This window comes from Lipophrys pholis, assembly GCF_963383615.2.
Source record: "Lipophrys pholis genome assembly, chromosome: 16".
NCBI lineage: Eukaryota > Metazoa > Chordata > Actinopteri > Blenniiformes > Blenniidae > Lipophrys > Lipophrys pholis.
The window spans coordinates 13,062,308-13,342,046 of NC_137634.1; the positions used below are offsets into that span (position 1 = coordinate 13,062,308).

A 279,739-nucleotide genomic window follows, 5' to 3' on the forward strand; every position below is an offset into this window, starting at 1 on the left:
CGGTGGCACAAAGGACACAATGCACTTTTATTTTTCCTTTAACGACGAGAGGCAGAAGCGTAAAAATCCGACATCAACTTTGCAAAGTCCACAATGCAAGCTGCAGTAACTCGCTGAGGGAACCCCACAAATATCCTGGAAACACCATCATGACACAAAACGTTTCTGAAGGTTCAACGGCGTGAAGTCACGTTTGTTTTGAGAAATCTGCAGAAAATTCCACTTTTGACGTTTCGTAGAATAATCGTCCGGATTTAAAAAAAAAAAAAAAAAAAAAAAAAAAAGATCAAAGTAAGTTTTATACCAGGAATTTGATTTGGAACAGTTGTAAAAATCAAAAAGTGTGAAAACACCCCCCAAACCCCCCCCCCCCCCCCCCTCAAAACATCCTGAAAGTAGAATGTTAAATTTAGTGGCTGGAGCCAGACTTTAAAGTTTAAAATAAATATATATAGCATGAGTATAGAAAATAGAACATTCCACTATTTCATTAACCTTGAAGTCGTCATCATCATCATCATCAAAAAAAAAAGAAAGAAAAAAAAAAAAAAAAAAAGAAAAGCGGTGCATGCCCACGACCCAAATCCATCGCCTTGCAATATGAAGCCAATCCTGAGCGAATTTCAAAAGACCTGCAGAGTTTGCTGCGTGCACAGCCATCGGACCAGAAGCCACAACACTTTGATCGCGGTCCGAGGGGATCACTGCCACACACGCGGTTCATCCCTCGAAAGAGAGCAAGCAGTTTCTGCACGTCACTCCTAAAAAAAAAAAAAAAAAAATAGAATAAAAATAAAAAGTTCGTCCTCTTTGCTCAGGGTTTGATGAAGTGGATGGAAACATTGTGTGGTGGATGGTAGGATGATTGCGGCGGATTCTGAAGATAGTATGCTGTTTCTTTTCTATATATATATTTTAAAAGAAGCTTGGTTTTCTTTCCCCCCCCCCCTGATAGATTTGAACTTCTATTTATGCTTCCTGACACGGCTTGTGATACTTCAACTTGTGAGGGTTGGTAAACCAAAGACTGTCGGGCACTTTAAGTTCATCACCGTAACCATAGTAATGTGAATTTCTTTTCATTTCCTTTTTTGTCCTCAGTGCTTCACTCACGGTGACTTTGTGTGATTTGTCTTGATGGCCGAGTTGCCGACCTCTCGCCCCTGCAGTCTTATGTCCTCCCTCTGGGTCTTACAGGGCGAGCGGTACCGGGATGTATGGCAGGAAATCCACTCTTATCCTTCTCCTCTCGCATCCTGTACATACGAAGCTTCGCACACTGGTTGTGCAGCTTTCATCACTCGTCATCTTATCATTTCTGAGTACTTTAACACTAATATCATGTCTTTATTTTGTTTGATTTTTTGTTGTTGTTGTTGTTGTACATACAGGCTCTAGTTTGTTGCTACCGACCCTCTAAAATGAGCCCTTTTACAATGTGGACGGTGCATCACGTCTGATGGTGTTTTGAGTGCGAGGACTGACTTTTTTTTATTTTTTTCGTGCACGGTGCGATTTTTCTCACGTGGAAAGCCAGACGGCGGCGATATCGTTGACCCTGCGTTCGAATCGAAAGTCATGCGGTGCGAGGAGTTCAGAGACGGGTCACTCATCGACGCAGTCAGTACCTCTGCCTCACTTCGGGGGGCAGCACTGAGCACACCGCTACCTGGAAAACTCCACATTTGAAGTGTTTGTTTCCTGACTTGAAGAGTTGGAAATACGGTGTTTCCTCCTGCTAGTTATTAAATTGAAGTGAAGCTCCTCTTTTGGCGTTATTTATTTTGTATTTGTGACGGTCAGAGTGAGTTCTTCGCCCCCCGCGCCGCACAGCGCGGCGGCTAATAATCGGACGAGACCGCTAAAAATCGCACGGTGCATGATCTTCTGTGTCTTTACGGATTTCACTACTTGGCGCGTCACATATCCGTGCAGGGTCGGCCCCTCGTCCTCTGGGCGGCGTTGCTCAGTTCAGAACTGGTTTATAAGCTAGAACGGGTTCATGGTGAAGGTTTCAGGCGGATTTAGATTCTTTTTTTTTTTTTTTTTTTTTTTTTTAAAGCACTGCAAAAACTGTGTTGCTGGGGCTGATTTTGATCTGCGGACAGTGAACCAAACTTGGTCTCCAGTGCCTTGTGAAAAAAACAAAAACAAAACAAAAACTCTATTTGTGATACCCACAAAACTCAGTGTGAAAGAGCTACGGCGGCAGGTCGTGTTTACAGGTTGTGGCTGTATTTATCTTGTTCTTCATCATCATCATCATCATCATCATCATCATCGTCATCATCCTCGTCATAATCCGAGAATCACCGCAGTCCTTTGTATTTTCACTGGTTGAGACCATTTGAATCTAACTGGGATGCATTAAAAGGTAGATTAAGACTTGATCTTTTCATTTCTTTACATATTTTCGAGCATTTTGTAACATTTCGTCATTTATTTAAATGATCTAACAAATCACATGTTTTTGGGGGGGGTTTTTTGGTATTATTTTCTAGCCGGGTCATTTCAAGTTAAACCCTTTAATCATAGTTTCATGATGAGCTTGAATTTGTTTGCTGTGTTTCTGTTGTTTTTAGCCGGGTTCGTATGTTTAAATCTTCACTCACCGCTCCCGACCGACTCGAATGCAGCACCTTTTTCACAACCTTTAACACTTCCTGCCCTATATTATTTTTGATAGCATTGTAATTTTTCATTCATATATATATATATATCTATACAGTTATATAAATATATATATATCAGATTTGATGCATCTGTCCTTTTTTGTAGCGTGACCTTTTTGCAAGACATTTCCTAGCGGAACTGAGACTGGAGCGTTTTCTGAAAAACAATAATTTGAAAGGAAAAAAAAGAGGAGTAATGTACTGTAGCTGCAACTTGTGAATTCAGAGCACCCCTTTAAAAAATAAAATAAACTTGATTTGATAGACTGTTTCGAACAAGCGTGTCTTTCATTCCACCTGTTAAAACTCTTTTCTTACTGCGCATTGTGTTGTTTGATGGATTTAACTTCTGGTCATTGTTAACGGTCATTTTCTTATGCATCATGTAAGTTTTTAATCCCAGTGTGTCCAGGCAGTAGATTTATAACCTACATTTCTCTGATAAGGATAACAGAAAATCCCGAAATTAAGAACTTTCCGACATCAGCTGAGGTTTTAGCACAGTGAGTAAAACAATGTGGTGATCCTACAAAAATTTGGAATTAAAAGTTGATATTAGATTAAAAAAAAAACCAAAAAAAAAACAAGCACATATGACCACATATACCTCACCTCAAGAGTCTTTCCTTTTCTGTATGGAGTTTGCATGTTTTCCAGATACTTTTGTTTTCCTCCCACAGTCTGAAAACGTGCTTGGATTGAATTGGCATCCAGCTGTGTGTGTGTGTGTATATATATATATATATAGAGAGAGATATTCTCTTGATGATTTTTTGGTGGAGCTGCTTGTAATGTCAGTTCATGGCCACTCAGAGGCGCTCTCCACTCAAACTGACCATAACTGAGCTCTCGTGAAATAATATCAGACTAGAGATTCCCTATGAGAAAGTTTCATTTCAAATGGCCACTTCTGAAGCGCTGTGTGTAGTAAATAAGATTCTGAATTCATTGATGTTTCTGTTTCCTACAATATTTGCAATTTTAACATTATTTTACGATTAACTGACATATTGAAGCACTTTGAGAGTTTAATTGTAAAGTGGTTTTCAAATAAAACATGGATCATTATTTGAATTCGTCTATGGACCATTTCCGTTATTTCATTTCAAATTAGACTATTTCAATGCCGTTTTACGAAGTATGAAGGCGGTTTCTGTTGTTTTTGAGGAAAAACCAGAATTTCTTGGTCCTCCTTCGTATAAATAAGTTACATCTTATTAGAGTAAAATCAAGTTCAACTTGAAATAGTTTTATGAACCTTGAATAATGTTATCCCTCTACAACAACAAATACAATTTTACAGGTGCCAACATGTCAATGGGCGAATGAGATGCTGCAAATAGGATAATCAACAAAATAATACACAATAACAAGAAATATTTTTAATAATAATGAAAATACTACTAAGGATAGCTATTGTCTATATTATATATAAATAAAATCACAGGTAGTATTGTTTAAAATTCTATACATATAATGAAATATTAAGTGATACAATAATGATACTATTGTTTGTTGACAGACACTTTTACTCTTCATATTCATACAATCATTCATAACTAATTAGACTATTTTTCCTCTTGTAGGGTTTCTTGTTTTTGTCCTGCCTTAGTTTTAATTGTAATGATTGACCTTTGACCTATTATAGTAATTATTGATCCAATTTCATTGGATGCACACAGACTGCAGAGTCTGGGATTACTTAACAGACTTTTAACGGCAGCAGAGACACAAAAACACTTGAACAATTCTGGCTCCACCTCCCCCGTACGTCCTGAAATACTACTGCCCCCAAACTTAGTGGGGCAAAGATAGCTCAGACAACAGACTGCGCAGCGGGGCAACGGGGGTGAACGTCCAGCAGTGGCCGTGGAGGAAGGTGGGAGAAAACCGTTCGCCACTTCAAAGAGATTCCTCTGAAAGGTTGGTTTGGTCGCTCGCCGGCTCCTGCAAGCATCGAGAAAACGATCCTCCTCTCCAAGATAGCATTAGTAAAAAAAATCCCCCCCCCCCACCGACTTATAAATAACGACTGCTCTCGTTTGGACCAGATGAGAGGGAAGAGCAGGAGAGCACGCACGCTGAGAGAAGTCCTCCATGGAGCTTGATGGGACTTCCATGAGCCGCCGCAGACGAGTCGTTCGCTAAAACCTGCTCGGAAAATTGTCATGGGAGACTGCAGATGACCTGAAGAGGTCGAGAGAGAAGAAGAAAGTTAGTAAAGACTGCGAAGTCGAGGGGTGATTTGAAAGAGAAGCGAGGGAAAAGGAAAAGACGTGGAGGAGCTGCCAGAGGCCATGGATGAAAGCAGGAAGGGCGTTCAGGGGGAGATGGTAAGTGAGGCGCTGGGTCAGTTCGAGGCCACCCTGCAGGCGGCCGTCAGGGAGGTGCACGTGGACGTCAGCGCTTTCAAGCAGCGCATCGAGCGCAAGATCGAGGAGGTGTGCGTCACCAACGGACCCTTGGCGGAGGCGGTGGGCAGGCTGCAGGAGGAGAACCTGCAGCTGCGGGCGAGGCTGGAGGCCCTCAGCCGCCTGGTGGAGGGCCTCTCCGGACTGCAGATCGACAGGAGTCCTGCTGAGCTGAAGGCCAAGAGCCTGGTGGACGGTATAGAGAACGGCCACGTGCAGGTGCAAGCCAAGGCCCACGAGGAGCAGAGGCGTGCGGACAAGTCCACCTCTGCTCTCAGCGAGGCGTCCAGCGAGTCCAGGGGAGGGTCGAGCCAAAACGCCGCCGCTTCAAGCGGCACACCATCGCTTCCTCCGTGGAGAGCGCGGAGGCACGCGGACTCTAATGTGAGTATGCGATCAGCAATCCGAAGCCCGTTGTACCGGAACGCAACAATATATGTTTACTTCAATGACACACATGTGCAGAGTTCAGGAACCATTTAATGTATTATTAAAAAGGCAGAGAGAAGGTGCTAAAACGACACATGTCAACACATTTTCAATATCTGATTCTCGCGAGAGATTCCCCCCAAAACCAACATATTGTCTTCAATCTTATATTGAATCGATGTAATGTTTCTCCTCAATGTTTTTTTTTTTTTTTTTTTCACAAACTCATCTGTGTCTTCACGCACAAATGTTAAATAAAATTGCTCCCGATTTGAGGTTTCGAAACAACAGCCTGCAGCTAAAAATGGACGGGCCAGGTTGTCCACTTCATCATCCGTAAGGTCTGAGTGCTCACAGTCACCAGTCTCCTCTGTTTATAGCAACGTCCACAAATACTCCTACCCACAATCCACAGCAAATTCCCCGAGAAGAGTGAACAGTGCATGTTTCTTGTGTGTGTGAAGAGTCATCCTTCTTCAGCGAATCATAAAGGTGCACAACCAGCACCGATTTGGATTCAACCGCACACCTTCAGTTTGAATTCTTCACTGTGAAGGGGGAAAAAAAAAAAAGCATTGCGGCACATATAATCTTGAATTTTTATTTATTTATTTATTTATTTATTTTTTAAAGGTCCCCAAGCACATTTATATGTCCCAAAAAAGAAATCCTTTTACGCTCGTGCTCTTTGGATTTGAGACAAAAAGGAAGGAAAATCAAAACGCCTGCCTGACAGCTCCACGTTTGGACCCGCCTCCATTCAACAGTGACAGAGTTATTGCAGAGTTCCGCTGAATGATGCGGCATTCGACTGAGGCGTCATCTGCGGTGAACCTGCCATGGCGGCTTCGGCAGCGCTGTTTGTCTGCTGGTGGTGAGAGGTGGGGGAATTCTAAACGGGCCCACCCGACCCTGATCCAAGAGCCTCTCTTTAGAGGGGGGGCTTACCTTTCCGCTCGCACTCCAGATCATCCGTCCGCCTCAGGCACTTAAACAATGGATACATGTACGGCGCATGATCCCACCCAAATGTCACAGAGGGGCCTCCAAACATGAACCCCGGAACATAGATGTGCATTCCCCCCCCCTGGCAGAAGTGGCAGAAGTGACACCAGCGGAGCGGCGGTCGCCTGTAATCCTGAGGGTTGTCATGTCGTTCCAGGTGTTAGATAATAACCCGCCAGGAGATCAGAGGTCCTTGTGAGCGGAGCCCACCCGATCTCCACATGAGCGCGTGGATCAGAGGTGAAACCCCAGATGAAATCTGGGGCTGCTGCAGTAATGCGGCGCACAATATTTTTAACCTCTGGCTTCAGCGTGACGTGTTTTCCCGGGGACAAACTGTCACAGCAGCGCCTTAAAGGCTCAAGCATCACCTGTCCTTACCCATGTCGTTTAGAACCATCTGCAGTCATTTTGGTGTGACCTTACCTTAAATACCTTTTGCTTCAACAAACATATATTAACGTCCCCCTCTGGCTCTCTTTAGCTCCTGACCCTCTTTTTTATTTTTTTTAAAAGGTCCTCCAAAGGGCACATGTATTTTTGGGCTCCACTTCTTGTGAGCCTCTTTATATTTCCCACCAGCTTCCTACCTTCTGCACCGCAATTCAAAGAAATACTTCAAATTAAACCCTTCATTTGTGTCCTTTTTTAAAAAAATTCTTATTATTATTATCTCAGCCTCCACAGTATCACAAACTGAGACCGTGAACGACACCGCATCCTTTTAACTGCCTCCGTGGCTCCTATGGTGTGTCGCTCAGTGATGTAACTCACATGCAGCACACTCCTGATAGCAGGCGTATAAATAAATCCATGTCGCCCCCCTTAATCACGCGGGAATGCGGGTCCCCAGCCAGCCCAAGTCTCGGGTCTCTTATCGGAAAGTTGAATTGCGTCTACGTCCCCGTCGGATAAACCATCACCACCACCACCACCGCCGCCGCCGCCACCCCCCCAAGCACACACCCTGAGAGGGGCGGCCAGCTGTCCTGTCGAAACGTACACCCTGCCAGCATTCCTCCACACTGAAGTCACTTGGTCCTCTCCCGACCATCAGCCCTCCGACTCTGACGTAACTGGAGTCAATGCTTCAATATCCAACGCACAGAGACGTATCCAGTACATGGATGACAAGTGGGAAGCGTCCACGTGCAGTGCTGGTTTGAGGAGACACGTCCTCTGCTGACTTCATTGTTTTCTGAAGTCATAGACATGACCAAGTCCACTGGACTCTTATTGTTTTTCGAGACACGAGTTGAGGGAAATGAATGGGAAGTTCTACACGGGACAAAGCCAAACTATCAAAGGCTGCAAAGCCACAATAATGAGATAAAAGACAGTAAAACTCTGCAGGACTGAAGATAATGTAGATATTTCTCTGCATGTTTACTTTTTAATCCTTGTTAATGTCTTTGTATTGTCTATCTGATGTTCAGAATTTCTGGTTAGGGGGTTATTACAACGGGATTTTCAACAACACCAGAACGACCCTGGTCATAACAGTCAAGACTCCTTTACGACAAGTGGAAATAAACCTTCACTCTGCAGGTGTTTCTCTTGTTTGTTGACATCCAGCTAAAGTATGTTTGAGTGTTTCTAAGAACCACCCAAAGGGGTGTGGAGGTAAACTCAGCCAGGGGTTGAAGGGATTAGCAGGGTCAGACAGCCAGACTGTGACATCCGAAAACAGCTACCAGAGCGCCCCCACATCGCTGCGGCGCTAATCCCCCTACCACCGCCACCGCCACCGCCACCACCCGATGACGGGTCGACTGCGACGCCTCTATTGCACGGCGGCCAGATCACCGAATGTCTCCTGAAGGCAAAGATGGGAGAGCGGACGAGCACGGGCCTCAGGCTGAAAAAACTCAGGCGCTATTCGAACTGCTCGAGGGGAACGCGCCGATTTCCAAAGCATCCATTTGGGGCTATATCGGGACGTAAGAAGAGTGCAGCGGAAACTCTGGCAAAGGGGTTGATTGCTAAATCTAAAATAGGCTCTCGGTGGGAACGTGGGTTTGTCGGCCACAGCTGTCAGCGGTGGAGAAGCTGTCAGTGGTTAACAGCTGAAGATCGCACACGCAAACACACAGAAACGGATTCCCTCCCCAAATATTAATTTCAGCGGTCTGAACGACAAAAGCGCCGTCGCACACTGAGAACCGGCGAATCGTGCAGGTGAGGAACACTTAAAGACAGTTCACATACATAACAGCTTCACCAATGTCGTTATTTCTGCGTCAAGTAATCAAAAATAGGATCACAAAACCAATTTTGATTAGAAGAAAACATCTCTGCCATCTCTCTGCTCCTTTTACCAGCTCCTTGTTCTCCACTCAGCTCACGTGCTCAAACTCAACATGGAGCTGAAGTAAACTTTGTTAGACGTGACGAAATATCGATCAGATGAAATTCCGATTGAAATAATTTGATAGCGCGTTGTTGCTTTTTTTAATCCGTGTCTTCACTCAACAGGGTTCAGAGAAAACTAATGCCACACCGACTCACACCCAGCAAGGTCGGTTTTACTCCAAATCCTCTGGATCTGTTTACTAAGGTAATCAACCGATGGGTCTTTAAACTGGACATTTCACCCTCAGAAAACAGATCAGCGAGCTCCGACGTGGCTCCAGCTGCCGCTCCAGAGTCCCACCAGCCTCTGACCCCCACATCCACCTCTGAGCCTCCTGCCACGGAAACTCCCAGTGTGTCCGGTCAGTCCAGGTCCACTCCACAATACACTGTTTATAGTCATCAAGACTTTTTATTTTTACCTATTTGGTGAGTTTAAGATCACATTTAACTCTTACGTTACATTACTATGGTTGACACGGAAAGTTGCTGAACTAAAAGGTAATTTTATATTTCAGCCACATTGGATAATGATGGGAATGATTCCTGAACTATAATTCTGTATGACTATGTGGACTTAAGTCAAATAGACAGAAAACTACGTACCATGCTTTCAGTATTCCGCATAATTCTGAATTTATCTAATGGTTACACCAATATTGTTGGAGTATTTTATAACATTTCATTAACTTCAACCTTTCACATGCTGGAAGTTTCTTTTATGAGTTAAAGTTAAAGTGATTTTTGAATTTTATTTTCCCAGACAAGGAAGAACTGGGACTCCTGACCAAACCTCACCTTCCTCTCACAGCTCGTCCTCAGTCTGCTGCAGCGGCGGCCAAAGCAGCAAGAGAGCCTCCAATAAAACCTGTGGAGCCTCCGACGAGATGTGGTGAGCTTAATGCATGTATGTCCTCTAAGTGTGTGAATTATTTGTGAATTCAACACTTTTTGCAAGATTTATTTTTATTTTTTTAATCTGTGCAAACAAGCTGAATCCACATTTGCCACCACCATAGTCTAATGTAGAAAAAGAGCGTTATGTTCTAGTTTCCTCACGTCGCTCTGGATGTTTTTACCTTGCTGAAACATTCCGCAGTCTTCTCCAGAGCGTCCTCTGCACAAAAGGTATTAAGATATGTGAATTATTTAATACTTTAATATTTTATTAATATTTAATAACAATGCTTCTTGGCTACATTCTAGTTTATGTCTTCAAATGAAGCCACGTTCGAAAGTAAAACACATTTGTGGGATGAGCAGCAGGGCAGTCTTGCACATCGATCCTCTGACATGCTTACATTCAGAGAGTCAAAGCAATGGGGAGGGGGGGGGGACTTCTTGTCTACAAACTGCACCTATGCTTTAAAAACTGAACAAACACACGCGGAAACACCGGCACGCACATGGCCGCTTGTTTTTGAGTGCATTTCTCACTCAGATCTTCTGGGCTTTAGACGCCGGTGGACCTCAGGCTCATCTCCCCGTCTCTGCAGTGACGACCAAGCAGAGTTCAGACGCTGTGCTTTCTGCTAAAGCCACTCAGTCTCCAGCAGAGGCGGGCGAATATCCTTTCACCAGAGGTCAGCTCCGCATGTCGCACAGACGTACATGTGCTGCAGAAGGAAATTCTTTGGAAACGTGTTTGTCGTATGTCCTGAGCCAATTTGCGTGTGAAGTTTTAGACGGACAAGAAATGGATGAATCAACGTTTTGTTTTGGGGTTTTTTTTCCAACATGGGACCACATTCTTTTTTATAACATTCTCCCAAACTTAAATAACCTCCAAAAAAAGACACATTTCTGTCTCACTGTTCAAACAGTGTTATGGTAGTACACCGCCTCGGCTCCCCCGTCATTCTGGTCCACTGTTTCACTCTACAAGTGGAAATACTCAATGATTTTAAGGTTTTGCAGGCACATAAACGTTTAAAAGAGTTTAAAAGAGAAAAGGGGGGGATATAACTTAAGCAGGGGACTACCCTGCTTAAGTTATATCCCCCCCCTTTTCTCTTGGAATTTCCACTGTGAGAAGTTTATTTGCGGCTTTAAATCAAAATAACATGTCAACTGCGAATAATCCAGTTTCACCTTATGTTCTATTTATCTCTCCATTTTAATTCAGCCATTTCATCTTGTGTTTACATTTCAAAATATACGTAGAGGAAAGAAAACCCAACCACACCTGTCACATGCAAGGAGAGGGAGATGGTCACTTACACACATTATCACACACACATACATTTCAAAACATGAATCATTGAGATCGCTGTATCGGAGTGTGCATTGTTAACGTTGTAGTTGTGTTTTAACTCATCATATTGTGTAATCTTCTCCTGTGTAGGTGCTTCTGGAGCGAAGGAGCCGCCAGGCTCGCTGCCCCACCTCCCCCTCGCAGCTCTAACCAAGAGCAGCTCCGAGGGTCCGGCTGCCCCTAAACCTGAACCGAGCCCCCCCGCAGCCCCGGCGCCTTCAGAGCCGGAAAGTCAGACGGTCAAACGAGCTGACTATCCATTTCGACGCGGTGTGTACCGCCAAACTGTGATCGTTGTTTTGCTTTGAAATCAATTTTAACAGGTTCTTATTCACAGTTTGATCCAAGAAAAAATACACAAACGACAGTCCAGATCATAAAAACGAAGCTTGATTGTGTTTGATTTTTTTTTTAGACACGGGTGACCCCAAGACCCACGTGCCTCTTTCTGCCATCAGCAAACCAAACACAGAGTCACCGTCAGCCGCACCAGCTCAGTCTGCCACTATCCCAGCATCGCAGGATCCCACAGTGAAACCTGGGGAGTATCCGTTCAAACGGGGTTCGTACAAAGAATCCAGGTGTTATTCACAGGACTTTTTAATCTTAATTTTTCTCCTCTGACCCTTTGTGTTTCTCTTATTTCATCGAAACAGTTCCGGTTTTGAAGACCCCCAGTCCCAGTCTGAAGAGAAGTGTGAGCTTTCCTCAACCTGCAGGTATAGAGCCATAAACTATTAATCGGTTTGGTTTTACCTGCAGAATCGCCGTAAACTATCAACCATCTGAATAAATTGTCAAAACCAAAGCTGCACCCATGTCAATGTGAAGCACAGTTGTTTAACGGCACATTGGCAGCTTGAAATTTGAATAAGAAAGTTCCCAACGGTTGCTGATGAGATAAAAGGTTAAAATATCCAATAATGTGTTGACATGCATTTCATGTTTTCTTTGTATTTACAGAAAAGCTACTTCCCTCCAAATCAGTCATCAAATCGGGATTCTCACCGAGTTTGGAGAAGTAAGTTTTGATGATAAACGTCCCAAAGAATGACGATGCGATTGGGAAGCGTTTGCATTTCTAACCATCCGAATTCTCTATACAGCTTCTACACCCGCTCTATTTCAGTTAAGGTTGTTGGAGGCTTGATTCCAATCCCATCTGATCATGTAAAACATAATTAACACTTAGAGACACACACTTACACACCGACAGACAGTTTACAACCACCAATGAGTGTTTTTAGATTGCGGGAAGAAGCCGGAGTGAATTTAGAAGGATCCACACAAAAAAAAGTCCCTGAACCTCAATCTTCTGTAATATTAGAAAATGACAAATTGCTTCATTTCATTTTTTACGGCTTCTCCTCAGGAAAACAAGCAAGCCTGGAGGAATGGAGTTCAAACAGGACCTGATGAAGTCACAAACACTTCCTCGCTCCAACGGTGCTCAAGCCAAACGGGCCATGTTCGAACGAATGAACTCAGAACCCATAAAGTATTCAGTGCACGCAAACCATCTCCATTTAACCGTTGTCGGTAGTCTCACCAACTTATGATATATATTCAGCCGGGGTGATCATTTTAATTTGTCTGGAACAGGCCGAGGGACTCGAAACCCAAACTGAAGCGCTCGCAGAGTTTTGGGGTGTCGAGTGCCAGCGGAATCAAACAGATCCTCCTGGAGTGGTGCCGCTCCAAAACCATCGGATATCAGGTATGATGAGACGTCGCGTCATGAGCTCGCTTTAGGATCTGTTTATTGGCCGTATGGACATTTCGGTCGTATCAAATAATCTTCCTCAGCAGAATCAGAAGCTCTGCTTGTTTGAGAAGATTGAAAAAAAAGCCAGGAAGGGAAGAAGGTACAAAGTAATGAACCTCGGAAGGAATGCAGTAAGGAAAGAAACAAAAATACACAGGAAGGGATGATGGATCCATGGAAGAGATCTAAATGTAGTATGAAATGAGAAACTGAAATATGTGAACAGACTAAAAAAAAGAAAACAAGGCAGACAGACGGTGTCACATCTGCCTTGAGAGGGACGTCTACAAATGACACACCATTTGAGTGATCCATCACTAATGAATAAACTTGTGTTGCCTGGCAACAGCAGTTTTCAGGACTCCACATGCCTGCCCTGACTCCACACGTTTTCCCCGAGGTCGTCTCAATGGTCACTAAAACATGCGCTCAGTGGGAAAGGGGAGCTCATTTTACGCTGCCGTTTCTCGCCTCTCTCCCAGAACATAGATATCCAGAACTTCTCGTCCAGCTGGAGCGATGGGATGGCTTTCTGCGCCCTGGTCCACTCTTTCTTCCCTCTGGAGTTCGATTACAACGCGATGAACCCTTCAAACCGCAAGCAAAACTTACAGCTGGCCTTCACCACCGCAGAGTAAGACGGCCGGCATGAACCGTGAAACCCAATCAGAGCCTTACTAAATCGGTCTTAACGATGCGGTTCGCACGTCTCGTCTCGTTGAAAGGACAGCGCGCTCTGGGCCGGAGGAGGGCTTTCTTGCGTGGAGTTTGCATGTTCGCCCCGGTGCTTGTGGGAATAACCTCTGCCTGTCGGTGTCAAAGATGTGTGTGTGTTGCTTTTTCACCATTCTGGACGCCGTTTGCCAGTGTCGGCGTTTATTTTTCATCCGTGTTAATTACAATTGAAACAAGCCAGGGAGAGAGAGGATAAACTTTCTTCACTTCTAGGATCCACATTGTTCAGATAATGTGTAGTAAATAAATGTTTTTGTGTCTCAGGGAGCAGGCCGACTGCCTGCGGCTGATCGAGGTGGACGACATGTTGGAGATGGGCGACAAGCCGGACCCCATGTGTGTGTTTACATACGTCCAGTCCCTGTACAACCACCTGAAGACGTTTGAGTAACTCTGTATCAGAGTAGTTTAAAAAAAAGTCTAGATGCTGTTAACTAACCGTGTGTTGTGAGCGTTTTGAATGAACGAGCCAGGAATTAGCCTCCAACCAAACAGGAAACCACAAGTCTCACGTCACTTTGTTGATTTATACGCGTGCGGTCACTGGTATCTGATGGAGTCGTGGTGGACTTTTACCACTTAAGATGCAGATTATGATGTGTATTGTGATGTGTGTGGCTCTGATGGTGCTGTTCCAGTTATGTGAAGGTTTTTTTTTTTTTTTGTGATGTTTTTGAACAAAAGATGACGTGAAAATAAATCGTAGAAAAATGTTTCTATTGATCAGTTTGTGTGAGCATGATCAATGTTTCCTCCAAAGCACCAACACTACAGTGAAAGTCTTAAAGAGCTGCTGCGGTGTCAAAACAACACTTTAATGATTTAAACATGCTAAAAGCCAGACAATCAAACTTTATTTGTGCAGCAATTTTCATGTAGCTTAATTCAAAGTGCTTCGCATGATAGAAATTAAACAGAAAATATGAGAAAATAACAGATTAAACTGTTATTTTAAATGTAAACTTGGAGAATTAAAAAGATTAAAAACAAAAAGAATGGAAAGTCAAACAAACATTTTTAAGAAGACAACTAAACAAGATCGAATCGTAAAATGACAAAAATATTCAAAATGAAAAATATTTATTATATAACAAATAAAAGTAGTTACAACTATGTTGTGCTTTTCCATCAAAGAGTCAAACTCTGTTAATCATGCAGTGAATGAAGGGGCACAAATATGTGGGAACCTTTTTTTTTTTGTAATAAATCACATTATGTTCAGTCTCCTTTGTGTTTAACATATTTAAGTTAGTCTCACTTTCTCATCCATTAATTTGAGAAGAGACAAACTGTATACTGTCATCTACTGGTACAACCAACAAACTGCACACTCCACATGCTCTCCCTGCAAATCATCCCATTTTAGATGTTTTAGAGCCATCTAGTATATATATATATATATATATATATATATATATATATATATATAATACATTAGAAAAATACACAGTAGCAATGAAAAAGCAAAAATAAGCGTTTTAATTTATCTTTTGACTTGTGAGATTAAATATATACTTGCAAACGTACATGGCCTAACAATAAATAAAAAAAGTAAATAAGTAAACAAACTAATGAATGATTGATGCCAAACTACATTAAACCCCAGTTTAAAAATATTTGAAACAACATTTTTTCAAGCCTTCAATTTAAATGTTTACATTTCAACTTATGAAGGAATAAATGTTACTTATGCTTTAAAATTGCTGAATGAATAAACAAGTGACTACCATTCAGTATTTCAGTCAAAAAAAAACTGCTCGAGACTGTTTTCATTATTCCTGTTTTCACCTGATGATACAGACCATACAAAGTGGAGGGTACTTGTATTAACAAATATCTTCATGAAATAGACAATATATATTCATATTTTATAGAAATCACTATACTTTCTATACACAATTTCAAGTACATCAAAATAATTGACTTTCATTTAACACTGTTTTCTTCTGACAATTACCCTCCCCACACAATCATAGCATATAAATCAAAACATGAAAATACTTTCGCTCATATGAAATATTGATATGAATAAATTGTATGTTTTGCTAAGCAAAACTTATTACTGCTAATCAAAAAATAATAATATTTCCGTTTATGTGTAATAAATGGAAACTTTATGAAAGATTCACAACTTGAATTTGAAAATCTTAATCATCTTACTCTATTTTTTGTGTACATTGAGCAAGCATAGAAAAGAGACTAAAACAGAACGATGTATTGATTTTTCAAACCATGTAAATATTTCGTATTGTTTTAGTGCCGTTTCTAAGTTTCCAACATTTCTGTTTCATTGAACGTGTTTTTCTGTTCCCGGGAATGCTGTAGAATTCCGATGTTTTTGGAGGACCGTGAACGCACCGCTTCCCATTGACCAGGCATCCCTTCCGGTAGATGAGGTCAACTTTTCCCCAGATCCGCCATTTCAGTCCCGGAGTTTCTTGTTGCACATTAGTTTTTCTGGGGGGTGGATTTTCCTGCGGTTTTAACACTTGTTTGGCGTACACTTTGTAACTTGTGGCGCCAGCGACTGCTCAGCCAACACCCCCGCCTCGACGCTACCGCTGGAAGTTGTTGGAAGTCGCAGCGTTACGGCGGGTTTTCTTTTCTCCGGCGGCGGTGTCAGTCAACCAAAGTTTTTGTATGAGTTGCGGATAGGGAGAGGCGAAGGGGAAAAGGCCTCAAGCCTCGGACGGGATTTCTCACAGCCATGGCCGGTAATTTCGATGCCGAAGACCGTGCTAGCTGGTACTGGGGCAGACTGAGCCGCCAGGAGGCGGTTTCTCTCCTGCAGGGCCAGCGGCACGGTGTTTTCCTGGTGCGGGACTCTATCACCAGCCCCGGAGACTACGTGCTGTCCGTCTCTGAGAACTCCAAAGTGTCCCATTATATAATCAACAGCGTCAGTAACAACCGGCAATCTGGCACAGGTAACGCTCCAACCACTCCTCTCCTGGTCGGATAACTCACTGAACTCTATTGGCTTGGTTACTTTCATCCAACATAAGTAGTATCTTCATAATAGGTCAGCATTGCTATGATTTAGCTCCGGTCCGTCCCACTCTCCTGAAGCCACGCCAGACTCCCATCAGAAGTCGTCTGTTTTAACGAGACGGGTCAAAAATGTGCCACTTCTCATGCTGTTTGTCACACTTTGTGGCTTATTTCTACTGTTTTAGCAAATACTTTCAACAGCGGTATATGCATAAAACTCTAAAATCTTCTCGAAGCTCAGCAAAAATGTAACTTTTATTCAGTTTCGTTCTGCTTTGCTACGATGAGCGGCGGCACGTCCCACTCCTGTTGAGCTACACCAGACTCCCCATCACAAAGTGTCTAATTCAACAATACATCTGTCAATATGCAAAATACACACATATTTTACCTAGTTGTCGCTTATTTTCGATGATCTGCACCACACGGCATATGTGATATGCTGATTTCTTCTCTTAGGTCGACTGAAACATTAACTTTTTATAGTTCTAATTCTCGTCGGCTCGGATAGAGCCCCAACACGTCCCACTCTCCTTAAACCGCTTTCTCACGATTTCCCCCCCAACTTATTATAAGTTGTTTTCGAACACACACACACCATGTATCTCCTTGGAAAATGTTCATATCAACAAAAATCTGGATTAATTTTGTTCTAGTGTGTGCTGGATTTATCCTAGGTCCAGCCCACTCTCGTCGAGCTACACGGAACTCCCGTTTAAAAACACAACATTTAACAAGATCATGTAAATATGCTTGTAATCCTAGGATTTGCAACTTGGGTTTCTCATTTTCAGTGTATGGAAGGATGCTTAAGAATTCGGCATTTTTTTGATTTCGAAATGTTACTAAGTTGGATGAAAATAATGATCTTTACACGTGGTCGTATATCCTGCTACCGCCCACCTCGACACCACTGTCTTGGACTGTGAATGGCCAATATGATTTAATGTAGTAGACGCTTTTACTAAAAAATAAACCACACTAGGCAGTATTTTTATCTATTTTATAGGACCAGGCAAATTTAGACCATATTGGCGGAGTATAAAAATAAAGGCCTTTATTGAAGACACTTAAGTTTGTTACAACATTTTTCATATACTGTGTGGTAAACATGCTGCTTGAATGTTAATGTGTTTTTGTGAGTCTTTGCCGGGGTAAATGTTATAACAGATTCACAGTCTATTGTATGAGGCTTGTTTTACACAATTTCAAATGACCTTGCTCATCAGTTGTAATCACAACAATTGACACTGTCTCATCTTGATGGAAGCCCAAATGAAATGCTATGTCCATAACATCTGTTCCCTGAAAGAGGGGAAGAACGTACAGCACATATAGTATGAGATATTATGCCCCACAATGTGTTTTACTGAGCGAATCAACTAAAAGGGAACAAAAAAACTTCATTCAAATCAACCACACAATCCCCACACGGATGAGTAATTTTTACTATGAAATGATTGTTTTGAAATTTGGTGCTATACTGTTTGAATTGATTATGATAAGAGCCACCAATATAGAATTGCAGATGACTTGTGGAGAGGTGTGGTGGTGTTTTGTCCCTGTTTGGCAGCAGGACGGTAGCTCAGCAGCATCGAGGTGGGCTCTGGCTGCTGCTTCTTCTGCAGGGGCCTTGAATTAAACTGGGCAGGTCCCACCGTCACAACTGGGGGATGATGACTGGCCAGATTGGCATTTCAGGAATGTCTGCTGCGCTCAGGTCTGCCCCTCAGCCTCAGAATCTTATGGCTCTTGCATAATTTCTGTCCTCTGTGAGCTTTCCTTGCATTGGGCAATTCATCGCCGTCTTCCTGTTGTAAATCAAGCGTGGTCTGTTAGACAGCTGTATTATTCCACTCCACTAGAGATTTACACAAAAGTAATGAGATTTCTTCACATTTCAATCAGTTAAATGCTTGATGAACAGGTTTGTGGATTTGACTTCAATAAAGCAAAATCAAGCAGATGTTGCAAATGCAGCTTGGTTTTGTACAACAAGGCTGCCTCTCTGAGTGACATTTATCAAAATTTACTACATCCTGTAGAGATATCCATGTTTTTAAAATCTTGTTTTATTGGGCTGTGAAGGACACCACAAGCAGTTTCTCTTTATGACATTCTTAAGATATTTGCATTTATGTTACAGCCTTGATTTGTTGAGGAATTTTATTCATCAAGCCTCTCAAGCTACAAATGATGATGATAATTCATCGAGTAGTTCAGCCCTGACATGCTGGTTGGATTTCCACTCATTTTGAGAGTTTAGTTATTGGTATTTTATTAATTCTCAGAAAATTTTTAATCACACATAAACCGTACTATGCAAGAATTAATTATCCTGGAGTGGGAGGCAAGCAACAAGTATGCTCTTTAAAATGATATGTTAGTATATTTTCATCATTAAATGCAGATTCCATTAGGAGAGACGTCTGTATTTGGTGTGACGAGCACTCTTTGCTTTCAGTTGTTTTCAGCGCTGGTTCAGATCCTTCAGTCTCTTCAAGTCTGACTGACAAAGTATGGGAAGTTGTGCACATGTGCTACAGTTCTGCATCAAATCTTGACCTGGAAATCAAACTATAATATGTACAGAATATGTAAGCTCAAGCAGAAGAAGCCGGTCGACTGCTAACCGTAAGCTCGTCGGAAACTGGATACAGAGCCAGTGTTTTGTTTCGTTGCGGTTTGTGAGGTGAGCCACAGTTGGCCTAGTTCAGCTGGAGGAGTGCTTTTCGCCACCTGTGGCATGATTCCAACAGTCTATCAATTTCTCCCGTGCATGTATACAAAAAAAAGAGATACGAGTTTAATTAAGCTGCGTGTGAGCAGAATAAAGCAAAACACCATCCTGATGGCATTACCAGGTGGATTTGTGTTATTGTATCCCACCAGCCTAAAACAATTGGAAATTATTGTTTATGTGGAAGGTGTTTTTGTATTTTTTTAACAAGTTATTGCATCTTGAATGGCATTGCCTGTGTTAAAGGTGCGGCACAAATAAAGCTTGATGCATTGAAACTATACTGTAATGCACTCTCAGTGCCCTTATACTGTGATATGACTTTAGGGGAATAAAAGTCTTGCTGGTCTATTTTTGATCCCATATTTTACTTCAGTCCAGACAGGGTTACCACCGTTAAGTGTCTTCATTGATATAAAGGCACAGGTTTAGCACCTATAGTTGTCACTGCCGATTTGTCCAGGCTCTGCTCTGCCTGCCTCCGCAGATCGTCAGCTGGGATCGGCTCCAGCAACCCTGAATTTGATAAAGTGGTTTAGAAGATGGATGGATGGAGTTGCCATGGGTTTCCCACTGGACTCCAGCTAACTCCTGCTTGTTGTAGCATCACTGGTCAAATTGACCGTTCACAGTTAAATGAGCCTTCAGGCCAGCAGGAAAGGCTGTTAACTTTCTTTGAATTTGTAGCTTTGCCAAAGAATGTTTCTCCAGAAAACCATTAGGCTACTTTAGCCTTAAAATCCTGATTACCGTATATAAAACGGTGTCAAATGCCTGCTGCACTTGAGGGTGTTTCTTGATTTTTGTATCCAATAGCATCTACAGCTTCGCCTGTATGGAGCAGCAGGGGCATCGACTATCGGCAAAGTCTGATGGAAATGCAGTGCAATTAGCTGATGAAAGGTTAATGAAATCTAGAACAAACCATATTCAACTGAAAATATGGAACTATACAGAACTGAATTTCAATCTTGAACCCATTTCATGGGGTATTTGAAAATGTAACCCTCTTCAGTCTCTACTAAGTTATTTTTTTCAACGCGTTAACAATCTTTCCTTTCCAGGTTTGGCTCCTCCACGGTTTCGGATCGGGGATCAGGAGTTTGACGCTCTGCCAGCCCTGCTGGAGTTCTATAAGATCCACTATCTGGACACCACTACGCTCATAGAGCCTACAAGTAAGGCTAAGCACACAGGCTTCATCAGCTCCACTGCTGCAGGGGCGCCCCAGTCTGACGAGGCCGAGTTTGTCCGGGCACTGTTTGACTTCACCGGGAACGATGAAGAGGACCTGCCGTTCCACAAGGGCGACATCCTGCGCGTGCTGGAGAAGCCCGAGGAGCAGTGGTGGAATGCAGCCAATCAGGATGGCCGGGTCGGGATGATCCCAGTGCCCTACGTGGAGAAATACCGGCCCGCCTCGCCCACTGCTGCTGGTCAGGGTCCCGGTGCTGGGGGGACAGTACAGGGGGGACATGTTGGTGGGGTAGCAGGCACCCCAGATGGAACAGGGGCCCTTCAGGCCAACCCATTAGGAGACCCAGGCCAGTATGCTCAGCCTGTGGTCAACACTCAGCTTCCCAACCTACAGAATGGGCCTGTCTATGCTCGAGCCATTCAGAAGAGGGTGCCCAACGCCTACGACAAGACAGCACTGGCTCTGGAGGTAGTAATCCCTCTCATCATTCATTCCCTCTCAAGGCTCTCCCTCTGTTCTCTGTGAAACTCTCTGTTTCCTCTTTGTCGGTCTTAGCTGAGGCAGCGTAGATTGTCCTGATTTTCATAATGGCTTACTCATGCATGTGAGCATACACACAAAGTGTCTTTGCAAATGCGAGCTGACAGCACACATGAGGACATTCACAGTGGCGATGGCTCTGTACAGTGGAACCAACGCTGATCTTTTACAATGGCCTCTCTTTATGTCCACACTGTGGCTCTATGGATTAATTGTCAATGTTACATTGTATATTCACGACCCCACCGACCCACTTAAACAAAACTTGTTTTTGTTGCTTTTTTGGGACGGATAAATAAAGAGATTAATAAATGCAAACAGCGAACAAGGTTAATCGGCAGTTTGACATCATCTGGCTCCTCGCATCATTCTGTAATGAGCTGAAATCAAGAGCCGCATCACATTTCATGAACTGCGCTTTTTGAAGGACGTAATGGATAAAGGATTGGTCATTTTCCTATGGCCAAACCGAGAATAAGAGCTTCTAGTCTAGACACTGTCAACTGGCCCAGAACTGAACCTGCTATAAGGTGAATATCAAATACATGCTTGTTATAAGGAAAGGCTCATCATTTAAAATCCTACAGCTTTTATTCTCATATAACCTTGTTGTACAGATGTAGAGTCATAATTTAGACCTCTGCCAGCAAGAGTAACATTTTCATGAATCTTACAGTAGTTTACTGAAGTTTCTTCGTGGCATGGCACGTTCCTTCTGCAGGACAAGTTACAAAGACAGCCAAACAGACATTTGTTTTACTTTTATTTATATATATATATATATATATATTTATTTTTAAAAATTTTTTTAGTGATATTCTCATACGAAATGCTCATTTAAAAATAAAGTAATCCACAGCACTGACGTACTGTGTATTTCAGGATAACTTGGTGATCCACCTGTTGAAGCCTGGTTTGTCTTGGAAACACAGGACTTTTCTCTTGGCCTTTTAAAACCGAACAGCTCAATAGCGCTACACAATATACCACAATCTGATTTCTCATTATTGTGACAACTTTCCCACGATGTACTTTATAAGATGACTGAACTGTGATAAATTGTTTTCATGCTCTGCAAATATTATGTGATGAATGTGTGTGCCAGCGCTGTGAATACATTCAGTTGTTTGGGTGCTTTGCAGCATAAATCTTTAAATTAGAACAGGAATTAGCTTGGAGCTGATTTGAATTTCAGTGTAGCCTGCCTCTGTAGCTTTGGTAACGTTTTGCCCTCGCTGGATATACTGATCGGTGCCAGCTCTCAACAGATCCTCCTAAATTCCTCAGCCGTCAGCTGGTGACTCTCAAGGCACGGCCAGGTTTACTCCAGTCTTCTCAACAAACGCAGGCGCCATCTTTTTTGTTTGCATTAACGCGAGTGGAAAGCGACGTGAGATGAAGCAGACTGGAAGACGTCGTGCTGTGTTTATGCACCTTTGCTGTTGTAAAAATGAGTCGCAGGAGCCTGTCCAAGTATAGACTGTTGGAAAAACCCAACATTACACGAAGGCCCAAACTGAAGGCACTGTTTTTAATCTGCTAATAAGATGATGAATTGCAGATTATGAGTGTTAAGATCAGCTGCCATTTGCCAATTAGACAAAAATATAGTTGCTTCATTAAAAATCTTTCTGGCTGTTGTTGATACAAAGAAGAAATAAAAATAAAAATAAATACCGTTCAATTCCACGATCGCACAAACTTCCTATTTAGACATTTTGAGATTTGTTGTGGTAATCTTCTAAGTTACTTTCGTCAGCGTATTCAGACTGAAGATTTAAAAAGAAAAAAATACTGTTTTTAAGAAAGCTGGTATAACATTTGTCCCTGACAGTATTTACTTGCTGCTATTGTGTACATGACTCAGCATAGACAGGAAGGAAGGGAGATACCAGAGTTTATTAAAAATAGTTTTCACAACAATAGCTAACATTTGGATTTCTTTTATTCTATTTTTATGGCGATCAAGTGCACTTCAGGATACGCTGCCTGTAATTTACCTGATCTTGCCCACAACCACCGTCTTTAATAGTTTCTGATATAGAATTACACAACTGTTTTATTGAAGGGATTGCACATTGATAAAATACCCAATAAAATGAAGACTGATAATTCAAAGCAAATGTATTGTTTACCTCCAGACGTTTGATTGCAACTTTTCTCCACCGAAAATAATTCTTGAGTTTCGTCCTTTTTATGGGCCGTTGGAGAAAACGATAAAGGAGCTACTGTGAATTTTTCCCATGAAAAGTTGAAAAGGGAAAAACTGTAAAGCTGTCACACAGGTAGTTCGAACTTAAATTGTGTTTCTTCGTTATGACAAAAAATATGAACAACTCCGGGCAGCTGCGACTGCAGCATCTGTTTTCACTTGAAATGACCTATAATAGGATAAATATGTCACTCGCAGCTGAACAGTTAAAATAGCCCTCCTTAAAGGAAGCTTGCCTCATGTGGGCTTGATGTCGGGGCGAATGAATGAAGCGAAACAAATGGCAGGGCGGAGTGATTACCTGCCAAAGGTTGCCGAGTGTCAGGAGGACAAATTAAAAGCGCAGATTCAAACTAAACGCTGAGCAATTTTGATGTTTTGCAGCAGTAAAAAAAAAAATAAAGGTAGGTCACTCAGTTTTCTGTCAATACTCCCATTTCTGCAGGCTCATCACAACCCGAGTTTCTATCAATAACTCTGATTTCACTGTGTAAATGGAGCGGAAAGAGGAAGTGTGTTTGTGCGTTTTAACCCTGACTCGTGGCAATTGTCTGGTCTCGTCTCGCAGGTGGGCGACATGGTAAAAGTGACCAAGATCAACGTGAACGGCCAGTGGGAGGGTGAGTGCAAAGGCAAACGGGGCCACTTCCCCTTCACCCACGTGCGACTGTTGGAACAGCACCACCCCGACGACGAGAGCTGAGAAGCACACGCCCGTCACCTCCGGCACATCTGGAGCTGACATCGCCGTCTTTTGTCCGTCATTTCGTCTTGCTCGGGAAGGGGGGAGAGAAAAAAAAAAAAAAAGGTTCATACAAGCACACAGTATATGAGCAAAACCGGCCGCTCCCTCCAGACGCTGCCTACGCCAAATGGGGGGGGGGGGGGGGGTTGCCTGGTGCCATTTTAATGGCATACTAAGAGTTTACACTAAGGTCACACTGATATCGGTCTGCCTGTATTTGTTTTTTCCCTTAAGTCGGCCTTCCCATCTGTCACTGTGATACTGACATTTACTCGCCCCCACAGCTGAAAATACTCATCAGAATCACGTTGAAAGATCAAAACAGGGTGGTGAACACAAGTTATCTCCATGGCAACGCACCAAAGTAAAGAATTGACCTTGCTGAGTCAAACAAGAGGGGAAAACCTCTTCCTGTAATATCAGAGTTGTAAAGATTTTAATCTCTGCTGCTTTGCGTTCACACCTACCGTTATCATTTCTTGTGCTGCATGTTGACAGAGCAACTGCAGTGAGACTGCTTGGAATGGAAGAATTGTCAACATCAGCCAGTGTAATAATATAATTCGGAAACCGCTGCGGTCTAAACTTGTTGCTCATAAGTGTTTATTTCTGCTTCAGCTGACCTGATGGCGTCCTGGCTCACAGTCAGGGTGTGGAAACAACCTGTCAGTTTACAGTTGTGTGCTTGGTTTTTAACAAGAAATGATTGTGAAGAGGAGGTTACCCTTATTAAATTTGGTCTTGGCAGAGTGAAAGAGACCGTTGGATGTTTAATGATTTAGTGATTCTGAGCAAATCAGTAAAAGCTGTTAACCCCAAAAGATCTTGATCAACTTTGAATAAAAATCTTAAGACGTCAAGCAGAAAAGAAATGGAAACGGCTGACGCTACTAACGTCACAATGTCAGTTTCAAACGGCTTTAATGAGGCACATTGACCGATGTCGGGTGAATCCTAGTTTACATACCTCAAACCCAGTATTTGAAGTCAACACCACGCAAACCACAGTAGAGTCAGCCCACTGTTTCCTTCCCACGGCATCTTGAGCGTCGCTGCCCAGCGCTTTTCATTCACACAACAGGAGGAGGGTAGAAATCCATGGCATGCAGCAGTCAAAGCTCTCACAGAAGTCATGGATCAGTGAGTTGTTTTTTTTTCTTTCTTTCCATGACGGACTGTGAAACCTTTAAACACTTTATCCGTTACCTGGTGGGAGAGGGACGCTCCTCCTCGCAAAGACGATCTCACCCCATTGCTTCCCACACTACAAAACCAAGTCCCCTTTTTTTGTACAAAAAGTGGAAAATATTATAATAGAATTGACTATATATATATTTACAAACACACATTACATGCTCAATACTGTAAACATGTTTTCCTTTCTTTTGACTTTTTTTGTTACCATCGATTGTACACCCTTTTTGTTTTTCATGTTCCTCTTGTCAAACCTGTTCAGAGCCATCGTGGATGACTTGAAACGCAGCCGTGTGAAAAGAACAAAATGAGCTCCCCCTCACTCACCGAGGAGCGAACAATCCCCCCGAGGCTGCATCAGAAGATGAGAGGAGAAAAGGTTGAGGGAGTTTATTTTTAGGCTTGTTTTCATAATACTCATTTTGAGATGCTTTCAAGATAAAATCCCCCTCCAGATGCCCAGTTATTGGATTTTCTAACAGAAGTGGTCAGTTTCTGCCCATTCTCACACCATGAACATCTGCTTCAGGCCCTTTGTTTCTCCTGGGCTTTATCATTTCTGTAAACACATGAAGCTTTTTTTGTTGTTTTTGTTTTTTTAAGCCCTCAAAACACACCGACAAACATACTTAAACCACAAACGGCTACTCAAGGATTTGTTTCTTTGAAGTTGAAACCATTTTAAGACATCCTGTTTGGGAATCTGCTCTTTTGGCCCGTTTTTCTCTGAATCACCCAGAGAAATCAGCAAGTGGATTAGGCGTCTTGAAACTGGTTGTAAAGAGGCAACGACGCTGATAAAACGCTGTTTTTGTGAGATAGAAATCCTCCTGTGGTCCTAATCTGACTTGTTTATCACAAATTGTACTTCATCATTATGAGTCAGAAGCTCATTTATCATCCGTTTTATTGTGTAATAATGCATCAAATGCTTCTTCCTAAGGTTGGTGCCTATCGAAAGTAGTGTGAACACTGCCATCAGAAAAAGAATTCCTTCTCTGAAAAACCTGTCATTTGTAACGCTCCCTGTGTCGTGAAGTATTCCCATCTTCTCCTTGAAGAGTTTTACCAATGCCTGCCAAAACTGACTCGAGTCAAAAAGAATTGAATGAATTTAATTTGGTCTTTTATCGAATGTCTGTGGCATAATAAAGCCTTTGTGTAAAATAAACAAACATTAACGTCTATATTATAGAGATGAGGTTAAAAGCTTTTTATTCCCTTTTTGTTGCTTCAAAATGTTCCTGCCATTTCCCAAGATTTGATAAAGCGAACATTTTGAGTTGAACTTCTCTTTATTTTACAGAAAATATAAGATACAATTTCCTGATTTCTTTTTTTTTTTTTTTTTTTTTTAAATATCCTCAGAACATCATGCATTACACACCAGATGGTCAGTTATGTAACAGTCTTGAGTTTACATTGTGTGAAATTTCCCTCCATTTGTTTTCTTTACATGCAAATTTTACAAAAGAAAAAAAAAATATTTTTGTACTCATTACTGCCATATTTTTATTATCAGAATTTTGATCCGCACACAGTCTGTGTAGCCTTGTGTATACTGTAGTTAAAATATATGCAATATTAAGAAATCTCCATCTTCCACAAGTCTCAAGAAATGTCTGTGAGCTTCTAGAGAAGGCCACTTAACGCTAAAGTGACTGTTTGACAGCGGTCTTAATATTTATAAAACGTGCTGCTGCAGGTGTGTGTGTGAAATTCAGTGTGAGATTTACCCTCAAACGTAAACATTGTGCCTCATGCTGATGGGTTTTATACATTAAAAGATCATTTTGGGGGGAAAACCTAAAATCTTAAATGTGTCATTTGTAATGATGAATTTTGCGAACGTGGATGAGTTTGATTTGAAAAAGGAAACTTGCTCCTCCGTTGAGTAGAGATACGGCGTAATTTGTGTGTTTGTAATTCTCGTGTAAGCGATATTTGGGCATTGTGTTCGGGTGCACAGAACTCTTCCTCTGACGGTTGCCTTTTCTTTTTTTTTTTTTTTTGAGAAAAGAGGATCCTCACTCTGATCCTTCACTGCAACCCCACTGTGCCACAGCAGTCACACACGGACTGATGACTACTCATTGTAATTTTCTTTTTACGTGATACCACTGATAATCCCACAATATGCACCTTATCTCCTCTACGGCTCAAGAAAGTCTCATCAAGCCAAATAATGTGTTTTAGCCTCGTGTTGTTTGTTTGTTTTTTTTCCTCCACAGTAATGAAAATTTTTTACCTTTGTGCCATTTCACCCAGACTTGAAGAGGATCCGAACAAGCAAAAAATAGGATTTTTTTAAAGAGATTGTACAATGTGTCAAAGTGTTATGAAAGTATATTATTTTCAAGTTAAAATTACCTTTTTATTTTCTGTAGCATGTAATGTGTTTAATATACCTAGTCAATAAAACTATACCAAATTGTAAGAGGTGGTGTCAAGTTATTCTGTTTAAAGTTAAGTAAGAGGTGAATGTATGCACATGCCTCATTAGAAAGATACAAATGGTCAGATGATTTTCTTTTATTTTTGGCTTTATTTTTTTTTTTGTCTCTGGTAATTTTGTGGACCCTTTGAACCATATTTAAAGTAAGCAAAGAAATATTTTGTATGAGAATGTAGTTTTTCCTAAGCCTGTACAAACCAAGGGAACACAGTGGTGACACCATGAGTGTAGGTTATATTGCTTATATATACTGAACAAAAATATAAATGCAACACTTTTGTTTTTGTTCCCATTTTTCATGAGCTGAACTCAAAGATTTAAGACTTTCCATGTATGCAAAAGGCCTGTTTCTCTCAAATATTGTTGACAAAGTTGTCTAACTCTCTTATGCTGAGATAATCCACCCCACCTAACAGGTGTTGCGTATCAAGATGCTGATTAGACAGCATGCATATTGCACAGGTGTGCCTTATGGTGGCCACAATAAAAGGCCACTCTGAAATGTGCAGTTTTGCTTTCTTGAGGGGGGGCACCATTTAGAGCTGGATTTATGTTGAGGTTGTAGGGACTTTCCATTGTAATTGTTTGGATTTGTGAAAATAAAAACATTTTCATAATCTATACTCTGCACCACAACAAAGAAAAACTAGAGTTTCAATTTAAAGGTTATTTTCATACTACATTACTGTTCTGGTCTACTCAAGATGAAATTGGGAAGTGTATGTGAAATTAGCCCAAACTTAAATGGGTTTTACACACCTGGCCTAAGCTGTCGTAATACGAAAATGGAGAATTTCTATGGAAATAATTCATTTTATGTTTGTACAGTGGTAGTCAATAGTGTTTGAGGCAAACTTTTGCACAAATTCAGTTCAGTAAGGGATTAGCCCAATTTAGTGAAATTGTGAACCTGAAACATGGATGATTTTGGTCAGTTTGATTAAAAACATTTAATCTCTGGAGTTTATTTATTTACTTGTATATCCTCAAATCACACTTCAGTCAAATTCCAAGTATGTCTTGTATGAGTCCCCTATGAAGGGGTTTTGACTTCAAGAGTTGGTTGACAAAAAAACTGCATTACGGTGTTTAATTTACTGAAAATCGCTGCAAACTGAGATTTGAATCGACCATAGTGGGATAATCTTGCAGAGTGGGTCTATTTCGGGACCGTCCATGAGGGCTGTGGGCGGGAGGGGGACGGAGGGACGGGGTGGAGGTGAGAGTGGGTGTGGGGGTGCAAAAGGGGCGGAGTCCTGCGTGGACGTCCCGGATGAAGCAGCGCCGCCATCTTTACGCCAGTGCCACCGGTGGGTCTTCGGCTCAGCGCGGAGCTTCGGTGCTGAACAACCGCCAGGAATCTCCGAGCAGCCGCTAATCCTCCCTCTCCACCGGGACGCTACGAGAAGCCCCGGCACCCGAGCACCATGGCCGACAGGGAGAACTCAGTTTACCAGGCGAAGCTGGCCGAGCAGGCGGAGAGATACGACGGTAAGGCTCCGGGATAGCTCGCGGTCACTGCAGAAAGCCGGGCCCCCTCACCCCCTCTCCCCCCTCGGTCTCCCTGCGCAGGGGGCTCCGAGGCGCAGGTAAAGCACTTCACATGGATCTGTTGGGTGAGACGAGACAAAATGGCGGAGATTTCCCCGAACAGATTGAACCCCCCACCTCCCCCCAAAAATTAAAAAAAAAGAAAAAAAAAAAAAAATCAGTTTGCAGCCTAGACACGAACCCCTTTTTCTTTCTGGCTGGAGAGTCAGCTCCCGCTCCGGTGTTCGGTGAACAGTAACTCTGGTTCCGCGGCGAGCCGAGCGAGTTCCCCCCAGGTTCGCTCCAGTTAGCCGCTAACTAGCTGCCTGGCCTTTCTTCAGCCCCGACACGCGTCACACCAAACTCCATTCAAAGATCCAGCGGTTCAGCCAGCGTCCACACCCAGATTATCATGACCGGCAGCTCCTCGGAGGCTTCGCACTCAGCCGGGATCCTCCCCACACAACAAGCTGTGCATGTTTCCTGCAAATCTGACTCAGTTTCTGCTGGAATACCGCAACTATCCAGTGTGTGTGAGAGAGAACAGTCAGGCGAACTAATAAATCAGTGGAAAACACTGACTTTGTGCATTTGCATGTAATCTTTTGTCAACGAATTCAAGCACCCCCCCCCTACACTGTTATTGGTGGCAACCTAAAATTACACTTTTGGCAACTTAGTCTTCTTAAGCAAAACTTCATGATCCCTTAATACATAAGAAATAAATATACTTCAAATGTAATGTACTGCCATGGTATGAGACTATCTTTTAGTATTGTTTTAACATGCTGCACTTCTTTTTAGGTGTATTATGTTTTTCTATGAACTGTTCACTACATTGCATAGGTAAGACTTTAGTCTCACAAGATTGTTTCAGGGGGAGGAAAGTGAAAGGATTCTAGTTTGTGTGAGACAATGGCTTGAAACATGCCCGGGCTTCATATAACCCAGATACATTTAGTTTAGAGGCGCTTCATTGAGAAATGTGTTAAATCTTGACTCATGAGAAACTGTTTATGCTTCAGTTGTGAACTCTGGGACTCACGGCACTCATTACAGCTTATTAGCAAAGGTGGCAATAGCTCAGTCATTATACTGATGCATTACCGTTTTCCTTCTCTTTAGCTTTATCTAACTCGCATGGACGTAGACCGTCTCACTGAAGAATCTCAAACACGTTTGTTTGTTTGTTTTTCTTTCCTTTTACTGTGGGAGGAAAATTCCCCACACGCAACATAAACACCACCCAGATAGGCGGCACCAGCCCAAACTTTAACCGGGGGACTTTATTGCCCCATGAGAATGAAATGATGGTTTACCATCTTGTAGGAGTGATCAGAATTGGTAGGTAACCATTTTACAGTGTGGCCTGCATCGCTGCAGACAAAAGCTCATCAATCACGGTTGCTTTGACTAGTTTAATGATTGTTTTTAGGAGATTTGCTTCACTGTCTCCTCTCAGTCACACTGGCGTAATGAGACGCTGGCTTTTAAGGAGCAGTTGTATGAACAGTCAGCATGGCATGTTGAAACAGTTCACACAGGGAGTTCCAGCAGCTTGTGAATATATTAGATAACTTACTCTCTCTCTCTTAAATCAAGCTGGATCAATTACATTTTACTTGGGTTTTTTTAAGCTGCCCTGTTGTTGCAGCTCAAACCCGGCTCCTTTCTGTCCTCTGTTTCATACAGGCGAAAGATCTAATTTTGTTTTTAAAGGCTTACATTTCCTCTATCGATGATACCATACCAATTCAATAATGGATTTTACGGGTTAATGATTATAAATAACCACTCTGCTGGCGGCTATTTTTAGGCACATCTGTCTTTATTGGATTTTGTTTCCTATAATAAGCCTGCAGTTTGCTGAGAGTGGGGAACCTGCAGCATTAGCAGAAATAAAACAAACATTTCAATAATGATCTTACACAGTATAAAAATGACAAAAGTTAGAGAATTCATGCAACATGCATTTCCTAAGGTTAGCTTGAAAGAAATCTCAAGTACTTTAAACGTGAATCTTCTCAGATAAATACTTTTATTTCTTGGAGTTATTTACGGCTTATGTTTTCGGTTAATATAAAGGTTAAAGGGAGGTGTAGGTACTTCCCGAAATAGACTCTTATTATGGTTTTTACATGTGCAAATAAGTAAAAGGTAAAGTCTCTTTCCCCATGGTGGGAACCACTGCATGAAATCACGACAGCATCTCTGGTTAAACGTCTTCCTGGAGGCAGTCACCTGTAATAATTCTACCTTTAAGGCATCCTTTAGAATGATTTATTCTCGAGTAAATCTTTTGCAGATTGGCCTTGTTTAATCTCTTTGCAGCGTCGTTATGAAGGCATTGACGGCTCCACTGTTAAAGCTCCCATTGAAGCAGTGATGAGTGGGCTGGTAGTGCTGGGATAAAAAAAATGCTACAAAGGCACAGCGAGGTCAGGGAGTTGATTTGAGTGCAAGCAGGGCGGCACGGCGAAGGGATCAAACCAGCAGAGTGCTCCTCCTGGCTTGTAACCATTGTGTATCAGGTTTCACCAACATGCTGGTATTGGCTTCTGCAGTTAACACCCAGTCTGCGGCCTTTCAAAGCCCAGCCACTGGCACACTGCTCTCACCTCCAGGGCAGGGCGGCAGGTCCTCCAAATGAGGTTTTGATTGCTGACTTGTCTTTGAGATTTTAAGTATCAGAGTTCAGATTTTTATTTTATTTTATTTTTTAAATGCTGCCTGATGTAGCATCCGCGTGTTAAAATAACCCAGTTCCTCTGTAAAGCTCTGGCTCAAGTGGTGTTACAAGTGTGAGATGTGCTGCGGCATAGTTCAAGCTTTGAGCCCAGGCTTTACAAAACTAACTGTTCACTTAAGTTAGAGGTCTGTGACCCTCGACTCTCTGCAGTGACGCCTTAAATCCCTCAGAAATAAAACAAAGGCAAAGACATCTAAAGTGGCCAAAGCTGCTAAAATGGCCGACTCCTCTTAAAGTGGTTAAAAAATAAATAAAAATGTGGACCTACAAGAAATGAAAAAAGTCCCAAGTGCGGTTTGGTGTTGCTCAGCTGATGTAGTGAAGTGCATGATGAATACTGCTGACAGCTGCAGATCCAGTTTAATTTAGATGTTTATGTTCATGCAAAGCCTCCTTAAACAGCATGCTGGGATTTGATTAGAGGCTCCATGTTGTGTTTCATTTATATGAACCCAGAGGAAATGGTTTATTGTGTTGATTAATTACTGAGTTTTAAGTTGGTTCTTCATTTTATCATGTTGGATTTTTTTCCCCCCTGTTTTATACTACAAAGTAATGTGACTTTCTGAAGTACAACTAAGGCAGCTCGCATTTTATCTAGCTCAGCAGAACTCTGGTTCACTGTCCTGGCTCCTTTCCCAGCCTCCCACCATACGTGTCCACAGGTGGTGGATGTATGCATTAGAGGAGGTTTTGTTCGGGCAGCGTTCCAGGTACTCTATTACTGCAGCACTGAGTGTGGCAGAAACCTTTCAAGGCTCAGCTCTGTGTTCCAAAGTGAAAGGCGATGTGCTCCTTTTCAGTAAATGCAAATCATTAAATGTTTTTTTGTATTTTTTTTTTTTATCCCCGAAATACTGAATTTTTTTGTGAAAGATGTCGATTTGGATGTTTCTGAGAATTACAAGGACACTTTGAAATATTCAGCTCCCTGTTACTCTTGATAATCCAGAAAGGGCTGTCAGCAGTTTGTACTAGGACTGATTCAGTGAAGTTGTTCACACTTAAAAGTAATTGTTGGTCATAAAGATTGCAGACCCCTGCCCTTAACTGAGTTGTTTTTGTCCAAATCGAACTTAACCGGCTCCACAAAATACATTTAACCTTTTAAAATGAGGCTGACACAGCTCTTAAAGTTACATATATAGAGTTGGTAAAGGAACATAAACTGTATCTTATGTTGCATTTTTGAATTTTCATTCACAATTTAGGATGGTAAATATTATTATTATTATTAAATATTTATTAATTTTTTTTGCTGTTTTTGTATTTGATTTTAGAGGTTTAAACCTTTTTTCAGCATTTTTGAGACAATTGTGACATGTTAGCTGTTTTAATAATTTTGGCTTTTATTTTTACGCGTGTGTGTGTGTGTGTGTGCAGGTGCTCGTGTCTCATTTTGAAGCTGCTATTTCAGAAATGTCAGAAAGTCATTTTAGGTTGGGTTTTTTTAAAGCTGTTTTAGCAAATTTTCCCCAATTTAACCATTTTAGTTGTGGCTTAAAGAATGTAAGAAGAAAACAAGTAAATAATGTTTGTTTATATATGAATTTGTGACGGGTTCAGGGAGCCACGTGGCTACGGAGCTGCAGGATTAGGGAATCAAGCTTGTTTGTTGGAATCTCATTGCTGACTGGTCGATGTACCATCAGCACGTCAAAAAAAAAAAACTCCTTTACATGACATCAAGAAAGTCTTGTCTGATGTTGCTGATTATTTGAGGTCATATCAATTTTATATTGTGCAAAAATAGTATGTATTGCCCCTTTTAGTAATCAACATGGAGTCATTTCATATAATGCTCTTAATGCTTCTCTAATTTTTCCCAAGCGGTTCTGAGAATGTTGAAAAGAGCCTCGACAGTGTAAGGTTAAGATAAGTGCTATAAAACGGTAAGATGGATGTTGTGGTCTATTCACACATGTAAAAGGAGCAGCTCTACAGCATGGGGGGAGGGGTACGTTCATAAAGAAATAACTTTCAAGGTGTTTTATGAAGAAGCTTGATGGAGAAAGTCGATTTTTCACTGTTCAATTGTGATTTATAGCGCCCCTGAATGTTTCTCACAACGTTGAGTTTGATGCCATTTTTAACCAGGCGGAACACAAGAAGTCGTCTTATTTTTTTATTTTTTTTATCCCCCATGTCTCTCAGAAATGGTGGAGTCGATGAAGAAGGTGGCCAGCATGGACGTGGAGCTGACCGTGGAGGAGAGGAACCTGCTGTCGGTAGCGTACAAGAACGTGATCGGAGCCAGAAGAGCCTCCTGGAGGATAATCAGCAGCTTAGAACAGAAAGAAGAAAACAAAGGTGGCGAAGACAAACTAAAGATGATCCGAGAATACAGGAAAACGGTACGACATTCCTGACGTTTCCAGGCTCCTTTCACAAACGACCTTGTTGGCGTGTTCGCATGCATAATAAAAGTCGGCTCATTATCTGCGTTCTGGAGATCTCCGAGCATTCAAGTGATCGTGTAATCTTTATCGGATAATATCAGATTATGAACACATCCAGAATCTTTCCCAGAAAGTCCACAAAGAGCCAATTCTGGAATGAAACAGGAACCGATTTCATGTTTAATGAAACGGGATGAGATCAGATGTTTGGAAAATAACAGGAACTATGAATCTTGCATCATCACGTGTGTAGACGATTGGATGATGATCGTGTTTGTTAGTCATTGTGAGGATTTTCTATCCAAAAATCAATACATCAAAAGTAAAAGCAGATACTGGAAAGTGAAGGTCAGGGTCTGAGAAGTTGGAACTGAATCGTCTGGGTATGGATTAAGTTGAACTCAAACCTGGGATATTCTCCCAGTCCTAACCACCACTTCACTGTGTGGCCCCACCAACCACTGTGTCTTGTTCCTTGAGAACCTTTAAATCTTCGGCATTTGTTCCCATTGTCTCGTTAATGACCTAACATTTCTGTCTGAGAAGCCCACTGAAGGGAGCTGATTTTCACTTGTTAAGAGAACTCGGTTCAGATGCGATCCTCTCAAACGTCCTGAAACGGGAACAAGAATTTAAACTAAAAACCCACGAGACTGAAGGAGAGTTTATTTGAAGCAGCTACTTGAATTTTTGTCCGATAGAGACAGGTGGAGTAGTGGAGAGCCCAGACATGCTTTACTCTGTGTGGTGGGACTTTTTATGCCGCGCTCCACTTTGCCAGGAAGTAGTGCCATCTCACGGCCCAACAGCACTTGTCTGAGTAAAATAATGAAGCAGGCAGCAGCCATGAATTAACTTTAAAGCACTCCTCTCCTACGGCAGAGCAACTCCTGAGCTGTGGCAGCACCACAGAGTAAAACCCACTCCAACGCTGTCTGGCTGCACCGAGCGTACAACAATAATTTTCCAAAGTGCTGATTTGTAAGTGAAATTGTGAGACTCTGCTCTCGCTGGGAGTCACGCAGACATGCGGGCAGATGGTGATGTCAGGTACAGAAAGACGACAGTGACCTGCGATCTGTTTTGTGCAATATCCAGTGAGTGTCTGCTCTTGATATCGCTTGTGTTGCAGCAGGCCGAGGGCTGCGGCAACGTTGTCTCTCCACTGACGGCGGTGTGCACGTTTTCCTCCGCAGGTTGAGAAAGAGCTGAAATCAATCTGCAACGACATTCTGGATGTACTGGACAAGCACCTCATCTTAGCTGCAACCACGGGAGAATCTAAGGTTTTCTACTACAAAATGTGCGTATCCAACGGACAGATGTACAATTTCACGTCTCTTAATGGGATGACACGGATGTGGTTATACATGCGGCTGCAGGGCTTCGCCACGTTACTCCAGGATTCACATTCTAAAAGCTTTCTGTCTTGTTGAGGCAGGATGCGAGTTGTTGTGCACCTCTGTTCCCATAGTGATCTCGCGCTTCAACGAGGGCTTCACCGCCTTATGTCACCTCGTTCCCTCGGGCTCGTTTCTCAGTACTTCATTATCGTATTTATATCTCTTATTAGCGCCCTATGGGTTTTCAAAAGGATTACTGAACGCGTTATACCATATATTTTGGTATATGCAGATATTTCTTTAGAAATAGAGACTATTGTCTGGTATTGTGCTTAATTTTGGTTTGTTTTATAATTTTAAATTCTTTTTTAGCTCCATTTGATTTAAAATAGAATGCACTGATACTCGATGCTTGTAATGGGACTCATCCTGTGTGTGGGGACTTGTACTTAAAGTGCATAAATACAAACATCCCTGAAGCCTGAAGCTTGATATCAACTGTTATCAGCTAAACTGCCGGTGGTCCTCGCTACAAAGGAGCGATGTCACCACTGTTTGTAAAGAGAAACTTTGACAAAAGTGCAGTTTACTGCAACTTATACACACACTTGTACATATATACATAATTGGCTCTATGCAGATGCCAAGTGGTGTGATTACTTGCTGCACTCTGTGTGATCCGTGGTAAATCTACTCTATAATAGATTATCCACCTGACAAGACGGCAGCCCTGCTCACAACACACACAATGTGTGTTTAACAGAAGTCATCACAAGTTACACAGAGGAAAATCATGCTGGGATTATCCACCAAAAAAGACAGTAAATCGAGTCCTTTTCAAAGTTAAACATCTCAACATAGAACATCTCGTGTGACGGCGTCTCACTTTATTCATTCAGCGTTACATGGTGCCAACAGGCCAAATGTCAGAGGCTGAAAAAGCACAGTTTGACAGTGTGGCGAAGCGTGGGAGGGTGTCATATTTGAGAACGACACTGAATATTAAAGTGTTGGGAATGAATGAACAGCATGTAGAGAAACCACAAATGTAAGATTAAGAATTGAAATGTCATCATTTAGTAGTCGTGTAAGTGCCCGGGATCGACAATGACATAAAATGTGAGTACTCTCTCTCTCGTGTAAAATGACATCGTCAGCGCTTCCCTCATTTAACGGTGTCCACGGTAGATGTGAGAGGAAATCAGTCCAGTCAAGCCTCTTTTGAGAGTTGCTTTAAAAATGACCAAGTTGATGGTTTAACTTAAATTGACAGATTTTAAAAAGAGGATTCTTCCCTGAATTTTTCCCCCCTGCACTTCATAGCTTCTCGAAACACGTACACACACTATCACATATTTATCTGTTTGCAGGATGAATTGACCTCAAATTCTCCAAATCACACTCTGCTGGTTCACTTTCATCTCTACATGTCAATACATGAATAGATTAAACAGCTCTTTTGCGATACGGGTCATTTTGTACCTGCTACTAACCACTAATCCACCACGTACCTCCCGTCTCTCGCATTTGGATTGAAGTTATATCATAAAGTGTTTGAAAACATACCAAAGCATTTGTTTAAGGGCTCCTGAAGCCGTTCCTGTGATAGTTGAAATCTGCCTGACCTTCTGTGTCTTTTTCCTTTGGTGCGCAGGAAGGGAGATTACCACAGGTACCTGGCAGAGTTTGCCACAGGCAACGACAGGAAGGAGGCAGCCGAGAACAGTTTGGTAGCGTACAAAGCTGCAAGCGACATCGCCATGATTGAACTCCCTCCAACACACCCCATTCGCCTGGGACTGGCCCTCAACTTTTCCGTTTTCTATTATGAAATTCTCAACTCACCAGACCGTGCTTGCAGGTGAGTGTGCTCAGCGGTGTGGGTTTATGGCTGGAGAAATAACGTTTATTGTCCAGCTGACGGGTTAAACTGCGGAGAGGAGATCCTGGAAGACGAATGTCGAGTACAGGGATGATGTTGCCACGGCAGGCACCACATTCACTCAGCATGGGAGAATCAACTCTGCTTGTTTTCTCCTCCTTTGTGCTTCGAATCCTACGTGAAAAGAAAACTGAGTGTGTCCCAGCTGTTGGACCCTGTCGGAGCCAAACGATTCTCAGGAAACGGGCAGCGTGGCTCCACTCCCCTCCTCGCTCTGCTCTGCTGCGGTGGTTCAGTCCGACAATAAACTGTCGGGTCCTGCGTATAATTGTCTCGCGTCTTCTGTGCCGGCAGGTTGGCGAAGGAAGCGTTCGACAATGCCATTGCAGAACTGGACACGCTGAGCGAGGAGAGCTATAAGGACTCAACACTTATCATGCAGTTGCTACGTGACAACTTGACACTATGGACCTCAGACGTGCAGGGAGACGGTAAGAGCGGTTTCTTTCCCCCGAAAGCTCAGACAGCACTGCAGGGTTTAAATGGGAATGTTAAAAAATACACGAGGGGAGTCGTCTTTTAGTAAGCTGGAGGGTGGGGGTCGGCCCAAAACAATTGACACATTTTTAAAGTTTCTCTACCAGAAAAAATCTTAACAAAAAATACTTCCCATGGTTGCAGCACAGAGAATCCACCAAAACAAGACCATTACCACAAATCTCCAACCCACACTTAACTAAATCACAGTAAAGTTAATATTTTTACAAACAAATTGGAATTTGTAGCCATCTAACTGTTTTGTTTCACTAACTTTCCCCTTGGGAAACCTGCGTGCCTGGGTCTCTGAGATATAAAATATGGCGTGGCAGCAAAATATCAACATTTGACCGATTTTCTCAGAGTATTTAAGCCAGGAGAATGAGCCTAAATGTCGTGAAACTGATCGTTAATAGTTCTTCCAGCTGCAAATGCAGAGCTCTTCAGAAAGATATTGAAAGCCTGCCAGAGATGTTCGTCACACAACTAAACCTGGGTCCTAAATTTTCAAATGTTTCCCCTGTGGATTCTGGTGGAGGAACTTTAATATGACTGCAGTGATTACAATCCATAGCATTTCTGATGTAGGAGGAAACAAGCCTATCATTATCTCAAGGATGTGATCTGCTGAATTCGTATAGATGAACGGAGTCATCCCACTGGAGTCTTTTATCTTGTGAAGACTCGCCGAAAAAAGCTGCAATCCATTTCCCTCGAAGGTTTCCTTAAATGTTAAAGTTGCATTGACTTTGCTGCTACAATCCCAAGAACAGTAGATTGTGGATCTACAGCGTTCATGAAATTACATGCACTTTTTTTTTTTTGCAATTCAAGATGTTTTGTCTGAATCTCTGGTTTCATTCCGACATGCTTCCTCTGTAAGAAACCCTGTCGTGGTTTTTCCTCTCACTCTCATGTCTGTGCCGTCATTCCCAGTACTGACACTCTCCTCTAATTCTTCATCTCCCCTCCTTCATCCTCCTGTAGATTCTTAAGGACCGCCCTCTTCCTTCCCTCCTCTCCGTAGTAGAAGTGTATTTTGTAAGTCATTCATCCGGTGTGTGGCTGTTTCCTCACCTCCCACCTGAAGCTCCGTCTCACCGCCCTAACCCCACCCAACCCACCGTCGTCACTCCCTTAACTTCCTCGCAGCCTTTCGAGGAACACAGAGCTGTAATTTACTGCATCGCCTCCTCTTCCCAGTTATTTCTGCTCGCGTGGAAGTTGAGTTTTTAAAGTGTTTACTTCTCAGAGGGACGCTGATTACAGAGCCCTGCCCCGTAAAGTAGTCCAGCGAAAGGCAGACGGAGAGAAGCTCTGCGTTCCTGAACTCCGTCACTCTGGTTCATTGCTTTAAATACTCTAGTAACTGAAAAGTAGTACTTGATTAAATTCTTTGAAACTGGAGTTACCTTGAGTAACTGAAATTCATGCTTGATCAACCACTGTTTTAGTTACTCTTGAGACACACTAAAGATATGATTTGTTGTTACAGCGTAGAATATTTTCAGTGTCGATACTTGTTAGTTGTTGTTTTATATTTAAATAATGGAGCTACTTCATTATTTACTAAAATTAATTGTTACTATTTGCACCGTTAAAAACCATCGTGATTACAATACTTAATTAGTACTTCAATGGAGGACTGAAAGTTAATACTTGATTATCGTTGTAGTTCCTAGTGCTTTATACTGGTTTTATATACGGAGGTAGTGACGCTCCTCCATGAGCATTGAATACTTAAATAGTTGTTGGATACGTCTGTCCAGTGTGTCAACAGCCGAACTCTGTAATGCTGCCTCAGTCTGACCTGTTATAGAAGATAAAGTAAATCAAAGACTTTCTTTAGAAGTGATCATCTTCCGTTCTTCATTTCATCCGTTTTCCTAGTAGAGGTGCAGTAAGACCAGAAGACTGGAACCGTCAGATCTCCAGGTTTAATTCACACGGAGGTCTGCAACAACTCCTTTCTAATGGACACCTAAAATAATGTATCCGTTGACTCGAAGGACAAGAACATGATCAGGAGATTAATCTGAGAATGTGTGCACATGCATCCACACTATAGAAACATGAATAATATTTTTGCCAACCAACGCAGCTAAACTATAAATCACACGGTACAACTCGAAGTACCTCAGCATTCCGCGTTAATCGGCCTTAAGTGGACCCAGAAGCACGTGTGGGCGCCCGGCTTTGTTGCGCTGCACGCCGATATCACCGAGCACAGCCCAACGGGGCATCACAGCAGAGTGAGTGTGTGTGTGTGCCGATGGCGAATGAACTGCAGCGGCATGCGAGGCTCCCTCACGTCCCCGTTAGCCGCGGCGCTAATGAGCGCCGTTACGGTTTCTATTTTCATCGCGACGGATTCTCCGGCCTTTGTCATCGGTGCCTCTTAATTCTTCATTACACGGATGGCTGTGCCATCGCCATGGTAACCTGCTCCGCCGGGCGTAAATCCGACTGTTGCGCTCCCCCCCCCTGCATGTTGAAATCGTCACTGGAGAAGGTGGTGGCGGTGTTTCTTTTTATAAGAGCATGATTCACTGAGCACATCTGAAACAAAGTTTGAACTGTTTGAATGTTGCTTCTCTAATTATTACTAAGACCAAACTAATGCTTCTCATCTTGTCACTTTAATTAAGAACTTCCTTTCCTTCCTCTCTTGAAGAGGCGGAGGATACGACGTAGTTAAACCTGCTGTCTTGCTTAAGTCGGTGAAATCCTCGTTACCGTGTCGCAGCTCAAGTTGAAGGAGCCATATTGTATTTTCACACTAAAACTGACTGAAATAATGTTGCATCGCTGTTTAATATACTTCAGAATACTTTAATATATTTCACAATATCGTCCCGTTTTATAAACAAGACAGCCTAGATTTCACCACCATCATCACGGAGGGAAACAAAGGTGAAGTAAATAACATAGATATCCTCTCGCACCTGAGAAGCTCCGTTTCTGCTTCTTTCACTCTGACGAGAACGAGGATCAGTAGGCTTCGTGAAAACGAGAGTTTCGTAGTATTTTGGATGTCCGTTTACACAACGGTGCTGTGAGCCACTGAAAACACGTTTTGAAAACGGTTCTAAAGGTGGAACTTGGGGGGGATGTAACTTTTTGAAAACAATCAGTCTCCATGGAAACAGGGAAGATGCTGCTTTTCTGAAACAATGCATGTAAAGCACGGCTGTAGTAAATGGTTCTTCTACACACGCGTGAGTCGATAGACGATAACGGCGATGAGTTTTTACTTGAAACGTTTCCGGGTCAACGAGGCCTCAGCAGCCGAGAGGAGATCCGGGTTTGAACGTTCACCGCTCTGCTCTGCAGCCTCTTCATTATATGTTTCTTCTTCTCGTCGCAGGTGAAGAACAGAACAAAGAAGCACTGCAAGATGCGGAGGAAGAGGCCCAGTGAGACTGAACAACCCAAGACGAGCCGCCCTCCTCCTCTCCCTCCTCCCCCTCCCTCCTGTCCCCAGACGGTCCCACAGATTTCATCGGGGTTTCTACTACAGCCCACACTTTCTACCTTTTCCCTCCGTCTCTATCCATCTGTCTCACCTTTTTCCTCCTCGAATGCACGTGCCCCCCCCCCCCCCCCTCTCCTCAGGGCCCACTCGGGTCTTTTGTTTCCACTACTCGGGGGGGAGGGTTTCACCTTATGTTCCACCCGGTTTTGCAAGCCTGTACCCTTTACGGTTCATGTCCTGTTTCACTGTTTTTATTTGACTTTGCTGTATCATCTGTTGCCAAGTACGCTTGCCTGTATTTGTAACACACATATGCAAGAGTTTATTTAAAGACGATACTTTGCTGGGGGTTTTTTTGTCGGGTTTTTTTTTTTTTTTTTTTTTTTGTTTCCTGTTTGTGTGTTAATGAACATCTTGTCCATGCTTCTGTTGGTTTTGAAAATACTTCAGTTATCACTTTGACGTACTATCGCGGTGATGGAAGGTGTAAAAGGGATGCAGTCAAGCTTTCTAGGAAGAACTAAGTGCCCTCTGGACTCGGTGGTTCCTTCAACACATCAGGTTTTCTTTTGGGTTTTTTAACGACGAACATCAGAATGTCCCCCCCCCTTTATTGTCCGAGCATCACTCACCTCCTCTCGTCCACTATTGGACCAAGTATTGTGCAGTGAGGCTGTAGCGCTTTTGCTAATGGCAGATAGCTAGGTAATGGCTTTTTAACTGAGAAAATAAAATGTGCGCGTGTGTGTGTGTGTGCGCGTGGGAGGGGAATGCTCCACACTCTGATTGTAATGTAAATGCAGTTTTTGCATTGGCACTAAATTTAAAAAAAAGAAAAAAAAAAAAAAAACAGTTTGGGAACTAGAGGCCTGCTGTATCTCTCCTCTCCCCTGACTCTTTCAGGTTTCCTCGTCTCTTCCTCCTCGTTTCCTCTCTTCCTTCTGTTCAGTATGTGTAACGTGAATCTGATTTGTACTACTGGATATTCTCACCGGAGCCACAAGTACCATCTGTATTCTTACTGAAACACAGCATGGAATTAACATTAAACTTCAAATGGAAAATGATGCCGTGTCGCGTGGAGCTCTGTTCAGCCACTAGAGGGCAGTGCTGGCCTGTAGTGGAGAGTAAACAGGAAACTGCTCAGCATTAAAAACTTCTTATGTCTGGAAATGAAAGCTTTAGTGTAATTTATTAAATGGGAGAAATTTCTCACTGGAGGCTTTTATTTATTCAATTTGAACATTTCCAGTTGACAAAATAACTGGACACTAAAAACTTGTTTAGTGTCCATAAAGAGTCAAACATGACTTGTACTACTTTAATCCTAGGATACATGAGATGCATGCTTAGAATTAATGCGCCTTTGCAACAAACTTAAGAAATGTCTTTAATTTTGGTTAAAGATGATTTTTAATAAATATTTTAGTGAAAAAAATGATTGAACTTAATCACATTTTATTGATCATTATGCTGGAATTGGCTGATTTGCTCGGCGTATACTGCAAAAACTTGGTTCGCCCTAGTGAATGGCACGGGTTGACCAGGAACAGGTCCCACCTGTAGCTGAAGGCTGCCATTGGCTCTGGTCAGCTTGTCATCAAAGCGCAGCAAATGGCGAATCTCTTCAAAATCTTCCAATTGACACAGTGTCCTTGTACACTCAGAGGACTCCTAAAGAGCGCGAGGGTTAGAACGTCCCAGTTATTCTCACTTCCTGCAAGAATGGTCAATCTAAAGGCCATGAGCTCATCTTTGCTTACATTTTTACACTCATTCCTTTTGTCTGTTGCTTCTCTTTGTCCCTCCATGTTTGTGCATGGCAGCACCTCTTCAGATTAAATAAACATGGAAAAGAGGCGTAGCGAAACAAAAATGCCAATTTCCTAAAGTATATGAGGAATTAAAAAAAAAAAACACGCAAATGGATTCATGTCGCAAACATGTTTCATGAAGAATACCTGGAATATGAAAATATAGAAACTTTTCATTTCAAAGATTTTGAAGAATAACACCCCTTTGGGGTTTTATATTTAATCCATGTATTACACATGAAGTTTTTAATTTTAAATCATTCATGTGTGCATTTTATATTCTCTCATTTAATTATTTGACATATTTCACACACGTACATTCTTAGAAATATACCTATTCACTATACATTTATGAAATTGTTTTCCCCAATGAATTTTCACAAAATCGATACAAGCATTGTTTTCTAGTTTAATTGTTCCACTCCACAGAACACTAATTCAGCACTTTGTTTCAAACGTGTGTGACTTCCTAAGCATGAACACAATAAACAGCACTGTTTCGTAAGTTAATATTTTGTTAAAACTTTTATTTGAATCACTAACATCATTTTGTAGCTCCAAGATTTCCGCGCACGCGAGAAATTTCTCAATACATTCATTAAAAAAACGTGTTGTTGTGCCCTCTTGTTCCCACACCTGAAACATTTACTGCCCTAAAATGTGGCTTTAACAAAGAAATCACCATAAATGTTGATTGATTAGATGAACTGGAGTTAATGGAATAAAAATACATTTCCCACATCGATCCTCGAGAAAATCTATTTCGTTTTCATTAATACTACCTTCAATACACCAGAACCAAAGAGACACAGTTCTTCATAGATTTGGTTCTTTATGGACCTTATTCCAAAAAGCTGGAGCATCTGCCCCCCTAAATGACGTTTGCCTTTAGATTATTTTGGGAGGCGTGTGTAGCAATTGTTCTCCTAAAACGATGAAGTGAACGCAGAATAATGGTTTTAATACAATTTTATTGTATCCTCCCAAGTTGGAATGAAGTACAAGAATGATCTTTATATATGTACAATTGAGAAAAAGAATTTTCCTAACAGTTTTCTATCAAGGTTTTTAAAAATATGGTTAATCTATGATGTCACCTCCTTGTTGATTTGACCTTTTAGTGCATCGCTGGCCTTCAATCTACTAATATATTTTCAGGGTTTTCCTTCCTATTGGATTAGTATGGAAGCCTCCTGTTCTTCAAATCGACGCACATCTTTTAGAGGTGTGAACAGGATCACACTGTTTTATAATTGTCCGTGGCACCTGTGTGAAGAACGCCTTCTAAAAATGAAGAGGGATTCACCGTGCAGTCACCCTGTAATTACCACCTGTTCAGCAAACTGTGCAAAGTGGAAATTATGGTCGGATGTCGGAGCTGCCGGGAGAAATGAGGAGTGGGATGAGCAAAAAGTGAGCCGGGAAACATGCGGAGTGATCTTTTATCGTGTTTCCCTCTGTCTTCAGGTGTGTGGGTCTGCTTAGTTTAAAGATCACTCACTGATCCACCGTATTTTAAGACTGTCGTTCAATTTTATGACTTTTTAAATAGTAAAAATGTTTAAAATATGTAAGACTCCAATGTGCCTTTAAACTCTTGCTCTTCTGGTTAAATATGTAAGTTAATTTCACACACTAAGAAGTGAGAAGAGTTGCTCTTAATCATCTCAGGCCTGAAAATAAACAGAATGAAATTAAAATAATTACAACTTTAAATGTTATCAGTGTGGAAATAACAAAAAAAATGATCTTTGCAACGACTGCAGCTTTTGAAGTCCTGACAACCTAAAAGACATTTATGAATGCAACATGCACGTGCATATGAATTTAAGTTAATACACAGATTATGTGTTCTGTATTAACACAAGCTTTTTTTTTTTTTTTTAATCTGGAAACAAACATATCCTCTTGTTCTATTTGGAAATGAGCAAAAAAGTAGCTAAAGCATAAAACACGAGGCACCTCCAGTCTATCAGCAGCATCTGAAACTTGCAAGTAAGCGTTCACTGTTAAGGCTGTTGGACGTCAAATTCGCAACTATTTCTCAGACCTCGCCACTTAAAGTGGAAAAATGTCTCTGAATGAGCTTCATTTATCCTCATTGTAAAAGGTGTATTTATCACACCCCAGTCATGGGACCTCACAGTGGTGATATTTTCAGGCCACTCTGGGTTGTAAGTCAGACTTACTGAACCACAGGTTTATGTTTTAGAGTGGATTTTGATCTTTTTTTTTTTCAAATTAAATGCATCCGTCTTGTACAGATTGAGATATTCAAACATCACGATGAACACCTACAGGGGCTCAAGCACGTTCAATCACCCAATTGATCCAACTAATAAGAAAATCGAAGCGGCCCCAGTCAGAAAGATCAGCGTGCCGTTTACTCTTCATCTTGGAGTCTTCTTACAGACGTCTTCAATTTAGCAACCATGAGCTGTAAGAACGATGGATGTTTCCAAGCCATTTTCCTTAAATAGTTTACATGACTGGACTCCCGTAGGCTGCGATGATATCAGAAGTGCCTTCACTTGTCACCCCGGTAGTAGTTTTTAATCACTAATACTGTTTTGTTTCTTTGATATTTAAATTGTTTCTGGAAGCTCTGCAAGAGATTGTGTAAAAGAATAGGAGCGACTGTGATGTAGTGGCCAAACACAGTCTGTTTAATTAAAGGTTTAAATATCACAATTTCTCCTTCAGTTCTCTCTGCCGTCTTCCAAAAATGCTACCCCAGTTCGGTTCAAAGGGAGAATTTGTCTCGTAAGCGCTTCTAAAGCCCATAAATACCATAAAATGAGTCTAAAAGGTTGAGACCTTGTCCGAGTTGGGCTGGATTATGTTGGACATATAAAGCACTTTTTCTTCTCGCGCCTCTCCTTGAACAAAAAAAGGTCTGGTTAATAAAACTGCTGCACAGCAAAACTGACATGGCGGAGACGTTACGCCGCATCGTGAGCCTGCTAATTAAGCTCAATTACGCGGAGACCTTTCCCTTAAACAACTTAAAGTGGAGCGTTAGCGCAGCAGTGTCAAACTTATTTGAGCTTTTTTGGCAACGTACAAGAGGTCCAACTTGCTCAATTTGCTTCTTTTTGTTCCAGTGCAAAAAAAGCTATAAATTCATGATCTATATGGTTTCACAAAACATTTCTAAAAAAAAAATTGAAAACTAATTAGAAAGTTAGCACTATCAACATAAGGCTGCTGGTATAGAATAGGGAGAAATTTCATAAAACTGCATTTTTTTTTTTTTTTTACATTGAGCAACATCTTCTTGTGGGCAGGTTCGGTTTTGGTCGCTGGACTATATGATTAAAATCCCCAGCCTGAGAGGTTAGTGAAGTTAGCTCGTGACTCGTAACTCAGCCATACGCTTTAACATTCCGTCAAATTAAAAACTCTGGAAAATTATTTCTTAAATTTGTTGCTGAACTGTTGAAAAATTGACGAAAAGGTAAAACCGAACACAGATCCTATTACCTGGACTTTTTCCAATACACTCAAAGCGATGACCACCACGACCACCGCTGGTACCACGGAGATAGGATTGAAAATTGGATTCAAAAGAGAGCTAATAACTTCCTTTCACTTGTGAGCAGTTATCAGCAACAGTCCCAAAACACTCATTCCAGGTTCGTGAGGAACCCTGCCTTCACCCGTCGTTAGCCGGGATCGACTCCAAGCGCCCTTGAACTGTGAAAAGTGGTTTAGACGACGGATGGACGGATGGTTATGGAGGCCAAGAGACTATGAATGAAGCCAGGTCAGCCCTGGACGAACTCTTACGTTCACCTTTCAGACAGTTTTAGAGAAACCGATGAACGTCACGGTTCGGAAAATCCCTCGCTGGTCTCCAACCGGAGACATTCTTCCACCCTAATAACTTCAAAATGATGACACGACACGGAGCAATTTGAAATTTGTTTTTTTTTACTTAAAAAAGATCAAAATAAAGATGTACAATTGAAACCCAAAAAAATTAGACGCCATGTTACACTTCAGCTCTAAAGACGGATGGCAGAACAAGAAGGCATGACCTGGACTATTCCAGCTGGTTTCTCGCCGTCCAGCTACAGCATGTGTAAAAGGGGCGGACCAGGTGAGAACGGGGCGGGGGCCTAAATAGAAAAACCATTTACCGACACCGTCCCTGAAGGCCGGTGCCGCTGAAGATGTCGCGTCTCGTAGCCCATCGCGGATTGTCCTTCCACTTTCCCCAAAACGAGATGAGGACACTTCAAGTTGGCGAGACCGGAGCGAATACATTTCTGCTACATGGGAGTCCAGCCTCTCCGGAGGATCCACAGTGATTCAATAAAGAAGGGCTCTCGCACGCACTTCCTCAGCCGTAGGTTCACACTGGAAATATTATCGACACTCTAAAATAACACACAGCCAGAGAAATGTTCTTGTTCCATTCTGCGTCGTTTTGGACTCGTGCCTCCGCACACAGAACGGTCTAAAAGGTTCTACACCAGATAGCACTCGACTGTCGACATTTAAAACCAGGGGGACAGACAGTTTCGTTCTTTTCTTTTTTCATTTCTTTTTTTTTTTTTTTTTTCTTCTTAAATTCCTCGGTACAAAAAATAGATCAAAGAATGAAAAAAATAGTTATATTCTGATGGCGGAAACTCAATTCATTTATAAAGCTCTACTCGCGAGCAACTCTGTGGGTCTACGTCTGCACAGTGCGGGTTGTGGTTTAAGGATTGGGGGTGGAGCTAGTTAACATTCATTGTTGAATATATTTAATAATTTGTATGCAACAGGTATCTGAATATTCGGGCAGTTGATACCCATTCACATTAAGAGTTTCAATGTTTCCTATATAGTACAGTTAAGAAGTATTCCACAACAAATTGTAACACTGCCGTCCACTCGTCTCCTCCCTCAATGGCATCGTCTTTTTCATTATTGCGATGAATAAAATATTTAAAGATGATTTTACATAAAAAAAGAACTGTCTGTTCACTACAATATCTGCTATGTACATCTGTTTAAAAAGCAAGCATGTTACACCGTCGTTCCTATGTACAGCTAAAGATTTCAGTTTCTTTTCCACGGAATATACATATTTACTTATTTTCACAGTTTTCTATGTTTGCTCATATATTCAGTATCAATAGATTTCATTCTTATTCCCATGAATACAAATATTTGTATTTTTTTTTTTCACCACGTCTTCACACCCGTCACTCCTTTGATATCTAAGTGAGATTGTTGTCGTCTCTGGAACGCCGCTCGTGTCTCTGCAGCGAAGACTGTTCAAGTTTTGAAAACAATCTTGATTGTGGTTCAGTCTTTTCCCTTTTTTTTTTTTTTTTTTTTTTTGTGTGTGCGTGTGTTTGTTTGCCAATTTCACAGCACTCAGAAAAAGAAATGCACAGTTTCAAGTTTACAGTTTTCTGGTCGTCATTATCATATATGATGATATTATTTCCTGCTCTTCCTCCTCTTCCGTTTGTCTCCCATCACCCGGAGCCTGAAAAAGGTTGAATAACTCCAGCCGTTTTTTTTCTTCCCAGGAACGTACACTTCCGGGAAGTTGTACAGGCTAAAAAAAAAAAAAAAAAATAGAAAAAAGAAAATAGAAAAATTGAGATTGTTCTGCCTCGAGTCGTCCACAGAAATCAGAGAGTTCAGAGGGATCGGTTCTTGGCTCCTCTGTTGGTCCTGTCGCGCCCACTGAAGGAGACCTTCCAATCCGGCTGCTTTGCTGTTGGTTTCTAGTTGTGGGCCTGTGAGTATAGATTTCTTTTCGTTATTGTTGTCGTCGTTATTATTATTATTATTGAAATAAGGCACTTGAGAGGTTTTTGGTTTTCACGGGAGCTCAGAGGAGACCAGGGCAAGGCCGGAGCTCTGGCGGATGGGAGGCCCGGCGTGGACGGCTTTGGGGCAGTCGGGCGTCAGCACCCGTCCGTTCTCCCCAACGCTGCCCGTGATGGACAGTCGGGCCTTGTTCCTCATGGCTTCTGTAAATGTTAGCTGAGGAGAACAGTGAGGAGATGGGTTAGTGTCCCAACAAATAACGGAAGAAGACAAACCGGCCTGTTGCAGATTGGAGTTTTACAATTTGCTGGTGTAAAAAAAGGAAAAAAACAAAAAACTCATTAGAAGCATTAAATAGTCAATATTCACAGCGACCTTTGCCGTGCGTCATGTTTCCAAGGTTAGAGAGCATCATGTTGACAAAGCTGCAGTAAATAATACTTTTTCTGTACTATTCCCTCCTGGCTGATTTAAGAGTTTGCTGTACTAAGATCCTGCATAAAGCGGGTTAAACCCAAACACTACTGCAAATAGATTGTGTTTGGATGATTTACTAAGAATGACACCGTGAATGTTCATACAGGAGTATTTAAATGACGGATTTTGTTTTACGTCGTTTCCACAAGAATAATTTGCTGGAACCTGTACTGCTCCCTTATCTGTCTTTTTTTTTTTTATTGTCAGTCTTTTCTCTTTAACCTCTAGTATTTCTTCTTTTTTTTTATGTATGGACATAGGCGAAGAGATAAAATGACCAATCGTGTAATTCATTATGAAATATTTCAGTACTTCTCCTGTTAACACTTGAAATGATTCACCTTGTCCGACATGTACTGTATAGATGAAGACCATGTCTTTTATGGGACTTGACTCTCATTGATTTTATAAGGAGTGCATTATAAAAGGAGTTAAACCTGTATATGGGTATGGAGGGCAAACTTTATGTTTTAATATATTAAGTAAAAATTTAAAAAAACAACTAAACGGGCCTCTACTTCTTTCAGTAATGAAAACACTGGATTTGAAGAAGAAAAAAAAGAAAAAAAGACCAAAAGAGTGCTTTCAAACTTGGTGAAATGCAAAATGATTTTTGAGTATTGTAAAAACCCTTTGTTTAACTTTACCCAACCCAATTAAACTACACTTACCACACGTTTGTGCTTTATAAATGGCTGTTGTCAGCTTTTTTAAAAGTACAGTCCTTATTAGTATTTATTCCAGAGGAATTAAAATACAAAGACATTTTTGTCATTGCGTTATATCTTTTATCAAATGGTTGAAATTTAAAACCATATTGAACCTTGAAACATACCTAAAATTGACTTGCTTTGATTACAAGATGTGCATTTTAAACAAAATAGTACTAATCAATACTAAACATAAGGTTTAAGCAGCTGTGCCCACTCAAAGAGACAATAGTTCAAATATTTCAATCTGTATATAATAGTGATTTTCTTTTTTCGTATAATTGCATTGCTTCTGTCAGACATTCTTTTTTAGCAAAACTCCAATTTGCAAAAACAAAAACACAGATAGATGAGCTTCACAATACAGCACAGCTGAACATTTAAATATGTACACAGTGAAAAAGTCAGAAGAAAACACCTTTCATAGCCATTCAGAACAGTAGCCAGCCCCATACTACATGTAAATCCATTAGCGACAGAATTATTACACAGTGAGTGACAGTTGCAGGCAGTGGGACAGGGAAGCTGACTAAGCAACAGTCAAGCTAATGAAGAGTTTGTGCTGAAGTGCTGATGGGGGACACATAACCACGTTGGACAGATATACACCGAGTGAGGAAAGGTATCTGATAAGTCTTATGGTCAGGGACCTGGGGGAAATATCCAGAGGAAACGGCTCACATCAATAAAGTCAGCTCAGCTCCAGGGGACACCTCGCTCGTGTTTACTCCAGTCTTACATTGTATTGTATGATGCTTAAACAAGGCTTTATTATAGAGAGCTTCCTGCTTGCTCCAGGCTTGTTTCTGATTAAATCAGTTGTGTGACTTTGATGGTCTGTTGTAACTTGATCAGCAAAGTCCCTGAGCCACAGCATGTGCTGTTTAGGTACTGTGTGTGTGTGTGTGTGTGTGTGTGCGTGCGTGCGTGCGTGCGTGCGTGCGTGCGTGTGTGTGTGGCCTTCAATGTGTTTTCATTGAAATCTCTTTTTGAAGCCTCGTGGATTTAGATTTGTCTCACACGGGTTCATCTGGAACATTTCCCTTCTCTTATTCCTCAACCATCAATACTGGCCGACCTCAGAATCACTACCAAATTGACATCAGTCAATCAGAGGGGAGTGGATCATTAGCCCAGGTCTCATCTGATTGGTCAGATGTCGTGTGTGCATTGACTGTGTATCCAGCGCTCCATCTAAAGTCGAATACGTACTACTACAAGCTATGATAATTGCTTATTCAATAAGAAAAACGGTGTGCCGTTGGACGAGTTACTGTTTTATCCATCAACAGAGCCTCTGGATAGTCGCGTGTGAGTAGATGTTAAAACGGCGCTGTGTGTAATGGAAGAATAGCATCAACAGAATGAAAACTCAATAGCGGTAAACATGGTTCTACATATTCTGACGAGATACAAGCAAACACAAACAGAAAAGATCAGCATAAATAAATAAGAAAATAAATAAACAAACAAACAAACAAATAAATAAATAGTCTGTAGAGCACCTGTTAAATGATATAGGAAAAGAAAAGGTTATGAGAGCACAAGTCATTAGGGTAGACTAGAGGCAGACTCTGTTCTTGTATTCTGGGTGGGAAATTACATAACTACTTCAAACAGATGTACAATTTGTCGATTTTAACTGACATTAACACACACACAAACACACACACACACACGCACCATTATTAAAATGGTGGTCCTCCCTTTGTGAGTCCATGTAATTGGTCCTCAATATGTAGGAAGTATGAGAATGTGTGTGTGTGTGTAACTCTTTTGGTTTCGTATAGTGTCTTCTCGTAGAGAAAAGACGCTTGAGCCCTAAAGGCTCAAAGTGATAATAAGATGATGAAATGCCTTTACAAGTGTCGTACAAGTCAGACGTTGGTCCTCATTTATCACGGCTGTACTTCCTCTTAAATTGCAGCGTCGCCTCAGCCATGCTCTGACAGCAACATTTGAAAGAACAAAAACTGAGTTAATGATAATCAAACATTCTTCTATTTCAGTTAAGCTTATATCTTAGAAAACTTGCATATCTACTCTTTGATTTTGCCGCAAATGATAAATTATGGCATTTATCTTAATCTTTAAAGAAATAAAGAATGAGGAATAAATGTAAGTTCGATTTTGGCTGATAAACGGGATTCGTCGCTAAGCTCCCCTTGATAAATGAAGGCCAACGTCTGCAGCCACACAAGCTGTGAAGCGGCAAAGGCGACGCCACGTCTGAGGATGACTCATCGCTCCGTGTCACATCGATAAAAAGCTTGAACGCAGACCAGGACGTCACAGGACCACAGAAATGTGAGCGGGTAAGACAGAGAAGTGGGAAGCGTTTTGCCACTGGTCACGACAGTCACTCAGCATGGCGAAGCTAGCACGGGGACACACGGTAGGTTTCACTTACAGTATCCGTGCGGGGACCTAGCGAGAGAGGGAGCATGGGCTTGGGTGGACCGTCTACGAAAACCCCATCTACATTTTATCAGCTTCCCCATCGCTGCCATATGCATTGAACACCTCACTGAACTCGGCTAAGTTGTGGATGCCGGTGCTGGGCCTTGGGCTTTGGCTTTGGCTAGGCTCTGGGCTATGGTGGGGGCTGCTGTCTGTCTGGCAGGGGTAGCATTGGTGGTGAGCATGGTGGTAATGGGGGTGTTGGGACGGGGATTGGGACTGGGCTTCCACCTTCATTCTCTTGGCCTCGTTACGTGACTTGTAGCAGAACTCGATGAGGGCCACCAGCATGGCCAGGCCCAGGCCCCCGACGAGGATGTAGAAGACCCCCGCCACATTGCTCAGGCTGAGGGCCTGGGATGACTTGTCCTATAGCCAATCGGGGGAGAGGAACAAATCCAAAAGTTAGCACTAGTCTTAGCAGAGGTGGCTGCAAGTTCATACACAGTCACCAAACATTCACACATAACTAACAACACGTAGTAATCATTAAAAGTCTCACATTAACAACAACTGGACATACAAACACACACAACTATCACAGCACAACAGTCTTCCCTACCCTACCTATAATCAGTTTGCTGGTACACAGAAGCCAAGCTACACGCCTTTACATTGTGTTGTATCAGTTAACTAAATGATCTAAAAGTATATTTTCTCACTTACCCCAGTGTGATTTGAACATAGACAAAGTGTAGCAACGCTTTTTGGCAATAATTGGAAAACCTGCGTTAACGGTGAGCTACTACTCATCACTGAGAGTGTTTTACAGTTGAGAGGCCAGAGGGGCAACGAGTGAAAGATGTATCCACGCTGTACAACAAGCTAAAAGCTGTCTGTGGTATTCAACCCACTGGGAGATGTCAGAGGTCTCTTGAACTCTTCGACCACCAACACCACAAGCTCCCTCTGGAAGCCGCCTCAATGCGGACTTGAAGATGTGAGTAAATGCGCTGTGGTTTTGAGGAGACCTCTTGCAAGAACATATATTTGGTATATTTATGATGTTTTCTGCTTCATGTTGTTTGAGCCCTGATTTTGGTAGGCGGAATTTCGCCACATTTATGAAAAACTCAAGCATTTCTAACATAGAGGTCTGGCTTCTCTGCAACCGCACTGAAAAAGACTACTGATGATGACAAAATGAGATTACTGCATTGTTGCATGATTATGATATCTCCTCTAAACTATGGAGACTGTATATTTGTTTAGTTTTTTGTCATTTAATTTGATATTTCTTTACATTTTGAGACATTGGTAGTATCAAAAAATGATTCTTCACTATTAGTGCAGAATGCAGATGCTGAAGAAGTCTCGGTATCTTTGAATCTGTGACATCTATAATTAAAGTCTAAGCAACAGGAATCAGCAACCGCCTCTGGTGAGTGTAGCTCAAAATAAACATTTGAATGTGAGAATGTGGCCGAGATAAGAGAGACATGGAGTGAATTTTGATGCGGAACAGAAACCAGGTGCCAAGATTTTTGGGGGGGTTTTCATAGCTGAACTTGCCTCACTGAGCTTGTGAATCACAGCCGCTGCAGCAGCTGATGACCCTGATGATGAATCAACTACGACAAGTAACTTCCTGTTGTTCTGTTGCACCTGTCCCTTTCAATTCCTGCTGCATCATTGTTTGTTCACGAGAATGGATGTTTGCTGTTCCTCCAGCCAAATCTCATCCCCACAGCAAGATGCCACCTGAGGTAAGTGAGAAGATATCTTCCTTTTCGTCATTTGGATTACCCATCCCTTTAATTTTCCCTCCATCTCCCAAACAGACAGCCTGTTTTCTCTTTTTTAAATGCTGACATTCACCTTTTAACCAGCGTTTATGCAAATATATGCAGCTGATCTCTCTGGGCGCTGACTCTTGTTCCTACTTGCCATTTTCTTCTCCCTCTGATAAATCACCTACGTCCTTAAGGCGCATTCAACTTATTACTTGGACAACCAATGGCTGCCTGTCATGCTTAAGTGTCATTTGCAGATGATAGCGTGTGTGTGTGTGTGTGTGTTGTCCTGTGTTGCAAGGACCCGATTAACATGTAGAAGGTGCATGCTGCTTCGGTTAAAAATGTGACCGCTCTCCATGCTCCAGTGCATCAAAAACCTGAACAGCTGAGACATTTCTCACGTCCTATGTGGTCTCCAAACATGCCCTGGGTCAAACTCATGTGACAACCAGCATGTAATTATGTGTGTGTGTGTGTCTTCATTTGCAGTTGCACCACATAGCTTAGCTGCTGCAAAAAACGCTTGTGCCATGCCTTGTGTCTGTCATGCTGTGTTCCTCGGGCTACTCTACCTGCATGTCAGCCACTTTCTCAGAGTATTATGAGTGAGTGTGTGTGTGCGTGCGCGCGCGCGCGTGTGTGGTGTATGTGTGTTTTATCAGCCAGCCTGCCGCAATAACAGAACAGAACTGCCAGCGCTCATAAAAGTGTGCATAGAGACAAAAAGAGGAGGGGAGGCTCCCAGGCTGGTGGAGACTGACCTTACTTCCCGAGTCCTTGGGTCCACACTCCCCTTTATCGTACCACCATTTGTTTTTCAGTTTGTCTAAGACTCCTGCTTCACTCAGTTTCAATACGGCAAGGTTTACGGGCGTTCTTCAAATCACGGGGGACGGGGAGGGTGGGGTGGGGAAAATAACATAAATAACATCATAGGACATGTTATTTTATGTTATTCAATCAGAAGAAGCCCAAAAAAAGAGCAGCTCAGTACTCTTCACAAAGTGACGCAGCCATGAAGGGGCCCCACTTGTGCTACATGTCTCTTTGCCCATCGACTGACTGATTTGGAAGTTTCTTTGGCGAGGGGGGGGAGGGGTATTCAGGGGGAAGGGGAAGAGCTAACAGACATATAAGTGTGGGACCCTGGCTGCATCGCTTTTTATTTAGGAACGGGCGCATACTGCCGGGACCTTTCTGACAACAAGCATAGAGGCCAGTACTGTCGAACCAGAACTATTGGCTCAGAGCATGCACTTTCTGCTCACTGGTGCACTAAAAACACCCAATATGGGCTTTCTGTCTCACACTGAAATACGGACTTTGAGCAGTGCGCTAATGACTGCACTTTCACTTTTGCCAAATCCGTACGAGTGTTCCCCTTTTAAATCAACCAGTGGAGCGAATATTTCTGCTTCAATAGTACTCGCTCTGCTTCAGATTGCAAATCGCAGTTTGCAAGTCACCTGCGAAACTCCCCGGATCGACCCGGCAGATGCTCCTGTTGCCAACAAAACACATTTCTCTTTTACCCATATCAAGGTCACATGGGCATAGCGACATAGCGGCTAACCTTCTCGCCACCGCCTCCGCTGCCACACTCTCCTTTGTCGTACCACCACTTGTTTTTCAATTTGTCCAACAGGCCTTGCTCATTGAGTTTTAACACTGCCAGGTTAACTGCACTTCTTGAAAACGATAAAACATATTTGGTGAGAGGGGTGAGTATGCCGTCCAATTTGGGAGGGAAGGGAGAGAGGGGGGGGAGGGAGAAGGGAGGGAGGAGTAGCAGTAAGAGAGGGACAAGGGGGTCAAAGTGCATCAATCCCATTTGAGAACCCAAACGCACCCCGAATGCAAATCTCTCTCTGTCGGTGTCGTCATTGAATATGAGTAAAAACCTTTTTCGATCAAACTTTACAGAGTCAATACAAGATGATTCAATTAATCTGCCAAGCATCAAAAGTTTAGGATCAGAATGTTAACATTTTGGGAAGAATGTAATTTGTCCAAATATTAGAAAACCTCTTTTCTTGGTGATTAGTTGTCTGAAAGTTACTTTGGAGTGTCGGTAATATCTTTAAAGGTAGACCTGTTATTGGAACTGGAATAACATAATTCACTGAATTACACATGTTACCTATGATTAAAGGTTAACGTTGTTGGGATTCACTTATAACAGTTAAAAAAAAAAGAAATCCTGAATTATTATCATTAAATATCTTTAAAACTATATATGTCTATTAATCAAAGCAAAGAGTATTAAAAAAAAAGAAAAGGGAAAACATAATAATTAATGGCGTAATCGCGGGTACATAATAGTCCAATTTAAAACATTTAATCCGAGCTCATAAAAACAAGCTTCGGTCCCAAATTATCGGCGTGATGCAGCTCAGAGGAAGACACCTCAGAATAATTTGGACACATTTTACACATGTTTACACAAGCGTATGTGTGTCAGCCAATTCAAAACCCACAGGATTTCGGAGCATTAAGCTCTTCTGGAAAATCATGACTGACTTGCATCAAAAGGTTTCTGAAAAGCTTTTTTTTTTTTTTTTTTTAAAAAACACTAGAATTTCGTGGCTTTTTCAGAAAGACGCTGCAGTGATGTTTGATGACGGTGCAACACGTGCCAGAGAAAGAGAGAGAGAGAGAGAGATTTGCCTCAGTGTGCATTTTGATCCTTTTAATATATTTGTATCATTATAAAAACATAAAGGAAAAAAAAAAGAAAACAGTCAGTAATGAGAATGGATCATAGACACAAAGCAAAGACAGCAAGTATTTCCCTGGAAAGCAGATGATTTTTGATGGTGGAGCCATTTGAATGAAACAGTCCTGAGCAACAGTGTTGCCAGCTCTCCATGGTGCTGGTGTGTTTCCTCGCTGATATCCGGACAAGTGACTGACAGAAGAAGATAATCCTCTGGAAAGAGAAGAAGGAGCCTGCAGAAGAGGACTACCGTGATCTGTCAGGGACTCTTCCTGGTCAAAGCCGCGGCTGAAAACGTTCACCAGCAGAGCTTCCCTCCGCTTAACTTCAGGCTTCATGTGCAGAGGAATTTACAGAAGATATTTCCCAACAAATGACTAATTATCCAGACACAAATAACAAACAAACAAACAAAAAAGAAACCCTGTTTTTGTGATTTTTAAGGAACTTTCAAACTGCTCTTTTCGGCATCATCTATTATTGATGGAATTTGATCACTCTTTACTCGTTTTATAATATTTATAGATGTATTTCAAGACTTTAAAAAAAAAAAAAAAATGAACATCAGTGATGTATGAAAGACAGTTGAAATAAACACCAGTATTCTGTTTGTCATTAATCTTTAAAAAAAAAAAAGCAATTTAAAAGGAAACGCTTCAATATATGTTTAAGTTTAAATTACAGACAATCTGAAAAACGTGCTCATAATAATAATGTGGTCGTACCAAAAATAGGACTCAGTTGACTATTTTCAAATACGAGCTTGGATTACGTTTACAGTATTCCCTGGATGCATCAGTCTGACTGGCCGAGAGCCAAAATACAAACTTTTGTGGTTTTTAGAAGTGTAAAAACGAAGTCTTGGTAATTTCAACGGTTCTCTCAAATCCAACAAAAGCAGCAGCTGCATATTCTGTTACTGCCAACTTAGTATAGTTAAGCTGGAAGAAACGAGGCCAGTTGCCCTATAAAGGGGTAAAATTCATCAACTCCTGCACCAACCGATACCCTCGTGCAAAGTATAAAATCAAGGGAAGACACCGGGAAACTACTAAAGTCTCTTTTACAGAGAAGTCCTCTCAGGGGCATGCGTAACTTGCAAAAATGTTTTGCATTCCAAAAAGAATTCAAAGTGCAATTGTGATCCTGAACACGCACACACACACACACACACACACACACACACAAACACACACACACACACACACACACACACACACACACACACACACACACACACACACACACACACACACACACACACACACACACACACACACACACACACACACACACACACGCCTTTGCACTTTTGCCTTCAGTGTATTTATCCATTTCTCAGAGGGAGACCTTGCTGGCGGGCTTTGATCGATGAGCGTGTGGATTGAAAGTGCAATTCCCCGCCGTAATGACGCCGTATTCGCTGGCAGGTCTGTAAATTCCACTATGTGCAGGAGGCAGTGACGGAGTCTGGCAGAGTTACCCAGGGCTGAGCATCCAAATGGCTCCCAAAACACAGTTTCATTCACTCAGTTGGAAAAGAACAAAGACCCAGTCAACCCTGAAGGTAAGCTGAAGAATCCCAATCACTCTTACTCATTACATTTTCTCATTAATAAAATGCAGATCAGCTAAATTAGACATTTTCATTTGAATCAGTTACACTTCCAGCATGCCATTCCAACATTTTTGCCCCCCCCCCCCAAAAGAAAACAAACTGCAAGCACGATCACAGCGACTTACCTGGCGTGGAGAGCTGTGAAGAGAGAAGCAGGTGAAAAACAAACCACCCCTGCAAACAACACAGCGAAGCCCCCCGCATGCATGCAACAAACACAGATGTCAAAGGAAGCTGCAAACTTCTGCCCTGAAACAAGCAGAAAACTGCCCCCGCCCCCACCCCAACACCAAGCAGCATGGAGACAGAAATAGAAAAAGGCGGCACACCAGGGAAGGTGGAATACCATAACAACACGTGGAACATATTGTTACACTATTCCACCCACCTTAACTGTGAACCCTTGGGTGTAGCTACTCCGTAGCCTTTGGAGTCCAAGTTGCCTCCGACTTTCATTGTGTCGCAGGGTTTGCGCTGCTCCGTGTACTCATTCATGGTGGACTCCAGCAGGAAGGCGTATTTGCCCTTGGACTTGCGGACGCGCGCCACCCCTTCCGCGGTGGTCTTGGTGAAGACGGTGGGCTCGGCAGACTTCATGTAGCCCCACATCTTCTCGTAGACGGCGATCTTGGACCGCTGCGGGGGTTGTTTTTTTTTGGCGAGGGTTGGAGGTTCAAAGGTGGATGTGGCGTGAGAGATGGAGAGTGAACATCCAAATACAACAGAGGAGAAGAGAAATGGATTATAGACTCCAATGCAAACTGACTTTGTGATCAAGCGTTTTGAGCGGACAGAACAATACTGAAGAAGGTGACCATGAACATGATGCGTTGTCCTGCACTCTGGAGAATCGGATGGAGCAATCCTGCGCTAGACTGTAATTAAAACGGCAATAGATTGTAACTGATCGAAATATTTCTCATATTCTTTTTTGTCCAAGAATAAAACAGAAAAAGCCTTTAAAATGTTTCAGTAGTTTTACCTGTAATAAAGCAAATACTGTTTGAATAAGATTATGAAGAAATAAAACTTTCCCACAACTTCAAATGTGGCGTGGAAGATGAAAAACATATACACGATAAATCATCCATTCAGTCCTTGTGTTTCAATACAGTGTTTGTTGATTGAAAAGTCGTATTTAGCTTCAGACCAAAAGTTGATTTAAAAAAAAAAAAGAAGAAAGAATCTATTATGCCTTTGGCTGTAACACCTACATAAACAACAACAAAAGGTAAAATGCCAGCTGGAGACTTGAGATGACGCTGTTTGATATGTGTTTTTTTTTATACAATGAAATGTACATAAGTAGGTTATATATATAGATATATGTATATATCTATATATATATTCAACCTTTCTGCAGGATAAATTCCTTATTTACGATACCGCAGGAATGGTTTGGAAGATTTCCCCGTACTGTTTAAACACGTCTCATAGTTGTTTCTTAATGAAGGCGAGTGTTTCCAGCCTCCTTTTAATCCCGCACGGGGAGTTCCGCGCGGGCCTGAAAGACGAGGGATGAACTCGGCTCAAACCTTCAACTCAAACCGCCGAAGACCGAGATCAAAGACCGGAGGCAGCGTTCACGTCTCATTAGGACGGACACTTCAGGGCCAAACACACTGTGTGCATTACGCACGCATTCAGATTAGCAGTCTGTGGATTCAAGGATGCCACTTCCATCAGGTCTGTGTTTCTCTTTTTTTTTTTTTTTTTTGCCGTCTGTCGCTGCACTTCACGCAAAGCAAAGACTGCTGAGCTCAGTCAGAATGAGAGAGCGACGTGTCACTCCGGCTGAACTCGTTCCTGCCTCCAAGCGTCACGCAAACCTTAAAGACAACAAATCGAGCAAGACAAGAACAATAAAAGCCCGAGAGGGTTCTTATTTTCCCTCTGATATACTGTATGTATTTAGAAGACGTTGAGGTCTACTCTGTCACCATTCAGGACTCGCATGAGATTAAATTATTTGTCGCACATCGGTAGTTTTTCCCCTACAAAGATGAAATTCTGCCCCCCAAAAAACCCCCAAGTTTTTTTGTTGCTTCAACTAAACCCACATGAAGCAAACAGTCCCATGTTTTCACCAGCTGGCCCAGTTTTGTTTTGGCTCACATGTGGCACAAAAAAATAAGAATCTTTTCAACGGAGGAAAATGCATCTTTTTTAGATGTATGAACTTTAAATTTAACTTTGAATGTGAATACCAGTGAGCACCAGCTATTCCCATGGTTGGTTGTACTTTGAGTCATTTATGGACAAAGCTTAAATAGAAGTAAAATATCATCTTACAGGAATACATCAAATGCACACATCTTTGAATAAACTGGCAAAGTTGTGATGCATTTCAGTGTTCGAACCCTTTTTAATGCCATGTCTGTGAAAGCCGACCGTTTCCGCCCCCGAAGCGACTCACCCTGAAGAACTCTTTGGTGGAGCCGGAGTCCAAAGTACCGTAGGCGATGTCGGTCTGCTTGGCCAGATCCTCGGCGCTCTCGATGGGCGACACCATCCTCTCCACAGGAAGGCAGCCAGGTTAGCCGTGTAGGACGAGATGATGATGAGGGTGAAGAACCACCACACACCTCCCACGATCCGTCCCGACAGCGACCTTAGTGGGGGGGGGGGGGGGGGGGGGGGGGGACAAAAGAAAATGGAGGAACGAGGAGGAAGAGAGGATAAAGTAGATACAAAATAAAGAAGCGGGAGGGAAGGATTGGGAATAGTGTTGTAAGATAAAAGGGAGGGGGTCAAAAGAGAGAAAACAATCCGTTACAGGAGTAAAATACAGCAGAATGAGACACAATCAGACATGATTGAGGAAAGTATGGAAGGTCACACTGTGGGTACCAAAGATGCTGATGTTGAACCACAAGGTGGAGCTCTGACAACGTTCAAACCTGCCAGAGCAGTTTGGGTTTTCTTTTTTTCTTTTTTTTTTTTAACCCCTCATTAGTGGAGACTGCCTCTTAAATATCGCAAAATAAATCCCACATTTGTGTCGGGCAGCTTTGAAAAAGAAGGGGTGTCGGCGACCTCTGTCCCTCCCTTCCTCATCCCCTCTTTTTTGTTTACTGATGGGATGAAAAGAGCTGCGGGTCCCCGGCCGGCGCGGCGGCGGCGCTGTTCTTTTCTTGTTCTTTCGCTCGGGGAGACAGATAGCTCGCTGCTCAGGAGCAGCGGAAGGTCGTGAGGAGAATCTTAAACCATAAATGCTGCATTGAGGAGAACAAACAAGATCTCCCCTTGGTGCAAATCAAACAGCGGAGGATACAAAACCCCCAGGCCTCCATGTCAGACGGAGAGAGAGACAGAGAGAGAGAGAGAGAGAGAGAGAGAGAGAGAGAGAGAGGAGAGAGAGAGAGAGATGGGGAATATGAGGAAGGGAGGAGGGGACAGGCATCTGCAACACTCAGTGTTTTCTTGGCTGGTGTATTTTACTGTGTCTTATTGCAAATCTGGATGTATTCCATTATTCCAACACACCAACACACACACACACACACACACACACACACACACACACACACACACACACACACACACACACACACACACACACACACACACACACACACACACACACACACACACACCCACACAAGAGACAGTTTGGAAAAAAAAAAAAAAAAAAAAAAAATATGGTGGCAGCCCCCCAAAGCTCGACTGACTGAAAACTCAATGACACTACAAAAAAAAAAACCCTCTGCTAATTCTCCCCTTTGGCCCAATTCTCAAAACCCCATGGAAGAACTCACACAATCAGCATTGTTAAATGATGTTTTGAGGAAACACGTGCAAAGCGCAAGGTTTTGCCAACAGGCTGTCACACCTTGTTTTTTTTTTTTTTTTTTTTTTGTTTTGTTTTCTTTCCTGCTCTGCACACATGAAAGTGGCCGTGGTGCTGCCGCAGTGGAGCACGTCTCCTCCCCACAAGCAGGAAAACTTCACGCCACGGAATAGACTTATTGATGTATTAGCTCTGGATTTGAATACAAACGACTTTCTTCTTTCACGCCGTCTCCCTCCGTCTCACTCTGTCCTTTGAGCGCAGACGATTTAAGGGTAAAATAATGACTCCAGAGGTGGAGGGCGTACAGGATAAGATGCACGTCCCCCCCCCCCCCCCCCCCCCACCCCCGTCCCCCCCGTCCCCTCTTTCGTCTCGCCTTCCTTATTTTCCCGCCTGCCAACGCTCCTCGATCAGACCGTCTCCATCTGTCCCCTCACTGGATTTATTTTCCACAGAATCAGCAGTGGATCCAGGGAGTGTAATAATGGGACCAGAAGAGGATAGTCTCTCTGCTATCCCTCCAACTCCCGTGCTGTGTGTTCGCTGGCTGATACCACTGACTTTGATCCACAGTGACACACTGCTGTGTCTTGATGGGGGCTGCAGTAAACAGAGGGATTTGGGGGGGGGTGGGGGGGGGCAGCTCAACGTTGGGAGTTTGGGTGATTTTCAAGTCAAGACAGTTCCTTCCACTGTTTTCCTTCTGCTTCATCATACTCAAAGAGGCAATGGATTCCACGGGATGTGAATAAAATTGTGTTTTATGGTATGTGCAGTGACAGTAAGCTTTCTAAATCCACACGGCTTCATGAATTAGTGGAAATAACGCTTCACCGCACAATGTTGTCTGATTGTAAAATAATGTTTTTGATATGTTATTTTTACTTGATGGGCGAAGTATTCAGTATCAGTAACCCTTTACCTGTTGCCTAGAATTTCTTATTTTAACCGGAATCTTACCTTCTTAACCTTAAAGCTAACAATGATAAGGTGGCGCCGGACATTGAGATATACTATATCTATATATCCTGAGAAGGATTTCTAGAATTGTGACATTTAAGCTCCACAATTCTCATAAGAAAATAAAACCTTTATATTTTTTTCCTTGTGCATTATATTTGAAGGTAAGCACATCAAACTAGTGTGAGATACATTTAGGCCACTTTTTTTATACTATATTATATTGTAGGACAACAGTCCTCTGTGGTGTGGAGGAAGACATTTTTTTTTGCAGATGTAAGACATAAAAAAAACTAAACAAATGGGATATAATTATGTTTATTTTCTTCAAAGCTTTATGTTCTTCATTGGTTCAGAGAACAAGAGATTTTAACACGTTCCAGTTTTCAAAGAGTTGTTGGATTTCGCTAAATATTTGTGATTCAAATCAAATCAATAAAATGACCTTCATCCTCACAGGTCTTCTTCGCTCCTGTCCTTTGCGACCGATTCAAAAATGCGAATGTCCATTTGTTTGAGGTCGCTTCATGAAGACGACATGCATCACAGATCATACAGATTAAATACAAACTTAAACTTAACAATTATATAATGAAGCAGGTGATAACCACCTAAACTTGTAATTATATTGTACTTTTTTGTATTAATTGTCAAGAAAAAGATGTTCAATCTTTTAGGATTTAATTTTTACCCCGTCGTTTTTCCCATTGAAGATGCAAATGTCTGAAAACATTATTGTGCTCCAAACTAATGTGAGCTCGGCCGTGCTTGAACAGATTTGATCCGCTTTCACAGCAGAAAACAGCAGTGCCTTTTTAATTGTTTGAAAGCATTGATTGCAGAGGATTGATATATTTTCTTGCGAGCGACCGCAATCAACTGCTCATCACAATGAAATAAGTCGATATTAACTGGTGCGATCGCTTGTCCATCACTGGGCAAACAAGCGGCATTAACATGCGCGTCATTATTCTCGGAAGAAAAGAATCAATACAACAGAGAAGAAAAAAAACAACAACTTCGGATTTATTGTTTTATTGAGACAAAACTTGCCAATCTGATGTCTGTTTGAGGCGTAGAGTTCCCGGAGTGGTTGTCTTTTTTCTCCAGTGTTTAATTGTGCTGCTATTTGTTTTCATGTTGAATTTAATATGTTGAGCTCAGGATGCTATTTAGTGTTCTCGTGACGGTTACCACGATGTTTGAATAATATTTATTTGCAGTAGTTACCAAATATCATTACTTGCCCCGTTAAGAGATAACTAAAAAAAAAAAAACCACAACAATGATAAGATTATTATAACTGTCACTACAGAATAAATACATACAAAAATTCTCCCGCTTTAGAGAAGTGAAGGTCAGTATTCTGTTTATGTCTACAAGTTACAGGAAATGTTGAATAATTCACGTTTTTTTAGTAACACTAGCGTGGTCATTACCAGTGTTTTTCTGCTCTGAAGAAGTAAAAATTGTCTGGCTGCTTTGGAAAACAGCGGGGAGAACTTGACTGTAATGATGTATGAGCTCAGTTTTCCCACGAGTGGAGGAAACGAGAAAGCCAGACAGGAAAAGTATTAGAAGAAATAAAGTGGAAACAAAAGAGAAATTGGCTCCAGTGCGGCAGTGATGGAATTGTTTGCAACAGTCCAGTGAACCTCTGGGTATGGAGGATAATTAACTTGAATAAATAATGATCATTTCACCAATTACACAGCAATTAGTCAGCACTTTGGTCCGACCAGATAACTTACTGAAGTTAAAATAACGCGCATTTATAAGACTGGATAGGTGTAATACATTTGCGTGAAGCTCATTTACAACAGTTCAAAGTAATTATTATTTGCATTAAATGTATATAAAACATTATTAGTGCTATCCATTCACTTCCATACTAAACCGAGCCTTTTTCGCTATAGAGTGTGCGACTATATGTTGTTCAAGCAATTTAAATCTGTGCTTTGTGAACGGCAGTGTGAGAATGATGCAGAATCGCAGGCATGAAAAAAAGGGGACTTGGGTTTGACTAGTTCACATCACAGCACTGCTGGGACAAGGCAGCCTATGGAATACACTGTGCATTTACTGGACCTGTCACACGCGCTGTTCAATAATTTTCTTGATGCGAAGCCACAAAAAGGGGCATTCAAAGGCCAACATAAGAGCAAGGCTCTTAAATCCAAAAGATTATAAGCAACATGAAAGGAAAAGCAAATCTCCCATCGGGATTAAATATAATATGGTTCATGTTAGTATTACTGACCAGTCAGTGAACCATCCGGCACACTGTGATGCGAGGCACGGACACTTTAAAGCTGCTCACACTCTCACTTTTGCTCTTTTATTTCTTCTGATGTGGCAGGAAATATATATATAAAAAAAAAAAAAAAGCCAGAAAGTAAAAAGCTGCTGTCAGAAATGATTTTTGGTTCAGGGCATGTGTTGCTTTTTTTTTTTTTTTTTTTTTTAAAGGATCTCTCCGGTACATCACAGAGGAGGTGAAAGAGTGAAGGATGTGGAGAGAGAGGGACAGCACTGAGCCTAAACGGGTGAGGAGGTGCCTTTTTGCTCCCAGGTTGACACGTGGGGCAAAACCATGACATCTGACTTAATTATGGCAAACGAACTCTCAACTAAGACATCCTACTTTTTTCACAATCTGTTTTTGACTTTAGTCTTCATATAAGACTGAACAACAAAATATTACTGCAAAATATCAAGTCTGTACTCAATAATCAATTGGATTAATTGGAAAATCGGGCTTGCACGGTAATGGCAGCACAATCATCCCTTTCCACAATCATCTCTTCCACAATCATCACTTCCACAATCTCTATTTTTTGTGATTATAACAGCCAGAAAGTCTTGAATTTGTCAGCAATTTTCTCCCAAAAATTACACTGCGTTTGTTTTTAAATGCCTGCCGAAAAGATTACCACAAAGTGCAAACGAGAGTGTAAAGTTTTCAAACTACTGCCTCTAAACACTATAATTTTGCTGGTGATTAGGATGAGACAAACAAGATCATGAGAGATCTTTTTAAGAAATTTAGCTTATTTACAGATTTTATTAATTTGGGAAATGTGATTTTTACTTAGATTACATATAAATGACATTTAGTTGTGTTCTTTAAGACTGAAAAAAAAAAGAAGAAGCCACATTTGACGTCTTGAAATTTGCATGTTCTACATATATGGAGGGGCGGGTCCTTCAAAAATGAACAAGTACAACGTGAAATGTCTTTCATAACAATTAAATACTAAATCAGAATTAAAGCACAAAGTTCAGCTCAACTCAATATTGAGGATTTGAAATGGCAGCCCACTCAGCACCAGTGCTCATCTCACAATTGCATGTTTCTTAGAAAAGCGGTTCCATCTGATGAGAAAATATACCAACTTTCCAACAATGTAGACAAAAAATATTGAAGAGATAATCCACAAGCACACGTCTTTACTTCTGCTGCTATAATTTAGTATTTATACCTGTGCAGAGAGCTTCAGCTCATTTTTTCACACACACACACACACACACACACACACACACACACACACACACACACACACACACACACACACACACACACACACACACACACACACACACACACACACACACACACATATATACAGTGTATATATATTTTTTTTTTTATGGTGTACATTTCGACCGATGAATATCTGTGTGCTCAGATGACAGTCCTGGCATGTTCAGAGAGGCCTTCAGGGTGGTGATGTACTGGCATAGATAACCCAGCCTCTTTATCTTTTATGTTCTGCAGAACCTGTCACATTATCCACCCAGGAGATAAAATCTGTGGGATTTCTCTGACATCGGCTCATCCTGCGATGCCTGTCCAGCTTGAACAAAGTCCTTTTTGGTCATATTAAAGGTTGATCTATTTTCCCTGCATTTCTCTTTTTGATGTCTTCGCCGAGCTTCAAATGTAGGAAACTTTACACATATCAATATTTTGATTTGCAGCACCAGGTACTGTATGTTGGATTGTTTACACATACAGTTTGTTTGTTTTATTTTGTAACAAAGAATTCTCCTTTTCTTGTGATAAACTCTTTGGCCCAGTTTTGTGTTCAGGGCTTAAATAAAACCAGGACAAAACTACTCTGGTTTAAATGAATCTACACTAACCCAGTGGCTTTCTGAGATGTGGTTTAACTTGTAGATGTTCATTTTTTTTTGTTGCTTGCGATGACGATATCAAAGCAAGAAATGCTAAATTGGGGTTTGACTTTGAAGCGACAGATCACCACTGTCGACACAACAAGAGCCTCCGGCACAGCCCATAATCTGCCCAAATCGTGCAACAAATCAGCCGAGTGTGAAGAAGGACAAGCGCTTGCTGACATGAGCAATAAGTGATGCAGCAGAATGGCGGCTTGTCAGCCGGAGAACAAAGCTAATTACCGTTGAACTGATAGAATAATGGGAATCTTGCAGATTGCCCACTTGCAAGTCATCTGTCTTTTACAAACACGGCTATTGTTGGCCTCAATTTTGCCACTCGAATTAAAAGTTACTCCTCATCAGAGGCCATCAGGAAATTTTGCCATCAGTATGCACACGCTCGCTAATCAGGACGAATCAAGCCAATCGCGGCGTTCTCATGAGCTCGGGCAGAGATGTGGCGGGGAATGTCACAGCAGAAGAGACAAAGACAATCCATCTGGAGGGTCGAGGAGGAAGTGACTGAAAACACCTGGAACGGCGGCGACCAATTACACCTGGAGCGGCAGCCGGCTGCCTTGATATTTATATTGACACTGAGCGACTTGTGATGTGACATCCTGCAGTCTCAGGAGGAAATACCAGAATAACCTCACCACTATTCATTGGGGATTTGTAGTCAATTAAAAAGACTATCATGTCACCATTTCATTTCAGCTCCCTTCTTCTCCTGTTTCCACGGAGACATAGCCATTGGAGACCCGGGATATTAATCACTGAATTAATTATTATGGGCTGCCTTGAGGGAGCAGAAGGGGGTATTAACCCTTATTAGGGGAGAGAAAAAGAGAGAGAGAGAGGGAGGAGAGGAAGACGTTCTTTGCCATTTCAACCTTCCCGTCGAAGCCGTGTCGCGAAATGAATCGAAACATGGGGAGCGGGAGGGTTCCATTCCTCTAACAGGACACCGCGACGTGGAAAAGACACAGCAAGGAACAGCAAATGGAAGTCGTGTCGTGGAAAGCAAACTCAAGATCAGGAAGCTGCGTGAAGGAATCTGTCTTTGTCTTTCAGTTCAGCCAGGCAGCTACTGCTGGGAGCACACAGATTATCTTATTTTTAAGATGATCTGGTCTGGCTAAGGAAACATCCGGCCACTGCACTGATGAGCCATGATATGACCATCTGAGTAATATTGTATTGGTCACCTTCTGCTACTAAAACCGCCCTGGCCTGCTGAGGCATGGACTCCAGCGCCAGTGATCGATCCTTTACGTATTGTAATCATCAATGTGACACGGGGCCTTGTACATCACAATGCACCTATATTCTTCAGACAGAGACTGACCATTGCAGACCAGAAACACCCCACAAGAGCTGCAGCGAGGTCGACGCTCTGCCCCAGTTGTGCATCCATTATGATTTGCCCTCTTGTCACATCCTTGAGCTTACTTGTTCCTCTCCTCCTTCTAACACATCAACTTTGAGCACAAAATGTTCACGTTGCAGCTCACATATCCAACAGTGACATGAAAATGAAATAATTGGTGTTATAATCTTGGTGGCAGTGAATGGCTAATTGGCGTGTATTCGTAGTGACGGCATTGAAGTTAAGGAATTACAGTTGACTGATTTTCCAGAATTCACACAGTATACTTTCTATTTATCTACCAGTATCACCTTTTTTTTTTTAGATAATGACAAATCAGCAAAAGCAGTGTTACTTCATTTTTCACATTACAAGCCATCGGCTACTTGTGTCTCCCTATTGCAAACGTTTAGAGCTTTATTGTGTTATTTTCCAAACCTTCTCGACGAATTGGGAAGCTTTTATGTGCGGCTTGTAGTTAAAACTATCACAGTGAGAAGGTATATTCAGGACATCTGCATTTTCCTTTGTGAGAAGTTTGCGCGTTGTCGCTGCGCCTGTAAGTCAAAGACATGCTTGTTAAGTTAAACCGGCGACTTGTACTTGTGCACTGACCGTTTTTGCTCCAATCGATCATTCCACATAGCTAAAATCAAACCCGGCAAAACTCGCCCCGAATACGCTTTACTCCCAAACACTGGAAACGATGTGTCCAGCTCATAAAACTATCATCCGTCAGTGATAGATGTAAATGAAGACTCCTAAAAGTTTTCGATGTTGCGTTGCATTCAGACTTTCAGAATTTCCAGCGTCCCGCCTGCTACCGGCTGTAACACACAAGCGGAACGCCGGGGGGCCTCACCCCAAATTTGTCCCCTTCACCTTTGCCCTTGTCACTTCCTTGGTGCTGTCTAATCTCCCCTGTGTGAAGGGATTTGCATGTTGCTCTGTCAGGCTAAACTGGAGTGGAATTGCTCCCGGGCGTGTGTGTGTGTGTGTGTGTGTGTGTGTGTGTGTGTGTGTGTGTGTGTGTGTGTGTGTGTGTGTGTGTGTGTGTGTGTGTGTGTGAGTGTGTGTGTGTGTGTTGGGGGGGGGGGGTTGTTCTGTGCTGATGGATTGGGAGAGGCCCGTGGGATTAGCAGTGACAGGTGGAAAGCAGCGGGGACCACAGCCAGAGACTGAGAGGGTTGAAATGTAGACTTTTCATTCTGATGCCGACATTGTTGTGCAGCTCTAAAGTCCTTATCTACAGTACACAGGCTGAGATGTGGCGGGCAGCGGTGGTTATGGTGGTGGCAGGGGGGGTGGGGTGGGGGGGTGGTCTGCACACGTGAACAAAGCAAGTGTACTTTTTCAATGAGTGCACTTAATCAAAGTCCCGGCCCCACTGTAGTCTTCTCTGTCGGTTGCTTACGTGTGGTCGACCTATAATTTCGGAGGTGCTCTAATGTACGTCGGGATCCTCCATCTTGTGTGTGCCTCTCTGCTCTCCTCTGGTGTGATGGGAGGCTGAAAGATACAGGCCGGTTTTGGTCCTCCTTTCATTTTCTAAAAATCTTACCAACTCTATTACAGCACAAGATCCATAAGGGCTTAAAACAGATAAAAGAATTATTACATGAGAGACTTAAAATAACTATAGGAGCCATTATAACAGCAGCTTTAAATAACCCAAACAAGCCATCAGCTGGAACTTTAAGCTTGACAAAGCCATTCAAACAGCTAAGAAAGGCTTTACAGAGAGTGAGAAACCATTGAGAATTACAGGCTTTGCCAGTAGGCTTCACCAAGTCAGCGGAGAGAAAGCCAGCGCCAGATGACAGACAAGGAAGCCTGATCCTTGACACAAAACTGTACAAGCCGAAGTTCTCCAACCTTTCTCGTGCAGGTCTGCAGCAGCCTCGGGGACGCTGCGTTTGGGTCTTGTAAATATGGACGAAAGGAGGAGAAGTCACAGACAAGCAATGGCGCGCGGCAAATATTCAGGAGCTCCGACGCACAGACGCACAAGTCGAATGGCACACCTGTCCAAGCTGACAGACACTGAGACGAGCTAATTCCCTTACAAGCAGACAACACAGTGTGCACGACCTGGACAGTGAGGAACAATAAGGCTGGGGAGGAGAGAGAGAGAGAGAGAGAGAGAGAGAGAGAGAGAGAGAATCGATACTAAGAGAGATACTCCATCTTCGACGCACACAAACACACCACATATACACACACACACACAGCAGATGGATATCACTGCACAGGTAGAGGCTGAGCACACACAGCACGAGCGGCACATATACTACTGCACTACTTATCAGAAAGTACTCAAAAAACATAGAAAACTATAGGGCCCATGCAAATTTACTGATAAAACACACAATATATGCAGTCACTTATCTAAAGACTGAAATATAAGGATTGTACAGTATATTTTTAATGATAGATGAAATCTCACAGGGCAAACTTTTCAGTGTAAAAACTTATTTAAAGGAGTAGTTCAGCATTTTGGGAAACACGCTTGTTTGTGACATGCAAAGAGGATTATCAACCTGATGGTCAAAGAATTGAATTTTAGGATTTTTTGTTCCAACAGCTGGATTACCAAACAACTTGCATGTGGCTATCAAAGGGAACGCACACACCTGTGTGTTCGTGAGTCTGTTTCCGGTGCAATTCGTATACATCGAGTTACTTCTGCACTCCTGACCAAACTAAGAACAACATGTTTACATATCTTTTCACAGACACGTTTTACCAGCCGCACAAAGAGAGATGCCATCTGCACTCTGCCAATAATACATCATGTTTATGCCCCCAAGTTGATGCGGGAGAGCGCTGGTTTGCTTTCCTTTCCATTATCAACTACACATTTCTCCATCATCGTCTCCCTTGAGGACAGGATAGGATCCTGCATGGAAACAGTCAACGGCAGCCAGAAATACCCGGTGTACAAACATCCATAATCTAAACGTGACATATTATATATTTAATGCGAAGAACTCACATATTTATGCTTCATTGATTCTTATATGATGCTAACTTAGATAGTAAGTGTAAAGATTTTGACTCGTGCAGAAATCTGTTCCCAGACTGCTCTAAAGTCGAGCTGAAACGTGTGAAAGCCGCTTTTTGGGTGATGGCTGCTGCCCTCAGGCATTATTTCTTGGCAGAGTTTCCCGGGGTGCTTGTTCAAAAGGTAAATTGTTTTATCATTCAGACAAAATTTCAAATGTGGTAAGTCCGTGAGCTTTAAAAGAGTTTTTTTCTATAACTTATTTAAGAGTCGGATTGGAAATTTAAATTGACAGTGAACATAGTACATAGAACATATCCCAAAAGACTGAATTAATTCCTTCAACTCAAATCGCTATAATCTTAAAAACACAAACATAAATCACTTAAAATGTTGGATAGGCGCTAAATTGGAAACTTATTTCCATCATGACGATGACGACAACCGTTCAAGGCCATTTCCAAACAATCCTCCATTATACACATGCAAACACATTAAAATGACCTAAAAACCAGAGACACCGGTTTCACCTTCCAGCGATGCGGATGTAAACTCAATTATGACAAACTTATGTGATGTTTTTTTTTTTTTCCTTCTCCCCCTGTTCCGCAGCACTGCCACAGAGTACGGTTTGTCACAGCGGGGTGTCGAGACTTATTCGGTTTCCATTTGCGTCAATCAAACATGTTTGAAATAATGATGAAGGTCTTAACTGGATTGGCAGGCGAGGGATTTAAGAACACCACACTCACGCGGAGTGTTGTGTGCCTAAAGCACAAAGTCATCTGTATGATCATCCACACCAACGCAGACACAATCCAATCTGATGTGATGGCATATTGTGATTCTAATTGGCCCGCGGGTCATGCGTTGCATCTAAAAGACAAAGTTAAGAGCGTAGACTTCCTGACAAAGCGGGAGTCTCACAGATCGGAGGCGGAAAAGTTGAGGAACGTGCGTCTTACCTGGGGGAAATGTCACAGCCCTGCTGCATGAAGGCGCCCAGGGAGAACCAGAGGGAGTTGAAGATGCCAAACTCATTGGGGGGCTGGTCGCTTGGCGGACCGTCGGTGCCCTCTTCGGGCTCCTCGGTGTGCCATTCGTACGGGCTGAAGCGGCTGACCAGGAAGAGCACCACGCTCACGCCGATATAGGCAAACACGATGCACATCCAGATCTCGTAGGCCAACGGGTCCAGGAAGGAGAACACCCCGGGTTTGGACTTTTGGGGCTTCTTGATCATGATGGAAATGCCCAGCGACATGAAGGGCTTGGAGAAATCAATCACCTCCTCCCGGACCAACGTGATAGTCAATGGGGCCACAGCGATTTCCGCTTTCTGTGGGAATTCAGATAAAGAGGACTTTGATGAGACTCCCAGAAAGCAACTCCAAACCCAATTGATGACAGATAAACAAATGCAAATGATGGATGATCTCTCTGAGCCGAGCCCCGCAGCAAACAAACGCCGCTTAGTCACAGATATGACATCCCAAAAGGCCTAAAGCCAGGCAGCCATCAGACAAACAAAACAACAACAATTACCCAATTTCTCCTTCTTCGGCTCGTGTCATTGTCATTCATGACATTGTTCACATCATGAATTTCTCCCTCGCCTGAGCAAATCTCTGAGCGATGAAGTTCAGATGGCAGACAAATTCATCACAGAGTGATCAAGTTAGGGCAGGGAGGAAAAAAAGGGGGGAAATTGAAAAAAAAAAAAAAACACGAAATTCTTCCCTAATGCTCAAAGGCTTAGCTGAAACTGCAGGAGAATCAGCAGGGAGGATAAAATAATGTGTCAGGGAAATATGCTTGCAGCACAAAAAGGCAAAAAATAAAAAAAAAAAGGGGGGGGGGGGGGGTACAGCCACCTCGGAGGTTTGCAGCTGCAGAAAAGTGCCTGGTGGCTTGCTGAAAATCCACAAACCAGATTACAGTTAGTGACTTAGCAACACTCGTGACCTCGGCTGCCTGGCTTGGGAGCAGAGGGCTTAAATATCAGCGAGAATTTAAAGTTTTATTACGACCATCTGACACTCCGAGGAGGTGGGAGAGGAGAAAAAACAGGGGAGGGTGGGGTGGGGACGACAAAGAGAAAGAGGTTTAAGTTCTTTCATCCTCAGCAAAATGCACTAAGATGACAGCCTCGGGGCATTTAGTGTGCGCTCAAATATACGGCAGGTTAAAAGTAGGCAGGGCTTTTGTGGCAGAGCTGCAGAGACGTGAATGGTCTCGGAGCAGAGCAGAGGAGGAAGTCTCCTTACACTCACACATTATACATCTTTAACACCCTCGACTCACTGACGCTGCTCACTTTGCTGCCATACTTCCCGAATCTCAAGTGTTTTACTGACATTTGAATGTAAATGTGGAAAAATTCGGAAACATTATCACTGCTATTACACTATTTCGTTCCATCTTACTCAGTTTTTTTTGTTTTTTTTTTCAGATGAAACGACTTGTTAGTTTAACAACTACACCATTTAAACCCTCGTTCGATTGATTAAACAATAACTTGCAGGCCACTGCGAGCACTGTTGTGCCATTGGAAGACTACTTCAGTGATTTAGTAGGAAAAAAACCCACATTTATTTGTCAAAATCTGTTCTTTAATACGGTAAAAAACTGTATAAAAGGATCTTTTTCTTCATTGTTTATCTATTTGAAGCCTTTCAAGGAACTAACGAAATCAACAATTTCCCTTATTCTCAGAATTCGCTCACATTCATCAAATTAAAAAAAAGTGAAAAAGTCTACGTAATGTTTTTATTCCTACTGATTCTGAAGCGCCTTTGCTACTTCGATGACGAAAACCACATTTTCTTTTCTTTTTTTTTGTTTTTAATTCAGTTGTTTTTATCCTTCGCATAGCTTTATACCAAGCAGCAGCGACAGTATTAAGTATACATTTTTGAATAAAATCTTTAATGTCGCTCTTTTTGATCGGAGGCACCAGTGAAACAGATGAAAACAAAGTTTATTTGAAGCTTTACAATTCTTCTTTTTTTTTTTTTTGCATTAAACTCTGATGTGCCATGTCTCTACCATACTGTAGATGTTAAACAATATTCAAAGAGTTGAAGTTCTGATAATTTAGCATTCAGCCAACAGTCAAAATGAGTAAAAAATAAATAAAAAAGAGAAAACTCAGAAAAAGAATAATTGAATCAGCATTACAACACATCACTTATTTTAGGAGTGAACCTGAATTTGGCCTCAGAACAACAGAAAAATAATGACAGTTGGCAAACATACAGCATCACACACCATCAGCTTGTAACTTGACCTCTGCCCACTTACTTTGCTGGCAACATTCAACATTTAAAGCATATAATAAACAAAATATCAGATGAAAGCACATTTATAAACATTTCATCAGAGATTTAAAAGCTTGGTCCTGAATTCTTCTGGCAGGCTGTTTTTTGGGGAAAACTTTCCTCTCAAAGTACAAACAGTCAACTCATGTATCCATGAGAAAGTCCCGTTCTTACCTCCAAGATGATCATTAAAACCTCAGATTTAATTCCAAAATGTGCAGGTCGCCAGTGAAGGGAAGCTAAAATTGGTGTTTGCGTCTGTTTCTGTGAGCAGCGTCACCTGAACTGTGGATGGTGGTGGATAAGAGCAGTACTTGGACAGAAACACAGTATTTACCCGAGATTTCATGTTAAGGGGTTTATATTGAGGTGATTTCCGTGTCTTCCAGTCAGACGGAATGCGACTCTGCTCTCAGCGCTTGGTAAAAGAGATGAAAACAGCAGAGAACATAGCTGCACTTTCTCACTTTTTTTTTTTTCTCCTGTCTTTTTTGTTGACTTGTCCTGGTTAGTCTTTACGCCCAAAGTGTACTGTGCCACTCGATCGGTCCTGACACATCCCCAACTCTGTCTCCGCTCGCTGCAGTCGACTTCGCGGTGAGTCACGGAGGTACGAAAGCAGTGCGGGCGAGAAAAATGCCACTTTGTGAAAATGCCACTTACCTCATCACGAGAAAAAAAGACCCCAAAAATGTAGTTGTAGTGTATATTTTAAACTGAGTGGCAGAGCTGCACGTGCAGGCATGAAAAGGATACCTTTTTGCACGGAATAAGGATTTTTCTCAAATATCAAATGTTTCTCAGTTTCTATTTTATAAGAAATGGGCTCCTAGTGAAATCAGAAATTTAACAAGTCCTACACTTTCTCTTGAGGTTTCGGCTTCATTCGCATTTTTAATCCAATAACTAGTGGCTGTCGGTGTGGTGTATGTGAACAGTGTATTAAAATCAGTTGTAGAACATGATCAGTGTATTATGACAAAAGAAGAAAGAGGAAACATAAAAACTTAGATTTAAAATGGTCATTAAATGTGCAATCTGGGAGAACTTCTGCTCCTTTTTCCAAGACAACTCCTAACTTTGTGTGTTTTCGACGGTCCTGAGAGGCTCAGCTTACCTATTGGCCATTGTAATGAATAATATAGAACTCTATTTACATGATTTCTAGAAATTATTTAAATGTAGAGATATGATAAACAGTCTAACAATTAGAGTTAATATAAGTAAACATGATGAATATTACTAGTGACAGGCTAGGAGTATAAACCCTTACTTAATAGAGGTTAATATGAAACACACATTATTGAATGAAATGTTAATTACACCCGAATATTAAATCCAAATTCTGTAGCACTGATGGAAATATTACAATTCAAAACTCCTGCCATCATTTCCGGATTTCCATCATTGCATTTTACCTTCGTTTAAAACCTCTTAACACCCAAATGTCACCTCTGAGATTCTTTAACAAGCTTCGCCGCCTCTCCTCATTCCCAACCCTTCTCAGCGTGCCGCAGTAAAGCTCCAATAACTTCCTGCTCCCTGCATCCATGAGCGTCGCCAGAGACCGCTCACCATTTCATTCCAGTTGGGTTTAATTATCTACACAACAAAAACAACTAACAGGAGCAACAGTGATCCAGAGCAAGTGGAAAAAAAAAAAAAAAAAAGATAATACGGCTCATTCATTGAAATGCTTCTTCTATGCATCCATTTTGAGCACGAGAGCATTTTTGGTTCTGTAAATACGGTTTTAACGGTATAGAGAACCTATTTCAGATTTCTTTCTTTTTATGTCTATTTTTAGAATTAGGATTTGATGTGACTATGAACTTCAATAGTTTTCTGTGTCCTTTAACTTTATTGTCCTGAAAGAATATCAGCCTGTATAACTCTGTAAATATATGTAATAGCATGTGATTTTGTGTCTATGGTCTTTTAGCATCATCGTTGTTGTTGTTGTTGTTGTTATGTTGTTGTGCTGATAGTTTGTTTTGTTGTTTGTTCATATGGCCTTTTGTTGTTGTGCTTGTTGGTTGTGAAGATTGTTATTGTGATTGATGTGGTTGTTGTTGTACTAATGGTGGTGATTATTGTAGTTTATGTTGTTGTGTTTGAGGTTGCAGTTACAGCGGCGGGTGACGTTGTGGCGTTTATTTTTACGAGTGTTACTAATATCTGATTTTTCTCGAATTCAATTCATTTGTCACTTCCGTCACGCTTGCATTTTCTACTTAAGCTGCTGTAAATAATACTGAACACTTCAAAGATGTCCCGCATTATCTTTACAAGAGCTTGACAGCTTGAAACATGTTTTATTTAACATATCAACTATTTTAAAGACTTTCTGCGTGCAGTTTCAGTGAATTACGATGACTAATTTCTTGATATTTTCCGCTTTCGATATCTGAATACCAATTTTTGTTCTACAAACGTATTGTTCGGCTCACAGCTTGGAAGAAAGCGCAGTATTGTCTGTATGTCATCATGAGTTCTAGTGACAGCATGAAATTACAGCTTCAGTGTGGTGAGTCATACAAGATCAAAAGTGACTTTCTGTGAAAAATGAAAAAAAAAAAAAACCCAGATGGTTCTTACCCCGTACACCAGCTCCCCGACCATGCCGTTCCAGATCTTCGTCTCCGGGTCCCTGGCGCCGTACTTTCCATCGGGGACGATGGAGATCTTGTACTTGATGCCGATGTGCTTGGCGATCTCCGACGCCAGGTCCACGCAGTAGCCCTCGTACTGGTCGTTTCCCTCGTACATCTCCCAGTTCTTCTTGAGCATCACGTATGGACCCTCCTACACAAGGGACCATAACCAGTGAACCAAACCGTCAGACAGGCGAACGCAAGCGGGACGGCTCGCACAGTCGACCGCCGGAGTGCCGGCGTGGGCCCGCAGCTGAACGACACCAACCAGAGCATTTGGCCACCGTGGAGCTGTGATGAGAGTTTTCAGTATATTTGAAGCATGCACATGATGGAGGTGGACGCGGATAGAGCATGGGAAAGCTAAGACATTATTCAATTTTCTATGAAGAAATAAAAAAATAAAAAATAAAAATTTGAACTGCACCACTCAAGATATTACTGGGAAAAAAAAAAAACTCCTCAAGAAAATCACTTAAGCAGACGTCTCAACAAAGCTGGAGTGTCCCTCTTCAGCTTGCTGTCTGCCCTCCGACAACGAACACTTAACCTCTAAAGTCTCGCCTCTTTCATTGGAGATAAGCTTTTATACGGACAATATTTTGACTTCCAGCACTTAACTGAAGAATTAATCACTTTATACATTGTTATGGGCCAAAGAACTAATTGCATGCGTTCGTGTGCTTCAATTCTCCTCACTTGGTCTTGCCTGCTGTGGATTTCTCCTCATCTTGAACCATCAATCTGAAATCACCTCCGACAGGAAGACGATTTACTATGTCAAGCATCATATCCACTGCAGACTCCGATATGCATCGTTGTACTTCTGTTTTATTCTCTGTAACTTTAAATACATTTTGTGTCTCAACAATATGATGTGTAAAGGTAAAAAAAACCTGGGTAAAAATAGGATCTTTTTAATTTAGGATTGTATCACAAAACAAGTCTGATGCAGAAGTGCATATTTCCTTACTCATAATCTACTGACAATTTTAGGTCAAAGCATATTAGAACAGACGCTGTTTTATTCAATAAAAATAATTGAAATTCACTCAACTGTGAATAATTAAATGCTTCAGTCACCAAAAAACACAAGAAGTTAAACCTCCAAATGTCTTCAGAATTGAAGGTGAAGCTGCTAATTTGCCGTTCAGAACATTTCCCACCCTAACAGGTAGAACATCAGTTTCCTCAAGCATTTTAATCCAAACCGCTTTGCTACCGACCCCTTCAAAAACCTGCACTCAGCCCCGACGTGCACGGCGCTCGTCTGGCTCCCGCGAGTAATTTGGGGTTTCGGTGTCTCGCTGGAGAACACTCCGGCGTGCGGACTGGAGGAGCCGAGGATCAAGCCACCGGCCCGGTGATTAGTGAGCGACACGCTCCGCTTCCTTGAGCTGAGAAGGTGGACGGTGTCAGGATGAGAGAGGGAGCAGTCAAATTAGTGCTGCGACGATTGCCCTCTTAAAGTGTAGTCTCAGGATGACGGAGGGGGATTTATCGATTTATTTAAATAAATACGACGCCCTGATATCAGACTTCGAGATGCTCATTTCTAAGGTTTATTTCATAAATATAACAGCGCTTCTACTTCAGGTTTACTTTTTAAACTCAAGTCAGGTCATTTCTTAACCTTCCTCACGTCATAAACTATATGTTAATAGCTGTTTTTGATCCATAAAATGCTGATAACGCTACTTTACATGGAAATTTATTTTCATTGCATTTACAATACGTTCCATTTTTGTGTAACAATTAAAAGTTTTAGCCCGTGTGACAATTGAGACTTAATTTTGTGGATTTGCTATGACCTTAGATTTAAATCCAATATATTCCATGACCTTTGTTCAATAGGAGGTTGGCAATATTTTGTTCCCCTGGTTTAAATAATTAATGAAAAGGAGAGGATACATCGATAGGAAGGGGTACATCCCCTCTATCGCTCCCTGCAAATTGGCCACTAAATATCCAGAAGTACATAAATATGAATTCAATGACTAAACATTAAAACTAAAATGCATCATAGATGTTTTTCCTAACATCAACGCACAGGCACTTTGTAAAAAGGACTCAGATTTGTTAAAAATAGTGTGGACAGTTACTGTCCATCACAGCTCACAAAACCTTGCCTGCAGAGTTCAGACTAGATAGTTACCTTAAATAATGACAAAAAGGCAAAATAAATTCTTGCATGATGCACCAAAACTTCTATAATTCCTCCTTTTTTTGTTGTTGTTGTGCAGCTTTAAATGCAGTGACTTATAAAGTGTCGCCTGGAGATAGATTAGTGTTGTACAACAAGTGAGAAATGTGTGTGCAGCCACACCGACAGCCTGGTGGCTGCAGTGCAGGCAGGCAGAGACAGCATCAAAGTCTTCATGTGGACGTTTGATACACAGACTCGGGGAGGAGGGCGCAGAGCATGACGAAGCAGAAAAAGGGGGAGCAGGAATGAGAAATGAGCAGCAGTCAGAGGGAATGACTCAATACTTAAAACAAGCCCGGCTTCGACTCGAACATTTAACGTAATCAGGGGTGGCTACATCAGTCTACACTGTGACCGGCGGTAAGTTATAGATCATTAGATTTGCTGTTGCTCAGAAAGTGATCTCCGGCGTAAGCCCTCGCACGGTCCCGGCGCGCATATTTCCAAACAAATTACTTTTGTCATGGAAGGCAGCGTATTGCATATTGAGAAAGGGAGCAATTTATTCTCGAGATGTGTTTGCTTGACATTGCCCGGAGCCAAAGCGAGGTAAACCAGAGACTCCTCGGCGGAGAGCCAGTGGAAACGCTCCGCCGAGCCCGCGGCACAGCAAAATGTTACTGTACAACATAATGACGCCACAGTTTACCATTTTCAGGACAAAATAAAACACGGGATATGTGTTTGACTGCTAAATCAGAATTCCAAGAAAGGCAACATAAGTTCATTCCATTTTTTATGTTTAAAAAAGTAAAAAAAGACAAAATAAAAACCACACAAGTGAATTATGCCTCCCAGAGTAAGAAATAATGAGTAAATTACTTGAATCATTCATCAAGTTTTTACACCCTTTACTATTGACTGTGGCACTGTAATTTCACACAGTGGAGTCATCATAAATGAAGAAACCCTTTATCCGGCACTCGGTCCGAACGGCAGACTACATGCGACAGCTTCAATATAATTAGAGTCTAAATACATAAATCAATGATCAATCGATGAAGCTGACATAGTTTAAGTTGTACATGAAAATGTGACACACCTTCAGTAAATTACAGAGCCTGCTTTAAAAATGCGCAGGGTCTGAGCTCTCTTTATCATCACAAACATCTCTTAGGCTGTTTTCTTTAAAAAAAATCTTCATAAAACTCAACTATTCTTGTTTGTTCATTTTGATCTGACTATATGTGTAGATTGTGTTTTATTTTTCACAGCGTACTCGTCCTACACAAGAAGCATGAGTCTTATAAATTTGCAATAGATTTCTTTTTGAAGATCAACTTATTTTAATAATGAATGATCGTTGATGCGGACTTGTGTCACTTTAATGGAAGTTAAAGTTCACATTTTATGTTAAATGTGAACTGTTTTTTGTTGTTGCCTGAAATAAATAAATAAATAAATAAATAAATAAATAAATAAATAAATAAATAAATAAAAATAAAAATAAAATAAAATAAAATAAAATAAAATAAAATAAAATAAAATAAAATAAAATAAAATAAAATAAAATAAAATAAAATAAAATAAAATACAATAAAATAAAGTGAAATAAAGTGAAATAAATGATCTGGTCTCACATTTAAACTACAAACTCCTTTCATTATCAATTGATGCAAAATGTTTGTTATGGCTGTTACCCTGTAAGATCAGCTTGTCCATGAGATTCCATCCATTTGCCTTCATGGCTTTTCTTTCCCCGCTTCCATTTCTATTCTAAAATGCCTGTATCTCATTGTTGATTGGCTCTCGCTTGTACATACATCCTCCACATCCTCCTCACCCATAGGACTCCACCTCGCTGGCACAATTTTTTCGTGAACTCGAAAAGGTTTGGTGTTGAATAAACCAACAGTGACAGGAGGTTTAATGTATAAATATTTGTAACCACTCGTCAAAAAATGCCACACCTAATTATAGCCCCCAAAAAAGAAGAAAGAAATCACAACAAATGTCTGATGTCTTTTCTTGCAGCACATCCAGAATAAAATACAGTATATCAGAAAATAAGGGCATTTCATGAATAAAAAGCAAATATGGATGTTTGGCTGCACTGTTAACTGATACATACATACACAGCCTAGATGTGTGTGACGATGAAGGAAAAAAAATAAATGAAAGGATGGAAACTTCAAAGCTCCGCCAGCACTATGGTTCCCTCAGTGGTGTAATGCATTATTTAATAATCTCATATATTTGTATTCATATTAACAGATGAATAAATAAAGTGATCAGCCACAACGTTATGTGCACTGATAAACAGATCATTTTGACTTCACCTGTCAGAGGGAACGTCGGCAGGAAATTTACATTTTGTCTAGATGTGTTAGGAGCAGGAAAAATGTACAGATCTTTAGTAAATCTTGTTGGGTGTTCCTGGTCTGCAGTGGTCAAGGGACTGAGGCTCATTGATGCATGTGGTCCCATCGAGGCTCCACCTCACATCTTACAGGATTTAAAGGTCCTGTATCTGCATGTCGGTGCCAGATTATTCAACACACCTTAAGAAATATAGTGGAGACCATAATATCACAATATCAGGTCATAATGATATGGCTAATCGGTGTGGAAAGATGTAATTATTTGACACATACTCGCTATCACTCCTTTTTTTTTATTTTGAGTGCACTTTTAAGTAAAGTGCTGCTTTGGTTTTCCCCCTGGTACTTTTTCACAAAAGTTGAAAAATGGAATTCATGATACGCTTTTAATGAATCGCAGCCACTCCACTGACGACAACTCCATTTGCAAGTTGATCTCTGCCAATAGTTTGGATGCATATCAGAGGGCAAACAGCCTTAATCCATGTGATTTATGGTGGCTGGGTGTATGACAGCGCTGGCAAGCCAGAGAGAGGAGGGGGAGTGTCGGACATAAAGGATGCGGTCAGCGTTTCTGGCACGAGAAGAGAGCGGCGCTTCAGAAGTCTTCTCGGCAAAGGCCAGCGTGGCTGACAGGCTGGTCAATAATCACAACCACGGCGCTTCACTCACCACTTAATGAGACTAATTAAACATGCCATTAAAACACACACACACACACACACACACACACACACACACACACACACACACACACACACACACACACACACACACACACACACACACACACACACACACACACACACACACACACACACACACACACGCGCGACACGTACACAACAACATGGGAATTGTCTGCACTGTATTTTCAGGCCGGTTTCGCGTGCGAGTGAATTATGCGAAATAAACAATCTGCTGCGCATGCCGTTTGCTCATGAGCCGTAATGAGGATGGGAATGGACGGCTCATTGTACAAAAACCCCGACCACGGCAACAATGCCGCACGAAGCCAACACAGTGAGTGAGTCACTACTCATTCTTGGTCATCAGCAGCCACTCCAGGCACTAATCACTTTTTATTTGATTGAATGCATGACATTGAAAAGAGGAACACATTCAAAAGCACACACAGGGAAACTTTTTCTTTTTTTTTTTTTCTCCCCGCAGATGTCCACTGTGCTTTTTTATCTGCGTTAAGGGCACTCCAACGGCTGCTACACTGGGACGCGGTGGCCTCTGTCAAGGTTCTTTCACCACGGTACTTTAATGAGTCTCACGACTGCTACAGGTTTTCAACTTTTGTTTGTAAACTTGCAACAACGGATTAAAACAGAATATCGGATTTAAAAAAAAAAAGAAAAAAAAAGAAAAGCAACACGGATTCTGTGTAAATTACAAAAATGACAGTATCGTATTGGTCACAATAGACATTATGCAACTTTGCCAAACTTGTCAGATGTTTCCTGGTTACATTCAGTTTCATATCCAGTGTCTTCTGCTTCACTGATTTTGCACCCGTTTCTGTTTCTTAAGTTTCCGGTTTCACCTGCTCCGCCCACAGTGTGTCACCCTCACTGCTATCCAATGCCATGGATGCAGCATTTGAAAGCTTTTGCACGGCTTGTTAATAATAACGTCCAGCAGCTGGATCTCACTTCTCATCCCTCTGGTACGATCACCAAAGCCAACGCTCTGGCTCGGTCATGTGTCCTCGGATCGCGGAATCTGTTTATCATTTACGAAAAACTTCCTCTTCTGAAGCGCCCCATGATTTTGTATTGTAGAACTTGATATGACACTGGGAGCTGAATAGTAGACCTCTTTTTTTTCAGATACAATTCTAGCGGGGAATAAATAATAAAAAGAAAAAGCTTGTCTTGTATTTGGACCAATAGTTAGAATAGTTTTTACACGAGAACCTCTCTGCTTATTCCATCACATTAAAATGAGCTGTACATAACAAGCCTTCTTAACTGGAGACACAAGTTTTGCAAATTGTTTCAGCACGCTGACTGTCATAATTTGATAACCAGCAGATTTGATTTCCCCTTTAATTGTAATAAAAAGCTACTTGCTGTGAGCAGTTACACTCTGGCTGCAGGAGATCGGGAAATATAAATATGACATATTCTGCAGAATAGAAATGAAAAAAAAAAGAAAAAAGAATCTGTTACAGCATGAATGCCATGTAACAATGGTGCTATTTCTTTGTCATATCTGCATGTTCCTCCTGCTCATGCATGTAACGTAGTTACATCTCAAACTCCTCAGGCATGCTATGTCCGCTGTAAGTGAGTACGGGCTGGAGTGTTTACGTTTGTTCTATGTCGGCCTGTTTTTCTTCTGACGTCGCCTGAGATCAGCTCTAACTCTGTACAACCTCGATAAAGCAGGGTGAATTGTTTTCATGTAAATAATATGCAGCACATTGTGAACGCCAGCAAAGAGTCAAACTGGGGCACGAGGACCCCCTTAGAAAGCTATATTTATCCGGTTTAATTGAAGTAAGATCAGAGCATTCCAATTATGCACGCACGAAAAGGCATACATATATAGGTTGTTGTTTTCTTTTTTATTTATTGCATTTACTGCCCTGTGGCTGAATCAACGAGAGGAGTTTCGCCTATCAGATTTGCCCCTGTCAACAAAATCCAAACATTTCCTCCACCCCCAATATTCCTTGAACAAAAGGGGTAAACAAAAACATAATTATAGCCAGATCTTTACTGCTGTTCCTGCCCTCCGGCAGAATGATATTGTGCCAGGTTTAAAGTGCAATGGAGGAATCCAAAGCCAAAAAGCACACTCCGTCAAAGCTTCAAGCTTTGTCCTGCCAATATTACGACGAGTTAAACTTTGTCCTCATCCGGAGGAGTTTTTCTGCTGATGCATCGAGCTCCAGGCAGACGAAGACAAGAAGCCCGGATGGGTCTGTTATCGCCTGATGCTTTAAGCTAAAGACAAATTATAGGGAAGGATTCAGGAAACGACTCAAGATACTGCTTTGAGAGATGATAAAAACTTTGCCGCACGGCTTCTGTCGCAATACTGGGAAAAATGCTGATCAACTAAAGGTTTGCAGGTAAAAAAAAATAAAAATGGGTGCACACAGGTGTCATCCTTTCATAGTAATGGTGTATTGGGCATGTGGTGCATTTGAAAAGTAAATGCAAATCAGCTCAAATTTTAGCAGTGATGCTGCTGATATCGTGACAAGACCTTTTTCTTTTAAATACGGATTTATCTGTTGTAAGACTCCAATATGTTTGAACCATGTGAAACCCTCGTTGATATGTCAGTCATGGTGCTATTTTGATCACCTAAAAAAAACAACCACATGTGCAAACATTTTATACAAGATGTTAATGACAGAGGCTTATTGTCGGGAAGTATTTAGTGCTGTAGCCTGACAGTGAGAATGTTGTTTTTTTTGGGCTGTAACAGCTGAGATCAAAAGCTTGTACAAAACAAATGAATGGATAGCCCAGTCGCACCTCCTCTTACCCAGAGTATAACAAAAAAAAAAAAAAAAGAGTTTTTAAGAAATAACTTGTTATTCTGCGATGCTACATGTCGGCTGTGATGTGAGAATCTGTTTGTAAAAGTTACAAATGTTTGGTTGCGGTAGGTTGCCGTGATATTTCCCGAGCTGCTCTGCCGCTGTTGTTTTTCATTTGTCAGAAAACTCTCACCAAGATAACTGAACTTTGAGAGAGGAAACAAGTAAAAAAAACAAACAAAAAAAAAACCCATCACCTCGCATTAACTTCAGGACTGAAATTTAAACGTACAAGATGGACTCGGTTGAATTGGGCTTGAAAGGTGAGGGGGAAGTGAATGTTTGGACCTCTGCTGTGTTGTCAGAACACTACAAGGGTGACTATGGGAGATTGAATGGCAGGTAGCCGGCGGAACTGGGTATATCACAGATAGCAGAAACAAATAATACATTATACATGCGAGACTTGGAAAAACAACAGAGTGGATAACAACCCAGACTGTCCGGGTCCCAGCTGCGCCCTGGATTCTGCACTTTTCACATGAATATGATGAAAAAAGTGCAAGAAAATCAATACCAATTGTTCTTGCTCAGTTACAAAAAAACCCATCATGCAACTCTTTAAAGTCAGAGGAAGCCTCGGGGGGGGAGAGAGAGGGGGGGGGGGGGGGGGGGGGGGGGGATTTAGTAACGCTCCGCTGCATAAAAGAGCTACAATGTGCCTTTAAATCCACAGCGTGTCGACGAAACTGTTGCTAATTTCACTGCTGTGCATATTGTGTCAAGACAGGTTACGGGATGAATGTAGACGGGCTTAATCAGGATAACTTGTCTTGGATTGGTAAGAAGCAACCATATTTTCACCAAACTGCAACTTTAGTCTGTTGAGATGCAGGCAGCTTGGATGAGAAATAACACCGGGATGGTTCATTAGGTTTAACAATACGCTCACAAACACGCTGAACAAACATCTGAAGCGAGAATGAAAGGCAGCCATCACGAAGTAACTATAATATCGTGCCGCGTAAAAGCATGATGGATATGAACTAGGATGACTATGAGAGCATTAGTCTCTCTAAGCTGTTCCGAGGCTCACAAGAAGACTTCTTGAGTGCATTTCGTTCTGTACAGTAAAGCTGAGAAAAGCAACACATTTAAAGCAAAGAAGAATTCAGGTACACAGGATGTACATTCATACTCCCGATGGGATTCAAGCGCTGGCAGGCCACACAAACACACCGGGCCATGACAATATATGAATCCAACACGCACAAACAGGTGTAGCGGGAGCTTGTTAATGCTAGAAAAACAGACACTGTGCTGTTTGGAGTTGGGAGGGATGGGGAGGGGGGGTCCCATTTTAGTCTCAATGGGTGTCCATTCACGAGCACCATCCCTTAAAAAAAAAAAAAAAAAAAAAAAAAAACTGTCTTGTTCCCTCCATTTGCATTTCATTTTCCTCTCGAGGGGCTCCATTATGGCTCTGAGTGGCTCCATTTCTTGTTCAGTTTTCCATTAACATAGGTGCTGTGTCTCTCCTCTTGCCCAGTGTCTTTAGGGCTTCATTTTGGCTCAGGCTTGTTGTGTCCATCACTCTGCCATTAAGGGCTTTCATATCCTGCTTGTAGTCCAAGTGGGGATCAGTTTCTTAAAATGGGGTTCCTCATCAGGGGCTGAAAAGAGGGAAGGATTGTGCTGAGCTGTGACTCTCCATCCCCACCTCCTTCCCTCCTTCCGTTCCTCCACTCAGCTGCTACACGTACGCTCAACATCTGGCTGTCTTCACAAGCCGTCTCACAGTCACTGTTACAGCCAGAGATTCACATGCCATGCAAAGGCCATTCAAGTGTGTGAAATGCTTTGATTTTTGTGGCTGTATGGGTGCTCGTATTACACACCCTTATAAGAACAAAAGCCTCAGTGGGAACAGCTGGCTATTGAGCTCTCTTAACTGCTTTCTGAGATGTTTATTAGTGTTATAAAAATAAATGTAAGTCATCGCAGTTAGTTTCGGGGTTGCGTGGATGTGTTAGTGAAGTTTATATGGTGGCAATAAGAGTTCTTTAGAATCAAAGCGTGTTATTTCTGAGCATTTTCCAGTCGCGGCATACAAATATAAAAGAATTTAAGGCTAATAAAAGGACCAATTCGGAGCACTGCAGTGGAGTGTGTGTGTGTGCATCCTTACAAACGTCATCTGTCTAACACTGAAGCTTTACAAAGAACATGATTCCTTTATAGAGGAGAAAGAGTCTGAGATTCAAAGTTTTGTTGCATATATCCTCATCCTGCATACACCTCAATGAAGCAGAGGGTGTGTGAGCGTGTGTGTGTGTGTGTGTGTGTGTGTGTTGGCGAGCACATGCTGGTCTCTTACCATGATGGTGGTAACAACAACAGTGCGATTCTCCATGCCAGAAGTATCATTTGGAAGCAACGGCGAGTCCTGGATCAGTACCAGTTTGTCTGCATCGTTCCAGTAGCCGATCTGCAGCCAACGAAACAACGTATGAGATTTACACCCAAAAAGTTCACACAAAACATCTCGCACAATGCCAGGTGCCACTATTTTGGAGGGAGGCGTGTAGTCGTTTGATGTAACAGTTGGATGTAAGAGCGTAAACAGCGTGGAGGAAAGCCGAGTCACTCACTCCGCGTCCAAGTCGCTTTAAGAGAAATAACAGTGTTTGTCTGAGCTGCTGAAACGCATGAATATCTAATTGAGTAACTTGGTTCAGGCAACTGGGTTTAGAGAAATAGGGATCTGGCCAAACACTGGTTGTGTATCTGTTTCAGAAGGACAAATATACCAAATTTTAAGTGTCTCTGAAATTACAAGTGCAAAAGTAAAGTCATTTTTTTGCCCAAACAAAACCAAAACCTACAACTTTATCAATCATTCTTCGAGTTTCCATCCATCTACCTATAACAATCTGCCCCGGACTCGCACTCATCAACAAATGCTTTCTATTGGTTATTGATCAACAGTTAACATTATGTTTAGGAGGCAAACAGTGTGAGTTCAGAGTGAATCCAGTTACACACCCAGCGCATGAGAGGTGACGGCATTTTATTTTAACTTTCAGATACATTATGTGTTTTGTCTGGTCTGTTGGTGAAATAGATTCAAACACTTTTCAGGAAATGTATTTTTATTCATGCTGTTAAGAACAATTAAGCAGAAAAAAACACTCTTACCAGCAAACATGGCAAAACACATGCTAAAGAATAATAAATACTGAGGGACATGCTGCTTCAAGTACATATTATTCAGATATTTTGGTCACCAAACGGATATTAACTTCTTCAATCCTTCTAAAACTATGGAAACTAATATATTCAAATATTATAAAACAATACGTGAGGTTGTGAAAAAGTGGTTATACTCTTCGATTTCAAACATCGGGGGCAAAAAATGGGCAATTCTAACTAAATATTAAGAAATGAAAAAGCTTAAAATTTTCTTGCACATGAAAAAGAAGAGCTACTCTATTCTTTCTTTAATGATCTGGTGGAGGCACTGTTGGTGTGCGTAGTTTACAGGATAACATTATTCCTGTGCATGTGTAACACACTTATGGAAAGCCATCTCCCGAGTTGTTGCAACTAATAGAGCTTTAAAGGTTTTGTTGCCTCTGTATCATTAGAGAATTAACATTTAATAAATGTCCTTCTTTCAAAATGTTGTTGTCAGACCCAAATTAATTAAAATGAGAAGTCAAATAGGAAGTTGTTTTCCTGTTTTTGCACAATGTGCGTATGTGTGGGTGTGAGTTTTTTAAAAAATATATCTGTTGTCCTTTTCAAAAGTTTTGATTTTAAGAGATGTTTTAGCTGCGGGGGAAAAAAAAAAAGCAGTTTGAAGTTTCATAAGAAAGTTTCCTCTCATTCCGTGAAGTATGAGTCCTACCCCACAGGCGATCATTATAATCAGATTTGAGTACTTTTTTTTTGTTTTCTGTTATTTTGGGTTGTGATCCTATGATACTGCAGGGTTACAACATCTTTGCGCTTTGCTCAGAAATCAGCTGCACCGCGTGTAACAAGAGCCTGGGCTCCTGATCACTCGTTACATGTATATATATCAGCGTCACTGCATTGTGGTGCAATGTCACTTAAAAGACAACAAGCAGTAATACTGAATTACTGCCTGACCTCAGATGAAACTGCCTCATGCAAGATTGATGCTGTGATGCTTCTTTTGGTCAAAGGGGATTTTGTGCGCGGCTGACAGAAATGTCACTGAAGCCGTCATGCCAAAGTCCTTGAGGGTCAGACTGACCGGCTGGAGATGACAGACATGTTGGACATTGAAAGACAAACTGATGCCTAATGTTGGGGAAAATGAATAGTTTATATGGGAGGAACAATATTGTGTTGAAGTGAAGTGTTGATTTTTGCAGCTTTGGGTCAGTTAAGGTGGAGACGGTGGGAGCGGAGGGCTGCGATTGGCTGCTTCCCTCCAGCATGCCGGAGCATCGGGATGACTGAGGGACAGGGAGAATGTAGGAGAGAGGCTGTGACCCACAACTCACACAGATCGTGTCCTGACAGGACCCACGCTGTGGTGGAAAAAGACAGGCCAAAGCAGCTTGTGATTGATGGGAACTCCTCTCTGCCTCCCCCTCCTCTACCTCAACCTCCACCTCCTCTCCTCTACCTTGATTGCTTTCTATTTCATTTCATCCTCTCGCCATCACTCTCACAAGGGCTCCCTCTCTCTTTTTCCCATTTTCCCTGGATTTCATCCGCACACATCCATCCTCTCGTAGCTTTTCTTTTTACCTCAGCCTCCTTATGATAATAGAAAAAGGCACACTGCATGTTATCTCATCACGGCGCCCAGATCCTTCACTTGACAGCAGCCCGCACACCTCTGTGTGACCATGTGGCGCCCTTCATGTTTATGATCGAGGATGCAAGAGCAGTGAAGGACGTGGGCATAAAAAATATGCTTCATAGGCCACATTAATACAAGTAAGGAGGCTTTTTTAACTAATAAGTTTGAGAGCAATGTAAAATAATGTAAATTGCTTTTTACTATTCAGTGATTCATTTTGCTGTAAACATATACGACGCACTAGTCTTGTCTAGATGAGACTATAGCTCCATACTTTCTAAGCTTTAAGTGACAAATCGGTAAAATAGAGCCCTTTTCCATAACCATCCAATAACATGACAAATTAAACTGAAAGTTCTTGGTGCTGAACTTCAGAGATGGAGATGAATAAATAGTAAATATTGAAAAATCTAAAGAGATCGCCATACTATTCCCCCATAAAACAAATGTTAATATTCTACTTTACTTTTGGATACAACGCAAAACAATGTAGAGCCCCTAAAAATGCTGCATTGGCTTCATTAAATCAGGATTTCTTAAGACCTGGTAGTAAAAGCTGATAAAGCCCTGATATGCAAAGATGAGCAAATTCCTTTTTTAGGATAGAACAAAATCCCCCACTACATAATTCAGTCCATTTTGCATTGTTTGATAAACAAAAACACATTTTCACAGTAACCTTGAAACAAATAGTTTTCACGTTTAAGATTAGAGGATGGTCTTAAAGTATGTAGGAAAGACTTTTTAAATGAAGCTTTTTGTCCAAGAAAAATAGGGAAAATCATCACAACTTAATAACGGTAACGTACTAGTCGATATGTGTCACCCCCCCGGCGCCCTCCGTTCACCTTATGTGCGCAAACACACACACATGCACACGTACACACACAGACAGACAGACAGATCCACAGCACTGATGCAACGGACAAAAAGGTGTGACAGTGTGGTGTGATGTTTTACCCGTCTGGGTCCATTATTCTTCAGCTCAAACACGTCCATAGTGTAGTTGACCCTGCGGCCATAGTGGTCAAACTGGACATTACCTGTTAATCCCTGCAGCCGGACCTGGACACACAGACAGAAACACAGCCTGACACAGCCTCCTTAATCACAAATTCACATTTAAACCCTTTGATTTCTATTTTCATAGCAAATAAGTTCATTCTAATACTCGTGAAAAGAGTTATATTTTAATCTACCTTGTATTATACAGGTAAATTGAAATGAATGACTGCAAGTAACTAAGTCTTCAAGTAGATTCTGACACTTTTGATACTTTGCATTTCTATCTCCTGCAACCATTTACATCTTAAACTTACATTTGATTAAGAAAAAAACAAGAAGTATTTGATAAGGTGTCACTTTTCTTTGAAATACCCAGGTTATAGTGTTCCAGTTGATGACAAACATTATGGACGCTTCCAAAAAAACCTGTTCTCGCTCTGGCATTATATGTAGTGAAGTTTTAATATTCTTATGAAGTCAGTAATTGGTTCTAATTTCATTCATGCATTATTGATATACACATTCAGTTCATTTAGTTTATTACAAATGAAGGTAATTTTTTTTTAAACTGCTGTGGAGCTTCAAACCCTGTTATCAAGACATATTCTTTTGATTTTCTAAAATTGAAAAACACACAGAGCTCAGCAGCTGTTGTTCACATATTAATATGCCAGGAAAACAACAGGTGTTTTATTGTCCAGCACTCTGGCTGTCTCCTCACAAGGTTCACACTCAATGGGATTTTCTCACAGCAGGAGTCATTTACTCTTCTCTTGTCAGTTGTTTTTCTTTTCATGAGCTAATCAGATGATTGGTTTGGATTTTCTGCAGGGATCCTGTAAATACTGTTGTTCCTAGAGGAGCATGAAGGACTTTATATTACGTATACTTTATATTCTACAGTTATTGATGAACCCATCAAAATCTGATGTAAAGTGCAAATTTCAATGACCTGCTAAAGTCAGTCACAAGCCACATCATCCACTATTCTGAACTTGTAATGAAGTATCATTTAAACGGTGTAGTTTTCTGAGAAAACACTGAAATACACTTCAAACTGGTCCGGTGGAATTAAATGACTAGTTTTTTTTTCTTCCTGTGTGTGACGCTTCATTTATACCAGGTAGTGCTCGGAGGCATTACGCCAGGATAAACATGCCAGCTCACGCTCGCCTCTTCAAAGATGCAACAGCCCATCGAGGCCGAGATTGTGAAGATCAGAGTGAAAACAGCATGAAACAAGTTGAGACGTTCTCAGTTAATTTCTCCTTTTCAATAACACACAAGCCAACACAGACATATCTGCAGCTGCTGGGAGCCACTCCTGCTCTCTGTGAGTGTGTAAACAGATACATGTAAGCACGGGGATTACAAAAGAAGCGTGGCATGACTTTTTCTTTTTCATCCGCTGAGATTATGAGGCTCTCATAAAGAGAAACTTGATAATCAAATAACTGAAAGAAATGAACATCGTATTTAAATGACTTACTTTACAGTCACTCAAATGGATCAATGTGTTTTTTCTTAATTTACTTCATTTTAAACCTTCATTGCCAATAAAAGAAAATATGCCTGTTAGACAATATGTTTTGCTTAAAATGTTAATGTAGATGTTTCATATGTAATGTAGGATTAGAATTTTTTTTAGCTCTGATTATCAGTTTTCTTTCTGATGCACAGTAGTACTTTTTCTCTTCTCTCTCCTGAAGCAATACGATGTAACAACCAACAACGTAATACCTGCCAATAAGGTGAAAACTCAGGCTGTGTCGATTGTACTAAAACGCATAATGCAATAACTAATAGTGTAAAAAGATATTCGCTCCATTATCATAATGACATTTTGCCAATGATGTCATAGTTATCACACGATTGACGCACCGCTAAAACAACCCTTTCAAAATGCAATAACTGCGGCCAATAATGTAATAAAACAGAAATAAAGATGGATTTCTTGGGAAATAAAAGCATTTTTTTTTTACAGTTTGCTCATCAAAAATAGGCATAGTGGATGAGGTCGACGTCATTCATTGAGGATACAAACTCTGCAGCCCTCTCAATTATAGTTGTATAAAATCTTTGGCTATTTCATTACATTATTTGCTTTATTACATTCAGAATGCCAACGATCATTACGTTCCGTTACACCCCAGGCGCATACAATAGAGAAAACATCTTTAAATTATGTTTGCTTTTAATTATAAACAACATGTTTGTTCTCTCTCACCTGTTTGAGAGTACGCTCCATATCTATGCCTTGGTTCCACGGGGCCGCTGGGTTTGCGAGACAGTCGCCGGCATTTCCTCTCCTGGAAATGTCCACTTTCTGCCTGCGCAGGTTCCTGAAGGCCTCGGCCATCACCATCACCCCGTCATAAGTCAACGCCGAGGTGTACTGGGAGACAGGAGGAGGTGATCAGACATTACTGTGTGCAGACCCAGCTGCTTTATGTGCACATTTCTGGGTTTTAAAAGCAGCTTAGCATCACATAAAAACCACTGCTCGAGAAATTATGGCTCAACTCTGCTCGATTGGATTTATTAAAAGGAGGAAAATAACCCCAGTAGGTACAGGCCATGTGATTTTTTTTTTTTAAATCAGCAGCTCTGCAAGCTGAGGCCACCCTGCTGGCCTGCATGTTTTGGGGTATATACATACAGTGCTGGGTGACGCACGCCCGGAATAGGTATGAGGCCAATTAAATGCTGATTTGGCCGGACAGGCAAAATGTTCCTGCAATATTCGCTGGTCAGATCTCTTTAAAAACAATCTGCGTTAAGGCCGCCTCTGAGAGCACGCTGCGTTTCTGCAGGGCCAAGCAGAGCACGGCTTTTACAAAGAGGCAGCACTTTTCCTCTGCTCATTATTTTCTGGGAATGAGAAGGAGGAGAGGGAGAGAGGAGCAGAGCGCAGTCCCCACAGTATCAGCCTCCCAATTTCCCCTAATCTATCTTTGACCTGAGGACGCCGTGCTGCCTCTGATTATTGTCTCAAAAAAAAAAGAAAAAAAAAGAAAGAAAGATCACCCTCTTGCTCATGAGCCATACATTTCCCTAAAACTCACCGCTGGCACAGCGGGAAACTAATTGAGGGAATGACGAAAAGGCAGCACGATGGAGAGTGATTTGAGGGGGAGAAAGAAAGGGGAAAAGGCGAGTGTTTAGTCCAGCCAGGGTAGCAGTCTGGCATTAATTATCCCGGCTAGCAGGAGTTCATTAACTTTGCCTCCGGCCGGGGGTGAATCCTATTCATTAGCCCACTGCTCACTGTGACATTATGGCTCTCTGTGGAGACGGCTGCACGCCATCCCCCTGTTACTCTCTGACGAGCTGCCCCCTAACAAACACTCTCAACACACACACACACACACACACACACACACACACACACACACACACACACACACACACACACACACACACACACACACACACACACACACACACACACACACACACAAACAATCAAGGTGAGAGATGGTAGGGTCAAAACTTTGATTCCTCAAACTCTTCTTTACATCTTCAACTTCACCGACAACGCTGCAAAGACCGTTGTTCTTTTTATCCCTGAAAATGAGGTGTTTAAAAAGGTGAACAAATTGGAGATGTCGGTCAGTCATCGGTCCATCACTGAGCTACCGTCTTGTTTTCAGGGGAATACAGAGTTTGACACGTTTTCTTTTTCACATAATGTAATTGCTGGTATAAGTACACTGATAGTAAACATTAGACTTCTTCTGTGGTTTGTATGTTTTCCCTGGGTGTTTATCCAATTTGAATGAAAAGAGCTTTTACATTGAAACGGTGGTGTGAAATAGCGGTCAGCATGCTTACTTGTCTGGTTACCTGGTGGCTTTAACTCATTCCCCCTTTGTGTTAATTTGAAAGCTTTCAGAGATGTGACGTCGTGGTTGACACTTACATTCACACACAGCAGACCGGGTTTGAGTCCAGATTGTTTTTTTTTTTTGGTTTCCTGTAACTGTATTCCTAAACTGTCAATCAAGAGACCCTCAAACTAAATCTACAAGTTAGACTGCAGCAAATCTCGCTCTCAGTTAGCATTCTAAGATCTAATTACTGTGCAGAAGAATTGAGGTGAAGGTAATGCCTAAAAAAAATACCAGAAGTATAAGAAAATCAGAAGATCAGATATTATGGATCTACAAAGTCATTTCCAGTCCACAAGCGGCACACCTCGTCTGGCCCTTGATCCGGTGCACAGATGGGATGGGAGGCTCACACAGGAATCATAAAAGCAGTCGAGTCAAATATCATGAAAGCTTTGCAGGCTCAACACTGGTTTACCACCATTTGGTTATCCCCCCCCCCCCCCTTAAAACAGCAAAATAAAATACTTCAACAAAACGTGCGACAGTAATGGACAAGGCCTAATGTAGTCAATAAAAAGCGTCATGCAATTATCTAAACGGCTTCGCCCAGCAGTTTCTTTCTGAATGTGTTCATTTCTGTCATCACTGTACTACAACTGTACTTGTAATTAGCAGTTAAAATCCCAAACCATCTGCCTCCTGCTGCATATTTGAGGTGCTATGTGTTAGGTGATGCATTTCTGCAACATCCAGATGTTGGGCAAGTAAATAGAATTCTACGGAGAGCCCCACTCAGTTTGTTTGGATGTTTCTGCCTCAGAAAAAGCGGCGCTTTCACCTGGCGTGTAGAGTATTTATTACACGTTGCCGTCTGTTCGAGTCCCGATAATTCAAGCATCTAGGAACAAACACATTGCGCTTGTTGATGCGGGGTAAAATACGACATTGTGTGTTCATAACACATAGAAATTAGGAGCGATATTTTCACGATCCTGCTATGCGAGAGCTCGCCGTCACGCACAGCACGGGGATGTCTCATTAGTTTGCTACCTGCTGAGTCCTGGAACTTCAAAACACGGGACATTTGTCTCTGCAAAGTGAGTAAACATGCCACAAGAAGGTCCGAAACGCTGTGGTGTTAATATATTAGCAGAGAGAAGGGCTGAGTGTGACTCAGGCTGAGGACAAACTTAGTGGGGAGCAGAGTAATTTAGGCCTGAGTGGATTTCCAGGAGAGATAGAGCAATATATCAAGAAACTGCGGGGATAAACACACACACACACACACACACACACACACACACACACACACACACACACACACACACACACACACACACACACACACACGTAATGTCATGCAATATCGCCCTGTGGTGTAAACTTTTAATTTGAACCACCCCAATCCATCAGACACACTGCAAACAGGCTACACACACTACACACACAATCTGCTTGACTCACACCACTTCCGCTCGACTGCACCTGGTTTTTAAAATAGAAATCTTTGTTGGACACACAGATTTGCTCGGGGGAGGAGGTTTGCTAACCACCGTGGCGTGATGCCTTCTTGCCCCAGTGCCATTTGCAATCTGCGTGGATGGAAAAAAATCTTTTTTTTCAAGTGGGTCAGTCTGTCAGCTTGCTGCATGCAGCATTATCGGTGGCTGAAGCAGATCTGACTGCTGACGACGACGCCCGTTCCTTACATGCTCTTGAGTACAGTTAATCTCAGATTACTTTATTTCTCCTGGCAGACAGTTAGTATTATCACTATTGCTTTAAATACCTTGACAATGTGCTGCAGATTTACTTCATCTTATTTTGCTAGATCCTCTGATGGATTTTTTAAATTTCTTTTGGCCGCATCACATTGATTCTGCTGCTCTGACTACCTGCATGGGCTTATTTAAATGAACTATGGATTCAAACACCATTATCTAGGGAATAACTCACAATTTACAGCACTGTCTTCTTTAAATACTAAAGTTTTGAATCCACTTGATGCTAGACTCGTACCGAAGCGGACTACATTTACAGTGTCATGTTAGGTTTTTTTTTAATTTATGATTTGATTATTGAGTCGACGTAACTTGCTCACGTTCCTGTTTATCTACAGCTTGGGGCTTCACTGTAATGCGTTTGCATGTTATTCTTATGCCAGTATGTTGCCCTCTTTCAACAATCCAAAGACCTGTTTGTTTATCTGGTGGGTCTCAAACACCCGGTATGTGCCATAAAGGGGTCTGTATCATTAAATCTCAATAAAGAATCAAATTCTATATATCATCACTCACTTTTGGTGGAGCGTCGGAGCCGGGGTATTCCCTCTGATCCAGCTTATTCCAGCGCTGCATCAACTTGATGACCATGGGATTGCTGAAGTCGACCAGCTGGAAGCCTGTCACGTTGGCTCCACCATGCATGAAGCGCTCCAGGTTGATGTCCTTGAAACCCTTGAGGAGCAACACAGGAAGGAGTGGTCACAAACGCTCACAGATCTCTCTCTGGCAGACATGAAACAAGGAAGTGATCGGCATGGCCATGACGGTAGAGGAAGACCTTAACAATAAAGGTTTGATTACAGTAATGGCCATGCTTATCAAGTAATTACTACTTATTGTTTTCTGTGCAGCTTGATACAGTTTATACTTGATCCGGTCATACTGCGTTTTACATCACTATACACCTACTGCCACATTGGAGTTGAGGCAGTGCTGCACTGAAAAAAACTGTAGTCGATTATACAAGACATCCAAAAAAGAAACGCTGAATTCCAAGGATCTATATCTTTTCATTCGTTTGGGCTGTGACAGTGGACTCTAAGTTTGTCGTTGCTTTTATTCATTGATGTCAACATTCAGCCAGCATCATATCATTATCAGGTTCGGCTTCTACCTCCTTTCAGCGCTAAAAGATTTATTGAACACAGTCTTTAGATCAATACCATACAGCTTTTCAACATAAAGAGTGAAAATTACAGGGTGGAGATAGTAAGAAGTGCTTGAAATGGAGACGCACAAATGGAGGAAAATAGATGTGATGGGAAGAAAGCCAGAGAGAAACAAAGATAGAAAAAAAAAAAAGAGAGACAAAGTCCCTTTCTCTCACCAGATTGGCCATGATATAATGGTAGCCTTTGACATGCTTCCCGACGCTGACAATCTGCGAGAAGGCAGAGCAGAGCTCAACGTTAAGCTGACTGGATTACAGCATTGCAAACGTTAATTACATTAAATGATGCATATGACAGGCCAGTGCATGTGTGTTGACACAGCGGGTCCATCGGGTCTCAAGCGTGAGAGATCGAACGTCTAAACAAATGAACGGGCCGTCATGTCGGCATCTTGCCGAGGAAGTAAACACTTCACGCTTTCAGAGACATGACAGTCCTCACAGCTACACAACACATGCAACCACCGGGCTGCGTCCCAGTGAGAGAAACTCATTTTGAAAGCTGACATCTGCTGGGAAATCCCACCGGACATCCAGGTAATGAGGGCGTGAATGAAGCTGAAAATAAAATCTGCTTTGGATCTTTGAGGAAACCCATGGATTGGTTTTAATTCCGCCACAGCTTCCCTGCTGGCCAAGACCGGTGCCTCACGTAAAACTCTGTTAGGGAGCAATCACAGCTGCAGAATCCAGCATTAAATACAACGAATACCTTAAGTATGTCAATCAGAAGCACAACAATTCAAAGAAAAGATTAGTATCTAATGCGCGCTGAGCGATCACACGAGTCGCTTTGTCCAAATCACCAGGTGGGTTTCATTTTCAGTTTTTATAACAACAACTATAATACATTTTGTATTGATAAATAACAAAAGCAGTTCTTCATGTCCATCCTGCACTGAATGTGTTGCTGCGACCCCTCGGACCTGAAGCACACCTCTTATGGACACAAAATACTTTTGGTGATGGATCCTTCAGTTTCTACACTCTGCAAGATATTCTGAAGAAGACGAGCTTCACATGATAAAATACTAAAGGAAAACTTCAAAAGGTACCTGTTCAGCCTGGCTTTTATTTTGACAGAATTCATTCATTACAAACTGTTTATAGATTAGTATAATTTTTTTTTCTTGTTATTCTCAAGTTTTTTTTTCTTTGCCTACTTCTACTTGTCGTTTTATTTCAAACATAATGCAAAAAAAGTTAAATAATGAGTACCATGGATACAATGAAAATAAAAACTTACCATTTTTATTACTTAATTTTTTTACAATCTTATTTTTTTTGAATAGTTTCTCATTTTAAACTTGTTTCTTGCCCTTACTGGTTTTGTCCTTTTGTCACCTTTCAATCATCTGTAAAGCGCTATGAAATGTACTAACATCGGTTAAGTTTGATTGATGAATTATTTACTTTCCTGTCTTCTAACAGGTTATGTATATTTGCATTTTTACTAGTAAAAAGTCAACATAGCCTGGATTGATGGACAAATACCAGCATCCACTGAAGAGTTTATTGAAGCAAAATCACCACGTTTAAGGCGTCAAAGCGGCCAAATGCCAACAATATATGTTTATTTAGACTTAAAGGAAAAGCAACGTTTAGCAGCTGCCTGTTTTTTCCTCTGAGGGAGCGCCGTCGCTGCTGGAAATGAGTGTCGAGGTAGAAAAATAACAATGGAAGACGAGTGTGTTTTGTTCTCTAACAGGCGGCATTATTGATGGCTTTTAAAACCTCTTCTGCCACCGAAGCCGTCATTAAACACCGCCGTGATCACCGGGGATGCTTTTCTCACTCCATCACTTGCCATGTAAAAAAAAAAAAAGCCTTCTTGCAGCACAATAAGCAAACGTCAAACGATTAAGTTAAAGCTCTTGTTTAATTCGTCTTTGCTGGCGTGGCGCTTGCTAAGTGTTTTGCTGGGGATTTATAACTTTGGCCGAGCAGGTGGCATGAATGAAAATTAAAAATTCAAAGAGTGAATGCTGGGCTGATTATTACTGTGCTAAGATTTTTTTATTTTTTTTTCTCCAATTGTATCTTATTTTCGTCTGTATCTGCTGTACTTCTCACTGTGAGGGGAAATCCCTTTAATATACTGACTTGAAATTAGCTTTTTTTTTTTTTTTACACCATTTCACAGCTTATTAAACCCATTTTAGGGACATAATAAGAAGTAGGAATTTGTAGGGAAAACTTAAACCTTGTGTGACTGCAGTTTTAACTGCAACGTGGCAACATTTTATTCCGATTTGTATCGTGTCGATTATTACTGAAGGGCAACTTTAATCATCGTGAGCGCTACAGAATTTATTTTCCCATTCTACCAGAGGGCCAGTTGTGACTAAATACTTCTACCATAAGGATTTATGAGAATCATTGAAAATAATTGAACGAAAAGGACTAATTGAAACTACCTTGCATAAAGTTGATATTTTTGCCTTCCAGTAAACACAGTATTGCAGTATTTCTGTGTCATTTCAGACACCTGGTTTGAATGTGGTTAAAATGACCATTATACCGCCATTACATTTTTTCTTTTAATATTACAATGTTCCATATCATCCATTCATCCAGGCTGTGAGGAACCAGAGGCAAGGATGTTTTCTGACGAGCAGTGTTTATATTATTAATAATTGAAAAAAAAAATGTAAATACCTTTGTAGGTTTAAAACTAATATTTCAGTAAAATACACATTTTTAGAAGTGAATGCAATGTTACAAAGTATTGAGGACAAATTAAAAGTCTGACGTCAACCAAAATTAGCGACTTCAGGCCTGATTTACTAAGATAAATAGACCATTATATCATTATTAGATTCTAAATAGATTGCACTTTGACTTTGCATGCATTTCATGGCTGATTTGCTAAGAACAACACATGAGGGACATCAAGAGCAAACAGGAGTATTTAAATGAGGGCTTTATGTGCATTTGACAGTGTTTACACAAGAACAATCATCTGGAAATGTTATCGCTCCTGTGTTCATTTGTTTGCAGTCACTTAATACAGGCTGTAGCAGATCAGGCCCTTAGTGTGAGATCGTATGGGATCTTAGAGAAAATACCGTGAGTTTCACTCTCAATGGAGAGGTCGGCAGTGCGGCAGAGCTCGAATCAACTTTGGAAGTCTTAAAATTGTTGAAGATAGGTCATGTTCATAAAAGCAGCACAGTTTTTTCAGTACTTTGATCCAGGAGATTAAAACATTCAATTCGTGCATGGGACGAGGCAGGGATAGCCACAATCTGGCCAAATTGATATCATTTACCCTGAGACAATGTGATCCAACCCAGTCTGATAAGATAACTGTTTTCACTTTACTTTGTTGGAGGTAAAGTCTTCAGGAAGTCAGCGCAATATGTTGAATTCTGAACACAGCCTTTTCTGAGCGTTTTTCCTGTTCAGACTAATCAAAGTCTTAAATCGAACTTTCTCTTAGTCCACAGGCGAATTGGTCACTGCAAGCTGCTCACAGTGTCTCAATGACAATAATTATCTACTCTTTTCAAATCTATCAGTTCAGTGAAGCAGAGGCAGGAAATAATAAAGCTCCTGATCTCCGTACAGAGGGCTTGTAATAACGCTGAATGAGTTATTCTCAGCCTGAAAGGAGCGACAGAAGGACCACACACTATTAGAGAAGCGGAGTTGTGCTGATTCAGCAGCTCTCGAGTAACATTGGTTTTGCCACGTAATTAAGCACTTAATAAGAAACTTGGAAGTCCAATTATGCAATAAAATCATCACCCTGGATCAAGATGATCTGGCACGTAAATATAAGATCAATATGCCTTGTGGGACTAATACAGACTATGACAGATACTTGTGTTTTTGCCAGTAAATTAGACCACTGCTACAGAACCCCCCCCCCCCAAAAAAAACCCCCGGCATCATTCTGAAAGCTCTCAATATGACAGAATCCATCACGTCTGCTTGGGAGCCGATCTGTTCACTGGTATCGAGCACAGGTGGATTGGAACGTCTGCTGCTCTGCGGGATAAAGACACACACACACACACACACACACACACATACATCTGCAAAGTAAATTGTTAGAAATATGACAGATGTCAGAGTGGAGATTTCCTAAATAATTGAACAATCACAGAGACACCAGTTGCCCCGGGGAAAGATGGAAGAGATGAAGGGATGAAGACAAGCGGGAGGAAGAAGAGGAAGGAGCACATCGCATTCCGAGTGTGCTCGTGCCAACTGACGCCACTGGAGATCAGAACAGACTGTTTCCAGGTTCAAACCTTTAATTAGCACTTCCACATAAAAAAAAAAAGAGGCAACGCTCGCTGTAAGAAATGTGTCCTAATGCCATGTTATTACAATGCAGAGCTCTGGAAAACATCTCAGTAATGGAGGTGATTCTCGGGATTATGTGGTCGGAACATAAAAAAAGACTCTCGTCAGCTCATTATATTCCTCTTTCCTATATATATCCTCCAGCATTATAAGTCAAACAGTTGCTTCTGCCTCGTGCAGCACATTGAAGTTGAGTCTCCTGGGTTTGTTTTGCTGAATTAATTTGCAGAGATTAAAAGATATTTCCATTGTTAAACTGGCGGGGGGGGGGGGGGGGTGGGGGTGGGGGGCATTGCAGGTTAAGGCAAAGGTGAATGGCTTCAACGGTGTCACAGATCTGTTCTCATTCACATCTAAAGTATTCAGATAGAGCTGCTCAAAGCTGAGCCAAAAAAGTGTGTCTCAAAGCTGATTTATTGTCTTGAAAGGGCAGATTATTGAATGATAGTGTTAAATACCTTGGTGTACCAGTGGAGAAACGTCTACAAAGCCACAGGTGGAGTAGTGTGAAGGTGGTTAGTTATGTCACTACACAACTAAAAGAATGGGGTTTGATTGCAGTTTGGAAACTACGTTTGTGGAGTTTACACGCTCCTCCTGAGCCAGATAAGCGCTTGTTAGATTAATTGATTGGTTTTAAATGCTTGTAGATATAAGTGTGTGTCTCTGGAAGAGTCCTATGGCAAAATGGTGACCAGTCCAAGGTATATACTAGGTTTTTTTCCTGTTCGAATGGACAACAGCCCGTGACGTCAACATGGCGAGAGCAATTCTGAATGATGAATGAGTAATTGTACAAAAGTTTGCTTTTATAAATCAGGAAATTGCATAAAAATCTATAAAACCTTTAGTCTCAAGAAAGATCTGCAGGTGGCTGACAACAACATGAGAAAACCATGAAAGTAGTGAAGAGATAGACTGTATGGCTTTAATATCAGCTAATAGGGCTTATCTAATGTTACTGCATGTGGGCTGCTGATTGGAATCATAACTCATCCAGTCAATCCATCCATCTTCCATCTATATCCAACGTAAGGTCGCGTTGCGCTGGAGCCAATCCCAGCCGACTATGGACGAGGGCAGGATACACCCTGGACAGGTCACCAGTCCATCACAGGACAAACAGAGACAGACACTCACACACTTTCACACCTCGGTGCAATTTAAGGTCACCAATTGACCTCACATGCATGTTTTTGGACCGTAGAACCAGTCCTCAATCTAAATGGAACGGACACTAGATTCAGGTATTATAATTTGAAAAACATAACAAGTGTGATCATTTGACTTTCTCGCTTTATGGTTCCATTTGAAGATCTCAGCAATATATTTGACTAAAAGAATTAATGACACAAATATGTTCTAACAACCTAGAGTATTTATCAGATTTTCTTGATAAATGCACATTTTTCGATCCTTGCAAGAGACTTCCGATTTACTCTTGATTAATGCTAAGCTGTCTCAATCAAATGATGCTATTTACCTCTGATAACATACTAGATACTCTGCATGGTTGCTGGCTGACACATTGATGACTATGTTTACAGAGATCAGATCCACGAGGAAAGTGTCGTAACATATCATGATTTCATCAATGAGTGGGTCTGACAGAGTGAAAATAACACTATGGTCAGAAAAACAAGTTGGACAGTCAAGGAAATTGTCCTTTTTGGGAATGTTCATGGTAAACAAAACACTCGTCAAATCTAATTTACTCTGAAATGGGAATCTAATTTAGTATTATTAGAGAGAACAATGCAGGATGATTTGTTTCGGAGTTCATACTGTGGTTAAAGTGGTCGCATATCACTTAAAAGCCGAGCTACTCCTGAAATCTTTAGTAATACTATTGCACTTTCAGTTGACAGTTTCATGAAATGGCATCACATAACATAGATTCATTGACGTTCAACAGCAAGGCAAAAAAAAAAAAAAAGAAGCAGTCATTTGGTCACTGTTGCATATTTAGACATTTGCATGGTTTCCCAGCATAAACATCAGGTTCAGTGAAGAGCAGCTCAAAGCCTTGTTCATGGTTTCATCACCTGTTCCAGCATATTCTGCAGTCTCTCGGCCTCGAGGTCGATGACAAATTTCTTCTCCTGTCTCCGGTCCAGATCCTCCAGCAGTCGCCGGTAGCTGGCGTCGTTGAAGTTCTCCACGCAGATGGCGCTCACCTGCCAGTTGTTTTGTCCCGCCTTCTCCATGATGGCCTGCAGGATGGCGTAACCTGATAGAACACAGGAAGGGGCAAACTTAGAGCTCTGGCTTTAGATTCATTGTGATTAAATAAATCACAATGGATGGTGATACGACACTCGCGGTGTAGCGAAGAGAGATTGAGGCTGGTGTCAAATAACAGCCATTTCTTTTGAATAGAAAATGTGGTGTGGTGTACTGACCTCTGTTCCCCTTCTGATTTGTTTTTAAAACACTAGAATGGTAAAACTCATCGGACACACAAAGCGATAGTAGCTATTTTACCAATAAACAGGAAAAGAAATGATCATATGAACATGATTTCTTTATGAATTTAACAAGTGAATCAGGACGGCGAACTCTCATATGTGGCTACTTGAACTCATGCAGTTATTTTTACGCTCACTGTTCTCACACTTCATTTTGGTTGAATGCCTGGCAATTTATAATCAATATATATGTTAAGTTTATCTCTGAATGGTACATTGTCAGTAACATTCACACCTGGTTTACATAAGATATTGCACTGAAGCTGATTCATAATTGTCATTACATTCAATATGATAAATATTAGTTTTACTACTTTTTTCTACTTATTTCTTCCTTTTTTTAATATTTCCGTCTTACACTGTTAAATTACATGCTATTCATCCTACAATAAGCTCTATTTACTCATTAACTTCCTTTTTCCTCGCTGACTTCCAGCTTCATCTGAAATAGTCATCCCTTTGTGTCTGTCCCTGAACAGAGAACACAACTTTAAGTAACGTTCCTACAGCAGAAAAAAAAGTTCAGTCAGGTAAAACAAAAAAAGGAGTTCACTCGAGGTTTGAGTTCCACCTCACAGTTATAAACAAGTTTTGGGCCTGGATCTTCTCTCCAGTTGCAGAAATGTTCGTACAAGTTTTCTTCAAGGTGCCCTGAACTTTTCTTGGAAACAGACAGAGAATGCTTTCATTCAGTATTTATCATTCAAACACATCGAGAATTTTGTCTCCTCCAGGTCTGAAAACGTCTTAGATGTAGTTTCTACCTCCCTCAAAAACAGATTTGTGAAGCTGAGGGGTGCTATCTCTTCTATTTGTGAGAACATTGTGACTTTCTTTTTCCCCTAATGGCATTGCAAAAGGACAACGGTCAAACCTCCCCCCAAAAAAAACATTCACAACTTCACATTGTTAACATTTTCTTGAGAGCTGAATCAGAAAGAACTCATTGTTCCCCGTTACTGTTTGATGTGTGATAAAACATATTGCTGGTGTTTCACACACACACACACACACACACACACTTGCTTTTGTTGACCAGGAATCTCTGGTGAGATTGACACGTTCTGTTTCAACTCTTGGTACAGTTAGGTGCAGTTTGCAGTTTTTTGGCCCTAAATTTCTTAAATTGCATGCAGTATGTTACTTCACCTACATTTCAATCTCTTCTTGAGAGATAAAAGAGTTGAATCAGAAAGCAAGTATTAGATGTAACACATGGTTCTCTGCGACTGTTCCGTGGAGATCTACCTGGGCTTCACTTCTTTAACATGTGAAGAGACTAACTGAGCAGGTTGAAATATGGCACATCAGGCTCTGAGATGTGATGAAGCGCATTGCTGGTTCGGTTTTTGTCGGCCCTGAATCTCTGGCTGGACGAGTCCTTTCTGTTCCTGAAGTAAGTGATCTGAAGGAGCTTCTTGAAAAGCTTTTATCCTTCTCCAACCGGATCCTGGTTCGTCGTCCGGTCGGGGCAGTTAGGTGAAATAGATTCTATGAGTTGTATGTAACACGAGAGTCTCTGGAGGGAGGGGGTTAGACGGGTGAAGAGCGAAGGGGGGGGGGGGGGGGGGGGGGGGGGGTCTACATCGTCACTGTCAGGTTTGTGTATAAAGAAGATAAGTGTCAGAGAGGAAACTGGGGAGCTGTGAGGGCGGCTGTTCTCCAGCAGGAACAGATGTCCCCCTTAAACGGCCCCTCCTGGTGGCCATCACAATCTGGCAACCCGTCTCCCTTTGCTCCCAATTAGTGGATTAACCTGTGCTCTGGCAACCCGGCTCCCTCTCCACCTCCTCCACGCCCTCTGCAGCCCCTTGCTCCCCATTAGAGGGATGCCGGTGCCAAGAGGGACTGCTGGTTGAGGCAACACACATGGAAGACACACTCATACGCACAAACCTACACACACACACACACACATCTTCACATGCAAAGGCATGCATCATGTCAGAATGGCCACGGTTCGTCTGAAGGGAAGAACTAGTTCATGACATTTTAGCTGTTGGGAAAACAGCCCGCAAAATGGGATGACATTGTTCTCAGTGTTTTTCAAAGACAGCGGGGATTTTGTGGTGAAAAAATAAATCCCAAAACAGAAATGATGTTTATCAGATGTGGGGAATGGGCATTTCACTCTTTTTAAAGCTTAATATTTTCCTTTAATTGTGAATCAGGCCATAATATGTTTATTTGGTTATTACGCCTCAAATCTAACCAAATACATTATATTTCTCATTGTGAATGCTCAAGTACAAAAATTCAAATTTCTCAGAACATAAATTTTCTGCACTTGCTCACTCTTCTTCTTCTTTTTTTTTTTTTTTATTAACACTGAGCAATAAGGAAGTTAACTTTCACTGCTGCCACGCTGATTTCTTGGCCACACACTTAAAAGTGCTATCTGCTGTTCCGTGGATCGGGTTGCATTTTTATTAAAAGAGTGTTTGTTTGGTGAGCTTTTAGTTAAACTGAAAAGCAAATGTTTGAACTGACGCATCAGGGCTCCAGATTAGATTGCAAATTTAGAGTTATTGTGAGATCGAAGTGTGCAATGTACATGTCGCACTTTACAAGCACAAAGGCACAACAATCGACAACAAATGCCCCAAAAAACCACAAAAAAACCACGACAAACTCAACATAAAATCTTGTGAACCACGACTGGTGGTGAATCGCATGTGGCGCAAAGAACAAAAACACAGAGGTTTCAAATTAGAGGCAAGAAAAAGAAGACAATAATCACATATTATGCAACTATAAGTACCTTGAAAAATGTTCCTTTGTTATTTATAACAGGGATGAAGCGGAGCTACGAACACACTAAAATATGAATCACACTCTCACTTTTCTTACTTTCAACGCCACTTTTTAGATCAATGAGCAACTTCCTGTTTTTCCACATTACAAGAACCTATTACTACCCTCATGACTTTAGATCACAGTCCATTACACAGCTTTTGATGAGTCCTCACTACCGTTGTTACTCAGTTCCAAAACAGAAACAAATATTAGTTCTACCCGGCACTTATTTTCCGTGGTCTGTTCTCAAAAAACAGATGGAGGAAGGCATGCTGGGGAATACAGCGTCTCCAATTAATTCCTTCTTTTTTTGGATGGGGGGGGGGGGGGGGGGGGGGGGGTCCAATCTTCTCTCTTCCTGCGGTAACTTGCAAACACCTGATACCTGAATGAATGTTTCCTGCCATTGATTTTGTGAAATGTTGGTTGTAATGTGGGATATGTATGCGTGTGCACCCCCCCCAAAAAAAGAAATTGTCACGCCAAGCTGAAGTCAAATGTTGGCAGTCCAGGATACAAATCCACAGTATTATCATCGAAGGTAGGAAACAGGTTTGTTTGAAGTGGCAAACTTATTTCTGCTGTATGGCCTCACAAAAAAAAAAAAAAAAAAAAAAATCGAAATTAAATCAACCTTTATTTTATTCATAACAACAAACCAAAAAACTCTTAACTTCACTTCTGTGATTCTTTGATATTTCATCTGAAGGTGCACATATCTCCTCAGAATGAACTGATATTACATCCCAGGTTGTAAAATCAATGTTTCTGATGTTCATTTTCATGTGCCCGGATTTTTGAACAGTCTATTGTCTTAACCTCAACATTTACCTTGCAGTATTTGCGTCCACCTGCCCGGGGACGGCAGCCGCGTTTGCTTAATGTGATTCAAAGCCGCTCTTCTTATTGCTTGAGACTGAGGTCTTTGCACATGTTTCCTGCCAAATAAACATATTAAAAAGGACACCGAGTGCAAGGTGGGAAGCTGCAGACGAAGCTAAAACGAGTCCCTCCGGTCGCGGCAGCTTCTTTGCCGCTATTGACTGTATTGACTGAACCTGTTTGCGCTACAAATGAGCAGCTGTTTTGGCTCATTGTTAGCGTGTTGTGCTGCGAAAGCATTGTTTATCATTATGCCAGAGTGCAACTGTCTTTTCACTTTGTGTAGGGCAATTAATTTGAAGTATATTACCGGTGTATTTCTGTCCCATATCGCCATAGTTTGAATCCATCACAGTATAGCCACATCTTTGGGTAGTAGTGAGCTTTATATTCTATACAGTACAAGCAATATTTCACATTTGCAATGACTTTTGAGAAGTGTGCAATTTCTTTATTTATTTTTTTATAGTTGACTTCAGCACATATGATGAACACTGTGTATTCATATTGAAGGATATAGATAATTATTGATAATATCCTATTAAAAACAATCACTTTTCGGAGACTTCTTCAGAAAGAGTCAGTCAGATTAGTCATTAGCAATGAGGCTGGTGTCAAATTACTGCTGCATGCAAATAGACAGCAATCATTAACGTTCAGAAAAAAAAAAGGCCTAAAGTTACAACTACAATGGGTAATTTTGATATGCTTAAACACAACTATTTATATAGATTACTCATTTTTACTGTTGTGAATAGATGTACCATGTTCTTCTGTATAAATGGATTTTATATGCATTACAGTTTTAGCGTTTCTTGCACATTTAATCTCTTGATGGTTGCATCATCCCTGTAAATGATTTGCCTCAGGAGTGCAATATGAACTTTCCTACACTTGTGAACGTCATCAATATAATCTGAATCATAAGCTCAGGAGATGCATGTAACTCCAGCATGAAATATAAAACAAAGGATGTCTTAAGATTTTAAAACTGTGACTCATAAAAACTGCACCATGAGTCCCTTAGAAAAAAGCAAAACTGTAGAAAATAGGTCCTGTTTAATTAAAATGTGTTCGATTATACTTCAACTCTGGGAGACATTAAAAGCTCACAGTGCCAAGGTGAACAGACAAGTGCGTCGTGATTAAATTTTTTTGTAACATTATGCCTTCTTTTTACAAGAGAAAATGATTTAAATAAGAACAAGGTGCAAAAGTTACTGAGTCAAACTTTGAGGAATGCTGCAAAGTCTAATAAAGTGTGTGATCACACATTTTTAGGATCACTCTGAATGAAAAACGCAACCGTGTAGTTCATGCGTGAGCTGTTTAGGTTCCTGGTGTACAGGAAGCCATTTGATTAAGGCTGTGCTAAACACACTGACCAGACTGCCTTCACATTCACAGCCGCTTTCAGACAGTTCGATGTAATTCAAAGTGCTTCGAAATGACACGAAATACAATGTGGAAACATTAAAACGCACAGACATACATACACGTCTACTACAGGCATTCAAACACGAATGCATATACTGTACACATGCACATATAAACATGCACATGTATACACACACGTACATGTAAATATGTTTAAATATGTGGAAAAACCAGTGCGTACCCATGGCAGTAAAATCCACAAAATACATCAGAAGATAAACTCTTATTCCAGTGAAAACTCTGAGGGGAGGGTGTGTTTATAATGTGCTCTGTCACCCTCTCCACCCACTGCAGTCTGTCTCTCTGTGATTGCCCTGTGATTGACATGTCGCCTGTCAATCCGGTGTGTAACCACCACCCCCCACCCCCTACCCCCAAACAAAGCCAGCTGGGATTGGCTGCAGCCTCCCACTACCCTCAGTTACGTAATTGCATGGATCTCCAGGAAGAGATCAGAAGCAGGTGAGCTGCCTGCGCATCATAGAACAACATGATATCACATCAAGTCCGATTGTGCCTCATGGTACGTACGATGCACGGTGCCGGCTGAAGCAAGCAAAGTGTGCAAAGGGCCAGCTGATTACCAGCTGATAAATGTGAAGCCCCGGGGCTGTATGTGGAGCAGCAGCCAGCCGCAATCAGCATCAGCGTCAAAGACAGAGCCACGGGCGAGTGTGCCGACTGACGCTAGCGCATGTTGTGCTGATTGGAGCCGAGCCGGACACTAGATGGAAGCAGCTGCAGCATGCGGGGAGGGAGAGGAGTGCACATCTGGATACACGTATGGGATTTCTTCCTCTGCGCCTCCCCTCCCCGTTGTGTCCTCGTCCCCCTGCAGTGACATGCACAGTGTCAGCGTATGTCTGCTGAGCCGCCATCCTTCCCCTTCCTTCCTCAATGAGTCAGTGCTTTGCTTTCACCTCTTCCTCTCCAGAGAGCACACAGAGAGGCTTATGCCTCTAAAAAGGAGCTATTCATCACGGCCTGTACTCACACACCGCTGATACCAGTCCATCTGTTGGAGAGAGGCATCTCGTCTTCCGCCCCCTCCACTTCCTCACATGTTTTCTTTTTTGCTTCCTCTTCTCACTCCTCACCAAACTCTCCTCGCTTAAGTCATCATGTCCTCAGTGTCTGCCCCCGTGGTTTCATGTCTCATCCTGTTTCCTCTCAGGTTTATTTTAGCTCTTTTTTCCTTACATTTGTCTTTTTAAGGTGTTTTCTCACCTACTTGTTTATTCCGCTCTCCTCATGCCCCCTTTTATTTCCTTTTCTGTCTTTGAACCCTCTTTTCCTTTCCCATGTGTCTTTTCCTTGTTCCATCTTTCTTAACACTCTTTTCTCGTGCTTGCTTTCCTTATGCTAATTTTTTTTCCCTTTTGTCACACTTCCTTTTCTATTTATTTTTCTAACTATCAAGCACTCTTTTTCTTTCCATTCCTTATGCCCTCCTTTCCTTTGTCATCATTCTTATCCCTTCCTTTTGTTTGGATTTCCTTTCTTCTCTTTGGCCTTCTATGCCCCATTTTCCTTTCTGATGCTCCACTTCCTTTATTTTTCTCTCACATTATGGCCTCTTTTGTCGTCTTCTGGTTGTTTTCCTTTCCTTTCCTTTCCTTTCCGTCCATTCTTTCTTACCCCCATTAAATTATTTGCTCCTCTGTTCATTCCCTCCTTTAATCTCTTATTTTCCCGATTTCCATTCCGTTTCATAACCGCTTGTTCCTCCCATCTCTTTTCTTCTCGTATTCTCCATTTATGTTTCATCTACTGTTTGTGTTCTGATTACCTTTCTTTTCCTTTGGTTGTTGTTTTCCTCCTCCCCTCTCTGGAAACATCACCTTGACTCCTGTGGCATTATTTCCCTCACTTTGCCTCATTTCTCCTCTCTTTTCATTTTCTCTCTGTACCATTTATTGAACTGTTTTGGTTTTTGTTTTCATCCAGTTACTCTTGTCTTCCCTTTTATTATTTCCACCTCTGTGCATTGGTGTAAGTGTGTGTGTGTTTTCGTGGCGTCTGAGACACACGCACACACAAAGCATCCGGGCCCTTGAATCTCTGCTGCCTTGATGCGGTGATTCAGATTGGCGCTCATTGACTGAGCTCTGCCATGTGTGGGCTGATTCTACATTATAGTCAATACTGGATGAATGCCTGGTCCTGTGTGTGAAAAAAATCCTCAGGCCAGAGAGCGGCAGCCTGCGAACCAAAAGCCTTCTGAAAAACACTCACATCCACACACAGCAACACTAATAAGTGAGGGCACTGTCATGCAGTGCTGACGTGTATCTGCACTTGCATTCATACCCTCCAACAAAGACATAAGACTCTTGACATATCTGAGATTTCGAAATATGCAAGCGTGCCTCTTTAGGAGACACTCTGACACACCGCTGTGCTCGGGCAACCCGATGCATTCACAAGATAAATAATAGTCACATGTTCCTGAGCTCATACAGCGATTCTCCTCTCTGCCTCTCCAGCCTCTTGCAGAAAGAGGTCCTTGCGGTTTTTAGCACTGTGAAAAATGCTTGTGCAGAGAGTTGCTTTCATGCTGCGCCAGGCAGCAAAACAGATTTCGACTAATCAGCTAAAGCTGGTGGAGGGAATGAATAAAAGCGGAAATATAGCGGAAGAAAGAAATATCTGAGCCATGGAAAAGAGAGAAATGAGGAGAGAGAAAATAAAGACAGAGGTGAAAGGGATCAAGTAATGACTGTTTACGCAAGAGTTGTCAAACTCCCTTTCAGGAGCCAAGTACAGTCAAATAAGGTCACAATTGGGATAAACCAGTAAAAGAATAGTCTATGAGTAACCAATATGTCCTTACAACTCTAAATGTTTTTATCATTATCAATGCAAAAATACATCCTGGAAATGCTCATATCTGATGAACATTTTAGAAAAGCGATGATGAATAATTTTAAATCTTAAAAACAGACACACCCACATACATTCACACCTAAAAGCAAGTTATAAGTACTACTCAACTTCAAATGCATGTTTTAAGACTGTGAGAGTACGTTTTTATGAGTCATGCAAAACTCTCATATCAGCATTTCTTTTCAAGGCTGCAAAAGTTGGTCTTGCGAAAGACATCAAACAAAGCTGAACAATTGCAATCAAAAACTATTAACCAGCAAAATGTATTTTAGCCTAATTGAAAAATTTGAAATAGCAAAATTAGTGTTGAGTTCTTGGTTACAGCCTACAGCAGGTTTCCCATTTCCGGGCCTCGAGGTTCTGGTGTCCTGCACATTTTAGCTCTCTCCCAGCTTCAGCACACTTCAATCTGATGTTGAGGTCATCGTCAAGCTTGTGAAACAGCCAAGTAACGAAGCCCTTATTGCATTCAGGTGTGCTGCAACTGGGAGAAACCTAAAACATGCAGGACACCAGCCCTCGAGGCCCGGAACTGGGGAACCCTGGACTACAGCATACGACTGCTGGCTGGTTTCAGCACCACGGACAGCTCTGACGGCGACCCTCATTTTGAAACAAACTGGTGTACTTATTTTGGTTGGCTTATTTTTTTTTGCCAATGAAGAATTTGAACAACAAACAACGTTTCTGAAAGGCCAAATGGGAAAACGCTGGGTCAGATGGCCAACGCACTCGACTGAAGCCTGCTGCTGCTGCGCTTACCCACTGAAATTGTTCATAAAAGATCAGGAGTGGGTAAAAACTGTGCCAGCAGCAGCTTTTAGTATCAGCGGCATATTGCAGAGTGGAGACGAAAGGGCAACTGGCACTGACTGTGTTTTCCAAGTGATTCTGCAGCGTTTCAGACATCCGTCAGTCATCTGTCATTCGAAACAGATACGCACGTATTCCTACAAATGCATCAATCCACATCACCTCTGACAGGTTGGCATGTCACATGCCAATACAATGCTGCCTCTGAATCGTTAATATTTCAATTTTCTTACCGCCTTTTCCTTCTTCTGGGAATTGATAGCATGAGGTGCGTTGAGAAGGTTCAATAAGAAGCCGGCAGACTCAGGGCCACATCGAGACGAGGAGCACTTTTACAACATTACAGAAAGTTTTCTGTTGAAAACACACATTCTTGCACTTCTTTTCTTGCACTTAAGCGGCTTCAGCTGCATATTCAGCTTCTGAATCATCACAGTTTCTTTTCAAGTGTGAGGCAAGAGACTAAAGTCTTCAAATTTTGTACAGCATAAGATAATCTGCATTTCTGTCAAAATAGCTAATGCTGCTCTTGAATATGTTGTGACGCCAACTTAAGAGTCACGACGTGTGTGCTCAGCCCCTCTGCAGGGCGAGGCAGCCGTGTAACCAGGAACCTTTGTTGTGTTTTTTTTGGAGAACACTTGATCAGATACAAGTGGCTTTTGTAGAGGGGCTTTTTTTTTTTTTTTTTGTACCCAGTCGAGCATGTACGACCTGAGATAAGAGCGAAAGGAGCACGGAATGAGTTGTTCTGAGGGGAGTCACATTGATACGGAGCTCATTCTGCAGCGTCTATACAGCCAATCTGCTCAAACATTCACCGCAGTCCCCACAGCCACAGAGGGAAGGAATGAAAAACCCTCTGACTACCTTCTGGAAAATGTATGAAAGCGAGATGGGAGATGTGAGATGTGATCCAAGCAGTAGCCCATGTCCATTCTGTCTTGTAATGGAAATAAGGCACCGTGGTGTGAATAAGGACAAACCTATTGACTCTGCTGGCGTGTATGCGGCAAGTGAGAGGAAAAAAACCCTGGGTGCTAGGCAGAAGAAAAAAAAAAGATGGAAGGGGGAAAGAAACTGAGAAACACATAGAAGAGTGAAAAGAAGAAACATGAAAAGAAGATAAATACACTGCCCCAATCCTCAGGTGGAGAACTGAGCAAGAAATACGGGGGGGGGGGGGGGGGGGGGCACTACTTACAACACTTTCACTAGCAGCTGCACTGCCATATTGATCACTCGGTGGCCCCGAGACATGTCGTGGACGAAAACAGTCATTATTCTAGAAGCACATCCATTCCCACCTCTGTGTTTGCTGTGTTGGGGGCAGGAGGGCAAATACACACTGGCTATGACTGAGGACTGGGATGTCCAGTCCTGTTAAAGCACCCGCTAGAACAATGAAACTTTTACTGCAAATAAACTGTTCAACTCAAGTCACTTTTTTTCTTTTAATCAGCTGGGGCAGGTTGATTTGTAAGAAATAGTAGCTGTTGTAGAATTGTTTGAATAGAGAGCTCTATCGATGAGAAGATGATTAAAAAAAAAATAGATGGATGAAGAATGAAGGCTTACATGTACAAATGGTAAGATTTGTGAGAAAAGCAAAGAGGGAATGTTTCGTATATGCTGTTGACAATATGCTTTATTTCTAATATACAGGAAATGTGCAATCAAACAGAAATATAGTGACAAAAAGCGATGGCACTGCTTCACTTAAGAGTGTAAAATACATACAAATATATTCATTATATAACATAAAATTGCATGGATGGGTGGATTATGGTATTGTATGTATAAAATGTGTTCATCTTGTTTTAGTTTTGGTAACTTATGTTTCATTTTCACCAAATATTTAATTTGTACAGTTTTACTGCCAGAGTAGATGCTGACTGATTTTCACTGTCATTGGCTGCAATAATATAGGTGACAATACAGTTTTCCACACTATTCTAGACAGACAGAGAGATAGAGAGATAGACAGAATTGCCTCCAGGTGAAACACTTGGATTTCGTGTGGTTTTTACACAGCCTGTGTGATGGGTTCAAAAATGTATTAGTAGTTGGTCAATAGTAATCTTCAGCACCACGTGCATCCAGTCAATATTTCTCTCAAGCTTAAAGAAATATGTGGATGATCATTAACATCCTGCGGACTGAGGGAGTCTATAAATTACATTCATAAGCACTCCAGCTGTGTATCTGCACCACCGTACCCAACGTCAAACAGCCAGCGTGTGATTTGTCTTTTTTATGTGAGGAAAAAAATGTAAGATATTCTAGTGTGTTTCTTTCTTTTTATATTGAGATGTGTCTCTGGGATATGTTGCAGGTGAAAGTACTCTGCATGGCTTTATTAGCTGTTGCTGCTTCCGGTGATAAACTGGGTTTATGGTATACTCGATGTCGACTCAGGTGAGCCGAGATGACAACATACATCATCCTGTTTGTGTTTGGATTTGAAGATAAGCCTGGCTCTTTCGGGGCCGTCTCGCTCTATTTTCCTCTTGAAACAGCATCTGTCTCAGATATCTTCCCATCCAGTCGAGTTTACACCTGGAGGACTGCTTTCAGTGAGCCGGTTTGCATGATGCAATATTACTTGAGTTGAATCAGGGAAAAGTTGGCTCAGATGTTGAAGTTGATGCTTTTGCTACTTTTAAACTGGACTTTTTCATTTAATATTCTTTCTAAACAGGGTGTCTGAATAACTCTTTAAAAAGTCCTAGGTTGATTAGGGAGAGCCCGGACAGGAACTAGCAGGAGACATGTTTTTTCTTCAGTGGCTTCCTATAAAACAGGTTTTAAGTTTTCCTTACAACATGTTAAGCTCATAGAAAAAAAAGCTCGGCCATACTTTAAAAAAGAACGGTTAGTATCAAATTATTGCTGTAGGAGACTTCATTCTCAAAGTTGGAGGTTCATGGAGTTTATCAATGTGAAATCAAACCTCTTTCTTGTGTAACAAGCGCCAACTTTTAGTTTGGGAGTCTAAAGCAGCATCTACTTTGAAGATGAGGCTTAAAACGTTCTCTAATTGGTAAAGCTTATAGTTAGTTCTGGCTCAGGTCACACTGGATCATTTCCTTGGTTGAACTGTTGATAGCCAAGAAATAATCTCTGTTGCATTGTCTTTCTGTCTTAGCTCCATTATATCTGCACGTTCGTAACTTTCTATACGCTTCTCTCCTGTAGGCTGCACTTGTTCATCTCTGTATGTTCCTATGGGATCTCAGGAAGTTTGTGATCTTCCCCCATCTAATCTGCGACGTGTAGATTAGTTTGTCTGATGTCAACTTGTTTTGTTTGTTTGTTGCTCTCTGTCGTTGTCCTCTCCTTTTCTTTTTTTCTTTTAATATGCTTTAATACCAACCGGTACAGCAAAAATCCTCTGAGTCTGGAGTCTTGTTGTGTTGGTTGACAATACTTTCTCATAATGTGGATAGAAAACAATATCATCAGGTCACCAAGAACAAATGTGCGTCCCTCTGAAAATGTATTACTTGTATTATTGTGCAGTGAACTCACAAGTTAGAATCCATGCCCCTAGAAAAATTTTAATCATTGTACATGACTGTACTGTAAATAGCCATTAATTTAATTTCCATGGGGAAAAAAAAAAAGAGGAAGAGTTATTTTTTTACAAGCTATGGGCAAATTAGACCTTAATCATCATTAGCAAATAGAAACACACTCTTATTGTTATCACATCCATGTTGTTTGGTGAGGTGTATACAGGAAAACGACGTGAATATGTGACGTTGACAGCATATTTTGCACCGTTTGACTTCATTTTCTGTATTTGTTCTGTTACAACAACCCTAAAATGTCAACTTATTCTAATCATCTATTTGTATTTTAATTCTCTTATAGAAAATGTCATACTGTTATATTAGTTTTTAATAATATTAATGATTTATAATATTTTAAGAGTATTTTAAATAAAACTTTTTTAACATTGGTTGATTGTTTCTTACAAGCAGAATCATTAAAATATTAACATCCAGGTACATCCAAACTTTAACATATCTTTGCAGGAGAGAACATAGCAATTTTATATATCTTTTTGCAGCAGACGTCTCTGACTCGTATTTAAGCCTAAAAAGCAAATGTTCATGTCTCACCTCGATCGGTGTCATACAGGAAGACAAACTTGTTCCAGTCATAGTGGTCAAGAAGGGACAGGAGCGCCCCTCGGATGGATGGCCGAAGCTGCAGGGTGAACTGGCTCTCGCCCTCGGTGGGGAAGCTGGGCGTGATGAGGGAGATGTGCAGGGCGCTGCAGAAGGACGTCAACGTGTGGACCGAACGCTTGTCGTACAAGCCGAAGATGGCGAAGACACCACGGGAGTACTGAGAGCAAACTGAGGAAAGAAGAGATGGATAACATCTGTCAATAATTACGCAGGAGCGTCATGAAAACCGTGCCTTAATGTAAAAACGTTTAGTCCATTTTTGGATACACATTTGCATGTTGTCATTGTGTTTCTAAGGGTTTTCTCCTCAATCGAAAGATGATCAAATCTATAATCAAAGAAAAATAGCAACTTTGTAATAGCGTCACTCCAACATAGAATTGGCAACTTTAAATGAAGCGAGTATTGAAGATGAACAAATCAATGGAGTCTTCACACGACTGACATTGCAGTGTTCACATTAACAGCAAATAGGAGACCCGATTCATTCACAAAATGAATAGTTTTTCCATTAATTATTCTCGTGTCAAGCTTCTTACTCTCATACAACAAAAGGGTGTTGTCAAGCTGTGAATCAGTTTCCTCCCATGATAATTTTATTGTTTATGAGCTGAGAAAAAACACACACACACACAATGAGGGCTCATCTCCAGAGAAGCACTTTTTTTTTTTTTTTTTTTTAAATTATACAATCTCGGCTCAACGCCAGAAAACGATCCCACATGCACACATGAAGTGACATTTTCAGAAGGCTCAGAATAAAACACATGATCAGGCTATGAGCAGCGATAGCCATCAGATCCAACTAAGCTGGGGTGTGTGGGTGTGTGTGTGTGTGTGTGTGTGTGTGTGTGTGTGTGTGTGTGTGTGTGTGTGGGAGGGAGGGGGTGATGAAATGCACGCTGCTTTGAATGACAATTGATTGCTGGGAAATGTGGTGCAAAAAAATCACCACAACTGGAGACAAAATAACAAACCATTATCCCGCTGATTACCACTTTAAATCCTTTTCAGGAGAAGCACTGGATGCAGTAAACAGAGATCAAAACCCAACGCATCCGTTTCTTCTGACGCTTTCATCTAAAAAGCCGTCCTCTTTCCCCCATTTAGGCAGCAACAACAGTCCCAACATTTCCTAGCGGCTGTTGTGGTGTGGATTTATTCTAGAGGACAGATTCCCTATTAACAAAACACCATGTTGGTGCAGCGCTGCTTCAAGACATTAAAGAAGGGCTTAAACCCAACCTGCGTCTGTTGTGTCTTATTGGTCAGTCTTTGAATTAAATGGAAACTTTGCACATTTGCATAAAGTCCACACGCCATCCTGCCTGAGGAGATCTTCTCATTATAGAAAAGGTTTGGCTGTCGACAAGAGGCACACTATAATTGCCCACTTTTTACACACACAGAACAATAACAGAAAGGAAAGATAATGAGCATCCTCTGCCAGTTTCCGGGCACGAGCAGAACCAGAGCGCGCGGAAAACTGAAGGAAGCTCAAGACTCGACAACTGGAGCTCAAGATGCCCCCGTTGTTAAAGGAAAATGGGGGTGTTGGGGGGGGGGGGGGGGGGGGGGGGGGGGGTAAACAAGAAGACTGCTTTACTGACAAACCCATTGTTTCCACGCAGAGTGAAGTACTCTACTGTAGAGACAGAGGAAGAGGGTGCCTACGTCCTCTTTAATCTCACTCCCTCACCGAGACAAAACAAGGCAACAGTCAGAGACAGACGGGGAAGCCATTCTTCTTCTGTTGCAGACACAATTACGGAACATTGAGGTGCTGGGAACTACAGTATCAGGGAGTGGGGAAAAAAACATGGCAGTCAAGACTGTACTGGTGAGTAGTTGATGGTAAAATTACAACTAAAGTTTGATTTCCAGAATACAAACATTTTTATCTTGGTGGATTCAAAGAAGGAGGCACATGGGTTTTAGCTGCCATTACAGTATCCAAATGACTTGTGTGGATTTTGTACAAAATATGTGCAGGTGGAAGATATTTTGTGTCCCTACTGACACTTGTGCGTGCTTACAAGGACTTGTCAATGTCTCTGCCTTCACCTCATGTGGGTCTTATTTCAGGTCGATTTTGAAATATTTCTTTGCCCTATATGTAGACTGGCAGGCTCATGCTTGGAGACAAGGAAACAAGGCCTAGTCTGCACTGTCTCCATAACGCCGAGTTGCACTGTAGCAAGGCTCAGTGATTACAAATGGAGCATTGGGGAAACTGGATAGGACCTGGGTAAAGAAGAGTAAGCCTGCAAGACTCGACAGAGGTCAATTAAAACCACAGTTACAGATAACTTAAGAAGATAGCATAATAAGGTTTCTGCCATGGCAGAAGAACAAAATCCATTTCTAAAAATCGGCTGAGTAAAAAGTCCATATTCGGCCAAGGGGAAAACGGAGAAATTTACATATCTAAATCTCAGTGTTGCTGCACCAAAATGATTGCATTTGTGGGATGAGCAGCAGCGATATGGGTGTTTTGCTACTGCTGTTTCTAAGATGGTCTCTTTTTGCTTCACTCTACTTCTCAAAGCAATACACAGTTTTTCACAGTTCTTACTCTCACAAGGAATGAACAGTTATGGTTGTCAATCAGTAACAGAAATAATATAAAAGGGTACAATATCAATTCTCCCTATACAGAGAACCTTAGCGTCCCATCAATATAAGAGCTCTATTCTATTTCTAAAGTAGATTTTCATCGCATATGTTCAGATTCACACTACTTGCATTTGTCGATGTAAATCACAAAGAAAATAAACAAAAAAGCATGTAGCCTGAAAATTCTATTGATTTCAGACTTGAGACTCTGGGTCTTTCTGTTTGGAGTTTGCATGTTCTCCCTGATCATAAGGGCATTTATTACAGGTATCAAACTATATCAAATAAATGCAAAACCCAAGAAAAGCAGCGCTGTCAATCCGTATGTATTTGTAGTGGAACTCCTGCTCAAATCTTGGTTGATGCTGGACTTCTTAAGAAGATTTTGTTTGATTTTGACCCCGACGCACCAGTTCATTACAGGTACATCATTACATCAATATGTTTCCATTACATGCCATTCATGGTTGGATAAGTACACTTAAGGTCCTGCACTTGACCAGAAACAGGTGTGTGATTCATAGTCGGTGGAAATTTCTGCAGTGAAATAAAGTTTTGAAGTGATTTCCAAACTTTGTTGTTAATATTATAATGAAAACTATAAAATGGGTGACTGGATCTATGCCAGTAATTCTCCTTTAAGCCGGCTTTATACTCTGCATCAAGAGCTTGTTGGACGTCTGAACAGGTTGGGAAATCCACCTTCCTGACGTTGGATTACCGGCTCTGTGTCGGACCAATTTAGCCTCCGAGTGGACAGGATGGTGCTCGAGTTTGATTGACAACCGAGCCAGCAGAGGCGGTGCGATCCAAACAAACCTGTGCTGCAAAGTAAACACCACACAAGCCAAAAACAGACAGCATTTTTCAGCATTCATACGGGAGAAGAAGGGAACCAATGTGTTGCATGAATGGATGTTTTTTTTTCTGCTGACTGAAGTATAAGATTTTATTATTTAGCAAAGCAAAGGCACAACAGAAGAGGAGGCCACAGTCATTCACATTAAAAGACATTCAAAGTACAACTTAAATCTTAATCAACTCAGCATCAGGAAGATCTTTATCTCGCAATCTTTATTCCGAGCACACATTTTCATTATTTTGGCTCACTTTCACTCTTATTGTGTTGTTATTACAGCAGGTGACTATTTCCACATTATAAGAAAAAAAAAAATGCAAATTTAGCACAGAATAGAGTCTTCCTCACCAGAAACGAGAAACCAATGATCAAAAATAATTGACCATTCTCATAGAAGAAAGAAAACCTCTACACATTTACTTATTGCTTTACATGTAAAGCAAGCCTCTATTATCAAAATATGTAGACATATAATCCCTTGACGCTGAAAGCATGTCATTTTATATACAAAAATACCTGATTATTTATATCAGTTCGGAAATAGGCTGCATACTTGCTCAGTGTCGATATATATGTATATATTTTTTTTAAATAAATTTGATTTGTCATCATCATCATCGATCAGACAGTTACTGTATATATAGAGCTGCAACGGCCATACCTGCAATACTAAAAAGATTCCTGGTATAAGATAACAGGAAATAAGGCTTCCAAGAAAAAGAAACACTGGAAACACCACACCCTCCAGGTTCATGACAAATCACATCCTGCATGTGTGCTAAAATGACTCATCCTATCAATTTTAAATAGGCGATTGAGAGATAATAATCTGCTCCTTTGTAGGATTATCCCATTTAAACAACATGTGGGCATTCAATCAGAATAACAGCATTATATCAAAGGAATTGATCTGTTTGGAGATAAAATAAAAAATACCCTGGTAGGATTATTAAAAGATATATTACTTACTTATTACTTGTATGTGTCCATATTGGACTCTGACCCCTGCTTCTGAGATGAAAGTCTAGTGTGTAAACCAACATATCAACCCTCAGAAACAAACTTTTCCTCCACATGTGCTCCATTACGTCATAAGTGTCATGTATTGTTATAATTAAAACAGCCACTAGAGGATGCAGTAAATGTACATACAGGTTATTCACAGAGAACTTGATCTGTGTATGTTCTCTACAGCAGGATGCTTTGTAATTTTTGCACACATAACCTCATCTGCTCCCTGAGGGCCACACACACAGACACACACACACACACACACACACATATACACACACACCTGCTGTGTGTGTCCACATCGAGGGACGCGCAGATGCAATCAGGAGTCAGATGCTACAGAAAGAGAGTCCACTGAACCAAGAAAGAAGTCCAGAGGTTGGAAAATCCGCTCTGCCCACTGATGTCCCCTCGGGGGATAGAATGACATCAGTGCTCACACACACACACACAAAGACACACACACACACACACACACACACACACACACACACACACACACACACACACACACACACACACACACACACACACACACACACACACACACACACACACACACACACACACACACACACACACACACACACTGAATTCTTACACGTCATTCCACACTCACTCCGTCTGCGCTGTACATCTATGATGGTGCAATCGCACACTGAACATCAACACGTTGTCTGTGCACTAAAACCTGCTGGTTTGAGACTAACCCTCGCCTCAGCGGTCTCCAGTTTACACGTTCAACAAATGCAACACACACACCAGCTATTTGTTTCACCTTCTGACAAGTAAAAAATGCAGAAAACATAAACATTAGAGCATCCCTTATGCCTCCATTTAGCCGGTAAGCATCCACCTTCTGCATCTTTCCCATGGAGACAGTCATGCAAAGCAGCACAAGGACCAAGTATTAATCAAAGAAGTAAAAACGCTGATAGAGGTGCATCTCAAGTACACTAATTTGCATGAGAAAAGATGCAAAAGGACAAAGGACAGAGCGTAGCTGACAGCCAGAATGATTAGCATTAAAGTATACCTGATGTACCAAAAAGAAAAAGCGCTGACCATGCAGAATAAGGAATTAGAATTGCTGATGCACGTGCAGGAAAGTCTCACCCACTGTGATGCTGCATCTCTGATAGGAGCAGACAACTTTTTATGTCACCTTAACTTTGAATTACTTTCTCTAAAACAGTCAAAGGTACCCCTGATGAGGTTAAAGAAAATCCATGTTAACACTCATCTGTAATATTTTCCAACTGCTTATTCTGTTTATCTATAATGAAAAGACACAGAATAGCCATATTTTCACTGGGTTTATGTATACTGTGAATTAGAAATGTGCCACAAATTCTTATATCGTATCAGATTTTCAAATTGAAAACATCATACAGAAGCACTGGTGTATCAACTGTGAGTACGAGGAGTTATTTGAAAGCAAACTAGTAAAATACACCGACGCTTCCATTTATACCAACTTCAAGAATCCCACATAAGCAGCACCTATTAGAAAGTGGAGCGCAGCTATTTTTCCATGTCTGGGATTGTCATTAACTCAATCGGTAGAAATGAGGAAGCCTATGAATGTGACCACTTGCCCGATAAAGGGCTAAGCAGGGGATCAACACTTTCAAAAAAACATGAGATCTGAGCTCTACTTTCATTTAAATGATATCTTCTTGCCCAGAATGGCTGTAAAAACATCAACAGAAGGTTTGGGAATCCTGAAGCATCTGTCCCGCTGGCAGCTTTTCACACATGGAAATATTTCATGAAGCCATTCACTGAATGTCCCGTCCAACCGGTAACAAAGCTCTCCGTCAAGGTCACGTTCCCGCTTCACTCAGTGAGATCACTGCTTCCAGGACCAACTCCACAAGCCAAATGGCAAATGATGAGTGTTCTCCGTTTCATTAAAATAGATTGCCTCGGCACTGAAAGCGAAATCCATCAAAAATCATAAACAGCCTGCACACCATCATCTTCTTTGGATGAGAAAGTTTGAGGCTGGATTTGCAGGCACTGAACTCTTTAATGTGGAGGAAGAAAAAAACTTTGTGTCTGCAGGAGCAGAATACAGGTGAGGACTGAAGTGGTGGCACATGCAAAAGAAGTTAACTCATTGAAATATTTCAAATTGAAGAATTTCCACACTTAGGGGCCGTTTGAAAGTCTGAAAAAATAAAAAAAATAAACTGATGCATGCTGAAAATGTTAGTCCCTAGGATCAGTTAGTATTAAAGAACAAAAAAAAGAAATACCTGGAAGTGACCACAAAAATAGTTAAACACATCTCCACAACCATTTATAAAACATTGCCATACAATGAGAAAGGTGTAGAGAATGAAGATGTCAAATTTTTATTCAAAACTACTGATTGTTGCAAGATTAATTAAATTTTTCCCCCAAAATGAAAAGGAGAAACTCAGGCGTGGAACAATTGCAGGAGGAATAAGAGGAGAAAAGCCAATGTTGGACAGAGAGATCATGCAAACTCCACACAGTGAGGTCAAAAAACCTGGCGCAGTGGGTATGTAATTATCGAAATAATATCATCAGTAATCAATAATTTAAAAAAAACAACCATTACAGGATACTTTTTTTTTTAACATATAATTAATAAAGAAATAGATGGAAGTGACCATATATGGAGACTATATGGAGCCACAAGTAGGACAAGTATAAGGAGGGATTAGGTCTAATTTGAAGGCAAATTTGGAGCCTGATAAAGAGTGTGAATGTGGCATTTCTCTCATGTTTTGGAAACCCACGGAGGCTGCAGACACAGCAGAGACCAACGGTAGCAATCCATCAGAGTCAAGTTGCATCACAGTGTGACCTGGTAGTGATGTGACAGCAGTAGTACTGACAGTGAGTGGGCGGCCGCTGGAGACAGGCCGGCCTCCTGGACTGGTCCATTTAGTCCCACACCAGCAGTGACCCTGAAACAGCATCCGCTGGCCTCACACTCCAGTGCACAAACAGGTCAGAGCGCACACACTCACTGCAGCTCACCACGATCAATGGGCCAGACCGTGTGCGTGTGACACACTAACAGGAGCCCTCCTGTCATTTTATTTTTTACATAACAAATTGTCTGAAAGCGGCCCGTGTTTGCCTCTTCGGGTTGAAATGAAGTAAACTCAGCCAGAGGTGGTCGTCGACGCGACTTGTGTGAAAGTCAAACCTCCGTGGAGGTAAGACAAGCTTTCCCCGTCTGGAGTTCTAAACTGCCTTGTCATCAGTGCTCTGTGTAAATTAGCAGACAGCGGGTCTACGGTGTAGTGCCATTGACACACTTTTTCCTCTCGGTCCCCCAGGTGTCAGACCCCACCCACAGCACAGGGCAGTTTGATGATGACTGTCCCTGACCTCTGCCCTGTCAATTTATTGATCTCAGCAGCACAGAACAAGCCTCCATTATTTACCACTTGTTTTAGAACAAGAAAAAAAACCATCTAATGCACGCTGCCTGGGAGCCAATGTACCAAATTTTGAGTAATGGCAGAGCCTTTGGGTTCAATATGGGAGAAAAAAAAAAAAAAAGACTTATAAAATGCAGTTTGTGAGCGTATTTATCCGGCTTTAGTTATAGCCCCCTGAATTTTTCTTAGTCCAACACTGCGCCTCCATGCTAAATTATTTATACCGTATACCGCATCAAAAACATTATGTGTTTAGAGCTGAAAATAACTGTGCGTATACTCGGCGCAACATACACACACACACACACACACACACATATATATATATATATATATATATATATATATATATATATATATATATATATATATATATATATATATATATATATATATATATATATATATATATATATATACACATACATATATATATATATATATACACATACATATATACACATACATATATATGCACCTCATGTGTAGAATTTCCTAGACATGGAAAAACTACAAGAAAGCTCCCATATACTAGATTCACAAGTGTGTCGCAGATTTGAAAAAAAAAAAATCTTATGAGCATTTAAAATCACCAAATAGTTGAATCTTTTTAGATTATATATTATACCTACAGGAAAAATAAATGTTTATTGAATCTTTAAGCAGCACTATAACAACAGTTTCTTAGAGTAACCATGTTTGAAAAGTTGAATGTGGTGTTTTTTGGGGATATTCACTAAATAATATTTCACACACAATCATCAATCAAGTGTCAAAACCCTCACAAGTGTCACATCTGGTGTTATTGTTAAAAAAAAAAAAAAAAGTGAATGGAGAAGACATTTTCTGTCATCATCAGATTTTAAATTGTGGTAAGACATCGCCATCGACTCACGGAGGAGCGAGCAACATGAGTGGAGGTCTTTTATGAAGAAGGACAGATAAGAAGAGAATGAAGCCCCTTTGTGACTGTAATAGTTCCAACGAGGTGCAAAAAAGAAAAAGAAAAATCAATATGTGCCTTGTCTGAGCAGTCCAGATGAAAAGAAACCATCAGTATTTTACCGATTGTACACAGTGCTCACGCTGGGCAGGCGGCCATTTTGCACAGGATCAGACCCGTCGAGGCAATCTCTCTCTCTCTCTCTCTCTCTCTCTCTCTCTCTCTCTCTCTCTCGCTCTCTCTCTCTCTCTCTCTCTCTCTCTCTCTCTCTCTCTCTCTCTCTCTCTCTCTCTCTCTCTCTCTCTCTCTCTCTCTCTCTCTCTCTCTCAATTCTGCTCCTCTATTGACTACGACTGCTGTCAGGCACTGTACAGTGTCTTCACCCAAGCTTACATTTAATTTAGAACCGGCTTTAATTACTTGGCTGAAGAAGTTCTCATTGTGTCAGCTGGGGAAGATGGGCAGGTCAAAGGTCAGAGCAACACTGCTGCAGCAGACACACCGCAGCAACACTCCCACATGATGATCGCACTTTAATCACTGCACTGACAGTAACACACAGAGCCACACACATTACTGTCTGTTGACTCGAGGCTGATTGTGAAAAAAAAACAAAAAAAACCCCTCTTAAATATAAGTTAGTGATGTGCTGCTTCCTAATAATCGTAACAAAAAGATGAACGTTTGGTTTTCCTACGTGATTCATAAGTGTGTAACATATTTATTATGTGCATACTGAGTTTTGTGCAAGCCCACAAGGACCTGTAAACGAACCTGTAAAGGCCTTTCGGACTGCAGATCTTTTTTTTTTTTTTTTTACAAGTGGTTTTTGTTCTTGAGAGAGTTGAAGAGATGAAATCACTGAACTGTACTGCAGCGCTGCTTTGTATTATGAAAGCTTGCTAGCTAAGGAGACACAGTGCAATCCAAACGTCTGACCAGAGTGATCCTGCCCGGCTGAATCAAGGGCAACGTTCTCTGGTAAAACTGAAAAGGCCTATCGCACTCAAAACCTTCATTTGAATTCTCAGTTTTTGTGCATGATGCTGTTACTCTTCGCTGATAACGCGGAAAGACGCACGCAAACTGAAAGTCCAATCTATTTGTGTGAGCATGCATCAGAGACATTTACACGTCATTGAAGGCATACAAAGAATTAATTAGCTACTGTAATAACTCCATACAACACAAATAAGCAATGTTTAAAGATACCTTGTTGAGAAATGTACACTTTTTCATGATGTGTGATCTAGTATATTTGCATATTAGAGATAAGCCTGTCAGTAGGACAGAAAGCATCAACTCTGATGCAGAGACACAAGAAGAAGAAAAAAAAAATCCTCTTTCAATAACTCACTCTGAATTAGAACGCTTTCACACAGAGCAGCCACAAAGATTAGAAAACTGAATATCATGACACAACTGTGCATTAAACAGTCACATCCACTGCATGTCCTTGCACCTCTAAGTGCAGCGCTGCCTCCTTTCATTTCCCGCACATGTGTGTGTTGGATTGAATGAGGCGTCTGCACCATGTGCTCGTGTGCATTCAAGTGCACGCTGCATACATGTATGCATTTGTGCGCATGACTTTTCCTTTGGCATCAGACACAAAAACACACGCAGGCGCACACACAAACGAGAAAGAACCAGAGAGTCCCACTAGACATCATTGCAGCACATTTCCACATAATGCATGAATGCCACTGACAGACCATGTCTCATCACACACACACACACACACACACACACACACACACACACACACACACACACACACACACACACACACACACACACACACACACACACACACACACACACACACACACACACACACACACACACACTTGTACCGTGCAACGCCATATTCTGTCTGCTTGACTTTGTCTCCCACCATGCCCTGGGTTAAAGAGCGGTGGTGCAGGCTAGGAGGGGAGATGAAGCTCTGCTCCGCACATCATTTACACATTGCTTTTTCTTCTAATCCCCTCCCCCACCCTCTCCATTTTCTTCCACCCTGTCATAAAAGCCGGCAGCCCGAGGTCCAATAGTAAGAGACTTGTTTATATTTATCACAAGAAAGGCCGGGCACTATATTGAAATTATATTGATACCGTGACACGAGACGACATACATTCTGATAGATTCTGGTTATTGTGATGTGTGAAGGGAGCATTGTGTCTTTCTGGTCTTTAAAGACTACGCTATGATAAGATACAATCAAATATGACAATACAAAGCACTACCATAGCATAGCACACCAATACAAAGCAGTGCTATCAATCAACACAGAGTCCATCAACCAGAAGCTCAATTAAAATAAATAAATACACATATGATACAAAAAAAAAGATATTCAGAGTTTAAAACAATATTCAACTTGTAGAATTGGACTGTAAATGACTCACAATGTAATTCTTAAGACAATTAAATGCAGTATGTTGTTAGTTTTTTTTTAAATACAATATGTGGTGGTCTCAGCTGTTGTATCAGTCGTTGAATCAAAAGCTAATTAAAATATAATCGGAAAAATACCAAGAAGCAGCCATACAAATATGTAGAACACCATACTGAAATAACGTTTTGTCTCAATCACGTTAAAAGGGATGCCCCACCAAGAAGACGGAGCTTTAAACTTCAGGTGTAAAGGAAACTGACAGCTGGTCATGTTTGGAGCTGCCCGTGAAGAGATCTTCTTTACAACCTGCAGTGAAATGCAAGTAATCAACCAAACAGCATCACATTCTGCAAAAATGTTGCTTTATAATGGTGACATGCATAGAGTCACACAATCAGAAGCAGAACTGTAACCAAACAATTACTTTAAGTGCATGCCGCAGCCAGTGAACTCCCTGCTTCCTAAGCTGTTGCCCCTGTGGGAAAAAGCACATGCCGGTAGGGTAAAATACAACTACGGCTATAAGTCAAGGTATCAAGAGAAGCCACCAGCTCTGCAACAGGCCCGTGGAACTCCATATACTTTTAATGACAGGAGGAGGGTAAAACATTAGTGATCAATTTCAAAAAACATGAAAAAAAACAGCAACAACTAGAACAGCTAATATGGCTGTGCTCTTCACAGGGATCACCGAGAGACACAAAACGCTCCAAACTGTGAATATTTTAAGTGCAAGTACCGAGGGACGAGTGAACTAAACTCCTCGTAAATCCTTTACCACTTAACATCCATAAAACATGAGCAAACCGGGGGGAAGGAGGCAGGGTGGGGGGGAGGAGACAGAGCACGAGTGAGGAAAAGTTAGTGGAAAATAGTGGATAACAGCCAATCAAATTGGCCCAGCTTCCAGCGATGATTTTCTTCTCCTTCCTCTTGTCAAGGAAAAGAAAAAGACTGCGGGAATAATGCAGCAGTTGGAAACGCTTTTCTTTCATGGACTGGGATGAGACGGAGAGATGAGCATTAGCACAAAAGAGGCCCTTATTCACGACTAGTTAACAATGGGCCCGAGTATCACAGTGAGACATGGCAGATTTCTAGTGAGCTGTCATGCAGGGACCTGGAAAGAAGGCAACAAACTGGTACTCACCCATCAATAATAATATTGTTTACAAGTGTGCTCATCCTACTTTAGTGTATCACAATGCGCTCTGTGAAGCTCCAAGCACTTCACATTGTTAGTCACAATCGTCCATTCACACACTGATGGTGACGACTGCCACGCTTCGCGCTTAGTCTCCGTTGGGAGCAATTCGAGGTTCATTGTCTTGCTCAAGGATACTTCAACATATGGACAAGATGTGGTGGGGGATTGAACCTGCTCTACTAACTGAGCCCGTTTGCCATGAGTGACAAAAGGTATGGCTTCCTTGTTGGATTGCTTTCACGCGTCATTGAGCGACAGAATGGATCTCTGAGTTCATCAACCACAAACACATGGAGTTGAATGTGTTTGATAGAGGAAATTATTAAAGAAATCAGAGCTTTATGTTAAATTATGCGGAAATGTAAAGGAGAAAAATGCATTCCACAAGGAGATCTGTCACAAAGTCAAAATCTGAGGTCCACATATAAAAGTTGTGGCGAGCCAGCAGAATTAAACCACAGCATCTCTGCTGAAGGCCGAGCTGGTTTCCACCACGTTGTGGTGTGTGTGTGTGTGTGTGTGTGTGTGTGTGTGTGTGTGTGTGTGTGTGTGTGTGTGTGTGTGTGTGTGTGTGTGTGTGTGTGTGTGTGTGTGTGTTTGCGTTATTTTGTCTGCACAATCCTCAGTGCATTCAATAAAAAGATCCCACTCAACAGCATACGTAAGCCTTCAGTAGACCAGCCTGTACATGTTATCATCCATGCATCTATTTGTAAACCTGCTTTATCCATATGTGTGAGTTTAACTGGTCAGTCCCAGGGATAATCTGAAGTATCGGAAGAAAACCTACATTCACTCATGGAGAATGACTTCCTACAGCTAATTTCAAACAGTGCTCAAAGGCAGGATTCAGACATTTTCAGTTGCCAGTTTTCAGCACGCAACAGAGGTAATATTTGACAGAGAAGAGAGTAAAAAGACAATAAAACAGTTCAGAGAACAAAAAGGAGTAAGTATAATGGAGCTTTGTTCAAGAGAAGAGTGTCTTTTTGAATTCTTAGTTTAAGCATCTATATTTTATTCTTCTAAGGGTGATTGGCTGGAGTCTGGAGCATGACTGGGAACATGCCGCCTGAGTCATGAAAAAAGTAACTCTTGACTAGTCGTGCGGCAGATGGTGCCGCCCCCTCAAAGCCCTGAACTCAACATCACGCAGTCAGTCTGGGATTATGCCAGAAAACTTCTTCAAGATGTTTGGAAACAACCCACCTATCAAGCACCTTGCAAAAAAAAAAAAAAAAGAAAGAAAGAAAAAGAAATAGAAAACTGAGTGAGAGAGCTGTTTAAATGTCCACGGAAAATAGAACAGCATAATAATTTAAAGTGAACTGAGATGCTAAGTTATGAGCAATACTGTTTTGAAAGCATTTACATCTTTGACATGTGAAATTGACACGCAACAACTTCTCTGACAGTCTTTTCATTAAATGTAACATTAATCTTCATTTTATCTCCAGCCTTTTGTGTTGAATAAGTGACAAACTCATTATAGAGCATACTATTACTTCAGTTTCATCAACGACGGGTGGAATATCAATAATGATGAAATGGATGACATTTGAGAAACGGTGTGAAATTTTAAAGTAATTAGGCAGCCAAACAATTTTTTTTTTTTAACGAAAGAAAAAAGAAAAAAAAAACACATTCCATCTGAGAAGTGTTTGAGAGACATGTGGCTACCAAATATTGACAAAGTGTGAAAGCCAGACGATTATGTACTGCGGCATGAGCTGGTGTCACTCAAAGCCACTGGCTTACAGCCTGCGCACAAATTAATATCTCAGCATGGACTCTTCCACCAAACCGAAAATTCACATTGGGCAGTGAATGCATATCACAACCTTTGGTGCCACGACTGAAAATTAACTTATTTTTCACTGATGACAAAGTCCATTTAAATTGTGATTATTAGTATTATTATTATTATTATTATTATTATCATTATTATTATTATTACTTTTTAATTGACTGAATGGGTTGAAGAATGTGCTCTTGCTCTTTAAAAGTGTGTTTCAGCGCTTTAGAAGTACCTGGACTCCACTGTTGTAATATGTCACTTCCATTTATTTAGATTTTTTTTTTTGCATTTTCGTGTTCTTTCGTGTTATTTAGTTTGTGTACAGCACTTCAGCTCCATGTGGATCTTTTGACACACTGCATTGTGGTAAAATGACTTTCTCTTCGCAAAGTAGCTGGTTTTCACAGCTGCATCACAATAAAAGCCTCTACTTGCAATATGATATGAAACAATATGACAAATTATGACTACAAATGACACAAATTGATACTAATATGATACAATACAATATGAAACACAACTTAACAATGTGATTTGACACTTTACCACTCAAAAGGCTAGGCTATATTACATTACAATAAAATACAATACGACGTGGTACTGTACGAGGTGATGCGATTGATTATGCAGGGAAATGATGTTACAGCAAGGCTTCTTACAAAACAGTACAATATGTGAAGACACACTATGATACCATCCAATGTCATTTATATTATACAATATGACAGAAATTACTAAACAATATAATTGGATACCATATAATTGGACATCATATTAAACTATACCATGCAATAATAGGTGATACAAATGGATCCAGAATAAAACTATAATATATGATATGAGACAATTTGTATATTAAAACAGATACAACAAAAAAGTTAGTTTGTGAAACAGTATTGATACAATTTGAAACAATGAGGTGCAGTAAGAAGACCAATACTACAATGGGAAACATTATTGATATGAAGGAAAGCGATATATAACACTATGATAGCATACAAATCAATATGAGTGGATACAAAACTAATTACTGTGATTTCAAACAATATAATTTGATACTTAACCCAACAATTCAGTATGCTCCGAAATGATAAGTCACAAAGCTAGTTTGCTGCTGCATAAGAAAGTGAGTATTTCATACACACTATAACAAGTATCACTTCTCAACAGGAACAAATGCATATGAAAAATGTATGGACTACATAAAGATATTAAAAAGTAAAAGCACACAGTGAGTCAACCTCAACTGACTGCAGGCGACAGGTATGTAGGTTATACACTGCAGGTTTCTGCACCTACAGAACGCTTAACTATTTTCAGCAAGAGTGCCCATGAAAAGTGCCAAGGGAGCACATGCAAACTCAGCACAAAAATCCCACGGGCACAGAACCACAAGTGTAACATCAGTGAACTAAAATCACAAACAAATAATTACAATGATTTAAAGCAATCTTGGTCTGAACAAATGCAATAGAAACTTATTTACCAAGCAGCACAATGGATTTATACTGTACATGAGGGATTTGACTGTAAATATTTCCAGGCTTATACCAGTAGAATAATAGTATTGCAGTTTTGTGACACATTTCTGCCAATTACAATCACACTGCATTCCCTGAGTTAATTGCAGATGAGATTTGAGAAAGAGTTGTGAAAAAATTTCATTTATTTTGTGATTATTGCCCTTTTCTCCCAACAATAATCACACTAAAATGGATTGTTCATTGCCCTGAGCAGTAGAGTAATTCTTTTTCTATTTTTTTTCCCCCCCACATATAACGCCTCTCCTGAGAAACTGTTTAGCCCTTGATTTATATATTTGATTAGTTCTTCCTTTGTGTCATAATCTCCTATGGCACAGGGCTCACGGGGTCACACAAAATTCTAACTAACTTTATTTACAGTCTTCTCATCCGACGCTGTCGCTACAGTCTACTTTACAAGGCTCTGCAGCCCAAATAAAAAGCTCATGATTTCAAACAGTTTATCAGTTTAAATAGGGCCGGCTCGCACATGAAGCTGGAAGCCACACAGTCCAGTGCACATGTACGCACTCAGCGAGACATTCATAAATACCCACATGAGAGCATGTCAGCGAGAAAACCAATAAGCTGCAGTATGGCTCCCCTGACGATCACTGCTGCTGCTGCTTCATATCTGTACGGACAGATTTACAGCAGCTGCCAGACATTTCTCTCCTCTGCAGGTAAATTGGCCAATATATTCATGTGGATCATCCAATATAGACATCAGCAGTGTCACCCAACAGCTGCCGGATACATCCAATGCACATGGACGTCAGCTCGGCTGCGGCATTACAAAAGCATCGTCTGTTCGGAAAAAAAAAAAAAAAAGCTTTATTTTTCTCATGCAAATTAAAAAAAATAGATATCTTTTTTTAATATCTGCAGACAAAGTTGTGTTTAGTGTGAATAGTAACTTCAGTTATCCCCAAAATTTGCAAGAAAGTCACTTCATTGAGTCAAAACGACCATTTTTCACTTCTATAATTTGTGCTTGATGCATCTTGATGCAATAAACAAGTAGCAAACGGAACATTGTAAAAACCTAAAATGCCAACATGGTGTGTAATTAATTTAACCAATTTCCCAAAAATATACAAATGTCTATGTTTTCAAACAAACAAACAAAATAAAAAGTCAGGCATTGCATGTGCTCGCACGGTTAAATCCATTGATGGCAGATTTTGGTGTCACTTGGAACAGATCATGACTGCATTTCCTCAATTCTCCTCTTTACGATTATGAAAGGCACTCGAGGAAATATTTTAATGGCCCACTAGTAGTGTTTAAAGTGGTGTTAGCGACTTGTCTATGTTGACATTGAAGGCATGCGCTTAGTTTGCAGAAAACAAAACAACGGGGAAAATGCAGCATCTCATCACTGCCCTTGAAAGCAGCACCGGTGACGTCAACACCTGCACACACACAAATGTCAGCGGACATGCTGACGGTGTGAAACAGAGAGGGAAATATGGAGCAACTTTCATGTATAAGGGCAAACACAGCCAGACGCAACAAATGACATCAGGTGGGAGTCGGGGTGTATGTTTTGTGCACGTGAGCACATTACACATGTCGGAATAATCGTGCGAGCGTGTTAGCAGCCACCGTGTGTCTGCGTCAGTGTTACAAAGCATTGGAACCACAACTGAATGAGCTTTATCCTTCCCCTGGTGGCACATCGGGTTAAGTCTATAGTATGAAGAACGTGGATTTGAAAGCCAGCTGCAGAGGAAGGAGATCTGTTGTTAAACCGAGCCAAGTCTGTAAAGTCAAAAAAAAAAAGAAATAAATGTGTGTTCATCCAAGCACGCTTGTCTTGCCTTTCTCTATTTGTTGGACACAGAAAGTGGCAGCATGCTACTTCTTTGTGATGCTTCAATTTTACTACTTTGGAATCGGAATTCTGGGGTTACATTGATGTACCAGCGAAATATAAAGGGCCTGAAGTCCTTATGTGTGCATATATCTGTATTTATTGCTGATGAAATCCATTCACACACTTACATCAAGGAGAATTGTTGTCCTTCCTTGTGTGGAGAAAAATGAAGCCCACTGAGAGAAAAAATACAAATCAACTTTAAAAGTAATTAATGTTTAAGGACTAAGATTAGGGTTTTAGGTTTGGGTAAAGTTAAGGTTAGTAGAACATCTGCATTCACGGTCATGATGCATGGAATAATGTGAGTCAATGCGATGTCCCCAGAAGGCATGAAAACACAATATATGCGTAAGCAGTGCAGATAAAGGTCCACTATTAAAGTGTAATATCATTATTGATGATGCCACTACAGTTTTTGAAATGATAACACTTTTTTTTTTTTATTATAATGGCAATTCCTGTGTAATGTGAAACAACAAAATAAAGGTTCTCGTGCGTTAAGTTGGTATCAAATGGTGCATTGTAGGCTTCTCTTAGCATGTTAGCTAATGGTTTGTGACTCACTGGATGGTCAGAGAGCACAGCCTGGGCCTGAGGGGAGAGCTGCACCACGAGGCCTCCCTCTGCTCAGCTTAGTCAGGTGGCTGCTGGTCTGCTGTCAGCCCCGGGCCCAGCTCAGAGCTGCGCCGTGGGCCCTGACTGGCTATGCGCAGAAAAATATTATCGCTAATAGGATCTGTTTTAGGTCATAGAAGAGCACACATGAGCACACGCCTCACACACGCACACACACACACACACACACACACACACACATGCGAATGCATTCACGCTGAGGCATCATGGGAAAGGGCACTCAGAAAGAGGAAGCACACTGGTTGAAGAAACACTCTGCTTCACTGATTTCTGAGACAGCGTATCCACCCCACCCACGCACACGCATGCACATAAATGCAGGGAGACACCGGAACACGCATCGTGCACGCATACACACACTCATAGAGCTGGCAGAATCTCGGTCTGAGGACAACGGTTCTTTTTCAGTGGATGCTGTCAGATCTGCTCATCCTCAGAGATGCATGGGACTCATTGGAAACACGCACACACACACACACACACACACACACACACACACACACACACACACACACACACACACACACACACACACACACACACACACACACACACACACACACACACACACACACACACACAGGGCCTTCCTCAATCTCTGTCTATGGAGCATTAAATTAAATAGAAAAAGAATTAGATTTAGGGAAACGCAAGGATGAAGGCCCTGTGTGTGTGTGTGTGTGTGTGTGTGTGTGTGTGTGTGTGTGTGTGTGTGTGTGTGTGTGTGTGTGTGTGTGTGTGTGTGTGTGTGTGTGTGTGTGTAGATGGGATGATGGGAGATAAATCAAATCTATGAGTCAGGAGGAGGAGGGAGACAAGAGGCTGGAGAGGTCCGGGGCAGATAGAGGCCACAGGCCACAGAGGGAAGGCAGAGTCAGAGACTGATCTCAGTAGCCACAACACACCCGAATCGAGATGTGCTCATTGCTTCCCTCCATCGCTGCAGTTCACGCGCCTCCTCCCAGTATGATTCAACCTTCCTCCTCACTCGCTCCGTTTCAATTACGTCACGGACCCCACTTCCATTCATGTTGGCATTAGTCACATTAATACACCTGGGTGGCTTCTTTTACTTTACCTTTCTAAAGAATGGCCCTTCATCTCAGAGAGCCACAAGAAAGAGAAGAACTTTGCTATATTAATTTTCAACACCCCATCATCCTGAAAACACAGCGTAGGTCCAGCTAAACTGACTCCACAAAGTACTGTTTGTCCCTCAGCCCCCTCTGAAGGACCGACACATTTTCATACCTGAATGACAGAAAAAGTGATTTGCCAAAACATGTATGACCAAGGTGACGTCCTCCCACGTCCAATCTCTGCCCGTCCTTGTATGTGTTGTTGTTTGTGAGGCAGCAGATGTCTCTTAAGGTGCTAAGTGGGATATTGCGCGCGCACACACACGCACACACACACGCACACGCACACGCACACACACACACACACACACACACACACACACACACACACACACACACACACACACACACACACACACACACACACACACACACACACACACACACACACACACACACACACACACACGGGAGCTGATGTATTTAAGGGATACATTTAGGATTGAAAAATGAATAAACAACACACTATGTTTACTTTCATGAATTTTAAATACCACACCATATACTATATCCAAAACATTAGAAAGAGTTTTTGCTTATAGATACAACACACAATTTGGTTAAATCACTCAAACATGCATTGATTATGAATGCATCTGAAAGCAATTCAGTTGAGCTTTCAGATGCGATTATTATGATGAGAGGCATTTCCTCAGCTGGCTCGCCACAACTTTCATTTATCGACTTTAGTATAAGACGTTTTCTTTGTGCACGTTTTGACACTGATCACCTCCCATATTACATTATTCTTTTTCTGTGGAATTCAGATTTCGGAGGGGCGGCGGGGGGTGTGGGGGGGATTACTCAGTGGTGTATCTCTTCAGAGTTGTTAAAGTTAGATGTCAGAGAAAACCATGATCAGATTATCTCTCTGCTCTGTAGCCCGGAGAACAGTCAAACGCTTTTTTTTTTTTTTTTTTTGATTTTGTATGTTTCCGAAAGGAGATATGCCCATCAGTGTTTGGCTTCACTGTGATGTTATTATGAATGACATATTGTTCGGGAGCCAGCAGACTCTTGCTGGGAGATTTCGTTCAGCATGGTAGAATCTAAAATATGGTGCTTCTGTCTTATATTTCAAAATGTACTTGAGCAAAAAAAAAAAAAAATGTTTCTAATGATTTGAAGGCACACAGTATGGCTCCCATTACCATTGCTACGTGAGAAAATGCATGGAGGTGACCAACAAAAGCACGTTTAGACTGCTGAAGCAATTAAAATATACTGTATAAATGAATGGCATTTACATTTATGGCAAAACGTCATAGACTTGTATTTCACAACATATCTGAAGCCAGAGGCAACCTAAATGCCAGGACAGCACGTCTAAAGTGAAATGTGTTATTTGTGTGCTAAACTAACAATCCCCAAATCAGAAGCCGAGATGAGCTTCATAACCTCATTTTGCACATTGTTTTGTTTTTTCCAACTTTCAATCAACAACACTGTTTTCAACAAAAGGAAAATAAGGAAATATAACCCCGAGAATTTCACGTCAGTGTTGGTGGAAACCAGAACAAAGATCCACAGAGGATGAATTTTCTTGACTTGCATGGCTTCCTTAGACAATAACAAACTTTACTCAAAGTAATATATCAGCAACAGTTTTCTAACTTTTTAAACATCTTTCAATTGCGATAATGAAAATAAAAAAAAACAAACAAAACATTTGAATCAATTATTGCAGCCTGGAAAAAGCGCCAAACATATTATTTGGAAAGAAGCACTGAAAATCTAAAGAGGTCATAACATCACCGACCGACATGAAAATAGAAATTCCAGCCTGACCAAACGACCATAGAGATGAACTGGCACCCATTTGACAATTTGTCAGCAGCAAGTGAACTTTAAAAATTTCTAAAAGGTCAGAATTATTTCAGGCTAGTGGGCTTGGATTATATCCATTGTTTTTATTATTAGGTTTACTCTATATTTCTGGGGGGAAAAGAGGGGTTGGTCCCAACAGTGCTGACATGCTCTGTCCTGCCACTACCTTGCACTAACCACTGTTGAGATCTCTCCTATTTTTAGAACGTGCTGAAAGCGGCTCAGACAAGCAGAAAATATCAAAAAAGCTTCTCCGCTGCCTTTAATCCAAACGAGAAGAAGTGGCAAAAACGCGATAGGTTTATGTAAGTTCTGTTTTATTCAGGGATGCATATGTGGTGAGGTTGGGCGGGTGGGGGGGGGGGGGGGGGGGGGGGGCATTAAAAAAAAGAACTAATAACTAGCGCTGCAATAAACATAAAAATCCAATATACTCCAGTAACAAGGTCATCTTTTCAATGACCACAATAATGGATGTTGTTGCGTTAAATGTATGTTTGCACTACATGATGTAACCCTATCTATACCATTTGCTTTTTTTTTTTTTTTTGTATCTGTTTATGTCAAACAAATTGACCCAGTAAAAATGATTTCCTTTCTTTTCCCTCAAGAAAAACATGGTCTTTACATAACTGATACTCACGAAGAAAATCACCGGAAAGAGTTAAATGCTACGTCTGTTTACACAAATATCGCATCAAGCTACACTTAACAAGACAGACTAATATACATAAGGTGCACAAAGGGCAATTAGGTTAGTAATGATAGTTGGTTTTTTTTACGTCAGTAAGGTCAGAAGACGTCAACCAGGATTGACCTTCAGGCCTGCCAGAGCATTTCTAATGCACATAAATGCATGCATAACAAATATGGCCTATAGGCTTACATTAATGCTAATGCTTCCTAAAATGCAAATTAGTACTGAGTACAAAGGTGCTCGCTGGCATCTCTGCCGGTTTTGGAATTATAGAAAACAGCCATAATGAAAGTCATAGTACACAACACCAGTCCGAACTCCAACACGGCTTCAGCTTTGTGGATATCTAAAGTACAGAATTGTTGGTGGAAATGACCAAACACGACCCAATATTGACTTCAAATGTGTTATTGCATTACTGTCTAACATATATTAATGTCTGATACAAGATAAGAAGCAGGTCCAAGACACTCATTTATATGAGGTGAACATAGAAGCAGATCTCTTGTTTTCAAGTCTGTAGGGTCTTGACGCACAACAAAGAATGACTGCATAGTGACAGAAGAATTTATAACTAACACTGCTGTACGTTGGAATCGACTGCATCCCAGGTAGTTACAATGCAAAGCTATGTTTAATCCTGGAGGCTTATTGTTTACCTTTGGTGCAGTTGTGCAACACTGCATTGTTTTTCTTTTCATTCACAAAACAAAGGGAATGTGGCATAAATCGGCTGCTCACAGGAAGCCAGGTTCCTCTCTCTCGGAGGATGACAGCCCTCCCTCGTGACAATGTACTCCATGATTTGGATTGTGCTCTCCTTCTTTCCACAATCAGTGTTTGTCTCTGTTACTCACTTCAATGGTGGTTCAGAGGTATAACAACGGACACCCTCAAATCCTGCTGTTGTGATTTCTGTGCCAGACAACAATGCAATAAGTAGGTGAAACAAGCTGGTCTTAAGTTTGCACTGAAAAGTTAGATTATGACTGAAGGTCAGGAGTAGTAACAATCACTGCAACTGCATTCAAGTGAGGCTAATAGGGTTTTTGTCTGAGAAAAACACAAGTTTTTATGAGATTTTGGGATTTATATAAGAGTACCAAGAGCTTGTGAGTGATCCCTGTGTGCAGATTGCAGGATGTCCCATTGTATGTTTTGTCTGTGATTTCAAATAGCCTGAAGGTGTTAATGCGAGTATCACTGGTTGTCTCTCCGGACCTTCTAACGTGTTACATTTATAAAAACAGACACAAATGTAATGTTGAGCTCACACACATGTTGACACCGATCTCCTCTTGGGATGCACTGAAGATGTGCATTTTACAGTCGCACACAATAACACACTACCAATACACACAATAAATTGGCTCAACTTTTACCAGATATGCTTTTCATGTGCTGAGAGGCATTTCCTCAGCTGGCTCCCCACGACTGTGGACTTCATGATAAGATTGTTTTTACTGGTTTGTGCCCCTTCTATTGCAATCTCAGTCACTTCTGCTGATTTTCTTTTCTCACATATATGACAGATCATCATTTTTTTTTCTTCTAAATTCAGATTTGTTTGATACAGGCTCCATATGAAAGCTCATAATGAAAGCTATGTGACTCTTCCATGTGTGCTCTTGAATAAAACACCAACAATCAGCTTCAATTATCAGTGTGACCCTGAGGGATGAACAAGCTGGAGAGGTTACAGGAGAAACAGACTCAGAGGAAGAAAAGTGAGGGAACAAGCCGCATGAGAGAGCGAGCCAGAAGCATGCAATAATGAGAAAAAGAGAAAGAGGGGAGGAAAGGTACAGGAAAGAGTGATTGAGTTACGGTGCTTGGAAAGCATGCCTCCATTTAAACACCGCCACAACTTGCAACCAGATGGGAGGGTTAATGAGGAGAGAGTCATGCCTGAACACGACGCCTCAGTGTTAGGCTGCACCAACAGGGAGCCCTGAAAGACCCAACAGGGAGTGTGTGCCTGTGTGTCTTCCAGTGTGTGTGTGCAGTGGGTTTACAGTATGCGATGAAGGATTGACGGTTGACGCTAAAAACTGCGTCACTGGCACACACCATCTGGCTGCTCGCAGGAGCGTGGACTCCCAATCTCCATCACATACATGCACAAGAACAGTGCTGTTAGTGGGTCTTTAAGGGTAATTGTTGAAAGAGGGAAGACTTTCCCTGGCTGCACGGTGCTTCCCGGGGTTTAAACTGCCAGCCGGCAAGTGGTCTCGCATGCAGCTCCATCTCACGCTCACTGTTTATTGTTTTGAAATATGCAGCGAATGTAAAGTTAAACCCGATGCATTATTAAAACACAGACCATGAATAATCCAGACCCCATGTTGCTATAACACTCCTCACCAGACAACATACTGCAAATTGTTTTCACAGCCCAAATTGATGCACAATCAAAGCGGAAGCGCTAACCTTGAAATGACATTGCTACATTTTTTTTTCTCAATACATGCTGTTCAAAATAACATAAAAGGGACGGTATCTGTGTAATTTCTTATCGACTGTACCACACACACACACACACACACACACACACACACACACACACACACACACACACACACACACACACACACACACACACACACACACACACACACACACACACACACACACACACACACACACACACACACACACCAAAATGAATAAATCAAAGCCTCTGATGAGCTTGACAATGTTATCACAGCCCTGACTGACAGGCCTATGGCTCGGTTACTATGTACTTGGCAATGTACGCTCTATATTAACTTCTTGTTATGTTAATCTTGGCTACTATACAGACACGATTTAACATGCCAATCCACGGTACACAGCCTAGGACTGGTTTTATTTTTGTAACTCAGATTACCGTTTAGGCTTTTGGCCTTTGTGTTCAGTGGCTTTTGAACAAGAACAAACTAAATACTTCAAACAGTTATTTCACCTTGCTTGTGGTGAAAATGATTTCAGTCTTGGCCTCTGAACTACAGTTATACGCACGTTAACAGTGGTAAGTTCAGTAATTCTAATGTGGCCGTGGAATCAACAAGTTACTGCCATAAATCCATTGAGAAAGCTGCACACAGCACTCCCACTTAGTATAGTCTTAATAGGTTTGGCCAATGAAAACAAAAGCTCTTAATTTATGAAAAGATTATTGCTTCAATCTGACATTTTGCAAAAGCCAAACAAATGCTGATGTAGTTTCAATTTGAGAATTTACTGCTGAAGTTTTCACTCCTTTATGCAACGTGACCAGGCAGATAACCAAAACTGCAAAAGCTACAACAAATATAAAAGATACTAGTAGGTGAACATCATATAATTGATTATGGGCTTTGCATTGCAATTAATTGCAACACAGTTTATGATACAAACTGATTTTGGCAGATCAATACCGCAAGAAAGAGACTTAAATATGTTCACATTAAAAAAGGTGTGTGTTGTAGCGCAAAGATAAAGTTAGCTGAGGTGTCCGTGTTCATGGGTATGTGTTCATTGATATATAAATTATTTTTACACACTGTTGTGCTCTTATTCACATTTCCATCCACATTTTTTTAAAGGGAAACTTTACATCCAGCTTATACCAGCCTTATACCTAATATAGACATCATAAAATCAACCATGATTATATTTGCGAAAAATAATCTAGCCAAGTTCATTACTTTGGTAGAAAACACTGAATAAGAGTTAACATCTGACTGTACAGGTACACCCAAGAAAAGTCAACAGGCCATCACAGAACAATTGCAGACAACAACACAGACATCTAAAGGCAATGGGAGGAAACTGGAATACCCACAGGAGCATGCACAGGGAAATATGCAAATACAAGACAGAAAGTCCCAGCCCAGGGTCAGACATCTTTGCTATGAAGCGACGGGACAAACCAGCAGACGCAGCCGTGTAACCAATGTCTAAAGTGTTTTTTATCCCCGTGCAGTATCATTTATGGCTTTCAATAGGCCGAGACTCAATTAAGTTGAAAACCCTATCAGGAGGCATTTCTAACTGCGCACGGAGAACGGCAGCACTGCTGAGGAGCCTTATGGATCCACCATATTACACTGACACAAAGTTGGCGATGTAAGTTTGCATTTTCAACTGGATGGTTTTACAGAACAGTTTATTTGATGCCGAAGGAAGGGGCGCCTCGAAAAATGTCACCTTCAAGCCTCTCGGGAAGCCCGGGCTCAGTTCCAAACCAGATATTGTATATACCTCCCAACTCCATCTGTTATCCCCTGTGTTTTCTGCTCTTTGTCTTCCTCTTTCTCTTTTTACTTCGTTTCTCCCAGCTGACTGTGAACACTTCTGTTCCCAGCAGCCCATTCCTTTCTTCGCTCTGTATTTGTTCTGCTACTAATGTAGTCTCTTTCTCACTGTGGAGAAGAGATGACATGGTGGTGAGTAACTCGAGTACTTTGGTCCCTCTCCTCCTTCTGCTGCAGCTACACTCCAGTGGAGCTACAGTGAATTGGTTCAGTCTGTGTGTTTAATTGCTTTCTTCTTTCAAGAAGCTTCCCCGCTGGTCCAGACACAGAAATTCATACGTGATTGCGGTGAAACTCATAAAACGGCGACTGCAGGATTTTTATTTTGAACTGTATAATTCACTGAAATAATCTGCATCCACACAATTATCCACCTGCAAATTAATGATCCAGAAATAACGCAGAGTAAACAGAGGGGAACCAGTTAATGACTATTTACCACAAGTGACTAAATACAGTCGGCTGTTTTTCAAATCAAACAAAGGGGCAAATATATATTTTTTGTTTTTGGTAAAAGCAGGAGAGCAGAGGAAACTCTCAGGCATGCACACAAACACATCTTCATCAACCTGGATGACAATGATTAGTTGTCGTTTGTGGCATCAACATCAATTCAGCAGTAAAAATACACCCACCAGCTTCAAACTTTACCACTTACAAAAAAGAAAACAAACCTTGAATGATGATTGTTGGGGGATTTTTTTGTTCACTTCACTGGACCCTACAGGGGCTTAATAGCTGACATTTAGATGTCACCCGAACAAACATAGAAGTTGTTATCCTGGGCCGTAATGAAAATTTCTACTTTTGGGATTGTTCAGAGTTGATTAGTATTATTCCGTCTATAATATGGACGCTTGGCAGTGAAAGGCATTTGCTTTAAAAGTGTTTTAAAGTTTGATGGAGGTCATTATGCTCTTGTGATCTTGACATTAAATTCAACAAAGGTTGATTGGATTTCTCCAAATTCAGTGTTCCTTACATCCCAGATTCCCGCTCTGCCCTCCAGCAAATTGTTTTAGAGGCTGTCTTTGTAAAATCTGCATTATTTATGACCTCCTGCTTTGATCGGCTGGAGGTAAGGCTCCAGGCTGATTTCAAGATATTAGTAATTCTATTTAGTAAGCGATGCAGATTTACTTAAACCGGGACCATTTCCATGACGTCACATCAAGTCTGTCACAGAGAAACAATTTGCCCATCTTCAAATTGAAGATCAACTTTTTGGGGACTTTGTAACAGCACTCAACAAAACCTACAGAACACCATTTTAATTGGCCTCCCTGAAGAAAATCAATGAAACACATGCTGCTAACCCAGAGAGCCGCTCGAACTGTTAAAATTGCTTATAAAAGCACCAAAATTAGGGACAGATTGAAAGAAAAAGTGTTTTTAAAAAAAATACTTTTATACTCCATCCTGTAGTCACAGAATAATTTAGAAACAGGTCTGATGCTTAATAACTGAGATAGATCATTGAATTCCAGTTTCATAGTTTTTTCCCTAATGTACAGTATTTATACATGACATATGTTTTGTGGGTTATATTTTTTCTTTGGCTGCTACTTTGCAAAAGAGATATTTATCGTGGTCGGACTTCCTGGTCAAATAAAGGTTCAAAGAACAAGACTAAATACTTGTGTTGGAAAAAAACAACTTTAATATGATTAACTTGTTTTGTAAATCTCTAAATTGTTTAAGACCAAAATATATTTCAGCTTCCAGACCGCACAGGTCAGTCAGGAGAGGTTTGTGTCCCAGAGCTACACATTTAAATGGAGAAGCAGGATTCACATTTTCTAATCTCCTCGCATCTGAAACACAATCACCTAAAACTGGAGATGTGTTTCAGTTGTCTATCCTACACTTTTAAATCTCCCCATTGTTTATCTTTATTGAAGAAATGCTTACTTCGGCTTTGTCATTATAGAAATGAATTTGATTCTTATTCTGTTCAATTTTGTTTTCAATTACATAACGCCAATTACAACACAGCCATCTGAAGGCACTTTACAGTTAAATGGAATAAAGAAAAAAAAAATCAATCCAAGAGTAGAGGCTTCAAGCAAAATTAGCGTTGAATAAAATAGATATTTAATTGAACTGCATCGAAATTCCCATTTGTGTTTTTATACATTTTTTTAATTGGTTTTATAATAAGGTTGACACAGTGGTGTTGTGATAAGAACTTTCTTCACTGGGGGTGACAAAGGCTCGTTGTGTGAAGTTTACATGTTCTCACTGTGTCCGTTGATCATTTGTTTTTGTTTTTTTTTGTTTTTGTCATTTTCATGTAACACACAGAATTTGTCCTGTGCTCTACCTCAATGGGTTTCTATAAATAAAGCTTCCCTGGGACATGTTGCGCTGTTCATTACAGCAAAGACATTTCAGTAAGTAATCAAGGTAATGAGAAATGAGCCGAAATTCGTCTACACGTTGTTCAGGTCATCGGATCCTTGTTTCTTGTTTGAAAAGGCAAGTTGACTTGTTTTAGGTTTGGAGAATGTTTTACTTCTCTTCTCAGAGGTTTCATCAGCACTCACAATGAACTCACGCAAAACACAGGCGAGCCCCTAGAAGAAAACACAAGAGCAAGTATAATTGCCTTTTAAGACAAAAAAAAAAAAAAAAAAGTGTCTTAAAGTGTATGTCCAAAATTTCATGCGTTTTCAGTAAAAAAAAAAAAAAAAGCTGCTATCCACCGAAACACAACACCATTCAAAAGAGTAATTTGCCTTTTAAAGATTGTATAGCTACAGTGAAGAGTCCTACATAGATGCAATCAAGCGACTCCAACCACCCACAGCTGGTCAAAACAAAAAGAGCGACACGTTATCTAAAATGGCTCACATTGTGAAAGCGGAGTCAGGGGTTCGACACCCAATCATGAGGACACTGTAGGCGCTCACCATGAGCACAGCCCTCGCACCTCATTTAACGGTCCAAAAAGTCCCTTTCCTCCACATTGTGAAATTCCCCTGGATGTTTGTTGCAACCGTATCTGCTCACAGGCATTCTCTATCAGGCTCGTCACCCTTCATGCTCCAAGCGACTGGAGTAGATCTGTCTTTATTGGTGGGTGCCTTGGAAGACAGCTGGACCTCTTCACTTCTGTATAAATCTCCATCTGAGCCAGACAGCGGTGACTCTGACCTCATTACAGTTGGTAACAAGTGTTATCACCATCATTTGGGCTCAGGATTTATGGACTTAGCCCTACACTACTCCCCTTGCTCCTTCTGGAAGAAGCCTACGCCGTGTGAATGCTGGTGTCTGGCGGAGCGAGGCGTTGTTACCGCAAAGTTCAGGTGAGGCCGAGGGAAGGTCAATGAGATTTTACGTAAAACAAGTGTCTCAGTGGCTCATGTTTATGTTTATATCAGATAAATGGTAATTGATTTTCCTTCAAAAACAATGGTAACATGTATAACGTAGTTTCACGCCAATGATTATTGAAAGGACGTACGTCCACAGTTTTGGTCCAATTTAAAAGACCATAAAAAAATTTTTTTTAAATCTATTTAATAATGCTATGTAACATGTCAATGTGTCAAGGTTCCCAAAGGATAAAACATAATCTCTTCTTATTGGAAATAATAACAATCTCAGCTGTACTTTTTAGTTAAGCAAAAAAACATAGAACAATCTGCAATCCATAAACATTTTTTTGGTGCTATAAAAATAAAGGTATATTACCATATGCTTAACAATCTGGATGTAAAACATGCAAAATTAAAGTGTTCACGAGAAATCTTACCATAAAAAATGATTCATTCTCATAATATTCAGTATGCACATTGCTGCGTGATGGAGGATAATAAATACATGTGCTTTGGGGGTTCATCTTGCTCAGTGTTTTGGTTAAAATGTATTATTCAAGCCGAAATGTCTCATTAATGTTCACATTATTTTGTTGATTTTGAGTCTGCTCATTTGGCGAAAGAAGGAAAGAAAGAAAGAAAATTTCTCTGCACTTAACTCCTATTCTTGGGCTTCTCAGTGGGCTGCTGCAGAACATCACTAGGGAAGCTGCTGGAGGTCAAAGGTCACTGCTCAGGGAACCACAGTGGGGAATCAAACCTGTGAACCTCTGAACCCAAAACCCATTTCTCATTTCTATAACCTCTTGGCGATCACGACCCCGGAACACATGTATAGAAGCTGGATTTGTGAATACATTTATTACTGTTTAAAATATTTTTCTGGCTCCTTAAATGTATTTTATATTGTGTTCAAGGATTAATATTTCTTTGAAGCTGATCTTCCTGAAATCTGCTATACAACTACAGAAAAGCCCTTTTGCCTTAATAGTCTTGTCATTAGATAACTCGATCAATTGTGTAGCTGTGTCTTTGCAAAGGTATTTTCAGTCTGTTCGTGTGATGAAGAGTCCTTTGAAAAGCCAGTGAACCCTGAAGCCTCCAGTGGATGAAGAGTGCTTTATATGGCAGCCAAGTCCCCTGACTGGCTGAATAGGAAGAAGAGAGTGTTTTAAATTGCTAAAGCAGTAAAAAAAAAAAAAAAAAAAAGACATATGTGAAGCCAATTTATAATGTCTATCTCTACCACTACACTATATATTCAACTTGTCTTCTATACCAGCTTGACACTGACTCTGGTATTGGAGTTGGCTCTAATCCCAGTAGACAATAGGTCTATCACAGTGCTAACACATACAGTATAAACAAACAAGCAGTCACACAACTACAGGAAATGAAGGGCTACCAATTAATCCCACAGTATTTTGACTGTATAAAGAAAACAACCTATGGATGCAGAGAAAGACCACAACTCCAGGCAGATTTTAGTTGAAGACGCTGTCGCTCCAACCGGTTTGAGCACTGATGGAATCGTTCATTCAGTTGAATATATTTCCCTCATTCATTATCTTGTCACAGGTTTTACGAAAGGGCATTTACATTGGGAAAACTCAACAAAAGTAACATTCATAATGCTGCACAGTTGGTATATCCACACCAAAGAACATCAGGTTGTCTCTTTCCACCTGGCTTGACACTGTAGTTTCAGGGTACACGGTATAACATGGACATAAGCGCTGGCGAGAGCCGCTGTCACAACAGGGGACCTGAGCTACCTGCTATATTTAATGTTCAAGATACCAACATGTCTGCAGCCCAGCTATTAACCTCCAGGTGGTTTAAACTATTACTGTGTCACTGTGATTTAACTGGCTGAATTCCCCGTCATGTTTCTTCTCCTCCCTGGTTTTGCGCTTGTTTCTTACAGTTCAAAAAGCAGGTGAAATATTCCATAATGCAGTTCTTGGTCAGTCAATATATGTGTTCTCGATGGCTAAGGAAAGCACAGGACAGCAGTAAAATACTCCCCCAATGCTCCGCACAGGTTTGGCTCTTCTGATTAGGACCTCAGTCAAAACGCTTCTTTAAAAAGGGTCTGACTTGACGTTCCCCTCTTGACTTTTTACTTAACATTATCAGCAGCATTTTGAGTTTACAAGAGGCTCCTTAAATCCAGATCAAAGCTTTGTGTGGTTTGTAGAAAACCTCCCAGCTTGTCTTCACAGCGCAGCTGCTCTGCGGGGATAACAATGAGCACAGAGGAGATGAAAATGGGTCTTCCTTGAAAAAGGTTTCCTTTTTTTTTTTTTTTTTCTTGTGTCCCTCAGTTGTGTTTGAAGTAATATTTAGTGTCTGAAAAATGAATCCCATGAAAGGACGGAGTAGCACAGAGCATGAAAAACATCCTGGAGGCACAGCTGAAAGAGGTGATTAGTGGACTGGACAGAACAATACATGTTCATATAGCTCACCGTTAGTGCAGAGATTATTAATGTTTTCCTTCATTGAGTCTTGCAGTTGTGGATAACAATTGAAGAGAGGTTCGTGTGGATCAGTGTTGGTCAGAAAATACTTCTTTATCTCTTACTGTGCAAATGACGTATAGTGGTTCAGGTGCAGCTTTCTACCCACAGCAGTATTTTTAGAAGTGGGATGCACCTGCGAATCGCGGCTGAAAACAAGACAAAAGAGTCTGTTGTGAGCGTCAGCAGGTGAGCTCACTGTCAGCGTGGAAATCATTAATTAAAACAGCCGGATGCTGTTTATTTATTTACTCCACTCCGCAGTTCACTTACTTGCGCTGCAGTTAAGCTGTTTTAACTGGGCGAGTTTTCTGACAGTCTGTGTACGCGGGGAACGAACACCAAACAGGGGAAAGGAAATAAATCAAGATTTCACTCATACACATTGATCCAACTGCCTTTAATCAGGTTCGATTGAGGTTCTATACATCTAAACTAATCATATCATGGTGCGTTCATGAGTGCCGGGGAAATTGGAACGTTCTCATTTCCCACTGGGAACAAGGAAAGTTTTAAAGTTTTCCCACTTGTTAGTGTGGACCAGGGGGCATTTAAACCAAACGTATGTTTGATATTGTGCTTTCAATTTTTTTAACGACGTATCGACTGGCAGAGCATCGTCTTCAAATGTTTATTGAAATGACTATAACTGCAATTTCCATTAGTATTTTAACTTCATGCAGCTGGTCCAAGCATCTGTTCATTTCCTCAGTTTTCTGAGTCCCTTATTAACTCAGAATAAACATCACTGGTCTTACGAGTTTACGTTTGTTGCATGTTAATGAAGTGATCGGAAAAAAAAAAAAATCATCAATGAGGCATTGGTTCGTCTTCATTTTTGGTAGCAGTAGTCTCTATTTTCCTTCATCGGTTTTTGATCGAGTTTGACAGTGACGGGCAACGTGGATGAGAGGCCGAAAGACTTCTAGGAATTACTGGTTGCACATATATGAAAACAGTATCATTCTAGTTTTTGTATATCAAGTTCACTTTCCTCCTATACCCTGTGAAACCAATATTGTCTTTTTTCGATGGAAAAATGCTCATGGGATGCTTAAAATGGAGACGGGGCCACGTGTGGCCTGCAGATGATTGACCACGCCTGGTGTGGAACAAGTCACAATGCAGACTATGGAAGTCTGGCTCCCAAAACTCAAACAGGTCTGCCTCAAATTTTCAAATCTTGAAATATCTCCAGAGAGCTTAGAGAAGCAAATTGAAGTTGATCAACACTACTTTTGTAACATCTTGCATGCATACGGTCATAATTTATTAATTTGTTTCTTTTATGTGGCGTATAGTTTGTGTTTGTTGCATACTGTGGCAGGAGGGTTGAGATAACATTGCCAGAATCCTGCCTTTCACCTATCATCCTGCATTGACGGCATGGATGCTTATTTTACCATTTTCCACACACAAGCACACACATACACACTGTTAAACCTATAATTGTGATTATATACATGTAATGCAATTCTTAAAAGAAGTCTAAATTTAATATCATCATTCGTTTATATGATTTGTGATGGTTTATATTTTTTTATATTTTTCCCCTCCTTAAATCCATGTCTGCACTGGTTTTTTTCTGCTGCTAGAGCAAACAATTCCCCTACAGAGATAATTAAAGTGTCTTTGCTCTTCTTAAGGATTTAGGATAAACAAACTGTAAGAAAAGAGTAGGACACCTGACTGGATTTGGGCCAAGATTAAGTTCTCTTGTAGTTCAGTAACAACAAACCTCTATTCCCCTGCTGCTGCTACCTATCCACATTAATAAAAGACCCTGTGTGTGTGTCTGTGTGTGTGTGTGTGTGTGTGTGTGTGTGTGTGTGTGTGTGTGTCTGTACATTTTATATTAGTCTCATGTCAGACCACATCAGTAAATCTCTCCTCCCTATCTTGTCTGTCCCCCGAGCGCACTTCTTTCTTAAACGCAAACACACCCCCACCTCTATTTTTGTGACTATTATCTTTCAGCCCCATCAATCGCCCAAACGGACTCCACCGCCTATCTAAACCATCTAACAAGGACACACATCATCAAGGTTTACTGCATTTAGTCTGTAGATAGATCACAAAAAAACATCCTGGCGCGCACACACACACCTCTGCTGCATTCATCTCTTATGGGACAGCCGGGAGAGGAGGGAAAGAGTCCCTTCTAAATGACTCCACTTGCGTGTGTTGACGTCACAGGATAACTCAGCTTAGCTGAACGATTTAAGAGCGATCATTACATGCACAGTGCAGTGAAAATAAAACATGACTTCCATTCAGTTTGATTTTGATCACATTGAACAATGTGATTTGCTTATTATGCAGACATATCTGTACAAGGTGGTAGGTTAGTAGGATCAGAGCTGAAACAACAACAAAGTTTCCAGTGTGAAGTGTTTACTGCATGAGATGCAGAAATTCTGCATGCATGGTGTCTTAAGTCAGAACATGCTTATGAAAGAAAAGCAAAAAAATTGTGTCTACACAGTTGTTGAATTTTGCACAAAACTATCCATATCTGCTTTTGTCTTATGTTGTTGATATTTTCACTGTAAAAAATGCATATTCACCGATTATTAGCAACAATAATGCTAAACATGTTAGTTTCCTGTTAGATCTTTCTTTCAACAGAACAATTCTGATAATCTGGAAAGTTTAAGGGAGTACAAAAATACAATCACAGGATTTTCATCATTCCCGTTTTACTGATAAACACTGTTAACCCTGTAACATGTGGCAATCATTAGAATTCCACACAGCAGAGGAAAATAAGAATGTCTCAGTACTTTTAAGTCAGGGTAAAAAAAAAAAAAAAGTATATATATTTTTTATTTATTTATTCATTTTTGTAACAGATAGGATTCTTGTATAATGCAGGTTTGAGAAACTTTGGATGTTCTTCACCAGGAGGAGCATCATCTGGCCTGTCCGCCTCATTAACCCACGCTCAGATCCCCATGGAGACAGGAAATAACACTGGGAGGAGGGCTGGATGCACGGAGTGGTATGAGTGATGGGTGTCTGTGTGTGTGTGTGTGTGTGTGTGTGTGTGTGTGTGTGTGTGTTTGAGGGGACAAACAGAAAACAAGTGGGGCAAAAGAACTCAAAGGAAAAAATGAAGTGAAGTGATGACGTTGAGATGGCTCGAGCTCACACTGAAGGGAGGAAGTGAGCATCTGGTCAGAAGACTGAAGAATCCAACCATATAACAGATGAGAAATACAATATATTTACTGGGCCGCACAATTTTGCTCCATGATGGTTAAGATGAAACTATTTTAGCCCTCGCAATGATCCAAGTTGCCCATTCCTGGTGTAATAGGTAATGGTAAACAGAGTTTTATAGCACAAATTATTCATTAAAGAGGCAACCGACATTACAAGATCCAACACATCCCCCTAATCCATGACATAATCGCCAAAGCTCTCACAAACTGCTGGAACCAACCTGGGGTTCAGTGTCATGGGGACACATGGGGTAGATTGAGAATCAAACCATCAACCTTGAGATTGGAAGACCTTTTCCAAAACAAAGAATATTTTCAGCTTTCATGACCACTACAGATGGATACAAGAGTTATAATGGACTAATATTATGAATGTTTCCAATTTAACAAAGTCAATACAATACATTTAGTCTCTGAGTGGCAAGGGAGGTGTGTGTTATGGTGTTTTGTAGATGGAGAAGGGTCGGGCGCATGGCGGTATTGATAAATAATTTTATTTTGGTTTCCACATTCTTAAACTTTTAATCAAAATCCTTACATAATCTAGATAATTCAACTATTATTGGAAATATGATTATGCCATTGTAAAAGTATTTTTAATTTGACATATGACTGTTTAGAATTGTATACTAATTCGGAAATGTGTTTTAATTTTAGAGGGCTTAGTCACCTAGTGTCAATATTATTATTATTATTATTATTATTATTATTATTATTATTATGTTAAATGACCTCAACATCTTTTTTTAAGGTTGTCATGATCCATACTATCACTGCTTTCACATTACTATTTCAGCTATACAGTTAGTAGTATGTTTAGTTAGTATGAATGTTGCATTCTTTATATTAGTAAAGAAACGTAACATATTGTTTGATGCAAAGTTCTTTACATTTTATAGCCTAATGCTGCATGAAAACATTATTTCTCACCTTGTTCCTCCTGACAGCTGATTTCTTCAAACAGCTGCTGGCAGTGGTTTATATTGGAGTACAGTGGAGACCAGGTTTCTCTTCATGTGCACTCATCCGACCAACTTGTCAAGTAAAGCCTTGATGAATGCAGAGAGTGTTTGCCTCTGGTCTGCTCTTAAAGGATCCTCTCCTGCTCTTCTAACTGCAATCATTTGCATTTTGAGTCTGATAATGACAAATCGAAGTCAAACACGCTTTTCCTCTCTCCACCCACTCATCTCCCTCCGTCTTTCCCCTCAACCCCCCCCCCCCCCCCACCCCCACCCCTCCGTTTCATCTCCTTTGTTTCTGCCACCGAATCAAACATCTCATCGCTCCCAGTTATGCAGCGTTGGAGGGAAATGTCTTTTTTTCTCTCTCTGGGCCATTAATGTGCATCATCACGCAGTCTGTTCCCACAAGACTGGGCGAGTCAGCGGATTTACTCTTAGAGGATAGCAGGAGGAAGCGAGAGGGTGGGTTGGCGGTAAGATCCTTAGTCAGGATTCAAGGACAATTCATTATCACGACCGGAGTGCAGCAGGGCTGCATGTAGCGGTGGGCTGCAGGGAAACAGTCCAATAATGTGAGTTTTGATTCTCCGCCTGCACTGAAGTGAGGAGCCGAGAAATGTCAAGGGCATCGCATAAACAAGCCACTTCCCTCCTCACTCCCTAAATCCACTGAAGGCTGTTCTCAGAAAATAAGTCCACAGTGTGAATATAAGCCGGTGTGTTCAGCGAAAGACGATATTGGAGCTTGCAATCAAATCCAAACAGCGCTGTGTGATTTTCTTCATCTCCAATTACCATCAGCTGTAAACAAAAAGCAACATTGCTCCATAAAGAATTTCCTTCAAAAGTCAAATGCTTCCTGATGCTATTAAAGGTGCTACTCCTGTGTAGCAATAATGCATTTGAAGTTAAAAAAAACACCCAACTCTCATATTCCGCAACTTTCTCAAACAAGTGTAAAATGAAAGGTGGACTTTTTCTAATTAGGGAAGAGGAATGCTTTTCATCTAACCCTCCATGTGTGAATTTCTTTCTACCGCTAGACTAAAAGTAAGGAAAAACTGCAACGCAAACTGTGGGTGAAAAGAGCTGACTACCAAGTATTTCATTATAGTAATTATTCAAAAAAACTATCTCGAACAGTCTCTACTAAAATGCATCTGGTGCTATGTCTCCTAGCAAGAAGTAAAAAAATCATAATCAGTATGTGAGAAATTGCTTATTAGCGATGTACACCAGTGGGACAGGTCTTCAATGAGGTGTCAGGTTATAGTTTATTGTTGATCACACTTGCTTATGGTTGTATTATAACTATAGAAGAAGTCAACATTGGATAATTACAGTACGATCAAACAATAATTGGGAAAGTTGCTTTATTTAGTGACTTCTACATGTTGGGGGGCATAGAGTACTCAGTACTGGAAAATGCTAGTGGTAAGGGGGATGTCTTTCAACGCATATCCATGCTTATTGCATTTAAAAGTAATTGTGAGTGAAAATCAGACATACCAAAGATACGGGATACCAATCCTGGCTATGATAGACTGATTTAACAATATGATTCATTTTTTCTCAAGCTGGTTAAAATCACCCCAGGAGACATTTTCTAACATCTGCCTATTTGAACAGTATCAGCACAGTCATGTTCTTTTTTTGAAGAAGTTTGACAGTTTTGAAGCAGTAGATTTCTTTCCCAGCCTCAGCGACCCTCTGTTTCCTTTCCCGTTTGCCAGCGACTATACAGAGAGGAATTTATTGTGCTCAATCACAGTCTTCAAGCCCATCGTTTCAGTCATTCCCTATGGCCGTATCGAGCTGCCATGCACAGCAGTCAGAAATGTCTAACTTCTCCTAATCAGCTCATCCACTCCCTCCCTCTGTCCGCGGACCAATAACTGGGTGTATCTGGTGTGATAAAAAGAGCAATAATTGACCAATCATGTTGCAATCAGCGGTTCTTCTCTGGTAGCCTGTTGGAGGGAGTTCAAACGCCGAGGCCATCCAACGGCCGCTTTGTCCAGCACACACACACACACACACACACACACACACACACACACACACACACACACACACACACACACACACACACACACACACACACACACACACACACACACACACACACACACACACACACACACACACACACAGGCCCACGGAGGGGGGATGGCTTGTAGGGAATTGATAACTAGTAATCATCTGTTCTAATAATAGCCTCATCATTAGACTGAACAGTAGTAGCATTAGGTGAAAGGTCAGTGTGTGTGTGTGTGTGTGTGTGTGTGTGTGTGTGTGTGTGTGTGTGTGTGTGTGTGTGTGTGTGTGTGTGTGTGTGTGTGTGTGAGAGAGAGAGAGAGAGAGACAGACATAGACAGATAGCGATAGAGTGGGGACGTGGTGGGCTAATTGCTGAGGTGGGCTCTGATATCGGACTGTGTGTCTGCCTATAGAGACGTACGCGTTGGCTGTGAAGGGCTGGGGAGTGTCACTGAATCAGCACCGGCTGACGTAACGCGGTTGATTGGGAGTTGTTACACAACCGACAGGGATGTGTTGAAGTTGTGTCACTGAAGGTGCCATTTTACTGCTGTCGTTACACTACTCGTACTCGTTGGAGACAGCAGTGAGGCGAGTTGTGCCAACAGACATGCGGATATCTAATTCTAGCGCAAAACTTCTCTCGAACATGGGAAGTCTGTGGGGGATTTGCATGTTCTCCATGTGCATGTTTGGATTTCCTCTGGGTATTTGTTGTCCCTCCCACTCTGCCCTTTGATTGACTGATGGAGTGGTTCAGGGTGTACTCTGCCTTTAGCCCTCCAGCCTCCAACAACCATACTCGTGATAGAACGGGGATAAAAGATGGGTGGCTGAATAGAAGAGGTCTGTAAAGCTCAACCTTGTTTCAATTACCCAATTTCATGGCGGCGGAAAAGCAGAACAATTAGTTCCACCTCTGCAATGCCTCTGACACGGCTCGGGAAGGAGCTCCGGTAAACATCAAAACAACATATCTGAATGGATGAGTGTCTGTCACACCTCTGCCATGTCTGTTATGGGGGAAATCACACATCTGGCAGCCCAGCCATGTGAATGGCCAGAGGCGAATGACAAGAATGAATCCTGTTTCAATGTGGAGTTTGCTTGACTAGAAAATGTATATATTTTTGTGAAGACTGCACGAAGGTAAGATCTAAGATCTATAGTGTTTGTGGGAAACTGTGGCAGGATAATATACATGTAAAATATATAGCTGCTTCTTTTTATAGTAGGCACTGGAGGGCATCTGGGAGAAAAACAACAAGAAAGTGTGCCAAATTTCTTTGTGAGATTTTAAAATATTTTTTCAGAGATGGTAAATGGACTTCACTTATAAGGCAAATTTTTTTTCAACTGCGTGAGCAGCCCCAAAGCACTCTACATCGTTTGCCAGATGCCAGATTCACACATTAATGGAGGCTGCTGCCATGCAAGGCGCTGTCAATCCATTGGGAGCAATTTGGTGTTCAGCGTCTTGCTCAAGGATGCTTCGACGTGTGCATATGGGAATCGAACCGGCAACCTTCCGATTGCGCTACCAACCAGCCACAGCCGCTCCACAGAGAGGTGGAGATATGCAAAGTTTTGCAAAACTATCCATCTTCAATACCATTTTCTTAAGCCTACGGCCACAAGAGTCACCAAGCCTCAAACATGTTTTAATGCTGTAGTAGGAAACTGGAGTACCTGAAGAAAACCCATGCACAGGGAGAACATGCAAGCACCAATCAGAAGGGCCCTCATCCCCTGACTCAAACTGAGGGCTTGTCATTGTGAGGTAAACAAAAGTCTATCCACTGTGCAGCCTCCTGCAATACCAAAGCAATTCATGTTTTACCTCAAGCTTTTCACACTTTAAAAAAATCTGCAAACACACAAATGTTTAAAATATTTGTCACACCTGCTTTTTTTTTTCTTTCTTTTTTTGTAGCAGAACAAAGAGAACATTCATAAGAAAACAAAGAACAAACTTGGTACAACACTCAAAAATAAACATAACATATTCTCCATCTGGAAAATGTAAAGACATAGATTACAGAAAACAGTAGTTTATAAACAGAAATAGAAACCAAAAGAACATCACAAGATCTGCCAAACATAACATATTCACTATAAAAACTATAGTTACCTTGTGTAATAAAACCAAAACAAAGGCCTTATATGAAAATAGCTGAATTACAATGATTGATAAAAGTACTGCAATGAAATGAAGAATTGGACTTTCCAGTAACTGCTGTCCAGCAGCAGTGTGACTGAGTGTGCGAATGCTTGAAATGTGTGAAAGCGAACCGTGAAGGTGCAAATATTTGTGTGGGACGATTGAACACCGACTAGGCACCTTGTTGACCCAGTGCAGCTGTTTCGAAAAGTCCAAGGAAAAACAGGAGCTGGAACACGAAACATTTACAGCAGGATGGACAACAAGTGCACAGCGGCATTTGAACTCATCTTTATCTTGGACTTTAGTTTAACACAAACAGCATGTGTGTGCATCAATACTTAGAGTGTCAATTTATTTTGTCTCAAGTATTATTTTTGAAAAACAAAAACTGTGATATAGTGATAAGAGTAGTTCTTGTCAGATTTCGTTCATATTGTGTGCATGGTGTTTGCATGTTCTCCCTGTGCAGGCCTGGGTTTTCTCCAGTCAGTTTGGTTTCTTCACACGGTCCGGAAACATGTATTACAGGGTAATGTTCAATTGGATATACTTTATTGATCCCACTCTGCATTTAACCATCTTAATAATACATACAGTTACACACACTGCAGTGCAGGGTCCGGGGGAAGTGTTGGGGCTCTCAGGGACCCACAGTGTTGACAGTCAGATTCAAATCAGGGTACTTCTGGTCATAACCTTACGTCTCTAACCTGCCCTTGAGAGGTCTGTCTCTGTGTTTGCCTTGTTGTGGTACCTCTCCAAGGTGTATCCCGTTTTCACATATTGTCAGAACAGTGATTGTCAACAGGTCTAAATTCAGGACCCAACAACGTTCTTAATCAAGAGAAATATTAAATTTTTCAACCTCGTCTGAACCTGAGATATGATATGAAATACACATTCAACAATAAACAACAAGTTGACCAGCAAGATGAGGTGGAGAGGAAACTATTCCCTTTTATAGGTCTTCTATGGGGTGAAATTGTCATTTTCATCTCACATTATGAAGCATTATCACAGCCTATTGTTAAGTTTGACTAGTTTTCTTTTTAGTATATTTATATATTGTTTGCCCCAAAACAGGCTGGCAGTCTGCATTTGGGTGGCAGCACACCAGTTAAGTATCACTGGCATAGAAGTTGTAAGGCTCGATGAATGGATGAAGGAAGGGATTATGACTGCAGCTTGAAAAAGTCTGGACAGGACTGACCCTCCATCTATCAGGTTCAGTGGGATTTTTTTTACTCGCAAAAAGACCAGATGCATCCCTAAAATCAGCAGTCTGGCAAGTCTGTCCACATATTTCTTCTTATGACATTTTTATTGGATGCATTGGATATATAACTCCAGCTAGACCGGCAGAGCAAGCTCAAGCCTCTTGTCCATGTAACTGATTACACGGGTAATGTATTATGATTAAACGCCTGGAACCAAAATAACAAAAAACATCTGCGGTGGCACCAGCACTTTTTGGAAGGCAGCCAGACGTAACAGTAGCAGCATGCCGACAGAAAAGGTGCTGCACGCTGAGAAAGATTGTAAAAGGACTCCATGAAGCTAATCTTGTCTGATATCGGGGTGTTTTGGGTGTCTCATGATGATGTCTCAGCACAGTATGTTGCAGTGTTTTCACTTCATGTTAATGAGGTAATTCAGCATCATCAGTCAGATGTAATGAACCTCTTTGCTGCTGTGGATACCATGAAGACAAGTGACTAATGTATCCACTGGTTAAATGAGTAGGTGTGTCCAAACAATTAGCAGGTCTGGCTAAGTGGTCATTAGATTTCCAATGTGCTGAGAGGTGCTTTGATGGAGAAACCCATCAAAGACTTTGTTCCTGATCTACTGTATTCATTAGGTTGTAGGCAATCGATCAAATCCCAACTGTAACGATGTAAAGCTTTTTAAAGCCTTCATTGAGAAATTGACCGTATTTGGTAACTTGAACATTTCTTTAAAAGGAGTGCTGCTGATGTAAGATATTATTTGAGAAAATTGTGAAAATGTACCAAAGTTTTGCTTTACACTTCTGAAAATACCAGAAATGCTGGTATTCTTAATGCAATCTATAAAGACAAAAAAGGCATGACATCATGCTGGATCACTGAACACATTATGTCACTTTTTACTTCTAATTTCCTATTAATCTATATTTTAAAAGCTGGTAGCAACAAGAGTAGACATGTATTGAAATCCATTGAGAAGTCAATCCCATTCAAAGACATGTTAAGGCCGCATGTTGCAAAATAAGTGTAGATTTAGTCAGTTTTTTTTTTTGTTTGGGACACGTTATTCTGCCATCTTAAATCACAAAATCTTTCAAAATAAGTTAGAAAAGAGTCGTTGAATAGCTTTCAATAACAAAGGGTTAAGGTGAGGGGCGTGCTGCTCAGAGTTGATGGATAAAACAACTTAATTCTTAAAACAGTGACGTGCATATTTGCAAAAAATAGTACTTTACGAGTTACGGAAAAGTTATTAATTATTACTTCATAAAGTGACTTCTGGAGTTCCCCCCCTTCCATTGGCCCATTGAGATTAAAATTAACAATCCTTAGGTTCAGCAAACTCTACATCAGGTAGTTGAAAATCGAGTGTTTTATGGTTAGATTGAGGTAATCGGTCAATATTAAACTCTGGTATTTTAGTCTGCAATCGTTCTACTGCACACGACTGTGTTATAGTTTTATGGAATCAGGCAGAAGTCTGCATAACATCTGTTCTTCAAAGAAACTCATTGATGCATGAATGACAAAGAAATAGCGGAAACCACACAGCTGATAGTAACACTGTGCAGACATCAGCAGGGAAGCTCATGGCTATTTTTTTTAAGCTGTAAATACATCACTGGTACTGAGGAGGAAAATTAGTAAGCAGGATGTAGAGAGACAGCAGCTGCACAACAGTTTCCATGTATGACAAAAGTGATAATCTCAGGAAATGTCCAGTATAACCACTATCTCTCCTCTCCACATGCCCAAACCATCTCAACATGGCCTACTTACCTTTATCTCTGAACTCCTCAACTCGAGCTGTCCCTTTGATCGCAACAGAAAGAGAATTTAAATAATATCTATTCTAATATTTGGACACCTTGTATTATTGAAAACCTGCTCGAGGTTTCTATTTCCCGCTACTCCGGGGGCATTTCTGAGCTCGGGGCTCTGTGAAACATCTTGAGACAATTCCAGGTATTACTGCCCCTTCTTAAATGAAATTGAACTGCACTTGTAAAGCGCGTTTTCACCTTTGTGCTCTCACTGCAATAGACAATTTCGATCTCATTCACACACTCAACCCATACGGTGATGACCAAGCGGGGTGCTCAGCCACCGTCGGGTCCAGTGCCTTTTCTAATCTGAGGGCCATAATGATGACATGACATCTCCTGCTGAGGGACGATGTGATAAGATTCAGTTTCACTTTTAAGATGAAACTATAAGAAATTGTAGAGGAGGTAGAGAATATCATACAATTAGTGAACTGACTCAAAAAATGTCAAGCACCACAGGGATGTAGAGTGTATTTTTTTTTTTTAATATATCAAGGATTCAGTTTGAGGGAATGTGCTGGTTTTTCTTTAAAAAGGTGCATTGTGCTGCTTTAAATTGGAGAAAAATCCATTCCGACTAAATAAAACCTAGAGATGAGGCTAAAATGATCATTCACTGAAATAATCATAAAGGCACTTGCACATATTTTTAGCGATTTCAGAGTCATTTCAGTCACGTTGAGGTGAGAGCTTTCACAGTTGAAACCTGAGCCTTCTTCCTTACATCCTGTCTGGTTGATCTACATACCAAAGGAATCTCATGCAGTCATTTCCAAAACGTGAAGCACGCAATACAAGTGTGTGTGTGTGTGTGTGTGTGTGTGTGTGTGCGCGCGCGCGCGTGTGTGTGTGTGCTGTAGCAGCATCCTGCTGTATGTGAGAACAACTCCCCTGGCCAGAGTTTGTTCCTGTTAAAACCCATCTGTGAATTCACACGACTTATTCACTGTGATCTGAGAGCAGACCTGCTGCTACTCCCCCCCACCCCCCCCCCCCCCCCCCACCCCCCCACCCCCCCAACCCCCGCTCTCTTCGTCTCTGTCAGTCCCTTAAAATATTCTGGGCATCTCTGTCTCGCAGAGCAATTCACTTCAATCCGTTAGGCTTTCATTAACGTTAATGTTGCATGAACAATGTTGATATTAGCGGTTGACTGATACGGTTGTTTGAAGGTCGGCACGGACCGAAGAAGTCTTGAATTGAAGCCGTGGAACAATATTAGAAGCAATATTCTGTTTTTAGATTTTTTGAGAAAACTAAATTGGAGATGCTGTGCTCATATTAAGGTAGAAAAAGGCAGGACCAGCATGTAATGTGACCAGTTATTATACTATGTTCTTCATCGAGAAGGGGAAATATAATCCTTGATAACCAACTCCAGAACTTTATAAAATCACTGCATGCATTTGATTTCCTTAAATGCATTTAAGAATAGAATACTGACAGATAAATGCCATAATTTCTGGTTTGACAATTGTTAAAATAACACTGTTGATTTATTCATTTTTTCACCACTAAATGATATTCAGCAGGTTGCAATACACCACCTCACCTTTAGATGCCGCTAAATGGTGCACACGGCACTGTTAAAGATCCCATGTAATGGAAAACAGACTGTTATACCGTTTTATTTATGTTGTATCTATTGAATAACTGTTCAATTATTTCTTGATCTTTGCCAACAGATTCCATCTGAATATTTACACATGAAACTCTTCTTTGTCGTTTGGCTGAATCGATCCTGCAATCGAGGGGTTTTCTTAATTAATTGGATTTCTATTCCGTATCCAATAGAAATACATGTGCCAATTGGTGCACCAAAGGCAAGGCAGTGCTGACTTGAGATGCTTTGACTTCTCTTATCGGCCCAGTTGTCAAGTCTCTACTTTACATTGTTTTGTACTTTTTGCACTAAAATCAAATCCGGTCATGAAGTTTATTTGACGAGTCTATTGGCAGAAGTTTTGGCTATTCCATGTTTATCAATGAGGAATGTTGTGTATCTGGTGTCATTTCGAACTGGAATCTTCAAAGATCAAAAGAGCTTCAGTCATTTCTGGGACGTCAGTATGTCCACGAGTATGTAAATGTATGCAGCAAATGTGCGCCAAATTCTAATCAGATCATTTACTCCTTATGTGGCACCTGTGGTGCAAGTGTACAGAAAACTGTAATTAACTAATTAATTAAGCATTTCTTAATTAACTCTGTGCAGTTTTCTTTTTCAGCCATTATGTTTTTAGTCTTTCTCGATCCGCGAGATAATATCTCCTGCATGCAGGCCCGTCCAACACATGCTTACATAAGAAAAGACACGGAAGGGTGGACGGTCTCACCTTGAATAACACATTCCTAAATGGTTTCTGAATAATGAATTAGATTTGAGGGACACGAGAAGTGTCCAAGCAATCATCGTAGGGGCTCGATCACTTTTCTTTCCGTGCTGTTTGGTAAAAAAAAAAAGAAGAAGAAATAACTCATAATAAGCCTGCAGAATAAGACAATGTCATCCAAAGCCAGTCCTGACGAGGTGAAGGTAAGGTTATAATCAAACAAGTGTGCGCTGATGAAACAAGTCCTGCCATAAGAGAAAATTGACTACAGGACAAACTAAACACCTTCGCTGTCCTTCCAAAACAGAGTTTGAGTCTTTTATAAATCATGAGGCAAAATAAATGAATAAATTCCACATGCTGAAATATATTGTGACACATACAGAGTCCTGCATTTACTGAATCCGGACATGAAGCCATCCTACAGCAAATCCTTACACTGCACGCTAAAACCCATCAGCTGCCGTTTACTGCAACGGAGTTTCCCTCCTTGGTGTTGCATTAAAAAGCAAAGATGCAAGCGTTTGAAGAAAGAATTCTAAATGATCAATTCACACAAAATGTTATGACTTGCTGCCCTCGTTTGGAGGAAATCCATCATCATCATCATCATCCAGCATCCTCATATCCATCAATAGATTTCTAATTGAGAAAAGAAGGCGGCGTCACACCCCTGATGGCTTCTAAATGTTTGATAATCCCCTTCAAATGACACAGGCTGTGATAACTAATTAAACTTAGGTAGCTGACTGAATTGCATTATCTCTATTTTCATTTCCCAGCACGGCCTGTTGACACACTTCAGCTGTATTTCAATGAGCAAACAGCAAAGTCATTCATTCGACTTGCTCTGGCTACAGAAGACAGTTTCAACACAGGATGCTCTCATTTTCTGGAGTTGCAGCTTTGAACACGAGCTTGTTGGGCATGTTGGTGTAGTGTTCCACCTCATGACCAGAATATTACCAGCTCAAGTACAAACTTGGGATTATGCTTGTGGGATTTTTATTTTTTTTTTTAAACCATCATGTGCCTGGACAGACTGTTTTATGAAACTTTTAAATTGCAAAACTATGAATATGTTTATCTTCTCGCCTGAATTGGATGGGAATGGTGTTTATTTTAAGCCTCTGGTAAAGGTTTTTCCCTTGACAACAGCCAGGAAAACTTCAAATTGGTTCAACACCGCGTAATCCTTCAGAGGGGGAATAACAGTCTTCCTCCCCACAAATTAAAAGTTGGATTTACGTAGAAGAAATAAAAAAGCACCTTTCCTCATTTCAGTGCACTCAGGGATTTTGCAGCTACAGCTGTATTTAATCTGATATGAGCGCTGCTGTAAATTAGCTGATGTTAGCCTACCTCAGGGAACGTTCTCTCAATAAAAATAACAGCATCAGCAGTTGGTTCAAATGTCTCAAACGACCAACGTTCACATCACCAGACAGAGTTATAAAACATGTAAACGACAACTTTTTCTGCAGATAAATTCAATTGAAAAAACAAGGATGCTATGTTGATGTGAGGTGGTGCATTGGATGCCCTAAAAGTTGTTAAAGCACAAAAAAAACCACAGTTAAAATTAACTTGATATGGCAAAACCTGCATTCGATAAAGGGGAATACGGATATTTAAGATTAAATATTCTGATAATTATCATCAATAACTCTTTTTTGAGTTATCATTCATAAGCACATTCAATACATGTCTAATTTATAAAGTAAGCACTATTTATTTTAATTAAAATGAAAATTTTTTACATATTCAAAATGTATACCTATACTGTATACATCTTATTCTAGGACAATGATATAAATATATAGGGTGGCTGTTCAGCTGAACTTGTAGTTGAAACATCACTCATTTGTTTATTATTAATGGAATAAGTATCAAAAGGGTGCATTGCTGGGATGCTTACGAGAGTAAGGTGGTCTGCTCTGTGCATATTTTCTGATTTAGATATGGTGATTGTGGGTAAGTGATTGAAAAAGATGCCAGTGGCTGCTGTGATACAGGCCGAAGTGAAAGAAACAGATTAAAGAGTGCTACACAAAGTGGTCCGTGGAAGTAAAACTACAATTTCAAGAGAAGTCACTCGCCCAAATGCAAGATTTGCTTTGTGACGACAAAAGAAGATAGAAGACGAGATAATTCCTGAAGCCATCGTTAGGTTTGGACCTGTATAGGGAGTTGCAAAGATCAAGGATTATGTTGCATTTTACAGCCTTAATATAATCAACTATCAACATTCATTAATTAAAAAATAAGAATAATTTTGTTAAAAAGTGATTCATGGAAGAGTATAATTATTGCATAGTAAAGCCAACAAGTCAACATTGTAGTAATAGTTCATTTTAATATTGTAGTCTTCAGTTCAATGCATCACTTTTAACAAGCAGCACAAAAAACACAATTAATGTTTCCATTAAAATGACCCTTCATAAAAAGTAACTGTCATCACTGATAAATAAGAGTTTTAAAATGCTACAATGGAGAATAAAAAAAAAAAAAGATTTTGGAAATGTTTCTGTTGCATCTTGTTTGACCAGTTTATCCTCAACAATGTTTTTTTCTTTCCCCTCGCTTCTTATGCGTGAAACACTTCAGGCAGAGTATCGATTTCATGTTTCAAACTACATGTGAAGGATCACATTAACAATCCGGTTCTCAGTTCTTCCTGAACCCGTGCGACCTCGAATAACACACACAAACGCTGACATCCGCACACGCATATTCACACACACACATACACACACACACTCTCGCAGACAAACCTCAGGGGACCACTTATATAAGCAATGCAGAGATCAGGATGTGGAGGTTGAGGGAGGTGAAGTGGAACAGAAGGGGTGGAGACAAAAAAATCCAACGAGCTGAAATCATCAAAGAAATACTTTTAAGATTAGAATTTATTTGCACTCAAAGACATCTGGGATTTCCTGAGTGCCGTGCGGAAAAACCTCAAACTTGGGGAGTGTGCACTTTTCGAAGATCTGGTGAAAGTCAGACACGTACTCATGAGATTGCTCAGTTTTTGTTTAATTTGTACAAGTGTGCGGAACGCGGATTCTGAACTACTGTTGTGCAATAGAGCTTCTTAATGCATTTTGGCATATGGTGTTGTAGTGGGAAATAGTCACGCCTCACATTAAGAACATCTCTGGTTCAAGCTTGAGATCAGCTCCAGTGTCACGTTCAATATGGCAGTACAGAAGATGACTGGATTGGTGCAGTAATTGTTTTATTTAATAAGCAAACAGGAGTTGCAAAATGACCAATAACAACACCACAGTAGTTTTACCTGTGCACAATATGGTTATGGGAGTATTTTAAGTTTCATCCAAACATGTTTCTTTTAAGGGTTATTTCTGCTTTGTTCGAGATCTGTAACTCATTTTCAATATAATAGCAGGTGTGATTTGAATCTTCCATAACTCAAGACGTAATAATGCTTCTTTTCTGTCCTCTTCCTCTCAGGTGATCAGATCTGCTCATCTGCACCAGAAAAGAGTGGAGAGGAGAGTTGGCTGGAGGGGATGGAGTCAACCTGCTGACCTCCACAGTGCTCTGTTTTAAATACAGTTTTCTTGTCTTTACTTTCTTTTGGTTTGGAGGGTTGAGCTGTCATTTCTTTGGCCTTCCTGTACCTTAAGAATGTATTTTATCTTTAGGTCAAGTCGATGCTCTGTATCTGACAGCCGGCTCTACACAGCTGACCCCAGAGTCCTTTTTCTTTTGTTCTTTTTGGCCAACTTCCCAGATTCCGTTTGCATGTGATTAAACTTGGTGATTATATATTAAAAGTGTATTAAGCTGTGTTCATGCAGCAGAGAATAGGGATTGTTACCAGTTGGGAAGGTCCCATTTTCCCACTTTATAGCGTTCACATAACAATAAATAACCAACATGGCCGCCTTCTGCAGTGTCACTTTATTGCTGCTATTAGAGTCCCAGAAAAGAGACAAACAGGCTTGACATCACATAGATCAACAAAGAGGGGGATGAACTGAAACCCAGGAGGTCCAAATTGTCTGGATATTACATAAGAGTATCTGAACATTTTCTTTAAAGCTGTTAATTTCTTTCCTGCTATTGCAATAGCACTTTTCAGTTTTATCGCTGTTTCATGAACAACAACAGGATGGGAATAACTTTTTTTCATACATAGAGCGAGGACATTCAGTCACCTTAACAGTTCGACTGCATTCAGAGGCATTTTCCCACTGCCAAGCGGGCATATTTCCCAACTCCCACTTACTCATGATTGCAACATTATCTTTGCTCGTTTTTCAGGTCCTCAGAAGGTGACTGAGTTTTTGCTATCAGCGCCTTTGGAACGACTTGCCCGAGGACATAAGCTTTGCAGAAAATGTGATTTCCTTTAAATAACTTCTTGAATTGCATATTTACAGGCATGCCTTCAGCTTATCTTGTCACTTTATTTAAGGTTATTACATCCTTTCATTTAAATTTGTAGATTTTGTGTCACTATGTTATCTGCTTGTGTTGCCGTGCCTGTTTTGATTATTTCAGTCTACCATTGTCAGGGTGTGAAAAAAGGATGGGGAAGAAGTGCTTCATCTGGTCTACATATATATCTTTTTTCTTCATAATTATGTTTATTGCAAGGGGGATGAATTATATCTTCCCAGCGTAGTGATTAAGGCTACTTCATCAGCAAGACCCATCAAATACATTCATAATAAAATAAAAGTGAAGCTCATCACAATTATAATAGGACTATTTTTACCTTGATCTTCATTTTCATTCTTCTAATGCCAGTGAAACCTCTTTGATTATTTCTGGTCAGAAAAGTAAAGCCGATAGACCGTCAGATACAGTGCATGATGTGTATACTCTAATATCTCTGCAGTAGCACTTTGTGGCACCTGTGCAATCTCCACTACCGCAAAGTCAACTTCTGCACCAGTTGTCCTTGCATTTCACCCGTCGCTGGAACGGTGACACACGGTGCACTTTTTTATCAAAACATGTTCTAAATTTAGCACCATATGACTAATGATGCAGCATCACGTACAAACAACAACTAAATATCTCATTTGTTTTTTTCAAAGATGCAGAAATAGCTCTAACTGCTTCACAACAGTGAGGTTTCATCACGCTTACGCTTTACCTTCAGGTAAGGCTTCTTAAAAAAAAAAAAAAAATCCCTTTTCCCATTACCTCTGCTTTTGTACACCCACTGCGTCTTCTCACCCCCCCCCCCCCCCCCCCCACCTTCCTCCCTGCTTCACCACATTAATCTCTCATTAGCAGCCCCCCATTCAAGCCTTTCTCTCCATCTTTTCTCTCCGCCACCACCAGCCATTGCACGCACATATACAAGCATCCATCGCCGAAAGGCCTGTATGTTTTCACCCGCGCAGAAGTATCCTCAGACAAATGAGGGGCACGGGCAGCCATTTAAAGGGCAGCACTACAGAGAAGAAGAGCCCCTCTGAAAGGAGCCCGTGGAGGGAGAAATAATAGACTTAAATAGGACTAACATGCTACACAGGCGGGTTGTTTGCGTGCGTGCACGCGGACACTCAGAAGCCATTTGAAAGCAGCGCTAAAGCACAAAATGGGAGGGCTTTCTCATACTCAAAGACGGACAAGGAAGGCAAGTGTTCACATGTGAGTGATGGAGAAAACGCAGACTCCCCTGTGCGGCGTGAGGGCATATAGGAGCACAGGCTGCTCGCTATCTTGATCTGAAGTGAGTCAGAGCGCCACGCTGAATATAAATGACTCAATGCAGATTAAGATGTCACTGTTTCAGCGGGGGAGAATGCAGGGGCCGCACGTAGGAGGTCAAATTAACTAATTCCACCTCTGCACTTGCCATGGCGACGTGGTGAAGAGGTTACCACACAAAACACAAGATCAGCCGGAGGAATAATATGTTGATGGATCAGTAAGACACATGCGAGGACTCTGAAGCCCATCCGTCTTATACCGCTTTATCAAACTCCAAGGTTCGAGTCAAGAGTGGGCGAGGAAAGAAAGCCACAGACTCATCGCCGGTCATCACTCTCATTGTCACCTACGGGCATTTTTACTGTGTGCAGTGACCATTCGTGTCAAACGCATGGAGACCGAGTAAAGAGAAATGTTAAACATGCCCAAGGAGAAAGAACATGCAAACTCCATGGGGTGGGGTGGGGGTGGGGGTGTACAGCCTTTCAAGGGGACACCGATTAGTTTGCATTTTATGTTCCGCATGGTCGTATTGAGAGTTCTTACTGAAGTCATGCAGATCCAAACACTCAGTGGCTGTATACCTTGATGACACGCAGCTTCTTGTTATGAGGTTGTTAACCTATATCCTAACTTTATTGAAAATCAATTAACTGGTACTTTTGCATCAAAAAACACCTTTCACTTCCATCCAATCATCTCCAAGCTTTTTTTTTTTTTCTTTTTTCCCAGTAAATCTTAATTTTCATGAAAATACAGTTAGAATCAGGTTCTTGCTCGGACAGTAATACACTCACAAACACAGAGGTGGTGCAGAGGTACCATCGGGGCGATTCTGTGGTCAAGCTGACATTTTCAAATACCTGCTTCAACTGTCCACACGGGACATTTTTAATTAGATCTGACTCATCGTACAATGTTGTCTAGCTAATGAAGTAATGAGGTTGAGAGGATAATTGGAGCTAAGCTTGCAGTCTGAATGTTGCACTGTTGCAAAAAATAAGAAATCAAAAAAAATAATAATAATTAGACCAATGGGTAAGGCAAACAAACAAAGACCTACAGAGTCTCAATTTAACCCTCATTGTAATTAGAGTGCACAGAAATAGCAAATGTGGTTTATCAAAGGTGAGCCGAAGGTCAATGACATAATGATTTCACCATTTATTTTCTCTCCCATTCAAGTGTGAGTAAACTAAGGCTTTGCCTACATGCTGTCCCGAACCAGCTGTTTGTGTTGCTCTGTTGAGCATCCTACAGACTGTGTGATTCCCGCGGTTTTATTCGTTTATCACGCTTTATTTCATTCAATTCTGTATTTTCATCACCAGATAAATATCAACTTTGTACAGCATTTGCTCATCTTTCATCAAGATTGAGGGTATAAATCTTGAGGAACTTTGATTAAAACTTTTAAAAACTGTATTGCACATACTAACATTTAACTTTGCTTAAGCAGAAAGTATTGTTGCATTGTGTTGATGTAATAATAAGTGCGTCCTGTAGTTCCCCTGCCTGAATTTCAATGCGATGTAAGTCAAACTGAGGTGTACCGTTAATTTTGGTCTGTTCATCCTTTTATGTGAAAAGTCTGAGCCTGCTTTTAACTCCGAGGTGACCTTATTACTTACTTTAGTTATTATACATCCATTACAGGGTGTTGTTATTCAGCTCAGTATTCATTAAGTCATGAATACAATTTCAGTCTGTCCCCAGGAAAGATGACTTCCTCTTTCTTTTTCTCTCATTTTTTTTATCCCCTCCCTACTTCATCCTCATTTTCATTCCCCTTCATTGTGGCAAATCTGTGCTTAGAGAATCATCCTGTGAAGTATTGTTGATGTTAAATCTCTTAGGTGTGGTATTTATTTTTAATTTTTTGCCCCCCGAGTCTAAACTCTGTGCTGTGCTGAAAATAGACGGGATATCCCAAATTCTTCAGCATAATACCAATGCTGATGTTCATAGCGCCTTGACTTTCTGCCAATTTTCTCTGACGAGGTTCAGAGGCTGTTGTCTGTAACACCTGGACGTTCTCATTGACTTTCAGTCTCAAGTCTCAGGGGAGATTTTCCTCACGTAAAAGGGACAAACGGTCAAGATGCCTTTCAGGTTCAAGGACTCGCAGGCACTAACGGAGTCACTCTGACCGTCCTGAACTTCAGCACATCACCAGGAATGGCACTGTGACAGCGAGGCACAGATCCATGAAATGATCGTCATGCTGGCTCGGTATTTCATAATAAACCAGGCAGTCTGTTGGTTTGGCATTTTCTTTGCAAGCTTTCCACACATCTGAGGAGACGGGGAATTTCCATCTCACAACCGTAGACGGTAGTCTTAGCTAACACCATTTTAGAAAAAAAAAGAAAAAAAGCAGACAGACTGAAATCTGCAAACAAAATGAATGTGTGTCTCATTTTGCTATAAAGAGCTGATAGTGAGTTAATGACAAGCAATGCATCATTTGTAAGATTAAAGGCTTTCCGTTCTGTGACAGTTTTTCTTCTCCGAGTCAGCCGGTAACAATCACTCACCTCTTTCAAAAGATTCTAAATACCTGAGCACTGATGTGCGTGAAGCTGTGTGCAGACAGACAATTATAAGATCTAATACACAAGATTAACATTTTTTAAAAGAATACAAATAAATGTGCAGAGTAAGAGAATGTTTTGTTGTTTTTTTTTTTTGCAAATTTACAAGAATCAGGTTGTCTGCAAGGTTTCCTATTCTTTACAGTTTGATTATGTTTTTTAGTAGATCATTACCCAGATCTTCTTAAGAATTACATGGTGTTTTTTTTTAATTTACATATAAAACAGAAATAATTGTCGCTAATTGTCAATAAATGTTCAAATTTGATTGGAACCCTTTTAAGTAAACCATGATGTTGCACTTTGGGAAAACTAAAAGACACCTGAGTAAAATTCTTTTTGCAATTACTGGTGAAACACTGAGCTGTGTTATTGTGTCATCATCTGAAGTACAAGATGAAAATGGTTGTTATAACAGTTACACTTTTTGAAAAAAGTATTATCATATGCTAAAAACAAGTGTCGAGTAATGAGGATACAGACACTTTAAAAAAAAAAAAGGTGCACATGAAACAAACATAATTGCCATAGTGAAATCGAGGTTTCCATTCTTTAAAGTTTGATTAGAGCTCTTTTTAGTGCGACCCGCAAAAAACTGACTCACACCTGATTGATTGTTTTGTTTGACAAAAAGTGCAACTCCTCACTATAAAACTGAGAAAACACAATATTTCACCCAAATAAAAAGAACACGTCATCCTTTTGTGACCTCTTTAGCATTGATTCATGAGTCACAATATCTGATAATTGGTGTCTGAGACGCTGCGTGCAGACAAACAAACGACGGCGCCGACGTCCTCCCTCACTCACCACAGATACAAGATCAACATGGTTATTAAAGTCGAAGACGAGCTTAAAGAAAGGTGCCTTTACACATAAAAATCTCAACAATTGTCAAGAAACAAAGTAAGTTACACGTCATTAAATCAAGTTTTCAACATGGTTTTTCATTCTTTAAAGTTTGATTGGAAGTCTTTTTTAGTATGGCGTTGTCGGCCTGCTTCTTCTCAAAAAACTGATGGACACAAAACTATAAAAGATTCTCTCAAAATTCAGATTAAACTATTTTTGCTAATCACATACCATGTGGTACCAACTTTATCTCATTTAACAAGTTAAGAATTTATATGCAAGTTATTGTTTTATTCACTTATTTAGCAGTGATTGATTGATTGATTTTTTTTTAATGCTTATTTGTTAAGCTGAAGTGTAATTTTTCCTCCAAGCATTGAGAGACAATGAACCACAGCTTCAACACAGGGACTAACAAATGGTTCCACCATTATTTCAGTGTTTAAATGTAATTATACAGAAGATCACACAGATGCATTACAGAACACTGCTGCATAAACTATTAAATGTGACATTTGAATTGTGTTCATTTTGTCGTTCTAAATACATATATTATGGACTCTTTTTTCAATGACAAGGTAAGAAACTTTTCCTGCATTTACCGGTCGTTAAAAAAAAGAGTCCATATTATATTGAATGTGACAATTTTGGCAAGTTTTAAAAGACTAAACCTTATACTTTCCAGTACCTCTGTTTCAAAGTACGATGGCAGTAACTCCAGTAACCCCACTGTGAGTAATAAGGAACCTAAACTGTAAATCAAACAAATGTAGCAGAATTTATCAGTGTCTGCGTCCGCAAAATGATTATATCAATGACAATGGGAACATACAACAACATTTGTCCCCGTCCTCCCTCCAATTATCCCCATCAGGCTTCCTGACAGCGGCGCGCGGAGCGACTGAATGGCCTAATCTCTCTTCACAAATTAGCTCCGTCTCTCATCTGCTCTCCCCAATTGTACGCTATACCCTTAAACGTCCCGAGGCAGCTCTGCTGAATCATAACCATTATCTTAGGGGCCTTTGATAACACACTGAACTGCAGGAGGAGAAAGGAAAAAGGGGATATACACTGGGAAATGTAAAACTGGGGGAGAAAACTAGCAATGTAGTTCGATCTCAGATTCCCCGCTGGCCCAGAGCTATCAGAGCCATTGATTGGCTCATGTAATTCTGCTCTGATTTGGCTTGGCCAATCAATGAGCTGCAGTCTGACTTCCTGTGACTGTGCGGCCATTAAACCAGAGGTGAAAAAGCCCCATATTATTTTTTCTGTTCCGGGAAATCTACAGTTTGCTCCCACCCATGCTCCGACAATAGCACAGCTGCTGCTCTCCTCTAACGTTGCTTACTCCAACAGCCGCTTTTTGTCTCACTGCATCACTTTGGGGTCTGAATTGACCAGATGAACACAACAACCCTGTTTGGAGCCTTGTGCGTAGTTGAATAAACCTCAGTGTTTTGGTCTCTTAAAGTGTCTTTATTTCTGTGAAATGACAGCGTGCTTTTAACGGCCCCGTGAAAAAAACCCTCAAACATTTAGCTGTTCGAATGCAGATCATTACAGATGTGTTCAAATTTGCTTTAAGTAGTGAGCTGTGCTATACAGATGGCTTTTCTAACACTTTGTACGACAGCCACGAATCCATCTGTTTTTTTACATACTGCTTTGTCCAACAAGCACAGGCACGCATATTTACATTTGCAGGCAATTAGAAAGTCACCAATTAACCTCGAGTGTTTTTGTCTGTTTGTCTATTTGTTTTTTTCTGTGTAGACGGGAACTGTCATACCTGCAGAAAACCCATGCACCAACAGGAAGAAAATGCAACCCTCCCATAGAAAGCATGCAAGCTTGAACTCAAACCAGAGCCATTATTGCGTCAAGGTAACACTGCTAACCACTGCAGCCTAGTCCATACACCACCCTCCTATTACCTGATTACATTTTAAGGCTTTTGTAAGTAAATTAAAATGACTATTTTATGCATTTCACATGTGAAAAATATGAACGAAAGTATGTAATAAAAAAATAAAAATTAGACTAACTGCACAAATTAAAGTCTGAAAATGTCTACAAATGGGATTAGTGTCTTTCTATATTACTAAAGATGGCATTATCTTGTTCCAGCTCCCTTAATATATAATGTAAATAAATCTCCAATGATATAAGTTAATCCTTTGTAGGACACTCATCGAAATTGAGATTGTCCCTCTTTGGTGTTGCTGAAGGCTACTTTTCTTTATTTACTTGATAACATTTTAAAGTTAATAGGAGTAAAACAATAAATGACATGTATATTACAAACATTTGGAAAGTCCAAAACCAAAAATATGAACAATATTGACATCATATTTCACAGTTTATATAGAAATCACTATTCTCACAAGTTGTGATACAATAAACATATACTCTACTAATTACTAGTGCCCTGCAACTAATGTGTTATTTTGAGAATATGTATGTGTTTTGTAATTGCCCATAACTTATCACGGCTGGTTTTACAGAAAACTAGAAAAATTGGTTTGCGAAAAGGTTATATAACTTGTCCAGTGGGGCAACAAATATCAGTCGGGTCTTAATTTCCTCAGATTCTTCAAATCTTACACAAGCAGCACAGGTTTTACAAAACGATCCAATCATATTCACTGTTGCTGTCATTAAAATACCATTTCTAGTTTACAGGACATTACCAAATGTGGTCATTCGGCTCATAGTTTACTTTTGAACATATTGTAATTAGGACCCCGCATACTTACATAGGCGTATATATACAACGCATTTGCACTCACTATACTTTATGCACACACATTACATCACACTGCAGTTGTTTTAATTCTTCATCTCATATTCATTTCTCGTGCTCATAACCTACTTTCCAAGGTTTTCTTGCTACATTTCTATCTTCTGCTCATTTCCGCTCACAGATCAATGCAGATTTCGTCCCTGTAATTTGATATAAGAGGTCATCAGCAGGCAGAACCTTACAAATGGGCCGGTTTTATTTACAAAGGTATTTGAGCTGAATGCTTCGGTCAGCAGTCTGAATGATCCCCGCAGAGAAAACCAGATATATAATGTTACAGGCGGAGGTTAGAGTTTCTTATTTGCTGTTTGGAGTCAGCACAGATTATTGGGATACAGCTTGTATTTTGGTATTGGGGTAAATATATCTTGCAGGGTAAAAAGATACCAGTGTGTCAAAAATGTTTCTCAATCTTGAGGTCATAAGGCAGTCAAAGCCACGCAAACAGATGTAATAGAGGTTTTCTTTTCCGTGGTGGCACTATGCTGTTTGGAACTGGTGCTATATATTTCCTCTCGGGATATGATCCATAAATCAACTCAGATAAATATGAGATAAATCAATAATATCGTCACATGTTATTAAAATTTTAATACTGACAGCACTTGATGTATTTTAAAGCTCAATGATAATGGCAAATTGCAAAAAAAAAAAAAGGAAATAAAGCAACCGAAAACACTTTAAAAACACTAATCAAAATAGTCAGTTATCTTCGTCTGAACACAGAGTACAAACGTCTTAAAGCTCTTGTCCTCTCACTCACAGGACACCCCCTCGATTACCAAACACACATAAAAGCACTTCATTCACTGCTTAATTTAGCCATTGATTTTTTTAACACCAGATCACACCACAGATAGCAGAAGACATCAGGCTCAAGTGTTTTATGGTCTTTGTGGGGACGTCCACCACCCTGCAGACACACAAAGGCCTCAGACTGAGATGAGAGTGAGAAAGAGAGGAGGAAAAGAAGAAAACGTTTCCCCGGGGATAATCTCTAAAAAATCACTGCCGACTCCCGTTAGCAGATCTAACTATGGCAATGTGTGTGATTGGTGTTTGTGTGTACAGTTCCCGTCCCTGCTGGCATGTTGTGGCAGATCCACTGTGCCGCCACACAAACAGTGGACTGTTCAGACGGGGAACACGCCAACCTAAATATGTCATCAATGTGGAATTCTTCGAATGAAACCCATTATCTTAACATAGTTGACCCTTAATGCCACTTACATTGATACTGTTATGTGCAACTTGCAATTAAACTGACTGTTGGGTCTGAACGGATGATAGTTATTTAAAGTTCTGGACTTATGTTTCTGATATTCTGTATGACGAAGGCCAGTTTGGCTAAAAAATTTTTTTTACATATGAAGCAAATGTATCCCCGAACAAGTTGAAAGTTAAAAATAACAGAGTGCGTTTTACAAAATAGTTGGTGGTGTCTTTCTGGATGCAACTTCTGCGGATGCATCAACGCCAGTGCCAGTATAATGTATTGTTCCAACATTGTCCACAGGTAATTGTGGTCATGAAAGTGTTTAAAATACAACCAAACAAATACAACCACACAAGAGTTTGATGGCAGGTTAAACTCCAAAACAGAGAAAACAGCAACGGAAGTAAAGTTGTTTATATATCATGCACTAGGCTTGTTCCGAGTGAAGACCCAATTGTTTAACGACAGTTGGCGGGATGTACAGTCACTGTTGGTTATGGGTCTGATGTGGCTTTCTGAAATATCTGCAGCCATTCTAGTCTTTACTCATCTTTCCACCAGAAGCACAGCTATGTGATTCGGACACGTCCTTTGACGCCACACCCCAATGACAATATGAAGCAAGTCTTTTCTCGACAGAAGGCGGGTCAAGCTGCTCAGACGAGACCCGAACCAGAAAGTTCCAACATAAAAGTCATAGTGAAACCTGACATGTTCAAATCAAAGCATCTCATGTTGACAAAAGTTCAGAATTCATTGTGTTGCATTTATGGCAATGCAATGCAATGTTTGAAAAAACCCTGCGAAAGTTCAAAATGTCAGGAATTGAAATTTGGCATCGTGAGTAAATTAGAGCCATCTGTGTAATAATTAAAAAATGGAAGTAATTCTAATAAATAGTTAAGAACACATAACGTTACTCATTATTGGAAGAACCCAAGTAGAAGAATGTTTACTTATTTAAAACTGATATGATCCATAATGCGCAAGTGTTATCAAAAATTCAAGAAAAGCAGCAGGACAAAAAAAAAAATAATAAAAAAATGATTCTGAGTTCCAACAACAAAACACATGAAGTCATGCGACAGACTTACAGGCGTTGGTGACGGCGAAGCTGTTGGCCGTTTCGATGTTGTCCACGTGAGGCACCAGGTTGAATGGGGCTTCCGAGGCGTTCGGGCTGGTGTTGTGCAGGAAGATCGCCAACCGAAAGGCGGTGTACTCCTGATCAGTGTTTCTGATGAACAGACCGCCTGAGGAGAGAGAAACATATGACTGATAAGAAACTGTCTCCTGCAGCTTTCACACAACTGGAAATAAAGCTGTGAACGGATCAGCCATCACAGCCAATACCGTGTATCAATGCGTCAAAAACGACTCAATGATTTTCTGCCTACATCTTCTTTGTTCAAGGTTCAAGGAGAAAGAAGAGAGCCAACAGAAACAATGATTTACTGTGAATTATTGCACATCTTTGCATAAACTGACATGAGGGCAACCTATGCTTATTCAGACAGATTTATCCTGCTGGTTTATTGCTCATGTGAGCAGAATAGTTGTCGAGTTTTCACTCACCCAGCTTGATTTTATTCTAGCGTTGGGCAATACATCAGGATTTTCCAACCGACTGCGATCCACCCAAAGAGCAGCGACTGCCAATATATTCACACCAGTGTGTGCAGTGGCACATGCAGAGGGCAGGTGACTGAGGTGAACCCGAAATGCTGCTGTGCCACTGCCTGAAGGCGATTCTCATCTGGTGTCAGATGAAGGATGCCTCCACTTGCAGCTTCCCGCTGAACGTACATAACACAAGATGATCCGCATTATGGGGCCTCTGTTCCTTCCTTGCTCGTATGTATTGAATGGTGTTTTAAAGGTCAATTGCTCATTTCATTGAATTTCCAAAGAGGGAAACATTATATTGAGGATCTAAATGGCCAAATATCACCCAAGATTTTGCCCCTAAAAATCTAATGACAATGGAGTCAACCCATTTGGTTATAGCTGGCTTGTTTTTGAAAAGCCCAGCACCGCAGGACACTAGAAGATGTTTTTAAATAGAATGACACCTCAGGAGTTATAAGTCATCTATGGTGAGTCATTTTCACCTCACATCAAATTAAGCTAAGCCTTTTGCCACCTGCAGCCTCCATAGGGTCTAATATAGGCAACAGGTCCTCTGAACCAAGAAATAATGTGCATTTTGTTTAAACCAACGACCTTGAAAAGAAGCCACTTGAGTGTTTTTCCTGTTCAACAGAGGTTCAATCATATGATGACACATGAGTGTGTGTGTGTCACTGACTGTAAAAGGTTGAGAAATACAGAAATAAAGAGTCTGTTAGGGTGGCAGTTCTGCAGGCATCTGCGAGCCATAAAACTAACATGAGCAAGATTCCATGCATAAAATGGCAATTTTCTTAGAATAGGGTTAGAGTTAAAGTCAAGACGTAAATAACATTGTTGGGTTTTTATGTGTTTTGTTTCAGGATTTTCTTTGCCATGAATAGGGGCTATAATAGTTCAGTGCTTCATGGTGACATGGTCCAAAGTTTGAATGCTCCTCCTACATTAAAAATGTTTTTATATATACATATACATATACATATATTTATATACATATATTTATATACATACATACATACATTTGGGAATAGTTTTGTGAGTATAAATTGCCAGTTGATGTGAATTTGCTCTGTGATGTACCCTGTCTGCACCCAGTCAGCTGGGATCTGCTTCATTCCATCCACAACTCTGAGTTGGATAAAGTGGTATAGGAGGAAATTCAAATTGGGACTCACTGAAATGTGACGTAAATGCCCTTTATCCTCTATGTCTCCAATCACCAATACATTCAAAAACATAGGTTGCTTTTCATGGTTCTGTTTGGCTTGATAATTATCTATATTCGAATCAGACTGGTTTAAGCTGGAAAATATCTAAATCGTGCAAACTGGTGACTCAGAGGAAGAGAGCCGGGATTTCAAGGTTATCCAAATACCCGCTGAGACGAACATCTGTAATAAATGTTAGAGTGCTAATTTATGCAGATGTTTCAATCTGAACCAAAAATGTCAGCCATAAGACAGGGCTCTTGGGAGGACGAAATGATTACAGAAATCATTACGATTCATCCTCTGGGAGACAGGAATACAGACACTGAATGGTGCACACAGTAAATTTACCCTGTAAATCATAAATCTACCACACTGGACTACGAAAGAAAAAAGGTCTAACCTGGCACTAAATCGCTGGACCAATTAGAAACCTTAGTAAGCACACACAAGCGTGTCTCTCATATGTCTTAAATGTTGCTCTTGACCATTTCTGACATATATAAGTATGGATGGAAAGGTTTGACCAGCCAACACCACAATCCTCAGTAGGTGTTGTTTCCTTACCTGCTTGGTCATGATTAGGGTCTTACAGCTAATACTGAGAGAGCAAACTTGGTCTGAGATTGTAAACGATTTCAGATAAATCTAGTGACGTTTTCACAAAATTGAAGTGGTCAGAGAGTGACCTCTATCCTATTAAAGGTTGACACAAGGCACCGTTCATTGTAGGTTGTTAGGAAGGAACAATATCCACCCAGCAAATCAAAGTATCAACGAACTGTGATTGAAAAATGTGTCTTAAGCCTCGATCCTGCAAGTCCTTTTTTAATCATCACTCGGCCTAGTGGCAAGAATTCAATTTATCTGACAACATATAGGCAATATCTTTGCCATGCTAATTAGCATACACTGATGACAATCATTTAATATGTTTTCCATTCAGTCAGTTCATCTGATTGATGCATTTGAATTAAAAACGTATTCAATAAATAATGAAAACGCATGGCATACAAAAAATTTAAACATATTCCTAATTTTCTCTAGCAAGTCATAATTAGGTTTACAAAGAGGCATTAACGCAATGGTGTGATAATATTCAGCAAATATACTTGTGGATCAAAGCAGCTTTTCATTTAGTTTTGATATGCACAAGCAGCTCCAGTGTCATGGATCAGTTTGTCATCAGAGCTCAGACTTTTCTTTCCCTGTGTCCTTTTTGCATTGCACTTTAGTTCATATACAAAGATCTCGACTAAGCCATTCATGGTTGTGCAAATGTCAGTGGTGTTTTAGGTTTAAAGCAGTTTGTTTCACATTTCAAAAAGCTGTCTTAAGGGTATATTTCTTGGGATGAGACACTGTAAATGTCATTTAAAGCAAAATGCCAATGTTCTCTTCCTTATGGGTGACCTCCTTTAAAATGTAAACTTGCGAATATTTTCTTCTCTATGAAATCTGGCCATGTACATCAAACCTTGATTTGCACCTAATTCCTGCTTGTTTGTTATTGAATTGACAGGTGAAGAACCCCCTCCCCTGTTGGAGTTAATTCATGAGTTACAAAAAAAACAAAAAAAAAACAGGTGGGAACATTTTGTACGTCTTGGCCACCAATCAGTTGGAATGCCCTCTGCACATTTCAAGTATATCCTTTTCTAATCACTCCTGATTAAGAGAAGATTAACTCCAGCTTTGACCCAAATCCTACTCATTCAAACCTCTGACTTTCATTTCAATGCAACAGAATTAGACTGAGGACAAAATAGCCCCACACTCTTAAGTTTCTTAGATGACATAACGCTTGCCAACACCAAGATTGTGGCAGTTGCAACACGGCAGTTTGTGGCCCCATAACCACCCGACGATTGAGAAAAATGACATCTGATCGCAGGTTTTTGAATTTACTCCAACCTTCTTTTTCCACTACTCCACACTGGATATAACAGGCGTTCTTGTTATCTCGGCTCCAACGCTGTAATGAGATTTCAGCTTGCAGAGCTGATTTATGAACAGAAAAGTGGATCCCATTTTGGTGGAGGAAAAGTAGAATTCTCTTCAGGGTCAGCCTGCCAGGTGAGGAGGACGGGTCACACTGGCCTTAAACCTTTAATTGAGTACTACTCTACCACAATACAATGTATTTCCAAAAACAAGTACACCAAATAGGACCATACCATACATGGGTTCAAATATGCAGTCACTTGCAGTCATGTTCGATGCATTATTCATATATTTAAGCAGTTTCATGTTATTTTCGTAGTATTTAGGATGACTACATCAATCAGGTGCACTAACTGGAAATGGGAGGTGCGTTTAAGACTGCAACTGTTTTTAAAGTATTCGATAAGGATGTCTACGCTGGCTCATGGCCCAGCAGAGACGCTACTCTTATTGTGTTGAGAGGCATTTCCTCACCTGTCTCCCCATCCCATTTATTTGTGGACTATTTGTGGAGTATTACCACAATTTTGTGCACATTCAGAATTATGTGCTGCTACTCTCCAATATGTTTGATAACCTCTCTCATCAATATGTCCAACACCACGGTATGACATTCATTTTGCATTTGAGAGGCCTCAGCACGCCATCCAATCCCTCCATGGCGAACGCAAGCAGAAAAACATGGAAGTAATATGGTTTCGAGCTGATCATTCTCATGTTAACAGAGTCTAAAACACGCAAAACCCTCAATTTGAATACTCAGGTTTGCATGTTATGGCACTCATGGCGTTATTCTTAGCAAAATGCAAGTAAACTGAAAGTGCAGTTGTTTTGCATCAGCATGTAATTAAGCACAATTAGCATACATTCTTAGCATAATTTTGCTCTTATAAGAAATACTACAAGAGTAATACCTATCACAAGAATTAACCCACGTTTAAATTTTTTTCCCAGAAAGTAGAATTTTCTTCAATGTTATTAGTTGTTACTTTGGAGCAGATCTTAAAGGGCTGCACAAGTTACCAAATGTGGTCATTTTCTTGACAAAGGGTTTTCACATACCAGAAATAATTCCTAGGTGTGATGTGACTTGAACCATTTCAACATATAGTATAACGGGCAGACTAAGGCAGGGTACACCCTGGACAGATCACCAGTCCACCACAGGAGAAGGCCACCACATAGCAGTCAATATCCGGCTCTGATGTGGCTAAATTACGCATTCTGAGGCTAAACTGGACTAAATCCATACACCTACAACCTACGCATTTTAAATGAATGGACAGAGTCAGAGCTGGCTCCGGTTTGCTTGGCTGATGTCAGAGCACAGCAGAGTAAACTAGCATCCTCCATCAGCCCAATTTAGCTGGTCAACTAAGGTAAACAGGAATGTAATCAATGGCGTCAAATGCCGACCACAATGAGTCACGCTACCTTTGTCATCGTCATCTTCATGTAAGAAGCACTTAGGTGACTTGTTGTTTTTTTTTAACTTTATCCAATTCACATTTACTCTCAGCTGAGACTTGTTGTCAGTGATTGTGCCAGATTGGTTTTGGCTGATTGTATGTGTTATTTATTTAACCAAATAAGGTCCATAGTCACAGCTTCAGCATTCCATTGTGTGACGCAAGAAATGGTGTCAGTGGATCCCAGATGGTAGTGTTACCAGTGTAACCTCAGAAAATCCCATCTGAAGAGTTGAAGCCTCAAGATAGGGCTAGGGTTAACCCTTTTAACCTGCCAATGATTCCAGAAACAATCATTTTCGAGGTGGACTTCAAATCTCAGTAGCACGTGAATGTATTGAATCAAGCCATCTGGCTATTTCTGAGCGTCTTCTTCTCTACTTTATGGCTTTTCTTCATAGTTGATAGATTATCTTTTCATCAAAGAAGCCCTCGACCCTCTTTTCAATACATGCCATCAAAGGCTCCGTCCTTATTAGAGCCTTTAAATATTACAATCAGAGCATGCATAAAGAAATGAAAAATTAGATTTATCATGGTGAGGACATTTCTCCAAATGGTGCCCATGTGTGATCATTTGGGCTGCACATTATATCGCATATTGATCACTATCACGATATCAATACGTGCAATAAAGAAAATGAGAAAAATGCTCTACACAAATTCAAAATGACAGCACTTTGAAAAAAGAAGGGTGCAAATAATTGCGATTAATTCAGAAAAAGTAATTTGGAAGTGTTTGACAGTCTTTGTGGTGATGGGACAGAAGTCACACGCACACAAAATCATGAAGAATTGCCCCCAAATCCTTTTTACAAATTGGTCCGCTTCGAAATCAAGTTTCCATAATATCATCCAGCTCAACTTCAAATAATTCTTTGGCAGCTTTGAGTTGTGTTAGCCACAACTGTATTTGTGCACTTGTTCCTGTGCAGCAGGCAATGTGTGCACGACACATTTCCCCGCTGCTAATAAGTGTTGATTCTTCAGTGGCAATTATTTGAAATTTGAAAAGTGTTTGACAGTCTTTTGTGGTGATGGGACAGAAGTCACACGCACACAAAATCATGAAGAATTGCCCCCAAATCCTTTTTACAAATTGGTCCGCTTCGAAATCAAGTTTCCATAATATCATCCAGCTCAACTTCAAATAATTCTTTGGCAGCTTTGAGTTGTGTTAGCCACAACTGTATTTGTGCACTTGTTCCTGTGCAGCAGGCAATGTGTGCACGACACATTTCCCCGCTGCTAATAAGTGTTGATTCTTCAGTGGCAATTATTTGAAATTGACAAGTGTTGATTGGAGAGATATTTGCCTTCTCTGGGGGCTAATAGAGTGTTGCAGTTGTGGCTGAATACCATAAAATGTTAAATGAAAGGCTCGCGGGCGAGGGATCGCTGGCACAGTGTGGATTTTTACACTCCCAGAGGTCAACCAGGCCTTAGATGGAAAATATGATGACATGGGGATTACATCAACACGTTTCCCATAATTGGCAGGAAAGCTGTTCGCTAAATGATAATAAAAGAGTGGTGATCATTTAAAAAGAATGTCAATTCAATCACAGCAGTTTCGCTTCATTCAGGAGTAAATGATTATCCTGATGCTTCACAGCAGTTTTGCAGATGCAGGTTCACACTCCAGTCCGGCTCAAGTGCCCTTAGATGTATCGGGGTGCTATTCTGTAACAGACCCTGACCTCTCACCTCCCTGAAGGGGCCCGGGGAGTCATGTACAGCGTTGACGTAAAAGGACAAGGAGAATCATTTGAACAGCTTGTCATTTTTCATCAGCTTGACTGTATGTGATGTGCCTCAACTCTGCCTCATGCACAGGGGGCTGCGGAGGGTAAGCCCACATGAAACAAAAGTCAAATAAAGGGTTTAAACATCATCTCAAAACAAGAATCCCAGATATTTGCAGGATAACAGGAGGAAACACTGCTTTTCTGTAAGATTGATCTTTTTTGAAAGAGGTTGGGATGATCAACATCTGGAGGTCACAGTTTGCCCTTCTTTCAATTCCCTGCTTTTAAATCAAACAAGTCAATGAGTCTGCTCGTGGAATGGAAAAAGCCGGAGAATAAATCACCTTTATTCTCTCCCTTGACAAACAGTTAAGCTGATGACTGAGAATATGGGGATTCTTTAAAAACTGTGCAACTGAGGAGGGGCAACAAAAAAAAAAAGAAAAGAGGGCAAACGGTGGGGATGTAAATGGCCTGTGGGAGTGAGGTTGCAGTGCCAGGACCGGGGGTCTGCGAGAGTGTTAACAGCAAGTCAATGCACAGGCAGTCTGCATAGGGAATACACACACACACACACACTTTGCTGGTCTGATCTGCTGCAGTGGCGGAGTGCACTGGGATACACACTCTAACCCGCAGATACAGAGCGCATTAGGTGTGTGTGTTAAACATGCACAGCATTCAATCGGCATGGGATATTTATGAGACAATTTCAGAGGAAAACGGGTTAAGAAATGTGCCGAATTGCCCACTTTGAGCGGTGTTACACGGAAGAACAGAAGCGGCAAACAGGACGTCCACAGATTCATTCACATGATTTATCCCTCTGGTTGGGTTTAAAACGCAGCGGCGCACACTTACCGATCTGAACGCTGCTCGGGAAAGCACCCATTGTCAGTCCCCAAAAGCCAGAGAACATCAACAGAATCCAATCGCGAGAAGAAATCCTCATTTTGTTTCGGTTATAAACTGATGTGAGACATCGAGCAGGTTTAATTAACACCCCCAGGGCAAGAGCAACATCACAAGGTGGAAAAATAATTAAAAAATAAAAAATAAAAAAAGATTTGGAGGAAAAAAAAAGAATCAAATGCCGGTTAAATATCCATGTCTGTCCTGGATGGGCTTTTATTTATTTGTTTTCTTTCTTGGATATCCCCCCGCAGTGCCGCTCGTTTGTGCCGTCAAACTGCGTCCGTCCGTCCGGCGCTGGAGATTTTGCGCACAACACCAACCAAGATGAGGAGGGAGGGTGGGAGGGAGGAAGGGAGGCAGAGGGGGGCATCAGCCAGCGGCGGCCAGTGCGTCTGGATGCGGCTCAACTCAACATCACAGCAATAACACACATGCGCCTTTTACGCGACCGGGGCAGGCATAGGAGGGGCGTCTGTCATCAGCAGCACCGAGCGGCAGACTTAGTCCTCGGCAGCTCCTTTTAACACCAAAACTTCCAGATCTGCGGAGAGTGGCTCCCCATCTGATTTCTGACAGGAGATTTTATTTATACTGGCAGGAATCGATACAAATGGGATGGCTTGCACGATCAGAGAAACAATCATCCCCCTGTTCTCTTCATACTCAAGTCATTGCGCATTTAAGGTGCGTAAATTGACCAATTAGAGCTGGTGAGTCAAGTGCTCGGTTAGTAAATGGGTCTACATACAGCCACAATCCATCTAAAAGAGGATCGGTTTGGTGACATGACAGTAAAATAACCTTTAGATGCACATATTTGGTAAACTTCAAATGTTTTCGCTTGTTATAGTGGAGAGGTCTTCAACCTGTGGCTCTGGAGCCACATGTGGTCCTAGTGGCCTTCAGGAAATTATATATAAATAAACAGTTTTTCTATTACTGGCACATAGACACAGACCATCTATCGAATGAGGTTATATCTATCACTCCAGGTGACAATTGTAGCATTTGGTTCAGTAGTTTTTCAACTATGAGTCCTTTCCCACTGTGTCACCTCCATCCACCTTGTACTTTCACAGCAGGTGATCAACATTGAGTTTTCAAATCCACCTCTTGGCAACATCATGATTAAATCCAAATAAAGAAAATTCTCGGACAATCATCTGTTTTCACTGCCAAAGATGTTGATTCACCTGTATGTTAGATGTGTGGAGAGAAACAACCAATATGCTCAAAGCCTTAAAACAGCTAAAATACTTTTAAATACGGCCAAAAGAAGATTGATACAGTTAAGAGTGCTAAAAAGAAAAAAAGAATAAAATGGCTAGAATACTAAAATAACAAAAACTATGAAAAAAGTCTTAAAAAAAATGCAATTGCTCACATGGCTAAAAAGCTAAAAAGAGACAAAGGCAATACATTGCTAAAAAATGATCAATCATTAAATAAAAAATCTTACATGGCTATATCTATTATTAAAACAAATAGCAATACCTAATATGTCATTAAAAACGAAAATCACTGCTATATGAATTAGGGCCGTTACAGCTGGCGGGACAACCAGGTGGTCATCGCACAGTCCATCTGCAGCGCCATCGACCATAGCAAGCGTCACCTTCCATCAAGACGAGAAATCGCATTCGTGAGAGTGGGACAACACCCAAAGCTGCACCGAAGAGCCCAGACAGGCATCCTTGGGATAGCTCATGATTGGCAGATGAGGGTGGACCTGGAAATGCCACTCAAATTCCCTGAAGCCATTGCTGAAACCACCCTACGACCAGATATTGTGCTGGTCTCTGAAACAACCAAGCAAGTGGTCATGCTTGCGCTTACAGTGCCCTGGGAGGAGAGGATTGAAGAAGCCTATGAGAGAAAAAACGCAAAGTACGCCGAGCTGGTGGAGGAGTGCCGGAGACAAGGGTGGCGTGCCATGTGTTTGCCGATCGAAGTTGGAGGGTATGGCTTTGCAGGCAAGTCCCTATGTAAAGCTTACAACCTCCTGGGCATCACTGGAGCGTGTAATAGGAAGGCCAACGGTAGAGCTTCAGGGGCAGCTGAGAAAGTCTCTAGATGGCTGTGGATCATGAGGAACAAACCGTGGACTCATGCTTCTTGGACACGGGCCGGGAACCGATCACTCCTGGTCGGGTCGCCTGGGTGAGGGTGTCTGAAGTTGAAAGACCCAAAACACCCAATGACCCCAGGTACTATCACTGATGATGGGTCCAAGTGCATCAAGAGATGTATCCCACTATCAAGCACATGCAGCTCAGTTTGTTCTCAGTTGGGCTGAAACAGTAAAATAATTACATGGTGACTCAGAAATAACAATAATTTGTAAAGAAATCTGAGTATTTCCTGAAAATATTCACATTTGATGCACATTTGTCAAAATCTCTTCAGAATAACCAACAATGTCTTCAGAATAATTGCAGAATTTATGGTTTCATGACATGGTTTCAGCCCTAAACCAAATCTATTAGCGATAAGATAGTTATATTAGCTTTCCCTGCTATAATAGTGATCTCCTGTCTCCTAGCTTTGTTCACATCTGAGGCTCACTTCTGGATCTCAGTTATGTTTTCAACTTTTAACCAAGCGCTGCAAACAATTTAAGTACAGCAGGTCATTTTATTGAAGAATTACAGCTGATGCTCTGTGGCAGTTTACCGCTCTCACACTGGATTGGACTTTCTTGCCGGTTATTATTCGCTTGATCTCTTCACATCCAACTGAAATCTGCTGATACTTTTCATGTTAACATAATAGTACAACAAAGATACTGAACATGTTTAAATTCTTCTTGTGAACGCAGGAGAGTCATTCTACATCAGATCCATTTACACATAATAGTAAGACTAATTAGTTTCCTCCAAATAATTCTCATGAAATATTCCTTGCTGCATTAATGTGTTCACAAACAAAATTGGTGTCTGGACCGTGTCCTACTGTCATCTGTAAGACAAACCAAGTACGCTTAGCTCATCAGAAAAAAAACTGCACAACGCAGGAAAACTGCTGGCTTTGCCCTCAAAGGTACGTACTGTCCCTTTAAGATACTGACGTAATGAACTGAGTCACTTTGACCAAACAACACTAATTTATCATCGCTCGTCTCCAGAGATGTGTAATAAACTCATTTGAAAGTTTGGTCTGCGTCCTCCGAGCTAAAATAAAGCCCAGTGATATGAGACATTAAGGGTGAGTGCAGCTCGGTCTCCTCGGGGTGATTCAGCTGAAGCTGGAACTGCAGAAGATGGTGAAGCTGCACGCGGCTCAAGTTGTGCTGATTTTGAGGTTTGGGCTTGCCTCAGAACCTCCACGAGTAATTATGTACCAGACACTGTTGGAAGCACTGCTGGAGATGGATTTTATGTTGGTGTGTATGAGACGGACCAGCCGCCAAACTTTTAGCTGTGCACAAGGTTGAATGTCTAAAAAAAAAAAAAAGTTGTACTCAAAGATAAGCACACATTAATCCTTCAGGGGAAGAAAAATCCCAGAACAACAGTCTATAACTCTACAAGACAAGACTATTGGACTACTCACTGCATCGGCTGATGTTATGGAAGCTTTAACTAGCAGCACTGAATCCAAATAAAAGAAGAGTTGTTGCAGTAAAACACTCTGACATTTATAAGTTTCTAAAAGATAACCAATCTGTCTCACATTTTGTTAATTTATGTTTCTTTAAGTCGTCCAACATAATGAAAACTGAACAGTTTTTTTTTGTGAAATTTTGTCAACAATAAAGCTGGCTCAGTCAGTCTCATAACAGAGATCATAATAGTAAAACCATGACTCACAACTGTAGGTTTGGACTGTGGTTCAGGTGGTGCAGTGGGTTTGTTCTCCAGCCCTATTATCTATGGCTCGAATCCCTGCCTCTGTGTGTTAAAGTGTCCTTGAGGAAAAACATTGCTGCTTTCCCGCACCACTTTCATGTCAGACCAGTGGTGGTCTTAAATAATTGCTTACGTTGTTCCTCTGTGGAAAAATCCTAGAGATCGTCTTTTCAGGCAGGGCGCTCGGTCTCCATGTGACAGTAGTTCTGAGGGTTTCATGGCTTCATTAGTCTGTCACTGCACATTATTCTGAGTGGGTGTAGCAGATGCGAGTCACCTGTTGCGAAGAACCTGTGATTTAATATCTTTTCCTTTCAATGCAGCCTCTCTTTTTTAGTACACTGTGATCCTTCTGGCATCTCATCCTCTTCTCTTTCTCCTTTTAGAAAGAAACTCTCTGGTGACATTTGTTTTTGAAACTTTTGTACTCGTTAGCTTGCTAAACCCATAGGGGAAAACTCAAGTTCAGGAGGGAGGCGGGACAGAAGCAATGTGTTGTCATAATACCTATTATTTCAATACATTGTAATAAAAATGATTCTTGCTCTGCGGACCAACATGGAATGATTTATGGTACCAGTGCCAGTCCACGGCCCAGTGCCTGGGAACCTCTGGTATAAAGCGCTTTGAGACTGGTAAAGTAAAGCATTAAAAACTTTATACAGTTTTTATTTACGATGATCAAGAATAAACCTCTAAGTTCTTTTAATAGACAAAACAATCCCATTATCAAGAGAATCAGTACATAAATGCAGTAAATAATGTCAGTTTGTTTGTCTCAGGGTCCAAAACAAACCACTATGTTGAAGATTTTTGCCCTATCCTATTATAATTGTGCCTGCAAAGGTTTGATTTCTGCACAGGGATCAATAAAGACTCATTTTGTTTATACCCTTTGAAGAAAATGCTGCTGACATCACCAGAAAATGATTTGATTCCAGTGAATGCCCTCATGAGTCCATCTTTCAGTTATCATAAAGACATTGTTAAAGCAATCTTTTGCAAATATCCCATATAATCTGATAGGACCACTACTAAGATGAGCACCACACAGAGGTTTGTGTTTTGCCTTCTGCTTTCTGCAACTCTGATGCACTCTGGTGTGTTTTAAGGTGATCATTTCCACCTTGAAACACGTTTAGTTTCACAATATTTATGGAACAGTTGGAATTCATATCGAGTTCAAATGTATTTCTTTCATGATGCAACTTGATCTCTACTTAATTTGCCTTGAGACAGATTTAAACAAAGAACAAGTCAGTGTGAGGAATGTAAGGAAGAGAAGGTACAGATATGCATCTTCAAATGTTGCAAGTGAGTAAAAATAAATATTTCAACAATAAATGCATGATGTTTATCAAGGAGACATTGGATCAACAAAAATTACTTTCTGGGATGACAATGAAAAGCATCCTCTTTGCTTGCAGTGGTGAATACTTTTACATAGACGTGAATGTGCCGTCTCTGTAAAAATATCTGCTATTGAAGTACTTAGAAGGGCAGTAAGCAAAAAGTACAAGGTTGTTTGTTTTATAACTTCAAACTGGGAGACAAACTGTAGCAAGCAGCTTGAGTCCTTTTAACATCAGTGGGTTTCAAATGTCTGCACATGCTTTTCACATTACGAGCTTGCGGTGGTTTGAACACACAGACCCATCAAACCAGACATAGATTTATTTGGATAGAATTATAGTCAAAGGTTAAAATGAATATGCTCTTTGCATCTGCAATACTAAAATGGACTATACTTACAACGCAAAGAAATGATGAAAGAGCTAAAATGGCTGATGTCATTCTGAACGAAATAGTATTAGAAAGCAAGCTGCAAAAAAAACATTTGAAATAAACAAAATAATTAAGAGTACAGTGCTGAAAAGTTTTTAGGAATTTTAAGAATTTTTGTAAAATTGTCTATATACTTAAGACAACATGAATGACCCACATGCACAGATACACACAGCCCCCTGCAGCATTTTCAGACAAATAATTGTTTTCTTTTCCAATATGGTGTCTTGAATAGTCAGGATTTCTCCCAGGATTCCCAGGGATATTCAAATCCGGGCCTCGAGGACCGGTGTCCTGCACATTCTGGATGTCTCCCAGCTTCAGCACACCTCAATCTAACGGTGACGTCACCATCTGGCTTGTAAAAAAATCCAAATCATGAGCCCCTTATTGCATTCAGGTGTGCTGCAACTTTAAAGCCCCGTTTCCACAGTGCCCCTTAGTGCCGGTACGGGTCAGGTCGGAACCGGTTGTTGTGCGTTTCCACTGACTCAGAACCGTTACTAAACCGGTACCATTGGTAACCATTTCTCGCTACCCCTCCACTTGGGGTACCAGGCCCCATATGAGGGGGAGGAGCTTCAACACTGCCGTCTGCTCATTGGTCCGTGACAACCGCTGTTCTCCCAGCAAGCAGCCATTTCCAATCAGTTCTTCTGCAGCAATCAGGAAACTTTTTTGAAAATGTCCTCCCGTTATGGCATCACATCCTGCATGATTACGCAACTGTTCATAACCCCGCCTACATTTCAAACCGTTCCCCGTGTAATGGAAACGCGGCACTGATACGGGTCTGGTTACGGATAGTCAACCCCCACCTGACCGGCACCGGTACCAAGGGGCACTGTGGAAACGGGGCTTTTGAGACCTAAAACGTGCAGGGCACCGGCCTTCTAGGCCAAGGTTTGAGTACCCCAGCTCAAAACAATAGTTCTATATGGAACTGTCCTTGGTGCTGAATGCTTTTGCCCTTCTAAATAACAGAAAAAGAACACACACCCAAAAAACAGAGTTTGACATGATTCTTGGTATCATTTCAGGACCACAAAGCATGCCAAAACAAAGAGTTAAACACAGTGAGAAAACGGTCTGAGTTAGTATTTGTTTTACCTCTGTGAATGAGGCTTGAGCTGCTGGAATCAGTTCTGAAACAGCAAATGCCAGTAAAGCTCATTATTGAACAGATTCCATCGATTTACTTGACGTATAAACAAAAATGAGCTGTGAAAATGGTCCTTCCAACACTTGTGCAGTGGTGTGTCAGCAGTGGTTTATACATACAGTGTGGTCAGCAGACCGGTTTTGTTTAAGTTACTGTATAACTATGGATGGGACTAAAACACCCATCCATCCATCCTTTTTCTACTGCTTATATCATATCCAGGGTTGCGGTGCACCCTCGTCTGGTCGTCAGTCCATCACAGTGTGATTAAACTCAAAAGATTAGAAAAAGCATAATTACTTGATGCAAATCATGTGTATAGTGACACATAGAAACTAAATTAGACAGTAAAGAACTGTCTCGATATATGGATTCTACATATACAGTATGGACTGTAACACACACACACGCACACACACACACACACACACACACACACACACACACACACACACACACACACACACACACACACACACACACACACACACACACACACACACACACACACACACACACAGTTAAGTCAGCAAAATCAGACGTGTTGCCAGGTAGTTTTGTGTTAGTACAGTGGTTCCAAAAAAAACTTTAAGGTAAATGTGGAGTCTAAATATCTGAGAAATGAAAGGTATAAAATATATTGATCATATATAGTATGATGTTTCCATTGAAATGAAACTACTGTATACAGTTAAGTATCCGGACATTAACACACACATGTTTAATGGAATTTACGTTTTATCCAGAAATCAGTTATCACAATGGAGTTAAGCACTATTCTGAAAGTGCTAATGCAGTTAAGATATCTGTGAGTTGTTTACATGAAAAATTTGTCGCACATGAAAATCAGCAACAGAGCGGCTGTCTCTTTCTGAACGGCTCACAAGCAGGCTGTTAGCATTAACTCAGTGTATCTCAATCCTGCTTCTTTAGGACAATTACACCTCATGATTTCCCAAACCAACTCATCTTCATCAGGTCTCCACAGAGCTTGGTGACAACTGAGAGCATGGCATAACTATTCTCTTAATAGATCCTATATCAAAGAGGTCCTTTTTCCTTGGAGAAAACACATGCAATTAATCCTTAACTATTTCTATAATCCTGACAGCAACTTGACCGACTGTGAGTTACATTAGCATTAGTCAGCAGCAATGGGACTTGTGATGCATTGTCTTCCCTTTATAGGAGCTATCAGTAGTTATCTCAGCCGTGTTGTTGCTGCTTCATATCATTGTTGTAGAGCATCTTCCTCCCACTAATTCATGCTGAACATAACGAGCGAACCGGTCAGCGATACTAGTACAATACACTTACATAAGTGGAGAACACCGAATAGGAGAACCAAACAACTAAGTTTGATTTCAGCAACTGTGTCGTGTTATTATGTTAAAATTAAGGTTAATCTGAATGATTGCAGCAGTGTTTACTTGCAGTATCCTCATCAGTTGTTCTGGAAGATAACTTTTAATGTAATTTCCTGATTTCGTACATAGAAAGAAAGCGCCTTTGAAATACAACATAGAAAAAGTGCTAAATATAGACATTTTAAGCAGCACAGGTGGAAAATTCAACTGATTGGTTGTGCATGTGCAGAAAGGCATCGTGAAGGAAGCTTCAGGCACACTGTGGTGATTCAGATTTTCCTGGATCACATTCCTCATTAATCATTACTGTATACTAACCCATACAATCCCCGAAAAACAAAATCATGCTGATGATTTTTTGCCTACGCCAATTCTTCTATTGGATTTAGTTGGTGTTTCTGCCTGAAATCCAAAGTGAAAAAAATGTTGAGCACATGCACATTTTAAAAGCAGAGCGGCTTCCTTTGATATCAGAAAAAACAAACAAACAAGAAAAACATAATATGATCACCAGAGATTCTTCAAACACCCTCATTGTCCAATCCTCTATCAACTGGAAATATGTAATAAATGGAAAAAGCCTCAGGGCAACAATACATTGTAATAAATGTTAGGTCTTTTTTTTAATCCCCCTGCACCATGGCACTGAGGAGACTTTCAAGTGCAAATGAGAAAATCAAAAGTTTTTCACGGTTATAGAGATATTTGTGTGTCGAAAGAAAGGTATTATCACGACAGTGCAGGCTTTCTAACAGGAGATGCAATAATAGAGAAACAAGTTGTGATATAAACTTCTGAAGGTGGCAGATTTCTTTCTGGAGGTAAAGGGAATGTCCTGTCTGACGCTCTGGTTGCAACATTTCTGTCTCTGTTAAGTGGCGGAGTTGTCAGAGCTTATTTTGGAGGTCTTCAGTGATTCAAAAAAGCACGAACAAAACACCTTTAACAAGAACATAAACTGACACGCGCATCTGTAAAGTGGTTGAGGTTGCAAACCCATTAAAAAGCTAACACAAACCTGCACTGCGGATGGCGTCGGTGCACATAAACACTGTTTTATGTGCACTTTAGCAGGAGTACATAGAGTTTATCATAATTGTACTTCCCAACATGCATGCGTGACTTCTATTTAAGACGACACTGTGATAAACTACACAATCACAGCCACGGGGGTGAGTTTTTAAATATACCACACGCACTCTTTTCTCCCAGCATTATACGGCACATCACACAGCTTCTGCTCCATTATCCAGTTTATAGCATGCAATTCTTTCCCGCACATCCACTGCACGGTACAGATGAGACTTCTGTGTGATGTATGTCAGACATTTGCATCAGTTTTACTGGCAGTTAGCCCTCTGAATTCAGTTCACATCCTTTTTTTTTTTCTCCCTTTCGACAACAATGCGGATTCTCTCGTTTCTTTTTTTTAATTCACATGGCAAGAAGCGTCAGCATCACCGCAACGGCTGTGTGATTACGTCCTCTACTTTTATTACTCCACTAAAATTAATAGTGAAAGTAATCAAAAAATTGGGTCTGTTGCACACAGGGCATACAATACTAATGACCTCATCATGTAACATGGAAACAGCTGAAAGCATGCCAGCACTCATGGCCAAGATGAGACGAGGCAGCAGAAACCCATGACAATGAAATAATGGCGATAAGCCGAGGGAAGATTGTAAGAAGCAATGCAGTGAAGCACAAAGGAGCCACACTCCACTTTGAAGCCAGTATGAATTCTTTAGAGGAGGAAGACGAAGCTGAGAAACCAGCGAAAAGGAAGCAAAGTCTGGACCTGGACCTGGACCCGTCCGAACCGGGAGCGCCACGGTCAAATCTGTTGGTGATGCCATCAAACAGTCTGACGAGAAGACACTCTAACATGAAATTGTGCTCAAAATAGAATGGACATTAACACCACAAAGGAAGTGATGCCGGACTTAAGATGGAAGCACTTTGTCCTCTGCACACATAGCGAGAAAGAACAGAAGGTGAGGAGCCTCCAGTTCCTTAATGTTCACATCTCTAATGGCCTCATCTGGACGAGAAACATCTCCAATCAGGTGAAGAAGGTCTAAGACAGACAAGATTGTTTCGGGGAGCTAAAATAGGCTCAGCAACGGGGAGCCCCATCCTGCAATATTTATTTTAAACGTGAATATAACAACAGACTACATAAATAGTAATACTAATAAAATCACATCCTTTCACTCGGTGCATTTAACCTACTGTTAAGTTGCTAAAACAATAGTCGTAATAGTAGTTGTCAATGTCCTGCCTTCCGTACAAAAAATTATTAAAATACACAAGAATGAAAGGATTGACAAGGAAAAACAAACATAACATCATTAGAATGAAATGATATGAAGCAATAAATACAATGTGAAACAGCACAAATATAAGAGTTATTACAATAAAAGTGCAAGACAGTAGAATTAAGATGCTTAATTCCATCAGAGACATTCACACCTGCCAAGGCCAGCCTTTTTATATAAGCGTGTAAAACTATGGTGAAACTAACCTGTTTGAAGACGCTGTAATCCCAGTTTATTTTCTCTTTATGTGGGTGAAAAATCAAGCTTTTTGTGCATTCGGTGATACAACGATAGGAAGAACCGACATCGATGGATAAGAAACAGCAATGATAACTTGGTTGGCACAAGCTAGTAATTGCTGTGGTAGCATATGACACCTCCTGGTTAAAACCAAAATGAGGCCCCACTCTCTGTACAATCTGTATTCATACTAAAAATCAGGATCAAGTAATATTTTGTCCTTTCTGCTCTTCAGGAATTTTCTGTCCTCCCTGAGTTCACATCAGGGCATCTGCAATACTATTTGACAGTAGTCTGCGGTCAATTTGGTGGCAAGAATACAGCAAGAACTCATGTTTTTGATCGTGGAGTGCCTGAAGAAAACCCACACATGCAGCCAGGCAAAATGACAGTGACCTCAGTAAATAGTACAGTGTGTTTAAAAGTAGAGGTGCTTTGCTGGTCTCCCACATATATGATCCCAGAGGATGAGGGTTCTGATTGTGACCGACTTTGTGTGTGTGTGTCTTCGTGTATGTGTGTGTGTGTGTGGAACAGGGAGGGAGATGGATCTCTGCCATAACTCTGGAGCCGAACAGATGGGAAGCCTGCAGTAGGTTTTTCCTGCTCACATCAGGGGTGACGGAGAGTGTTGTTCAACCGCTGTTAGGGAATCCCAGACACACTGTGTCATCCTCGACATGCATCTGTGTGTGTTCAAGTTGCACTTCAACAAGCTGAATGGAGGATTTCATTTTCCAATTGTTGATTCCTGATTCTTTCTGAGCTGTTTTGACCAGTCCTGCAAATACTTTTGACAAATTTCGAGGCTGCAGAGTGAAAATAAAATAGCAACCGAGGTTCGACAAAAAAACCCAAAACAAAACAAAACACTCTTCTCCCACCTTTTGTCTCCGGTGTGAAGTATCTTTTTTTTTACAAAAATCGGCAAAAACATGGATGGAGCTTTGTAACACTTTGTATTGAAAGACTCAGTTGAATTAAATACAGTGATATTATGAGTTAAGTGAATGCAATCAAAAAGTTAAAAGCCTCTAGGTTCATTTAATTATTATATTAATGTATCTAGACATGCTGGAATATATGAGGGGAAAAAAAAATCCAAGGTTATCGATCACATTTGATTGATATGATATAGTTCTATACGCTATGCATCAATTGCAGAGTTTGTGACTATTTTAGATAAAAAATGTTGACTAGTTAATATAGTATGGGGCAAGGAAACTCACTTTAACAAGTTACTTTTATTCCCTTACAGTGACTTTGGGGTACCATCCTCTTTGTTCATATCACAGAGCTTTCTATCCTCATAATTAAACTAGAATCATTTACTCGTAGTTTAGAATATATAGGAATTAATAGATGACACACACACACACACACACACACACACACACACACACACACACACACACACACACACACACACACACACACACACACACACACACACACACACACACACACACACACACACACACACACACACACACACAACGCACGCACGAAAACAAATAAAATACAGCTGTCCTTGTTTTAACCTTCAAAGCATCTGGATGTCGCTGACATGTGTATTTGTCTGATTAGTAATCTGTAATTAGTACAGAGGTTTCTGAATTAAATATTTAGAGTCGAGTTATTTTACAGCTTCTCGGCTTGCACATTTATATAATGACGTAACCATCTAATGTTGATGGTAAACAAAAGACTTCACTTGTATTTTGTCATTTCAACATGTCAGCAGCAGCCCACAAGTTGTGATTCAGTGGAGTTTGATCACTTTTGATAACCATTTCCAATAAGTATCATCAGACTTGGATCTAAATGATGTACTTAATTGCAACCTCTATCATTTTTATCCCCCTAACCTTCCTGACTACAAGAGGACCGAGACAACAGGACAGCAGTTATTTCCCATGTGACACAAACAAAACCGTTCTGGCGTTTTTTGTATTCACATGTGACCTTTTAAATCACAGAGAAAAAGGGAATGAATGAGAAAATGTGTTTTTCTGAGACATTCACGTTAACAAAGAAAACCAGATTACAGATAATGCGGTTACGAACCGCCATCTGTTATGTTGGAATAATGAGAAAACTGAGGTGCGATTATAAGAAGACGAGCAGAAGAGAAAACACAAGTACCTGTAGATTGAGACAATTATTAGTCAGACATGTCTTTGTAATTCTGTTACTGCAAACTGCATGTACATTCAGTTGAGTTTTCTCTATCGACATCTATACAGGTAACAATCTCACACGAGGACAAACATAAAGCCATAAGATGCACAAAATCTGGTAAAAAAGACGTTATTCACGACATCCAGCAGCACGACAACAATCCAAGCACGCAGCCAGGCTTGTGCAGGACATAAAAAGAAGTGCTGTGGCTGACGCTCTGGTCCCCACAGAGCCCTGTGTCAACATTATGGAGTTGCCGTGGGATTACATGACGAGACGGGAGACGCAGAGACAGACTGAATCCACAGGAGAACTGCGGCGAGTCTGACCGAGTGTACCTAGAAGATGTCATGCTGTTTCAAAGGCAAAGGGCGTTCACACCAAATATTTGATTGGATTCAGACACTGCCGACTTTCTCCTGGAGCGATCCTGCATGCCTGCAAAATACTGACCCACACCGGCTTTTCCATGGTGCATGTGTCTATGAGGCGAGGTTGGAGATTTCATCTTATAATACAGGAAAAACAACAATAGTAATATTAAAGAACTGAGAGTTTGATGCGACCAAACTGTTGCAAAATACATGATTGGAAGCCTCTTAACTATTGTTGTTAAGTTGTACTATAAAGATTTAAATATATTCAAAACCCATACTAATAAGCAGTACTATTACGTACAGCTGTATTATAGGATGTAGAGGGGATGCATTTCAGAATAAGCATCAGATGATGATCTAACGTTTTCTCGGATACAAAAAAGCGCAATTTGACCTGCAGACATTCACAACAACACAGTATTGATTTAGCATGTTTACCTTCATGAATATAGAATACTTGTCATGCATTCCAGAATTCACAGAGAAAAAGATAAATGTACAAAAGTGATTTTCAATGTCTGAAAACTCCTCAAACCAGCTCAATCTTCAGCATAGATGCTGTTGTTATTGTTATTTTCATGTTGATGAGAGGCATTTCCTCAGCTTTGCTCCCACAATTTGTATACGCAAACTTCATTCCAAGCTGTTTACTATGTACTGTGTCTCTTTTCTAAGATATTTCCCTTCTTCAGTCATGCTTTTATTCTGAGTGCTCCTCTATTTCCCATAGATTTTCACTTGTGAAATGCCTTTTAACAATTTGTATTTTTCTTTCTTCTTAGCCATATTGAGATTTACTCTTGCCGTTACATGGCATCACATTTCCTGTTGCGTTTGTTTGAGCTCAGTGCTTCATCCAATGACATGGTGACGCACGTCAACAAATACAGAAATGACACCGTTTCCAGAAGATCATTCTTGTGTGAACATGATCTAATGTCTTTTGAATACTCCTGTTTGTGTCTGATTTTACGAAGTGTTCTCAATAGTTGATCACCCAAAAATCATGCAATATAGTGTTCTTTATACATAATCAGTCCTTATGCAATTAGTTCCATAAAAAAAAAAACCCAACTAAATAGAGTATTTCACCTAACTTGAGTCTTTAGAAAAGTTTAAAAGCATAAAGAGGATTTACTTATTGCAAGTATAGATGGCTGGATGGATGGACGGCACAATATAATATAAATCATCCAACTGAATGCAGTTATACTGTCTTAGGTTAGTTTGTGTGACATGTCATATTACACCGCAGTCTCAGTGCAGACAACGATATCTACCGTGGGAATATTAAAGGATGCACTCCATCCCTTCTGCACTGTCTTCCATTTACTGCTGAGTCACAATATGATGTGTAATTTTATCAGAGTGAGCTGAATATTTTGACTCTGGAATTAACTCTGTCCTGTCCATGTACAATATGCAGCAGCATATACGACTTATTAAATTACTTTGAAAAAAAGAAGTATATATTTTAAGTGTATGTTTTAAGTGTATAATGCTTTTGTTCTGCATTGAATAAAAAAAATGGCTGAACTAAAAAGCTACAAATTAAACAAATGGACAGATACTGATTATCTTTTCACAAGCAGATTTAGTCTTATTTGCCATATTTCTATCTCCCTCTCTGTGTGACCTGCAATAACTGCTATACGCACTCTGTCAATGGTTTGTCTCTTCTTTTTAATGCAGTATCTTCTGAATGTCATGTGGGATTCATGTAGGACTGAAATTTGTGTTTTGGTTCACATAAAGATGAATATACTGTGGACCAGATGTGTGATCTAAACTATGGCATGTACAAAAAGTTCGGTTTGCTGAATTATTTATTGGAATGCATCAAAACATTCTAGGAAAAAAATATTTTTATTTCCTTTTTAATTTGCAGTCCGAGGAACTACACATTTTCCCATTTCTGAAAGTTACAGTACATTACATTTCATTGTATTGTATGCTACTATAAATATAGTATTAGCTACCATTTAAAACCAGGGATAATTTAAAATGTTTTCTCCAGACCTTTAAAATACACAAAACATCAGAAAAGTTGAGCCACATATGAATAAACGAACAGTGCTCTGACTTTTCAGTGATTTTGATGAAGCTGCAGCTTTCCGATATCTAAAAACTCTACCTTAATAGCTCACCCATGTGTAGAGCTTAAAAAAAAAAAAAAAAAAGTGTATCGCAATTAATTCACTATCTATAATATGAATACCTGAAATAAAACACTATCCAGTGGCAAGGAATTGAAAAAAGCAACACTACAGTCAGAGATCTCTATTTAGGAATTGCGCTAAAACTTTATGCCAATATAAAGAAGATCCTTATCATTCATCTTTATTAGTGAGTACCATTTTGTGTGTGAGCTGGGGGTGGGGTGTTGTTTTATAAAGAATTTGTCTCTGGGATTAATGAAGTGTTTCATTTCTACAAGATGGACTGTAACAGAAAAATGCAACGGCAAGTATTCAGCTCGGCCGCAAATTATATTGCTGAAGGAAAAAAAAGGTCAACTTTGTCTGTTAGTGTCTGATTAAAAGTTGCTGGATCGTTAATTATCAGGATTCATTCAGTGGGGATTACAGATGCCTCTATCACATTTCCTTTTCAGCTGTGGACCTAATGACATCGCCTCCCCCTGAGGCTGGCTGCTAACCTGGCTAAAAGCCGCTGCTCACGGGCCAGCTTGGAAATATGTTGCTTTTGTGCATCACATGCTGGGTGGAGGCTGGAGCTCACATCCTCCTCGTCACGCCTCGCCACACGTCAACTGTCGCTCTTTAAATGTGCCCATTTCACAGCAATTTGAGGTTGTGTCACCTCGCCAGATTTAGAAGGAGCTCTGCTGGACGTCTTTATGGCCTGGTCAGGGGGAGGGAAGTGTTCTCCTGGCAAAACCTGAAACAGTTTTTAGGGTTTTCTGGTGATGACAGATGAAGGAAGGATTTTTTTTTTTTTTTAATTTGTTAAAAAAAAATTAAGCAGGTAAAAAAGGAAAGAAAATTTTAAAAAATGTTCATCCTGAGCAACCTGAAAATAAAGGACAGAATTTATACGAGGGATGATATACATAACACTGGGCTATATAAACCATCCAGGGCTTTCACTGCTTTTAAAATGTATCCATGCCACTGCTTCGAGGTATTTTTGATTGCTTTGGCTAATTTTGTTCGAGGAAAAATGTCTGCCACAATAATATGAACCTGGGGGTGCCAATCTCATTTTAGTGTAGGGGCCACATACAGCCCCCTTTCATCCAAGGTGGGCCGAACGAGTGAAATAATAACTATAACTAGAAATGACAATAACACTTAATTGTTCTCTTTGTTCAAGTGCAAAGAGGTTTGAGCACATTCTAAAAATTTTTTATTTTTATTGAACAATATAAGCTTGATTTACTAAGATCTTGCATGAAGAGTGTTAAATTTGCGAGTTCACACACATTGCACTTTTAGTGTATTAGGGTGTGTGTGTGTATGAGGCTCTGAACGAGCTGCTGGAAACAGTATAATTCCCATGTTGATCTGCTTCTATTCACCAAGCAGTGATTGGATGGAGCTCCAAAATGTGATATCATGAATATGAACATGTTGGTAGATGAGGTTAACTTTCAGGTACAAAAGAGAAAATATCGTATGATAAAGTTAGCAAATAAAAGTCGTGAATAAGCAGCTGAGAAAATCGGTAGAAATTTATTGTATGCACTTGTCAGAATCCTCGACTCATGTGAGCATGCAATGGGATATTTGCAACTATTTTTATATGTGCAACTATTTGGCAGTTTATGCCCTAAATGAAAAATGAAAACAGTACAATGAAAACAATGATGGTCTGTGAATGATGTCTTGAGCCGGTCTTAAGTTGTGAGATTTCTGGTAAATGGAAGATGTTAGAATACACACACACACGCAAGCAAAAAATAAGAAAAAAAAAAAAAAAAAGAATACACACACACACACACACACACACACACACACACACACACACACACACACACACACACACACACACACACACACACACACACACACACAAAAAATCCCCTGACATCAAATTCTATATTGAAAAGGGTCCAGACATCAATATCCCTGCATCATTTCAAATCCAAATATCCAAATAAAAAAAACAGTGCAAACCAAAGTAGACAGCTTGCAGTATTTCTACACTATGCATTGTCATTCCGTGGGCTAGTTTTAGTCTGCGGGCCATATGTTTGATGCCCCTGCTACAAACAAAGTTTTAAACTTTTAAAACTAATTTGTGTGTGCTCGAGTATCGCCATCTCATATCATTTATTTCATATCACACTTTGATGGCTTCTTAGTAGAGGGCTGCAGGCAATTTTAGCACAATAATATTACCCAATTGTTTGTCAGGATTGTGACTTTTAATAAGATAAAGTATTCTCAAAATGCAATATGCACCAGAACCTCTGGCTGAACCTCATCTCCTGGTGACAGTTCATGACACTTCATGTGGTTTCATTAAACATTTTGTTTGTACCACAAAGTTGCAACTGCATTAATTCAGGTTTTATTGGTATTCTATGTCAAGAAACCTTTGACAGGAGGAAAAAACAGCCTCCACCTGAACTATAGTCGAACTGAACAATCCCTATACTGAATAGACATGATGTAAAATCTGCATATCTGATATAAACCAGTTGATACTCTGCAACATGATCCAATTTGTGATTAAACGACACAAGGACAGAAAGAGGCTTCATCACTGCAACTGAAAATCAGAACAACACTTTGCTGGCACGCTCACAAAAACAATTCAAGTCGATGTAATAACTAAACAGAGTCTATTGTGAAGTCAGACAAACTAAATGAAGGCGCTGAAAAGTGCAGGGACATATAAATGGAATGCTATTTGAAATTAGAGTGCAGCACTGCGGATTCATTGCTCCTGACTCTTTAAGTCTATCGGGGTGATTGACATTTATGTGGGTCAGGTGTAGCGGGATAGGTGGAATGTGTGAGTGGGCTGAGGCGGGCCACAACTCTGGGGAAAAATATGTATTTAAAATAAAAAGAAAAAACAGGTAAACACCAGCTCCATTTATCCTATTGTGTGAATATCATTGTTTCCATGTCATTTCAGGATTAAAGTGGTAAAGAGGAGGAAAAATACAATTCACCTCATCCCTCTGCTGATATAAACATCACAGACCCAAGCCTGCACAGTCTGACACCATCATAACTATGCTTGAGTCATTCATACCACAAAATGGTGGAGGCTTTATGCTTAACAAACAGAGACACTATAACTGCGTGCGGCCACCCCCAATCTAAATTGCCAATTGCCTTATTTTGTATACAAAGACGAATGCATGTGACCAGCCATGCAAGATATTAGTCATGCAACCTGGAACGAGCACGTAGAATGCAGCTCAGGCTTGGCAGCATCACCAGTCACTGTAAAAAAGGCTCTCCTGGGCTTTACTACATGGTGTATCAAGCAGGCTTACATAAGTACACATCCAGTGTATGACTTTACCTCCAGAGGAACGATGGGGACACTGAGCAGAACGGAGTGAGAGAGAGAAAGAGCGAGGAGGAATTCATTTGTATCTCTTCCACATAAATAACTCAGGACTGGATCAAATGTCAAATTAAATGGGTGAAGTCTGGAGAAGGCGTGTAATTGATTTCCACAACCAGGCAGTAAATGGGGGGGAAATAAGGAAAGACTTAAGGATAGAGAGTAATTTGACTGCACAGGTCCAAGACAATAAGCAGCTCCAGAGCCGAAAACGGCAAGGAGGGAGTGGGAAGAAGAGAAGAGGCAGAGTGAAGAAAATAAAGAAAATAGGAAGTGACAAGAGAAGACAGAGGGGATACAAGGCCCTGCAGCAACCCCTGAAAAAAAAGAGTTGGCGAAGGTAGGTCTGACTCACTTGATGTTTCACCAAAGAACAGCGATTTCCACCTCAGACAGCTAGTGTCCCCAAAGTTATGTGGTCCAACACAGGATTACAAATCATAAACGAAGGTCTAACAGGCATCATTCCTTTGCAGATGATTTTCACAGGGAGCACCAACAACCTATACATCACATTTGGAGCAACATTCCAGCTGTTCCACATCTGTGGAGAAGAGCACTTCAAAGGACTAATCAAACACTTCTTGAAATTGCACCTCATCTGAGATTTAAGTATTGGACACCTGATTATTTACCACTTCGTGACCAGCAAGAAACCAGACGATAGTCCAGGGCTGGTGACAAAACTAGTTTATACTAAGATCGAGTGAAAACCTTCAGAAATCAGGCTTTTCCAAAACCCTTAGCTGGCCGACTCATGACTTTTGTTTGCAAACTTTATTATAGGACATTTAATGTATTTACCTTAAACTGAATTTTTTGATTAATCAGCTCCCATAGATTTAGCTTTTCCCTATTTTTTTTTTTCAAAACTCAGATATACTGTGGCGAGTGAAAGTATTCATACTTTTCAAGATTTTCTCACAAATGCAAATGTATTTTATTGGTATTTTATGTGAAAGACCAACACATTTCAATTTCTTTCCACTACACAATTATGCAGCATGTTGCGTTATTGTGTAGAAAATGATAGATGGCTTTCAAATTTCTTTGCAAATGACAATAAATGAAAAGTGTACCATGCAAAAAGTATTCATACCTTCTGACTCAATACTTTGTGGAGCAGTCTTTAGCTCCAATAATGGCTAAAAGACTTTTTGGGGTCTGTCTCTACATGCGTCACAACTAGAGACTGAGACTTTGACCCCATTCTTCTTTGTAAAATAGCTTAAGCTCAACCAGATTGGCTGGAGAGCGTCTGTGAACGGTGTCCTGCTGGAAGGTGAACTTCTGCTTTCCACTTCTTTAAAGTGCTCCACAAGTTTATATTGGATTTATATCTAAACTGGATTTATATTGAGATTAGATTGCACACAGAGGGACTCTATTTACCATTTAGGAGATTTCTGAAGGCACTTGGTTGCATTGGATATTATTGGGTGGTATCGGAGTTAAGGGCTTTGAATCCTTTTGGGAGAGAGACATTATTTCCAGCAGATTGTGGTCATGTAATTAAGGTATAAAGCGTGCAAAACCCTCACTGAAATACTACTTCACTGTCATGGTGTCAGTCTTAGGAAATCATCTGCAAAATGCACACATGCAATTCAGGAAACCTTGTGCAGGATTTTAGTAAACGAGGCCCTGTAGGTACAAAACACTCATACGAGCCTGCAGCAGCCTCATCAAGAACCAGCACCTGGTTCTTGATGAGGCTCTTATGTTGGATAATCCCAAACCCAGAGGACGCCACGGGTACACCTAGAGGGAGCATCATTTTAACACACGCATCCATCACAAACACATGCCACTGAGTAATGAGAAGGTTTAATTGACATCTAATGAAGTTATCAATCTTTTTGAAGTTAGGATTAATTCGTTTTTCACACCATTAATATATAATAGGTTTAGTTTTAACATACTTAATTACTTATATTTTTTTATTGTGTGTCATGCTGGATTTCTTTTCTTTTTTTTCCTTTTTTTAAGAGTTAACTGTTGAAGGATTATTTGATCAATGTTCTCTGATAGTAGTTTATAAAGTTCAAGTTTTAAAGCAAAAGAGTTTTCCGCCAAAAGGGGAAAAAACTGTGATGACGAGAAGTTCAGAATAATCTTCATAGGTTTTCAAAACCCTGCAAAAGCTACACATATCTGAATTGTATAGCAAAGCATTCATTAATGTTCTCTGTAATTTCTACTCACTCGCTTACCCAGTAAAGGCTTACTCTATTGTTCTTTGAGATTTTTTTTCATTCATCTCACGACAGATTTTTGTTTCGGTCAAGCATGCTGATTTGTCAACACGTTTTATAAACTACCAACAGGATTTGTAGCCTGTATTTGATGTATTTTGCTACATTGGTAAGTCCCAACCGAAGCTATTTGTACCCCAGAGAGTAATACAGTTACAGTACCAGAGGCGAAGGCTGGATCAGCAAATACACATTTTTTGTGTTTTGTGGAGAAAACAAAGAGGCTGATGGGCTTTAAAGTTATCAAGTCTTTGGGGAGTTAATGTCAGCTCATATTAGTTTATATATATTAGCCTTTTAATAGTGTTCTTCTCATGGGTAAATCTATGAATCACTCAAATCAGAGGCAAGTTAATTTCATTCATGAACATTTTCACGTCATAGTCATACCTTTGGACATAGGAATTAAAAATGGATCACATTATCTTAAACACATTAAAGTTAAACTTGGTTCCTGAGGTGAAAGTGCTGTGTTTTACCTCTGCTTTAATCTCTTCACGTGTCCTTTGGGCCAAAGCATTAAAAACACTGGTACAGCTTTTTGAGAATGTGTATCTCATGAGTGAATGTATGTTCAGGTGACTGTTTTTTCTCAAGTCATCTCTATTATGTTTTACAAGCAGGAACGTTTCCACTGTCCATAAAAATTCAATATTTCATTTTAAGAAAATGATGGGAGACAGCCGATCTCAGTCACCTGCAAGCATAGCATTAGCCAATTTCTATTGTCCACATGTAGCGGATGTCCTTCATCCTCCATAATCCTTCAGAACATCTCAAACGGCTGGTGATAATATACATGCGCATGCAATGACCCCCCCTGCTCATGGGCTCATGAAGGACACCGACAGCAGATCTGTCATCGAAATGGCTCCAAATCATCTTAAACACGAATTCACTTCCAAGGTTTAGCCTCAAACCCTCAACTCAAAAGGGCATTTATTCCCACAATGAGCCAATGCAGCATTATTCTTGCTTAACACGTTTCTCAGAATCACAGTCCTCCGAGTGAACTCAACCAACCATTTTTTTTTTGTTTCAACAAGACACTGGGCAAACATTTTTTTGTGCGTGCATGCTTTGTTTTGTCCATTTAGAAAATTCCCTCAGTGCCAGTTGAATAAGCTAAACAATAAAAGCTAATGAATAAAGCTGCCTGAAAGGAATCCTTACAATCATATCAAAAGACATGAGCCTCATTGTGTCGCTCAGACGCTTGCATGCGGAACGACAAGTTTAAACTTCATCACGTGAAACGAATATTTCGCAACTAATTAATCTAACAAATATGTTTTCGAACGTTATTTTCCCATTATTTAAATCATACAGCAATTTACACCTTGTGAATATAAAAAAATAACCTTTTGATTCTTATAACATTTCAATGTTTATTCAACATTTCTTCTATACATTTGTAATACAGTATTGCAAAATAATAACTGGAGTAAACAACTATATGCCATGTTAAAATAGCTAGTAAACATTTGACGTAGAGCCCTACCTGGAATATCCAGACAGTGTTGGACAGATTTCTTGTGTATCTGGAAAATACAAATCATCATATTTTTTCAATACTACATGTTTGTTATTCTTTTTTTTTTAAGCTATTAATTAGATGAAAACAAGTTTGTGCATGTAACAATACAGTACACAAAACCGGGGCTCTGACTGGTACTTGTCCGTAGATAATTTGGTCCGGGGCCCCAAAGAGAGAGAAAAGAGTTTTAATTTGAGTAGTAACGTGCTGTCTGAAAATATCAGCGCATGACATAACTGTGACAGTGTAGCAGACGACTTGATGAAGGTTTCTTTCCGCTACTGCCACATGTACCCACCGTCTTTTGTTTTTTTCCGACGCGCAGACGCACATTTTTCGCCATAACTGATTGGAAATTGAACTTTTAACTTTTAACTGGCCAAAGATCGACCTGTCGATCACAAATGACGGGTTGAAGAAATTTGCATTAGATCATGCACTGATGGGTGAAGTAAACAATGACTATTTATAGTGACAAAAATGGTAAAAGTGATGGTTTAGCTGAGCCAGAGCATAAAACTGTGGCTCATATTTGGTGCCCAGGTTGTCATTGTGAAATGTCTATTAAAATTGGTCCATGGAAGGGAAAGAGGATAACCAGAAGCATGGTCCTGAAAGACCCTCATTGACGCATGTTGGGGTCTTGAGCATATTGCCGCAGAAGTTTTCCCTAGTTCTGATAGAAAATTCGCAGTGCATGGATACCTGCAGACTGGTCAGAATCAGTTTCAGATTCAGATTAAGATTACTTTGTCATTCAGGCAAAATTACATCAGAGAAGCACTTGCAGAAACAAATTATGAAGCAGGAGCATTGATAAGAACACGCACACAATTAAAAAGTACCTGAGATAAAATAAGCTATAAAATACTATTACATACTGGCGCGGAAGTGCAGTGCATGAGAATAAATGAGGTAAAACAGAGAATAAATAAGAAGTTACAGGTTGCCCATGCTGAGGCCAGTCCAGGTGACAGTCCCCTTACCCAAACATCGTTGGCATGCGAAACACACTAAAGAGATGGTACTTCTTGATTGCAATGGCCTCTTTCAATAGGTAACCCGTCCAGCCACAAAGCAAATATTGTTAAATAATGGTATGGGAAAACATCCAGTTCAAAGTGTTGATGTGGCCTCCAATGTTTCCAGACCTGAATTTAATCCAGCATTTTTGGGAAGTCCAATCCATAGACGCCCAATCTTTGATAGTTCCAGGACTCACTGATAGCACGGCACACCTTCAGTAGCCTGGTGGTGTTCAGGCAATGAAAGATCAGGTCTGTTTTGGCAGCAAACGGGGTATAAGGCAGGAAAATGGATTGCAGTTGTGGAATGCTTTGTACTACTTGAGCAGTCTCATGTGCTTTACATTATCCATCACATTTATCCATTCATCCACACCAGTGACAATGGCTGCAATGCAAGATGCTTGCACAGCAGTGAGAGCAATTCAAGGTTCTATGTCTTGCACAAGGACACTTCAACATATGGACAGGGGAGACCAAATCTCTGACATTGGGACTGACCCACTCTACCAACTGAGCTACCGGCCCAACACATAATGATAACCGATTGTTGTAAGTAGTGCTATGTTGTTGTTTTTTTAATTCAATATCTATGGTGTATTCATTAAATCATTGTGTTCATGTTTTTTATATCCATTTTCTTCTCAAGATATTACACAGAGAGAGGTGAGCTCATTGTGACCACTTATTTGCTCATGGACTTATTGGTTATCTGATACTGAGCATGTTTTTTTTTTCTTGACCTTGGAGATAATAGCTTGTCTAGTCTTTAGGAAAGCATTTATGTCACAGCCCTTAACAGAAAAAGTAAATACATCCCCTAAAAGAGCTGCCAAGCTAATTTTCACCTAAGATCATTTTGTCAAATATGCAACCGATTTCAGCTATACCAAGCAACATGCACAGGCAGAGAGGCTGGCGATGCCTTCTTTAAGCCTCATTGCTATTGGAAGGAACACTTTCCCCTCGAGTAACTCAGTTACCAGAAAGCAAATCAGCACCAAGCTTATAGGCATCGTGTTTATTTGATTTGGGAATTCTTTCCAAGTCCTGTGGTCGAACATTTGCACATCAGCTGTACAGGTGCGATCTGCTTGTCAAGCAAGATGTTGCAAAGGGACCATTTGCCTTCAAGTGAGCTGCGAAAAAAAAGCCCAAATAGCATTGTGCCTTTAGAAAAAGATGAATAAGCAGTCTGCTTTTAATCTCTAACAAGTGGCCCTTGTTCATGTACTCAGGGGTGTACATTAAACGATTTTAATGGAGACAATAGAGATGAACACTTCAGCAGCACGTGTTTTTATCTCCTCTTGTTTCGCAATACAGATTTAACATGCACCTTTTAGCCTTACCTCTGTAAAATCTTCAGCTGATAGTTGTATCAGTGAAGATGGGCTGGGTTCAGAGGCTCCTGCAGGAAGATGGTGAGTAATATAGTAATCCTAATAAAAAATGCATGTAGATAATAATTCTCTTATTGATCTGAGCCTCTGTGAAGCACCCTCAAGCACAGTGAACTGAAAGGACTAAACCTGTTTTCCGCTGCAGGCCACACACCAGCTGAAATTAAATAGTACACTGAAGAGAACATATTTTAGAGATACACTGCAGTGGTATCTGTGCAGCAGGAGGCTAGTAGCTGTTTTTGTATGTTTCTTTATTGTCAGGCTGACAGCTTCCTATTGCCATCAGCCATCCCTTACTGTGCAGTCCAAGTGGAACCCAATGCTCCGGCGCTTCCCTTTCGTACCCCCAGGATGGTGGGTACAAGTAATATTTGTGCACGTGTGTGCGAGTGTGAATAAATACATCTAGCTGTAGGTGTGTGTGTGTGTGTGTGTGTGTGTGTGTGTGTGTGTGTGTGTGTGTGTGTGTGTGTGTGTGTGTGTGTGTGTGTGTGTGTGTGTGTGTGTGTGTGTGTGTGTCATTTGTAATCTTGGTTGCTGCTCCAGGCAGGATTACTGTGTGCTGTAAGAAGGAAACAGTCCTGGTGTTTTATGATAAATACTACCCCCCCCCCCCCCCCATCACCGCCATAATGCACACAAATACACATATAGTTAGCTCTCAACCAGGTTGGCCTCCTTACTGATCCCACATATGACATTTGCTGGGGCTAAATTCATTTGTTTTGCACAATGCTCCAGCCTGTTTTCCTCATAAACCTGCACATATTCATCTGTTACAGGCTCCAGGGCCAAACCACCCCAGAAGTCAAACATAGAGTTCCCATGAAAGGAACTTGTTTAACTTTCGCCAGACATTTAGAGGAGGGGCAAAAATAAATAAATAAAAAACTTAGGAGACTGCAAGAAGTGATGTTGCATTGTTTCGGATGTCAGAGAGATGGTGAGACAATGTAATGTGATCTAAAGAAGGCTGGTTTGAGTAATTGAGTACAGAGTGGAAGGCTCATCTGATGCCAAAACATTGCACAGGAGAGAACAAGAAAAAGGTTTTACAACTCCACAAAGCAATCACACAAAGTGTAACAGCAGGATTACTGCATGAATACCAACTCAGCGAACAATACTCTCACATTTAGATTTTAGGAAAAATCACCTTCCTGTACAGAGAAACAGCCACATCCTGAAACCACTGACTGGTTCACACGTAAAATGTGGTGCAGTTGACAATCTTCTCCTGGGAACCTCAGCTTCTGGCTTTTATTCATGTCAATTCTATCGTGTAACTCCTTCCAAACACTGTTTCAGACCATACAAACCCATAATGACCGTGTTCTCTTCAGGGTCCTACAACACTGTAGTTTAGGAATGGCTTGAATAACATGACCAAGAGTTCACAGTGTTGAATTGAAACCCCCAACTCACCTGATTTCACTTCAATTGAGCATCCATGATATTCGATTTAATTCATAATGCCAATTGTAATCAATCAAAATCAATCTAAATAAGATGAAACCTTACTGGTGTAACCAATCTCGGAGGTGTAAACAATCATCTTCATGTGGTTAGGGCCAGAAGCCACAGATCACAGATGAGAAAAATTTAGCTTCAATATCAGAGATTACAGCAAGGCACCGAGATAGGAAACAAAGTTAGTGACAGGCAACTGTTTCATAAATGGTTTTAGAGCAAAACTGATAACCAACAACATTGAAGAAGCTTCTCTAAACCTACAGCAGCATCACTAAAAAAATGTGTTTCCTCAACTTGCTCATAATATGGCAACCTAAACTGATGTCAGTATAACTGATAAATGACTTAGGGTCACTTGAGCTCATCCTACTTATAAGCATCAATAAATCAGTGTCTGTCTAAGTTAAGCAGTGAGGGACTGGATGAGATTAAGAGCAATAGACTGTGACACAGGTAAACTGTAAATACAAGTTAATGCAGTGGGAAGTTGCCAGATTGTTTGTCCTACAAGTTCAACTGGGGACAAATCAGTCACTTTTCCCTCAGGTTGGTCCTTCAATGTTCGATTATTGGATATGTAACAGCAGCTCTTTCACTGAAAAAGAAAATCAATGTCAATTGTGGCAATGTAAGACTGTATTGACAGGAAACTACATCCTGAAATAGTCATTGTCTATGTAGGCTAGAAAATCTGAAAACTAAAAGCAAAAGCAGTCATATTTGTCATATAATAAAACTTATAGATCATTACAAAAATAAATGGAAATCAAAAACTACCATGGAAAATGAAATAAACTCTTTAATTAGGTCCTTTTGCTGCACAAGCTGTTGGGTGCCATCAAAAACAGTAATATTGAAAAACTGTCATAGATTACAAAGTCATTTAAGCCTGACTAACCATGACCCCATTTTTATTTATTTTTTTAATCGTTTTACAGCCATAACATCTTAATTACTTCAGGTGATCTGGTCAAAAGGAGGATTTGTATGCTGGACTGGATAACACATGTTGAACTGCTACAGTGCTTGGCATTGTGTTTACAGGGTTTTTACAGCCTCTCTTGTGTTTTTAATAATGTTTATATCCTACTTTGTTCTCACTGATCATCTGACTTCACATGCTTTGTAACGACAAACACAAAAATTGCCAGAAAAAGTCGGAGGAGGAAAACTCCTCTGAATGACTTTATTACAGGAATTAATCACTCCAGCTCCACTAAAATGGGTCCCTCTCGGGCTCAATGTGCAGCAGATGTAAATAACCTGAAGCAATTAAAGTCTACCGGCACATTTATATTCAAATGAGTGCCAAGACAAGAAGAAATGCCTTCGAATTAAGTTATCATTTCACAGATATGAATGCAGTTTTTACTTGTGGACATATTGATTGCTGCAATTGGAAACCAAGTAACTCCTCTGCGTCCAAATCTCAAAGCTGTCCTTTCAGTTTCACCCCCTCATTTCTTCTAAATAAGATTCGACAGCCCTTCACTGATCTACTGGTTCATTGATCTGCACCCCACCCCACCCCACCCATGGCTGATAGCTTCTCTCTTGATGACAATGGCAGGCTCTTTGAGGCATGAATGGGAGGATGGTGGTGAGGGCTTCCTGCTCCAATCTTCTCACTCTCTCCCCTTCATTTGTTCTCTCCCTCTCTCTCACACTTTCTCTTCTGTCTTTTGCTCATCTCATGAATACAAAACGCAGAGTCCCTGCAATGCGCTTGGCTGCTGCCACTGCAGAAGGTCTTAGCCATTAGTGGGAATAATCCAAAGCTATGAACTCCTGGCTTTTGCGCTCCTGCGTAAGCTCCTCTCTGAGCACCGTGACTGGCAGAGGTGGGCTGGAGAGAATGAAAGTCACCATTATCAGCTGTTGGGCTATGTGTGACTCATCGAGCATGAGTCATTATGTGCTGTAGAGAATATGACCTATAAAACGTAGTGACTTTTGTAAATAGGCTAACCTATTTGTATGCCACCACCTTTCACCATGTCCTCCAGACATACATCTGACAATGCTATACAAACCCTGACCTTAAAACCAAGGTTACTTTTGTTGCTGGTTCACATTATCCGAATATGAGGTAGTGTGTTCATCTGATGACTCCCACCAACAAAGCCACAACAAGGCTTTTTAAAAAAATTCATTTGAATGTTGCACTACTATCAAGTCAAAGGTTTGGCTGGTCGTTTTATGCTCTGCCATTGAGTCGTTACATTTTCACTGAACTTCTGTTTAACAAAAGAGGACGGACAATTCTCAACTGTCTCACTCCTGCTGAAAGAAACAATACAGATGCTCAACTACATGCAAGATCAATGTTAGGCTGCAGCACCTTACCTTTCGCAAAAGTGGTGACAACTGTTACCAGAGATCAGGGTGGATGCTCCAAATGGAAAAACATTTACAAAATGCTTTTAATGTTTACCTATAAACTAATCAGTTACTTTTAACCCAAAAATTCATACTCTAACCATAAGATCACTTTTGCTTTATCACTCTTATCTTATTTGTCTATAATGTTGCAGACAACTGCAAATGAAGGCTTATACTGTGTGTGCTATACAGCTGATATACAGTGTTTGATCCAAATGTTTTGTATGCAGTATGATGGAATAATATACTGACACTGTACACTGTAGTGACACACACACACACACACACACACACACACACACACACACACACACACACACACACACACACACACACACACACACACACACACACACACACACACACACACACACACACACACACACACACACACACACACACACACACGTATGTGTCTTTGCATTAAGGGATGCTCCACAGGTGCTTGAGATGTATTTTATCCATCCTTTCATATAAAAAGATGTTTAAGGTGGTGAAGATAGCTTAAGAGAAACATAGCACAAGTCTAAAAGTCAACGAATTTAATTATCCATCCACAGTTTATCAATAGTGAAAGTTGACCTCAGAGTGATGGTTGGATTGTGAGGACGAAGTTGCACTCCATATTGTACACTTTCGTCTCTTTTCATTTTCATTGAAACTTTTTCAAAAAGACTTGACAGAGACAAATATACTTGAAAAACGCTGGCATGAAAACACCCCGAAGGGAACGTTAGAAGCCAAGGCTCCTTCGGCTGTATTTATGACGAGTATTATGTCTGTGCCAGACTGTCTATGATGTCTAGTAACTATATGGAACATAAGCAATCCAAAAGGATCCAGTACAAACAATGTCATGTAAACACATGAGTCTGATTTGATTTATGGGAAGAGGTGGTGGAAACCTGTTTTTGAAACGAGTCCACAGAAACCACGTAAACGGCAAACTGGTTTGCTTCCCACTGTTAAAGCTTTGTGCGTGTTTGTTATACACATATCAGGTTTTGTGAAAAACGCCGGCAAGGCAAAATATACAACAGCGACAAGGCAAACACAATATAGCCTTCTGTCATTTTTGCAATAACTTAATTTAACACTTTCATAAATGTTTCACTCTCGATTATTCTTTAAAGGCCTCACATGAATGAACAAATGTATGACTTTAACATTAGTCTCAACTGACTCTCTGCAGTTGCATCAAAGCCAGTCACAATGATTTAACACGCTGCAGAAATCCAGCTACATTATAAAGAACTCCACACTTCCTCTGCTTCCTGTTTGCTCTGCCCATGCGAGAGTGTCTGGGAATCCAAAAGGTCGACCTGCATCCATCAGTATCCTGTACTGGGTGTGAATGATTGCCACCAATTGTGCCAAACTCACAAGAGGCCAAGGGAGACGGATGGGAGGACTGGGGAGGGAGGTGAGAAGGCGAGACAGGGCTCCTCTCGTGTGGATTCATCCATGGAGACAAACCTTCACAACTGTGCAGGTACTGCATGTGTGTGTGTACACTGCCATTTAAGTGTTTCTCACGTAGATCCACACACACACACATACACTGGCTTGTCCACAGAGGCAGGATGGCTCATACCACCCGTGTTGTGAATCCACACCTCCCCTCGTGATGCTCTCTTTTCTGCTGACAGAACAAATACCTTCGCTCTGGTGATTAAAGCTGCTGTCACTGGCTTTTCATCTGAGGCCTCTTCTTTTCTCTTGCCTTCTCTCGCTCTCCCTCTATGCTCCTCTCTAATTTCTCAGCTCCATCGAGCAGCTCGATGCGGCTCCGGGAGTACATGATGGACCCAGGAAGAGACACCGCTACCAGCTATTATTGAAGCTGGGGAGAAAGGGAAAATAATTGTGAGAGTTATACATCCAGGTGCGTGTGTGTGGCAGTACCTATGTTTGTGGTAATTGTGATCGTATCTGATTTGTACAAGAAGACTCTAGCCTATAGACTGTCATGTCTTACTTTTGAAGCTTTCGCCACAATTTATATCCGTTACAATAACAACGTGCTCCACTGAAGTGATTGCTCTGATGTAGCAAAGCAGCCATTATGGGGATGAAGATTAACTGATATGTACTGAAAAAAAGAAAATCAATGCTCAGAGCCGGAGATTCCATTCAAAACCACAGGTTCAAAAGCAATCTAAAATCAATATGGGTATTAAAAAGCAATCTTTGGGGAGCTTCCTGTTACTGCTGTGTTGGTGCATCTGCCGCTTGTATGCGTGTCAATCGCCAATCACATGCAGCTGCGGGGAGGAATAGCAGTGGTTATCTGCAAAAACAATGAGGACTTCGCTGATAAATCACTGCAGTGTTTGCACTACATGCAGCACCTCAAGTACATCACAAGCACCATTAACCTCACAACTCAATATATGAGAAGACGGGAAAAGAAAAAAAAGAAAAAAAAGATAGTTGGAGTTGTTAGAGTATGGTTTGTTGTAGGAGTCCATTCATGCAGGTGATTAGAAGGCTTTTCCAGCATGCCTTTGTGAAAGATCCCCTCCTCTATACCACTTTATCCATCATAGGGGGAGACACCAGGGTACGTCCTGAACAAGCCCCCAGTCTATTTCGGGGTTAACACTCGCACACATTCACTCACACAATCGGTTTAGAGACAACACTTCACTTGTTATATCAGCCAATGTTTACGTTGTATCAAGAAGAAAGTCACACACATAATTTTACACGGGTTTACCCAAATTGTAAAAGTTATTTAACTGTTTTATAAATAAATCCATACCCACCGTTATTGTTTAAAGATACTTTTTTACTTCACAAAGATGTTTTCGTTTAATCAAGTGTGACAGCTTGCTGAAACAAAAAAAGTTCTTCATCTTGCAACGAGATCCAATTATTTTATTCGTTATTTCATCGCCAAGGCCACCATTTCAATAAATGACCTAATATTGTGTGTTCTATTTGCAGGTAGAGGGACTTTATCATTTACATATTCTCAAGTGTAGTAGTGCTTTTCTTCCACAAGCATTTTACAAAAAGTCCTCCTAAAAAGAAACCCTGTGAAATATGTAATTCTCCATTGTCATTTTAAACGGCTGAAAATAACACTGCTATCATCTGCTTCACCCTGCCATTATTTTTGAACTTGCGCTGCTCAGCACACACTGAGGATTCTCTTCACTCACTCTGACTGCTTGGGAGATGCCAACTTTTACAAAATATCAGCATTTTCATTGACTTGACATTATGCAGGCAGCAACGAACAAGAGCAAATCAAAATTGTTACTACTTGCACGCCAGATAGGGAATAAGAATAGAGAGGGGTGGACAGAGCCAAATATTGAGTCGAAAAGCTGTAGACTGAAAAAGTTACATCTGTATTTTGATTTGTAAAATGAAATGACAAAACATGACAGCCATGACCAGCTTTTGGACCGTGTTGTTTTCCTACATGGTTTAGAGGCAGTTTATTTCAGGCTTGGTATCCTGATGAGGTGCTGCAGGCGTCATGACAAATAACCTGAACTGAGTTTAACACAGCTGTGTCAGATTAGAAAAACAGAAACAATTTGTCACCATATGTGAGAGGCAATATGAGAATAAATGAATACAAGACCACAAACCAACGCATTTCATTTTATCACCACCGCGACAACAGAAAAGTGTATTATTTTTTGACACCTTCAACCAGAACAGTGCAATTTAATGAACTAAAATTTGAATTTTTTTACTAGATTTTTCGGTGTGGATGAAAAACAGTAAAGAGGACTGATAACTTTGTCTAACATTTGCATATGAACCGGTGGACACAGACGAAAAGCCCCAATCATTACAGAGCTGTCCACTTGAAAGATTGCTCCTCCTTTCTGAGTTACACTAAGAATTTGACAGCAGGAATATATTTTTTTACAGCTCAAGCAGACTGTTCACTGAGCCTAATCTCCACCACAATACATCACTGAATACATCAAGTTCACCCACAAAATAGCATGAAGCATATCTGCCAGCACCATACAAACAGAGGCAAGCAGGTATCATTATTCTTACAGGGAGCCCAGTATGTTTCCTAAAAGGATCAGATACAACACTGCTGTGGTCAATAGATTACACTGTGTGACAGGCTGGTTGTATTGCATGATGAATCGTTTCTCATTACATTTCCAGTTTAGGTTTATAGGAGTTGTTAGTCCCATTACACAGAGCTGAGCCGTCGGACAGGCATCGAATTCCAAATGCAGGGGGAAATAATGCAGCTTTATTTCATTATTCAAATGCAGCTATGACTATTGTGTTTGCCTTTTTGTCTAGTATTGACTAATGGCACTTACCTGTGTGCATATGTGGAAAAATGTGCTGCAAGACTACGGCTGTTTGGTTTGTGCTCTCTGGAGTTTAGTGGGATTTTAAAAATCGCTGGCCTGGGAGGAGGTGGAGGTCCACAGTCTGTCCCTGGAGGTGCATTAGGGGGTGCATATAGCTTCACATTGACTAATGCTAATTAAACTACATTGTAAATGAAATTTTAACCGTTTTTTTTTTTCTTTATTAATTCCTGCAGCTGTGTGTGCCAGTAAAAACATGGATGCGCCTCTAACTGTGTAATTCTAATTAAATGGTCTATATAAGAAACAGCTTCTTTTTTTTTTTTTTTTTTTAATCACAGGTTTCACGTTTAGCAGTAGCATCACACCGCCTACAATAGAGTTGTTTCTATAATTAAACCGTAAACACTTAATGGTAACCAACTACAATGGTAAATACAGCAAGGCAACAAGTCCGAGCTGCACTGTGGTGTAGTGGTTAATACTCTTACCTCAGTTTTATAGATGGAAATGTGTGTGACTGACCCTATGATGGGCTGAGAATGGGTTGGGGGGTATTGGATGGATGATGAGTTCTTCATTTGCAGTCAAAAAGAGACTCACAGAAAGCACACACAGACTCCCCAAAGCCCAGAAGGAAAAAAAATTAATATATTCTTTATCAACATGTTATCTCGTGCTGACACAATCATTTATGTGCATAAAATGATAACTTCTGCACGCAAGTTATTATCTCGCTAGATTAAAAAGATGATTTTCTGGGATTATGATGGCTCTGTAGCATTAAAAGATAATAATGTCGCCAAAACGTGGAAGAACATGAATTTTAAATTACCAGATCAAACAGGGTGAAGCCGTACAGAGCAGATTCCAGTTGTTTTGGATAGAAATAACAACACTGGATGACAAGTTCATTTATATTTATCTTGCAGGGGTCTGAACAGTTTGCAAGGAAAATCATGTCAAAAGTAACCTGACTATTACAAAAGGAATGGTGAGGCACATTTCTTCTCCACTCGGGTCAGTACAAGCTCCTTTTTTTTTTTTGTAATGGAACTAAGCACAATTCCAAATTCGTAACAATAAATACAGTCAAACATGTTCTCACTAAAAAGCTATAGAAAAGAGTCAGTCAACACCAAACGGCTGCAAATTATTGCATTTATGATGATTTCAAACTTGTGATGCAATGAGAACAAAGCACTAAGTACATACAGCATACAAACGGAAGGTATATTGGATGCTTTTTACTTATATTATGCAATATAACTTTATCAGTTCCCATAATGCTGAGAGCCGGACAAACTCCAACTGTCATGGTGGAATTTGAACGAAGCTGCAGGATTCTGCACACATCAGCTTTAATGAAGGAGTCCGTCACATCCGACATTTTGTCAGTTTAGATGTATTTCATATGTTACTTCCGTCTGGTTAAAATGGGCCACATTTTCTCAAAACCTCATGTTAATAGATATGATCTAAAGATTTAGTGCCCATTTTACCCCCCTTGGGTCATAGCTCTAAAGAGGACAGCCTATCAGTGGGTTTCTGAATATCACTATCTGGGTATCTGGCAACAGCATATCAGTGAGTGTCAAGTCAAAGCTAAAATTGGTTTTCGATACAAAATGTTCTCCTCTTTCACAGACGAGACGATCCTTTTGCTGTTGGATTTATTCTAGTTTTGTACATAAAGAGCATCACGAGCTGTCTTGCAAGCTGATTTATCATTCTGATATCCGGTTTGTCCCATCATCACCCCATCAACACATCACTGCACACTTATAAAAAAAAAAGAAAAAAAAAAGCCCTTGATCTGTGACCCCTTTGACATGTGTCATTTGCTGTAAATCAAATCTGCTCCTTACAACACGTACTCTGCTCACCTGATTCTGTTCAAGATTCCCAGAACACACTCTGTAACTGGTGAACCGTCATTCCGATCAGCGAGAACACAAGGTCTGTTATGAATGGTCACATAGATACGACTGCTCTCTCACCCATTAACTCCTTTCATGTTGCATTGTATTGTTGTTTTATAATTCTATTTGCCCGGTAAGAAAAACAAGCAGCAATCTGAAAAAGTCATTTCTACTGACCACAAATGAAAGTCCACAAGTATCCACACAAATATCACAAAGGTTTTGTTATTTTTTTTTGTCATATGCCTAACTCTGCAAAATTTTCTCACAGGCTTCTCTGCAGACATCTTAATATTTGTAGAGAGTCTACATTACAAAAGTGCCAACTGTGCATGCTCCAGGAAAACAAACAACAACAACAACAACAACAAAAGTCATGCATTCATACTCTAAGGAGAGGATGAGCAAGTAGTTTCCAAATTTAAAAGGAGTACAACTGCCCACAGATGCCCTCAAACGCCTGGCAATAAGTTGCAAACATTGTAGAGAAGAGTGAAGTTACCTGCAGGGAGGACCAGGATGTGTGCCATGAAACTGAGTGCACCTCTACATTTGTGGTCTGAATCTGTGAAAAGAAGAAAAAAAAACAACTTAACTTAATAGTTCTGTAGCAGCTCTGCTAAAGTGGTCTAAGTGGTGTCATCAAACAGGGGCACATCCTGATAGATTGGACTACTTGTAACTGTTAAACTCAGCTTTACCAAGCCCTAAAAGAAAATTCCAGCTCCCCGACACACTAACAGGAACACAATGTATTAAACCTACCTGTTTGGACAAACCCTGGAGTAGTATATAAAGATTTCCAAAACATATAAAGCAGATAATAACAGACAAAAAAAAAAACTGATAAAAGGTGTGAGCACAAGGATAGAAACTAAGAACTAAACTGGCAAATAAAACATCAATAAATAGCATTAGAAACAAGCAATAACTGAAGACGATAGAGTGCATCAAATGAAAAACAAAATTATGATAATTAAAATAAATTCAAAAAACAAAGAAAATGAAAAATAAAACAATACTAAACAAAAGATTATTTTAAAAACTTGATTTAAAAAAATGTGCAGAGGAAAATTTCACAGCAGTGACCATAAGAATAAAAATCAAGTTCTTCATGAATCAAGTTTTCAAAACCTTTTAAGATGAGCAGCTACAAGCAGATGCCGTTACACACTTTTAAATGGTAAATGGACTTTCAGCTCCGGCCCCAAAGCGCTTTACGTTCTTACTCACATTTGCCCATTAAGGGAAACTTCGGGGACAGACATTATGTCTTAAAATGAAAATCACTTGATTCGGCTTTTATTCAACTAAACTGACCAATAACAGCTCTGCTAAGACAATGCAAGTGGGATTTCACTATTACAGCAGGTTTTCTGGATGGATTACCTGGATTACAGTATTGCAAGCAACATCCTGTTCTTTTCTGACAATTTGAAATAGAAACACAATGAAATTTTACAATACAATTAGTCAACATATATATTATTTGATAATTGGGTTATACAAACACTGGAAAACTCTGCTATGCAGACTGTGTGAGGATTAAAAATGTCTTCTTGAGTTTCATTTTATTGCCCCGCTTACACCAAAGCCCCCCCGGCGTTCTTCCAACACAGGTCCGATTTCTCACCGAGTCCCAGCAAACACTTCATCCCACTGTCATCACACCAATCCTGAGGAGAAAACTGCACTGATGTGAGGGGACTCGAGGGGGAAAACCACCATGATCACACCAGCGGATGCTGGCACACAAACACTCCCCTCACAGGTCGTCCTGATTGGCTCAGCGTGCTTTGTTCGGGAGACAGGAGCGCCGTGACGAGTGGCTCAAAACTGTAGCACTCAGCCAGAGGACAATCGGTCTCCAACTGAACTCAACTGCAATGTGGTTTCGAGCCAAAATGCGTGTGTATCATCTCCTCGTTTCCCGTGAGGTTCTCGAGCTCAGGGGCGAGAGCTTGACCGGCCTACTCCTATTCTCCAAATTATTACGGCGCCAGCGAAGGATAGGACAGTTGTCGGGTCCGTTGCCAAACACACAATCCTCTCCAACGCGCCGAAAGCCGCTCCACTCTCTCTTGGAGTGGAGGAGGACATAGTAGAGGGTTCAAGATGCCCTTCAGAAACGATCAGTTTGTCCTCCATACATTGACTTTATGTCAAGCCTCTCATCAGTCCGACATCGTAGGGTAAAGTATTAAAGTGCTTGACAAACACTTTGAAGCTAACCAGTTCTGGGACGTAGAAGTCCTCAAGTTAGTAGAATGAAAAAAATATTTTCTTCCAAGTGAAAGCTTAGTTAAGGTAAAAAAAAAAAAAGGGGGAATTATGCGAAAATCCAATTAATACTGACACAAGATGTTAAAATGGATGACCATTAGGCAGCAAAAATAATATTGATATTCAAATATTTGTCTTAATTACAGCTTTGTTCTTCTCAATTTCTTGGCCATATGGCAATTATTGCTGCAGTAAAAGTGTAAATAATTACCAAAACTGTTCACTAAACATCCAAAGAATTCAATTACGGTACTGAAAACATTTTCGGTTAACTGAGATATAAAAATACCTGACAGTGTTCAGCGTTGTTGATTACAGAAATCCATGACTTCTATGAAAAGTAGCTGAGCACTTTATTAGAGTAACTGCAAGAGACTGCAAATAGTTTGTACTTTTTTCTTGTCTTGGAAAAGTGACTACTTTGTCAGTCTAATTACTGATTCACACATTCAGTCCAGCTATAGTCATTATACCAGTTAGTGGTAACTAATGATGAAAAGACAAGACAAGATGTGAATGTGGACAAAAACTAATGCTCATGTCAATTAGACTCACAGGGCTCTCAAGTTGCTTTCAGTGGGGTGGGTGGGTGGGGGGGCCTATAATTCTAAAACAAAATGCAGGGAATGAATTCAAATTAACCACATATCCATAAAAACTATATTTTGTATTTAGAGTTGACTTCCCTTGGCACCGGCATATATGTGAAAACCGCAGATAACCGCATTTTTGCCTAAATAACACAATGAGTTTATCATCAAGATCATGTAGACCATTATGCGGCCAAACTGAATGCATGCATTCAATTACTGATTTGACTTGGTGAAGGTCTACAACTAGTACAAGATTTAAAGGAAAAATTGTCACTTGATTGACTATTAACAATACCAGGTTACCGTTTGACTCCCAAAATCATAATTCTCCAGGTATAATGTTAGCATTGACGTAAGTCACATGTGACCGTGTCATTTTCTTAACATTTTGTCAATGCCATGAACAAGCTACCATATTTTTTGGTCTCCAGGCAGGTCACACCGTGAAAACTCAGTATTTTGGATAGACTGAAGGACCAAGGCGGACCATTCACAGCAGCTGAACATGTTGATGAGTAACACAAAAGTCATTTTAAAAAAGTGGCGTTTTCAGTGGCTGTCAGGTAAACGGACCCCTAAACACAACAGAAGTTTTCCATTTTCACTTGAAAACGCTGTCTGGTAATCAGGGCCTTAGTGTCCTGAGTCACAGGTGGATTTGTAGTTCTGTCATGTATTCATGCAGACAAACAGGCACCAGGCTTAATTTATTTGCAGTATGTTTCCCTCATGTCTAAATTCCCTCTCGGCTCTCAGGAGGATCGAGTTAGTTTGTCCAGTAAACAGACATTTAGTAAAATAGTGACCAATGTTTCCAATTTTTGTAGATGTTGTAGACATGGGGACGACTTAAACTCTTTGGGGATCTTCCCCCTCCTGCACAATATCTCAAATTCAACTTTTATATTGTGTAATTATTTCACGTTAACATTTCGCCAAGCAAAAGAAAGTACTGTTAAAGCCACCACTTGTCTCAGTATCTTTATTATTGTTCTCACAGGCAACAAAAGTAATGAGAAACGAGCTCACTAAAACCCTTTCTGGTTTTACAATTAAGTATCTAGTTACTCGATTGTTTTTGCAGAAAGTCATGGCATTACAAAAGTGTGATATTTAGGGTTGCATTACTACAAACAATGCTTTTTTGTTGACCAACTTGGTGCTTCTTCTATTTATATAGATTTGATTATAATATCATTTTTGTATAAACACTTTGACTATGTACAAATATTTGTATTGGAAAAACGATCATCAAGGTTATTACACCCTCTTGGAAAAAAAACACCACATGTTTACCAGAAACTTCAAGAAAATGTCAAGGAGATGCTTCTGAAGTGAAATTGGAGAGATGAAGCAGCAATATGTTCACCGAGATGAAGTCAAACCGCAGGCGAAGCAGGTAAACATATAGCGTCTACTGCTGTGAGGGAGACAAATCCTCTTTAATGTGTCTACTTCTCTTCTGTAGACGGGCAGGACTGCGTAGGATGTTTTATTTATACCGGCTGATTAACCCTTAAATCGCAGCCAGATTTTCAATTAATCAGCCTAATTTAAGGATTTAAATCCACCCTCATTATGTGTATTTAGTGCTGCATCACGGGAGGGATGATTATTACTACATACACCAAATTAATAAAAAAAAAGAAAAAAAAACAACTCGCAGAGAATTAGTGTATCATTCTCAATGCTTTATAAATTGTTTTTAATGACTGTAAGGCTATTGGTCTTTCACCCTGCCCGTCTATTTTTGGTTCTTTGAGCTCTTTTATTGCTTCTAAATGTGCCGCAGCCGCTTATCAGACGAGTAAAGTTCATAAACAACAACAAGTGAACAAGTTAGGAAATATCGCCCAGTAAATATAAACACAGTTAATTAGCTAGATCAATGAGAAAGGCCTAACTGGCTCATTACGGTTTTAATAATGCACAATGAGACAATTAAATATTAATTAGCATTTTATTAAGTGCTTATTTACTGGGAGAGCGCGAGGCTACTGCATGAATTTTTAACATCATGACATCAGCACAGAAATGCAGAAATGTCTTGCTGGAACTATTTTTTCTCATTTCATGCATTTCTTTTTGTCCCTTCTGTCATAGCAGCACACACTTGTTCTGACACACGAAGCTACTGAGGAAAGGAGAAAGAAAATACAATAAAAATGCTCAAGCTAAATTGTATTTTCATTTTTTTTTTTGTAGCTGCTCCCTGCACAACAGCCGGGGCGGCACATTGTGCTGTCACCGATTTCTCAGAGACCCGACTCGTCGTTCCCTCACAAGAGGTAACACTTGAATAAAAATGGTACTACTGCAATGAATCGTTCCAAAAGAGAGGCACCGAAGTGGAGCCAGTAGTCTCAGCTCCAGTCAACTCTCAGATATTTTATCTTCTCCGCAGGTTTTTGAATCATTACACACGGATATGATGAACAGTATTCATATCTGCGCTTTCACTGGGAACATATTCTGGAAAGATGAAACAACTGGAGCCAAGCGACACCCCAGAGAACTCTCAAAAAGTTAACTTAGGTCCACAATATACTCAATGTCCATCCACCCGTTCATCCTCGAGACCCTATATAGTCAGATTTGTGTTGTAGGTTGCCGGAGCCTCTCACAGTTACTTGGTAAAAAAAAGTTCATTAAAAGTCCTTCACTGGCTTACAACTACTGGAAATCCATTTCTCCATCTTCCATACTGATTTATCCAAATCAGGGTTGCAGCAAGCAGGAACTAATCCCAGCTGACTGTATTCAAAGGCAGAGTACACCTTGGATAGTCCATCATAGATCCAACACAGAGGGAAGGAGAGGCCAAACTACCTAAATCCACATACACCTGGGAATAACAAGCAAACTCAATATAGAAAGGCCCATCACCCTACTGGAACCAGGGCGAACTGGACTCAAACGCGGCTATTTTTGCTGTGAGGCAAGGGCGCTAACCACTGCACCATAGTGTGGCTCTCGTCTGCAATGGGTGGGATAGCGATCCCATTTACTGAAACAGATTTCTTTATGTTTGATTTTCTAGGCAGGCATCTATTTTTGTGGCCTTTGCGTGCTATTTCCACACCTCCATCATGAGCTTACTTACTCCCACAGTTCAAAGTCATTTTTGCTCGGTTGGTTATTGAATTTTGAATTGTCTGCATGGCTCTGTCTGTCTGGATGGAGGGTGTAACCTGCCTTCTGAGCAATGATGTGAGTAGCTCTAGTCACCATCAAACAGTCTGTTCATGTAGCACCTTCCAGAGAGTTTCAAAGATGATTGACAGAATATTAAAAGGAATAGAAAAAACTTGTGAACATAGACAGATGGAGATATATATTATATACCTCCAGAAATTGAGGTGTATATTGATTGGATTTAAACGTTCAGGACATTCATATTTGAACTTTTTGACCGATTTAATGCGTTAGTGTCTCGGCTATCTGAAAGGTTTTTCAATGTTACTCTCGCCAATAAAATTCACATTACCCTTGGGGCTTTTTTCAAGAGCGGAGATCAGTAAGAGGAGGGCTGCCGTTAACGGGTGTGGCTGGTTTGAAATGTGACTTGTGGGCTGCTCACTCAGTAAGCAGGAAAAAAAAATCCATACAAAGATGTTAAGAAACTCAACAAATTTCATCAGCTTAAACAGTATCGTCTGAACTTTGTGTTGTACTTATCATAATGAGGGAGTCAGATGCTTCACACAGAGAACTGGTCTAATACTGTAAAGGTGTACTTGGGAATCTAACGGCATGTAGAGATGAAAGACTGCAACAGACAAGTAGTATAACAAAAGGTTTGGTGGCACAGATCTCATGTTTATGCAGGAAGTTTGGTTCATTCAGTTTATGTATCGCATCCGTCACAACATAAAAGGTAAGATAATGTCATCTGTTATAATATGGTGTGCTCGGATGGAAAACAGTATAGTAAATGGATTGATTTATTATCATGTAAACAAAGTGTCACAACTTCATGTTTTTCTTAAAAACAAACCAATATATAGTGATATAATTGAGACAAAATAATACAAAAGTTAATGCTATTGTTGTAGCTGGTGCAGAAACTTCCTAAAGCGTTCACTTTCAAAGTGAGTATGTAAGCATATCTGGAGTTTCTCAGTGAAAACCAGAAACCAGTAGAGGCAAATTAAGCAAACTAATTTGACTATTAATAGAAAATGGGCAAGTTGCCATTCCTGTCAAAGCTGCTCTGTCATCTGCAACCTCTTTTACATACCCAACATGTCTTTTCCTCCCCGCTTGTGCACAGTGGGTGCGTAATTGGTTGATATGCGCTCAGCCCCGGTATGATTGGTGGATGTGACACGAGGCCCCGAGCCCCGATGATCTCGTGACACCTGCATTTCACTCAAGATGACAGTCAAAGACTGAACCGCAGCGTGTTCCCATTAATTTTAAAGAGTTCAGCATGGATACGCATGGAGGAGAAACATCTTGTCGTCGTATGAATGTGCCGCAGATGCATTTCCACAGATATAAAGATAGCTTGGGAGAACCTCAGAAAAAAGTGCCATGCCTGCTACACAGTATAGAAAAGCCCCCACCGGCCCCCACCCCCCGTTTTGAGGAGGAAAAATACCTGCATGTGGCTCATTTAGTGCCGATGCATAATTGCACTGCAGCATTTCTTTCAAAAACAGGGCCAAGAAGCCAGCGAATGCCTGCAAGACACCAAGCTTGAGTTTATGCGGCTCATGCCATAAATAGAAACATGCCACCCCCTGTAGGCTAAAATTCACCCCCACCCCTTTAAATTCAAGGCTGGCCTAATCCCTGAGCTGAGCTGAGAGTTGCACGGCGCTGAAATCTCACTGGAAGGGAAGCGCAATGGCGAAAGCTTTGATCCTGCACAACAACAGCTCCTAAACAGAGCCTATATGAAGTGCGACATAAGGCTCGCGCTTCTTGTTCGCAGCCCACTACGCTGATCTGAGTTTGTCCTATTTGTTCCCGTACAACTGTGTATTGTTGAGTTCCTGTGGTGAACATAAAGGAGGTTTTTCAACCAATGGAGACAATAAAATCCCGCCGCATAATTAATGTTTGCATTGTTTAGTCTGTGTGTTAAATTGAGACTGAGACTGAGTGCAGCAATACTTTCTAAAGCTATTTTATTACATTTACCTTTGATTACTGTTGCCTCATGACCATAATTCCTGGGGAGGCTTTCTGTGTGGAATGCATGCAATCAGCCATAACATTAGAACTGAGTAGCAGGAACCATATAACAAGATTTCATCTGAAATATGCACAAGTGTGAAAGTGTGAAAAGAAGTTTAATTGACAGATAACTGGGAAGTTGAATCTCCAAACTGCAGCAGTCTTGGTGATATCGACTGTGTAGCGAGTTAAAGTGGCCCAAAAAATGAAAGGTGGTGAATCAGCAATACTGATTAACATATTCCCATGTAGGTCTCCCTTTCCAACTTCCACAAGATCTGATGTTAACATGGAAGATACCACAGCACACATTCAGAGGAGTAGTGGCCAAGCTTCGAAAGGGGTCAAAGGGGTTTGTGACAGCAAGCGGGATGCTTACACAGTAGTGGGGGTCATAATGTTATTGCTGATTAGTGTGTTTTCCCTGCAGATGTTTTCAAGCTACTACAGCCCTATTCCAAAATCCCCAAACCTGTGTGTGTGTGTGTGTGTGTGTGTGTGTGTGTGTGTGTGTGTGTGTGTGTGTGTGTGTGTGTGTGTGTGTGTGTGTGTGTGTGTGTGTGTGTGTGTGTGTGTGTGTGTGTGTGTGTGTGTGTGTGTGTGTGTGTGTGTGTCAACAAAACAGCCCAAGTGGGAGTGGCTCGAACTCCATGTGCATAAAGAAAACTAGAATAATACAGCAGATAAACTATGCTTATAATGGTGGTTTAACCAATTAAATCACCAACAACACTTTTGACTTTTCCACATACGAAGCCTGGTTAAGATGTACTGTGCTTTGTGCACTAAATACTTACAAATATTGCAGCCTGCTGGGCTAAACACACACATCGAGTTTTATTGTAGTGGTATTTTTACACTCTGTTGCAATGAGAGAGCAGATCTCATAAACTCAAATTTTATTCCAACAACATATCAGATGTTAAAATTGAGCCGTTTGATGTTATTGACAGGAGCACATTGAAAAAAAAAATGTTTACAATGGGGTAAGAAAAGAAGAAAATGAACTACAACAAATCAAAGAGCAACACGATGAGCATTTGACGACTAATTAGGGAAGGTATCAACAGGTCAGTAACGTGAGCGGGTATAAAACAAGCACATTTCAAAGAGGTGCAGCCTTGCAGATATACCAGTGTGTAAAACTGCATCTACAAAATAGTGGAACAATTTAAACAAAAAATGTTAAACTTTGAAGATCCCACTGTTTGCAGTGCATTATATCATCAAAAGATTAAAACAGTCGGCCTATTTCCTCAAGGTGGCAAGTAAAAAATGGATGTTTCTGATCTTTCAGGTCTCAGTCAGCATGAAAAACAGGCTTGATTACCTACGAAAAAAAACAAAAAAAAAACATTGCATGGGCTGAAGAACGCTGCAGACGTCACTGTCTCTGAATGGTGCATCCAACAATCCACAAATGCCTGTTCAACCTACGTATGTCATGCAAAGAATAAGCAGTAATTGTCATATTCTTTGGCTGAAGCTAATTTAACACCAAGCTTCTATAACACAGTTTCCAGCTGAACTGAGTTCGATTGAAAACAGCGCAGAGATTTCAGACAACACACACTCGCACATATAAAGTCAATTTAAAGTCACCAGCTAACATCAAGACACAATCCAGGGACTGTGGGAGGAAACTCTCACTGATATGCTGGCTGTGTAGCGAACACGTTGACCTCTAAATCGTCGCGCAACCCACACCTTTAATACCATTCACTATTTATCTATTTAATAATGTTCAAGTAATCGGATTCAGTCCATTTCTTCTTGTCGCTTCCTCTGTTGATGCCCGTCTTCTTTGAGCGAATGGCTGCTGTGTGAATGAGGTTGGAAGGGCTCAGGATGTGTCATGTCGTCCAGTTTGCAGAGCTCTTCGTCAAAAATGATCAGGACAAAGAGACTGACTTGACAAAGGCTGCCGGCAGTGGTATATTTTAATTGCCACTGAAAGAGAATAGGCTTATGGATTCCTGTGAATAGAACAATGCAGTGTACAAATCACTGCTGTTGTTGCTTCGGCTCAATTTGGTAACGGCTGGACAGGAAACAAATGTTTCCCTGTTTTGCTCTCTCTGCCTCCTTGTTTTAGACAAAAAACCTCTGATTTGACAATGAGTGAGCACTTCAGTCATATTAATGGGGCTATTATGAGGTGAGCTGATTAATTAAATGTGGTCTACTTAATCATTTTTAGTAAAATAAGAAAACAATTACCGGCGTAGTGAATTAACTGCACATGTATATATTGGATGAATTAATTAATTGCTGCACCCCATGACTCTGTTGTTTCACTTTATATTGTCACAATTTCTATGGATGTGTTCAGCAACTTTTTCAAGTGTCACATTCAGTCTTAAACGGCATATTCAACCCCGGTGACTCCACAAGGACACCAGACACCAGTCTGGACCACTTCCTCTCTATTATGACAACCGTCCATGCAGGAGTTGGCAGAGCAGTGCAATTTCATGACTTACTGATTATACAGTAAATATTTATCCTTTAAAATGTGCTCAACGCTCAATCTGATGCCGATGAGTGAGTCGTGGATGGTTTTGGATTGGTCTCATGTTGATAGTGTGTCCTTTTTTTTTTCTTGGCAAGGCAAGTTCAGATGAACCGATCAATCCAGCAAAACTGCACCTAAAAAGTAATTCTACTCACCATGAGAAGCTTGTGGAAGTATGACAATGTTTCAATTGAATAGTGCAGTTGTTAATAAAAGCAGATGAGGAGATGTTTTTGATGATACTCATCAATAAACTATTATGTTATCGGAGAAAATCCAAAAGTGTAATGTTGTGGGTGATCACTTAATTTACCTGTTTTTGATTTAAACAGACTCAGCAGATCAGGTTAAGGCATCATGGCATAATAAACTCTGATTTCTGAAGTCATTCCTTTCAGGTTTCACCACAGTGGATCATGTGCCTCCATCTTGCAATATCCCCCCTGGATCTTCTCTGACATCTTCCTCTCCTACTGACTGGCAGCTCTATCTGCAGCATCTGGCCTGTTTGCAACATGGCGTCAGTATATATGCAGAGGAGATCAATTTTATCCCTACCTGTATCAAAAATAATTAAGCAGAAAGGAGGAATACGTACACCAGCATGGGATTCTGTTGATAATTGAATAAATGATTTACAATGTCTAAGGTAGGTATGCTCAGATAAGGATAATATGGATTACATCATTCCTGAAGTAGGATTTATTGCTTTATTTACCCATAGTAGAGACAAAAATCTACAGCCGCTCGGAACAAATCTGCCATTAATGATTCTCCTACTTTTCACTGCCTCATTATCTTTTTCTACAGAGGAGAAACATTGGCTCATCAAGTGGGTAAAATGTATCGACAGTCACCTGCTTTTGTCCAGATTTCGTCGTTAATCAAGAAGTTGAAATTAATGAAATCCAGCGAGAAGAGAAGTCTCGCACAAAAAGTTTGACATGCTGCAGAGGTCGAGACGAAGGTGCATCAATAGGAAGAAATTGTGCATTGAAAGGCCGACTGAGAAAATAAATCATGATGTCCATGAGACTTAAATGTCACTTGACCTTCTGCTTCACTGAGGAGAATAAACATGGTGACAGAATATAAAGCATCAGACCTGTGTGGAGTGATAAGGGGAATAACATCGCCAAGTATGAATCCAATTTATTTTGTCAAACAGCAGACTAACATATATATATATATATATATATAAACTTCAAGTGCATCTGCCTAAAAACTGCCATCTTCTCACAGAGAGAAAGAAAAAATCTGTAATTCAATGTATTGATTGTGAGAAAGATGAACAAGATGTGCTATTTCTGATTGAATATCCGTGTTCTGCATCACCTGTCCGCCCATTTGTCCATCGTGTACATGTTGTTCCCACTGAATACAGCTTGCGAGCATTAATATTGATTGTCTTGCACGCATCAAAGCACAGAGGTTGGCGCTGCATACAAAGCAGACATACGCCCAAGTTTTTTAAGAAACACAGTGCGTCGGCACAATTCACAAATGTACTTGGTGTATCTCAATGTAACATCATTTCTATTTGTTGAATGTTTCAAATGGAAAAACAGTTATTTCGACATTCTCCATTACCATAAAAGACACACTCGACAGATTGTCAGTCCATCACTGGGCATATAAATAGAGTCATGCACACTCATTTTCACTACGAAGGGCAATTTTAGAGGCACTATTTAATCTCAACGCATTTTTCTTTTTAGACTGAGATAAAATTGGAGCACCTAAGCCCATGCAGACACAAGGAGAACATGGAATCGTCACACAGAAAAGCCATACAAGCAAAGAGTCAAACCATTGATTATATCACTATGACGCGAGAGTCTTCATCACTATCCGATGGCCACATCCAGCTTTCCTTTTCATTTTAACCCTCAAAAAGACACCCCTTTTAAGACTATATATTATAATTTCTTTTTATAATATTTAAAATATTCCAATACTATAATTTTCTTAAATGATAATCAATGTAATATCCCATTTTAATGACACAAAACCTGTCTGAAATTGTAAAAGTGACCCAAATCTGGCATCTTTCCAATTTAAAAACAGCTGATTTCAGAAGAAATCAAGATTAGAAATAGAAGATATATTGAGATTGCTTTATTTTTTGCTAAAATCACACCAACATTTCACTCTTGCAATATGTAAAATAACTAAATTCAAGCAGCTTCAAGGTTGCTCCTGTGTCTTACTCCTAATAAACAGTTTCAAACATATGATGATTTACATTTTTACATTCAGAAAAGATTATAGCATGTTGTGGGGGTGACTTGAAGTGGGAAGTAATCACTGTCAACCCTGCCGTCAGTGTGACTGCGCAAACCAGGACTGGAAATGAATTTGAGTTGCTCCGATTCTGCGGCTGAAAGAAACAAAACTGGCCACGAACGCTGAGGGCCTGACACGAGCTTAAGCATGAATGGGTTCTCATTGCTCCACCGTCATGTCACACACATCGCCTTGAACACTTCATCTCATCGTCATGCGCTCTCCACTCATCTCCACCCAACGCCGGCCCCAATCTGACGTGAAGGCGAGCAGAAAGACAGATATGGAGTCTTGGTGTCAAGTGGTCCTCTAGCCCCTTATCCAAGCGAGCGTCTTCTGCTTCACGGAGCAGCTCCACTGCATCCACTCTGCTGCTCGCTGCGTGTTTGCTCATATATATTACAGTTTGTGTTCACAGATCGCCAGACTGTGTTACATATGAAATATTAAGCATTCAGCTATCAAGCGAGATGTGTTCGACCCATGCAGAAATACTTTGAGCTTTCAAATTCAATTTGAATCAACATACACTCTGCTTAATGATATACGCTGCGGCAGAATGGGAATATCTCCGCTCGTGTCGAGGGTGTTCCGAGACAGATATATAGGTGGGAATACTGACTGCAGCACTTGCTCTAATTCTATGTCACATTATGACGTGGGGAGCCGCAGAGCCGAACAAACAGCAGAGGACCGAACATTATCGCCCATCAGCTCTATTTACAAAGATCAACTGGCTTTTTGGCAATAGCGTTTCAGATATTTTGGCCTCCGTAGAATAAAGTTGGCACTAGTTTTGAAATGTTGATTAATTTTTGGATGAGCTCTGCTGGCACTGTGTGGTTGTTGCATTCACAAAAAAAAAAAAAACACTGATTGGCTTGATGGGGCGTTATCAATAAAGATCCAATTTAAGAAGTGTGAAAAGCCCCGACGGCTGCACAGCGTGCGTGTTGTGATGAGGCCTCTGAAGATATGCCACATTCATTTGTCAGGGATGAGATATTTCACTTCCTTGGTGCTTATGCCACTGCATATGTTATATGGGGGGTGTATAATCTATCGCTTTAAAAAAAAAAAAAAAAGAGCTGCTGGGAAACAAAATCAAATGAAATACTTCTCAAATGTGTACTGACTGGAGGCCATAACTTTGAGTCTTTCCATATAGCATGAAACCGTCCAGCCTGTGTTTCTGCTCTATTGCTCATTTTATAGTTTTTAATTCAGTCCTAATATACATCGGGAAACTGCTCAGGACATTTAGAGTCCCGAATTGGCCTTAAATGTCTAGACTTAGACTGGAGGAAGAAAACTGAGAAAAAGCTCACATGCAGATGGAAAACCTTTTATCTCTTTTAAATTGAAATCTATAAAACCCACTTCTTCTGCTTGGCTTTAAACAACATGTAAGGTGCTGATATCGACGTGTGAGCTGCTTTTGTATTTAAAACATATTTTTTATTTCTCTTTTATTTATTTCTCTCTGTGGTTGTCTTAAAGTGCTTTATGAATAAAGATGGATTCCACAAGAAAAAAGGCCCCAAACTTTAGATATTCTACATGGATAGTTTACATTTGAGGCGACAGCGGCAAACACTACACTATGGTGCATCCCCATATCATATATTACTGAATCACTTCATTCAGCGTTCAACTACATGAAATACAACCTCTTTTCTAGTGTGCTCTCCCCTCATAACTCACAACCAGAAGTTAAATAAGCCGGTACAGGAGATGTAAAGACGGACAGAGTAAAGTTGGCACTGATTAATTTTTGGATGAGCTCTGCTGTCACTGTGTGGTTGTAGCTTCCAGAAAACACTGATTGATTCGATGAGGCATTCTGAATAATTATTCATTTAAAAAAAAAAAAAAAGAAAAGTGAAACACAGAGGCTGCACAGTGTGCGTGTTGTGACACGGCTGATCCGAAGATTTATCAGGAAAGAGATATTTCAGTTGGTTGGCGCGTATCGGAACAGGTCACTTATTTACATGTAACTTTCCATCTGCTGTATTATTTATATTTCCTCTCATAACAATTAAAGCCGATTCACTGGGGGGTAAAAAAAAAGAAAGAAAAATAGATGTATTTGAAAAAAAACAAAAAAAACACAGCACTGCCAACTCACATCTATCAATACATCCTGTAAACTGCTTCATCCAACCAGACGTCTTACGAGGCTGGAGCATATCCCAGCAGACCATGGGTATAAACAGGGACGTAAAGTCACACACGCTCACACCTAATGCCCAGTGAGAGTCACCAATCAACTTCAAAAGCATGTTCTATGAACATTGACCACTGCACAACGGTCTCTTGTCTTTGCACTGGAGCCACTTCCAGCTTATTATGGACGAGGGCAGGGTGAACCCTGGACAGGTCGTCCTTTCTATTCTATTGTATTTCCCTGAAATCAATCAAACACTGGATTTTCTAATGTAGTTCACAATTAATAATATGTCGCCCATGAGCTGTTTGGATCCAAATCAAGTAACATGGCCTGAAAATCTCATACTCATGTTACGGTTTTGCACTTATCTTTTACTTTTATGATATTTACATTATATTCAGTTTTAACCAAAAATGACTTACCACTCATTCCTTGTTGATGAGTTCTGCTCATAAAATCCAGGTTTTCCTCACAAATCACACCACGAAATAAAGCGCAGCTTACATTTGTATCACGTAGTCTTATATTACCTTTTTTTCTCTCTTTTTTTTTTTAACGTGGCAAGCTTTAAATTCACTATTTAATAAGAAGAACACCCAAGACTCATGATGACTCTTTATTATAAGTTTGAACCTTCATTAAAAGGGATAAGCACATTTCCTTTCTACTACTTCAGTCGTACTTTTTATGAGGTTTAATAAGCTCTCCAACTTTTGTCTACGTCCTCACCTTGTTATGCTTACTTTAAAATGTTGTGGTGTGCAGTAAACACTCCCGCCTCACAGCAAGAGGACTTCCGGGCTTCCGAGTATTTCTGTGTAGAGTTTAGATGCTCCTCACAGACACATCGAGTCTCTTTAATGTATAAGATGGAAGGATGCTCATTCATTCCTTTGGCATTTGATTTATATCAGGGCTTAATATGTGTGATCAAAAAATTATTGATTGAACTAACATGAAGTAAAATCATCTCCAAAAACATTAAAGTTTCACTCAATATTCAACATTTTCAGTATTTGAGTTTTCTCTACTTCTCAACAAAACCAAATGCTTTTATTCCATCTTATTAACGATAGCTTCCATCAGATAGCTCCACTTTGCAAGTCTTGACTCCTTTAGCATCTAAAAACAATCTTTTTCAAAGGATTCAGATTTTTCTGTCCTTGTTTTCATCTTGTTGTGATATTAGACGCCTCCTTTCTGTATCGCTGTCCTTTTGTCCTTGTGTGCCAGAAGAATGAGATAAAATAAAAGGAGAAAAATTTGTTTTGTTGACTATAAAGCTTCTTTTTTTCTATTTATGAGGCAAACCACAGAGTTAAGATTAAGAGTTGTAGTGTCATTTCAACAACTAATAAAATAGTCTTAATTAAGAATAAAAAGTAAAATTGACTCTCATTATCATGAATCTTGAGACAGGAGCAACGTGTTTGCTTCAAGAAACATGTCTTAAGCATGACAACAGTTTTGAGGAAAAATGGTAATAAATTAGATAACTTCAACAAAAGAGAACAAAAAGTCATATAAAAAGCATCCGTCTCCGTTTGTGTGAAGGTTTTAACAGACCAATACTGCGTTTTTATGCTTTCTCGGGTCACACTCGAGGGCTGCCTCTACATCCGATTCTTGGTAACGTGATATTTCCAGAATGCCTTTGGGGATTCTTTTTTTCCTTCACCTTCAATCAAGAAAGACCTCATCAGAGTTTGGTAGCCAAAAATCAAAAGGTTAAAAATCAAAGGTCAAATGACCTTTGACCCATTTTGGTGAAAGCAACATCCCAGAAAAGCTTTCACCTAATTACATTTATTCACTGCACCGATGAACCGTCCTGCTTGCATACGGTATACGAGTCGAGACAGTCATTAATGTCAAGCACAGATTTACTGGCTCACAGAGGATTTTAACAACAATTCTTCTTTTTCCACAAATAAAATTTTCCCTGAGCAGAAGTTACACTATTCTGAGATGTAGGTTTTATTGGCTAGTTTATTTTACCTGCATTCGTCAGGAATATACGTGCACCCATGGAACCCAAGTTTAGCAGTTTAGAGGCAGTGATGCATCAAAATCAAAATTCAGGATGAACCATTTGAGAGCAACTCAGACCCTTTGAAAGTCTCTTAACCACCCCCACCCCACATGTTCAGCTTGAGGTGAAGCTGCTAACTCGGTAAGAATTAATTTACAATATTTATTACGAGTACTCCTTTGAAAATGAGCCAAATCGGTTCAAGCCGCCGACACACTAATGAGCTTCATTGTAGAAAGTTAAAAACTGCTCTGTGCACTTTTACACGGGGATTCTTTTGAAACCAAATGATAAAACCTTAAAATAAAGATAAAATCTTTAATAGGGTTTAATCACATTTAGGAAATATAACCCACCCAGAAGGGCTTCTATATAATGTTCAGGAAGCACCTCACTATTTCAACTATTCAAATAACATGCTAATAGTTAATATAGGCCAAAAAAACCACGATCGGTCCCGCTTTGTCCAGTGTTGCCTTTAAAGTGCAGTTTGCCATTTTCCATCATGACCACAACCGGGCCGTGTGACACAACTGAAGCCTCAATTACATGAGCAAGGTGAGGGAACCGGGCAGGCTCATCCATCACGGCGTAGGGGCAAGGCGGGAGGAATTGGCAGCTGTCTCCTCCGGTGCGCTTCCAGACTCGGGAGGCTTGTTGGAAATTACAATGCAAAGCCGGCCTTGCTGCCAAGTTTTCAATGACACCTCTCTCTGGTGCCGGTGTTTACGCAGAGGTCTTTTTTTTTTTCTACTTTACTGCTGACATGTAAACCAAGCGACCGACAAATGTCTTCTTAAAACTCATATTTAAAGAAGTCTTGGTTCTTTTATCATGTATGTTAAACAATTTAAGGAATTTAAGAGATTTGAGTTAGGAAACGCCAGATTGATTTTTATTGCTACTTCAATCATTTTTGTCTCAATTACACCTCCATTAACTGAATTTTTGCCACCTGAGGGCAACAAAAAACAAAATCTTGTAAATTCAGCTGCTTTATGAAGTTTCTTTTACACTATCAGTCCCTGCTGGGAACCATTTACACAGACTGTTAACCAACAAGCTCCCTGGGAGGACTGACACTTCACTGAAGTCTTAATAAAATATAAAGTGCACTTCCAAAGTTGCCGACTGTTCATTGGCTCTTGGCTATATGTAGTCTTCGATTTCACTTTTCTCATGAGTCTAAGGACTGAACAAATGTGTCATTGAATTTTTCAAACTAAAATTCACAGAACGTTTTGCTCTGGTTTGCTTGATGCCAAAATAATTGCTGGATTTTGGACCCTGTTGTCTGAGAACCATTGCAAGACCGTTCTATGAATGGGCATATTTCCTAGGTGAATGTCGTGCCCATCTTGAAGGACAATCACGTAAAATGGACACCCCGTACAGTTTTGTGTACAGTTTTGCATTTGTCGCTCCAACTAGTAGCAAGTTGTCATATAATAGTGAGAAAAGAGCTTGAGGGCAGTGATCTCACCCAACCGGCGAACAGAATTATTACATCATGTATTGTTTGACCGTCATTATTGCTGCAATATTGGTCTGAAAGAAATGTAGAAATGTGCAGAAGTGACCAAAAACAACCCTTTAAAGGTTTGAGATTGAATGAAATTGAAACCAAAATACTGACATGATGAGTGACTTGGAAACATCTGCGTTTCCATAGCAACAGTGTTTGATAAAAAGGGATGTCTACTTATATGTAGTGTGCGTGTTATTTTGGTAAATGTCAGAAATACACAACGATCCAATGCAAACATGAAATTAAAATGCAAAAAAAGAAAAAACTTTATTCCCTTAACTTTTTTTCTTCCACTATGTTAAAAGTGCAATTGATTTATTCCGATTGTTCGGTTATACTTGTTCAGACTTACAGCCTCCCAGCTTCTTCGCGAACAGAATGAGATTAATATTAATGTGTCCTGGGAAGTGAGAACAGGTTCTAATTTTAGGAGCCGAGCCTAAAAAGTCCTTGTTCATCCGTCCAGGTCACGTAACGTCTTCAGTCAGCTTCAGTGACGAGATTGTGACTGAGTCATCCCTCTGCAGTAGTGAACACGGTGCAATTGCAGCTATTTTTGAGGAAAAGAAAATTAAAAACAGCCACCTGTGTACATTGTGATGAAAAATTCACTTTTGTTTTTCAGAAACTTGAATGATTTTCGACTATGAACCAGGTTAACAAACTTGTGTTTTATGGCGTGATTGAGGCAGGCTTAAAGACACATTATGAAGAAATTGTAGAGTAGGATATTACAGAAAGAAATTCTATATTTTCTTTCTTCAACTATCATAAAAATCTAATAAAAGTGACAAGAGTTCTCATCACACTGAGAGGAAAGATCACACCAGAGTCAGAGTGCATTAGAAAGCTGATTAATAAAGGAGCTGTCTGATGCAGATCTATAAAAATTCAATCTCTATGTGAACAGGAACTCTGTGCTTTTTTTCACAGATTAACTAAAAGTGAAAGAGATTTTATTACACCTGAAGCCATCCACTGTAATATGAGGGATAGCATACATTCAAACCCGTAGGGACTCAATCTGGGTATGCAGTCAGTATAACTTCAAGTTGTGGGGTACGACCGACTGTTTCTGCCAATAAATATTGGTGGTTATACATCCCGATGACTTACCCTGCTCATGAAAGGTTGTTGCAACAATTTTAATCTGCAGTAAATTTACTGAGGCCTCAAAAATAAATTCTTAATCCAGCAAAACTGTGGACTTGAAGTTATTCTTAATCATCCAGTATTACACTTACCTCTGCAGAGGTTTCATCCTGGTGAAGGGAGTTTCTCCTTTCCACTGTCGCTAGGCTTGCTCATGTGAAACAGTCGGGGTTTTCTTTGTAAAATGACCAGATTGTTATTGGATCTATATAAATGAAATTGAATTCAATTATTTCTGTATTTAGTCTAGTGAGTAAAACACAAGATAAGAGAAATTTACTGAGAGGTTTCAAAATAAAGTTAGACATCAGAGAAATTAGTGAATAATGTGACTTTTATTGTGCTATCATTATCAATTAGTTTCAGATCATATATAAATAATATAAATATAGTGAGGGGGAGCAGAAATTCACAATGTAATGCCGAAATGTTGGAAAATATACTCCAAGCTCATTCATTAATGGTCAAGAGGGGATTCATGATTCGGAGCTGCAGAGTTTTACATCCTCTCTTTTTGGACCAAGATGTGGTTCACATGTCTGTAATTCACATGGTTTAGTTAGAGAACACCAATATCTAATGTGGTCCACTTCATTTGATCTCAAAGTGTCCATAACAGAAAAAAGGACGGGGATGGAGGCGACATTGGTGAACAAATATAATGCGAGGGAACGAGAAAATAACAAATAAATTGAGGCAACGAGTTACTATCTCGTGGCCACAGATTAAATCATCTCGTTCCCACGCATTTTATTTTTTTCCTCTATGGCCACTCCGGAGCTCCGTACAAATCCATGTCAGCCACACAGAGAACAACAAAGACATATCAGATATCAAAAAATTACTTTATTGCCTGTCTGTAACAGTAATCTAATTTGTTTGTATTGTGGGGTTCATTTTTGTCTTGAAAAATAGAAGTGCGATGAGGCAGAGCATTGGGTTGGCTTCAAATGATTGTAGCACAGCTTGGTTGACCACCAGTGTCAATGTTGTCGGTTCAATCCCCCATCCTGCTCAGCCTGTGTCCAAATATCTCCCAACATATCAAGACACTGAGACCTCAGTTCCTCCCAACAGTGTGTGAGCACCTTGGTTTGTGATACTGATGTTATACTTATGCTAATTGTAGCTACTGTGAATATAGAGGCACATTTAATACACTCCGGGACCGTAAACTATAATCATTTGTATTGAGTTAAGAGTTTATAAGTGAAGTAAATTAAGCAGTGAAATGATCTATATAAGCAAAGTCTATTTGCCATTTGAGATGAATAGGTAATTATTGGCTTCTGTTTTTCTATACACTCTTGGATCGTGCCAACATAACTGACCCGAGTAAACTGCTAAGTGACTGTACAAGTGTCTCCCTTTTGCAGTTTTTTTTTTTTTAAAAAACCCGTTTCATCATCTAGATTATTTATGTTGCATATCTGATGAAACAATACCAAGGCAAACCTGTCAGAAGTGCTACTTTACATGCTGCACCATGTGAATTCAGAGCACTGGTATGTGTGTGTTTTTGACTGACGGAGAAAGGGAGAACGCAGCGCAGCATATGGCTTTGTTTAGAAAAGGCCTTTTCTGTTTGAAATGGCCAGACGGAGAGATGCAGCCCTGAAAACAAAGCCAAAGTCCTTCAAGGCAAACCGGCAGGAAATGTGGGTCAGCACAAATAAAGTACAAGGTGGAAGAATACAGGATGCATCCCGCTTGATATATTCCTCTGGAAAATATGGAGGTTTTCTTCCCACTCATGCATCCTTCCCCTCGCAAAAAAAAAAAAAAAAAAACTTTCACTGCAGCTCCATCATTAGTTCCTTCATTTTAAAATTTCAGCCTGATTTTATGTCTATGATTGGGGGAATTCTTCACGTGAAATCAGTGTATCTGTGGCAGTAATTGCCCTGGCAGCCAACAGATGTGCTTTAAAGTGCTAATGTTGGAGTGGAGAGGGGCTACGATGTGATACGGGGGGGTGGGTGGGGTGGGGGGGTGGGGGGTTGCGGTCGTCAGCACATCCAGGCTGATAACAAGCACGGCGCAAAGTCAGTGAAAAATCAATCAATGTTGTTTGGGGAAACTTTGACAACTTCAAATGAGTGGCAGCGGAGGCTCATTTTGCAGCGAGAAGCAAAGCATCTTCAGGTAATGATGTGTTGGCTCGGCCGCTGATTTGAAGTCGGGTCCAGTTCATTTCAAAAGGAGAAGGGGAGCACTCTGGCAGCCACTGAAGGCAGGTAAGAGATTGGACCTTCTGGTCAATGCGTCCAACCTTTCCAAGACACCCCAGAGAGTTGGTCTTTTTATGGCTTTTGTATCGCTTCAGCTATCGAAAAATGCCATCCCCCCTCTGCCATCCATCAACCCACCCAGTCATGGGCTGAACCTCAAACCAGGTTATTTATAGGCCGGCGAACTTAAGCGCTGCATGCATCTAAAGCCGTATTGATTCACAGCCAGGAGTAACACAAACACCCTCATTAATGATCCGCCCATGAAGAACGCAGAACCATGTGCATGTGTCGGAATGATTATAAACACACTTATACATCTTTGTTGAGCTTTCCTTCTACTTTGTGTAATACACAAAGCTAACTTCAGCGATATTCCTCATATTTGTTAATTGTTTCAAGGCTTATTATTACTATTAAATCCATGATAGCACATTTTTTAACTGAGGAGCAGTTAGGTGGCAGAAATGCACATGGATTTGTTCATGTTTATTTGCGTCAACTTCATATCTAGTTAAAGCTTTTTAGACATGCAGGGCAGCCACAAAGATGTCTCAGATAATTTTCCTCAGAGTCTTTTGCTTTGCCCTCCCTGCTTAAATAAAAGTCTTCTAATTACGATAGTTGTTTGGAATTCCTTGAACTATAAAGGATTAGTTTCAAAGTGTGGGACAACCTTCTACAGAGCTGATATCAGCATCAGGACAGAATCTGCTTTTCCACAGCATGATTATTTCTTTTGAATTTCTGAGAAGAAATCATGATAACCGGAGATGGAAAAAAGCATTATTTGATTTAAAGAATAGTTTTTTCAACTGACTCAGCTGTAAAAGAAATGAAATGAATTAGAATTAAAAAAAATTGGCTTTAGCACAATACCACCAGTGTAACAGCAGTTGCAAACTATGTGCACCCCTGTAAGGGTTTCAGTAATACTATCTTTGGCTATCAATCAGCAGCAGTAATATCTTATAATATGAAACGCATTCGTTAGGCCAGCATTAAACTCAAAATTTGACAGAGAGAAAACGTGCAACGTGTTTTCATCCGACCACAGTTTGAAAACCACTGCCTTGAAGAATTATAAATCATTCTAGACCTGAAAAATAAAAATGTGTCCAGTTAATGAACAACATATCACTCAGAGCAAAGAGGTCGCAGCCTTTCTGGAGGCTTGGCTGGAGGTCAGATCTCCCAGGAGCGGTCAAATGATGAAGAAAAACTTTAAGCTTCCTTAGGAAAGAAGGGAATTATTGATGTTGCAGACATTTTTTTAATTGCCATCATCAGTGATTTAAACTATTCCCCACATATGCACAAATACGTATGTTTTACGTCACATAAACAACAAAGATTGACTCAAACTCTAAAGCTACAGCCAAACTCGAAAATCCAAAGAGGGGGTTTAAAAGTTTAGCCATTATCAACTCAGACAGCAGCAGCAAATGGTAAAGCATGTTTACAAGAGGCGCCTGCTCTTCTCATCTGTCTTTGCTGCCGCTGCAGCAAATCCTGGCAGCAAGTGAGGCTTCCTGTGAATGCCTGAGGACGGTAGTTGCTTACATTCAATTAGTGCTGGTTGTAGTAGAATGTTGCACTGTCTGCTCCCTTCATGACCGTTTGATTTAGTTTTTCCACAGTGTGTCAGATGGTGTGCCAGAAGGGTTGTCTTTGAAACTATTACAAAAGAAACTACACAAATATATAACCCAGAAAATACATGCAGAGGATCACAAATACAGAAGCCCAAGCACAAATACAAAAGTTACTAAATTAAAGCAACAGCGACAAATAAATACAAACGAAAACAGCACAAACTTAATACAAGAGCCACAACCCAAATACAAAAGCCATAGCACGACTGCAAAAGTCACATCTCAGATACACGATAAAAAAAACAAATGCAAATGTCGCAATGTGAATACAAAAGACACAGCATGAATGCAAAAACCACAACTCAAATAAATACACAAGAAACAACTCGAATGCAGGAGCTACGACTCAGATGAAAAAGCACAATTTAAATGTAAATGTCACAACTTAAATGCAAAGGCCACAACGCAAACACAAAAGTCCTGTCATATATACTGAAGCAGGCAAGAGCAAAGATTGAGCGTTTCATAATCTGTGTACCACGGAGGCCTTAGGAACTATTTAACAGTAATGCAGAGCTTTGTAAAAGTGCAGTCACATCACTAATGTGATGATTTTGGTGTTTTCACAAATAAACTGAAGGGATATTAAAAAAAAAAAAACGCATTGACAACAGAAAGCAACATCACTTTGGTACCTCCATGCACAAAACTCACAACATGTTCTCATTGAAATCACAGCAGCCTTTCCTGCTTATGAACGTATTCTAAGTAGCAGACATGCATTCATTGATAGTCGTGAATGCTCGAACGTGAAGTCTGCAACACACTGAAAATGGAGCCATGAATCATAATTTAAATAAGTGTGACTCATTTGACTAAGTTTAAATTTGACAGAAAAGGAATATGTGTCATTGAGTTATACAAAAGGCAGGTTGACAAACCAAAAATTACCATAAGTTCTCATCAGCTGCCATCATTTAAACAGTCACACTCAGAAATGAGCCCCAGCAGCTTCCCTTGCACCAGCACATGTCTTCTGAAAGCCAATGGGACATTTGTGAAGGGCTTCATGTTTAGTGGCAATAACATTTCAAAGACTGCAGAGTAATTCCTGTACAACTGTACAAGATGTCATGAAAACACCGTCGGATTTTACCTGCTGGCCTTGATGAAACTTTTGTGTTGATGAATGGAGATAACTGCCTGAACAGAGACGCTTAAGGGAGGAAGAGGAGTGTGAAAGGAGGCACTTACATCTCCCCCCAAAAAATGCATTTCCTTCTTACTTCAGCAGACTCCACCTCTTTCAAAGTACATGTGACCTCAGGAGTTGAACCCGCCCAATCAATCAGGTTGGGTTTGAGAAGGATCCTTGTAAAAAAAGAAAAAGGAAAAAAAAAAAGTATTTTACATTGAACATAACCACAATTTCACCAATTCAGCAACACTGGAGTCAAAAGGTAAACAAATATTTATTCCTGGAAATATGAACTGATTAAAATAATGAACTCTACTGCATGTTGCCTGTATGACTGAATGTAGGTAATGTCTTTATTTTTGATTTACTTCAATAGTGTTTCCTAAATGTATTTTAGGGTTTGTATTCTGTAAAGCACAAGAAACACACTTTTCAAAAGGTTACTTTATGATTTTTTTCTTCTCATTCTTCCTTTTTTCTGCTTTTCCACCTCTTTTTACTTGTCCTCCTTTGTGAGCCTGTTCGAAAAAAAAAAAAAAAAAAAATGCAATCAGGGAGTTATGTTCAAATGTGCAAAAATCACCTGAAACACAAAACAGCTACAACTTTTAGATTTATATTTACGACTATATTGACGTGTGTATAGTTATCATCAATTCTACAAACTTAGAGGGATGCAGTCAGATTGTGAGATAGTGGCAGTTTAGACATCTGAATCTTAAGATAGTCCTCTGCCGAGGTTCAGATTCAAACTCAAACAATAAAAATAACTCATTTTGAATATCAAAAATAAAACTAGCCTCGAAGCTCCGTCACAACGGGAGTGAAATAAAATCCCATTTGAGCAGATCTGTACTGGCGCTTGTGCAAACACATTCAACAGATAAGTGTCTTTTCAGTTTTTTCCCCTCAGTGACGCCACAAGGCAATTTATGATGTACAGTAAAAAAGACCATAACCGGCTTGGAAAAACTAGGTCGGTCGGTGGTTTAATTCTCACATGAAGATGAGTACTATGGATGATTTATGAGGGTACATTTTTGCTGCCGAAGCTAAAGGCAAAGGCCGAAATGAAATTAGTAAAGGAGATGTTCATACCTAATTACTATACAAAAGTCATAGGATCTGATCTATTGGGTCAAACGAGACTGTATCACATCAAGCGTGTCAAGACTTCTTTTTCCACTTGAGAAAGAACTTTTTCACCCGTCTATTCATACCCTTTTCTCGAACTTAGGGTTGGCTCGTTACTTAGTCCTGTTTTGTACAGGAGATCAGTTGTGGAGCTGCAGAGCTGCTGCCTCTCTCGAGGATTCTCACGGAGCCAACAGAATCTCATTTACAGGATAGCGTCTAAAAAACGTGCAATAACAAATAACCTATTATTTAACCCATTTGGCTTTTTGGATATTGAAAATGAGGTATGTGTTCCAGATCGTTCAAAATACTGTGAAGAATTTAGATGGCTAATCGATGGCGATTATGTTTGAAGGTGATCTACTGTCTGAAAATTGATTTATTCTTCATGATGACGTCTTCCAGCTGATCATTCTCGTGTGACATTCTAAACAAAACCATAGCTTGAATGTCCTGTCTGTACGTGATATCACTCATGGTATTTCTCTTTGTTGATTACCTGCAAAACACGTTCAAGTGCCAAACACATTAGCAATATTGATGCAGAACTTTAGTGAATCTGGCCCTTAGCGTTCATTATTCAAACAGGCCTAGCCGACGGATGATTAAAATGAATGGAAGACTTCCAGTTTCATTTCCAGTGGTATGGAAAGTTTAATCATCTTGCAAGTTTCAGTGCGTACTATTTATTTATTTTTTTTCCATTGGAGTAACTATCAAAGGAACTCAAAAAGGCTCAAAACAATAGTTAAAGTTCACACTGCAGTGTGGTAAGAGAGAAAATTGAGTTGGAGAAACCTCTTTTTAAATTGATTCCTTATCTTAAACAGCAGAGAAGCTGGGCACTGAAGTACTTCCAGTTTCATCACTGTCTAGTGCTGGCCTTTTGAAAGCAACAACAGACATTTCTTATGTAACAGTAGGACAATAGTTTACAGAGAAAAACATCAAATAAACATTATTCAAGTCCTATCTTGAGCATTATAATTAAAACACTGAGAATAGCTGTCCAATCAAGCTCTGAGCTCCAGACAGTGCTTCTTGCGGCCATAAGCTGAAACAATCAATCTCGTCTTATTTCTGTCAAAAGGCCTTCCACCTCTGATCAGCTGGTTCCTGAAGACCGACTTTCAGGAAAAAACTGGAGAGACGCGTCTCTCTGAGGACAACACTGACGCAGGCTAATTAGCCTCTAATTAGTTCAAACCGCTGGACTGAAAATGTCAACAGCATGTTTAAGCACCACATTACAGCGCAGTGCCAAAAACAACAACAAGAGTGGACGAGCCTGTGCAGAGGAAGACACACTCAGGCGCACACGGCAGTATTTTTCTGTCTGTTGTTGAGCTTTTTGAGTTTGCACTATTTTACTTTTTGGCCTGAAACTCGTTCGCGCTCCCTCCGCTCCTCGACCTGTGCATGGGGTTGGCAGGATTAATGACCAGCTAAATTTATGAGGGAAAGTTATGAATAATGTTTACGTATTAATCATTCATGGTGGCCAGCCAAGCAGATAGACGACTGCTCCCCGGGAAATTACCGGCTCACCTCGACAACATAAATTATCCATCAGATATCTCAGCGCAGCGAGCGCGAGCCAAACTCTCTCCACGAAATACAGACACATGCAAAGTTCAGTGGGCGCTGATTAGCAACGGAGGGCTTTTGTGTCACTCACAGTTCACATGGTGGAAATACTACAGTTCGCACCGTTTGTTTTTATCTCCACGTTAAGTTGTACGTTGCGCAACAAATCTCTTGGCAGAAATGTCCACAATTCAATTTCTTAAAAAATGGGCCTTTGCCTTCCTCTCTAGTGTTTGCATTGGAAGTGAATTATAAACATTATCAGCGCTTTCCAGACTTGTAAAGTTTATTTGGGCTTTTTATCGAGTAGCCCGCTCTCCTTCTAAAGGTAAACTAAAGCATTTCTCACTCTCACGCCAATTTCATTTCACATTTCCTCACCTGTGATAGTAAAAATTACAACTAGAATGGTAATAATAATAATAATATAACATTTTATTTGTGAAGCACTTTTCATTCATAAGAAATCTCAAAGTAAGGATGTGAGGATTATAAAAGAAATAGTTGAGCATCAAAAGTCTAGAAACAGACTGAGTGCTCTACACATTTCACCATGTGTGACATTGATTCATGAGACATACTTGTCTATATACAAACCAACATTTACATTCAGATGCATCAAACATTTAATGGAAATGTTGTGAATAAATTCTGCTTGTTTATTCTCACTATGAAATAGATTATACCTTTGCTTGTTATGTAAGTTTTCAAAGAGAGACTACAGCCATATGATGTCATAGCGTGTACTGTACATGATGCATGAAGTGCTTTACTAACTATGTTTAATGAAATGGTGAAGTAAGTTGAAATTCTGTGGTGGCATGAATAATAGGACTTCTCCAAGCAGTTTCAAATATACAACGAATGACTTTTACAGCCTTATGAACGACTCGATAAATGTGACTGACTTGATTTGTAGAAATATTTACACTCAGATCGAAGTCCTGCCGGCTGAGTTTAATATCTGAAATATAATTAAATTAAGTAAATATGAATAAACATTTTCAGATTGCACAAAATACTTTGAAGTCACTGGTAATAGATTCAGTTACACCGCGCAATGTCATTCTCAACATCTGAAAACTTTTGCGTTGTTTAAAATTGCACGCATTTATTTCATTTAATGTGTTTCTGTTTTGTAACCTTACTTAGGCCTTGCTATCTTTTCTGAATGTCATCTGTTTCTTTGTTTTCCACCACATCTTTGGATTTATCACCGATCATCTCCATTATTGCGTGTTTCTTAATATTTGCCACATACAGATTTATTTGCTGTGACACTCTGATTTGTTTGATCATTTTCTCCACCAACATGTCCAACTCCAAGGTTCCTGATATTCTTTGTGTTCATTAGTGCTCAGTTCTCCATCCAATCACTCCAAATGAATGCATGCAAATGGACATAGACATGAGACAGTTTCCAGCACATGATTCTTGTGTAAAAAGGGACGAATACAAACAAAAACCTTATTTGAACACTCCTGCTTGCATGTAATGTCACTTCCAGTATCATTCCTTGTTGATTACCTACAAAAAAAAAAAAAAGGAAAACTGAAAATGCAATCTATTGAGCATGCAATTTACAACATGTAAAACCAGTCCGGTAATGTCTGATATTTAAGGCTGAACCGGGCAAAGAAAAAATCCTGAAACTGGAAAGCAGAGGATCAGAAAACATACTACATTTGGTTAAAATCAAATTTTGTGTTTGGAATTCAAACAAACTCAAAACAACGTGAAAACTTCTCAGACTGCAATAACTGGCTGAGACTGGTGTACCCATACACCACTGGGAGCAATCTGGGCTTCAGTCTGTCTGACCCAAAGACACTTAATCACATGGAGAGAACGAGGATTGAAACATCAACCTTTTGATTGGAAACAAATGGACTCTACCAACTGACCCAAAGCCTCCTGTTGATCTTCTAGCTCCTGTTACCCAATGGTTGCCCTTTCCTAGAATGAAGATCTGTCACTATACAGGCAGATATAGCCTGCAGAATCCACAACCTCAGTAAAGTTCATTATTTCAAAGAAAATCTATTTAGATTTTCTCATTTTAGAAATGTTAAAATTATCATGGGACTTTTGACCTCAGGGTTTGTTACTGCTAACTCAGACTAAAGGGTCACTCGTGCCATTTCACCTCTTCTATTGTGAGACTAAATCTTACACTTTCTGTTTGTGTTGCAGCTCGACCGGCTCCATCATGTCATAGAATCCAATTGTAACACGTTTTCATGAGGTTGACTTGAAAGGAGTCTGAGATATTGACAGCGATGTCAAAAAACGTTACGACCGTGCCGTGTCTCCCCCATATCACATCGGACCCTGACTCAGAGAAAGTTTTACGTTGAAGCATCTGAGTCATCCCATACATACAGTATGTGGACCTCAGAGAGAGAGAGAGAGAGAGAGAGAGAGAGAGAGAGAGAGAGAGAAGTCAAAAGGACAAGAGAGAAACTGTCTGGGTTGAAAATCCTCACGCGCTCTATGTTATTGGTCCAGCAACATGGCGGCAGAAAGCCAGCACAATAATTAGTTTCACAGGAGCAGCGTGTTTAAGAACGATAAGCGTTGCTTTGGGTGAAGAGGAGTCAGCAGATGAGTGTAGCCGGCTTGTTATCTTTGCAGAGCAGAGGGAAAGGAGCACACAGCTGTAATAACTTTGAGAGACAGAGGTGAGAGGGAGGCTGCAAAGTAGAGAACGATAAAGTTGAGATCAGGATCTGCTGCACACAACCCTGCAAGGACCTCTTTTCGTGTGCATCAGGACATTTGTAAGGACTCTGAAGTCAATGCATGCAAATGAAGGGGGGGCGGGGGGGGGCTGCATGAGTGTGTTGGCCTTTTAAAGTCATTGTGTTTGTACAGCCAGCTGCTTTCATTGTCTGCCTCACTCCCACCAGAATACATACAGCAGAATGCCAAAGCCACAGAGAAAAAAGAGCAGGCGACTGTCAGCAGGCAGCTGTTCTGCCGTTTGCTCACGCAAGTTAGGATCATCGATACGCGCCACAATCATTATTCATGGTGCATCGCGGCTGCAGAGCTGCTCATGATGCAGTGCATGTCAGGATGCGCTTGTCAAGTAAGCCTGACCACCGTATGATGTGTGGGGAAGAGAGAGAGAGAGAGAGAGAGAGAGAGAGAGAGAGAGAGATGATGTTGCTGCATGAAAATTTGTTGCACTTTCAGATGATTTTCAAAGAAGCCACTCGACGGCAATAACAGACTGATGCAGCTGATCGGACAAATATTTATGTCTCCGTAAGAAACAAACTTTGCTGTGTTCAACATAACTTTCCTTTTTTTTATCTTTCTTTTTCTTTTTTTTTCTCCATTTTCTGATTACCAGTATTGTTGAATCAGAGGTTCAGATTACTATAAACTGCAATCACCAGAGAAAATAAAATGATTTCTCTGTCATTTCATTTTCTGTACTTAGGGAAATCTAGCTGAATGCAATAAGTGACTGATGAATAAGTGAAGTAAAACCTAAAAACGAAACAATCACTTTTGATTTTTGCTTGAGAAAAAAAAAAAAAAAAACAGCTGTCAATGCAATAAATCACGCTCAATTGAAAGTGCACGTTTAATTGCTCACAAACAACCATTTAATTTCGACACCGCTTTGCGAAAGGTCTTTAGTACTGGAGTGAATTACAGCTGAATATATTTGAAGACAGGGGACGCCCTGGACAGGTCTTAAGTCTATCTCAGGGCAAACGCAGAAATGAACAACCACACACATTCAGATTCACACCTAAGGGCATCACCAGTCGACCTCAAACACATGTCTTTGGACCGAGAGAGAAACCCACTCACTCCGAGGGAGAACATGCTAACTCCACACAGAAAGAGTCCCAAGGCTGTATATACGTTTTTCAGAGAAACAAAACTAAGGATGTAATGTGTCACAAAGTCCAACTTTGGGATCCAACAGAAACAAATATCCACTCTGAAGTCTGCAAACACAAGTCATAGCGAGCCAGCTGAAGAAGTCATTACATAAACAGCAGCACATGTGCTGAAGGCTGAATTGGTTTGGACTTCTATTTCGGACACAATAATTGAAAAAGCTCTGAAAAGAACATTTTCAAAGCTAATAAATCACATTGCACTTTGTACATTAATTTAAAAACAGGCAGTGCATGCAAAGTACTGATGTTCCATTTTGAAGGCACTGGAGGCAATGGCAGTAAATCAATATATGTTAAACGTGATCCTCAGTGCACCTGATTAATAGATCAGCATCAAAAATAGGTGTGTTTGTGCCCCCCCCCCCCCCCCCCCCCCCCCATTTAAATTTTTTTCACAAGCAATCCTTTAGTATATGTATATGTGTGTGTTTTGCTTCTTAAATTTAATCTGGAACTATTTAGCATGGTTCACTGTACGTGCAGGTAATGCAAGCTGTTAAGATGTGAGTAAGAGGTGAAAAAATTATTCACCACACATCAGTACTGTTAAATTCCTGAGTAACTGTAAAGTATTGTTTTGGAGAAGGAATTCACTGGACTTGAGAGTAGTGGTGGGCGTATGGATCCAAATATCGATAATATTGATACATACGTTGGTATTGATATTGAACAATACCAGTGCAATGAGATCGATGTTTAGTTTCAGTTTCTTTTCCTTTATGCATGCATCCTTCTCCATCCTGAACACTCTACCTGAAAAATAATTTTGTTCTAATTTGTTCTGGACTGATAGTTTTGTGTACATTGTTTATTTAAGGAAAAAAATCCAGACATTACAATATATAGGAGAAAAATGATTTGCTTCTGTTGTTTGAACACAAAAAAATTATTACGATAATATAGTGTCAGAAATTCTGTTTTAGTTAATTAATAATTCCAAGGGAAAAATCATTAAAACACTTAAAGATCACGAAGATTCATCCAGATTGAGTAATTTGATAATGCATTAACCTTGAATATTAAAAAGTGTCGGTATCGGATCGGTATCGCAAAAAACTGGCCCTGTATTTACCTGGTATCGGACTGATACCACATCTTGCAGTATCACACACCGTCACTCGAGAGTGATTCAGAGAGATTACTAGAGAGAGAGAGAGTGATAGGGAGAGAGAGAAAGAGAGAAAAAGTGAGAGAGCAGACTCCATGAGAGACAGAGAGCACTTAAAAATAAGTAACGACACATTGTAAAAACTTATGCACACATCTTGCTCGCCTCACAAAAACAATATTGACTTTAAAATCATCATTTCATCTTTGTGTCAGTTCAAAGGTGTGATGACACTGTTGTCATTTTTCTTCGTTGTTCTGTGGTAGATAATTGTTCCTCCAGATTAAGAAGTGGGTATTTTCCAACTGCCAATTGCCTGAGTTTCCAGCTCCATGAACGCATGATAAGCACTAATAACAAGGACAAAGTTTACATCGTCAAACGCTGTCAGGTTTTTGGCAGAAGATTGGCACTGAGTGATGGGAGAGCTCCTCTTCGAGGGTTTGACAGCTGTTGATCCACCACCGTCAAACTACATGACAATCCTAGATGACCATGGTAGATTTCAGTCAACCTTCGGTCCTTCTAAATGATGAAAAAACACTTTGACAGGTGTAAGTGACAAAGCTCGCAATTCTCGAATACATAAAGAGATCAAATCAAATATGTATTGTGCATTTGTATTACATTTGTTCCTATTTTCTGTGAAATCTGCAAATGCAAAGTGCCGCACAGCTGGAGGTTGCTTTGCAGGAGTGGAAAAGGAAACTACATTAAGAAAACCATTTCACATTGGCCTGAGTTGAGTGCAGCTTGTATTGGGGGCCAAAGGCAGGGTAGCAACACAGGAAACACTTATGGCAAAAACAAAGGTTGTTCACACAGAGCATGACAACTCAGCAGAGAAAGACCTAATAATGAAGGGTTTGTAGGTTCAATCTCGCCCTGTCCACAAGCAAGACACTGAAAATTGCTCCTAATAGACGGATTGAGCGCCTTGCATGCCAGCCGCCTCCATTGGTATGTATGGGCGAATGTGATGTGCAAACAGAGTAAAGTGCTTTTGGGACTTCTCAAGCAGTGGAAAAAAAAACCCACTATATGAGTGAAATCATGCTAAACAGCAAATATGTTTGTACCAAAAAAAATATGGAAAAAGGTTATGAGTTTGATATGGACATTTCTTGCTTTATTGGGTTGAGGTTTCATTATTGAAGACTGTTAAGAAAAGTGCCCGTGGAGGCTGGGCAGTGGCAGGGAAACACCATTTAATTGCACTTTTAAATAGTCTCAAAAGTAGCATTAAAATCACCCAGAGACTCTACAATTGTTTACTGCTGGACACAATAATTACATATTTTAAGGTGTAAGCCAGTTGGCTGTAATCCTTCCACCACGCCAATAAAAACAGAGCGCGCATCATAGAGGTAGATTTGTTTCTGAGTTGTTCATCAAATTTCAGGCATGTTTTTATTGCCTGATCGTCCATTAAATTAAAAAAGCAGAGTGGTACAATGTGTTTACTTCAGGCCAGCTTCAGTCTGAACATCTGCAGCCTTGCACTAAATAAAAAATGAAAATAAAAGAAATGACAAGAGATGACAGTGGTGACAGCGTGCCGGTTTTCTTTGTAAAGCCTGTCATTTGGTCCTTTGTCATCTGGACAAGCTGGTTGAGCGGGGCTCAAGAGGGTTGATTTCAATTCTTTTCAGCGGAGGCAGGTCCCTTGTCAGAGCTGTTCCTCTCCCCGGTAGAAGGTAAAGGAGCACTCAGCAGGTGTTACAGGGCAGCACACTCCTGTATGTTCACCCAGAATACACCAAGTCAAAAGCTGGCTTTTTGGGGATATTTAATGAATGCACAAAGGTTTTTTTGTTTGTTTTTTGCTGCTGAAAATGGTTTTAGATCCAGATCAGGTTCATTCTTTCCCCGCCACACCACATTCTCTCATTGATTCCTGAAGAATGTCAATTAATTATTTTGATTAGGGAATGACACAACAAAAATAACAAAAACAAGAGCAAGAAAATGCTTTAAATTACTTTGTCATCCATCCATCTACGGCTCCATATTCTAAATAGCTTTCTCCAACTCACACATGGGCAAAATACAACCACGAATCCTGTCCCTGTAGTTCTTCACCGGACAAACAAAGAGAGACAAAAGGAATTCTGTTTGCACCCTAATCTTACCGGGAAAACAGAGATTTCCTCCCTATGAGACGAGAGTGCTCAGCATCACACCATGGAATTGGGGCAGGTTTTAATGGGGACCATTTCTTTATGTTATGCCACAATGACAGTGAATTCTTGTACAGTTCAAATTTAATTTCATACTTTAAAACCAGTTAAGATGATGAAAGGTGAAAGTATACAGTGCCATAGACTTAGCTTCTTTTGCATGACTTACCCTCGTGTGTCATAAAGAGCTTGATGGACCAGCATGCAAAAGATATTATCTTACAACTTGATAAGGACCAAAAACTGCACCAAAAAATATTTTATAGGTGAAAAATTAAAGATTTTATTGACGAAATGTGTTCATTCAAAAACTCCAACCTGCCTCCCAATCTTGTGCTGTCATATTCATTAGCCAAAATAACAATAAAAGCACCCCATCTATCCGCTTTATCCAGGATCATTGGGGACTGGATGTGATCCCAGCCAACACTAAGCAAAAGGCTGGATACAGCCTGGGCAGATCACCAGTCCTCTGCAGGACAATAAAAGCAAGAACTGCTATTAATCACAGTGAAATATCACATCTACTGCAAATGCTTTTGTCGCTGCATATTCAAATGCGTGTGATTTTATCTGAGCTGAGTTTATTAAATTTAGATCTGTGCCTAATTATTTCTTAGATCTCATACACAGCCGCTCGTTATCCAGTTTGAGACCGGCGCGGAGAGGAAAAACTGCTTTATCAAGTGTAGGCAAATGATGTCACATGAAGCCTGCATTCAAAGAAAAGCTTGAAAAGTTTACCGCTTGATGTGTGATGATAAATTCAGCCATTTTGGAGGGAGGCGGCAGGGCATGAAAAAGCCAAAAGGAAGAAAAGAGGCGCTGTGACTCAGAAGGAGCTGCTCTCCCAGCAGATGCTGATACTGGAGCAGGTGGATGCAGGATGTGGATGACACTTTCAGTCCCCCTCTTGTAAATGACTCATCAAGAGCGCAGTCACCATGTGCAGCAGCAGTTAATTTAACATCCACTCTTTATTGTGTTCATCTATCACTGGCTCTCGTGTTGCTTCTCCTTCTTGGAAGCCTTTTATCTGTTTAATTTGATTTCATTTTGGCCAGTCCAGTTTACTGCGCTGCACTATTGCCACTAACTTAATTTCTGATTACTGTGGCTCCTCTTGCGTTTTGGGACAATTGCTGGTGGCGCGTCAGGAGAAGTAACCGTGCTTTCTATGTTATGTGACCTCAAAGCAGCAGTTTCATGTAGGGATCCACCGATGCCACTTTTGTAACTGACAAGTACAAGCACGAGTACTAACCTTTAGCTATGCGAGTACCTAATAAATGCCATTAAGCCTAATTCATACTCCATACGCAAACACAATGCGAAGGCGCCGCACAGCCTCTGCATAGACAATTTGTCCACCTCCAACAGCGATGAAGGCTCCAGAATACAACTGCATCCACAGTACGCATAGCGCAGTGTGTAGCGTCTCTCTACACACTGCTCTATACGTACTGTGTACTGTAGACTGAGGGACCGAGCTCACTGTTAATGAGTGTATCAGCCACACTTTATTCATGTAGCATCGCTGGTGTGTGAGCCCCGAGACTCTTTAGCATGAATCACGGAATTTCGTAATGAGCACTTAAGGTAATAAGTGACACCGGGATAACTCTGCGGGTACTTTATACTTTATGATAGAAATCTTATGTTTACGTGATAGGAACAATACATTAAAACTATTTCCTTTAAATGTTTACCTATTCACGAGACAAAACACTATTTTATCTGCGCTACAAACATGACCGTGTTGAATGAATGAATGCTTTATTTCGGTTAAAAATAAAAAAAATAAAAACAAAATCATGTTTTTACAAAATAAACAGACAGCAACCGAAAAAGGAATAGGCTGAAGCCTCAAGGCTTATTTGTGCCTATCCTGTACCATCATAGGATTAACTGAATAATTCACAATAAAACATCACTAATACTCCATTACTACTGAAAAATCAAATTCAATCAAATTTCATTGTGACCTTTGATAATTTTAGACTTTAAAGTCTTCTTGAAAACATACATAGAATTACACATCTTTATTTCATCATTAAGTCTATTCCATAATTTTACACCCAAAACTGACACACATCTGTACCTGATATTAGTTCTTACTATGTGAGTGTCAAACATTAGCAAACCCCTTAGGTTATAAATCCCCTACCTTAGTTTAAACAATTTTTGAATACAACCTGGAATTGTCTTATTTACCACTCTAAACATAATTTCTAATGTCTTTGAATATACAATGTCCAAAAATTTTATTGTATGTGATCTTATAAACAGCTGATTTGTGGAATCACGATATCCAACTTCATTTATTATCCTAATAGCTCTTTTTTGCAGTTTGATTGTTGAATCTAGGTTTGTTTTATATGTATTACCCCATGGTGTTAGCCGCCATCTGAATACATCTCAGCCTCGGGCACAACAAGCTTGAACTTGTTTGGGGGATTTATACAGCCAAAATCGCATCACGGATTACTGTACAAGAAGACGTGGCAAGAAACAGTCAGAATTAGAATGATTACTTCACACTTTAAGGATAAAAGGCGTTTATCTAAAAATGCTGACTACATAATAAATATGGATACTTTACCATGCAAAACAATGTCTCTATAACTGCTTTATCCAAGCGACAGTAGTTGAGAGTTTGTCATTGCCAACAATGTGCAAAGGGCAGCTTAAACCTTGGACAGTCTATCAGAACTAACACAGAAAGACAGTCATCCACATACACACCTATAGATAATCTACAGCCACCGTTTCATCCACAGTGTGTGATATCTGGAGAAAAACCCAATCACGCACCAGGAGAACATGCAAACTCCACACTGAAAGGTCAAATCCACTGTTCCGCCTGACATGATCCTCCATATGTTTTATTCTGATTTCTTCATCTTTTCAACCCACACACAGGGGGCAGTTTTTGTCTCTGAGGCAGTGAAGGCCTTGACCTTGACATGTGATGCATGTTGTCAGACTGACAGATATCCCTGCTCTGACTCACGCAACCACCAAAGATTGTGAAGCAAGAGTTTACAGCATATTACACCTGAACCCTTTTATGCATGGCATTCTTTCGGATACTGTTGGAAATTGAAATTCTGCAAAAGAACCTCGAAAATAACTGGAAATGCAAAGATAAATTTGCATCACTTTTCTGTAAATTAATGCAATAATCAGCTGTATGGGCGTACAGTTTAATGAAATGCCACTTCATATTCATGCGTGCACTTGCAACGCGCATATATTATTTATGACACGCATTTGTCTACTTTGTATATTCTACATACTGCAGGCACACACTGCACTCCTCCTCCTGTGAGCGGCAGGATGTTTGAAGCTGCTTTGGCGCACGATACAGTGGCCAAGTATGATTGGAAAGCACTCTGTAGTGGTGCAAGGACGGAGCTTTCATTCACGTCCATTCATGTCCCGAACGCTGTCAACAGACAGCAGAGTGGCAGCTGATGTCATCTTTCCTGTCAGTCATCAGCCATTCTGTCAGCCTCGTGCCTTCACAGCCACGTCAGGTGATTTCAAACACTGGTGCATCTTATTTCCCTGCAAACTGACATGTCAAACCTACTCTGGTCCTCACACTGTACATTTTACATAAAAAGAAGTTTTTCCAGACCCGCTGGGGGGCATGGTTCTAATAGATCCCCACAAGGACATCTTGTACCGACATTCAAGTTCCCCAGAGGATGATTCTTTTTGACTAATCGCGCTCATTCTATAGTACTGAATACATTGTGACATAAATGTAACATACAGTCATGATTTTATCAGGAGGAAAAACCTTTTGACCGAGTCCTGTACTACTATACACCAAGGCTTTTGCAATTAGATGAGGCATTCAGTGACTTTCTGTTATGAGATTGTGATTAAATATTTGGTTTTCAATTTTTACTGTTTTGAATGAGATGTTAATTCGTCTATCCATCTTTGCTTCACTTAACTTTGGGTCCAGGGACACTGGGGACAGGCACAAACATTTGTATGGACATGTATGGACAATTGTAGGGTCACCACTTGACCTGCAATTCATGGTGTGTGACTTTGAGAGGCCCATGCAGGCACAAGGTGAACGTGCAAACCCGACATAGAAAAACTCGACAAGCCTCAGTTCGTACCGTGGCATATTCGTACAGTTAAGAAAGACTTCTAACCACTAAATTAGCATCGGTCTTTTGAGGTTTTCAGACACAGACAAAGGGATGTCTGTTTCAAAGCTTAGTCTTGTTGATTCTGATGTCCAGATTTTTTGACTATATTTTATCCATCAATCTACTGTATATTATGTACACACTCCATCGAAATTCTGGAAGATGGCATTTCGTCCTATTTGCCAATAGACAAGAAACAGGGTACGGCTTGGACAGGTTATCCATAATGACGAAAGTACAGGCAATTTAAAGACAACCAAAAAATAAATAAATAAAAAAAAATAACATGCATGTTTTTGGATTGTTGCGAAAAGGAACATGACAGAAAAAAAAGTCCAAGCAATGAGATGCAAACTAAACACAAAAAGACAAATGAGCTTGAAACGAAACAGGATTTTTCTTCTTTATAAGGGTCATATATTCTCGGAAATGTATTTCACATAAATAAATAACTGCCTTTCAAGACACTCAAGGTCTTTTCACATACAGAATCAAATATTTACAAATATGGCAACATTACAAAATTGAGCCCATTTAGAATGAGTATGCTTGTTTAAAATAAAATATTTTGAGGAGGAATGTAAAAGTGTCTAGTGGGAAGGAGAGCCAGAGGTGGAGGGCTGAATGCTTATAGGCGCTGAACCCCTTGGTGTTTATGTTCCTGGCAGTGAGGAGGATAGATCTGAGACTCTGGCTGGGTCAGTGAGGCTATGTACAGTATGGATTCAAAGTGATTTAATACATTGTTGATTTGGAAGAATGTGATGTTTTTAGAGTACAAGGATTGTGTGAGACCAGACAGAAGGGAATTAACTGCAGTCCCAACTGCAGGTGACCAGGATGTAGACCACTGAGGTGGTGCAGTTGGTTGAGAGGCATCTACAATTGATGTTGGAAGGTGGACATATGCACACTGATTGGTGTTATTGATGTGGGTTTATTTCCTCTATTGTTCAGCATATATGAATTTTCCATACACCCCACCCCCTTGATAATAATGTATTGTGGGTGCAGCTTGACCTGCTAAAGGTTTGATCAGAAGACCAATAATTCTGTTTATTTACACAAGAGGCATTTATTTCAGTATGCCATTAGGACTGAAAGCAAGCTGACTCTGACTGTGTTTCAAGATTTGAAAGAAATATCCTCATCTGTGAAGCTACAAATCACTTATTAACTTGTTTGCGATCATTTGTTTCATCCGTCAAAATGTTTGCAAAAACTGTGAATTCTCAAGATGTCTGACCAGGCCTTGAACTGATTTACAATGAAAACACATAAAACACTGGCCCATTTTTTTATCTTGGCCCGTACAGGAGACGTTACTCTTTACTTGTATCCCGGCTTGTCATTCACACAGCAATAAACACATTTTAATGGTCTTTTGCGAGATGCTGAAAATCAAGCGCCGCACGTCCTCAGAGGTGCTTTTTCCTCTCCTCACAGCTAAATGACAGCAACAGTGTTTAGTGATGCAATCAAATACAAACTCTGCAGTGTTGGTTTGGACACGGGAGTTTTGATTACATTAGTGAACCTTGAGTTCACAGTAAATAACCAGTTTTGCTTTTATGGATAAAGCCCCATCACTGTTTCTTTACATTCATGTTGCTTCTTTCCCCTCTCGAAAAAAAGAATGTAGTCAGTGCTATTTATAACTCTTGAAATTAATCTTGGTGTGTCAGTGAAAGCGTCAGCTGAATGAGAGCCTTTGAGGCAAATAATATTACTCATGAATGGGAGCAGATCTACAGAATTTGAGGGGTTTGGGGTATAAGTAACAAGGGATCCATTTTTGAGGATATGCAAAAAACACACACACACCAACACACGTGTTGTATGTTTTGAAAATATACATATATTCATGTTTGTAAAAACATATTTTGTTTGTCTTTTGTATGTATCTGTATTTTCTGTAGGTTTTTGAAGTGTCTGAAATTAATGAATTAAAAGAAAAGTAGTTTTGGCGTACTCTTTAATTGAGTATAAAGTTAAGTGCTAACCATTACATCACTGTGTGGGTCCCAGATTTGAGTTTTATAATCTTTTATTATAATATAATGACAGGGGAAACTTTACACAATGAGGGGTTCATATTACAAAGAGTTGGCCACCGTGCACGTTCTGCCCCTTGTACTGTAACGTCTGGTTAACACGAGCATCATGATCTGTTTTCACCATTTATGGTGTTAGTTTAATTAAAATGACGCAAACAGCTCCAATTAATATTAAAATAAGTTTCACATGTATTTTTGTAGAAGCTGGACAGTCAGAACAGCTGCTTGGCTGCTTTTTCAGACTTGCCATCTGTCAGCCTTTATTAGCCGGTTTGTGATCATGCATGGTGCTGCCAAATGTCAGATTTCTAAACAGCGCCAAGATGAACATAACCAAGGTCTCTGATACGAGTCACCAAATGTCGACGGGAACAGAGGACCGGGGTGGGCTCAAGAGCGACCGTCGAGTGTTTCCATTTGTTGTGCGCTCCTCCAGGTGTGAGGACTGACTTGGAGGACGCTCGCATTGATACTTCATGCCGTCTTCAAGGTTTACTATGAACATCAAACTCTTCTTTTTGCTGCTTCACTGCCAGGAAAGAAGCAGCAGGGCAAAACGTGTCACCTCTGCACAGTTACACTTTCATTTTGAAAGTCAACTCAATTTGAAACAAAGTGACTTTCCAGCTGTCCTCCTTTTTGTTGTCTACGTTTCATTCAATTATATTTCATTTCCATGATGAAATACTGACAGGATGAATACAGTGTGACCGAGGTGCAAAATGTCTTCATCAGAGAGAAGAGACACCCGTGCTTTCATATATCTACAACTATTCAACAAATCGGACAGCTTAGTGTAGTGGTTCGCACTTTTGCCTCGCATCAAGAATTCCCCTGGCATGATTCCAAGCACGTTATTTCCACACAGGCTTGGGTTCACTGTGGTTTCTTCCTACAACCAAAAGATGAAAGATGTGTCTGAGGTGGATTGTTTGTGAGTTTGTTGAATCAGAGTTCACTTTGATAAACAATGGGCTCTGCAACTTGACTATATATATATATATATATCCTATGACGGTACAATATCCTTTCAAATTGTTTTGTAATTGACACTTTACACACATAAAATAATGGAGTTGTATCTTTAGACAGGGTAACCCCTCGCCAACATTGTAAAATGGGCAAAAGCAGATTTCTGGGACGTGTCCAATTGTACAAAAACAGATATGCATTCAGGTTGAACTGTGAGAAATTAAGGAGGAGAACATATATCTGACTACAAATCCTCTACTTGCCTGTATCCTCCTCAGTTGAAAACAAACGCATCATAATCCCAAAGTTGAGCTCTGTGGTTGCCTCACAATGGTTTGCCGCTTGTAGATCAGTGAAAGTGTGTGAGAAAGGAGGTCGTCTATACCTTTGTAAATATTCCTTTACAAAGACAGCTGAAACAAGAGACATCAGGGGAAAGAAATCTGCACCTCCTTGGGGGATTTTCCATTGGTTATACAGCAGTTGGGCTTGTTAGGTTTACTAGGAGTCAAATAATTTAACTGAAATCTTCTTTTTATATTATATTTATTCTTTGAAGATGTTGAGTGTGACTGTAAATACCTATAGTTAATCCTCCATCAAATATCAACAGTGCATACTAATATGTGTTCTGTATGTATGTTTTCACAATAGTACAATAGACTAGACTATTTGTGCCGCTAAAAATATGTTTGTGTGAACTTCTGTTGTCCCTCCGCCAAGAAGAATGAATGTTTGCCATTGACTACAGGAATATGGCAATGACTTCTCCTCTTTGGGTCTAATATTGTGTAGTTACAATGAAACTACTGTTAAACTACTGATTTAGTCGAGACTCATTTATGTAAGAAAGATAAAGTCAAATTTCTACTCTTGGGCTGTAACAATCAGCACGGTTTCCAATATTCTCCTCAGTTTTTATGCTAAGGAGAATATCTTGTTTTAAAAAGCCTTTTTACAAACAATAGCATTTTGAAGGGAAAGCTTCACCACCGGTCAGCTGAAATTTGTCTGTTTAATTCAGAGAGAATTTCAGTTCCCAGGCTCTTCAGTTCACCAATCTTAATTAAGAGCAGAGAGATAACAAGGAGTGAGTTGCAAATGTGGCCTTGAAGTGGTGATTCACCCATAATACATATTAGAATAATTTTCTTTTCATAAAAGTGACATATTTCCGCCGATTGCCTTTTGCACTGCCAACCCATCATTAGTCCTGCAACACTAATGAAAAATGCCCCTCCACATTTGGAAGGTTTTGGCCTGCGAGAAGTAAAAGCATGCATGACTTCAACTGTTCAAATAAAAAAGATTTTTATTTGGCTCTTCTTCAGGTCTCACACTTCTCCTGGAGGAAAATATATATCAGCTCTAACCCCCGTCATCATGTACCAACCAGAGTTCACCCTATTACTCACTTTACATTTGACCCTTTTTCAACTAACACCGGCAATTTCAGTCTCGGTGAGAACTCAGACAAAGCTTCTACGACTATTTCTACAGCTTAATAAAAAGGTACAGAAGAGAGTGACAACTCCCCGGAGGAAAGAGGCTTTTCCAGCCCATTAAAAATCCACCCACCACGAGAATCCCAAAGAGATAATGCAGCCATGTGCAGCTGTCTGAATTTTTAAGAGTAAAAGTCACCAGCAGACCAACAAATTAATGATTTACATATTAATTTTGGGACAACCACACCCATGATAGTTAATACAGGGGTATAATTCCTAGAAACGTTCAATATATTGCCTCAATTCATGTCAGTAATTGGCACAACAGGAACTTAGACCTCCTTACACAAGAAGCATTGACATTTCTCCATGAAGTTGAGAAACAAGTTGAGAAACGAGAGTTTTCATATTCTCCAAATGCATATATGGTTTTCCCACAGGTATTCAAACTCCAGAAACAAATCCAATATCGATTCACCAATTAACGTCAAACACAGTGTGAGTCTGCCTCGATGTTTTGCCATTTTGATAAAATGGTGAATCAGTGTCATGTTATTAAAAAGAAGTGAGGTCCAATCACAGTCAGTCCTTGAGGAGTGGGCTCTAAGCCGCTTTGACTGTGAGTGGCTCAGTTGGGAGAGTGGGTCGTTTTCAAATCTAAGGGCTGGTGGCTCGATCCCCCTATCTTCCACTGACCATGTGTCAAAACATCTTTGGGCATGACACTGACCCCTGAGTGGCTCCCGAAGATGTGGGAGCATGTTGCGTTGCAGCTCATAGGTTTGTGAATGAGCAAAAAAAGTGGACGTGGTTGATTATGTAAAGCTGGATGAGATTGCTGAGGGTAAAACGCCCTGAAGACAAGCTCTTTCAGCATATGTGCATATAACTGCAGACCCTTGAAATGCTTTAATCTAGATATTCAAATGGAGATAAAAGTTATTTTTTGAAGCACAGGAGAGACTCAATAGTTCTGTGACCCACCTGAAAGCTTACTTTTCCTATTTTATTCAATGTGACCATCTTAACCAGCAAACTTGTAACACTAGAAGATTTCAAACTGAAGATGTTTTACAATCTGATTCATGAGGTAGGTTACCTATACATTACAACCCCCTCACACACTATAACATAAACCTTCCGATGAATGATGGGTTGTAGGATACACACCCGCAAAACTCATATCAGCCAACTCCTCTGGCGATGCGATAAATAAGCCACACGACAGTCACACATTTGAATAGCGACAGTTGCACAAAGGCGACTGGTAGAAAAGAGGGGTGTGCATACATCACAATATCCTTACATATATCACAATATATCACAGCATGTAATTTATAGTGATTTATAGTGTGTGTCGCTTTCTAAACACTGTGCAACTGCCAAACAGCAAGAAACAGAGCAAAAACAAAAACACATCTGAATCAGTAAGCACGTGACTCATAAGCTGAAGCCTATCACCCTGATAAGAATGAGTAGAGTCGCACAGAGACACCCAGCTAATATCTTCCAGTGACATTTTTCCCAGTAGAGCTGTCGAGGATGACAAGGCCCTCGCGGAGCGGGTTCGGATGTCTGCAGGGGGCCCTGTCTTGGTCAAACAGGCGCTTGTGAAAAAAGCTGCACTCAGACAGTAAGACAGATGCTGTTTTGATGTGAGCAGCCCTCTTGTGCATGAGGAGTTTGGGGTGTTTCTAAAGCTTTTTGGTGTGTGTGTGTGTGTGTGTGTGTGTGTGTGTGTGTGTGTGTGTGTCTGTCTCTCTCTGTGTGTGCGGCATTGCATGACAACACACACACAAGCAGTTCGTGTGACGTGGCAGCGTTGGTGGTGAATAATCCAGAGGAAGGCGCTGTGTGTCTTCAGGCAAATGTAGCGTGGCTAACCGCCGTCCGACTTCAGCCCCCTCATCTCAACGGGGGAATAGGGATCCAGGAAGAGATGAGGCCTCAGGAGGAAAAACTGCAACTAAAAATAAAGTTGAAGTCCAACAAAAAAAGCTGCAGTAAATCACACGTGACGCTGATAAAAAGCGGTGTTATAATATAAGTCAAACGCTACGTTCAGATGAAGCTGGAAACAGAGTTGGAAATAACAAATTCCAAATACATTACATTGTACTTTTTTGAGATTTCTTTTCCCCTGTCTGTAATTTCCCTCATTCTTAAATGTAATATAAGCCGTGTAAACCAAGGTTAAAATGTGCGATTTAGTAAATATATTTCCATAGTCTTGTTCGTCACCTCTTCATCTGTGGGAAACTGTGATTGTTGACCTACTAAAAGCTGTAAATAACTTCCTAAGGATGACGCCTTTACATATCCAACCATTATGAAAAAGCCACTATATTGTGTGTCCTGTATTATCCCTCCATGCATCTACTATTCCACTCCAGTCTCACGCACTCACATTCACACCATCCAGCAATTTTACCCTAAGTATCGTATCCTCCAGACTCCACACATGAATGTAAGTCACATTTATGATAAACATGCATCACGAAGAGGAAAAAACGAGTCACTCTAGTGGATAAGAGATGTTGTGGGTTTTTTCCGTTCCTCGTCGTAACTGGGCCGTAAGATAATCCTGGTCCAGGAGCTGCTGGCTGTCGATTTATTCCTCAGCTCTGTGACTTGGTGCTTAGGCTAAGATTGGCTGTCTTTGTTTTGTTTTTTTTAGTAACAGTTTCTCTGCTGTCCTCACAAGTCCTTCACACATTTCTCAAACACTCCATGTCTGTTTCTTAGTGTATGTTTCACATTCTGCTGCGTAGCTTTTGTTTGAGCTTGCACGGTCAGTTAAATGCGATTGTAAAGTCAGTGTTTAGGCCATACCGTGGCAGCATTCTGCTGTCGTACAGTCGCATCAAATGCCTGTTATTCCTTGGTTTCACCACGATTATTGGTATGAAAAATGAAAACCATCTCTTATTTCACCAGTGACGCAATAAATCTGCATGAAACAATGCCTTCCAACATGATTTTAGCTGACATAATTAGAAGGTCAGGCTTTGAAAAGCTTAACAGGATACTCTAATACTGCCAGTTCTAATTACACACACAGCTTGAGTTATTTATGGTGAATACATCACTAATTCATCACATCAGCAGTATGCAATAATTAATCAGTCATCATTCTTGAACATGTAAAAAGCATGCTGTGTGTCACACTAGATGATGGAACATGAATACAAAGCCACAGCGAGAAAATAATTGATTACTATTGTGAAAGTATTAATTACAGTTACTTAAGTGTTTCCAGTCTTAAATTGCTGTTGTCTCTCGCTGTCCTGCTGAAGGAAAAATAGAACAAATCTGATGACCATGTATTTCGTTTTGTGCATTTCAATCGTTTACACTTTGTACTTTTATACTCAGACACTTTATGGTTTCACATGTTTCATATTCCTTTGCAAAGTATTGTCTTGAGCTCCCTAAATTACACGATGCACCGAAAACACACGACGTGAAGATCGTTTGGAGTGTTGCGGTTCCTCCACACGCAATTACCCAATCTCACATTATCACCATCATTAGTTCAATAATCTTAACTCCTTAATCATCAAACTCCTCCCTTGTTTCATATGCGTTTACGGATCCTGAAGGTGACCTGAGGGCTAAAAGCTGTCATTTTTCAAATTGATTCTGCCTTTCTTTCTTTTAACACCAGTTTCATATTAAGCTTGTTGATCGAGTCTCTTAAGTTCCTTAAGGAATCTTTCTGATACAGGAAATGTACGCGGGATGTTTGCACCACCATGGCAAAGGGAGGGAGCAGGCCATGCATGAAGGGCAGTGGAGGGCTGTACCCCCTATGGTGAAGACCTTCCAGGGTCAGCTGGGTGTTCAGGACCGCTGCATTGGTCAAATGCGGAAGTGAGGCGTGACAGGTCGTCCTCGGGGGGGGTTCTCCTGGATGTTATCTGCAGGATTGGATTTGTGATGCAACATAAGGGAACAGCTAACTCTTTTAGGGCCGTGATCAGGCCAGTGAGAAAGCATTCATATAGTTCAGTCATGTTTCCAACTGGAACTCAACCCTCCAGTTACATAAATTTGGTATGCTACAGTAAAATTATAGAAGTTGAGGGTCAGAGTCAGTGAGGATTTACCCGGCTGAGGGAGAGGATCAGAGGGGGTAATCTCGTTCAGTGATGTGGCCCAGCACTCCCTTAAATAACGTATTTTAATTGTCCTTCAAATAACCAGAATGTCCTGTCAAAAATCTCTTCTTTGAGGATTCTGAATTTCTACAGCATTTCTATATGTTCCTTTATCATCTTCAGTGTTTGCTACAAATCAAGTAACATTTTAACCTAGAGATTTCTCATTTCTCACAACACATAAAAATGCCATTTCAATCATTTGAAAGGCTGTTTTAGACTGAGAAGTTCTCACTGTGCTTTTGTATGTATTTTCTGATGTTATGACTCTTTCCACTGTCCAAAACATGCATGATTAGTATGAGTGACACCGTTGTTGTGGTTTGTCACCTGTGATCCTATTCTGTGGTCTGTCTCAGGATTTCAACTGTGTGCATTAAAACACAGCTGAATTAATAATTAACATGGAAAATAGAATAAAAATGGCTACAAAAATGAACTTTTTGTCTTGTGACATCAAGATGTTCAGACTTAAATTCTAAAAGAAGTGACAGGTCCCTTTTTTGGAAATAACTGTCATCAATTCTAAACATTAAAACATTAACTGACTGAATCAGGGAATGGATAACATTCAAGTTCAACTCTTCAATCTCACGTTTGTTTGTAATTAACAGACAGTATTTATGCATTGAACTCAAATGTTGGTTTGTTTACTGCAACTACCACACATCATCATGCTCACGCTGACCTGAAGTAGCATTAAGGTTACTCAACAACACCCCAGTCCTCCTAGTTCACTGGTTTCATCTTGTTCCGACTCTGCATTAAATTTGTATGAAGATTACAGAGAGAAATATTCAAACACAAGCTTTTATGGGGCACCACCTTTTTCTCCTTTTGATTACTATTTTATGTTTTAGCGCTTGAGCCTTGGTTTCTTCTTCAATTGAATCCCAAGACTCTTTTATGACGTTACATTCGACATTCCAAAAGACGGATTGTGTCATCTCATGTGCATCATTTTATATGAACTTCATAAACATCAAGCCTATTTGCATTGCAGGGATGGCCTACATTTGTTTGCTTTCTTACGCGGTTGATAAACTTAATAAACTAGCAAACGAAGCACAAGCGGTAATTCTGCTCTGCGGCTGCAGTGCCAACACACTTCTTCTGTCAAACTCTGCAGGACATCTAAACCACATGCAGACATTCACGCCAATCTACAGCTAAGACTTTACATAACAGCTCTGGCTAACACAGATTTGGATTTGCTGTCTGAGACTTGACAGCTGGGGAAATAAGCAAAAAGTCAGAGGCCTATTCTTGCCTTGTCTTCTGTCTGTCTTGTAAAATGACATTTGTATTTCTCTGATGGATTATAAAGTCATTTCCTTAAAAAAAAAAAAAAAGAAAAGTGGGTTTGTTTGCAGCGTATGTAATTCCTTGATAGTATTTTTTATTTTTTTACAAGGATTAGAGTACAGCAGAGGAAATGTATTAATATTGGGTTTAGGCAATTAGAACAGAATAAATCCTACAAATATCAGCAAGCTTGATATAACGATTGCTTGGCTTGCTAAGAATGAAGTCTGTGCATTTAAAAAAGGGGTCAAGAAGGTTGACTTTGTTCCAAAGGCAAGATAATTGTATGCATTGATGAAGTTCATGCACGGGTTCGTGCGTAAATAGGGGAAGGGGAGTGTGACCAAACAGATGGGAATGCCTCTAATCCAGTTTTTCACTTATTAAGTTATTATATTTCACCTTGGACACTGCCTTGTTCAGTTCGAAACAGAAATGTAGCAGAGGACAACAACAGAGGAAACTAAAGGGGAAAAATTATATTTTCTTCTTTAAGATTCTAAGTGGAGTGTTTTTATGAGGGAAAATAATTTAATAAATATGCTTTGTGGGTCAAAGGTGCATAAGCCATCATAATATCACACTTAACTGTTGGACATCTCATTGAAAAACTGTATAAGTAAAGACAGTATTTCCAATTTAGCCTTGCTTTTTTCTGACCAAGTCACAATGAAATTGTTATATTCTCATGATTTTTATTCCACTCAGCTCAGCTCAAAAGAAGTGAATCCAGACACGAATGCAGGTCAGGACAAAAGGTGATATTTAATGATTGTAATCCAAAAACACGAGAAACGGGAGGACAAAACAAATGCTCCCGCAAAAGAAAAAAAGGAAATACCACACAAAGGGGCTACGAATCTGGACAAGACGCACGGAGTCATGACAGATAACAGGTGGAATAATAGGCATTTTTAAACAAGGGGGATCACTCAGATTAACAAAGATGAAGTACAAACCCAAAGACGGGGAAACAAGACACGGGGGAAACAATCAGGGATGGGGTTATTGCACGTGAGGGAAAAGGATACACAGATCAAAGAAGCGAAGGAGACATAAGTTGTAACATTAAGACGGAATGAAAAAGTACTACAGACCGTGAGCATAACATTACATAAAACAATCAAAGAAGAGAAACATGAGGAAAAAGCCAAGACATTTATGCTCGGATGAAAAAATACTACAGAAAAACATTTTTTTTCCATACTTAGATAGTTTATTTCTCTCGACTCCTCCAAGGACTTTGCAAAGATAAAGCAAGAGGAGAGAAATGTGACTTCTTCTCGGTTGTTTTTGAAACATTAAATACTCATAAGAGTCTGTGGAATTGGAAAGAATTTATGAAAATGAGCAAAGGGTGCCACTGTGGGATGTTTTTTTTAACTCAGGTTTTTTTTTTTGTCTCGTTAAGTTACAGTGCTACAATTGTCAAAATTAGGTGAATACATTACAGTACTAATCTAAAATATAGGAATATGCTTGATCACCAGGAGACCATAAACGTGACTCAAAATGCTTGAAAACATTCAAAATCGTGGTATACTTCCAAAACAACTTGCAGAAAGTGTTAGAAAACTGAACATATTTTGAAGCACTTTTTCCACATCAACAAATCAATCCAGACTTAACTCTGAGCAGGACACTGTGTTTGTCACACTATTTTGCTGACAAGGGATTTGTGGAAGGGGTGGTTTGAAACCAGAGCAGCAGTGAGCTCTCTCTGCTGTGGGTAAAATAAATAAATAAATAAAATAAAAAACAGCTCAAGCAATCACAGAGAAAAGAATGATGAGCTGGGACAAACCACTGGAGGTTTGAGAGGGAAGCCCTAATGTGTCCGTCCCCACAGTCAGTCTCTCAATACATGACCTTTGGGCTGATTGCAGTCATGGCTTGGCATCGCCAGTGTAGGAGTCTGTACATGTCCGTGGTGTGTGAGGGGACTTTAATCTCGGGCCTCATGATTTGGTAAGGGCCAACAAAATCAATCAAACCACCGAGGACAAAATCGATAATCATCAAGAGTTGAGGCCAGAAAAAAAAGGTACAGGAAGCTGGAAGGAGTGTAAAAGAAAACATGTGTGGTTCATTTTAGTGCTGTGGTAACTGCATTTTGTGAGAATTGCTCTGGTAGCACTATCACTCCGGCGGTAAACAATTTTTTCTGTAGGTTTTCTGCAGAATGACGGAGACTTGAGGGGAAAAGACACGTTGTGCCTGAACGGTTCTTTACACAATGAAGGCATGAGTGTTGATGCTGCATGTTGTGTGACGCTCAGAAGAACTGACCTTTTAACACATTTTAACATTTCACGAACTCCATCTGGGAGCGCTTCTTACGCAGTATGTAAACATCTCAACTCGAGGCAGATGTGGAAGCTTAAGAAGCAGCTGCTTCCTGATGGTGGAAATGAGCCACCCATCACAGACAGGTTACTAACACACAAAATGAAACCCGCAACCCACGAAATAAAAAAAAGTCAAAAGGAAGAACACGCTGACACTAAACACAGATGAAAATGACATCTACAGTAGTCATACGAAGAAGAAGACATGAATTTGACACTATTTACATTCAAAACTGAACAGAATATCAAATGGATTCAAACTGATCAATCCAGGGTAAACCTCAACCATGAAGAGATGGAAAATGACCACAAAACTGTCCAAAACATCCGCAAGAGATAGATCTGGAGATATAAAGCAGCCACAAAGGCCTTCGTCATTGGCCAGGTTCATGTGAGGGCTTTTATGTGTGTATGCAGGAGCCTGATGTTTTAAAATGAATTCACATTAATTTATTAGTCCAGGGGATGAGTCTGTCCTTTCATTGAACACACAGTCATAAAACACCTCCTTCCCAACAGACTTTTCTTATAAACTGGTCACATTGTTATTGTTTACAGTTTTCAGTTTCAAAGTTTGACAACTGAAGTTGAGACACATAACTCGTGGTGTGACTTTTGCTTAAGGGCATTTCATTGGCTGGCTCCCCATAACTTTTATCTATCAACTTGGTGAACTATGATATTTTTGCGTTTGGCCAAGTTTCGATTTGTTGACTATAACACTGGATACGTTTGATAATTTCCTCCAACAACAGATGATTTTGTGCTCGTGGGTACTCAGCGCTCCGTCCAGTTACTCCACAGGGAAGATAAGCGAAAGATGAAGGAAACGATACGGTTTCCAGGAGGTTATTCTCATGTAAACAGGGGCTCCTCCAAACAAAACCTACATTTGAATACTCCTGTTTGTTTGTGATGTCACTCACGGTGGGATTTTTTTGTGGATCTCTCCTGAAATATACACAAACTGAAATTGTCATATATTTGCAAGCTATTTCCCATGCTTCATACTGGATCTTCAAAAAACAGACCCACAGTGGTCCTGTGTTAATACAGTGGCTATCGCTCACAGATTTGCATTAAAGTCTCTGTTCTTTGTTAATGTGTTTGTTGAGCTTCAATACATATTTTTATTTTACTTTTTACATTTCTTTTCCACATTTGAAGATAAATATCTGTACTTTGTATTCATTACATTCTTCAAACCAGTCCATTCTTTTATTTAACCTCCATGGGAATGATTGAGATTTGCAGTGAAAAGATCAAAGCATCCGATGGTGCCAATGAATATCAGAGAGATTGCATCAATAATACATCTACTACTACTACTACTACTACTACTACTAATACTACTACTACTACTACTACTAATAATAATAATAATAATAATAATAATAATAATAATATTAATAATGTTTAAATAAAAATCTGATTACCCATCTTTTCAAGTGTAATTTTGTTTCAGATAGAAAACTAAGATTTCTTTACGACGACATTAAAATGTGTTCTCTGAATATGAATAATTTTGCCAGCTCGGAAAATATCCAAGGACAGTGAAGTTTCCACCAGGTCACAGTTTTCAAAGTATTGTTCAACTGGAGGACAGGGGAGTGAACTGGAAAGAATTTCTGGACCCAGATGCTGTGTTTCAGTCATGCTCTCTTCACTGGTGGCTGCAGCATCCTGAGCGTCTATCTGCTGTGTTGATCTGGTGTCTTCACATTCTGGTATAGCAGCTAGTCTATACTTTGAGGATATTTTGTCCCGGATCTCATCTTCTTCCTCTTAATCTCTGCAAAGATTCTCTGTAAAGATCGTCTCACCAGGTCTCTTGGGCCATCGCTTCAGTTTCGACAGAGGCACAATCGCAATCGACCAAGAGAGCAAATGTAGCCTTCATAAACAAGTTTTCGTAGTCGATTTGTCTTTCTATAAACCTTAATACTGTTACTTGGTGGACCCCCTGGATGAGGGTATATAAACAAGGTATTGAAGCCAAGGGGGATCTGACACGGCACGCATGTTCCTGATGAAGCTGAAAAACGATAGTAAAGACAATTCAACACAATAAAAGGATGTCTTCATGTCAGTATCACCTGAAAAGGCAATATATTGGACTGGCTGAAAGATGGAATGAAATTAGCAACTGAATCCATTACATCTTTCCCTGTTCCCTGTTCCATGTTGCAATCATCTGCTTGACATTTTTGTTTTGTATTGAAATATTGCATCTATTGGAAAGATTGCCACAACACTGGACACTGAGAGGATTTATTGTAAAACTCTGACCTTTCCTTTGATATCAGCCTGACATTTTAGCTTGCTAAATTTATGGGTTCACAATGGAAGCCCATCAAAACTGATTGATATTGAATACGATACTGAACTATCAAACACGACTCAATGCACCGTCTTTGGGGTTAGTATGGGCGATGTGAACCAGCAGCAGCCCCAGTAAATAGGCCCAAATGTGACTTTTGTAGTTGAACCTATTATGGCAGGAATCCTACTTCCCTCTTGAGTCGCGTTGAGGTATATTTGTAATGTGATCCTACAGTGGTTCCCTCCTGGCATGCCAGCACTGCTCCTATATGATTTCTTTAGTACAGATCATATACTCATGACACAATACTAATATTGAGGTCAAAAAAGCTCAAGTAGTGCTTTCTTGTGCCGGCTTTGATCTAAAACCGAAACAAGTTTGAGCAATAGTGAAGAGAAGTCACCCACTGTGACTCTTGATTCATCAATGTGTCAGCCGACAAGACCCGACAGTTTCCTGACTATATGTCAACTGAACTGCTTCCTTTAAAAAGTCTCTATGTTTGAAGGATGAGTGGTCAAAATGTGTGGATCACACTGTTCAGCTGTGTCGTTCTCAACTGTTTGTTGGGATATATTTCATATTTCATCATCCACACATGAAGCCACAATGACTTCATGATTTAGCATTAACCAACAGTGGGCTTGTAAATTGTGGAGGATTTAGGGCTCCGCAGTGGCTCATTTAAATCTACCTAATAGGCTGAGATAATCAGCTGCTCACTGAGTTTTACAGGCTTTGCCTCCGCCCCCTCTGCTTTACTTGCTTTTACAACCGAGCCTATAATGTGAATGCAGGAGGACTTTTTTTTTTTTTTTTTCCAAGGAGAGAAGCAAAACGTACTTTAATTTATGTGAGGCGGCTCACTGCAACAGAGGGATAAAACTAATGAATGCAGTGCAGGTTCATTGCTAATGCTCGATTCAATATGCTTCATCAAATTGCTTTATGATCAGGTACATGTCATCACAATTTTGTTTCCAATACTTTATAAAAAAAAGTGAATGTAATATGGATCAATAGATGCTAGTTTCAGTCTATTTAACACTTTCATGGGATTGTTTTCACCAGTGGTTACCGATTCAATAAAACCCTCAATTTTAATGGCCTTGTTATGCCTGTTCTTTGGTGGATGGCATCTAAAGCTAGGTGTTCGTTACTTCTTATAAAAATTGAAGTTATTTTCTAATATTTATGAGTCGTTAACACATTTGAAAGCCAAGTTCTCACCTGTTGAGTATAACTTGAACACAAGCACATCATATTGTCACGACTCACTGGCACAACTCAAAATGCAGGCACAATAAGTAAAGTTCGAAAAGTTTATTTTGGAAAATCCAGCCCTTCGCAAACCAAGAAAATGTATGAAGAAGGGGCAATCAGAAGCAAATCGGAAGCAAAAGTCCAAAACACGAAGATAAGACAAAGAGAATTGCAAGATGTCTGGACACAGAGGAACAAAGATGATCTGGAAACAGGAACATTAGGGAAGTGGGTTTAATTACAATGGGGACGGGGAGACACAGGTGAATTACAGTCGGGGGGAGTCAAGTGAACTGAAACAGACATGACACAATTATTGAGTGCTGGAAACTTGAGTTTTCTTCATTATCGTTGAGATTTTTCACAATATTAACTGGATTGATTGGCGATATAATGAGTTCTAATATCTCAGATCCCCTTTGGATTTTGTTTTATGAGCAAAGTAGTTATAAAAGAAATTGTTTTATTAGGTTTCATTTCTATAGTAGGGCACATTGCAAATTAGTGGCTTTGAATTTTTTCTGGTTTTGCCTTGACCAGACTTAATTTACCATCTTTAATGAATTCAAAACTCAACAAAACCCCCATTAACTTCACAGCCACTTCATGTTTAATCACCAAATATATCAGGACCCAAAACTATCACAGTGAACATTAGTATAATTTTGGAAATGTGCTGAGCAGCTTTGCAGAGCTGCTTTCATAAATGTCGCCTTGAGTATTCTCTTTCATTAACTATTAAGCAGATACTGTATCTTGGTTGACAGACAGTAGAGAAGTCATCATAATCACTGATACCAATGAATACGTTTCAAGCTTTACAATATACGTAATGAATAAAAGAAAAGACAATAAAAGCGTCTCTAAATGATCAAATGTCGGAATCATATCCCCGGCCTGTTTGTGCCTCATTTTCAGTGGCGTGGTTCCCCTCTTTTTCCATTTGCTTCGGACATATGGTCTTCTATATTTAAAAGCGCGGGACCAAAAAGACTGTAGGGTAAGACTTTCTTGACGAACTGCCAGCTACAGCAGCCATCTATCCCACGTGTCATGCAGACTGTGCTTTCACTCAATTTGTACAACCTTGGCCGGCGTTTTCGGCGGCGCTGCAGGCCCCGCGCAGCCCTGCCTGTCCCGAGAGCAATGATAACAACTCCAAATTCCACCGTAAGTTATATTTCATGCTAATGAATTAATGTGCCCATTCCCATTTTCAGCCTGAAAATGTGCTCCTCTCCCATGCCAAAAAGAAAAATCAAATCAGCCTTGTCATTTGCAGCTGATTTGTTAAGGTCCCAACTCGCTTTCCTTCTTTTCCCTCGGCATGGTTGATGAGACAGCACAGCTGTGTTCCTGTTAGTGATTCTGATAACACCAAATTAAATGCCGTCTGAGCGAGTTGTGCCGTTAATATGAAATCTCAAACGTCAGGCTGACTCAGATCAATAAATTAAACGCTGTATAAATTTACCATCCACCTCCATTTCGCCGCCACATTACAAATGGAGGGCCTTGATCGACATTAAAACGGAAGTCTGGGATTCATTTGTGATGTTTGGGGACAGACGTCACTGCTGGCTTCAGTTTGAATCCTAAATATTCACGTCACTGATGAATATTATCATGACAAACGAGTGCTATAAAAGAAAAGTAAACAAAACAGAGATTTTTCACCATTTTATTGAAGACGTGAAGGAAAACATTGCATTGAAAACAAAGTTAATAATTGCATTTGGCCCCTTGCAAATACTGTTAACACTTCCCAAAGCTCATTAGGGCAATTAACCCATTAAGTCCTAGAGCAATGTTTGCACGCTTCTCCCTTTAGAGATACAATCGCATCTTTGATGAGAGTATTGTTTTACAGCACCATGACTGATGAAATATATCGTGGTTTGTCGCAACACTGCTGGGAAACGGCAAAAGCTCCCTGATTCAACTCTTGAAGGGGAAGCACTTAAACGTGCCACCTTGTTTTCAAGGAACGCAACTGCCGTCTCCGGTCTTCATGAATTAAAGATCACCTTCAAGTCCTTAGTGACAAATTAACGTGTTTCAAACCAGCAAAACCAGATGAGATTCACTTTTTCCAATTTAGGATCACGGAGATCAGCGTCCCTGCTGATGTTGAGCATTTGGCAAGTGCAGGTCAAAAGTCCCTCGCACTGGTAGAACACGTCAACTTTAAACAGAAAGGCCCCATTCTGGGATCTGAACCACTGGTATTTTCACGGTCAGCTAATTCTAATCCTTCTGCAACGCCTACGTTACTTACAAGTATATTCAGTGTGTTTTGCTGTGGAAAGGCTGTAGTTTGCAGTTATTAGACTGGAATACACATGTTACGATGACAACTTATGCATGTGTAGTTATGAAGGCAAATATTTGAGTGGTGGGAAGGGAGAATCAGGACGTAGCAGATTACTAAAGGTTTTATTCATTATTTGTTCTCTTAACTTGTAAAGGGCAGAAGTGCTGTTTAAACGCTTTGGTTTTGCTGTGTGCAAGTTGCATGCTCCTGATTGTCTCTGTATTTCTCATATCATGTCATAGTAACACGAATGCATTCCTGTGTGTATGTGGAGTTTGCCTTTTGCAAATCCGTCAGCATGATCTTCTATTTTCTCCCCAGCCAGAGCCAATCGATTCTCCACAGGCTGGTGGGCCGGGAACCACGGCTTTCTGTCAAAGCCGTGAATGAGCTGGTGGGTGGATGGATTACTCCATTGTAGCAAGGGGCACGCAGCTAGAGATTTCACATTATATCAAATTAAAACCTGTAATTATGAAAACAATGGCCTGAAAATTGTGCAGCGTCACTTTATTTTAATGATTGATTTGATTTTCATTTAAGTCACAAAACGGAGCCTTACAATTCTCGCAGGGCTCACATTTTTTTTTGAATTGCAGACGAGATGGGGAACCAATGCAAACCTCAGTCTTGACTCAACCAACAGTGAAGAGATGATGTCGCTCAGCTCAGGATGCATGTGTGCCATGTAGCCTTTCTTTGGCAATAATTAAAATCTAAATAAAGTATGTTTAATTATGTAATTATGTGCAGGTATATGTTAGGTGGGGAATTTTTTTTGTTTGTTTGTTTTTCCAATCGCAAAAAGCAGAATTTATAGATCTGTTAATACACCAAAACAGCTTAAACGGCTGACTCCCGTCAAGGTCAATTAAATGAAGTTGATATTCAAGTCAAATAAATAACAGAGACAAAAACT

At 40.5% G+C, this 279,739-nt stretch overlaps 4 protein-coding genes across 10 annotated transcripts; 3 read left to right on the top strand and 1 right to left on the bottom strand.

Annotated features, from left to right (window-relative positions):
- Positions 1-4,474: 4,474 nt before the first annotated feature.
- On the top strand, positions 4,475-14,352 carry LOC308121924 (uncharacterized protein). Of its 6 annotated transcripts, XM_080483451.1 has the most exons (14): positions 4,475-4,595; positions 4,724-5,467; positions 8,993-9,035; positions 9,118-9,231; positions 9,633-9,761; positions 10,327-10,452; positions 11,214-11,393; positions 11,539-11,685; positions 11,780-11,842; positions 12,087-12,144; positions 12,496-12,621; positions 12,726-12,840; positions 13,371-13,522; positions 13,888-14,352. In XM_080483451.1, exons 2-14 carry the CDS (start codon positions 4,970-4,972, stop codon positions 14,012-14,014), a joined length of 1,878 nt encoding a protein of 625 aa, XP_080339577.1. In that variant the 5' UTR covers positions 4,475-4,595; positions 4,724-4,969; the 3' UTR covers positions 14,015-14,352. The 6 variants fall into 6 exon arrangements, with proteins under 6 accessions (XP_080339577.1, XP_080339576.1, XP_080339578.1 ...); XM_080483450.1 differs by having other exon boundaries at positions 4,475-5,467; XM_080483452.1 differs by having other exon boundaries at positions 4,475-5,467; positions 9,681-9,761.
- Positions 14,353-16,013: 1,661 nt separating this feature from the next.
- On the top strand, positions 16,014-24,801 carry LOC308121533 (adapter molecule crk-like). Its single transcript, XM_080482805.1, has 3 exons — positions 16,014-16,550; positions 20,419-21,020; positions 23,873-24,801. The coding sequence occupies exons 1-3, from the start codon at positions 16,331-16,333 to the stop codon at positions 24,005-24,007; spliced, it is 957 nt and encodes a 318-aa protein (XP_080338931.1). The 5' UTR covers positions 16,014-16,330; the 3' UTR covers positions 24,008-24,801.
- Positions 24,802-28,948: 4,147 nt separating this feature from the next.
- LOC308121378 (14-3-3 protein epsilon) lies at positions 28,949-42,480 on the top strand. 2 transcript variants are annotated; one of them, XM_080482577.1, is made up of 7 exons: positions 28,949-29,189; positions 34,132-34,331; positions 35,573-35,679; positions 37,374-37,580; positions 37,956-38,092; positions 39,126-39,179; positions 41,506-42,480. In XM_080482577.1, the coding sequence occupies exons 1-6, from the start codon at positions 29,126-29,128 to the stop codon at positions 39,131-39,133; spliced, it is 723 nt and encodes a 240-aa protein (XP_080338703.1). In that variant the 5' UTR covers positions 28,949-29,125; the 3' UTR covers positions 39,134-39,179; positions 41,506-42,480. The 2 variants fall into 2 exon arrangements, with proteins under 2 accessions (XP_080338703.1, XP_080338702.1); XM_080482576.1 differs by lacking the exon at positions 39,126-39,179.
- Positions 42,481-48,000: 5,520 nt separating this feature from the next.
- On the bottom strand, positions 48,001-186,911 carry LOC308121713 (glutamate receptor 4-like). Its single transcript, XM_080483130.1, is given in 17 exon segments — positions 48,001-49,421; positions 53,084-53,221; positions 56,162-56,276; positions 59,311-59,558; positions 61,339-61,445; positions 61,448-61,533; positions 73,196-73,569; positions 78,149-78,355; positions 88,614-88,724; positions 92,037-92,141; positions 94,309-94,476; positions 98,212-98,370; positions 99,026-99,079; positions 105,229-105,413; positions 118,593-118,832; positions 178,797-178,955; positions 186,562-186,911. Coding segments are annotated over 17 exon segments (2,712 nt in total). The 5' UTR covers positions 186,653-186,911; the 3' UTR covers positions 48,001-49,256.
- Positions 186,912-279,739: the final 92,828 nt, after the last annotated feature.

Bases quoted from the DNA above. Each gene is read 5' to 3' on its own strand.
- LOC308121378 (XM_080482576.1), top strand. From the start codon at position 29,126: ATGGCCGACAGGGAGAACTCAGTTTACCAGGCGAAGCTGGCCGAGCAG. The intron at 29,190-34,131 runs GTAAGGCTCCGG...CATGTCTCTCAG, and splicing joins GCAGGCGGAGAGATACGACG to AAATGGTGGAGTCGATGAAG. The intron at 34,332-35,572 runs GTACGACATTCC...TTTCCTCCGCAG, and splicing joins TCCGAGAATACAGGAAAACG to GTTGAGAAAGAGCTGAAATC.
- LOC308121924 (XM_080483450.1), top strand. From the start codon at position 4,970: ATGGATGAAAGCAGGAAGGGCGTTCAGGGGGAGATGGTAAGTGAGGCG. The intron at 9,232-9,632 runs GTCAGTCCAGGT...TTATTTTCCCAG, and splicing joins GGAAACTCCCAGTGTGTCCG to ACAAGGAAGAACTGGGACTC. The intron at 12,622-12,725 runs GTATTCAGTGCA...TGTCTGGAACAG, and splicing joins ATGAACTCAGAACCCATAAA to GCCGAGGGACTCGAAACCCA.
- LOC308121533 (XM_080482805.1), top strand. From the start codon at position 16,331: ATGGCCGGTAATTTCGATGCCGAAGACCGTGCTAGCTGGTACTGGGGC. The intron at 16,551-20,418 runs GTAACGCTCCAA...TTTCCTTTCCAG, and splicing joins CAACCGGCAATCTGGCACAG to GTTTGGCTCCTCCACGGTTT. The intron at 21,021-23,872 runs GTAGTAATCCCT...CTCGTCTCGCAG, and splicing joins AGACAGCACTGGCTCTGGAG to GTGGGCGACATGGTAAAAGT.